General features: G+C 37.0%; 4 protein-coding genes across 7 annotated transcripts; 3 read left to right on the forward strand and 1 right to left on the reverse strand.

The window, feature by feature from the left end:
* Positions 1 to 1,752: 1,752 nt before the first annotated feature.
* NF1 (neurofibromin 1) lies at positions 1,753 to 242,269 on the reverse strand. Of its 4 annotated transcripts, none has more exons than XM_043903121.1 (59): positions 241,831 to 242,269; positions 184,308 to 184,451; positions 182,426 to 182,509; positions 177,775 to 177,965; positions 173,536 to 173,642; positions 168,425 to 168,492; positions 168,122 to 168,197; positions 165,906 to 166,063; positions 160,537 to 160,710; positions 159,767 to 159,889; positions 159,440 to 159,514; positions 154,139 to 154,270; positions 151,903 to 152,037; positions 149,451 to 149,564; positions 138,699 to 138,778; positions 137,111 to 137,234; positions 135,582 to 135,740; positions 134,206 to 134,455; positions 133,579 to 133,652; positions 133,268 to 133,351; positions 128,217 to 128,657; positions 127,693 to 127,832; positions 127,300 to 127,422; positions 126,581 to 126,664; positions 125,497 to 125,613; positions 124,728 to 124,909; positions 124,397 to 124,608; positions 120,969 to 121,130; positions 120,718 to 120,821; positions 113,174 to 113,309; positions 109,048 to 109,110; positions 104,302 to 104,460; positions 103,693 to 103,790; positions 102,292 to 102,438; positions 99,913 to 100,059; positions 96,771 to 96,881; positions 46,082 to 46,514; positions 45,152 to 45,492; positions 42,598 to 42,800; positions 38,706 to 38,899; positions 37,522 to 37,662; positions 37,070 to 37,349; positions 36,085 to 36,299; positions 35,837 to 35,898; positions 35,569 to 35,683; positions 34,732 to 34,833; positions 31,896 to 32,036; positions 29,088 to 29,214; positions 27,395 to 27,526; positions 25,774 to 25,909; positions 24,475 to 24,632; positions 21,159 to 21,281; positions 20,620 to 20,750; positions 20,361 to 20,461; positions 18,691 to 18,833; positions 18,278 to 18,324; positions 16,799 to 17,015; positions 5,279 to 5,395; positions 1,753 to 1,961 (listed from the first exon to the last, which is right to left on the reverse strand). In XM_043903121.1, the coding sequence occupies exons 1-59, from the start codon at positions 241,888 to 241,890 to the stop codon at positions 1,858 to 1,860; spliced, it is 8,601 nt and encodes a 2,866-aa protein (XP_043759056.1). In that variant the 5' UTR covers positions 241,891 to 242,269; the 3' UTR covers positions 1,753 to 1,857. The 4 variants fall into 4 exon arrangements, with proteins under 4 accessions (XP_043759056.1, XP_043759054.1, XP_043759057.1 ...); XM_043903119.1 differs by having other exon boundaries at positions 135,582 to 135,743; XM_043903122.1 differs by lacking the exon at positions 109,048 to 109,110 and having other exon boundaries at positions 135,582 to 135,743.
* EVI2A (ecotropic viral integration site 2A) lies at positions 48,904 to 53,564 on the forward strand. Its single transcript, XM_043903126.1, has 2 exons — positions 48,904 to 49,139; positions 51,696 to 53,564. The coding sequence occupies exon 2, from the start codon at positions 51,717 to 51,719 to the stop codon at positions 52,413 to 52,415; it is 699 nt and encodes a 232-aa protein (XP_043759061.1). The 5' UTR covers positions 48,904 to 49,139; positions 51,696 to 51,716; the 3' UTR covers positions 52,416 to 53,564.
* EVI2B (ecotropic viral integration site 2B) lies at positions 56,037 to 64,670 on the forward strand. Its single transcript, XM_043903124.1, has 2 exons — positions 56,037 to 56,180; positions 62,937 to 64,670. The coding sequence occupies exon 2, from the start codon at positions 62,950 to 62,952 to the stop codon at positions 64,318 to 64,320; it is 1,371 nt and encodes a 456-aa protein (XP_043759059.1). The 5' UTR covers positions 56,037 to 56,180; positions 62,937 to 62,949; the 3' UTR covers positions 64,321 to 64,670.
* Positions 72,160 to 74,864, forward strand: OMG (oligodendrocyte myelin glycoprotein). Its single transcript, XM_043903125.1, has 2 exons — positions 72,160 to 72,341; positions 73,166 to 74,864. Exons 1-2 carry the CDS (start codon positions 72,339 to 72,341, stop codon positions 74,492 to 74,494), a joined length of 1,332 nt encoding a protein of 443 aa, XP_043759060.1. The 5' UTR covers positions 72,160 to 72,338; the 3' UTR covers positions 74,495 to 74,864.
* Positions 242,270 to 260,804: the final 18,535 nt, after the last annotated feature.

Raw genomic sequence — 260,804 nt, forward strand, 5'->3', positions numbered from 1 at the left:
CTGAGACTGTCCCAGAAAAGTAAACTGTGCAGACAAAAAGTGAGCATGGGCCCCATGAATGACAGATGATACTGTCAATGTTCTCGAGCAGCTTACTAGTAGTCCAGGGATGGAGAGGTGTGGCCCAGATGGTCACTACCCAAAGGCATCCCTACTTTTGACTGTGATGCTTTAGTCTGGAGGGAATAGAAAGTTATTTGCCGTACAGCTGACCCTTGAACAAGGCAGTGTATAATTTATAGTTGGTCCCCTCTGCATCTGCTCTCCTTCATCCCTGAATTCAACCAACCATGGACCATGAAGCACTGTAGTATTTACTATCAAAAAACATCTGCATGCAAGTGGACCCTTGAAGTTCAAACTCTGTTGCTCAAGGGTCAACTGTATTTGAATTTTCTGGTCTCTACTCCAGTGGTCTTTAAGCTTTAGTGGCCAGAGAACTTACCTGAAGCTTCGAGAGTGCGTACGCCTGTGGGTCCCCCTTCCCCCGGCCCACACACAATCTCTGTCTTTCCCTTCCTCCCTCCCAGGACATCCCTGGAGACTGCATATACTCTGCCTTGAAGGTTTGGGCCCAGAGTGCTAGCAAGTGCTCCAGATGAGGTTCCTCTGCTTCACAAATGTCTTCCCATAAACAGACCAGTACTTGCCTCAGACCTAAGGTGTCTCCTTCATGGTCTTTTTAGCCCTTTATCTAATTTAATAGATACTGTTGCCCTCATAAGGATCAGCTCTGTCCTGGCCACAGGGTCTATGCTGCATTCTTTCTCCATCTGGGAGTAGCCCACATAATGGGGTAGACAAAATGTTAAAACTCGCAGCAGTGGAGCCAAGGAGAGTGTTTTGACAGTGCTTACACATGCTGTGTCTGGGAAGGTTCTGCTGGAGAGAGCTGAGAAGCTGGAGAGAATTGTGGGGTCCTAACATAAGCCCTCTATTGATCTTAGGGTGTCCTGGCATTTCTGATTGCTCTTTTTTAAAGAACTAAAGTCAGCCTAACCTCAGAAAGCAGAGTCACCCTTCATATTGGCAGGCCCTCAAAATGCATTTGGTGGGGTTTAGGACATGCAATCTCAAAATATGCCACCTTGAAGGAGCCTGAGAAAATGGCAGAAGCAGGAAGGTTCCCTGACCTTTCTCCTCCCATCCTTTCCTGAAACACACATAAAACCTTCACTTGAGAGGCTGGGCCCTCCCTAACCCCGGTGGAAAGGAGCATCCAAATCTCTGAAGACAGAGGGACTTCGAGAACTGGAATAGATCTTGCTAGGTTTCCTAACTTTACTGCACTTACCTCACAGTCTGACCTATAAGATTTCTACACGAATGCCCACTCTTCATCAAACCTAGGATAGAAATACTCAGGTTTAACTGTTTTTTGTTTTTTTTTTTGCGGGGGGGGGGGGGTCCTCTCATCTCTTTTTGAAGGCTCCTGCCATGTAAAATTTATACTAAATAAATGTGTAGGCTTTTCTCCTATCAATTTATCAGTCTAATTTTCAGACTCAAGGGAAACTTTTTCCCCCCTACGCATTTCACCAAAATTATTTTACCTTTAGTTGAGAGAAGTTCTCGAACTAGAAAGGTCTTTTCCATGGCAGGGTAGGGGGTGGTGGTGGTTTAAGAACCCAAGACATCCTTAAAAGAAAGGAAATGGCCTTAATGTTTCAAAAGATCAGGGAGGAGTAATGGGCAAGTAAGAAAAGAGAGCTGATGCATGTGAAGAAATTAAATAACTCCCCACATCTTAGAGCAGATTGAATTTACATTTTACTTAAAAAAAGGGGGAGGAGTACATACACAGGGAGAATGGGATGGGAACAACAGTGATCTGAAATGGATTTCTACAGTTCTCCCCTACAATGGTGGACTTTGTCTGTTGGGCAGTATTTCTCCTGCTGGCGTACAACTGCTTACAATATTAACGAGGCTGTAGACAAGGGAACTGCCAGAGTTTGGGCCTGAACAGAAAAGAGAGGAAGTTATCATATACAATGTAAGTTTACAATACACAGCATTTTCTTTAAATGATGTAACGTAGTCGCAGGAAGAAGTTAACAATACTAACACGAGAATAATCAAATTTTTTGTTTGTTATCCATGTACAGCAACTAACTGCTTTACAAAAAAGCAAAATAATACAATATATCATCACATGTATTTACAGTGTAGTAAATATACTTTTCTGTCAAATTTTACACAAACTATTTACAGGTGAATATACTGCATTAAAAAAAAAACTGTGTGGCTGACACTAAGAGTGAATTTTTGTATAAGTCCATTGCATAACATTGAATAAGACATGCCTCATATGCCTGGGTTAGGGGTGGGATGTAAAGACAAAACCAAAAAACAAACATAGAAGCAAAACAGAACTGAGAACCCTAAAGCCCGCTAAGCAGGGTGGGCTGCCGCTTCCATTCTGTCTCCCCCAGGACATCCCCTGTCCGTTCTCTCCGGGTCCTCGGCCCGGGCCTAGGACCTGCACGGAGCCGGCCCCAGTAATGACAGGTGCTGAGAGGGTGTGGGAGAGAGCACTGGCCGTGGCCCCCAAAGCTAGAGAGCCAGGTTCAAGGCTGGCAAAGAAGGGCACACCCCTGGGACAAGGCGGGTGATACGGCAGGGAGAGCATGACAAAAAAATGGTGAGTTAATGTTTTCCTTTTTAAAAAGTCAGGGGAAACATCTACAAACCCAAAACAAATTGCTTTATAGAACTTACATCAGATTATGCAGAATAGGCAACTGCTGTAAACTTCAGAATTTCTTGTGCAGTTTATATGTATGAGGCCTAAAAAAGAGTTTCATTTCTCCAGGGGAAGCATATTGGTGAGACTGACCTCATGTTCATTTTAGTTTCTTGGAAAACTAGAGTTTCCTCAAGAGTCAGAAGTTCTTTAAACAAGGTGAACCTTAAACCTCAATAAGTTTTCAAATTTTCTAGTATGTACTGGTTAAAAGCACTTCTGCAATTCAAAAAAGGTTCAAAGTTCTGATTTATGCAATGCAGATCATTTCATGAGGTACTTCAAGTGAATTCACTCCCTTCATTACACTAGAGGGAAGTTAACAAATAAATTTCAGAAATAACATACCCTGGAAAACTTGTTTATGGAAAGATCAATATTTTTTTAGTGGTAAAACTTTGGAAGTTTCTCTGTTTTGATGGGAGAAGCAAAATAGCGTAACACTACCCACAGTCATTGCACCAAACCAACCAACAAAGAGGGAAAAACACAGAACCAAAATTATTAAAAGCTCACATTCCAGGAGCCAGGGTGCCCACCCCAGAAGCTCTGGGTTGTGGGAAGACACGGACCTTACCGGCAGCTTGGCATTCTTGGCACCAGGCTGTTAAAGATCTATTTCTAAGCTCAGCTCTGGTCTTACTTCCTTATCACCTTAGTTGCTCTGTTATTACAACATTCTATTCTAATGAAGCCTCTACAATAGTTAAAAAGTTTAGTTAATTGCATGTATCTTCAATATTTTCCAACAATTCAGGGTCAAAATAACTATTAGCAGTAAAGTGTTTTTTTTTATTTTGGCAAATGGTTCTTACTTTTCCCAGGACTGTAAACAAATTAAAAAAATTAAATTCTTGTTATTTCTGAATATCAAAAGCAATTTTATTTACATTAACATATTACATTGTTACTGTGTGGATAAATGTGAAATGTGTTATATTATTAAAATCAGAACACTTAAATGTACCATTATTTATTGATTTAGCTGTGGAATTTAATTTACTGAAATCCACTCATGAAACAGCACTTTAGGAAATTCCCCCTCCCCTAAGTTTCTTTTCCCCTCCCAAAGCCATTACATCTTAACATATAAAGGGAGCCCAGGAATAGGGGGATAATATCTTCTTGTAATAAATATGGTTTAGTCCTAAATTGGAACATCCAGATACTAATATAGTCACTGAAGTCAAATTATTTTGCATACTGCAGGTACCACAAAGAAATTGGATCTGCATTACTATGGAAATTCCAATGCCATGATAATCCATACCATTCAGCATAGCAGCAACTCTTAAGGTCCCCTATTGTCATAATAATGCAGGCTGACCAGTCTTTTCACAGTGATTAAATGCAATTCTATCATATAGAACCGAAACGTTTTGCTAGAGATTCCTGATTTTTTGGAGGGGAGAGGAAAGATTACAAGACATTTAAAATACATCTCATCAAAAAAATTTTTGATAATATACATCATACTCTATGTTTCTGGGAAAAATATTAAACAAAATAAAAGCATCATCTACTCTAATAATCACGTACCATTCCATTTTGTATGGAGCTAATGCAACCATCTACGAAATTACCTTCTAGGAACAATTTTTGACACTTTGTTCACTGATTACCCTGCTTGGAATTATTTAGTAAAGAAGAGGAGGAGGGGAAAAATGTATAATTACTATACTTAGTATAGTTTTGGCGTACAAAAACAAAAAAAATGACTTTTAGCATATTTAAAGATTAAAAGATAATCAACTGGAGAAAAATATAAACTAGTTTGGATGACTGAGTTTGGATAAGGCCTCAGAACTCATCTCTTTAATTCAGTAATGTTAAGATATATGTGGTTATGTTTATTTCCTGTAATTATTGCTAATACTCAAGTGTTAGTATTTCTTAAGAACCCACTACAAAATGCTAAATCCCTCCACCCTCCCCCCTACCCCAAAGTACCTTGCCTGTGGCTTTATGGTGTGAAGTCACTGAGGCTTGACCTCTATGGTTCTTCAGTTTTGTAAGGTAAAAAAAAATCCACAGCTAAAAGTCAGATTAAACATACTGGGGTTATAATATTATTTCTCCCATAAACTTCTATCTTGAAAAGTGTGTAAATAAGACTAACACTTTACTTTATGTTGAAGAAGGGGAAAACATAGAAGGCAGAGCTCTGTGCAAATGGCTTTCATAGCTGGCCAGTAGTAGCAGTATTCAAGAATTCATCCTCTCTCACAATTGGGATGTTCTCAGTTCAAGTGTCCTGACTGCCCACTCTCTGCAGCTGTTCTGAACACTTGCTTAAACCGAAAGTAAAAAAAAAAAAAAAAAAGTTAAAGAAAAAAGCAGCATTAAATTTAGGCAATGCTTCCAAGAGTTGATCATCTGGCAACATGGCAGACTGGATGGGCTCATTAGAAAACATGAAGTGCAGCATCACAGCACGGAGGTGAGGGGTCACTAGTGAAGAGCCCGTGTCAGTTAAGTCTGTTTGAAAAAGGAAAGAAAGAAAGCTTCACACGATCTTCTTAATGCTATTACGTTTGAAACTGCCAGCACTTCTCTGCTTCTGCACCTGGCTTGCGGATCCATGGCGAGTTCGTCCACTGTTACAGTGCCCAGTGGTGGGAGAGAGTTCAACGTTCTCCTTGTCGATTCCTGGAGAGAAAGGAAGCAGCCAGTTACCCCCTTCTCCTCTGGCGTTAAGCTCCAGGACTGAATCTCACAATTTGGAAATGAGATACAACCTGGTCTATTGTTTTTGCATTCATTTTAACAGTCAACTGCTAGAGTGTTTACAAAGATCTTGAGGTTTACGCACCTCACACTTTGTTCAGCAAAATTTGCTACCAGAGCAGAAAAATAGCATAAGGGGGGAAGAAACAAAACAAAAACCAGAGAAGTTGCAAGGAAAAGCCAGAGGCAGGCAGGCTTGAGCTGAATGAGGGAAACGCTAGCAGTCGCCAGACCAGAACGCCCTCCTCCAAATCATACCAGAAGTTTCCAGCAGAGGGCCATGTAGCTTACTAGCTGTTTACACACAGGATATATTCTGCAATTGCAAAACCTATGGAAATATGCCATTTCAAAGAAAGGGAGATGCTCTTTCTTCTCAAAATCATAGTGCCTACCCCAAAGGAACTCAAGTATTTACTGAGAAAATAATATATCCCAAAGGTCATACAGCAGAATTTTTGCTTTGATCTTTTCAACTCTGCCAAGTCATTTTTTGTTCTACACCTTAACAGTTGCCATTTACTTCTCTCATGGAGGAGATTAAACCTCCCCAAACAGGGCCCTACAATGTATTTTATAAATGATCTGATTAGTAACTTCATAAAGTGACAAGAAGCAAAAAACAGGTTTTTTTTTACTCATCAGATTAGTAAAGATTACAGATTAGACAGGTCACAGGATAGTGGTTACCTCTGGGGAAGGAGTGACTGGATGAAGGCATGAGGATGGTTTCTTGGGGGTGCCAGTGATGTTTTGTTTCTTGATGTGGATGCTGGATTTTTAAGTATGTTTACTTCTTAAAAGTTCATTAGGTTGTAAATTTATAATCTGTGTGCTTTTCTGTTATACTTTAACAAAATTTACTAAAATACTTGGACCGATTATACCCACCTTTGACATAACTACTGGTGTCACAAGAAAATGTATTTTAGTCATTTGTAGCAAAATTTAAGCCATTTGTAGCAAAATGTAGCAAATCTTTACTAATAGAGAAAAATGACCACAATTTGGGAGTAGGGGGAAAAGAAATACACATACAGGAAGAAAAAAAAGGCTGGGAAAACATCTGCCAAAATATATTATTACTGGATGGTATGATTTCAGGTAATTTTTAATTTATTCTTTTTATTGTTTTGGCTGTGCCACGTGACTTTTGGGACTTTAGTTCCTCGAACCCATGTCCCTTGCAATGGAAGTGGGGAGTCCTAACCACTGGAACGCTAGGGAATTCCCTACTTTATTCTTATTTGTACCATCTGAATTTTAAAATAAAGAGTAAATTTGAGAATGGAAAAATTTCTATTTATGGACAAAAAATAGCACTTCAAGTCAAAAAGTACTTATGTGACTGAAAATATACAAAGATCCATACATCTTTCTGTTGTCTCATGAATAGAAAATGGCTCTGTGATGACCTCCTTCTAGGAGTCACACATCCTTTGTTTGGAGTCAGCCTTGAATTCCACTCAGAGTATGGAGCATCTACAGGCACCTGGTCTGATTTACACAGGCTTCCTAGAGGGTTGCTGTCTTGAATTTATCAAAGGAACATAGGCATATGGAAAAGTGCACTGGGCTGGGAGTGTGAGTGCAGCATTAAAAATGTCAGCAACACCTCTCTGGTAGCCAAGGGCAGTGAACCTGCACTGAATCTGTTCTAATCTAATCCTATGGGTAGAAAGATAAATGGAAGAAAATACACCGTGATGTTCAAAGAACTTTTCTCTGGGCAACAGAATTCTGAATGATTTTTATTCTCTTCTGCATACTTATTTTAATCTTCTCCAGAGCTTTCTAGAAAAGAAATAACAAAATTGAAAGAAGACTGCTTATCATCTTTTGAACGTACCTTGCACTCTGTGATGTGTGTGCAGCTCTTTCAATTGCCTTACTGATCTCTCCAAGATCAAGGGCAACCCACATTTTTTTCTCATTTCTGTTTCTTTCATGATGCATTCTCCCTGCTTTTATATGGTATTTATATTTTGTCTATATTGTCACCATCTGTGTATATGTCATATTTTCTCTACTAGAATAAAAGCACCTTGAAGGGCAAAGATAATTTATTACTCATTTTTGTTTTTTCTCTAAGATCTAGTTGATGTCTTTTCCAACAAACACTGGTTGAACAGAATGTTTCCATTTTTAAATGTGATGGCTGCAACTGGGGAGAGTCAAAAAGCATCAACCCTCCAACTAATAAAAAAATTAAAAAAAAAAAAAAAAAGCATCAACCCCTTTGATTGCCAGTGTGGCTGCACCATATTTTTACTGGAAAAGACAATACTGTTTTTAGCTTCTTCTGTCTGAAAGGATCATGAACTTGTCTGTGTATTTGACCTTCCCTTTCCTCAAATCTGCACGTGGCCTACAAGTACAAGGCCAATAGTTCCTTATCTAGGGTTATTTCCTTAATAGGAAGTAAGATTCAGGCAAAACTGGAACTTTAAAGATAAGAGTTTGAAACAATCAGGAGATGGTCATCAGGAGGGACACAGTGTCAACCACCAGAGAGTTGGTGTCCCTCTGCCAGCAATTTTCCACCCTGGGGCCCTTTCTTGTGTGACCACCTTTGGTGAAGTCACACCCCTGACTAGACTATGGCTCTTTCTGGGGGTGGGGATTGGAGGAGCAGTCATCACACTGCAAGGAGGCAAAGCTTCCATCTGAGGACAAGGGCCTGTTCAGTTTAATTCTTAAGAATTAAAAGTTATATAAATTATAATCAGAGTAAGTCACTAGGGTGAAGGTTTCTTCAAAGATATACTAAGAATATTTCATTTCCTATTTGTTAAGCAAATAACCTTCAGACCTCTAAATAAAAATTTAGATGTTAAGGGTAAGAACAAGCAATAAAGTTTTACACCTACTGTGATCTCAACTACATAAAGAAGAGAAATTAGAAGAAGAGGCACCGAAATGTTAATAAACAGTGATTATCTTAGAGTGGTGGGATTATAGGTGACTTTTTTCTTCCATTTTGCTGAATTTTCTAATTTTTCCCCCATACGCATGTATGTTCCTTTTAATTAAAAATTTTAAAGTATCATTGACTTAGGACTGTCACTGATAACCCAAAGTGTCAATGCTATGTGAGAGGTGGAGGTCCTGTTTTTACTCTCAAATTCAATTTTCATCTCAATTCATTTTGTGTTTTTGTGTGTGTGTTTTCTTCCTATTGAGTGACCCAACCCTAAAAGTCACACACAGGTAAATGTGGCATGATGGTGATTCCTAAGTTCGATTTCACAGCAAAAATGTTTTATTTTAAGGATCAAAGGAGAAGCTGACATAAAAATCTTGGAGGCTTTTTTAAAATCAATTATATCAAAGATAGCATCTTGAAAAAAGCCAAGTTAGTATGAAACAGAATGATCCCAGTATCCTGGTTTCTAAGCTCAATTCTCACTTTTGAGAATTTTGGCAGCATTCTTCTTTTCAACCCTCTTAAATTAAAACTAGAAACCTTTCTAGAAGCTAGTGAAGGATTTGGTCTTGATATTCTATAGGAAAAACTCTCAGATTATCAGCCCAACTGCCTAAATGGACACAGACCCACCCTGCTTTGGTACACGACATTTTATACGAGTGAGCAGGCCTTGGTCCTGCACGCCCACTCATCAAGGCCTCTTGGAGGCTTTGTGCCCTGGTTTCTGATGCCCCTACACACGGGCCTTCCCTTCCGACTCTCAGTGGGCACAAAAGCAGAAATCCACGAAGTGAGAGAAACTTGGAGGCCACCACTCAGGTGAAATAAAAGGTTAAAAACCTCTGTGGTCTTGACTTACTACTTTAAATTCCCTTAGATATTCTGTTCTTAAACATGCAGCCAGTTACAAACATGCGGGGCAGAAGAAGCTGAAAATTTTTCACAGCAGCGTGTTAACAAGCACTGTGCTTCAGTGAACTGTGGTGGTCTCACGTAAAGATAACACCCGAAGCAGAAGGTGTTATTGGCCAAAATTCACTGCATTGAGTAAGTGGGAAAATCATTACACTACAGTTAAATAACATACATCCATTATATATCTACCTCCTCTGCTCAAACATGAGTTCCTTGAAGGCAGGTATCAGGGTTTACTTTGACAACTAGGGATACAGTTCCATCCCGACAAATAATAAAATACTTTGAGTCACCTATTTTTTAAACACCAAAATGATCTCTCAAACTGGAATCTAATATTTTCATGAGAAAATAAAAGGATCAAATCCTTTTTAGTTCTTGAGAAACAGGAGAAAATGAAAAACTTAATAATAATCCAAACCTCCTGCCACCTGCACAGGGCTCTAGTAAGGTCCCTGAATCTGCACTGCTTAGTTTATCCCATGTATCTATGGCAAACCTGTCAGAAAATTCTTACTGCATCTACGAGAAGGCAAAGGTGTCAGAGGGCTCATAATAAGGCACATCAGAAGACCCAGGGTCCAGTCTGTCTGGATGAGAACTCTTATTTTGTTTCAGTTCTTAATCTGGCACTTAAAATTAACAGTACATGTGCCTATTTCAAAGGACTGTTAGAAGAATCAGATAAGCTAGGTGAAGATTTTTTGCACATAATTACTACACAAATTAAGATGCTCCTAATAACTGGGAAAAAAAAAGTGAAGTACTGAAAGCAGTTTTACAACAAATGCATAGGACTTGAATTTTATACTGGAATTTTTAAAGTTACTGAAACTAATGTAAATAAGCAAGAAATACCATTAAGTTTTCCTAGAAGAAAAGGTAACCAGAGCTGCTTCTTGTGTGTGTGCTGTGCTTGGTCGCTTCAATGTTGCCTGACTCTTTGAGACCCTAGACTGTAGTTCTTTAGGCTCCCCAGTCCATGGGATTCTTCAAGCAAGAATACTGAAGTGGGTTGCCATGTCCCCTTCCAGGGAATCTTCCCAACCCAGGGATCAAACCTCCATCTCTTATGTCTCCTGCTTTGGCAGGTGGGTTCTTTACCACTAGCGCCACAAGTAAATACAATGATGGAGATGTGTTAATTATATATTTAGAATTATTAATCTTTTGAGCTAGATATACAAAAGATCAACTATAGGAACTTTAAAAATATTTGTAATGGATTTTCATCAATTGCTGACATCTCTTTTTCTAAACAGGTCTAATCTTTCTGTATATTAATTACTAAAGAATAAAAGACAGAAAAGGCATCTTTTATAAATGAGACCTAACTGCATCACACTTTTTTCTTCTTAGTCCTTTGAGCTAACTAAGGACCACATTCCTTCCTTTTTTTAGCACAGGTGATTAAAAAAGACAGCCAGCTTTAACTTCTAAGGAAACGCTGGGGTTGGCGTCATATTTACGGAAAATAAATACTTCTTAAGCTAAAAATTCTTCCCCATACCGCATACCCTCCTTGCTCCAGTACCTCTCCCTGGAGTTTCCTGTTAACCTGCCCATGTTAGTTCAGGGCCGGGACAGCATCTTCAGTGTTCAGGGGGAACCTGGGCAGCTCTTCCATCAAGACGAGTCCTGGCCCTGCAGCGCCAGAGGCATTCAGACCTTTCAGGAATGGCCTTGTAAGACCTTTATGTGCCTGAGCCAGACTCTGCTTACAGGGATTGGTGAATGAAGTCTCATGCCATGTGCCTGGGATGAGCGCAGGGTAAGCAGTAATTCGTGCAAAGATGACAAAAGTAAAGAGTACCTTGATGAGGAAACAGCTGCATGAAAACTGCTGATTTAGAGCAAGGCAGAGAAGCTTCACAGACACAGAATGGAAGAGAAAACAAAAGTGAGTGATGTTCATAAGATTTTTAAAGGGTGAAATATGATTAGGTACTGGATAATTATTAATTTTCTTGGTTTTTCAGGATTCTAGTTTTAATTATTGAACTGACAGCTAATTTCCTAAATATTACCAACTCTAAATATTAATAAATGGTAGAACTTACAATTTTACAGATAGATGTGTTTTTACCACCCTTATTAGAAATAAGGATTTTAGTGTAAATCAAGAATTACATTAAAAACTGAAGTGGAAAATTTGCAGAAATTACACCAACTAGTTGCTCAGTTTAAAATGATTTTTCTCCCTTAAATAGAAGGTGATAACAAAGAAAAAGAAGAAAAATAAATCAAGAATATACCAAATAAAGGTCTGCGCTACCATAAGTAGTTTCATAAAACATTAAAAAAAAATGGCTTTGGAGACTTTACGTGGTCTCAAAATAGAGGTTTCTTATGTTTCTTTAAGAGGGAGACACATTAACCCTGGTAAACAGCAGAAGTATGACTAAGTCTACTCTTTGCAGAAATGGTTTTGATGGACTGACCCTTTCTGCACACAGCTGTCAGCACCACTGGGGGGCTGGAGTCCTCAGAATTCCTAGCTGACCCACCCAGCTTCCTGGGAGGGAGGTCTACCTTACAGAAGCAGAAGGATGGAATAACTAACTGACAGTCTTGGACACAGACCCAAAACGAAATGAAAGAAGTGAATTTAAAACAAAGTTCCACAACTAGGTCTTTGCTCTAGAAATATTCATGCTCTAATACTAACAGTAAAATAAGCTGATCAAAGAAAAAAATTAAGATTTTCTTTTCCAAGTGAAAAAATATTTAAAATAGATCACAGGCTTATTTTTGCAAAAAAATGTAATATACATCTCACATATTTTTGAGGTAAAAAATATATTATTAAACTTTAGCCATAATTATCACCTGATTTTTCCAAACAGATGTCCCTTTGAATGATCAGAATACTTTATAGTTATAAGGTACAATATAAGTACAAAAGGTCACAAAAGAGGTCAAAACAGTATACTGTGTATACCCTGCCACTCTTACTGTTCTGAAATCTGTTTGAGGGCAGGTCTCATGTCTTATTAGTGCCCCCACTTCCCTTGGTTTAACAGAGTCCCTTGCATGTAAACAATGAACATCTGTGATAATTCAAGACAAAATCTGGATTTGGGGTTATTTTCTACAGAGTACTGTAGTATTAATCTTGTACTTAAAAATCAAAGAACTTGTGTACACAAAGGATTTGTTAAACATGCCTCGAAAGGAAATAACAACTTCAGCTGAAATTGAATACTGAGACATAGGCAAAAACTGCCAAGTCTCTGGGGACCAGGGTCTCTGTCACCTTTAAATGTTCTGGAGTACCTACTGAATATCTACAATAGAGGAGTTTGAGTGTTTACTGAATTAAATTACAGTGTGAAAAATATTAGGAGGTCTCAGTAGAGTATAAATTAAATTTTAATATACTGTAGATGAATCTATTTAATTTTTTTTTAGTGAATACCATCATCCAGCAACTATCGCTTGTGTGCTCAGCTGTGTCTGACTCTGCGGGCCCGTGGACTGCAGCCCACCAAATCCATATAATGCCATCTGGATGTTTATTTCTAGTATACTTGCTCTTTAATATTTGAAGAGGATACAGGAAGACTGTATTTGAAATGCATACTTGAAATGGTTATAAAGCACTCAACATGGTTTTAAAAAGGCACCTTTGCTCACCCAGTTAGAGAGCCATTTATGGCTTTCTTAAGCAAGAGAAAGTCCCATATACAGCATTTTTAGTAGATACGTTTTTATTTTCTAGCTCTAATCCTGGTTCTTCAATTCATGTCCGGCTCAGCTACACTGGGCCAAAGAATGGATCACAATATCAAATTTGAAATATTCTTATTTATTAAAGAGTAAATGTTATAGATTCTCTTCAAGGTTCTGATAATGGCATGTGGGAAAATCTGAAGAGACAAAGTTCTACGTTCATTTGGCTAAAAGGGCCACAGTTAACACAACTTCATATGCAATGAACTCTTGAGTATACTCCACTGGCTCCACGGATACCAAATTCAATTTCTGCGAGGAGTGGAGTCAGAAGACAGTCATTTATGTATCTTCATATATAAAAATACAAAACTTATAAAAAAAATCCTCCTTGTGTTCAGGGGATAGACAAATGGCCTATGATCATCTGTCAAGAAGAATGTATCTTCAGAGACGCTGGTTTTATGTAAATGACTGCCACGTCCTCAGAAGCTGGTGACTTACTGAATTATCACCAAAATTTTTACTTAAATAAGGTTTAATGCTTGATAGGGAGGGCTAGGGAGTTCATGAATTTCTTATGTAGCTAATTTGATGGCAGAGAATACTGGAGACCAATAGAAGATACAGCTTAGTGGTCAATCCTGCTAAGTACCAAAGATCCAGAAAGCAAAGCCTTAAATCGACAGAAAGTTTGAAGCAAAGTTTCAGCTGTGTGCAGATCAGCATCTTTTGCTTTTTGACAAAAAGCAACAAAGCTTACACCTGCTTAAAATTCAGTAGACTAGTGTGGGTTGATATTGGGTAATTAATGGCAAGCAACACTCATGGTCCATTTCAGGGAGAGACATAGGGCTTCTTTAAATACTTCTGCTTAGCACATGGCTGATCAAAGTGGAAACAGGGAAATATACTGGTTTCTATTCAACTAAATACCAAAGATGAAATGCTACAGCGAGTTATGAATCTGGATTAGATTCATCACTTCTTTCAGCCCTTTGGTATCAGCAAACTTTGTTCCACAAAGAATTGAGGAGACAGGGATATAAGATTATAAGGACCTAAAGTTATAAAACAGCATGCCTAGTTAGAAAGTATACACTCTTATAAGAGGTATTATCTAAGTACAAATGACAAAAACACAATAATTAGGCAGATAGATAAATCAGGATCCTTTCATGGAGATAAATCCACAATTTAGAGATACAAATGGGTTTCATCAAAGAGTAAAGTGACTATTGAAAAGATAAACTCTTTCTCTAATGTAGTAAAATAATCTGGCAAACCAAAGGATATAAAATTTACAATTTAGAGACAGAAAATGCTGAACACCATTATTCTAAAGAATTAATTCTATCACTTTTAAACTTCAGTTTCATTTCAGAATAGTCAGAGGTTTTCAGGGTGTTATAATTCATTCAAGTAGCCATCTTTGGAGAGCTACTAGAGGTGACACTGTAGGTTTAAAACTGTAACCAAAACCACATACACTATTCTTTGATTTTTCTAGACAATTCTAAATAAGAGGTTGCAGAGTAGGACTATTTTTCTAAGCAAATGATATGGTTAATGTCCAATCAACACAGGACATGAACAGTTCATCAGCGACCAGAACGTGTGCTGGTACCTTTATTTTAATCTGATTATTTTGTTGTCTCTATCAGTGGGTAAAAATAGGCAGAAATATCCCTGGTAGTCAGATTTAAAAAAAAAAAAAAAGTCAATATAAAAACAACTAATCATTTTGACAGCTTTAACATCTCTTTAGTAGCCCAAGAGGCAAAACGTTGGTCAAAATGAATCAAACTTGAAAAACAAGAGGATCGATATAGGCAGAGTCTATGGATTTTCTAATCAGGATCAACTTCAGTGGTTGACTAATCCAGACGATAGACAGCTCTACAGGAGAAAAGCTGTGGTGGACTTAGGTAAGGCAAATGGAAATAATGAGACAGACACAAACATATGAAAGAGAACAGGAAAGCAAGGGAAGGGAAGGAAGAAAGATGGCAGATACTGAAGGCAACAGATGTGGTGGGAAGAGCACTGGCCTTGGTTCTAGATAAGACTGTGTGATAAAGCAATTCACTTGGCTCTTCTAAGCCCAGTCTCCCCTTCATGTAAGACACTGTGAGCTCAGAACTAAATTACGTCTGTAGTACCCTCTAGCTCCAAAGAGCTAAGATTTTATCATGGGGGGCTGGGTGGGAGGTGGTGGTGATGAGGGAAAGAGTGTAGTCACTGCAGTATCTAGAAGACAGTAAAGTTTTGCCCTGGCTTTAACAGCTGAAATGCTGATAATGGGGCAAGATCCTATGCACATTCTAGTGTGTAAGAATCACCTGAGTGTTAAAATGCTCGCTGGGCCTACTCTAGGAGTTTCTTGTGCATGAGGTCTGGAGTGGGATTCTAGCAACCACATTTCAACAAGCTCCTAACTGACACTGAGGCTGCTGGTCTGGGACCACACTTGGAGAAACACTGTCCTAGGGAGTAGGTAACAGAGGTCAAATGAACACAGTTATAGAGGAGAAAAGCTGGCAAGATTTCACTTATATTTTTGGGGGGAGGGGAAACCTGACTAGCTGCAGTAAGGTGACTGATAAATAAGTGCTAGATCAAATAATTTGTTTCCTCTGCTGACCAAGGTTTTGTTGTTGACCAAGGCTTAACAGATCATACATGAATATAGCGGTTTAATATAATGGTTTATAATACGTATGAACTGGGCACTAGATTTGCCAAGTTCTTTTTTTTTTTTTGCCAAGTTCTTTAGAACCTTCAAAACTATGTATGTCTAAATATTCAGGCAAAACCAGGATTATAAACTGGAAATTCTATTTATGGATCTTGAACAATACAAAGTAGTTATAATACATTACTTGGCTTTTTAAAAGAAAATCCACTTAACACTTAACTACATTTAATAACTTTTCCTTATAGCATGAGTAAACTTTTCAGATAATGGAAATTTAATTTTAACCACTTTAAAAAGATATCTTTCTGAGTATAAACATGACCTCAACGGAATTCCTTCATTATTACTGTCATTATAACATACACAATGGTGTCAGTTCTGTAATGATTGAGTAACACCTCCAAGGTGGACGGGAGTCATAAGAAATCATCTGCTTTGACACTGAATGAGCCCAAAGTTCTGTGCATTTGCTGTTTCTGCCATCTTGCTTATCTCAGCCCCACCCGAGCTATTAGCTATTTCTCAATGTATCCACCTGTTAGTTGCATGTTGAATTGGTATACTTTCCACACTCGGACCTAAGAGTGACTTCAGAGTAAGGAATATGCTTATGGGCTTTAAGATGTTATGTTTTTGGTGTGGCTTTTTTGTCTGGGTGCTTGTTCACCCCTAGATTTTCAGGTTGTTGCTGGAAGTAGGGAGTTGGGACACTACTATACTGTGTGGATTTTTTGGACCCAGTAGGCTGTGTCAGAGACACAGAGACACTAGGGCGAGATTAGTACATCTAGTAAGGGAGTTATCATTCTGTTCACTTACAGGGGTTACCTGTCCCTGAGGTTACTTTTCCTGCCTGAACTCTTAAAAATGTTTCAACCTTGGAATACTATGTAAACACTCTATAAACATGTCACTATTTTTGTTGCACTCTTTGAAAGCAGAAAGCTTTACAGAAACCAAAATTCAAATCAGCTACAAGGTAAAGAAGAAATGTAAGATGAATTTCATGATAAAAAAGAGCAATATCTGCTGTAAACGGATAACAAGGGAATTCCTAATGTTGTATAGTAATATTATTGCTCAAATTTATATAAAGAGTACATTTACTGACCTGGGGAATGCTGGGAAGTTGCAAGTGAGGTCATGGAATTAGAAAGGTTAAGGTTAGCAGTAATACTAAGCTGGCTCTGCACTGCAGGAGGATAAGGAGATGTGGGTGTCAGGAGGGACTCCTCACTGGTTTCTTCATCAATTCCAGGCAAATACGTGTCAATCAAGGCATCAAGAAACTTAACAATAAGCTCAGCATAGTCTGGGATTTGTGTTTGCTGTAATGGAAAATACGAAATTATTTTAGCTCCGTTCTTTTTTATTTTTTCTAAATCCCCTTTGAAGCCAAAAAAGAGTAATTCAATTTTTATTTTGGGCTTAATTTACTATTTTTCTTCTTTTATACTACAGATCATTAAAAAAAGCGAGGGGAGGGGAATGAAATAATATTTATAGACTACCATGGGACTTACAACTGGGAATTTTATTCAGCTTACACTTAACGGCTTCCAGATGAACCTGCAATTACTGGAGGCCATGCGTAGACAAAGACTGAATTAATCCTGAGACAATCCAATTATCAGGAATGATGTCTACACTATTTTCCAAAACAGGGAGAATGAGCAGAGCATCATTCCAGCTGTCATTTAGAGATTCAACTAACTAATAAACACTCTAAAGAGAATGGAGGGTTACTGGCCATCAAACCACAAAAGTTGCTGCATGACACACTTATTTCTGTGACTTCAGGCCCATTTTGTAAATGAAAGCCTTTGCATATCAAGAGGTATTCAGTAATAATAAAATAAAATAAAACTAAACACTCAATTTTTAAAACAAAGTTTACACTATTTACATTGATTCAGCACCCCTATCTCTAGAACACTGCACTAGGGGAAGAAATAGAAGTCCTGCCTTCAAGGAACCTCAATCAATTTGGAAAGAGAGCATATACAGACAGAATCATTAAAAACATTATTTATGTCACACTATATCAACAAATGCCAATCAAAGAACAAACTGAATGGACCACATGAGGATATTTTCAGGGAAGAGTGAATCTAATGCAACAGCTTGAGAGGAAAAAAATGTTTTCACAAGGTAAATTTTTTTCATTATGTAATTTTAAAAACAGGTTTAATCGACATATAACATTGTATTAATTTCAGGTCATGAGGTAGACTTCGGCCATATGTTATGCTCTTTCCTAATCATAAGATACCTAAGTGTGTGCCTTAAGGTCATCAATTACATGAGGGACTGAGGGCAGAAAAGTTTACAGAGGTTTATTATACCTTTCTGAAAAGTCAAGCATAAATTTAGTTGATTTTTTTTTTTTTTTTTGGTAAAAGCTAGTATATAAACATATTAAAGGTATTGCCTCTTGGAAAGAATCTTGAGGTAGAAAACTTTTAATAAAAATAACGTATATGTTTGTATGAATCATTCTGGTTTTCAGCACATTGTGTGTTCTTAAAACAGGCATACTTATATAAGTAAAATTTTCATTTTGTCAGTAGAGAAAAATATATTTTCTTACCTTTGAAAAGGGTCCCGCAAACCTCCATAAGCCATTAAAACCAAAACCTGCAACAAATCAAATGCTACTCTTACAACAAGCAAGATACTCTTTTAATCTTAATAGAAATTAAATAATTTATATAGCTGATGATATATAAAACCTACATGTACAGTAAAATCATTTTTTTGAGGATGAGTATCAAAGTAGACTAAAACTCACTGAAAGTACACTCAGTATAAAAACATAACTTTAGTTAAAAATCTGCCAACCAGTTATCATACTGAACACAACATTAAGACAGTAAGAAAATGGCACACTAGAGAGAGATGAACAAGCCTATTCCTCATGAGAAGTTCTTCAGCTAGTGTATTCTTTAGCAGCACGCCTGTGTCAAGTTCATCAACAAGCCTCCTCCCGATACATTTATTTACTTTGCAGGTAAGATGTTTGGTATTGTGGTGGGGATTCTTCATGGTACACCACACTTTGCACAATTCCATGGATCGGATTTAACAAATTTGGATCTTGGCACAATGACAACAGGGTGTTGATCTTAGAGTCCAACAAATTGTGCCTAAAAAAAAGTCAACAGAGGAACATTTTAAAGATAAATTAAATGAAAATATACACTGGAAAACATATGTTCTTTCCTAGAACAATGTGATAAAAATAAAGGGTGGTGAGTGCTTTTTTACTTCCTGGTGCTTTTCCAAATTTTCTAATATAAAGGTTTTTACTTTTCTGGTTTTTTTTGTTGTTCTGAGTTTATAGTCATCAGAAAAAATATGGTAAAAGCAACCAACTAGTAAAGTCACATAACTATGCTTAACTATACATGCTGACTGTCTGCTCAAGACAAGGCTGGCTACTATAAGCCACTCAGCATGCTTTAGGACCATCTCTTCCTGTTGATTACTGATATGTACCCAGGAGTTAAAACTAAATTTACTATTAGTCAGTGTTAATAAATGCTGAATCAGATCAAATAAGGAACACAAAATTAGCTTGGAGGGAGTGGAATATATGATCCAATTCAAACTTACGAGGAAACTGACTATTTCTAACCCAGTTACACTCCATTAATAAAAATAACCAAGGGCCAAGTACATAAAACTCTGAAATTTATGAATAAGATTAAACAAAAAGAAAAGGCTTCCCAGGTGGCTCAGTGGTAAAGAATCTGCCTGTTAATGCAGGAGATTCAAGAGACACGGTTTGATCCCTGGGTGGGGAAGATCTCCTGGAGAGGGAAATGGCAATCCACTCCACTTGCCTAGAAAATTCCATGGACAGAGGAGCCTGGTGGGTTACAGTCCATGGGGTGGCAGAAGAGTCGGACACGACTGAACACGTACGTGCACACAGCAGGGAACTGGATCCCACATTCTGCAACTAAAAGATTCTGTGTGCTGCCACTAAGACCAGACACAGCCAAATAAATAAATAAAAATAAATAAAAAACGAAAACAAGGAAATAATGACACTACACAGAAGGCCTACATTAGGAATGGTGGTGGTGGTTTAGTTGCTAAGTCATGTCCGACTCCTGTGACCCCATGGACTGTAGCCCACCAGGCTCCTCTGTCCATGGGGTTCTCCAGGCAAGAACACTGGAATGGGTTGCCATTTCTTTCTCCAGGGGATCCCAAATTTCTTTGGGTTATTTAGATTTGAACACTTTGAAGCTAATATGATTTCATCCCTTAAGAGAGAATAAAATTCATCTCCCAAATAAGAGGTCAGTTTTGCTTTCATTCAACTGTGGATTAAAAAGAAAACCTCTACTGAGAAAGAAACCATAACAGGTATGCTAATTTAAATACATTAATAGCAATCTAACAGTTTCCTCCTAAGTGAGGAAATGATGCTCATCACAATGAACAATGTATGGAAACAACAAGATAAAAAAATGTTCACCCTGAGTGACAGGCCAAAACAAATCTTAGGTCTCATTAAACCCACTGTCTCTAAGCTAAAATCACTATCCATGTTTCCCTCTCCACAATCAGTGAACACTACTGGGTGACACTTTTCCTAAGCTTTTATAAAACATTTGACTTCAAGACAGATACAAAAGTTAAATGCAGGTGGAGATACTTACACAACAGGAAAAACTTTGGGGAAAACAACACTGGCCTCTGCTAAATATTCATAAAGAATTCGTTGATCAAACTCATCTGTGGTGTATTTCACCAGTGTAGCCTGCAAACAAAGTAAACAAAAAACATTTTATTTTGTGGCTGAATTTTTATCTGTTTTGGTGAGAAGCTGAATATAGACTTCCTTTCATGTTTTTAATATTTAAGGGCCTTATAAGAGTAGACTGGAGGAAAAAAAACATAAAAAGCAAAAAATATTACCAGAACAGTAAGAAGAAGTGCTTGGATCTTCGGATCAGTAAGTACTTCTTCATCTAAAAGAACATTTGATTCAGACACTGAAACTTTGCGTAAATGTGGGTGCTGCTGTGATGAGGAAATCCTTTGGGTTTCTGTGGTAAGATATGGATTAACACTATCAACTGTATTAATCAAATACAACACACCAGATACTACTTCACCTGCTATATTTTAATGTCACTTCTATAATTCAATAGTTTTTTAATAGACACTTAAATTATCAACATAAAAATCATACAAAATTACTATTCATCTATATATGAAAGTTCCGGCTAGCTGTTTACGATGCTGTTTACAATCCTATGTATGATTGCTTTCCACACATATTTCAGGATTTTGGCATTTTAAGGACTGTACAGCTTATCTTCTGAGAAAGAGCAAATGTTTCTATAGTTCATCCTAATGACACTAAGAAATGGCTAGAAAGCAAATATGGCTTTTAATGTATTCTCCCTCCTTACTTTCAATGATCTAGATTAATTATTAACTTTGTTTCTCACCCATTTCATAATCAGTTTCTGCTACTCTCCTCATTTTGGGGGGTGTTGTGATCCCTGATTCCATTTCTTGCCTTTTAGGAGCCTTTGTGTCTGATATCAAGTGATCAAAACTTTTCCTTGTTCCTATAAACAAAAGTTACAGAATATGGAAGTTTATTAACCACAGTGTCTGTGAATAGGAATATACTAAAAAGAAAATGTTTGGGCATAAAGTGTTTGCGTTTTCACTTAGGACCCAAAGAAAGCTCAAACATCCCTGGGGCAGAGTTCCTCTCTTCTCCATATTTCTTCATCTTCTTAAGGAATTTTGGCTAAACAGCTGTTCTGTTTCAGGACTGGATGTGCCTTATTGGTCCAAATCAAACTGAGATTACATTCACTACACTGGAGGTAAACCAAACTCCACCAGCAAGCATAATATTTAATAATAAGTACAGAGATAGGCGCTATTTAATAGCAAAGAGCAATTATGTCTGAACCATCTTTTTTCAATTTAAGGCATTCTGCTGCTGCCAAATGGCGAAGGCAATGGCAACCCACTCCAGTGCTCCTGCCTGGAGAATCCCAGGGATGGCGGAGCCTGGTGGGCTGCTGTCAATGGGGTCGCACAGGGTTGGACATGACTAAAGTGACTTAGCAGCAGCAGCAGCTGGTGCCAAAAATGAGTCATTAACATATGAAGAATTTCCAAATGAAGGCAAAATCAAACTTTGATTTTAGTTCTTCAAGCTCTGAAAAAAGGATCTGTATGCCTGAAAGTACTAAATAATTGATACACTGGGAAATGTTTCAAAAATAGCAAGGAGAACCATTCACTTGGCTTTGAGTTTCTATAATGGTGTTCTCTATCACTGTTGAAAAACTTTCTCTTAAAGTAAAAGTATTGAAATTGGGTTATTTGGAACTTACATATTTCTGTTCTTTGTATTATAAGAAATTCTCTTATTTTTCTTGGTGCAGCTCTAAGAATAAATCTGGAATACCTGTGACAGTATTACTTTTTAAAACCCAGAACTGAAGCCACTATAATCACATCTGGACAATTGAACACTTGAGAAATTTAATCTTCTATTAACCTCAAGTTTCAATACTAATTCACAACAGTCATAAAAATCAAGGTCAAATAACTTAACAGCCCAAAGGATCTAGTCTAACTTCTTCATTTTCTCTACCTATAAACTGAGGAAGCCATCACTTAAGAGATTAGCTTGAAGTCACAAGGCTAGACATTCAGTCAGTGATCAGTCAAAATATCAAATTTCATTCTTCCTTTTTACTTTACACTCTGCATTTTTCCTTGGAGATCTCCTTTCACTTCTATAGCTTCAGCTCTCTAATGAGCTAATTAATTCTAAATGTGCCACCTGTCCACTTCTCTCTTCCTGATCTCCAGATGTATGTTTTCATTTATCTCTTAGATACACATTCCGAGAATTCTGAAGGTATCCCAAACTGGAATGGGTAGCCATTCCCTTCTCCAGGGGGATCTTTCCAACCCAGGGTTTGAACCTGGGTCTCTGGCATTGTGGGGGGACTCTTTACCTTCTAAGCCACCAGGGAAGTCCACATAAATTATCAACCAACCTGAATTACTTTGTGCTATAAATCTATTAGTCCCAATCTCTGTGAATGGAGTCACTACCCAGACAGTTTTTGAAGCCAGAAACTTTTGACATCTTTCTCGGCCTTCTCCTGCCCTACCTGGCCCATATAGTCAGGTCCTAGTAAATTCCGGGAGTTGGTGATGGACAGGGAGGTCTGTGTACTGCAGTCCGTGGGGTCACAAAGAGTCGGACTGAACTGAACAGAAATCCCAAAACTGATCCCTTTTCTCCATTCTTCCATTGCTCTTGCCTTAGTGTAGGCCTATGCCATTTTTTGCTTGGACTGCTGTAACAATCTCTTAAATGATTCCCTTGCCAAAAAATTTCCCTTTCTCCATACTGTAGCCAAAAACCTTTCCTAAAAATAAAATTTCATAATGTCCCTTCCCTATTTAAAGATCCCTGCTGGATACATGAAAAGGCTAAATTTCTTAACATGGCACAAAGTCTCCTACAGACTAGTTCCAAGCCTTCTCGAGCCTCATTTCCTGTCCCATTGCTTCTCCTGACTTTGCCTTATTCATGCTATTCCCACCTCTCCTGATGCGTGCCTTCCTTATCCTGTGTCTACCTGGCAAACAGGTATCAAATCTTCAAGACCCAGTTTAAATGTTACCTCCCCTCTGTAGCTTTTCCTAATTTCCCCCAATCCTCAGTTTTCCCTCATCAAGATGTATTTAATGGCACCCAGGGATGCTGTTGCACTTGTATGATACTGTCTTAGCCATCAAACTATGAGCTTCCCCAAGGGCAAAGACTATGTAACTTTTTCATCTAGCACATAGGTCGAATGAATTCAATACTGCATTTTCTCTGAAGTTAGTTCTTCATTTACAACATCCTTGGCATGAAAATTGAGAATCACAAAACATTAAGTAACCAGAAAACTCCTAGAACATTATTTATGGCAAAGTATAAACAGAAAGAAACTCAAACAAAAGATAACAGTCCTATGTGACTAGTCATAGTGATTAACATTCATGGTTTCAATTTCTCTCATGGTTTATTGGCAGGTTACTTATTTTATACTTCCTTCGCCAAAGCTGTATAAGAGCACCTTTGTATTCAACATGTGGTGAGGCGGGATCAGTGGGTTCTTTCACTATTTACTTCAGCTTTTGAAAAGGGAAAGGGTCTCACAGCATTTTAGGTGTATTTCTCATGGGCAAATGTTGATATAAAAGAGCAGTTTTAATTTTCAAGAATTCTATGTTCTTAGAGTAATAAAAAAATACAATAATCAAAAACTCTTACCTTTTTGTTTTTTTAAGAAAAGATGGCAAATAGTATTATTACATTTCATAGCATATTGATATATTCTGCCCACAGATGATAATTTTGGAAAATATATTGTTAAAGGCCCTGCATCTGAATGCTGTGAGACTCTTCCTTTTCTGTGAGTACCTAATGTCTCTCCTACTCTCATTCACCTGCTGCCTGGCCAAGGCAGAATAAAACAAGTACAGCCACAATATTTAGTCTAAGAATCCCCCCCAAACTGTTTCGAGATCTCATTCTCATTCTTCTGTCTTAACTGATAGGGCTTAACTGATCTATCAAACTCTCTTATCATTGGCATCAAAACTTTGCTGCATCAAAAACAGAAAATTTTGATAATCTTTAAGAGCTTCAAATAATTTTTCAAGAGTGAAAGTATCTGACCATTTTTAAAAACAACTCTAAAAATTTCTACATAATTTAGATAAACTAACCAAGCAATTTCTTCGTGTTGGCCTGAGAAGGCTGACCCATGTCCAAGCTCATAGATTTCCTGGCTCGGGGACTGGTCTGGCCTGCAGGTGGATAGCTGGCTGCAAGGTACCCTTCAGAAGCTTTGGGAGAGGACCACGGCTGATGCTCCTTTAGTGTCCTGAGAGATTAAAACAATTGAGAAGAATCAATAAACATGATGACAAAAACAAGCATTCTTGGCCCTTCTAATTGACTGTTCTATTTCCCAATGGCAGTGATTAATTAATTTTAAAACTGTACTTTAAAGCACTTTGGAGAACAAACTCTTAATTTATCTCCAGGAGGTATCCACTTTCTTGCCATGACATACATAGCAGGTACTCAACAAATGCTCAACTTAACTGTACTGCATTCATTTTTTAATAAAAGAAAATCAAGTCTAAATAGGCAATTGTACCACTGGTTTAAAAACCAAGGGGAACACAGGCAAATTCACTTTTTACTTTCCATGACAAAAAGAGCATTATCTCAAATAAATATAATCACAGGAATGACTAAAGAGTAAGACTACTGAAAACCAAGTATGCCTGGAAAGCTTCTGCATACATTGTTAACACCTGTTGGAAAATGCCAAGAGCTTTTTATTAAAAAGTGGGATGTTGATAAATTTAATGATACAAGCTCTACAAAGACATGATTATTTTCCTATGTTCAACACTGTACCTAACACTTAAAGGTACCATTAACTGAAAATATAAAAAAACTCCAAATGATGCCAATTTTATGGAATTTCTCTATGTTTTAGTGAAAAACATGCTACCCAAAGCCACACATGACAGCAAATATAATTTGATTATCTTAACTAAATCTGCACTATAGAAAAATTTTTAGTAACTTTAGTGTGATATGAGTAAATACATAAATATGTTGGCATGTATATCTTTTTACAAATCTGTATACCTCAGTTTTCTATCATTAAGCTTGTAATGTTGCTTATATTTCACCTTAGGTTTTCCTAGGCCTTCTCCTACAGTCTGATACTTTCAAGATCATCTCTTCATCATTCAACTGACTTGTGCTTAAAAAGAGACAAAGTAATGTTAACTAATTAGCACAAATAGGTAAGAAGAACTTTCTCACTACTAACCCACATAAAATATCGTACATTTATAAAATGAGTTTTGATTTATATTCTTCCTTGATTATCTTTAGTTTCTCTTCTATATTACCTTCTGGATTACTCTGCTGCTTGACTCCATTGGTACAGAAAATCAAAACCTGATGAAATTATGTAATTATGGGAGGAGAAGCCCACTTACCTATAGCTAGGGTCACCATGATGAATGGGATATGTATCCATAGGAACATTTTCCATTGAAATATCAGTAAGAAGCAGAGACTTTCTATGTTTTAGGCTACAGCGACTTCGAACTTCCTCAGACACTGTAAGTAGAGCTAAAAAAAACAAGAAGGAAGATTTAACAATTTAATAAATCACAAATATGATTTAAAATAGGATATACTTCTTACAAGCTCCTAAAGAGAATAACAGCTGTTAAACATGCATGTAGAGAGTCTTGGAGAGTTGAAGTTTAAGGGTATAAACCCTTAGGACAGATTTGTTTATCTTTAAGGGTTTACCATCTGTTTTGGAAGGCTGCATGTAAACATTAAACAGATTTAAACAGTGCCTATATAGTCCAGCGCTTTAATGTCTATTTGACATCAACAAACATAAAAGGTCAGCAGGCCAGGACTATAATGTCCATTTCTTAGGTAAAGAAAAATACTTTGAAATGTTAAATGATTTGCTCAAGGTCAAATGACTCAAAAAAGTTGCTACAAAGTGAAGTCTGCTAAACTGGGAATCAGCACTTTCCATCAAATGACTATGTTTATACTCAATGCCCTGTAATGACCTCTATGGGAAAAGAATCTTAAGAAGAGTGAATATATGTACATGTATGTGATTCACTATGCGGAACAGCAGAAACGAATACAACACTATAAATCATCAGACTCCAAATGAAAAAAAAGACTATGTTCAACAATTGTGTTACATATAAGTGCTAAGTGTTGCTGAAAGGAGAAACACAAACTGGGCAATAGCAAGCGAGGACAGTATAATGGAAGGAGGGGAGGGGCAGACAATCTAGGCAAAACAGATGGCATCAGGAATGAATATTAAAGAGACATAAAGGCACTTCTAGTGGGTGGCAAGTAGACTAGCTTAAAATAGCCCATCCATTTCGAAAGGAAATAAAAAATGAGCCTGTGACATTTAGAGAAAGAGGACAGATCAGGAGGGCTGCTTCAGGGCTCAAGATGCTGCTGCTGCTGCTAAGTCGCTTCAGTCGTGTCCGACTCTGTGCGACCCTATGGACAGAAGCCCACCAGGCTCCTCTGTCCACGGGATTCTTTAGGCAAGAATATTGGAGTGGGTTGCCATTTCCTTCTCCTTCAAGATGCTAGGCTCAGGCATTTAGATTTTATGACAGACAACAGGGAGTTATGTAGTGTCGTGAACCAAAGATGACAAGAGAACCCATTTCATATACTAATGCAAATTCTTTTATGAGGAAAAATGTTTTGGCAAACTTTCCAAATTTTAACCAATACCACGGGACTTAGCTGTGAACTCTTTACTCTGCTAAGCAATCAGTAGAAGGACCCATAGGTGTCTGTACCTTTTTTGTGGTCCTTAGATATATATGTGCATGCCGAGTCACTTCAGTCATGTCCTACTCTTTGTGACCCTATGGACTATAGCTCACCAGGCTCCTCTGTCCATGGGATTTCCCAGACAAGAATATCGGAGTGGGTTGCTATGCCCTCCTCCAGGGACCAAACCCCTGTCTCTTACATCTCCTGCATTGGCAGGCAGGTTCTTTACCACTAGCGCCACCTGTAAGATTAATTTTGTCTATTTTGTGTTTTTACCTGCCAAGTAAGCCACGCTCTGTGTATTCACCTCAAACTTGTCACAATTTCTATGTTTATTAACCAGAGTTAGTAGTGTATGCAAAATTCTGACTGTTCTTGCGACAATGGCAGGTGAAGGATGCCTGTATCCTAGAAAAAATAAAAACAAACAAGAAGTTAATTATTTCTTTCAGTAAGCATTTGTTGAATTCTTACTCTGTGACTAGCAACTCTGCAAAGAAGAGAAGTATATAAGGGGTAACTCCTGCCTTCTGAGACCAGCCATTGGGGAAGGTAAAATATACACATATGTGAACAGTTAATTAACTACATATAGAATTAAGCACCAAAAATGTGCAGAACAGAATAATGCTCCCTAGAACACGAAGGCACCTCAGGGAGAGGAAAATTAGGAAAGATAATAAGTGTTTCAGATCTTCTATTCCCTACAACAGCACAAGGATTTTTTAAAAAACCTAATATTGTAGTTTGTCTTAAGATATGCTTTGAAAACAGGGTTTTATCACTTAATTTTTTTTCTAGTTAAAGGAAGAAGCCTTATGATATTGGGACTATATGCTCTCAAAGGTCAAAGAAATGGGTTGAGTAGGGTAAGTTTGATCTTTGGACAGCTTTTAATCACTAATGCAACTCCATTTAAAATAGGGAATTTGTACACTGGAAATATTTCATATTCCTTTAGAAATACAGAATAAGCAAGTACTTTATCAGCCTAGTTGCAATTCATCTCTTGGTATCTTGTAGTTAGTGTACTATCTTTTAAGCAATCCCTATTCACTTTAGAGATTAAAACTGTCAATATTTTTTTGCAAAGATTTCATAAGGTGGTGAAATAAAATGCATACATTCACACCAGTGTGTGTGTGTGTGTGTGTATGTACCTGGTTAAAAACCTGGGGGAACCTCTATGATCCCTCAAGCCTAACCATCATTTAAATTGATACAACACTGCAGATTCAAGTTCTAGCTTGAGTCTCTAATTTTGGCCAAATCTAAAACCAGCAATTCATGCTAGCTCCTTATTCCAGGCCATACTTTACACTGCTTTTGCTTCTGACTCACCCTATATGCCATTTCTGTTAACTGCAGTTTTGGACCATGGCTGTACCAGATTAATAAACCGAAGCTAACATTCAATGAAGTCAGAAGTAGGGAGTAAAGTCAGGTGAGCGAGTGAATGAGCTCACTCTGAGGAATAACTGGAGATCACTGCTCTAAGTAATATAGAAATGTGGAGGTGGGAGAATGGGGACCAGAGGGCGAGGTCCTATGGTATGTAATAACAGTAATGAACAATAGTAAATTAGTAACAAGTTAAGACAATCTCTGGTCAAATCTCAAATTTCTAACATGAGTTACTCAAATAACATTTATTAATCTGTAATCTGTCTTATTTTGATAACCAAAAAGATACTTAAGTATCATTAACTAATAAAACAGCTATTAGAAGGTTTAGTACTTAGAAATTGTGTAACAATCAACTCCTTTGCTTTCTAAAGGAAATTTGGTATTTGATTCAGAAGTTAGGCTCTATTAAAATACATACTAAACAAAACATAACTCACTAAGACAAATAGTTTGCATTTAAAGTAAGACATATGAGCCAAATTATATCAAGCACTCAGTTATTTTAGTTACTTCTGGCTTCTTGATACTATCTCATAAAAATATTTTGACACAAGGCCTCTACCTTTTAAGAGGTGTCCAACCAGTGCGAAGTTAAAGTTAGAGTTGAAATTAAGTCCAACAAAATGATCCATTTGTTTGCAGTGCCATTCCAGAGGGTTCCGGATTGCCATGAACACTTCCTCTGGACTCTATTAAAAATAATCATGAGACAGTTGATGGGGTTCACACAGAAGGATCACTAAATTGGATTTTGTTTGCATTCAACAGCTATGGCAAAGTAAATAATCCTTTTAGGTTGAGAAAAATTATTTTCAGATGACTACAAAATACCATAGAACATTTAAGGTATTACAAATAAATTAGTGCAAGACAGTCAAGCATGTAGGGAATAAGGTGATGGAAGATACAACAGCTTTGATTTATAATGTAAAATAAGTGACTGTCAATTTACATCCTGGTGACTTTTAAAAACCTATACTGTTATTTTAAATAAGACCATGCGTTGAATCGTAGCTGGCACTTTGGGTACTATGACTGGATACTCAAGAGAATGAAGAGGACTCACGTTTACTGAGGGCCTGCTGTAGAGAACAGGGTGAGATACACTACTGTACTGAAACCTTAAAGCAATTCTGCGTTAACAGATGTCAGGTCCATTTTACAGACTGATCAACTGACTGATATGTCAGTGAACCAAACAGACAGACAAAAACTACTAGCCCTGGCAAATTTGACGTTCTAGTGTGGTAAAACAAAGAACTGAAACTCAAAAATGCTAGGTAACCTGACCTCTAAATTAAGGTATTTAACAGTATTTCCTAAAGTGTGGTTTTAGGAATACCTGCCTTAAAGTCACTGATGATGCTTGTTCAAGGGTGGAAAGTACTGGGTTCAATCTCAGAATCATGGGAAGTGGTAAGGCCCAGGAATTTGCATTTTGAAAAAAAGAAGCCCTGTGATTCTCTTATACACAGAGATTTTATTTTAAAGCAAAAACTGAAAGTACTTAGGGTCATGTTCAGGTCTGTCTAGGTTTCTACCTCAAAGAAAGAAAAACATTAGACTATAAAATAAATGTAGAGAGATGTTTAGAGTAACATTTTCTATAATAAAAAAAGATAACAGACAAATCAAATGTTCATTAATGGGCAAATGGTTAAATAAGCTGTGGCTCATGCATTCTGTAAAATACTCTGCAGTCATGAGGAAGAATTATACACACACACACACATGAAATTGTGTGTGTGTGTGTATATATATATATGCTTTACAGAGATGTTCATATTGTTAAAAAAAAGCAAGTTGCAGAATATTACATAATATTAAAGTATTAACTTACTATAAGTTCAATGTATATATATATTTTCAGCTTTACTGAGGTATAACTGACAAAATTGGAAGGTATTTAAAGTGTACAATGTGATGATTTGAATAATGAATGTATATCTATATCCTTTCACATATACATTTCTCCCATTAAGTCAATAAACTATCACTTCACATATTTATATCCCATCCCCCTTTTTGGGGGAGAACATTTAAGTTCTCCTCTCTTAGCAAATTTCAATTTATAATACAACAATTATGTTATCAACTATAGTCATTAGGTTAAATAATAGATCCTCAGACCTTATTCATCTTTCATTCTGGTAACTTTTAACAAGCTTTATTAACTGATTCCTAGTATCCAGAGACACTGGAGTCAATATTAACTTCTGCTAATGGTCTATTTTGCCAATGAAAATGCCAAGGCAGATATTCCTAGAGAAACACTTCACTTACAAATATCCTATATTCACACAAAAGGCCAATAGCTAGCCATCTCTCTGACCACTGCTGTCCCAAGACCACTCCAGAAAAGGGCAATGGGATTAGGAAAGAGAGGTTCTAGTTCCAAGTCAGATGTACAAACAGGAACAAGTTATCTGACTTCTTTGTTCTTTTCTGTCCTATAAAATGGATGATAAAACTTCAAGATAACTTCTACATCTAAAATTCTGTTTCCATATTTCCCAGAGCCCCAGCTGTTCTGGGTCTACACTACACTACTGTTTGGAAGACAAAACAAACGATGTTTAGACCAGGCATCTCCACACATAAAACCATGCTCTGGTCTGTTTCTTTCTTCTCACAAGCTCTGTTAATTTTGCTTTAAGCAAATCTCTTATTATATACACATATTTATCTTAAAATTCCTCTCTTTTCTCCTAGACTCTTCTTTTTTTTCTCCAAAGACAAAACGAATATAATTTCTTACTATTGTATTTCTTTTACTATACTCTGTAAACCAAAATCCAATCTCAATCAAGACTAATAGGTGTTAAGAGGGGTGGTGATGGTATTAATATGTTTTAAAGTGGAATTAAGCAAACAAAAGACTAGCATAATCAAGTGTCCAAAAGTTTCCTTTAGACTCCTCCAAACTCCTTATCTGCTTCTAATTATACCTATTTCTCATTAAGTACCATGATTCAATAAAAGTAAGCTTATTTTTAGATTATTTCTTCATGAAGTGAAGTAGGGGTGGGGAATGCTAACCTTTACCCTTAGGTTATGAAATTACAATTAACGAATGTACAGTGCATAAGACAGCATAGAGCCTAGCAAGGTAGCTATTATTATTACTCAATATTTTTATCCTTTTTCTGTTTACCAATATTGGGCAAGTACTGTGTTTTGCTATTTTTATATAAAAAAGTATGCAAAGTTTAAACCATTTTTATGAGCTAGTAAGGAATTATATTCACCACCAGTTGCAGAGAAATTCATATTTAAAGATGGATCTCTTCTAATTTTAAAAGACAACAACAAAAAAAAGGAGACGCTCTAACATGCATAACTTAGAAATACCAACCGAAAGCTTGTTTACCTTGTCGTTGAATATTCGGAGACTGTCTAAGGTGTGCAGGTTTTGTTCCAGAAGTGCAGTGCCTGCTGAGTACAAGTTGACCTCGTCAAGCTGCAGCACTGCCACAGCAACCCAGAAGAGGGCTTTGTGCAGAGGGGAGTCCTAGGCAGGGGAGACGCACTCCAGGTTAGTAAGATACACCACCGTCCCATCAAAACACACTGCAGTATACAAGAAATCATGTGTGAGCTCAGTCGTGTCTGACTCTCTGTGACCCCATGGACTGTAGCCCACCAGGCTCCTCTGTCCATGAGATTTTCCAGGCAAGAATACTGGAGTGGGCTGCCATTTTCTACTCCAGGGAACTTTCCCGACCCAGGGATCGAACCTGCATCTCCTGCACTGGCAGGCGCCTCTTTACAGCTGAGCCATTGGGGTAGCCCCTTAATAGAGTTTATCTAGAAGTTCCTATCTCATTTACACTTGCTTTCCTTAGAAGTTTCTTCAGTTGAGTTACTTTGCTTGCTTACAAATTTGTAACAGATATAACAAGATTTTATTTAACATATTAAACCTAGGCATAATGAAAATATTATGCTTAATATTTTAAGCATGTCTACATTAATTAGATCAACAAATTTTAATACCAGGTACTTAATACTGAATATTTCTTAATTCACGTGAACCTGAAATCCACTTAGGTTAATTTCTCTTGTATTTAGAACTGCTCGATTTGCAAGTGCTTGTTTTTCTTTAGGCTGGTTAGGTTAGAGCTCATTTTACAAATTAACCTCAGCAATATTATCCAAAGACAAAGAAACATACTGAGACATACATATATATATCCAGACAGACACAATGAGAGATATACCTTCATTTTCTAAACTTAGTCATGAATCAGATATGACAATATAAAACAAAATGTAAATAAGTTGGAATAATAAAATTTAAAAGGCTTCTTTCCTTCCCCCACCCCTCAGTTTCAGCAATTAAGAGACAGTCTAGATAAGTGATCCAGAGAGCTCTGGGTCTCAAGGGACAGGGAGCGAAAATCAGGTTCTCCTAGTAGGAGTTACTGCCCTCAGGACAAGAATTCTAAAGAGAGACTTTTTTTTCCGTCAAGCTTTCTCCACTGTTTTGGGAATTAAATTGGTTGGGGGTCAATTTTCTACTGGCATTGGGTAATAAAGTGGTGCAATTAAAGGTTCATAATTTTCATAGATACCCCCTTTTCTTTTTTTTGTAATGGTTTTGAAAAGTTGGCCAGTCAGTGTAACAAGAGTGTTTTGTGTGTAACTCAGACCAACCTAGACTGTCTTTTTGACAAGAGTAGCTAAATCTTCATCTAAGCCTTCTTTAAAGGTGGAGTTAAGCAAAAGGATCATTTTAGTTGTTAGAGAATGATTCAAATGTCAAGCCAGCATATTGCTTAAAGCTTTTTTCCCCCCAATCTTCTATAATAGTTTGGATTGATTCATCCAATCTTTGCTTGCACTGTTGAATCTTTGTCCATTTATGGTTTTTGGAGAAAGCTCTGAGGTAGGTTTGAGTAATTTCTCAGCTAATTCCTTATATTTGGTGCAAGCTTCTGCACTATGTGATTCAAAGTCCTTTAAGGGGTATTTTCACCCTGCTTTCTCTAGTCATTCCCTTGTTTTGCTTTCAGAAACTAACAGCTGCATTAGTTGATACAGATTAAAACCTGGGCTCGTAGGTCCAGATGGTCAATTAAAATTCCTTAACAAATCCCAGAGGATCCTGACTGGGATTGGGAAATTCCTTGGCTAAACCCCTAAGTTCTGTTCGGATCCAGGGTGTATAGGTAAGCATCGAGGATGATTAATTTCTCCCTGTAATAGGTTTCACCTTAAGGGAGCTATAATCACTTCTGATTGTTTTTATCCTCCTCTGCTGGGGAAAGGTGAGAAGCAGGAGGCAGAAGAGCTGCAAGGCAAAAAGCATCTGGGCCAGACACATTCCATTCAGTTTGACCTTACAGTTAGGATTGCACAGTGTCTTTTTTTAACTGTGCACACAAAAATATCAATTTTGGAATATCAAAAGAACCCCAATTTGGCCATTTTAGAATGTTTGTAGAACATAGAATGTTTGTAGAACATAGAGCTCAATACCAGGTCTTTATTTCTCTGTAATCTCTCTCAATCTGGCGTATCTTTGTACTCAATTCACAGAATACAACTTTAGAGTTGGAAGCTAACACTATGCCATTACTTAGTCAATTTATTGATGTGGAAACATAATGTCCGGATATTATACAGATGACCTGCCTGAGGTCACAAAGCTGAGATGAGCTCAGACCACCCTGAAACAGGGTCTGCTATTATCTTATTCCCTTTAAACGTTATCCTCACTTAGCACCAGACTCCTGATTACCAGGTGAACTTTACCCCAGCTTTACATTTCTCTACAATAATGATCACCAACTAACCCACCGTGTATTTTAATTACTTTATTATCTAGCCACTCCTCAACTTTCACATTAGTTCCAGAATAAAAGTTCCATGAAAGCAGATAATTTTATTGGCTTTGTTCAGCACCTAAAACAGTACTTGGCACATAGCAGATGCTCAACTTGATGAAAGAACTAAGAATATATATCCATCTTTCCTTTAAGCACTGATAAAACAATACCCAATACTTAAGAACATACTCTCCATGCTCATTCTTCCTCTAATGTAAATAAAACAACTGAATTTTAAGGTAAGACGTTCTACTTTAACTATAGCTTTTTCTTTATAATTTCTCTATCCATCTTATTTTCTGAACTCTTTGAAAGAAAATAACATTTAACACTAACACCCAAAATAAATGCACTCATTTTCTTCACAGTAATTACCTTATTAAGAAGTGGCTGTAATTTGGTTAGTGCTATTACTGTAGCTTCTATCAGAACTTGACTGTTGTAAGTATCAGGTCCTTTTAAGCAACTCTCAAGAGCCTTTTAGAGAAACAGAATTCTTTATGTTACTTTCATTGAAACAAACATTTACTCCTCAACTGAATTTCAGAATTATTTCAGGAACAATTCCTTATTTAATAAGTGCGAGAATTATTTCCAATGCTTGTGGTGATCTTGGTAGCTAGTAAACACACTTGGAATCTTTTTTAAAAGTATTTCTATAGTATATTCTAACATAGTAAGTCAGGAATTGTTATAGCAATTACAAATTACATAATTTTATACAAGGCTAGTCTTTGTTGTTGTTTAGTCGCTAAGTCATGTCTGACTCTTTGTAACCCCATGGACTGTAGCCCACTAGGCTCCTCAATCCATGGGATTTCCCAGATAAGAATACTGGAGTGAGTTGCCATTTCCTTCTCCAGGGGAATCTTCTCCATCCAGGGATCAAACCTCCCTCTCCTGTATTGCAGGTAGATTCTTTACCACTGAGCCACCTTAGAAATATTATCTAGTTAATATCTAGTTAAATGCTTATAATAAAATATTAATAGTACCTTCTGCCAAAAGAAATAGTTAATTTTTTTAAGATTCTTCTCTAGAGAGGCTTCACTTCAAAGAATTATAATAAATAATCAAAACCCATTTTTAAAGATTCAATAAACAACATATAAGATATTTTATTAAATTCAAATTTAAATGTCCCTTAGAAAAATTCAAGATATACTTTACAACTTGGGAACCACAAATATTTGGGAAGAGAGGGGGAAGTACCTTGCTGAGAATACGGATAATCTGCTTTATCTGTCCATGAGATACTCGTTTGCTAATACAGCCAAAGACAACAAGAGCTCTCGGTTGCAGGGATGGGTTATACTGGAATGCAAATCTGCAATTAAAAAATTCGAAGAGCTTATGAAAACTTTTGTGCTTATATATATACATATAAATACATAGAATAATTATTTAAAATATCAATTATGCAGTAATATCTATCTTTTCAACAGTATACATACTTTTGTAACTTAAATTTGGGACATACCTTTGCGCTAGTTCTGTCCATTGGTCCAGCCACTTGCATGTTGGAATATCTCTCATACATGCCTAAAAAAAAGATACTCTGAATATATTTATGTATATAAGTGTTTCTAGAAACATTCTAAACACAGTCTGTATGAATGTTTTTATTTAAGCATTAAGTACAAAACAGAATAAAACAGTATTTCTTCTATACAGTACCAGTGGAGTTTTAAAAATGAGTTTAGCTTCTTATCATTTTGCCTTCTATACCTCCATGATCTCCAACAAAGCCTCTGTGACTGTTTCCAAGGATGTCAAAGCAAAAGTCTCCCTCTCATAGGAGCCAGGAGAGAATGATCTGTCCCGGTAACTGGAGCGGAAGGCGATGACAGCAGCTGACTTGACTTTGCTAATGCCAAACAGCAGGTAAAATTTGGGTAATGAGAACTCTGTCAAGCTGAGTCTCAAAACTTGCTTGGTCTCTTCTATAAAAAAGAAAAGGAACAAGTAAAGACTTTAAAGATATAATTTTTTTAAAAAAAATTCTGAAGTGTCACATATTTTATTATGAATTTATAAAATTTGAATATCATATCAAATTACCTAACAGTGCTCCCTAAATCAACCCTCTGGATATGTTAGCTTCATGCTCATCAATTAACTCCCTGTCTACAAATTCGTACTAGGAAAGCAACATTGTTAACCAGTGCTGAGCTTTAAGCTTAGGTGATAACTACTAGGTTTCCATGAAAAATGTGCATAGAACATCTCAGCTGTGGCTTGAGATGGAATGAAAGTAATTCATTCTTGTTCTTTTCGATTGTATTTTATGTCATTGCTGCTGCTGCTGCTAAGTCACATCAGTTGTGTCCGACTCTGTGTGACCCCATAGACGGCAGCCCACCAGGCTCCACTGTCCCTGGGATTCTCCAGGCAAGAATACTGGAGTGGGTCGCCATTTCCTTCTCCAATGCATAAAAGTGAAAAGTGAAGTCACTCAGTCGTGTCCGACTCTTAGCGACCCATGGACTGCAGCCCACCAGGCTCCTCCATCCATGGGGTTTTTCTAGGCAAGAGTACTGGAGTGGGGTACCAGTGCCTTCTCCGATTTCATGTCATTACTATAGATCTAAATAAGCAGCTTGGTGTGAAGGCATCATAATATTAATAAATAAATAGGTAATCTAGGCTAATCAGGTGGTATAAAATGGGGAAAGGACTTGGTAAAAACACACACTGCTTTCCTGGAACTTACCACTAAAATGAAGTTGTGAACAAGTACACAGAGAGTGAATGATGTTAATGACCAATCCATGTGTGGAAGCTCTCAAGGAGAGTGGCCCTGTGGCTACTAAGAAAGTAACAACGTGGAAGAGGTAGGGGAGATGAGCTGCCACGTCGAGGGAATTGTTGAAGGACAGCATTAGCATGTAGCGAGCCAGAATGGCAATGTCATCCCACATAAGATGTTGCTCTAAAGTAGGAGTTGGAGATAGGCATGTCTTGTCAATTATTTTGCACATCCTTCCAATAACCTGTAAAGAAGCAAAATTAAAAAAAAAAAAAAAAGGAGCTAGAAAGTTTTATCACAAAAAATTTCTTCTTAAAATGATTGTTATAAAACAAAAAACCTCCTGATTAAAAAAAAAAACAAAAAAAACCAGATACATCAAACCATACCCCAGAAGGCAAAGGAAAAGTGATTACCTTGCTTGAAACCAATTTCACATTTCCAGAAGCCAAAGCTACAGCGGTATCTGCCATCACCTCAGCCTTTATTGATCCCAAGCCACCAGTTGCACTGGTTTTGATGAAACTGTCCAGTACAACATCAAGGAGGTCTGTAATCTAGTGGAAGAGGGAAAGATTAACTTACATTTTAGCTATTCTACCAACTTAATTTTTAACTTAAAAATAATTCAAGGAGCAGTCCAATCAATATGAAAATTCTGTTTTACCTGAGGCCTCCAAAACACTAGGTTTTATTTAGAGACTTGTCAGAAATTTATCATAAAATATCCAGAAAAGGATCAGAACAGTCACTCAATTCCTTCAGAGACTGGTATTAAAAAATTTTAAATCTCTACATATATTATTTTCATTCACTTTTAAAGCACCTCTGTTCTCTAAGACAATAATGTATCAGTATAAAGTACAATTATTTTAAAATAAAAGAAATGACATCAAAGTACTGAAATGTTTTGTAGAGCTACAAAACTGGCTCCAAGGTCATTTAAAATAATGTGGAGGATTCACAGCATTATCTGAATAAGGGTATTGCCTCCTTAAGTAATTACTTTGAAGAAATGATAGCATAATTCTTGTCAGATAGAAATTATATTATACTATTTTAATATTGGCATTCTTAAAACAGAACTATAAGTGAGAGCAAGAGGCCCAAATAACATCATTAGCAAACATTTACTGACACCTGTGGTAGACAGGATACTAGAATATACTATAAGGCACTACTTATCAGAAACAATATCAGATTTTCACAGTTAAATTCTACATGCAGCCATCCCTTGGTGTCCGTGGAGATTAGTTCCAGGACCCCCTGAAGATTATCAAAGTCCCTCACTTAAGAAATGGCAGAGTACAGTTGGCCCTCAACACCTGTGGGTTCTGCACATCATGGATTCTGCGCGGCAACTGTAATAATGCTGTGGAGAAGAGTGCTAGAATAATTAGTTTTTCTCTGGCTCTGAGACACAGACTCCTATGGTTCTGAAGTGGATCAGGGGTTAGGTGGGTGTCTGGCATGCTTTTTGAAAACGGGGACTGTCTTTTTCTATAGCTATATCCCTAGTGCAGTGCTTCGCACAATGTGGGTATCAGACAAATATCTGCACCAAGGAGGTACTAGATAAATATTTGAGCAAACTCAATACCTGCCCAAGGCTCCCCCATATTTTTGCTTGAATAGATGGATACATCTGTTTCTCATTTATGGTCATTGTTATCAGCTTATCAAGAATTGCAGTAACTCTCTGTCGCTTGGCATCATCATTGTGCTTACAAAAACGTACTAGATTTGATAGCCATGGAGTCATGTACTCCAAACAAAGGTGTTTCAATTCAATACCTGGGGGGGAAAATTACATTATTAGCACAGATGGTCCACGAAAATGACATCAACAATTATTTCAAAATAAAAGATTGGGAGGAAAAAAGGTACAAGGTAAAGACCATAACCTAGAATCAGGCCTGGAGAAAAGAGACTTGGCAAATATATTACTGAAGAGAGAGATGAAGAAAGAGAACAAGCCTTAAAGAAAGTAATCTCCAAAGTCATTAAGCCAATTTTGAAAAGTTTTATATTACTTTTCTCCCTTTTAATAGCCTCTCTTCTAGTTAAAAATATTCTCATTTTATTCTCATTTTAAAAGGAATATTGGTAATCATAGGAACTTTGATAAAAAGAGAGTATCACCATAAAAATGAAATTGGATATCAATATATTGGTGTATCACTTGACCTCTCCATAGGCTTTCAAATCTATGCAGAGATACTGTATATTCATGGGTTACACACATGTAACCCATCCCAACTCCTCCACAAAAATTAGGGTTATGCTACATACAGAATATATTTGTTTTTTTTTTATTTTTAATTGGAGGATAGTTGCTTTACAATATTGTGTTGGTTTCTGCACACAGTATGCTCTGAATGTTTATTTCACTATATATTATACTGAGATTTACTCAACATTAAAAATTTTCCAAGGAAGGACATCTTGTAACTTTTTATTTTGAAGTAACTCCAAACTTACAAAAAGATACAAAATTAATGCAAAGATTCCTCTATATAACTTCACCAAGAGTACCCAAAGCATTTTTTAATCATGTTTATATATATATATATATATATATATATATATATAGCATAAAACCTGCCATTTTAAACTGTTCAGTTCACAGGAATTAAGTACATTCACATTGTTGTGCAACCATCACCACCATCCATTTCAGAACATTTTAATCTTCCCAAATTGAAATTCTGTACCAAAAATATTTTTAATGGCCTCATATTATTTCATGATATGAAGATTACATAGAATAATAATGTAATTGGTTCTTCAGTGTTTATTTTTAGACTGCTTCAGCGTTTTGCTTAAGTAATGTTTAGCGAAGCACAAAAGTATGTAAAATAAATCTCTGGCAACAGATATGATAACAGTGGTTACTGTTGGTGAGGCAATGGACTGCCAGAGAGGAAATTTCTGGATGCTGGAAATGTTCCGTATCTTGATCTGGGAGAGAGTTTTATAATGTACTCACGTGTAAAAATTAATCAAATTGTTTATTTAAGATTTTGGCACTTTATTGATGATAAGATGCACATGAATTTTAAAAATCTAAATAAAAAATAATGCTATGATAAACATATGGACATTAATTCCTTAGGATAAATTCCTTAGGAATTATGAGTCCAAAAGCTGTAAACATCCTTAGGATTCTCCATATCCATGTCCAAGCTACTCTCCAGAAAAGTTACTCGTGTTCACAATTCCAAAGACATCAACACTGCATTTTTTAAAAATCTTTCTTTGCCTGCCAACATAGGTCCATATAGTCAAAGCTATGGTTTTTCCAGTAGTCAAGTATGGATGTGAGAGTTGGACCATAAATAAGGCTGAGCACTGAAGAGCTGATGCTTCTTAACTGTGGTGTTGGAGAAGACTCTTGAGAGTCCCTTGGACTGCAAGGAGACCAAACCAATCAATCTTAAAGGAAATCAGTCCTGAATATTCATCAGAAGGACTGATGCTGAAGCTGAAGCTCCGAGACTCTGGGCACCTGATGTGAAGAACTGACTCGTTAGAAAAGTCCCTGATGCTGGGAAAGATTGAAGGCAGGAAGAGAAGGGGATGACAGAGGATGAGACGGTTGGATGGCATCACCAATCGATGGACACAAGTTTGAGCAGGCTCCAGGAGATGGTGAAGGACAGGGAGACCTGGTGTGCTGCAGTCCATGGGGTTGCAAAGAGTTGGACACGACTGAACGACAATTCTTTCAGTTTGAATTTCTTCAAATTTGTTAGTGAACTTTCACCATTTCCTTTGTTTCAATCTATTACTTTTCTTGCTTCATAAGTCCTTACTCAGAAAGCAATTAAATATTATTCCTCTTTCTTACATGGTTCCAGTTTTTATATTCAATTCTTAAAAAAAAGTTAGAACTTATTTCAGCATCATCTTGTGGTTTGGGGTTAAGATGAAGACCCAACTTGATTCATTTCTCAGCCTCCTCATTTCTGAAGTGATTTAATCTTCCCCCATTAGTCTGTGTTACTTCTTTATCAATATGCTTCTCTTAAAGTGATCTGATTGCTGATTTTTGAATACTCATTTTAATTACTGTTCAGTTCAGTCACTCAGTTGTGTCCTACTCTTTGCAACTCCATGGACTGTAGCACACCAGGCCTCCCTGTCCATCACCAACTCCCAGAGCTTGCTCAAACTCAGGTCCATTGAGTTGGTGATGCCATCCAACCATCTCATCCTCTGTCGTCCCCTTCTGCCTTCAATCTTTCCCAGCATCAGGGACTTTTCTAATGACTCAGTTCTTTGCATCAGGTGGTCAAAGTATTGGAGCTTCAGTTTCAGCATCAGTCCTTCCAATGAATACTCAGGACTTATTTCCTTTAGGATTGATTGGTTTGATCTCCTTGCAGTCCAAGGGACTCTCAAGAGTCTTCTCCAACACCAAGTCAAAGCATGAATTCTTCAGTGTTCAGCTTTCTTTATGGTCCAACTCTCACACATCCATACTTGACTACTGGAAAAACCTTAGCTTTGACTATAAGCTCCTTTTAGCTTTTCTTTCAATATTTTCTTAGCTATTGTATTTTCAAATGAAATGCATAGCATAATCATTTAAAGCTCTACCTCATTCTTAATCCTCAACTCTCACAGCTATTTTGAAGGGACTGAACTGAATCACAACCATCTGATAAGAACTGTCCCTCCAGGAACACAATACATGTGTCCATTCACTCAAACCTTCGTTAATATTTTTTTTAATAAAGCTTTATATCCGTCTTGTCAGTTTTGCATGTTTTCTTTTTAGAGTTATAATCCTACATCTCTTGCTGTAAAAATACACAGTGATCTGGTCTTAATGAATTTCCAAAGCTTTCAATTAACACAGAAAAGTCAAGAAATGTGTTTGAGTGTATTAAAAAGTTTTATGTATTATGGAGAGAGAAAGGGAAGGGAAGAATATGTCAGGGAATAAGCTGGGAGAAGAGCAACATTTATACTACTACAGAGTCTGAAGATGGATAGACGTAAAGAATAGATGTTAAATTTACGTTTATGAAAGCCAAGTCAGGAGTTGACTCTGGACCTTGTATTTTGTGCCACTGCATTTCCCATGAACTATACATAAACAATAAAATCACAGTTCAAATTCAACCTGAAGTAAAGAGAAAATGACTACTTCCCTAAAATCAAGGAGACAACATGGATATTTTACACATTTGGAATAACTTGCTAAGAAGAGAAATTTGCTAATGTGAAACACGGAATGAAAAACACTTTGTAAGTGGTGCAGAGACAAAGAAGATATCAAAATCTTCCCATTGTGCATGTATTGCCAAATTTTTTGTGGATTTCTCAATGTTATCTACCATGAAGTTTCTTCAGTAAGACAAAAAATAAAAATAAGAAGTGGAAATACACTAAAGATTTCATTGGCAAATTTTGAAATCAAAGGACTGTCTTTGAATCTTCTTAGAATCATTGTTAGTATTAAAAAAAAAAAAATCATTACTTACTAGATTTGCTAAATCCAGAAATACACTCTTCCAAAAATTCTAAGGTGAGGTGTGGCTCATTGGCTGCCAGGGTCTTACTAATAGAGACAATAAAGAGGGTGTTGTTGGCTGGGATACATAAACCTGACGTCTCTAGTAACTGGCCCTCAATTTTTAAGTTAAAGGTACAAGTTAAGGCACACAGAAGATTATAGGCAGCTGACCTAGGAGAAAACACAAATTAAGTTGTTTTAAACTTCTTTCTTATAATTTCAAATTTTTCATAACATATAACTTATGATTCTGTTACCAAGCATAGATCAACTATTTTAAAATTTTATGACCAGAGATAAGATTTTATAATTCTATGGTAAATTCCAAATACCCCACAATTATATGTTTTAAAAGGAAAATTCTCCATATAATCAGAAGAGAACTCTGAGGCTCCTAACGACAGCGAGTATAAGGCCTTTCTAAAAGACATTCCTTTGGGATATAAAATATGAGAATTTTATGGTCTTAAGATCAGTCAATATGAAGAAAGTCAGAATAAGGCATACCATATTTTCAGTGAGGCCAAAACTCAAAATTGTGGCTCCCCTTCTCACTAGATCCAGATATAACCAGGAGCACAAGAAATGAGATGGCCCTCATAAAATTAGAATGCTAAAATTTTTCATTAGAATCTACCAAATTTCTTTCTAGGTGTCCTACAATTTATACTACAAACTAGAGGTCAAGCAATTTTTTAATATAATTAAGTACCTTCCTCCAAGTGCCATTTTTTCCTTAAATGAACTTCTATTATACATAAAAGCACTGAATTAAAAAAAATAAAGAACACACAAACCGTAATATATATCCAGGTTCCATCAGAACCAAAGTCTTCCCTAAAAATGTCTAAAAATATACTTAAACAATTTAGGAGATAGCTCAAAATACTCAATTTTCAGACTTAGATTTTTCCACCCTATCCAGCAAAACAAATGGTTTGCTCAGTAAATTTCAGGTTTTCCTTATCTCTGAACTTTCATCATGCTAATATATTTATGTAATAACCACACAGGGGAAAAAGCCACTGAAATATAAGTCTGCCTCAAGGCTTTTTCTCTGGAACAATAGGCTTCAGCAAAAAGCAGAAGCTGTCAGTTTGCTTTATTTCACAAGAGAAGAATACAGGTTCATTCAAGCTAATAACTGTTAGAAGTCTGCTAGCACTCTTCTATGAGGAATTCTGAACTAGAAACTCAAGACAGACATAGCTCCATTTTCCTCAAATGAAAATATTAACATCATTGTTTCTAAGTTTGTGTATCTTTTATTAACGCCAAGGAATTCTAAGCGATGCTATTTTGACAGTGACTTTCACTCTTATTTCAACAGAACTGTTATTTCAACAGAACTGGGATTCCTCAAACTGGGAGTAGGTGTCACAGACTCCTCTCAGATAATGAAAGGTAAGCATACGTGAAATTTTGTGTGTATTTTCTGGGAGTTCACGGACCCCATGAGGACCGTCCAGGTAAAGAAATCTTGCTTATTTTTTTTCCTCTTTAATTAGGGAGGATTTGCAATTCTAAAAAACCCATTTATAAACCCTGGGCTATATTATACCCTAGGGAAGATTTTCCAAAGCCAAGAATTTATATCTGTAAAAACTTAATAGTCCCAAGGTACTTGGGGCAAAACATCATCTTAACATGAAAAGGAGAGAGGCCGAAGAGGGAAGTGGTATGGAGACACTGGCAGAGAGGAAAGGGTGGTGGGGGGGTGGGGAGGCAGTTGGGAGGAAATATTTGTTAAGTACAAACAATTTGCTAGACGCTATGCTCTACTACCACACATTTATTAAACTTTGTAAGTTTACAGGAAGGCAGGGTTACCTTTATTTTTAAAAAGAGGAAACTAGTGCTCATCTGCAGAACTTCAGTACCTTGACCAAAGTCATACAGAGCAGCAGGTCTAGATTTAAACCAAAACTCCTGATGCCATAGGCCCTGTCCTTTCCTCATTCATTTAGATACTGAGCCTAACCAGATCCAATTATAACTCTGCTCATCTGACATCTATATTTGTCTTAAGCTTTCTTTCAAGAATTTTGTTAAAGTTACACAGTCGCGGAAACTATGTAATGTTACTCAATTACTGAACATTAAGCCTTCCTTTTCAAATAATGATAATCTTATTTGACTGTAAGGGAGCTGAATAGTGATGTACTTTTAAATATGGGAAAAATTAGAGAACTCAGAAAAGGAGAAATTTTATTTAGAAGTAGACTTAAAAAAAAAAAAACTTTTTTAAAAAAGAAAAACAAACAAAAAAACCCCACCAAAATGGCCATGTTGTTATGTTTCAGATGAAAGTTGAAAGAACACTGGTTTAGTATAAATCACCCTATCCAGATTTACATAGTTCATGTGTGAATCTGATGAGGGCATACTGGTTTACCTATTTAGAATGCCTGCTAATAATTTATAGTATTAAGGTAGAGGCTGCCTTAAAAGTTTATTAATTGATCTCATTTTAAAACCAACAAACCTTAAATAAGACTGAAATGAGTTTTTAAAAAACCTACCGTAAACTAGGGTCTGAACTGCCTAAATTAAGTAATGCAATATTGAGTAGTGTCCCAGGGACGTCTTTTGGCCGAATCTTGGTGTGCTGGGGAATGGAGTCGGGTTGCGACAGCTCCCAACGTGTCCGGATGTGAATGATAGACTGAACGATGGCATCACATTCTTGGTGCATGAAGGTGAGAGGTGTGCCTTGGTTTGCAATCGTTAGGGTGAACTGGTTCTCGTCCACTAGGCAGATCTCTTCAATTTCCGAGGCATAATAGATATCATTTAAAAAGACTGATTGCCCCAGCACTTTTGTTCGCTCTGCTGAGGTTACTTGAACAGCAGTAGAACCAACCTGGAAAATGGCAGCAAGACGGGAGAGTGGAAAAGGATTAAATTTCATTATGTAGAAATCTGAGAGGTTTAAAAAACCAACCAAACAAACAAAATACCATGATTGCCATTTAAAGAGTTACCACCATTATATATTCAAACAGGTTCAATAAAAATTGTGATAAGTGCTGTCAAAAGAAACTGAAAACATCAGAAAACATTTTTTAGCTTCTAAAAGCTTGAGATCCTATGGATAATTACAAATTTTATCCTGAAGGTTCATGTTCATCCTCTGCTAAAAAGCATGTAATAATCAAAAGAACTCTCAATAGGTAGTTCCCATTCCTCAATTATTCCTGCCATTTGACAGATATGCAGCAAACTGCCCACTCTACACTACTCTCCTGCCTCCAATCCAACCTGGAAATCATATTAAGCACACACCTCTCCAGCCTTCTGCAGGACCTCCATTAAGACAGAAAGCTTGGTTTTCCTCCATCTGGACTTTACATTTGCTATACAGTACTAAAGGAACCCTGGGGAGTCTAGTAGATTGGCTGGTTAGTCAAGCAAGGCAAAGAATCACTTACCTAACAGGCAGTGAAACTTACTTTAATAGACACCTTGGTGTCTTTGTGAGCTAGCTTGAGAGCATTGTGGAAAACCTTCAGGTCCTCTTCTAAAGCCAAGGTGGCAGCGGGTAGTTTCTGCTGTTCATGCTCAATGTGCTCAGCCAGTTTCCCAGGACAGTCTATGAAAATGAGTCTTTTGCTGCCTTTGAGGCCAGTCAGCAGCCGCTCATGATACTTGGTATATTCCCTGACCCAGGAGTTACAGTTATAGATATATACTGCAGAGACATTATCATAAGCAAAGCCAGGAAAAACCACAAACCACTTGGAGAGAAAGTCTGTTTTAAAGCGATTGCTAGGCCCAGTATGGGTAAGGTCCACTACAATTTCATATGGCTTTGCATAATATGGCTTTAAAGTCAGCAAGACGTGGTATATCAGCAAATCGCCATTGATTTGACCAGTTTTGAACCTGAGGAGGATGAAAAAAAGGACACAAATCATTAAGAGTTCTGAATTCCTTTATTTTCTGATTAGTTTTCTAGAGAAAACAAACTATAATATGAAACAATTATACAAAGTCTGGATCCATTTTTTAAATCACTTGTTCTTAAGACACTGAGAAGGCTGAAGTAAAATGGAAGAGGCAAATCCCCAGTTCAAAACCTGAGCAACAACAGCAACAACAAACTTGTCTACCACAGTCAAGCAAGGAGGAAGGCAATGGACACTGGTCAGTTGCTTCCAGGCCCACACAAGTTCCCAGGTGAACTATTTAGGTGGGAATGACCCACTTGGTGCCTTGGAGTAAACTGAATGAATTTAGTCAATTCATTTAATCCACCATGACCAGAAAGAATGGGTCAATAGTGATCATGTGATTCAAACCAGGACAACCAGGGCCAATAGGCCCAATTCAAAGACTTCAGCTTAAATTGTTGAGAACTGAGATCTTTTTCTCCCCTGATGTTTATAATTAAAGGAACATATAGCTCTGAGAGTTGTTAGCTTGTACCTTAAGATATGAATGAAAAGCCTGCCTAAAAACTGAAGAAATGGAGCAGAGAAATGACAAGATAAACTGCGGCCCCGGCCATTTCTTTTGAGTCCTAGATAAAGCCCCTCTCCTGGGATCAAATTTATTCCTGTATTATTCAGTTGTGTGAGCCAATATATTCCATTTTTTTGATTAAGTTGTCTATGTCGTATGTTGTCTACATCCAAAAAAATGCTAATCAATATGAGTAGTCAAAATAAGGACCATAAGAAAGCCCCCAAATACAGTCCAGAATTTCAAAATGAATCAACCTTATATCAACTTTGGCCCAACGTTCTATACTTGATGATTCTGGTGGTACTACAAAGTAAGCTAAAACAAATATCCTCTCCTAAGAGTTTTAAATCTTATTGGGAAAAAAATAAGATAAAAATATGACAAGTTTAAGTCATCTTAAAGTATTTCAAGAACAAAGAAGGGATATGAGGTAGTATGTAATCACTTGTCAAAGAAACTACACAGAAAAATACTTTTGTGAAGTTCAAAAGAGGGAGAAATCAACACAAACTGGGTAATCAGTGAAAGCTACATAGAAGATGCTGAAGTGGGCAGGAGGAATTTCAAACTCAACAAGAGGAGGGAATAGCAGGCCTCATGGAGAGAGAGAAGAAGGGGGAAAAATAGGCAACTAGATGTGCTGAGGCAAGAATCAGCTAGCTGAGCTAGAATGGAGCATTCGTGTAGAGAAATTTTAAGAGAGAAAGCTGGAAAAATACAGAATAGCCAAATTGTGAAGGGACCAAAACTGCTCAACTAAGGGGCTCAGATTTTCTCTTAAGAGCTTGGTATTTCTTGGAGGATGTTTTGTGGCACACCAGCGGTAGAATCAACTCTGTGCCTCATTAAAACGCAGTTTCCTGTCCTAGCCCAGACCTACTATATATAAATCTATGCAGTGGGGCCCGGAGATTTTCATCATTTTTAAACAACCTTTTCATCTGATGTTTATGTGCACAAACATTTCTGAATTGCAGCTGCAGGTGTTAAGAAGTTATTTGACCACATTTTTTTAAAAAGAAAAAGGTGATATGATCACAGGAAGTGATATATACAATATATAAGAAGGAGTTGAGGCTAGTAAAAAAGATATTATAATAGTCTAGGTATGGTTTAATAAGCATCTAAAATATATACAAGGCTAAAAGTGAGAGAAGAAACTGATCCAAAAATATGAAGAAAGGATCGACATGACCCAAGGTCTTTATTAAGGCTGAAACAAAGGATTTGAATTAAAAGGACTTGCTGTATAGCAAGCCTCTGCCATTACCAAGAATGTTACCACCATAAATAAAAACAGAGATCACAAGGGGCAGTCACTTTGGGGGAAAAATGAAGTCCATTTTAGACACATTGAGTATGAGGTCCTGACAGGACATTAGAGGGGAGTGTGTGTGTGTATATACACTACACTTAAGATTATAAGGGATTTTTTGTCCCTTATAACCTAAGTTTACTAGATATTCTCTCCAAACCACTGTTGCATTTCCATACTTTGAAATGCTGGTTATATACATTACTGTTTCTATTATCTGACCAATATCCTGGGTCTCCAAACTCATGTTATCAAATCAGTCTGTGGTACACAAATACAATTTTTAGAGAAGATTTTAATGCTCAATCTCAGGGTAAGTGCTATTTTCTCTTTTTCTGAAAGATACTAACATAGCATTCGAAAGCATATAGCAGACATACATAATAAGCATAGGGTCAAAAGGCATTAAACAGAAAACCCTCCCTACCCTGGAGGCGGGGATTTGTCCTACAAAGCCTCCTGTCATGCCAGTGGCCAAATAGACAAGTTGGAGATTTTTTTTTCCCCTGTGACATGTGCTTTAGCTGCAGTGGAAAGGAAATGTGTCATCTGTGGTTAGTGGAAAGCTAGCTGTACATATCCTTTTTTTTTAAACTGCAGATTTACTTTTAGGTTCAGATTCTTCAAGTCTATTCTGCTTTAAATTATTTGGAAGCTGTGCTTCAAGAAAAGAAAAGAAGTGGCTTATTAAAATCAGGTTATAAGATTTTGACCAAGCATTTTGTAAGGTAGGTCATATATATGGCTTTTCTTATGCCTGTTCATTTATAACTTCTTACAGATTAGTGTTTGAGGAAATTGTACTAACAAAGTAGAATTAGTAATGGAACACGTATGCTGTTTTCTTCTCTGTTCTATTAAGTAAAATTTAAGTAAGAAATGGCAAGAGTTACCATCAACACAGAGCTTTAAATTAAGATTAAGTAGGATTTGAGTTTAGTCTCTTAAGTGAATTGTAAAGTTCATGCTATTCATGTTCATGTTAATAAAATAAGTTTAAAAAACAAATTTCTCACTACTAATGCTTAGGCATTATAAATTTTATTGAAAACTACCAGAGATAAAGGAAAGTTTTGATTATATCACCTGGCCTCCACTGCATAAATTAGAGATGTAGAGACAGCTCTCTATTCTTAGGCATTTGTAAGGATATCAAAGTCTCATTTTGTTAACGGTTTGTTTATTTGGGGATGACAGTACATCTGGCTGAAGACAATCAACAGCGGGCCTATTATTTATCCTGTGGTGAGAACTGCTAAAATGTGTACAAATACTATGAGACATATTACACTGCTAATGAACTAATGTGACAAGAATAACTTGCTTTGAATCATTTTTAGCATCTCATGCAGAAGTCCAGTCTAGTATAAAAGTCTGGAAATTATTTGTTTATCTAATGTAAAGTCTTTCTCTTTGAGGAAAAATCACAAGTACTTCGACAAAAATACTTTGTGGAAGTATCCAAAGATTTATGTCATTCAACTTAAAAATTGAATTCAAACACTATTATAGACAAGTCAGTGCACAATATCTTTAACTGTCTATAAAAATTACAATCTGAAAAGTAATCTTACTTCTAGAACACATAAGGGTTTTTTTTCTCCTCCATACTATCAATAGGAAATATTACTTCAGAGGTTAGTTTCTAGTTAGCATTGTTTATTACATGCTACTTTCATTTGTATAACAGTATGTCACATTTGTTATTCTCAAATCAACTATACTTCAGTTGGGAAAAAAAAAGCATGAGTAGCAGCAGTATCTGTGTCACCTGGGAATTAGTTAAAACTCTCAAGTCCCTCCTAGACCTATGCATTAAAAACAAACTCACATCCATGTACTTTCAAGTTTGAGAAGAACTTATATATAATAGGCAAACAGGCACTTTTATTTGATATATCTCAGGAGACGGAAATGGCAACCCACTCCAGTAACCTTGCCTGGAAAATTCCATGGACAGAGGAGCCTGGTGGTCTACAGTCCATGGGGTCACAAAGAGTCGCACATGACTGACTGACTAAACAACAGAAGAGTAAACTGATTTTTGCTCCCGCTTCCCTATTCATATAAATGCAAACAATAAAACACTCTTGCAAAAGTGGCCCAGACAAACTGGAATACTATTTTAAAAGAGATAGCTCAATAATGGTAATGAATCTTTCCTGCTGGCTTACCAGTACCTAGAACAGATATGCCAGTTGCATTTAAATTTTCAGTCTTATGATGGATAATGAAAATTAGGAACACAGTTTTCCCCTTTGTGGACTGGCTTCCAACAAGCTCAGACCCAAAACCGAAATTCTACCTTTTCATTTATAGGTTGATACTCTTATGATCTGCACTGACTTCCCACTTGAGTCTGAATCCCATGATCTTGATGTTGTATTTCTATTTTATTGTATAACTTATTTTTAAAGATTATGTCAAAATATTCACAGAAAAATTCTAAGCACAAATAATAATGAGAAAGGTCAATATCTTTTGTTGAACTTTTGAGATTATTCAAAGAAACTTGCCTCTTTTCCTCCGTAATGCCAGAGGTTTGGGATGAGAAAAGTGGCATGCCTTTGCTTTCAGAAAGCCACAGTAACTCAGGGGCCATAGAGGTGAACGGAGACCCATCATTATAAAAGTGCTTTCATGGATACTTGAAATGTATTTCTACGCACTAGCTTTATTCTAAGCTTCAAGATAAAACACCCAGGAAGAAAAAAGAACATCTTGAATTTCTACTTGACGTCCGTTTTCTCTTGGTTGCTACCACACTTCCCCTTTCCTGAGCCCCCTGCAAAACTATTTGCATTTTCTTCTCATACACGAAGCAAAATGTCACATTTCTCCTTTACTATACAGATGGGTGACTCATTTGTTAGAGGATGGGGAGTTTCTGCAAGGAGTTTCCTTAAATGGTCAGGAAAAAAAAAAAAAGGAGGAATCAAAAAAGTAAAAGCAGAAGTATGTGACTCAAAGCTAAATTCTTCTAACATGTTCAAGAGGGAGGAAACTCTTAAACCAGGGTATTCAGTTTACAATGACTGGCAGTTATCTGTAATGCTACCTTTTAGCATTTAAAAAATAAGAGAGAAATTAAATTGTTTCTTTATATGTAGCCTAGTAGAAAAAAGATCAGTTCAGAAGGAATTCAAACAGGAAAGCAAATGCCAGGCATGAGTGTAATTATAGCTAAAACTTATCAACTATCTATCCATCTTTTAATGACAATTACCAAAACTAGGAACCATTATTCTTTCACAAGTTAACAAATTATATTTCTTTTCCTACAGATTACCAGTACACTCACAGACATGGGACACACGGGACATTACCTGCATCTTGCCTTTCTGATGACAACAGCTTTTTCTTTGTCTCCTGGAACAAAAGCAAACTATACCCATCTGTGGGATAACAATACTACTGTCTTAGATCCAGATATTCGCAACAAGATGGACAGAAGCCAAAATGAAAACTTTAACACAAACCCTAAGACTCCTGAAGCAGATAAAAAAGATAATTCTACAAACATGCCTGAAACAGCAACATCATCTCATATCACGTTTTTAACTCCTAAATCTGAACTGGAACTTTATGTATCTTCTGTTGTCAGGAACAGTTCTCCAACAGTACAGGGCATTAAAAACACAAGCCAAAGTCACAGCGAAATTTTCAAAAAGGGTGTCTGTGAGGACAACAACAACAAAATGGCTATGCTAGTCTGCTTAATCATAATTGCCGTGCTCTTTCTTATCTGCACCATTCTATTTCTATCAACTGTGGTTCTGGCAAACAAAGTCTCATCTCTCAGACGATCAAAACAAGTAGGCAAGCGTCAGCCTAGGAGCAATGGTGACTTTCTGGCAAGCAGTGGTCTCTGGCCTGCTGAATCAGACACTTGGAAAAGAGCAAAACAGCTCACAGTGCCCAACCTAATGATGCAATCTACTGGAGTGCTCACAGCTCCGAGGGAAAGACAAGATGAAGAAGGAACCGAAAAACTCACTCACTAACAGATGCTTTAGTGAAGAAAATGCAAAGTAGCGATGAGAAAGTTTCTAGGGTCAAAATGAAGTCAGGTTGACATTTAATGCCAAGGTGTTGGTCTGGCGGGCTAAAATTTGACATGGCTGGGCCTTGCTTAGAATCAAGCAAGTGAGAAGGGAAGAAGTATGCCTGCTTACTTAATTATTTACACTGTGTCTGACACTGTTTTAAAAAGCAAATAATAAAACAACCAAGCATTCAAGGAAGGTTCTAAAGACAAGCTGAAGGAACTGACCATAATAGAGTTAGAAAGAGACAATTGATGAGTTTTTCTTTTTCAGCAATAGCAGCCACATGATCTGTGTCCAAATGTAAGTGAACTTTGAAGAGTGTCAGTGTATCATTTGAGGCTATCACATGCTTCAACACCTAACAGAAGTCACATTCCTAGTGCATAGAGCTGAACTGTGGAGTTACATGGTACTTTCTTGGCTGAATGTGACAGAATCCATACCAGTTCATCTATAAACACGGCTAACGTTATGCCAGATGCTTTCATCTTTACACGTGGTGTACATAAGAAAGTCATTTTCTACTATATTTAATTAAAACTTTAAATTTTGTATAATAAATTAAGATGATAGAATAAAAATGACTATGTATATTTACATTCACTTTATTATTTTAGCGAATACACAGCAAAGATCAATAAGAAACAAAGTACAACTGAAACAGATGAGATTTATAGCCTCAACAGAATGCTAAGTGTAAATGTAAAACACATCTTACTGTTTAAGTGTAATGTAACTCTATAAATATTGCTTATGGGATTTTTTATAGCAACTATTCAAAGGCTGATTAGATTTTGGACTTTTTGAGAGTGCCAAGTGACCTAATAAACCAATTTTATTTTTTTACTATCCAATATGACATGAGCAAAGGAAAGATATGTATATATGCATGTGTTTGTTCTAATTTGGAAAACAGGATACTCAGGTAGTTGTTGAAGGTTTAAAGAAATTGGGTTCAAGTAAAATAGTGGCTTATATTTAAGCCAAGACTTTCATCCTCAATTTAATAAATTGCAAAAATTGCTTTGAGAGACTTTCCAACTGTCCACCAAAACTGACACAGAGCATACTTAATTAAAGACCAGGCCACTCTTAAAAATCTCATCCCTTGTCGAGCATTTATTTTGGGAAATGTGCTAGACATTTAAGGAAACATTTATATATGTGTGTTTTTTATTTTTCTTTTTTACAATTCAATTCGCTTTGACAAATGTTTACATATGTCAACACCATTTAACCAACAAATAGAACATTTTCTCAGAAAGCTCCTTTAGGCCTTCTTCCAGTCTCTACTCTCTCCCCCTAACAACAGCCATTGTTTTTTTTATAAAATAATTTGAAGTATAACTGCTTTACAATGTTGTGTGTGTTTCTGTTGCACAACAAAATGAGTCAGCTATATGTATACAAATACAACCCCTCCCTCTCCAACCTCCCACTCACACCCTCAATTCCACTCCTCTGGGTCATCACAGAGCACTTAGCTGAGGAAACATTTTACATATTTATATACACTTTTTCCAAGTATTACTGCAATTCTTTCTAGGTTAGTAATTGGCATCCTGACTGAGATTCAGAATCACCTGAAGAGGTTCACTCACTAATGCCTAAGTTACACCCTTCCTCCTGATTTAAATGGGGTGAACTCCAGATAGAGGCATTGATAATTTTTGCATAATTCCCTAGATCATAATGCTCTTGGTCATCAGATTAAATTCGTAAAATTTCCATTGCTCCAAAGATCTAGGGAAGTTACATTTTTTTTTTAAGGTTACATCTTAAAATGAGAGGGGGAAAAAGAGCATCAATTTTATTATCAATTTATAAAAAATCCATTTCCCAAATAACAAATGATAGCCATATTATTCCAGAAAAAGGTAAACATCAACAAAGGAAAAAGGAAAGCAAGAGAAAGGAAAGCTCATGCCAATTGTGGTAACATCAGGTTATCTTTTGAGGGGTAAAAAGGATCAGATTTGAAATGAACCTGGGCAGAGCTCCCATATTATGCATATAAAAAATCTGAGATTGTGCACTAAAACAGTGATAACTCAAAGCAGTCATTGAATCAAGAAACTGAAAACAAATTATTGTCTTTTTAAAAATAAGAAATTAACTAGGCAACTACTTTCCTATGCAACACATATGTTGAACATTTTCTCACAAAACAGAAAGCTCCTATTGCAAAAATATATTTAAAATTTATCCCTCACTATCTTGGCTATTTAACACACATCCTCAGACTGACAGCATTCAGTGGTAGCTCATGAAAGTGGCTCCATTCCAAACTTAACCACTGTTTAAAAATGACAGGTTAAGATATGTTTTGAGTTCAAAAGTTACTTTTGAACAAGGATACTTTTCTACCATTGGGTGCTATGGTCCACATGCTTATTAACTTAGAGATTTAAAAATAGTGAAACAAAAGTTTATAGCATATTTAAAAATTCTGTAGCATACTTTATATTATATTGGGTTGACCAAAAAGTTCATTTGGGTTTTTCCATAACATCTTACAGAAAAACCCAAACTTTTTGGCCAATTCAATACATACAGCAAATTATATTCTATAAAATATAAAAAATTTTAAAAAAAATTTGTTTTTTAAATCTTCTTTTTCTACCAAGTTATAAGTGCCCTGAAATTAAGAACTAGGTCTTAATTATCTGTGTTCCTCAGCAGTGACCAGGGGAAAGCAGTGCATGGTTTAATGCTTACTACATCTACTATAATAGTTGTGATGCTAGGCACTTTACATTTATTTAATCCCATAATACATTTATAAATTAACAATTATGATCTCCATTTTTCAGATGAGAGAGTCTAGAAGGTGACATGCTCAAAGAAATGTGTTTTCATACTGACTCATACTCTTCTCGGCATACTTATTAGTTAACTTATTTAAAAGATGATTCCCAATTTATTTTTACTTTGCATTGACAATTACCTACTTTGTGGGTAACTAAAAAGTTGTGAACTTGAACTTAAAAATCATTTAGGAAACTATTTGGTAAAAAATTAATCATACTTTTACTGGGGTTTAGCCTAAATTATGTAAAAGGAAATAACATTTACTGGCTACTGACTGTGTGTAAGGCATTTATATATTTTATCTTACTGAATCCTTTCAAAACCTAGTAACAGAAATATTCCTCCAGAGGAGTAAACGGTGATTCAGAAGTACAACGACTTGCCTATGGTCACACAAGTAAACAGGATACATCATTCATTTGTTATGAAAAGAAATCTCACTATGGGTAGTAACCCGACCAGCAGTTTTTCCTTATATAACTTTCTCTCCAAGGTTGTATTTTAAGTGTTTAAACTATATAATCACATCACTGTGTGCCGCAGTCCATGGGGTCACAGAGAGTCAGACACGACTGAGTGAAAGAACTGACTGAATCACATTACTAGAGAGTCTCAAATGTTTACTTATAAATGTTAATTAAAAGCACTCAAATCATGTAGCTCCAAATTGTGTTTCAAATTAAGTTCTGTTAAAGTAGTACTTTACCTCTTTCTTAGTCATTTTGTGGCTTATTGCACTTCCGGAACCAACTATTGATAAACTTCCTCTTTCTCTACAGAAACTATTTCAGTGTGCTAGAGGATCATTTTTAATCTGAACTGAACCACTTTTTGCTTTCTTAGCCAAAGCACCAAAATGTCCAGTTAGAACAAGAATTTAGCCTTCTGCAAAAGAAGTTAACAGCCAAGGTAAGACAATTTCACACAGGCAATCTGGTTTGATCTTTGTTTTATACAAAATTTACTTTTTGTTCGACTCTTTGTGACCCCATGGACTGTAGCCAGTCAGGCTCCTCTGTCCATGGGATTTTCCAGGCCAGAATACTGGAGTGGGCTGCCATTTCCGTCTCCAAATTTTAAAACTAAAATGTTATTATTGTTTTAAAGTCTGATAGTCTAAAGATATCTGTAACAGGTATTGTGGTTTTGTTGCACAGAATTTTAAAAATTCAGTGTTGAACTTGCCTCAGAGAAAAATTTTCACCTAGGTTTATATAATATAAACCCTTTAAAGTTTATTCAATCACTATGTTTGTTGATCTCAGTTCTGTAATTAAAAGAAATAAAACTACAGCCATGGCAGATAAAGCTAAGGGTTGGAAATAAAACTAGAATTTATGAGCTATGGCTGAATCTACAACCCCAAAATATCAACTGTTAAAAAACTTTGATTTTCTTTATATGAAAATTTCCTATACATAACATAATCCATAGGTTTAAATTATTTTTATTTTTTAATCCCCTTCAGTTTTCATAGTAAGAACACTCACCTTCACTTAATTTAAAAATAAGCAAAAGTGATTAGATGAGACACTCAATGATCATTATTAAATATGCTTTTTTACACAAATAGAATTTTAGTATTAATGATGACATGAAAATATTATCACTAATTTTTAAAGCTAAGAAAAAAACTGCTATGGTAAAATGTGTGGATATATACTCATCACTACATATTTATGTCACATATTATCTGAGTCTTTAGTAAGCAATATAAAATAGATATGGAAAATGAAACTCACAAAATAGAAAGTTGCTAACATGGAGAAAAGATGTTTTCTTTGAGTAACTTGGGCAATTACAAAGTGAATATCCTCCAAAATAAAAATTGCCAAGAGTTTATTTACATAGATTCGTAATATCATAGAATGGTAAATTCATAGTGGGTAATATCCTATCAACATTTCATAAAGTACTTATGACTTTCTCTTATAGAAGTCCACTTTGGATTTCTTCTAAGTAACTATTACAGAAATTAATACAGAAAGATTTTAATCTTTTTTTGGACAACACTTGTCTATATATTTTTAAAGAATCCGTTTCAAAAGTAGGGTTTAATAGTGCCTGTGTTTTCCAACTAATCCCTATATAATTCCACTCAGAGGGAAATTATGAATTCTGAGTAAGTCTGAATTTTTTAAATGAAAATCTGATGCCTGTCAATGTCCAATCTTTAAAAGTCATCCCAATTATGCCAGTTTACAGGCTAACTGATCAACACTCCCCTAAGTGTTTTCCTAGTCACAGGACTGAAATTGTTTTCTGGCAGTTCTTGTCCAACCTTTTAAAAAGCTAACTCCAAAAGGTACTTAAATTATCTATTCCCAGAGAGTTCACATCTCTTTTCCTCTTAAAGCACTCCTATTTCAGAATTTTACTATGAATGTACTGGAAGGAAAGAGATCTTATACAGGACTGACTGATTTCTGTATCAGTGCCACTACTTAGAGCCGTGACACTTTGGCAAATTACCCAACTTCTCTGTGTCTCAGTTTTATCTGTAAAGTGACGATAACTTCACCTTCCTCATATCTGGCATGTACTTAGTAAATGGTAGCTATTTTTGATAAAAGATAGTCATCCAATAATTCCTATCATAGTTCAAAGTTAATTTCCCCTTGCTGCTTTTCGTCAAGATACGGATTTGCTGTCTTCTTCCTTTTCTGGTTTCATAAATTTACTAGCGGGAGATACAATACCATTAAATTTTAATCTAGTCTATCTGTATTATAACAAAGTAACTGAAACTCAGATGTTATTTTTTGATACTGCTACCTTATTTGCCTTATCTAGGATATGCCCGCCAAATCTCCTTGATTCCTCTTTAAAAGACAATGACATCTCTCTTATCATATCCAACTTTGCATCAGTTTTACAGGCTAAACTCTTTATGTACTTATGCATTAAGGGGACTCCTACTTCACTATAAATGCCTCTCAAATGCTTAGTTAAAACAGCTGATGTTTTTCTTCTTCCTAAAATTTTTTCAATATTCAGGAAAAACAAAGAACCAAAATCTGAGTTAAACCTCAAGAGTCCCAACCTAAAAAAATGAGCAAAATACTGCCATATAAAGGTAGACAAATTCAGGGTTTGCTTGAGCAGCAGACTAAGGAAATTCTAGATAAAATTCTATATAGATTGCTCATAGGTTATTTAGAGTAATTAACAAGTAGCTTCTGAGTGCCAAAAAAAGGCCAGGGGTGGGGGTGGGTGGGCAGAGGGGAGTAGGGAATCTTAAGGATGCTCAGAGCAGATAGGAGTCCTGAAATGAAAGGTAAGAGAGTTTGAGAAGATGGGTGATCTAAGGCCTGTCCTCCATTTTGGGAACACTGTTCCTCTGTTGATTCCTACATCCGCAAGGACAGAAAGCAGCATTCTGTGGTTCCTTCTTTCATCTACTCTGGTCTTCTCCCCCAACTTCTATTTTGTTCGCTTTAACCTTCTACCCTTACTTCTTGCTAAATACATAATCACTCTTTGTTCTTCAGCCTTTTATTAACTTTTCTTTCTTTCAATATATTCTCTAATCAATTTACCTCCCCATTCCATGTATTTGCTGTTTATCCTAAGTTTGGCTTTCTTTTTCTCTTTTGTATTATTTTGTATTTCTTTGCATTCCTTTTTCATTTCACCGTATCCAACATTTTCTCCTCCTTTTTACTCCCTTGCCCCCTCTATGGTTCTTTCTTTCTACCTTCTCCTGCAGAAATAATGTTGGTATTTCAGGTACACATGACTTACATATATATATATATATATATATAAAACACATAAGTAACTTTCTGCAGTGGTAATAACACTGGCCTCACTGTCACTGAACTAGAAAAAAAAAGTCAGTTTCTTCACTACTATACCTCTCCCCCTCATTTACTCTTCTTTTAAGTCCTATTCCTTTTCTCTGGACTATTCTGAATTGCTGTAGCAGAATTCTAAGACAGATTTGAGCATTCTGATGTAGCAGACCCTAGGAGGGTATAGCTAACTGAGGAGCTGGGGAAAGGGGTAGGATAGGTAAAAAACAGAATTTGGTTTTAATACTGCTGTAACCCTTTAATGACAAGTGGAAAATCTCACACACTTAATGGTCCTATGACATTCCTATTAACAAAAGAGGCTATGTCCTATCAAAATTGACCACACAAACTCAACTGGGCTTATAATTATGTTCCTATCTGGGTTCTTTCCTTCTCTAATGCCTTTTTTAGCTAACTGAAAAAAGGAACTGTAAAGGTTTTTTAAAAATTTTAAGAAAAGTCACAAGACACGTTCTTGGCTGAAGATAATTCATGGCCTATGTTTTCTGTTGCTCTGGATGGCATTTTTTAGAAAACTAAAGTGAATCTCTAAAGAATAACACTTTCTAATAAGGCCTTCTTTGGAGAAAGGGGTAATCTGTAAGAACAGTAGGTAGGAACTGCATGGATGATAACCGTGTAGAGATGATTTAAATTTCCATATTTATGCCAAAAGTTTCAAAATTTTCCCTATTAAACCCTTTACAAAACGAAGAGAAGGCATAATTTAATAACTCAGATTTTACCTCTCTGCTTACATTCTAACCATCTGAATGAGATGGTTAAATAACATCACTGACTCAATGAACATTTTGAGTAAACTCTGGAAGATAGAGGACAGAGGAGCCTTGCGTGCCACACAGTCCATGGGGTTGCAAAGAGTCGGACATGACTTAGCAACTGAACAGCAACAATTACATTCTGGAAGAAGTATTAATAAATAGCAAAAAACTGAAATGAAAAAGAACCAAGAAGCCCAATATAGGTTAACTGTTTACTGAGCTGCTAACACCTTCAGCATTCTGATGTAAAGAAGTCAATATGTAAAAACATGAGACAATTTGGAGTAGCAGAAACAGCATATGCTTTGAAATCAGATGGTCTGTGAGTATAAATTCCCTATCTGTCACTAACAGTGACATAACATTTGGCAAATTGCTTAACAAATTTAAATTTGTCTCTTTATCTATAAATCAAAGATTCCTCTATCTTTCTCACAAAATTATGTAAAAAGTTAAATAAAATGACGTATGTAGAACACCTGAGATGGTACAGCACTCAGGATGTTCTAGATAAGGATTTTTCTTTGCTACTTTCTGCCTTCTTCAAAGTCCTTTATAATCTTATTTGAGGTGATGGGAATAACAAAAAGAAAATGTGAAAAGTTAAGAAATAAAAAATAAACACAATTATTTGAGAGAAAAGAAGTGTGAGTGAGGTACATACATGAAGAATTATCCAAGGAACTATAAAGAGAACAAGAACGAGAGGAAATTCAAGGAACAGCTGAGCTCTCTGGGCTGTGCTCAGTCACAGAGAATTTGGTCTAAGAGGAGAATTTAAGCTGAGGTCTGACAGATGATGATAGATTCACAGTTAGGCAACCAGAACAGGGAAGAGACTAGTTTTAGAAAAAAGAACGCACTCTCAGAGTGTGAAGAGTAGCATAATTAAAAGTGTCTGTTAAGGGGAGAAAAAGTATGTGTTTCGGAAGTATGCAAGATGAGGAAGAGGCTAAATGAGAAGTTTCAGTCATGAGATATGAGTCTGTACTGGTAAAATCAGGCCAAAAACAGAAACTCAGTTTAGATTTTTACCTTGATTCCAATGGGGAACCCTCAAGCAAGGGAGATGGTGAAGGACAGGGAAGCCTGGAGTGCTGCAGTCCATGGGGTCACAAAGAGTCAGAAATGACTGAACAACAGTAAGCAAGGGAGCAATGACTTGATCAAACTTGGTTGTCAGAAGATTAATTCATCAGCAGTGTGCAGGGGAATTTAAAGGAGAAATATTTTAAAATTAAAGCTTTAAGTATTACCGAGAAAATAAAAAGCAGGAGACTACATAGGGGAAAAAATCACATTCCTTCTCCTCTACTAAAATAGGGTAATTTATCATCACTGTGTACCAAGTGGTAGAGGAATAAGCAATGAAAACCACTCAAATATGCTAAAAGTCTACTTGTTTGCAAACTTGAGGGAGTTCCTCATCTGTTATTGTACCTTGCCATCAAGGCTTGTACAGACCATCAAACCTCTCTCAGACTGGCTTAAAAAATCACAGAAAAACTATAGTTTCAAATCATATTGACCGGGATTTAAAACCCAGAGATTTTCCTTTCCCTAATATTAAGAAATAACCAAATAGTTACCATTGTGTTTAAAGATGTATGAAACAAGTATATTACATACAGAGCTGAAAATTAGCCTTACTTTAGAGATAAGACATTTGAGACCAGGAGAGATTAAGTGACTAGTTATGGTTAGATCGTTAGGCCACAGAAATAGAAATGAAACTTGAAAAAACTCTTCAAGTTTTAGCATCTGCCACATCCCACAGGTAACCCTACCCCACAAACTTAAACACATGCCTTGTCTTCCTGTGCCTGCATGTTGTTCCCCTGGCTGGAATATTTTATTTACCTAGTTCTTACAGACCTTTCAAGATTCAGTTCAAGTTTTACTTCTCTGAGAAACCTTCCCTGAAGCTATCCCAGGCTAGCTTAGTTCCTCTGTGCATCTCCTGCATACCTTTCTGAGAAAACTTATGAAATTAGATTTATTTATTGTTTCTACTAGTAGAAGAAATTTTTAAAAATTTTGGTATCTCCTAAACCAGAACAGAGCCTGACAAAAACATGGTGCTTATCAATAAATAAATGAAAGTAGCAGCAAGACTACTTCCCTCAACCAGACTTGAAGAGCATTTTAGGATTGTCAAGTATGAGCTGAATTGAATCCTTTAGAAATATGAGCTTCTAATGTAAAGACACTGTCCTGAACACTGATATAGCTGCAAAGGTTACTTAATAGGTTGTGGGCATGAGAAACTCATAAAGGTAATACCATTGGCAGAAAGAAGTCAGGAGAAGGGTCACTTATAAGATGAAGATGAATTCTGACTTAAATACGCTGAAGTTGCTGATAGTGAGATATATACATGGCAATGTCCACCAAGAAGTCATACAAATGGAATGAGAATTAAGGAAATTTAGGCTAGATATACAGATTTGGGAGCTAGAGGTTAAAGGTGAGAGCTGAAATCTGATAGATTCAGGATTAAGAAAAGCAGTGAAGAGTGAAGACAGAATACATATCAAGTACCATATTTAGGATGCAAAAGAAAAACAGGAGCTAGTGAGATGAATATGAAAGGAAAATTACTCCAAAGAGCTATTCGAATAGCAGTGAAGGAATAATCAACAGTGTCAAATGTGATCAAGAGAGAAAAAAAAGAAAACAAACCACTGGGTTAAGTAATAGATGGTTACTGGCGCCCTTCGAGGCAGCAGGATCAATGTATTTCTAGTAGTAAACAGGAAAAAGTAGTGTGCACACAGTACCAGCATACAGAGCCTATGCATTTGAGATGTATGACTGTGAAATGAAGGACTGTAATGTAATAAACCTAGGGGCACCAGGACAAAGTACAAATCTTACGAAAGAATTAAGAGAGATCACTGCTTTTGGGGTCCAAATGTTACATGATAAGTTATAGTATAGTTAAGAGCTGTTCATGTTAGCTTGGAGTGTATCGAGTCTAAATTAGGAATGATAAATACTTATCAAGTACCTACCTACTTTATGCCAGATACTAAATGATACCTAATTATCTTTCTTTCTTTTATTATAAAACTACTGGTAAAAAGGAAACATTCTGAAATGGATCTCAAGTATTTCATCTTAATTTTGTTTTGTGGACACCTGAATGATACTTTTTTCTCAGAGACAGAAGCAACTACAACAGAGAAGCAACCACAATCTACTTTATTTAGACCATCAATGCCATATATTTCGGCGAATTCTCCGGGCATGATAGAGAAACCTTCAAGTCAACCAACACAATTCAACAACCTATCTTCTGGACAACCAATAACAACTGCCAAAGTTGCTGCTGGACAACCAACACCAGCTGCCTATGCTTCTTCTGGGAAACCAGCAGCACATACTTCTGCTGTACAACCACTTGTCTATAATGTCACCAGAAAAACAATACAAATAGCCAACACCTCCTCCCAAGGAACAGCACTGCCTGTGTTTACCTCTGCCAGACAGCTACCACCATCTGCCTATTCTTCTACCAAACAATCACCACCATCAGTTTACACTCCCACTCAACAACCATCATCTACCCACAACTCTTCCAGGAAATCAATACCCCCGACTGCTCATAATACAGCCATACAACCAACACCAACTGTCAAAAGTTCACCTAGGAAGACACCAGGATTCAACTTCGAATTTAGCAGTACAACAAATATCCCAAAGGAAGCCAATTATGATAATTCAATAGCAGCCATATTAATTGGTACAATTCTGACTACTATGTTGGTAGTTATACTCATGATTGTATTATGGAAATGTTTGCGAAAACCTGTGTTAAATGATCAAAACTGGGCAGGTAGGTCTCCGTTTGCTGATGGCGAAACCCCTGACACATGCTTGGATAACATTAGAGAAAATGAAGCATTCCCAAAACGTTCATCAATTATTTCACTTACGGTTTGGAAACCAAGCAAAAGTGCACTTTTAGCAGATGACTTAGAAATTAAGTTGTTTGAATCAAATGCAAACACTGACGTTTCTAACAATCCCAAAACAGAGAAAATAAAAGATCAGGCGAATGGTACATCAGAAGACAGCGGTGATGGATCAACAATCGGCACAGCTGTTTCCTCTTCAGATGACGCAGATCTGCCTCCACCACCTGCTTCCCTTCTTGATACCGAAGGACAGGAGGGGAACAAATCAGACAAATTCACAATGATAACTGAATCTCCTCTTCCAAACGATTCCACCAGTCTCCCACCATCTCTAGATTGTCTCAATCGAATCTCTGAACATCATAATTCTGAGTCCAAACAGTCATTTCCACCTCCCCCTGACTCATTTAACTTGACCCTGCCACCAGGAGATCTTATGAAAAACCAGGAAGATTCCAGCAATGAGATCCAATTTCAGGAATTTCCTATTCCTCCTGACTTTGATCAAGATCTCAATGAATCTCTGCCACCCCCACCTGCAGAACTGTAATAAATATTACTACTTGCTTTAAAACTGATTTTCTAGTCTTCTCAAGGGACTCCAATATTTTGTTTTTCTTCGTGTGATTAAGATATATTAAATGGCAATTGGTAGCCAATTTTGATTTTTATTCAGGAACTACCTGAAATCTGCTCAAAGCCTATGTATGTAAGTGGAACTTATTTATGCCTATAGGACCTAACTTTAATGTATGCTATATTTTACAAATGTGGATGGTATGTGTATCGATAACTTAACCATTTTGGAAACAAGTTAACATACATATACTTATTATTACCCAATAGATATGTTGTTCCTGAAAAGCTATCTATCTATAAAGTTACCTTGGTTAAACTTTATTTTTCCATTTCAAAATTTGAGGAGGAGTGTGTCTGAGAATTTAAATGCATACACCAAGTTTTAAACAAAACTTTAAGTTTTAAATTAATACCTCAGATATTAAATATTCCAAGGTTGTGGGGATGAGAGATTAAAATGCATGTGTTTGAGAATAAATTTCCTTTTAGCTCTCATTGGGAACTGAAAGACAAACATATTAAAACATCATACTGGGGAGTTGAGCTGGGAATACTTACCCTGAAAAAAATACAAGCAGGCCCATAAAATGTAGATGTAGACATTTTCCTATCTCGTTGGGGGAGCACAAAAATTTAAAACTAGCCTCTTTAAAAAGTTTCTTCTTCTTTTTTTTTTTTTGGCCAGGCTACATAGCTTGCAGGATCTTAGCTCCCCAACCAGGGACTGAACCCAGGCCTCTGGCAGTGAAAGCATGAAGCCCTAACCACTGAACCACCAGGGAATTCCCAGTTGATTTTGTATATGCCTCAAGCACCCCAACAAACTGAAATCTTATTAAAAACAAAAACAAAAACCTCTATGGCTTCATTCCAAAAAACTCTCAAACCACCTTTCTCACACAGCATTTCATCTTTTATTCACTACCTGACAAGTGATAATGAGTTATCAGAATAGGGGGTAGGCCCAATCTTTGTTAAAGTCAAGGTATAGCTTCACTGGCTTACTCATGTGGAGATGCCAGCCCATGCCTGCAAAAGTGCTTCTCTGCCGAAAAGTGCAAATTCTTCCTCCTTATCCCTACCTGAGCTCCTGAAGGCAACACTCACTTAGAATGAAAGATGGTGGCCTTTATGAACCTTTATGAACTGCTTATAGTTCTGGAATTTTCCAGAATAAGGCATTTACTAGTAGCACTGGTGTTCAAGAAACTCACAAAGCTTCATCTTAATAAAAAACTAGCAGACTTTCGGACACTGAAAGTTTCTTTACTAGTAAAACCTTTTTATCTGCAGAAACATTACCTTGAGCTTATTTTTCTTGAATAAGCATGATATTAATCGTCAATATTATGTTGGTTTTCCTCTGTCTTCCACATTAAAAAGTTTCTTTCATGTGCTTTTCAAACTTAGCATTTTTAAGATTAACTTATTCAGCAACAATTAGGAGTTTAAGAATTTCCAATTATTCTTTTGAATTTTAAGTATTTTAGTTGGGGTAAGTAAGGTATAAAGTTTTTATAGTTGGTAAAGAGTTTGACATGTCTTAAACCATCATAACCTTTCTTGCTTTATATGTAAGATTGTTACCTAATGAGCTATTTCCACAATTCTGCTCTTCTTTTTCTGTCATTTTCTTCCTGACCTCTTGAAGGAAGTGTACTGGGAAATACAGGGAAATACCAACCCTCACAGATAAATCAAGAGCTGATGACCTGGTCATAGGCTTGTCTGGTTTCTTCAAACACCAAAGAGGAAGCTTTCCTTGTTCTGTTCTTTGTATAACAGAAGAACAGACTACTGTCAGCAGCTGCTTTTTGTTTTTTAAGAAATTCTCTGCCAGGGAGAAAGTAATTCCCATTTACTGCATGCAATTTTTCCCTACTGAGGTCAGTGGAAGCTGAGCAGCCAAACGGTGGCAATCCTTGCCTAATCAGCAGAAAGAAATGCAAGCTAATAAAAGAAACACAGGAGAAAAGAAAATGCTGGAACAAAGAAAAACATACAGAAAAGATTAAAGAAGCAGGATCCAGAAGAGAAAGTTTATTTCATGACTATGGCAAAAGGATAAGGTGGAGGGGAATAAAAAGTGGAACTACATACTACACATCAGTAGTGCTCGTACCAATTAACGAGATTCAGGACAACTCCCAAGACCATGTAATTCAACTCCTTTTATTTGTTAAATGCTGAGAAAATGGGCTCAGAGAGAGTAGGTGACTTGCTTACAAGTGGTACTGAAAGCGGAGTTTGTTTCCTGACTCCTGGTTCAGAATTCTTTTCACTAACATAGGACCAAAAAGCATCTACTTCATGCACTGTAACACACATGTATCACATGTGTATTCCATTTGGTGTTGGTAGTGGGCAACATGATGAATTAGATGAGAATGACTTTAATTGTTATCAACCAGTTCTGAACAAAAAGTAGAAGTAGCAAAAATATACAGTCACCTCTAAGTAAAACACTGTAATACTAATACATGATTAGACAAACAGGTCAATGGAACAGAATGGAAAGTCCAGAAACAGCCTTAAATCTCAAATCATTACTGGGACAACTGGATAGATGTTTGGAAAATGATGAAATTGGATCTATACTTCATATCACATTAGAATAAACACCAAATAGATCTGAAATCTAAATATAAAACATGAAATTACACAAATAATAGAAGAAGTATGAGTGAATTCCTTTATAATCTGAAAGTAGGACAAATCTTTCTACTTGAGAGTCGAAATCCAAAAGTACTACTTTAAAAAAAAGGAACTCCATTACATAAAACTTTTAGATGTAAAATAAAACAAACACCATTAAAAAAATCCCTTTGTCGGGGGGAAGAAGAAAAAAAAAAAAAAATCCCTTTGTCAAAAGACAAAGGGCAAACTGGGGGAAAATGTGCAAGTTAAATTAAGACAAAGGGTTAATAACCCTAAATTTTAAAAAACCTAAACATAGATGTGGCGGGGGAGGGATACCCACAACACACTAGAAAAAATATGCAAAACATATAAAAGACAGTTACAGAAGAAAAATTTAAAATGATCCTTGAAAACAAATACAAAGATATGCAACTTTTCTTATAGTAAGAAAAAAAATACAAAAGTTCAGCAACAGAGTCTCTAGGTCTCCAGAACCAGACACACAGACACACTGCTGGTAAGACTGCAAAATGGTACCATCTACACAGAAATCTGGTTAATACCCAGGAAATTTTCAAATGCACTTTTCCTTTCACTCAGCAATCCTACTTATAGGAATTTTTTTTCGAAGAATTGTTGGACAAAATAAAAAATTACTTAGGTACAAGGGTATTCACTGTGGCATTATTTGTAACAGCAAAAGTCTAGAAACAATCCAGATGCCCATCTGGGCACTGGTTAAATAAACCATGGTACACTCCCAAATGCAGCACTATGAATCATGAAATGAATGTGAAAGACCTCTATACGCAGACTTGGGGTGATCTTCGAGATATATTATTAAGGAAAAAGGAACAAGATATGTAGTAACCTTTTATATAAGGAGGGGGTAAGAACATATGATACATACATACATATTTTTGTTGGGTTTTCAAAAAAAAAATACTGTTAAGATACAATCAAAAGCTATCAATAATAAAAACAGTCACTGATAGGAAGAGGAAAGGAATAGGGTGGAGGGGAAAGAGAAGCAAAATTTTCCTGAAAGTACCTTGTTTTGACCTACACAGTCCCTAAAAACTGCTAAGCAACTGAAACAAATGAACTTTACGTAAAGCTGGTGATATAAAAATATACAGAAGACAATTATTCCTTTCAAGTTGCATTAGGACAGAATTGACTATACATCCTTAGTGAAATACATTTGAAAACAAAGAAGGCTGAAACAAATCTTAAACTTTATTCAGTAGTCTGTAAACTAATTGTCTGTAGCAATACTTGATATTATTTTGAAACTACTGTAGGATGATATAAATAAGCAGCATGTAATGCTGTTAGAAACCATTTATTGGAAATATGAGGATAGAGGAACAAATTAAATCTTCACAAGGAAGCAAACAGATAAATCCAAATGAGGGACATCCTACGGAACAAGTGACAGTTTCGGCAACAAGCCAGTGGCATGGGGGGAAAAGGGTGGTGGGGTAAGAGAAAGGTCCTTTCTGAATTTTGACTTGATAATTACTATCTTGTCAGTCCTTCCATACTTTTATAATACTTTATTCAGTACTCTTAGCTGTTTTCAGCAGTAAATTCAGTCTGTATTACTAAAAATAGAGAATATAATACTTTGACTCTCAAATAAGCACAATAAACGCTATCAACTTAAGTAACAAAGATAAACAGACTGGGTTGCCAAACTGTTGATTAACATGGGTGAGTTGTTCCTTGGCAGGTAATTTGTTATACTTTTCACAATGTTGGGGTAACATATCCTAGAACAGCATGTTTCACAAAAGAATATGTAAATTAATTTACTGCTTAGTCTAGAATATAATAGTTGCATAAACAACTGTAGTTCTTGACAGACTGTTATAAAATGTAATGTGTCTGAAAAACATCTAAAATAATTTGTAACAAACACTTCAGCCTACCAAAAATTATTTTTTGGAGTAATAACATACTATTATTTTATTTCATGAGAATTTCTAAAATCATAAGGACAGACGGTTTCAATTCAAGTGCATTAAAATGTACTTCCTGGACTTCCCTGGTAGTTCAGTAGTTAAGAATCCACCTTGCAATGCAAGGGACACTGGTTTGATCCCTGGTCTGGGAAGATGCCACATGCAGCGGACCAACTAAGTCTGTGTGCCGTAACTACTAAGCCCGCACTCTGGAGCCTGTGAGCTCCAACTACTGAAGTCCATGTGCCCTAGAGTCTGTGCCCTCCAACAAGAGAAGCCATTGCAATGAGAAGCCTGTACCGCAAACAGAGAGTAGCCCCCACTTGTCACAACTAGAGAAAGCATGCACACAGCAATGAAGTCCTAGTACAGCCAAAATGTATAAATATTTTTTAAATAAATAAAAAAATAAATAAAATGTACTTCCCTTTTTCTCCCATCTAAGTACTAACCAGGCCTGATCCCGCTCAGCTTCTGGATTAGACACATTCAGAGTGGTACGGCTATAAATAGTACTTCCACCCTCTTTTTCTTTTTGAGAATTTTACAATAATCTTTGAATAATAGAAACAACCTCATATGTCCCCAAACTTAAAATAAGAAACATTGCTACTACTATTATATTGGAATTTTCTATCATAGGCGGCAAAATCTGATCTCAATATAGCCTAAACAAATTCATATGATCCTCTAGCTACTGAAATACCACGTTCTTTCTTTCAAAAAAAAAAAGTACTAATAAGTATAATGGAATTGGAGAACTCTACTTCCACATGGATATAATGAGACTTCCTAAAATTAAAAGGAGAGATTTAAGTGTTTGGTAAACTGACCCCCAGGGCTTCCGTGGTGGCTCAGTGGTAAAGAATCTGCCTGCCAATGCAGGAGATGTGGGTTTGATACCTGGGCCGGGAAGATCCCCGGAGAAGGAAATGGCAACCCACTCCAGTATTCTTGCCTGGGAAACTCCATGGTCAGAAGAGCCTGGTGGGCTATAGTCCATGGGGTTGCAGAGCCGGACACAACTTAGCGACTAAACAACAACAAACTGACCCTCAGTCACTTCCTGTGAAGTTTAACATACATACATACACAGAAGCTGAAATAGAAGAAACTGAAATGTCAAAACTCTCATTCCTTATTTCCACAATATTGTTGAACATAGTATTTTTAAAACACTATTATTAAGCACTAAGATTGATGAGTGGCTTCTCAAATTCACAGAAAGAATCTTAAAGAGTTCAAGGCTGAACCCTCAAAGTAAAGTGGGAATAAAGTACCTGATCAATAATAAATTTTGAACACTACAGACTTTTAAAATGTAGGTACTTTTAATCTCATACAAAACATGACTCCTAGAGTATAGTTTCTTCTCTAAGAAAATCAGCTTCAATTTTTAATACAGTAAATTCTATTTAGGGTAAAATTTGGGGTAAAAGAATGTCAAATGTAATTTAGAGAAAAATGAAGGATTTAGTAAATAGACATAAAGAGATTTTCTTTATACGTAATATGCTAATGAGTGAGCAAGTGAGTGAAAGTTGCTCAGTCCCTCCAACTCTTTATGACCACATAAGTTCCCTGGTTGTCTAGTGGTTAGGATTCGGCGCTCTCTTTATGACCACATGGAATTCTCCAGGCCAGAATACTGGAGTGGGTAGCCTTTCCCTTCTTCAGGGCATCTTCCCAACCCAGGGATCGAACCCAAGTCACCCACATTGCAGGTGGATTCTTTACCAGCTGAGCCACAAGGGAAGCCCAATAACTGCTGGTTTTTATTACTTTTAAAATTTATTTTACTTTTGGCTGTCCCAGGTCTTCACTGCTGTGAGGGTTTTTCTTCAGTTGTGGTTAGCAGAGGCAACTTTCTAGGTGAGGTGCTCGGGCTTTTCAATGCAGCGGCTTCTCTTGTTGTGGAACACAGGATCTAGAGTGTGTGGGTTTCAGTAGTTGCGGCTCCCAGGCTCTAGATCACAGGCTCAGTATGCGTGGCATGCGGGCTCAGTTGCACCAGGGGCTGGGGGATCTTCCCCAACTAGGGATCAAACCTGTGGAGCCCGTGGTTCCTACACTGGCAGGTGGATTCTTCACTGCCGAGCCACCAGGGAAGCCCCATACCTTCTGGTTTTTAAATGGTAACAATTTGGCAAAGAAAATGTCATTACCTTGTTTTCTTTTCTAAGGTAAGTTGGCTCTTCTAGAAATTAGATCCAACTTTTAACAGATTATTTACACAATTGGTCCACTAAAGAGTAGAGCTAAAGCTATCATAAATCTCATTTTATACAGCCCCTAATGAAAAACTTCCCTTTTACATTATTTCATGTACTTTTAGAACTACAAACTGTTTTCTCAGTAAGATAAAATGTAAAACATTCTGAAGAAATTATCTACAATTTATGCTATTATTTTCAAGACATAAAATCAAATAAATGGTCATTCACATATTACCAAAGATGTCTCTGGAGAAAATAATATTCATATTCACTCACCAAAGTAACTTCATGAAGGAAAAAAATCCTTAATCCAAAAGACATAAAATAAAACATATTTACATTACCACATGAACTGATAATTTTAAAAAATGAGACATTTTTTACAAAACGTAGCCTCGTTTGTGCATAGCCTGGGTAAAATAATCCTTTGTATCAAAAAGATAAAGATAAAATAATCATATTTAAATACTTTTGTACTTCCCCAAAAGATGAACAGTTAAGTGGCTGATAAATTTGAAAAGCTGACTGTATATAATAATCACCATACTGGGGGAGCATATAAAAAATCAGATGTTATTTTTAAAAGTGACATGACAATTTTACCATTTTAGGGAAAAAAAAAAACAACAACATGAGAAGGCAGAGTTAAAAAACAGTTAGACTAATATCTTAGAAAACCACCCACAAGGAAGGTCAAATTCATTTTCAGCATTTTTCAATGTATAAAAAGCATGAAAAGTAGGAGCATTAAAAAGAACCACGAATTCTCCACGAGGTAAATGTTAAAATGTGGAGCCAAAGCTCAGACAAACGCACAGAAATGAGTAGGGCCAGGGCTAAAGTCCACGAGGTTTTCCTTCCTACGGCAAATCTGAGATATATGGGCACACTCAATGCTATAAATTAAGAAGAAGGATTTTTTCGGGGTTCACTCTGTTGCGCGTGCACCTCCTGCAATAGATTTGAGCCAGCACCAATGGCAGCTCCGCAGTCCCCCTGTGTGGTGCTGATCAGGTGGTTGCAGAGCTCCAGCTCACAGCAACACAATGCAGCTGAGCAGGCAAGCACAGCCCACAGCCAGAAGCGGTTCCTACTTTCCAGAACAAGGCGACCTTTAAGCTTAAGTTTCCCGGAGAAAATGAGATGCTGATGTTGAAGACGACACTATGGTAAGCTGTTATTTAAATCAGTAACAAAAAATCGACTTCAGAATTTTTTTCTTTTTTTAAGAGAAAGTCAACGTTAGGACTGAATATATATTCAATAGCAAGTGCATGCACCAGAAATTTGCTGCAGTGTCAGTTGAGGGATTTCTTTCTAATATTCATTCAATTTGTAAATATACGCATTGTTTTCCTTTAGACTCGGCACTGAAATATACAGAAATCACTTTATAAAATGTGAGATTTTAAGGTATGGGGTCAGTCAGATTTTTCAAGTGCCTTAAAATGTTTTGCAAGGATATATTTATCCTGAGAAGACGAAGGTGAATTTCAAAGTACTGTCTTAATATCTAAATAAAATCCATCTTATATATACACACTGACTATTTCATTACTGCAGAGATCTTAAGGAAAAAAACAAAACAAAACACCAAAACAGACACGACAGCCATTTTTTCCCATTTTGAATAAGGAAGAATTGCATAAAAAAATAGTAACAGCTTAAGATTCTCTGGAATTTTTATTTGCCAAGAATGCAATTTCATCAAGTCTCAAGGAAGATAAATAAGACAGATTATGGTACAAAGAAAGGAGAAAATGCAGGAGAGAGTAGAGGGAAAGAGTCTGTCTCTACCACATAGCCCCAGTGGAAGGATTAAGCATTTGGACTATAAATGAAGGGAAGCTTTGTTAGTTTAATCACTGGAACAATTATAAAAGAACTCAACAACAACGAGGTTTATTGAAAATTTTGCCTAATGCTAACTGACCCATGCAGATGCCTAATTGTATTTGCATATTAAAAGAAGGGTGTATCTGTTTGTTTCCAGGCTTTGATGGAATATCAGATATTGAAAATGTCTCCCAGCCTGTTCATCCTTCTGTTTCTCACACCTGGTATTTTATGCACTTGTCCTCTCCAATGTATATGCACCGAGAGGCACAGGCATGTGGACTGTTCAGGCAGAAACTTGACTACATTACCATCTGGACTGCAAGAGAATATTATCCATTTAAATTTGTCTTATAACCACTTTACTGATCTGCATAACCAGTTAACCCAGTACACCAATCTGAGGACCCTGGACATTTCAAATAACAGGCTTGAAAGCTTGCCTGCTCGGTTACCTCGGTCCCTCTGGAATATGTCTGCTGCTAACAACAACATTAAACTGCTTGAAAAATCTGATACTGCTTATCAGTGGAACCTTAAATACCTGGATGTTTCTAAGAATATGCTGGAAAAGGTTGTCCTCATTAAAAATACACTACGAAGTCTCGAGGTTCTCAACCTCAGTAGTAACAAACTCTGGACAGTTCCAACCAACATGCCCTCCAAACTACATATCGTGGACCTGTCTAACAATTCCTTGACACAAATCCTTCCAGGAACATTAATAAACCTGACAAATCTCACACATCTTTACCTGCACAACAATAAGTTCACATTCATTCCAGATCAAGCTTTTGACCAACTCTTTCAGTTGCAAGAGATAACCCTTTACAATAACAGGTGGTCATGTGACCACCAACAAAACATTACTTATTTACTTAAGTGGATGATGGAAACAAAAGCCCATGTAATAGGGACTCCCTGTTCTAGCCAAATATCATCTTTGAAGGAACATAACATATACCCCACACCTTCTGGATTTACCTCAAGCTTGTTCACTATAAGTGGGATGCAGACAGTGGACACCATTAACTCTCTGAGTATGGTAACTCAGTCCAAAGTGACCAAAATACCCAAACAATATCGAACAAAGGAAACAACATTTGGTGCCACTCTAAGCAAAGACACCACCTTGACTAGCACTGACAAGGCTTTTGTGCCCTATCCAGAAGATACATCCACAGAAACCATCAATTCACGTGAAGCAGCTGCTGCAACTCTAACTATTCATCTCCAAGATGGAATGGTTACAAACACAAGCCTCACTAGCTCAACAAAATCATCCCCAACACCCATGACCCTAAGTATTACTAGTGGCATGCCAAATGATTTCTCTGAAATGCCTCAACAAAGCACAACCCTTAACTTACGGAGGGAAGAGACAACCACAGATGGAAAGACACGCTTACCTTCTGTGGCAAGTGCTTGGAAAGTAAATGCTTCATTTCTCTTAATGCTCAATGCTGTGGTCATGCTGGCTGTCTGAGGGGCTGCACTTTTCCGAAATTTAATGAATGAACTCCTCCCTGATGTACAGCTGGGAAAATATTCCCCTATCTAACCAATGACTCAAGCTATATTAAGTATTTAAGAAAGCCAGTCTTACCATTTCTGACTCTGATGTAAATGAAGTAACTTGTCTTAAATAAAAGGAGTGCACAATGTCTTGGTACTTGCTGCTATTTTACTGTCTTAATGAAGTAAAACTAATGAGTTTCTTTTTTTTAAAAATGAAGTGTTTTCTTTTTAAGGCTTCAATTTACTGCACAAAATATAAAGCATCTAAACTTTAATATGTATTTTATGTATGTTTACACTGTCAAACATCTGGGAAAAAAATAAAAGGTCTATGCTCATATAACTGTGTCACTTGGCTTTCTAGTCACACCAACTTAATCTACTTACCAGAAATGACATGACAAACTTTTTTGCTCTAAGGTATTTTGGTAAAGTCTTTATGGCAAATATAATACTGGAGGTATCCAAGCGTTCTGCCACTAAAGTAAAACTGTGGTTGCCTTCCCGTGAATGGTAACGTCACATCATTATTTTACACACAGCCATAATTGTTTTAAATCTAAATGATGTCCTGCTTCTGAGGAACTCTTGGCTACTTGACAGATTATATAATGGACAAAAGCTCTTCAAAAAGCTAGAGGACACTAGGCTTTGCATTTTAATAAGGAAAGTTTAATGTCTTTGTTTTTCTGTACTGTAGACAAGTATTAAAAATGCAATACAAATGTAAACTTAAAGACATAAAGAAGGAACAGTTTTAGTGCATATTTAACAAACTGTTCATTAGTAGAACATTAAAATAATTATGCAATTAAAAGTCTTCTATGAGCAGGAGACAGAAATTTATCTTGTGTACATCAGAAGTTAGAATCTGACTTACCTAAGTTAAAATAAAGATTAGTTTCAGGATAAAACATGGGGGTCTAACACACACCAGCAATACTAACGGAGGGAGAGGAAAAGAAAAGGAGAAAAACCAGAGGAGGCTGGAATTGATTTGGTGCTACAGCCAGGTGATGAACCCAACGAAACCAACAGAGCTAGAGCTGGGCGGGAGGCAGAGCGGGACACCCCAGTCAGGCCGCACGGGGCTTCAGCAGAAGGAAACCGAGAACTGTCTACTAATATAACGTAAGCCATGTTTGAATTAAGAGACAAACATCAGTAATAGCCAAGAGTCAGAAAAAGAAGCCCTGAAAACAAGGCTAGATTAAAATGCAAGATAGCATAATTGAGATCGGTGAGCCACAAATGAGGGATTTAATTTGTGCCATAAGGAGGAATCTATTTCAAACATTCTTAGAGTTGGGAAAAAGAGTACAGAAAGAAATTTAAAAATTAAGATAGTTTTCTTTCTACGTTTGGGAACATTTCTATTCAGAGACACAGAAAAGTAACAATCTTACGCGCTCTTCATTTTTTCTTTCTTTTAAGGGGCAGGCTTATGGAAAAATTACTTTTAAGCTTCAGTAAAGCAATTCCTCTCCTATACCGACTTATTAGTACAGTGACTCTCAGACATTTTTTCTGCCCTGGCAAACCTACTTGGTTCACTATTGTCAGGAGGGAATTTCACCATGAAGGAAAGGAGTTATTTGAGATAGTCCCCTAAATGACTTTAAAATCGGCAAGCTGTCTCCACTCCCTCCCAATACTGATCTAGCATCTTCACCATCAATGGTAGAGGCTAACTGCTTAGGTATTTCCTATTCTACCACACACTTGCCTCTTATTTTAAAAATACACACACACTGGACTCCACAGAAAGTAGGTTTCTTAGAGTTAATTGTCTTTCACTCTGAGGGTGCCAAAAAGTCAATGTTGTCTTTAGAAATCCTATGAGAAAGAATGACCAAAAAGTGAAATTTATATATTATAGCATCAGCAGCACCTATAAATTATGCCAATCTTATTGACATGTCTGCAAAATGCAGGAAAAAAAAATTTACCAGCACAACATGTGTCAACCACACAGACTCTAAGTCCTCAGAAAGAAGTACAGTAATTAGATAGTAATTATATACTTCCATGGAAATTGTGTTCTTATCATTAATAATGAAGGAGGGATCATTACTTGCCATTACAACAGGAACTACCATATTATTGGGCTCCATGAACATTCAAAATGCATTAGTCCTCAGCATCTATCTCTCAAACTCATAAGATATATATCAATCCATCCATACTGAAGGTTTGATTTTATTTTACAAGTAATTTTTTTTCTCACCAGCCAAGAGAACTCATATGAGAGAACAAACACAAAAGCAAACGTAATAAGGGATAAAGTCATGGTGAAGAATATGTGCTTTGATGTCAAATCCTCTAGCCCTAAATCCTGTCTCTGACACTTCTCAGCTATATAACCCTGGACAAGTTACCACTGTTCTAAGTCACAGTTTCATACCCCATAAGATGGGCTAGCAGAACTGATTCACAGAGGGTATTTACTTCTGAGGAATAAACGGCATAATTCATATACAGTCTTATCACAGTGTCTTGGCTCCCCACATTCTACACGCAGTAATGTTGCTGTTACATGTCTATGTCTAAGCTCAGTGCATTGAGAAATTCCCATGTATGTCAACACCCAAGCTCTAAGAGCAAAAGAACGAAATGGTATATTTGCTTCAATCCTGCTCCTCTACCCTCCAGGGTTCAAGTTCAGATGTTAATGAGATGGGACCCAGAAGAGAGAGGAACATTCACTTACAAGAGCAGAATGATAAAATGTGTCAAGTATGTGTTGTTCAATGACCATTATCATCAACCACCTTTTACATATTATTTGGGAAATTCCAGAACAAAAACAACAGATAAAATTATCAAAAAAAACTAAAATGCTTATTATTAACAGGTGAAATAATTATTATCTATCTAAAGGATCCCTCAGGAATGCCTTCAGAAGAACAACTTTAATAACAAATATACAAACATTAATGGTTTTCTCATATGCTGGCAACAAATAATTAGAAAATTATAGGAAAAGGATACTATATTCATGACAGCAACTAACAAACCCAAAATATATAATGCCAAGAGAATCACATGAAATGTGCAGGACCAAATGGAGAAAAGTTGAAATAAAATTAATGAGATGTATAAACCAAGACTTGATGGAGATGATAAACAAAAGTCTCCCATTCATTTATTCTTTCACTCAAGTATTTTTTTTAGCACCTGGAATGTACCAGGAACAAAGGTTAACCAAAGGAGACACACCTTGATTGATGTTGTAAAGATGGATTAATTCCCGATAACTTATGGATTAAGCCAACTCTGATAAACATTCCAATGAGATTCTTTTTAGAATAAAATACTCAAGTCCACCTGGAAAAATAAACAGGAAAGAACAGAAAAAGGAAGAAATAGAAAGATCTTAGCCTTTCTATGTCAGCTATAATAATTAAGACAGAGTGGTAGTGCCATAAAAATTAAAAAGAAGATAACCATAACATAGAAATGACAGCAAAATTAGAGCACACAACAACTACGAATTCTTTGTGCCTCCATTTTCTCAAAGGGTGTTGTGAGAAAAAAAAATGAGTTAACACACGTAAAGTGCTTAGAACAGTGCTGTAGTACATTCTCAAACACTGGAAAAAGTCAAAAAGCAAAGGGGAAAGTAAAGATTCAAAAAGCAATGCTGGGAAAATTTGAAAAGAGTCCAATAAAATACTCACTTTATGTGATACACCTACATACTGAACTAAAAAAGATAACATAAAAAAGGAAGTCTTAAAACCAACAGAAGAATAAAAAAGAATATGAATCTCTCAGTGGAAGGCTTTTATTTTAAATTAAAAAAAGAAAAAAACACAAAGAAGTCATCAATAGTTTATATAAAACCCCAAATTTCGGAGGAATCAACCTGCCTGACTTCAGACTATACTACAAAGCCACAGTCATCAAGACAGTATGGTACTGGCACAAAGACAGAAATATAGATCAATGGAACAGAATAGAAAGCCCAGAGATAAATCCACGAACCTATGGACACCTTATCTTTGACAAAGGAGGCAAGGATATACAATGGAAAAAAGACAACCTCTTTAACAAGTGGTGCTGGGAAAACTGGTCAACCACTTGTAAAAGAATGAAACTAGAACACTTTCTAACACCATACACAAAAATAAACTCAAAATGGATTAAAGATCTAAACGTAAGACCAGAAACTATAAAACTCCTAGAGGAGAACATAGGCAAAACACTCTCCGACATAAATCACAGCAAGATCCTCTATGACCCACCTCCCAGAATATTGGAAATAAAAGCAAAAATAAACAAATGGGACCTAATGAAACTTAAAAGCTTTTGCACTACAAAGGAAACTATAAGCAAGGTGAAAAGACAGCCCTCAGACTGGGAGAAAATAATAGCAAATGAAGAAACAGACAAAGGATTAATCTCAAAAATATACAAGCAACTCCTGCAGCTCAATTCCAGAAAAATAAATGACCCAATCAAAAAATGGGCCAAAGAACTAAACAGACAGTTCTCCAAAGAAGACATACAGATGGCTAACAAACACATGAAAAGATGCTCAACATCACTCATTATTAGAGAAATGCAAATCAAAACCACAATGAGGTACCACTACACGCCAGTCAGGATGGCTGCTATCCAAAAGTCTACAAGCAATAAATGCTGGAGAGGGTGTGGAGAAAAGGGAACCCTCTTACACTGTTGGTGGGAATGCAAACTAGTACAGCCGCTATGGAAAACAGTGTGGAGATTTCTTAAAAAACTGGAAATAGAACTGCCATATGACCCAGCAATCCCACTTCTGGGCATACACACTGAGGAAACCAGATCTGAAAGAGACACGTGCACCCCAATGTTCATCGCAGCACTGTTTATAATAGCCAGGACATGGAAGCAACCTAGATGCCCATCAGCAGATGAATGGATAAGGAAGCTGTGGTACATATACACCATGGAATATTACTCAGCCATTAAAAAGAATTCATTTGAACCAGTCCTAATGAGATGGATGAAGCTGGAGCCCATTATACAGAGTGAAGTAAGCCAGAAAGATAAAGAACATTACAGCATACTAACACATATATATGGAATTTAGAAAGGTGATAACGATAACCCTATATGCAAAACAGAAAAAGAGACACAGAAATACAGAACAGACTTTTGAACTTTGTGGGAGAATGTGAGGGTGGGATATTTCAAAAGAACAGCATGTATACTATCTATGGTGAAACAGATCACCAGCCCAGGTGGGATGCATGAGACAAGTGCTCCGGCCTGGTGCACTGGGAAGACCCAGAGGAATCGGGTGGAGAGGGAGGTGGGAGGGGGGATCGGGATTGGGAATACATGTAAATCCATGGCTGATTCATATCAATGTATGACAAAACCCACTGGAAAAAAAAAAAAAAAAACCCCAAATTTCTTATGTTGGAAATAATAAGCCTGATGAAAAATACTCACAGAAAAACATAAAGGAGATTGCTAATCAAAAGGTCATAAAATTGATGAGAAAAATACTTAGATTTCCCAATGTATAAGTGGATGAAGGACACAAACAGAAATGTTTAAAAGATAGGAAGCGTGGGGATTGACAAATACATGGGGAATGTGGCAATCACATAATAACTGACAAAAATAAAATGTGACACTATGCTCATTACTAAATCAGTAAGCAGTTGTTTTAAAGTAATAAAAATCAATGCTGGGAAAGACACAATAAAACAGCCACATTCACATATTGGTACAACTCTTTTGGAAAGTAACTGGCAACTGTGATGAGAAAATAGCTATTTTGAGTTGCTGCCTAAGCATTTTACAGTATGACAACACTACACATGCCCAGTGGCTGGACATGTAGATAGGGACTCAAGTTAGGATTCCCACCACAATTTCCCACTTTGGTTTTCCTGGAGCACCTTTTAAAATAACCATATAGAATTGAGCCTGTAAAAAGTTTTAAGAGACTGTCACCCTGACCACCTCACAGGAGGTATTTACCACCCTGTGCTCTCTCTCTTCTCTTGACCTGAGGCAGAGGACTGCTCTTCCATTCCCCCAGCTCCCTGTGTGCGCTTGCCCCCACCCCTCTCCGCCCCATGTTTCTGGGATCTCTAAGTAATAAAATCCTGTGACTTCCTTTGTCTGAGTGCACTGAAACTGAGCCTTCAATCAAAATAACCCCAAGGGTTTTCACTTTCCTCAGGAATTGAGGGCGCTACTTGCCAACCCTGAGTTGGTGGCTTGTGCCTCATTCAAAAAGTTATAATCTGCATATTTTTAACTTAATATACCAATTATGGGGGGTGGGGTGGGGCAACAAAACAGTGATCAAAAACATAAAATCTTTTAACTTTTAATCTAGTAAATTCTAGGTAAATATCAGCATTCTTTCAAACAGCAAGAAAAAGCAGAATGCTAAGTATCTACCATTAGGAAAGTGGGTAAGTAAATGATGACCCACTGGCCAGAATATTACACGACCAACATAAATATTTATGTAGTTTCTTTTTTAACTTTGAAATGTAAAAAATGCAAATAGTAGAAAGATAAGTGAAAGCTATATAAATGTGTTACAGAACTATATATAAAAACAAAAAACATAAATATGCTGAAATGTTTATATGTATACCAAGTATCTTTGATTGCCTGTTTTATCTTTGAAAAATACAAGAGGTATAAGCAAAGAACTATTGAGGAGTCCAAGGGTTCTAGGTTAAGTAAGAAAATGAGACGATGCAAAATGAACTGTGAATAGGGAAGGGGAGGTTAAGAAAATGGAGGATATCATGACATATAGATCAGAGACTGAGAAGTACTATCAGATTTCTTGGAAGCACATACAGCTTACGTTAGCTCTACATGGTTAATTGTTGCTCAGACTGTTCTCCAGCAAATCTAACCAGATAAGCTCTTTCTCTCCTAAAAACAGCAACAAAAAGACACCAAAAATCTTCAACAGTTGTCTGTGCCTCAGTTAGTCAGTCAGATCAGTCGCTCAGTCGTGTCTGACTTTTTGCAACCACATGGACTGCAGCACACCAGGCTTCCCTGTCCATCACTAACTCCCAAAACTTGCTCAAACTCATGTCCATCGAGTCGATGATGCCATCCAACCACCTCATCCTGTCGTCCCCTTCTTACCTTCAATCTTTCCCAGCATAAGGGTCTTTTCCAGTGAGTCAGTTCTTTACATCAGGTGGCCAAAGGACTGGAGTTTCAGCTTCAGCATTAGTCCTTCCAGTGAATATTCAGGACTGATTTCCTTTAGGATTAACTGGTTTGATCTTCTTGCAGTCCAAGGGACTCTCAAGAGTCTTCTCCAACACCACAGTTCAAAAGCATCAGTTCTTCAGCACTCAGCTTTCTTTATAGTCCAACTCTCACATCCACACATGACTATCAGAAAAACCATAGCTTTGACTAGATGGACCTTTGTCGGCAAAGTAGGATGGCACTATAAAGGGCATGTTTTTTAACATGCTGTCTAGGTTGGTCATAGCTTTTCTTCCAAGGAGCATCTTTTATTTTATTTTTTTTTCAAGGAGCATCTTTTAATTTCATGGTTGCAGTCACCATCTGCAGTGATTTTGGAGCCCCCCAAAAATAAAGTCTGTCACTGTGTCCATTGTTTCCCCATCTATTTGCCATGAAGTGATGGGCCCAGATGCCATGATCTTAGTTTTCTGAATGTTGGGTTTTAAGCCAGGTTTATTACTCTCCTCTTTCACTTTCATCAAGAGGATCTTTAGTTCTTCTTTGCTTTCTGCCATAAGGGTGGTGTCATCATGTATCTGAGGTTACTGATATTTCTCCCAGCAATCTTGATTCCAGCTTGTGCTTCCTCCAGCTCAGCGTTTCTCATCATGTACTCTGCATAGAAGTTAAATAAGCAGGGTGACAATGTACAGCCTTGACGTACTCCTTTCCCTACTTGGAACCAGTCTGTTGTTCCATGTCCAGTTCTAACTGTTGCTTCCTGACCTGCATACAGGTTTCTCAAGAGGCAGGTCAGGTGGTCTGGTATTCTCATCTCTTGAAGAATTTTCCAAAGTTTGTTGTTGTCCACACAGTCAAAGGCTTTTGTGTAGTCAATAAAGCAGATGTTTTTCTGGAACTCTCTTGCTTTTTCAATGATCCAACGGATGTTGGCAATTTGATCTCTGGTTCCTCCGCCTTTTCTAAATCCAGCTTGAACATCTGGAATTTCATGGTTCATGTACTGTTGAAGTTGTGTCTCAGAATAAAATCTAAATTCTTAATAGCTTACTAATATGTATGATCAAGCCCTTGTTTCCCTTTATAGTGCCATCTTAAAAACTTCCAACTCCATCACACTATATAGTTCAAACAAAACATCTTTCTATCCCTGTAATTCATCATACTCTCTCTTGCCACTAGGCTCTCAGAAATTCTGCATGTCCTTGCTGCCACACTCCTTTTCCTCTGCTTTCCCTGGCAAACCTTATTCATCCTCTTTATTTCAGTTTAAATATCACCTCCTGCTAGGAGTTTTTTTGGGGGGATCTTGATCTGAATTTATTAAATAAAAGAATTAATATAGAACAAAGATATGACTCTGATGGGCTAACAATAACCTACTTAAGACAGACCAAGTCAAACCTCCAAGTCTTTCTTATTCTAGAGCCAAAGTTTCTTACAACAGGTCAACGCCACAGCTTCAAAGTCCAGACAAAATGAGATGAAAGAAAAGTTATAAATGAAGGATGATTTGGCTAGGCTGCTATTTGTCACATAAGAAATTAGTTCTAGGTACTGGGGAGTTACCTCTGGAACAATTCCAGAGAAAGGTTAGTTCTGTTACCTGTGAACAATTTAGTACAAGTAGATTTGCTCAAGGGAAATCAAGGAAATAGAAAAAAATAAAAAGCCACCTCAAGGTGTTAATAATGTGTTAAGCAGGTTAGTTTCCTTCACACTTTTAAAACTGATACAAGTGAAGTTTTTAAGAAGCTCGTCTTTCAAGAAATGTCATTTTGGTTCAACAGCCTCAACTCTGTTAAGCATGTTCAGGAACCAGTTGAGACATATGCTCAATACATCCATTTATCTTTTCTATAAACCATGGACTGATACTGTGAATTTGTTGGAAGTTATTGATGAAATCAAAGTACAGAAATTAAACATACACATACAAACACTCATAAAAACAGCAAAACTGTATAGTTTTTTCCTGATTAAAACAATTCTAAGAGTATTTAAAGTGCATTGTGATTTAGTAGAAAGAGCATGAGTTAAGACTGTCACCAATAGTCTTATCTTGGGTAAATGATTAAATGTATGCTCTGGTAAAAATCTAAATAACATGTATTCCAGATGGGTATTTTAAATAACAGATTAAATCATGTACATTAAGGCATTTTGTAGGTGCTACATAAATATTTTAAATATTACTCCTATGCCTTATATAAGAGATTCTTGGTAATTAAAAAGGTTAGAGATGGAGATGACTGAACCCAAAGTGGCATATAATTCCTCATGTACCTATCCTCTTTAATTACACTTTAAATAATTTATAAGGTTTGTTATTTATTCATTTATATATGGAAATATAATTTATCAGTAAGAAAAATTAGATATCTGAATTTCAAATGGGTATCTCAAAGCCAAACATCAAATAAATCTGATGAAATACTCAATACCAGGAAATGCAGTTTTTCACTTTGTGTTATTCTGTTGCCCATAGTCACAGTTCAAACAAACAAAGAGAACACTTCTGGAAGGCTGAGGGAATTCAAATGCCTGTCAAATGCTTGCCTCAATAGAAAATAAACTAAGATTTAATGGCTTTTCATCTACAATGAAAAAAAACAAAACATCACTAAGGAAAAATAAAGATGCCATACACCACAATAACCACTGGGAAGGCCTCTGCTTGCCAAGCAAAGCCTCAGTGACCACTGGTGCCCTGAGATGCTGTGTAGTGTCAGAGTAACTGGCACACAGCCACAACCGCCCCCCGCTTCTATCAGCTAACCACGAGATGCTCCATCCTATTTCTTCGTGCCGATGACAAACAATTAAGCAAAGCTGATACATGTTCAAAAATAATTCCACCTATTTACAGGCTCTAGTATTCTTCATGGTATGGCTTTTCTACAATTGGAAATCTTTCTTGCTTAACAAAGTATACTTTGATAATGTGTTATGAGTCTCTTGCCCTGATATTAAATTTTTTTTAAAAAGCTGTAGGACATTAAACATGAACTTAAGAAACATACTGTAAAGGCTAAAGCCTCTTTAATACATAGTAAAAGTAATCAAAGAATGAAGGAGTCACCTGAAACTAGTAAAACGTCTTCCTATATTAACTATGATGATATGATAAACTGATTCTAATTATAAATACAAATAACACATATCTAAATTTCTTTTTTTTTTTTTTTTAACAATTTTATTTATTTGTTTTTGGCTGTGCGAGGTCCTCATTTGCTGTATGGGCTTTTATCTACTAAGTGTTAGTCGCTCAGTCCTGCCTGACTGTTTGCGACCCCATGGACTGCAGCTTACCAGGCCCCTCTGTCCATGAGATTTTCCAGGCATAGGTACTGGAGTGGGTTGCCGTTTCCTTCTCCTCTAAATTTCTTTATATTTTTCTTCAAAGCAGTCATATTTGAGTCTTTAAGCTCTTATTCCAATGAGGCTGTCATTAGTGAAAACACCTTTGGGGCCTTTCTTTCAAATATTACTACAAGCCAGTTTATATATAACACAAGAAAAAATCATTTTAAGCAAAAATATTACTAAATGACATTTTGCTTTACCAAAAACTTTCAAGAATGAAGATTTTCCAACCACCTTTACATAGAACATACTACACTTCCAAAAATGTACTTCTCTTAAAATGTGTGCTCAAAAGCATCAGGGTTTAAAGTAAGTACCTCACCTACAACAGTGACTCTTCTGAAGGGAACAATATTCACTTGGATACATTTACCCTTAGATGCTTGTTTTAGAATTTTTACATGTTGTTTCATAATATCAAACCTCATAAACATATCTCAGGATTATTTCCTTTCAAGGCTTACATATTTACACTAAAAGAGGTGAGCCACAGTTGATTAAAACTATAATCAATATAAGATAACTGTACTGTTTTCATAGCAATAGATGGATTGCAGCCACTAATTGCTTCTTTTTAAGTACTGTCAAGTCATAACCAAATTATTCACTATGTATCAATCACTACATCATCTTTGTTGAGTAAACCACAGCCTTGTTTCCTAACGCCCAAGGCCACTATACTTCTATAAACTAAGGATCACAGGAAACAAAACTACTCGAGAAACCTTCTGGCTCAATTCAGGACTCCAACTCTAATCCCTATTATTAAATCAAGTCTTCTTCCTTTAAACTATAGTCATGTGTATCCATAATTAAAACTGGAGATTAGCCTTAACACTATCACTGAATGATTACATATATGTAATATTTATATTATATTGTCAACAGCCTAGATTAGAATGCAGCAAACTAGTGTCCAGTGACATGCTACTTGCAGCCTGTTTCTGTGTGACCTGCAAGGTAAGAGTGGTTCTTTTTGTCTAAAAAAACCAAAATCAAAACAAAACAAAAACAAGAAGAAAAGAAAAGCTTTATGTGGCTTGTAAAGCTTAAAATATTTACTACCTAGTCTTTTGACAAATAAGCTTGCTAATCCCCACTTGGATAATTGATAAAACTACCCACTCAGTCTGTAAGGTAAGGATCAGTTCAGTTCAGTTGTGTCCGACTCTTTGCAACCCTATAGACTGCAGCAAACCAGGCTTCCCTGTCCATCAACAACTCCCAGAGCTTGCTCATACTCATGTCCATCGAGTCGGTGATGCCATCCAACCATCTCATCCTCTGTTGCCCCCTTTCCTCCTGCCTTCAATCGTTCCCAGCATCAGGGTCTTTTTCAATGAGTCAGTTCTTCGCATCAGGTGGCCAAAGTATTAAGAGTTTTAGCTTCACCATCAGTCCTTCTAATGAATATTCAGGACTGATTTCCTTTAAGATGGACTGGCTTGATCTCCTTGCAGTCCAAGGGACTCTCAAGAGTTTTCTCCAACATCACAGTTCAAAAACATCAATTCTTCGGTGCTCAGCTTTCTTTATAGAGTCCAACTTCCACATCCATACAAGACTACTGGAATGTTTCGAGAGAACAGCATCGAAACATGTATATTATCTATGGTGAAACAGATCACCAGCCCAGGTTGGATGCATGAGACAAGTGCTTGGGCCTGGTACACTGGGAAGACCCAGAGGGATCGGGTAGAGAGGGAGGTGGGAGGGGGGATAGGGATGGGGAATACATGTAAATCCATGGCTGATTCATGTCAATGTATGACAAAAACCACTACAATAAAGTAATTAGCCTCCAACTAATAAAAATAAATGAAAAAATAAAAATAAAAAATAAACAAAAGCCCTCATTGCAAAAAAAAACAAAAAAGACTACTGGAAAAACCATAATTTGACTAGATGGACTTCTGTTGGCAAAGTAATGTCTCTGTTTTTTAATATGGTGTCTAGTTTGGTCATAGCTTTTCTTCCAAGGAGCAAGCATCTTTTAATTTCATGGCTGCAGTCACCATCTGCAGTGATTTTGGAGCCCCCCCCAAAATAAAGTCTGTCACTGTGTCCATTATTTCCCCACCTATTTGCCATGAAGTGATGGGACTGGATGCCATGATCTTTGTTTTTTGAATGTTGAGTTTTAAGCTAGCTTTTTTACTCTCCTCTTTCACTTTCATCAAGAGTATCTTTAGTTCTTCGCTTTTTTGCCATAAGGGTGAGGTTATTGATATTTTTCCTGGCAATCTTGATTTCAGTTTGTCCTTCATCGAGTCTGGCAATTCGCAAGATATACTCTGCATATAAGTTAAACAAGCAGAGTGTCAATATACAGCCTTGATGTACTCCTTTCCTGATTTGGAACCAGTCCGTTGTTCCATGTCTGGTTCTAACTTGCTTCTTGACCTGCATACAGATTTCTCAGGAGGCAGTTGAGGTGGTCTGGTATTCCCATCTCTTTAAGAATTTTCCACAGTTTGCTGTGATCCACACAGTCAAAGGATAAAGTATAACAATGTAAGGATAAAGTACAACAATTTTTTTGAAGCAGAATCAACAAGACTTAGTGATTAATCAGATGCATGTGGTTACAAACAGGCAGAAATGAAGACTGATGTTTAGCTTTCTATTTAATAAAGAGAAGGAGGGAATACTGGGAGACAGATACTTCTCAAAACATGTATTTTGCAACTAAGGAGAAATGTGTTCTTTTTCTTGTATTACATTCCTACAGTGAAGAGACTGATATTCTACTGTAGAAGTACTTATGTACTAAGATACTCACAGTTAAGTCTAAGATAACAATAGTTTGTTTTTGCACATGTGCATATACACTTTCTCAGGAAGCTTCCAAATATCTTTTTGAAACATAACTGTCCACACTGAAAAGTCACTTGCTACTACACACTATTGGGGGAAAAAAGAGAAACAATCCACCCAAAATGGAGTCACTTGTGTTAAAATCAAGACTTAATATCAAATCTAACTGCAGTTACAACCTTCTCCAGGAATGTAGTCCTAAGCAGTGGAATCTTCTGGTCAGCACCAATGAGTTAATCATTTCCATACTCAAAAGGAAGATGAGATAATCTGCCACACAGACAGACCCTTTTCAGCCCCCATGTAAGTTACTTAAGCTTGAAATAATTTTTTATGATTTCCTTGTCTTGCCTTTAAAAACTTTCTCTTTCCATAATCTTCTGGAGCTCTTCTCTACTTATTAGACGGGATGCTGCCCAATTCATGAACTGTTCAGTAAAACCAATTAGATCTTTAAAACTTACTTGGTTGAATTTCTGTTACTTTACATAGGTAAATGATGTGAATGCACTTTTGACCCACATCATACAAGTAAGAAATCCTCTCAAAAGAGAAGCCAGAAAGTAGAGAGAGGACTTAAACTCAGGCCTCTGAGTTGTAAATTTATGCTTATGGTGCAGGGAAAGCTGTAAATGACCAAATGTCTATTATTTTAGAAATCATTAATGATATCAGCCCTCCCCCATGAAGAAACAAAGATGATATATTTCAGTAAATCCCAGTGTTTGTTGTACACTACTCTGTGCAAGTGCTCACTGTGCCAGAAGGTACAAAGAAGAGGCTGTACCTGATCACAGAAAGCAGAGGACACACTAGAGTAAAAAGAGTCTGGTATATGTTCTAGACATACGAAGTCCTAAAATGTCTGATTTGAAAGTATAGAATTAAGAAAGGCTCACATAAAAAGATGCTGCCATCAGAGTTAGACCCTGAAGGAAGAATGGAATTTTGAACAAGGAAGAAATACTCTGGGCAGATGGGAGAGACTGCACAAAGATAAAGAAGTAGGGGTATTTAAAGGCATGAATAATGGCAAATGATTTCTTTTTTGGGGGGGAGCATTTAAGTGCTGGAGAGTTCAGAAATTTTAATTTTACTTAATTATCATCAAAGGCATGGGCAGCTTAAGATCAGTAAGAAAAAAACAAGAAATCAAAGGTAGTGATGTAGTTAATTTGAGAAAGATACATCTGTGTATAAGAACAGGAAAAGAAAAAATGTTGAATTTAAAATTTTAAGTAAGTTGAGATTGAGGCGTTTGAAGCATCAATAAAAACTTACATGTGCATTATCTTAGTGCTCTGATTTATAATATCTACTATGGTTGCTAAGAGGCTTTTCATGTTTACTTCTTGGGTCTGATCATACAAACTTTCAATTTAATAGAGGTTTGTACCTAATATGAATAAGATTTATACTCTTTATACTATACTTCTACATACCTAATATAAATTAAGATTTAGCAAGCACTGGTTCTATTTATTCAGGAGGAAAAAGAAATCTTCAAAGTAAAGTGAAGTAAAACAAGCAAAGTAAAACAAGACAGAAACATGTACTGACTTGTACTTCTGCCATTTATGAAGCAATTTCCTTGTATGTCAACACAATTGTTCACAGCCCTGCAATTTTTAAAAAGAGTCAGCTAATGTGATGAAAACATTAGCCAACACAACCCAACTTCCCTGTGCACCACTCTTTAAGGAAAAGCAGTGACCAAAAGATGAAATTCCTTTGAAGAATTTACTCCATGTGCTTCAATGTGAGCAATTGAATGTACTAAAAAAAAAACCCTCTGCAAACTCAATATGAAAAGTATCACTTTCACATGCAATTCTTTTCTATTTAGTTTTATATTAATAAAGTTTAACCTCTTTTCTAATAGAATAATTATTTACTAGAACTCTAGAACCTCTAGAAAGCTATATTCTTGAAAACTTCCAATATAATCCTAGCCAAAAACTACCCTCTAAACATATATACAATATATTTTAAGGAAAAAAAAAATCTGTCTCTAATATACTTACTCAATTTTAAGTCATGATAATCACAGTAGGCAGAGTATATTCCTGCAGTTAGTTAAATCCAATGAAGACATTCGCTAATGCAAAACATGGGTAAGAGGAATAACAAAGTGGTATTCACAGGGTTCTTTATGTAAGTGACTAGATTTTAGAAAGACTTTATTTGCATTTGTCCATTTCTGCCACAGTCTGCACCAGTTTGGAAAGCACTCAATAGGCTATTTCCAAAGCGCAAATACCAGGTCAAGTTTATAACACGTGACTTACTCACTAATTCTATTTAAATAGCACACAGTGAGTAAGAAATTAGATTCCCCATAGGACACTGCAGAAAGTCTGAAGCCTTATTCTTCAAAGAAAAAAACGTCAAAAGGTAATATTAAATTGAAATTTTCTCAGTTACATATTAGAACCAAATGTAAATTTAGCATATATTAGATTTCAAAGTTTGAGCTTTAAGTTAAAAAAAAAAGAACAGTTAACTATGTTCAACATGGGCTAGCTGCTTTTTCTCAATCATGGCAAACCATTAGATTTGAAGATAGGATAAAAAAAAAATTAGCCTTACTTTAAAAATGGTTTACTAGTAAACTTTTTGTATATGTCTATAATATGTCTTCATAGTCCCCATCTACTAAAGAACACTAGACCAAGACTCAGACTCAAGTTCTAGTTCTGGTCATTTTTATTTATCTTTTTTTTTTTCTGGTCATGTTTAGATATGCATCCTCAGGCAAACTATGCCCTTTTTCTGAGCCCATCTGCACTTGATCTTAGCCAAAAGGCCGAGAAGCAACGTCTGAGCCCATCTGTAAAATGAAAGAGTTGATATTGATCATTTCTGAATTTCCTTTTATCTTAAAAACTATGTGTTAAACCAAGGTTGGCATTTTCCTGGTACTAAGATAAGGTTTTCTTCATTCCCCCTTCCCTCCTCACCATCACTTTTAAAAATGCAAGTTCTTATACGTGCTTATGACCCAAGTGTTAGATTAATTTTCTATAATTATTTTGAAACAGGAAAATGATGTTCAAGTTATTATTCACGCTGCTCCTATTGTTTGCTGATGTCACTTTGCGGAAAACCAAAGCAATGCCAATGGATACCAGCCTAAGTTCTCAAACAACCACAAATTTCAACACAACTCCGAAGCTCCAAACATCTCTGGATCCCAAGGCAACAAAGAATACGGAAGTGACCTCAACGATAGCCACAACCATGAATACAGAAAGTGTAGCCACAACCAAGAATATGAAAACTGTAGCCACAACCATGAGTACAAAAAATGTAGCTACAACCACGAATATGAAAAGTGCAGCCACAACCATGAGCACAGAAAGTGTAGCTACAACCAAGAATACGAAAAACGGTGGCAGCACATTGAGTGCAGCAGACAGCACTCCCGTTCTTTTCTCCGTCGCCTTTCTGCTGTGTCTGCGCACCTAGGCTGGAGTGGACGTGGGCTGTCTGCGCGGCTCTCAGTTCACTGTATCCGCCGAATGGCAACAAGCGCACTGGGAAACCACGTTTATCTCAGCTCACTTCTGAGTGCATTACCATCACCCTAGCTTAATTTGGTTGTTTGCAAATTTTAATTGTGTAAGTTTAATCACTACCTTAATATGATGGCTTCCTTCCTTATAAATGCTAAAAAAGGCAAAATACTCTGCCTTTTAAATGTCTGCAAAACTGAGTTGCAACTTGGGTTTTTACATTAAAGGTGTAAGAGAAGAAATTATGTTGGTGACATTTAACCAAAGCATGCTTCTGTATGTGTGTGTGTGCGTGCGTGCGTGCATGTGTGTGAGAGAAAAGGACAGGGAATTGGGGACAGGGGTTGAGGAGTGGCATGTGTTATTCTGCATTTATTTTTTATTAAATAGACAAGAGGATAAACTATAGTGCTCTACAAAACAATACAACTATCTGTCACCATATTCCATAAATGTGTAATAGTAATACGTTGTTACAATAAAAAAAGATTCCAATTCTGCTAAAGTTTGGAGTACAGACTACAGCTGCTCCAATGACAGAGTTAGCTTACTTTGTATAAACTTCTATCTTTTATTGCAAATGGTCATTTGTCAATTTGATGCCTAGAATTCAGAATTCTTCCTTACAGAAATATATCCCATAATTACTGGTGAGATTTTCATGCTGGTCTACAAAGATTTATTTAACCTAAAAACCTAGTATTTAATTTTAACAGTGGTAATAAGCATGTATGAACAACTCTGATTCTTACTAGTTGTGCTACCTTGAGTTTAATACCCAACCCAGTGAAACTCCCAAACAAACTGGTAATAAACTTACTTCAAATGAATCACTTGGGGTGTCTGTTAGATAGATTAGGCTCTACACCGAAATTTTTATTTAGCACCCCCATGTTAAATTTTTATAACCCCCGTGCAGGGTCTGGAGATATGTTTGTTTGATAGCTAGATTTGTGAATGACTAACACTGTCTCTAAATTTCAGTTTATAAGTCAGTCAGTCATTGGCAGTAATAATACCTCAGCAGGTTATTTTAAGGGTTAAATGAAAAAGTATATAATATGCACAGTCTGCCTAAGGCAGAGAAAGCACTCAGTAAATTTTATCAGTAAAGCTGTTATCATTATTACTACTAACACCCAAAAAGCAACTGCCAGGTATCACAGTACACCTAAGAGGAAAACTCTTCATCGCACTTTTAGGTTTTATAGTTTTAATTATTCTGACAAAAATAATATGTGTTCCTGGCAACAAGTCAAACAACAGAGATATATAATAGAAACACTGTAATTGATCCTCTAAGGAGAACACCAATGTGAACAGTTTAATGCGTACTTTCACAGATTTGTCAGTCTGCACATATCATATGCCTGTTCACAAACACACCCATATTCCTCTTCATCTTGCATGATAAATGTCAAGAGTCATTTTTCTGGATATTTTAAAAGCTGCACTAGAGGAACTTTCTGTTACTTTTGCCAGCTCAGAATCCACTCTTCCTCATTCTGATATTGGCAGTCCAATTGCCCTTTGGGAAACCCTGCTCCCATCCCCTCCCCTCACCCCTTTCAGTTCATGCAGTTTAAGCTGCCTTCACCAGTAAGCTCTAGGGATGGGCATATGACTCAGACCTAGATACCAAGAAATTCCATCCCCCTCTCCATAGCCAATGCCTTAGGAATTGGCAGGTGACTCAGGCCAATAAGACTAGTACTTTTGCTGTTACTACTGGGAAAGAAGCGTTTTTCACTGGGTTGTTAAGCTGGGAGAACACAAACCACCACTGGGTATAGCTTAGGAAGAGCTGCCTGGGAATAAAATCAACACAAAGAAAGTAGAGTCAAGACACAGAGAAGATAAGATGTTCTCCAGATAATATTGTTCCAAGCCCTACATACAGTCATGCAAGAAGCCAGTCCATCTCTTGATCTCCTTGGGTACATCTACCAACTGACATGCTTTCTGGTTTACACAAGTGTAAATTTCATTTCTGTTACATATAACAAGCAAAAACAGACTTAACACATTGCATATTATTCCATAATACAGATGTATAATTATTTAATTCAACAATTTCCTTTTGATACAAAGCTATATATATTTACATATATATTTGCCACTATAAATAATGCTGCAACAATGGACATGAACTTGGGCAAACTCCAGGAGATGGTGAAGGACAGGGAGGCCTGATGTGCTGCAGTCCGTGGGATTATGAAGAGTCAGACATGACTGGGTGACTGAACAGCAACAACAACTGTCCTTGTATTTATGGGACTTTGTTACAGGTTAGCTTCAAAGGTATATAGGAGAGAATAGAAGGAAAAGACTAAAAACTAAATTAGGTCAAAATTACAAAGCAACCATTATGCCTGACTTGACATGAATCTGGACTTTATTCAGGGACTCAATGGTGCTACTTAACAAATAGAGACAGGATTAGATTTGAACTGGAACTGCCTCCAGAAGCAATGTTAAGATGACCTGGAAGTAGTTATGTGGGGTTTAGGGAGTAGGAGAATAATGCTGCATTAGTACAGGTTAAAGCTAATAAGAGTCTTAGTAATGGCAGTGGGGGAAAATGAATTCAAAAGACATTTCCAAAGTACCTAAAATTAAGCCATTAAGAACCAATTAAAAAAAACAAAAAACACATACCTTAGGACATCTCCTGATAAACGAATAGCACTAGGAGGTTATTTTGCATCACATGACTACTGGGCTAGGAGAAGTACCTGACTTAGTGGCAGCCAGGAATCCACTGGCTGGCCAGGACATAGCAGCATTGCTAAACAGGTATCTACAGCTTAACCACGTTCTCTTTCTGGAATCTGAGCTGTGAAGTACTAAGGTAATGAAGGACTAGCTAGGGTTAATGCTGAAGCGATAGAGAAAGAGGAAATCATGAGATAGAGCTGAATGTGAAGCCAAGAAAGAGGCAACAAGTCAGTTCCAGGACTGACAGACACCTAAGTGCTGTCTACACCTGCTCTAACTCATGTTTTTCCTGAGGCCCACCTTCTTGAGAAAGTAAGAATGATTGCTTTCTAAAAACTGAGCCCTGACTAAAACAGCTTTATTGATTTGCCTAGATGACACAACTAAAATCAAGACATGGTGATTGATAATGAGGAGGATAAACTAAAGAGGGAAGAATTTTAAATGATTAGGGTTTTTAGAGTAAGAAGGGATGGTGATGCTATTGAGAAAGAGGAAATCAGCAAGGAGGAAGCTGATTTGAATATACACTGAATTAAGTTTTGGACATTTCAAGTCTAAAATGTCTGTGGGCTATCTGTAAGGAGGCTAGAATCCATGGTTCAAAAGACATAAATTAATACATGGTAGTCTAAGCCACAAAAACAAAGGAATATCAAAAAGTCAAACCTAAGTGTCCCCTGACAACGTTCACTGAATAGAGACAAGGCCTTCACTGCCTTCTCCTGCTCTTGTACTCCTCCACAGCAGAGTGGGCCGCCCTACTCTGAGTGCTCATGTGCTCAACTGTCCTGGGCCCGAGGCTTCACACCAGGTGACAATGAAGCCAGGAGGCGCTCTCGTACGTCTAAACAAGAAACTGAAATGTACAAAGTCTGAAGTTGGCAGTCACACCCCAAAACAAACAAACAAAAAAGAAAACCTTAAACATACTCTGTATGTTTTCAGAACTTTATAGTTCACAAAATACTTTATCAGAGAGGTAGGCAGGATAGTTTTTCTAAGCAACTCCCCCCTCTTTAAGATATGAAGAAACAGATTCATAAAAACTAACTTGTCTAAGAAGCAGCAGAGCTGGGAACCCTCAGCACACTCAAGTCACCCTATTACATAGGTCTCTTGGAAATCCCACTTATTTAATCTCACAGGTGTCTGCATCAGGACCAGGCTACTTTCCTTTGGCCTTGTATAGTGTACAGACCACCACGGAGAAGGAATATAATCTTATGCTCTGATCCTGGAGAAAAAACCCAGCTTTAAGGTTTTCCAGAAATCTTTGAAACTTGTAAACTAACAAGAATTTAAAGGGGGAGGAGGACACATGTCTACCTACCTCTCTCACCAATGTCTCATTTTTAATTACTTAGACAAAATAGAGAAAATCAAAATACACACCACAAAATGGTGGTATTAAAGATTGGCATTGGTATGCGAGATGGTTCATCTCAATTGCAAAAGAAAATTAAAATCTTAGGCAATTTAGAAATAGCATCTGAGGTAAAAGTTGGAAAGACGACTTACGGGAAGGTGAAGAGATGTTCCTCAGAACTGCTGAAGAGGAAGGCCATGGATAAATGCAAGTTTCTCTGAGCTCTTGATTCCCTAACACCCAGTTCTTGGGACTTCCTGGCTTAACACTGTCTGCATTATCCCATTAGACGAGTCTCCCACCTCCCACCTTCCCTTTATCTCTCCACGGCCGCTCCTCCTCAACCTCCCCTTACTTCTCATCCACTGCCAACTTTTTTTGCTGTTCATGATCATTAAAAGTCTATTGACGCTAATTCCTCAATTTATATTAAATTCAGGAAACTCAGAAAGATTAATTCCTACAGCCTAGTGTAATAGCAGAACTAAGAGAAAACACAGCCCCGAGATTCCAAAGCCAGTGGTCTATTATATAACATTGTCCCTAAGGTTCAATTACCAAGAGTTTACATCACACTAAATGGGAAGAAGGAAAACTGACCAAATAATACCACAGACAAGTTCTCCAGTGGAATGCAGAATAAGGCAAGAAAGAAAAGACAATGGCACGGAAAGCAATGTGAACATTAGACCTACTGTGCAGGAGGAGGATTTCCAGAAAGGTTTCCTGGGAACTAGCCTTGACTGAAGACAGCACAAATAAATACAATCAGTTTTTCAGGCTGTCACTTGTGCCATATCTTTACAGACATTTCCCACAGTGTCTCTGAATTATTTGTTAAATCACCCTGATGTTGCCTTACAAGGCCTATTATTAAAAGTTCTCAGATTCTTCCAGTTTTATTTCCATTTTAAAAAAGGTTTCTCAGTATCATGTTGTGGATATTATTTAAACAGAACACACCAGAAAACAAAAGACTGTGATTTTTTTTTTTTTACTCTTTGTAATTAATTCACTGTAGGTGACATAAAAAAACTGATGTAACAAAGGGAAGCAAATATGAAACAGGCAGTATGAAAAGCAGTTTATAATACATGAAGCACCATTTGGGGACAAGATGGCTGTTTACTAGCTACATTCTCCCAGGAAAATTTGTCTCCAACTCTAGCAAAGTCAAACAAGAAAAACCAAACTTGCTGTCTCTCTACATTTTCTATCATTTTAAAAACTCTGGTAAGAGAAACTAAAACAGTGCTTCTTACCTCCGTGCGACATAGTAAAATATAGGATTCCCAGCTTTGGAAGTCCCAGCTTGGTAGAAAATACTTAATGTTTTCAAAGCCTTGAACTCTTCTTTTTCATGTACTTGATGCCTGAAAGAAAAAAGAGCACAGTAACTCACAGACTTTATATTGTTCATGGATATCTACAAAAATCCACAATTGGAACAATGATAAAATATACAAAATGACAAAATATCTTAAAAGCAACATACTTTCTGAAGGGCAATGTAGTAACAAGCACTAAAAATTTCAAGGAGCTATTATTTGAACCTTGGACTGCAAGGAGATCAAATCAGTTCATCCTAAAGGAAATCAGTCCCGAATATTCATTGGAAGGACTGATGCTGAAGCTGAAGCTCCAATACTTTGGCCACCTGATGTGAAGAACTGACTCATTTGCAAAGACCCTGATGCTGGGAAAGGTTGAAGGCAGGAGGAGAAGGGGACGACAGAGGATGAGATGGCTGGATGGCATCACTGACTCAGTGAACGTGAGTTTGAGTAAGCTCCGGGAGTTGGTGATGGACAGGGAGGCCTGGCGTGCCACAGTCCATGGGGTCGCAGAGAGTCTGACACGACTGAGTGACTGAACCGATTATCTGAACCACGAAAGTGGTTCTTAGGGTAACATTAAGAAAACTACTGGACAGGGATATTAACCATAGAATTGTTTTTAACCCTTTTTCTTTCTAGACAGAAGTTTTTGAGTTTTTATTGATTTTTTTTTTTAAGAGTTCAGTTTATGAATCTTTCCTTTCCCCTGGTTTACTGATTTTGAATGAGTGAGAAAGGTCCATATGTTCTTCTTTATGGGAGTTTATCCTCACAAATAGTGTATCTTTTTCCAGACTAAGTAACCACTTACTGTTACAGTTGTACCAATACAATTTATTAAAAGGCCATTCTAATCTCCCTGATTCTGAGTATCACTTTTATACTTATACACTAATATATATTTAAATACATTTCAAAAAAAGGCATGGTTTAATTATTATATATTCTGCTCAACACAGTGTGTGTCTTTAACCTGAAGATTTATATCATTTACCAGCCCTGGAAAATTCTCATCTCTTGTCTCTTCAAATATTACCTCTTCACTACTCTTTAAGCTCTATTTATTAGATATGTTGGAACTTCTCATGCTATAACCTCCATCTCTTAAATTCTTTCATATTTTCCATTTCTTTATCTCTGTGTGTATCAGTCCATGGAATTCTTCAGGCCAGAATACTGGAGTGGGTAACCTTTCCCTTCTCCAGGGGATCTTCCCAACCCAGGGACTGAACTCAGGTCTCCAGCATTGCAAGTGGATTCTTTACCAGCTGAGCCACAAAGGAAGCCCAAGAACACTGGAGTGGGTAGCCTATCCCTTCTCCAGCAGATCTTCCTGACCCAGGACTCTAACTGGGGTCTCCTGCATTGCAGGTGGATTCTTTACCAACTGAGCTATCAGGAAAGCCCACATACTGAATAATTTGCTCCAAAATTCTCTTCTAGCTATGTATGTGTTTAAAAATATTTTTAATATACATTTTCTTTTACTTAGTATTTCTATGTGTCTTGGGGGTGGGAGAAGAGGCTATAGTACCTCAGTTCAACATACTGCTGCTACCAAGTGAGCCTTTGCTTAATATTAATGAAAACAACATATAGCATTTGAGAAGGGAAATAGGTACACATGTGTATGGATAAATGACAAAGAGGCTATCTGCCAAATGTTAACTGAATTATCTCTAACAGGTGAAATAACTGAAAATTTTTTACTTCCCTTTTTAGATTTCTATGTTTTCACTAATTTAACAACTATTAGTTTTATAGTTGACAACATTATAAAGCTACTTCCATTTTTAAAAGAAAAATGAGTCTCAGGGAGCATCAGTGGAAACTTAGAACAAAAATATCATTTAATGCCTATGAAACACTTTATAGATACACCAGATATTGTTCTAAGTATCTTACACATATTATATCATTTAGTGTTCAAAAGCACAGAGGATTGTTTTGTAGCAAGGTGGGGCCTTAGGTTAAAAGGACTAATGAAGTTTTCTTTGAAAAATGGAAAAAATGGCAAGCACATCCTTAGCAATGCTGAATAAAACATTGTTTTATATGTTTATGTAATTTTCAACTAAGTAACATGAAAATTTTATATTGAAAATATTCCTTAATTACATAGGAATAAATATCTGTTACACAGGTAAATGTAACAGAACTAAAGATAACAACTAAGCTTGGAAGGAGATTGTTACATATTCCTACATTCTTTTAACAATATAAAAAAATTGTAGTCATGTGTACAAAACTATCATCTGTATGTAATATGATTAATAACAGGCATTCACAATCCATGGAACATTATATACAAATCGTTAATGTGAATTAAACTTTAGAATGTTGTATTCTGTTCTTTCCTTTCTGCTTCTGGCACAGACTATGAACAAAACACTTAACTCACACTCACTATGAAGTACTAAGTGGGTAAGTGTAAAGTACTCTGAAAGGTACTTTAAAAGACTAAAGAATTCTGCAAACTATCTTCACTGTAACAACACAGGGGTGAATGTCTAACGATGAGGATCCAAATCTCAATGAGATTCAAAACAAATGTCCACAGAAAGAAATTTTATAGCAGTAGTACCATATTTCTGACGCTCAGTCTAAAAGTTGTATAATTAACTTCCAGGAGAATGCTGAAGAATTTTATAATGTGGTAGAAAGAGTTCAGCACTTAGGACCAAAGGACCTATGACTTAGGGTGGAATCTTATGCAAATTACTCACTTTGAACTCTATTTTCCCTAATAATTATAATATGAAAATAATGTTACCTACCTTCCTTTTAACTATTAAGAGCAAAAACAATTCAAAACAACATGACACAGTACTATTCAACAAGATGTTATTATTTTTTACAAGAAAATCAACCATGAAACAAAGCATATTTCAACAATATATAGGGTAAGAGAAAAGTGGGACCCCAAAACATGGCAATGTGGTTATGAAGTACATCTTTCCCAATAATCCTCTGTCAAATATACAAGCATATCTAACAAGAGGCCTGGAGGTAAAGCTTGCAGCTCAATGAAAAAGACAACAATCATCATGTCGAGGTGGTACTTTACCTAGTCATAAATTCCTCAAACTTCGAACTGGTAAGGTTAAGGCTGGACCAGTGTGTATCTGCCACAGGTTTGTGCTCTGGAGGACCCAGGTATGCAAGAAGTGTTGCCATCTTATCAAAAGGTCGTCTTCCAACAGCTTTGTGATCCCTAAATATAGGAAACTACTTAGGAAAAAAGCAGCAGTTCACATGTAGCAGAACACATTTATTTTTTTTTGAAACTGGAGCATAATTACTTTATGATGTTGTGTTAGTTTCTGCTGTACAATGAAGTCAATCAGCAGGATGTACACATACCCCTCTTGAACCTCCCCATCCCACCTCTGGAGGTCATCAGAGCACTGAGCTGAGCTCCCAGTGCCCGACAGGAGCTTCCCACGAGCTATTCTCCACACACAGTAGTGTGTATAGAAACACGTTTCAGACTGTCATTGGCTGCTTTTCTTTTTACTGTCCAGTGGTGGTTTCTGTTCATTTGTAAACAGCACCCAAAAGACCTCAGGGGTTTTAAGTTTAACTGAGACATCTTAGAAATAGGACCACTGCTCAAACTACAAAACTCACATAAAATTTCATTATGTTCTAGTATTCTTAATCTATTACCATTAAATAGGCAACCGGTAAGTAACAATAACATTCTGATCCACTTTTTCTCAGGATGAAAAGAACTCATTTTGGGAGACCACTGTTTAGGAAGTGGACATAGTGTCCCTGATATCAGATTTCTGCTAACCAGGGTAAATATGAATTTCCAACAACTATTAAACATTTAAAACTAAAGATAACAAGATACTATTTCATAAACATCAAATTGACAAAAAAAAATTATGACGTTTGCTAATGCCAATTTTGGTGAAGAAGTGTACACTGTACTCTCACAGAGTACTGTCAAAGCATAAATCAGTATACACACTATGAAAAATAATGTGGCAATATCTAGTAAAGTTGAGGCTGTGGATACCCCAGAACTCAGCAATTATGCATTTAGGTAAGCCACAAGTAGACAAATGTGAAGAATATTTATTACATTACTATTTAAAATAATGAAAAACAGGAAGCCCTAAATATCCATCAATTAGGAAGTACGAAAATAAACTGATATAGTCATTTGATAAAACGCTAAGATAAGTTAAATAAAATGATAAATCTCAAATAGAATATTATATGAAGAGACTGTATTCAGTGTATCATTGCTATAAAGTTTTAAAACACACAAAACTGTCTTATATGTAACTATGTTATACCTGTACTTTCTTTTTCTTGTCAGTTACACAAGAGAGAAGTTGTATCTTTTTCTCTCCCAGAAATAAAATGTTATAAAGATCTGAAGTAATTCAGCAAAATTAAAAATGTTAAAACTAGGCAGTAGACATGGGTCTCTGTTATATTATGGTCAATAGGTTTTTGTATGTTTGAAGTTTTTAAAAAAAAAAATTGAAAAAAAAAAACTGGTATTAAAGTACATGAATATGTACATAAGTCATATAAGTTTGTATTTTAAAAAATGTCTATAAAAGAATGTTTGCATTTAAAAGTTCCACATTAAGTGCCACACAGATAAAGCATCTCCCTCCTTATGGTCTTCTACCTTTCCTATGAATAAGCAAACCATTTTTATTGGAATTTAAAAATAATCTGGACTCATTTGACCTTTGTAAGAGAACTCATACATAAGAATCTGGGTCACTGTAAACACATGTAACTATTACAGAAAGGACAGCAAATGATTCAGGCTACAAGAGACTTTAAAAACAGCTAATGAAACAATTCCCAAATTAATAATTTTCAATTATTAAGTACTGCCTATGTAAAACTTCATTTGCATGTACTTCAGAGTATCACAAATGGGATTACTATAGAATTGCAATAGAACAGCAATGTTTTAATTATTAACTTCCTAAGAATTAAGCTGCTCTTCAAATTCAGATGCCAAGACTCATTTGACCTAGTAAATTTAAACTTCTCTGTGGCTTGTTGTATATTATGTTTGCAAGCTAGAAAAAAATCCAAAATGCTGATTTGTGATTTCTCAGTTTAATTTTTTGTTCCTTTGGCTGGATTCTTAGTTTTCCCACAAGGGATCAAACCCAGGCCTGGCAATGAAAGTGCGGAGTCTTTCATAACCACTAGACTACCAGGGAATTCCCTCTTAGCTTTAGTATTTTTTTAAAAAGTCTACAACACCTACATAGGTTTGTTGATCAACTAATATGACTTAACCTTTTGCCTAGATATTTTTAAAGGTCTACATTACTCTTTAAAAATCATAATTCTTATTCTAAGAAGATACAAAGTAAAAAGCATTATTCATGACCAATAATTTTATCAATTTAAATTTAAACTGACAGTTTTTAATATCCCCATGACTGAGAAATCTTACCTGTTGCTGGAAAGATACTGGCCAATTTTCTCTTGATTATTCCATAGTAGACGATGTAAAGCAAGCACATTGCCATCACTGATGAAGGAAAGACTATGATTTACTGCATCACTTGTAGGACAATCAGATGCTATATCAAGGAAAAACCTTCAAAAATGAAAAGTTATTAGAATTTCAAAAACAAGATATACTCATATCTATGTTTGAATTAAATTTATGTGAAATAACTTTGTGAAATTACTGATATTACAAATATGGAGGTTTTAGTCACACACGTGACTATCATTAAACAAAACAAGAAAAAACAAGGAGAAACTTGGTTTTCCATTTGATACCTGGCTTCAGCTTCAAAGTAGGCTCTGAAGTCAGACAACAAAATTTAGATAGATGAGACTCTATAGAGAAGCCAGTATTTTACAGATAAAGAAATGGAGGCCCAGACAAGACAAAAGACCTCCCTAAAGTTATACAGCCTGTTAGGTCAAAGTCAGGATCAGAACCTTTGCTCTTTTAACTTTCTATGGGTAGTCAATCTTTCTGTGGATAGTCATAGAATGTGAATCCTATGCTGACATTCACATTCTTTTCCAGTATGATTTACAGTCCAATAATATACCTTTTAAATTCCAATCAGAAAGAAGTTAGTATGAACCATAATGAAAAATTAGAAAAGTTGTAGAAGTATAGCTTAGACTATAAGTCAAATCAATTAGATTCACACTGTATGAAAAGAATTCTTGATGTTAACTTACATTTACAGACACTTTCTTATAAGTTATCTCACTTGTTTCTCCAAAATCAACTCACAGGTAAGTACAGTATTATACCTACTTTGCCAAATCAACAACTCATGAGATAAAAAGAAGCAACTAGCTAGTTATGGGTACCGAGCAGAACTCAAGTTTTCTAAAATCACAAAACTTCCAACAGTTATCCAGTTCTCATGAACAAAATCTTATGCATTTGCTTTACTCGGTTTAAAGAGTAACTTTTTAAGTTTACACACATTTCCAAATTAAACTATCAAAAATATTCTAACATAAAAAAATTATGATTATGCACTATAATCCATTATCTGTACCAGTTTGGTTTTAGTTTTTACTGAAAGAAATCTTTTTCCTTCTACCTCTCCTCCATCTTGTGGTAAACTCAAATCCTTTATTTTAGCAGCTATGTCAAACATCTATCTTGGTTTTTAAATATAGAAATCACTACCAAATTACAAAGAATATCACTTAACTTCATTAATGTCTTTTATAGTGAAATAAGATTAACTATGCTCTTGACCTCAGAGAAAAATAACCTACACGGGAGTTCCATCTAGATCAAGTACATGGACTTAAGCGAAACTGAAAGTATCTGTTCCAAACAGAGCAACTGGCTAAGTAGTAGGCTGCTCACCTTCGTGCTGCATCAAAGTTGCTTTTCACAAAATCATTAAAAGGCCGCATATGCTCTTCTTTTGTGAAGAGGACATGATTGGCAATACTCTGAAGTATCTAAACAATAAAATAAAGTTATAAAGGATCTGATTATTTATGAAATCTACACATCTGAATAACTCTAAAAAATATTAATTTTCTCACTGATACAATTTGTTGGTGAGTAAAATCAGTTATTGATCATTCTGTTTCTATGCTTTCCTAAATATGAGTATAATTATATAAACACACATATATTTATACACATAAAAATAGACATTAAAAATTTAATGTCTTTTTAAAAATCATATAGTATATATTTTGTTTCCCATTTTGGAATTTCCAAAATGATTACACAGAAAACCATCTTCAGAAGACATTTGCTAAAGTATTTTCAAATGATAAGATGTTCCATCAGTATCAGCCTCATGAATTTCTTTATTACATAAAGAAATAAAAATAAAACAAAAGTATGTAAGGGAAAACCACAGGGCATTTCAAAAATTAAAAGAGAGTACAGTGAATAAAAAAACTGAAAATTTATGGAAGAGAAATTTTAAATAGTTATATTATTAAAATGATTCTTCACCTTTGACATTAACTTCAAGCCCCTTTCGATTCTGGGCGGTGGCTTTTTATCTAAAATCCCTGCTTCATATGGTGACACAATGGCAGGATTGATAAATCTGAGAAACATGGCACTTCCTACTGCACCGATGCTGTTCTGAGGGAAACGCTGGCTAACCACCTAAAAACAAGGAGTTGAAGACTGAGTACATGGTTTGAATTAAAACAAGAAAACGGGAAGAAAGAGTTCAAAAGTCAAATTTTGTACAAAAAATCTGAATAGACTAGTCCTTGTAAACAATACATTTGTAACTTTTCCTACTCCCAAAAGATCAGTAAACAAAAATTTATCCTTAATTCTTGCCCTCTATCATTTAAAATCACAATGAAGGTCTCTAAGGGAAAAAAACATCTCATAGATGAGTTCTGTAGAAGAGATCTGAAAAAAGATCTTAATTTTATCACCACTGTTTACACTGCAGGTTTGTTGAGCAACAAAAGCAGAATAACTTTTCACACAAAAATTATCATATTTTACTAAGATTAAGAAACACGAGAATGTGGTCAACTCTTGTAAGGCAGAACTAAGTTTTCAACAGCATACCACTGAAAAATCCAATACCTAATAGTAAATACTTACATTTTGTTGTATACCAGGTACAATTGAATTTCTTGAGCAAAATGCTTGCCATATACAAAATAAAACTTAGTTTTCTTAGATTCCTATCAAGAGAAAAAACTTACTTACAAGTAACGTTACTGCCAGTTCTTTTTCTTCATCAGGATGCTTTTAATATAAGGACCTACTTATTATTTAAACCATGGAGGAATGGGAATTCTTGGGGACTTAAAAGAAAAAAGGATCCCACCAGCCTAAAAGAGAGAATCCCCATGAGTACTTCAATTTGTAATTCTGTCAAATAAAAAAAGTTAAAGATACAAGAAATGGTTGCCCACACTGAAAAATAATGTGAGCCCAACATTTCACATGGATTTATATTCTTTTTAATATCTTATGATATTCCACTTTCAAAGGAAATTAGACTGGGAAAGTGCTATGAAGCCGGCTCAGCTCCCATCTCTCCTAGTAGGTCCTGTTTTAAGTTAACGAATGAAAATTGTAATATTCTGAAATTCACTTTTTTTTTTAACAGATAACACACATATTTACTTTTAAAGAACACTCATGTAACATCTAAACCTCTACAACTATTCATGCTTAGAGTGGCTAACTGCTGCTTAAAGCAGTGCTAACGACAAGGCCACAGTACACCAACTCAATGCTCTGGGATTCTGAGGCTAAAACTGCATTTCAAAGGCTACTGCCGGGAAATGAGAAAATAGGACTTAGGTGCAGAATCTCACAGAGCTCTAGTTTTCTTCACACTGCCTAAGTAAAGTAACACTTCTTTTCATGAATTCACACGGCTCACTGAGTCCCGATTATAACTCTGGAAAAGAGTAAGAATTATTTCACTTCATTCTATTTTCTTCAGTGCTTCATGTGGTATACATTTAAAATGTATTCTTATTCACTGTGTAAAATCTCAAAATAATTTTCAATTATATTTGACAGGAAGTCAGTAAAATTAAGACTTTAGAGAATGATTTTCTAAGCTGAGAAAATCTTTGTAAGAGGTGATAGTAGGGGTGAGCTATAACTAATACATTCTCATCTTCCTGTGTACTGCATAGCTCAGGAAGCTTTCTTGGTGTTACAGTACTCTGAGTGCTATGCTACTGCAAGAAGGACGACGACCTTACACTTCGGAGGAAACTGGTGAAGGTGGTTAAATACAGCAGCCTTAGCAGACTGGCTTTAAAACCTAAATACTGTTTTATAGCTATTTTTGCTAAAATACAGTTTTAGAAACAGAATTAAGAAGAAAATTCAAGTGCTTTTACCACTGTTGTACTGTGTTTAACCTTCTGGGGAGTAGGAACAGAAAAAATAATGTTTATTTTCACACAGATAAAATTCTTCATCTAATTTCAGAATGTTCACAGACCACCAGTGCTACTGTTTCCTGTAGAACTCACAAGTTTAATCTAAAAACATAAAAAACAGATCAACGAAGCTAGAAAAGTTTTAAAGCCTTTCAGGAGTGAGCTAGCAAAAAGAAAGGGAATTAAAAACTGCTTTATATTTCATTGCAAAGGGGTTGTTTTAAAAGAATAGTTTATGTTCAGTTTAATCCATTAAAATCCTGAACTGGTTTTTAAAGAAGTGAAAGTCAAAGAGTTTGGTTTCCAAAGAACTGATTAATTATAAAATACTAACCTGCTGAAAGTGTCTAAAAAAAAAATCAATTACTCATATGCACATGGAGAACTCTTTTCAAATGCATTTTTAGAGTAGCTTATTTACTGGCTTTTTCCAGGAGAGAAAAGTTTTTAAAGTGTGGCTCACATTTATACCTGATGTTTACTCAATATTACTCAATCTCAGAATTTAACGAGTATCTGAGTGAATCATTTCCCAAAAGAAATATTGTAAAACTTATGAAAGGTACTACACCTTCACTATCTTCCACATCTTCAAAAATCATTCATGTCAGAACCCAGAGTATCCACACTACAAGAACACACCTTATTTCATGTGTCATATAATTATGTATCTCATCAATGACAATATACTTTGGGAACTAAAATCTGATAAAACAATATCTATAAAAATGCTCAACCAGTTTTATGAATTAATTAGTTAAAAAACTTCTTTTCCTTTCACCACTAATTAACATCAGTGTAATTTTACCTCATAACATATACATACTCCAACTGTTTTTATTTTTAACCTGTAAAAATCTAATTTATATCCAAAAAACTTTCAGCATAAAAGGTCAAAGTAGAGCCAGTCTGTATGCAGAAGCCAAATATCAGTCAAATGGCCCTTTTACTTTCCTCCTACTCATAAAAGGTGAACTACAGGTTACAAATAAATGTAGTCATACACTATACAATAGCAAGAGGATCACAACCCATCCATCTTTAATTGTCTAATGAGTTAGGTTAATAACTTCAAAGGAGATCTAATTATACAGTACATGTTTGAGTTTAATAAAGAGAATTATCTATGACTACACAGCTACATAATAGAAACCAGAACCTTCTCTACATATTTTAAATATTCTAATCTATGGTACATAGACCCCAAAAGAAAGTTAACTTGCTTTTAAAAAGATCATTAGATTCTGTTAAGCCAACAACTCCATAAACCAACATTTTAGATTTATAATAACTACACAGTCTTCACACTGCAGAATGTGTTCTAAAATATCCACAAGGACCTCATATCACTTGTGCTGAGAAATACATTCCAAAACTTGGTGTTACCCAGAAACATTTTTTTGAAATCTGAAAATAACACTAGTAGAAAAAAACATTTCAAGGAATAACTGTAGATAAAATCTTAATAAATAAAGCAAAGTTAGGAAGGCTAGAAAACATGCTCCAGAAACAGAGAAAGCCTGAATTTTAATTTATGTAATATACTACAAAATGGCATTAGTAAACACCAAACAAGAGTGTTAGAAACAGTAAATTAATTTCAACAGTGATGGTGTATATTATGTTAAATCCACATACGCTGAGAATTAGAAGGCTGAAGCATTAGAAAGAAATGTTTTTATTAAGCAAGATGGCCATCCAATCCAATCCATTTGCTCACAGCTGACCAAATTTATGTAACATACCCAAAAAAGAATCTCTTGAATGGACATAAAAGCATATGTCTCTAAATTTTAATTTAGTTCTGAATTTAAAACAAATTTACTGAAGATAAAGCTCAGACGAAAATGAAAGGTGAAACGAGATGAATACTATATACTAAATTTTACCTTTTAAAGTAAACTATCTATGTGACTCCTGCAGGTTTTCTTTACTTCTTTCTCTAAATTCATTTGGATTATATGAACAAAGGTAATACTAAGCCTGATAAGGATCAGTCATACTGACAGATAATGGCAAATTTAAAATGAATGCATGTTAATATTTTGGAAAAATTTCATCCGCCGGAAGAAAATAATTATGACTACCATAAATTTTCTTCCTTTTAAATTATGACAAGTTTACAGAAGCAGGTAGTACATGCATATCATGTTTGCAAATAAGGTGTTTCTCTATAAATATACACTCACTGCTTTTCTTTATTTCAAAAGTACTATATTGTCAGTGCCAATAGCTTATAAAGATTTTCTCTAAGGTAAAAGTGGTTTTGTTTCACCATAAGAATTTTTATAAGCTAAGAACAATTATCTAAATCCTGGCTGAGACTGTCCAGGTAAAAATCTAAGTAAAAAATAAAGTTTAGCTACTTTTAGTTAAGATTTAGGAAGTGACAGTTTCCTTTTATGTACTTCTAGCAATTAAGAAAAACTTTCATATCTAGGAGAAGAAATCACTCACATTACCTGCAAACAAGAAGCAAGAGTGAAGAGAGTCAGCATTTCCTAAGGCCTTGAAATTAAGTTTCTTTTGCATTCATTTATAATTTTTAAAATAACAATAATAAAATTAGACCAGGGATATCAAATGCACCAAACGCCCCCAAAATGCCTTTGGGATAAATCAAACCAAAGGAACACAGAGATGTTTCAATGTAACTTAATTCCAGGGTTAATTGAAATGAAAGCTATTTTGTGCCAGAATTAGTAGAATGATTTTACAGTGAAGGTCAAATAGGCTGAAGTGAAGATGTTCTTAACAAACAGCAAAAGATTTTTTGTTTTGCTTTGAAAGAAACAGCTAAAAAAAAGTTCTCCAAACTTACTGATTTTTTGTTTTCCTTTTTTTCTTTTACTGTAGCTTTATTCAGTAGGGAGTGGCAAGTTGCCTACAGAACAGAGATGAGCACAAACAAGTCACAGCACCAACTACATACAGCAACAAAAACAATGTTGGCTTGTACATAAAATTACACGATCAAAATGTAACACAAATGGAATCAACAAAAAATTAGAAATCAACTGAATTTTGAGGGAAAAATTTAATTTCTGGATTTTAATCTTTATTATGTCTTTAAGCCAAAGCACTAAATAAATAGCAAGAAATGTTGAGACAATCATATCTACTATTTCTGGCTATAAATCGCAGAAAATTTCTCCTCAAATGAACTGAGGATATACAATATTTACATTTCAGTTAATTCCTAGCTTTTGACAAATTTTATATAAAATTTTCATTATAAGTAGATCATACTCTAAAAATACTTCTATGTGTCTACATAATTTTTCTTGATTTATATATATTTATATATACTTCTCTGTGTATCCTTCAATTGACTTAACAGTTCTTTTTTCAATAGTTGATACTGAACTCATATTCCTACTGATTAAAAAATAAACATTAAATGGCTAAATATAATAGAAAAACACACTTTAGAGATTCTGAGTTAAAAGTCTCTCTCTTTTAAGAAAGATTACTCTTAAAATTTCACGTATTTTTGTTTGCAGGCTGCTTCCTGAAAAAGTTCTAACCAGAGGAGGTTAAAAGCTCTGCAACATTTGGGAAAAGAATGTTATCAGCTTAACTAGAAATAAGCATTAATATCAAAGTGAAGAAACTGCAGAGAAAATCATAGAATAAAACTGTAAGCCTGCTTAAAATTTTTCACAGATTTGACCATTTATCAGAATGTCTCAAACAAAAAACCATCACCAAAAAGCCTCTCAAATCCAGAGACATATTGGCTTCACCTCTCAGAGTCACTTCTAGGCCAAGGAGCTGTATTAAAATTAAAAGATGGACACATACACACAGCTATATTTGAAATGGATACCCAACAAACTATACAGCACATGGAACTCTGCTCAATGTTCTGTGGCAGCCTGGATGGAAGGGGAGTTTAAAGGAGATGGACACATGTATACGTATGGCTGAGTCCCCTCACTGTTCTTCAGAAACCATCATAACATTGTTAATTGGCTCTCTCCCAATAAAAAATTAAAAGTTAAAAAAAATTACTTTTAAAATATTTTGAAAACAAATTAGAATTCTTCAATCTACCATACAAGGCATTTTATTCTAGGAGTTCTGTGATTCAGCACCATAACTTGAGATTAAAGTTAGTTTGATTTGTACATCCATCCATCCATTCATTCATCCAAGTAGTTACTGTGCAACTAATTGCTAGATACCATTCTAACCACTGGAAGATAGCAAACAAGAAAACACAGTCCTTATCTCAACGAGCTTTGATTCAAACTTTAGACTAAAAGCACTAGTAACCCAATTTATCCCAGTTTTATACACTTTGTGTTTTCAATCATGGTATACAACCATCAATTATAGCCTTAAAATTTTTCTGTAAACTACTTCTGTTTGGAGAAGATTTGCCAGGAAAACATGACATTTGTTTAGAATTATATTTAGCTCTTTCTCAGAATTCTCTCACCACAACTTAGGAGAATATTCACTCTGGGAATACTTTCTCATTATTCCAAAACTATCAGGATGAAAGTGGAAATAAACACATGAAAAAATGTCTCAGTTGTAAATCTAACACATGGCCATTCCGATATAACCTTAACCCAGACCACTAAGTAAGGAGGCATATAAAATGAAAGAGCTAGGTAAAGCATGATTCTAAAAAGGTTTAACAGTCAAAAATACTAACTCCAGTAAAAAGACCTAAAGCTCAGAGAAATTTATTAGCTAGCAATGTACTCACATAGCTTTCAAATTTTCCCTAGCAGGTCCCAAAGCAGGAGACATATTTACTAGAGGGAAAAAAAACAATGGACTACTATCCCTCCCAGCAGAACATAAAAGTACAAAGGTACCATTATGTTACTGCCAAAGTCAAAAGGGCAAAGAAAAGCCAGAAGATGGAAGATGAATAAAAATAAAAGAGCAAACTAAAGGAAAAACTACATTTGCAAGGAGACTCAATGAAAGAATATCTTGAGATCTGTTTATTTTTCTTTTTTAATTAGCAAATGTAAAATTTCTCATTATCAGTCACTTATTAAAAAACAAACCCTTATTTATAAATAACATAGCATATCTATCCTCTATAGTACTGTACATTCCAATAATAAGTTTATCCAACAGTTCCAAAAAATGTACTAACATTTAAATAATATTCTTAAGAATAATAATTGTATGTGAAATTTCAATATAATGATTCGCGTCTGTTGTAATATGGGATACTGTATTATGGAATGTTTTAAAAAGCACAACACATAGGGTTAATAAGCCACAAATTATCACCTGGGTTTATTTTCTGCATTATTTTTACTACCTCCTTCCGTTCCTAACTATGAAAGTTGGCAACAATCTTGTTTACTTGGGTGGGAGGAACTGGGTAATTTATTCCTTCACTAAATATTTCCTAAGTACTTACTAAGTGACAAACACTTAGTTCTTTTTCCTTTTCCAAGGTTGCTAATGATACAAAATTTTTTCTCTTAGGGAGACAACTACATGAAGAATTTCCACTAAAATTTACTAGACCATATATGTAACCAGGTGGTCAGTACTCAATCACTTTTAACCAACTAAAGTCAAAGCCACTGCCACTTTAGAAATTCATTTGCTCTCTGAAAAGTTATTATTAGGCCAACCAAGAAGTTGGTCCAGACTATTTTTAACATGTGCTTACCATTTCTTGTCTGCCCAGTTTTATGAATAGAAGAAGGACTGAACTGGACTTAAAGAGAAACCTGAATAATACCCAAACATAAGATGTTATTTACTGAATTAGATTTCATACTATAAACTACCCTCTGGTCTTGGCTTTAACTACCTGCAAAACAAATATGGGGCTCTCCTAAGCTTCCTCATGCTATTTTGAAAAAGGCAGGAAAAGTCATGATAAATTAAATTAAGAGAGTTTTAATGCTAAGTACACTTTTCATCATCTATGAATATGATGAAACATTTTTTTATAGATACAGCAGATACATCTTTATAAATAGCAATGGGGGAAAAATTCACACAGAGCAGCCTGAAACAGGTTTTTAAAATGATGATTTCACTGATCTTGCTAATGTCTCCAAGCAACTGAAGCCCTGTGCTAAAAACAAATGGCTGGGGATAACTCTGCAAAGAAAAAGGCACTAAAGGCATGGGTTTTGGTAAATGCATAAATTCTTTCTCCTACACCTGACCTTGTCCCAAACTCCAGACCCATTAATTTTCTTCCAGAATCACAGTTTTAACAGGCTAATGTGGATTTGCACTAATCTCTCTTGGAGTGATTAAACCATTTCTGAAGCTGCATATGCCAATCAAAAACATCATGGAAGCCATAATAGAACACAGGTGTAATTTCCTCAGCAGGTAGGGGATGACTGTGAACATCTGAACTCAGAAGCATTACTTGCAGTTCTAGTGTTGGAAAGTCTAATAATTGGATGTGAATGATGATGCAATATAAGTAGCATTCTATATAAAATAAACATCAGCCTGTCCTGGGGAAACCTGACACAAACCCAATAGAGTTTAATTTAAGAGAAGAAATTAACTAAAGAAATTAATTTAAGAGAAGAAATCAAAATCAGAGATTAAGCATTTCACAAAACAAAAAGCAAGGGAAGAGACTGACCTCGTATGTGAAAGACCCCATGAGTAATCCAGGTAAAAGATAAAATCAGCAACAAAAACTGTGTAACATGTCTAACTTCAATCACATCTACTATACCCAGTAGATAGGTGCATTTTAAACTTGTTCTCAATGCAAGGAAAACATATTATTTTTAAAGTACCCCATTAAACTACTTTGTATTTTTAAAGCCAATTTAAACAATTCTTAATGTATTCTTCATCCAAACTGATTCAGTATTATCAATCACCCACTATCAGCAGCTGGTTTAGCAGCTAAACCCCTCTTTGGTAAAGCATTCTTTTAAATGTAGCTGTGGATTAATAATGGTAATCTCTAACCTTAAGCATACCTGGTACAAACAGTGGCACACACTTCGTAGTTGAGGGGGAAATTCGGAGGAGGAACTGATGATGGCATGGAAGAACTTCTCAGTCATTTGAAGGAGGTTCCGCTGGTTTTCCTCAAGGCTCTCTGACTGTTCTAACCTACCAAGAGAAAAAAAAAAGCAAAACCAGTTAAAAGCAAACAAACTAACAGACATACTCTTCAAAAAAGACTCCTTAAAGAGCTATTCAGCGAAACGCAATGTTGAGATTTTTCTGGAATCCTGATTTCAACAAACCTATTATTTAAAAAAAAAAAAAAAAAGGCAATTTTGAGAACTGTGTATAAAAACTCTTATTGTTGTTTAGCTACTAAGTTATGTCCTAATCTTTGCAACTCCATGGACTGTAGCCTGCCAGGCTCCTCTGTCCAAGAGATTTTTCAGGCAAGAATACCAGAGTGAATTGCCATTTCCTCTTCCAGGGGAACTTCCCCACCAAGGGATCAAACCCATGTCTCTTGCATCTCCTGCACTGGCGTGGATTCTTTACCACTATGTCACCTGGGAAGCCCAATTATCCTCCTATATTTTCACAAATTTAATACATGATTTTTAATTAAAAAATTTTTTTTGTCCATCTAGTAGGAGAGGGCATCTCACATTTTAAATTTTATTTCCCATGACTTCAGTAAAGTTGACATGCTTTCAATATTTTGGGACCATTCAGGCCCTATTTTGAACCTCCTTTCATATCCAGCCTGATATCTCTAACTTCTAGGTATTTCTCCTGTCTGTACCTAAAACTTAGTTTGCTCAAAATTAGCTGATTTTTTCCTTCTACTTATACGTCTTATTCTGAGTTCCCCATGTTGTCAATGGTACCATTACTGCTTCAATCACGTCATTCAGGAACTGCTGATGTCATTATTGTCTGCAGTAGTCCATTATTCCCCACATCCAATTAGCGTTGCTAATTCTTCTGTAAGACTTTTTTTTTAAGGTAATTTGTTTATTATTATTTATTTAAGGTAATTTATTTAGAAAAGGCAGAGGAACCAGAGATCAAATTGCAAACATCTGTTGGATCATCGAAAAAGCAAGAGAGTTCCAAGAAAACGTCTATTTCTGCTTTATTAACTATGCTAAAGCCTTTGACTGTGTGGACAACAACAAACTCTGGAAAATTCTTAAAGAGATGGGAATACCAAACCACCTGATCTGCCTCTTGAGAACTCTGTGTGCAGGTCAGGAAGCAACAGTTAGAACTGGACATGGAATAACAGACTGGTTCCAAATAGGGAAAGGGGTACGTAAAGGCTGTATATTGTCACCCTGCTTATTTAACTTATGTGCAGAGTACATCCTGAGAAATGCTGGGCTGGAGGAAGCACAAGCTGGAATCCAGACTGCCGGGAGAAATATCAATAACCTCAGATATGCAGATGACACCAGCCTTATGGCAGGAAGTGAAGAAGAACTGAAGAGCCTCTTGATGAAGTGAAAGAGGAGAGTAAAAAAGTTGGCTTAAAACTCAACATTCAGAAAACTAAGATCATGGCATCTGGTCCCATCACTTCATGGCAAATAGATGGGGAGACAGTGGAAACAGTGACAGACTTTATCTATTTGGGCTCCAAAATCACTGCAGATGGTGACTGCAGCCATGAAATTAAAAGATGCTTACTCCTTGGAAGAAAAGTTATGACCAACCTAGACAGCATATTAAAAAGCGGAGACATTACTTTGCCAACAAAGGTCCATCTAGTCAAAGCTATGGTTTTTCCAATAGTCACGTAGTCACGTATAGATGTGAAGAGTTGGACTGTAAAGAAAGCTGAGCACCAAAGAACTGATGCTTTTGAATTGTGGTGTTGGAGAAGACTCTTGAGAGTCCCTTGGGCTGCAAGGAGATCAACCAGTCCATCCTAAAGGAAATCAGTCCTGAATATTCATTGGAAGGACTGATGCTGAAGCTAAAACTCCAATACTTTGGCCACCTGATGCAAAGAACTGACTCATTTGAAAAGACCCTGATGCTGGGAAAGATTGAAGGCAGGAGAAGGGGACAACAGAGGATGAGATGGCTGGATGGCATGACTGACTCAATGGACATGAGTTTGAGTAAACTCTGGGAGTTGGTGATGGACAGTGAGGACTGGAGTGCTGGCATCCAAGGGGTTGCAAAGAGTCAGACACAACTGAGTGACTGAGCTGAATTTATTTATTTATTTGGCCGCCCTATGCAGCATGTGAGATCTTAGTTCCCTCACCCCAAACTCACGCCCCCTGCAGTGGAAGCATGGAGTTACCACTGCACTGCCAGGGAAGTCCCTCTTCTATATGATTCTAAAGTCTTGGGGCTGTGATTAAAGGCAGATGTTCAGAAGGCAGACTTACTACGTTTAAATTTCAGCTCTACCACTTACTGACCTTGATCAAGGTACTTAATCTCTCTGAGGCGCAACTTTTTTCATCAATTAGACAGGAATAATTATAATGCCTATTTCATGAGGTTTAAATTGGGAAGATTCATGATAGCTCAGTTGGTAAAGAATCCACCTGCAATGCAGGAGACCCCAGTTAAGATTCCTGGGTTGGGAGATCCGTTGGAGAAGGGATAGGCTACCCACTCCAGTATTCATGGGCTTCCTTGGTGGCTCAGCTGGTAAAGAATCCACCTGCGATGCAGGAGACCTGGGTTCAGTCCCTGGGTTGGGAAGATCTCCTGGAGAAGGCAAAGGCTACCCACCCCAGTATTCTGGCCTGGAGAATTCCACAGACTCTATAGTCCATGGGGTCACAAACAGTCAGACACAATTGAGTGACTTTCACTTGCCCTGAAGGAGGGCATGGCAACCTACTCCAGTCTTCTTGCCTGGAGAATCCCCATGAACAGAAGAGCCTGGTGGGCTACGGGCAGTGGGGTCGCAGAGCCGGACACGACTGAGCAACCAAGCACAGCACCACAGCAGAGCAGATGTCACCCGGCGGCTGTCGGTCCACACACCTTTACTAGAGCTGCCCAAAGGGTGTCATCTGCTCGCTTCACAACACATTCCCTGTGCAAGTCAGTACTTACCTACTTGTTATATGCCTTATCTCCCCTACAAAACTATAAGCTCCTTGAAGGATGTATTCATCTTTGTCCTCTTAAAAACTAGCAAGGCACCTTAGCAAAACAATCACTGAGTAAACGCTTGCTGTCAATCTCTTAACTAGTAATGTCTCATTTATACTAGTTTACGTATTACACAAAAGTTTGGGAGACTGAAATCACCACTCCAGATCCCCTGCAGCTCACCATGTAGTGCGGCATACGGATACAGTAAGAGTTTGGAAATGAATGTAGACTATGGGCAGGAAAGATTTCATGGACCAGGTGAGTTCTAGAGGAGGGAGAGCATTTGCACAGGCAAAAAGAAGTAAGGGCAGTTCAGAAAGTGGAAGGCAGGGCAAGCACTCAATTCAATCCAATAAACATTCACCACACATCTACTATTTGCCATCTTAAGGCCACATGCTGAGGATTCAACAGTAAATGGCCTTTGAGTTTCTCAAAGAGGGGAAAGACAAGTACACACCAAGTAACAAGTACAATTATTCGACGATATGAAAGACAAAAGTAGCAAACCAGAGAGAGACATGATTAATTCACATGGCAAAGGTTGCCAGGAAGCCAGAGGAAGAAAATGAATTTGGGATACATGAGAACTAAAAAGAGATTGCTCTAAATATGGCAACTTTTATGCAGGGAAATCACTTAAGAAGCTACAACAATAAGTAGAATCTGAAATATGGAGGGCATAGGAGCTTTGTAGTATGAAAGAAAAAATTCATAATTTATTAACAGGGCCAGAAGAGATTCTTAGAAACTTTGACATTCTTGTCTAGTTCTTGTCTTTGTGGGAACTTTGTCTTAATGAAAAAAAAAACAGCATACCAGCAGCAGGTACGCTTCAGACCCTTTCAAATGTTCCTCTAAAAGATCTAAGCCCTCCTACTTCTCACATGCCAATGATAACTCATTGGCTATTCCATTAATTCTGATCTATAATGAAGCTTCGTATTCAATTATTTAAGTGTTTGGGTGTATAAAAAAATTTCCCTCTGATTTTCAATCAGTTTTTTTTTTATCCTATTGGTTTCCTGTTTTTAATTTCATTGATTTCTAACCTAATTTTTATTTCTTTCCTTCTGCTTGCTTTAGGTTTATACTGAACTTTCTCTAGTTTTTTAAGGTGAAAGTTTAGGCCATTCATTTTAGGTCTTCATTTTCTAATATATGCATTTAATGCTCTAAATATTACATTTCACTACCTTCCACACATTCTGATAAGATGTACTTTCATTTAAGTTTTTCTTTCTCTTTACATTTCAGTTTTCAAAATTTCTATTGACATATCTTTAAGCTCACTAATTCTTTTCTCAGTTGTGTTCAATCTACTGATAAAGCCCATCTGAAGGCATTTTTCCTTTCTATTATAATGTTCTTGATTTCTAGCATTTCCTTTCGACTCTTAGAGTTTCCATCTCTCTATTCAAATCACCTACCTGTTCTTGCATGTTATCCACTTTTTTCTGTTAGAGCCCTTAACATATTAATTATAGTGATTCTAAATTCCTAATCTGCTAATCCCAAAATCTGTTACATCTGAATCTAGTTCTTATGCTTGGGAACTAGACTTTGTCTCTCCAGACTATGATTTTTATTGCTTTTTAGTAGGCTTTGTAATTTTTTGTTAAAAGATCCAAGACATATTGGGTAGCAGGAGCAGAGATAAAGAGGTCTTTAGTGGAAGGTTCTATGTTAATCTGGCTAGGACTTGGGTTGTGTTTTATGTTTCATGTTTGCTGTAGGTGTTGATTTCTTCCAGTGTCCTTAGTTTTATCTCCTAATTGCCTGGGTTTCCTTAGGAATTTCTTCTTAGAGTGTCTGTTTTGCAGCTTTCTATTGTAACCCACTATTAATACTTTGGAGTCCTATTGATGTAGCAGTGAGGTCCTGGGGAGGGGAAGCAGTCTACAATCTTATGCTTATATCTCCATTATTTTCTTGGGCCAGAGTCACTGGGCTGTGACCTTCAGAAGAATTTCTTAGCTATTTTTCTCCTCTTATGTGAGTCAGGAAGGCTAGAGGAGGCTGGAGTTGGGTAGCTAGCTACCCATCCTACAGGTCAGATTAGGCTCTCGCAGTTTCCCTCAAAGGCAGGCCTTTGTAAGAGAGAACAGAACACTATGGGCATATTCCAAAATGGTTACTTTTCTCCCTTCCCTTCCCAGAGCACAAAGGGACTTTTCTCCCATCTTCAGCATGAGACTCTGGAAGAGTTTCTAGAGATCAAACTCACAAAGTGTGCGTGCCTCAGACAGAGGGCGCCCTAGAGTTTTCATTCTTAAACTAATCCACACTCAACCTCAAGCAATTTGTCAGTTACAGTCTAAGCATTCCTATGTTACTGACTCCAGCAGTAGTTTCTCACTGTAAGATGGGATTCTCTGAATTTGGCTGTCACTCTAGTGTTTTCCCTTTATTGGAGGCGGGGCGGGGGTTGCCCTTCAATTCTCTGATGAATCTATGACGATTTGCTGATTTTCTGTTTTCAACTTTTTCTTGTTGTGAACATAGGAGTGTCAACTTCTAAGCTCTCCACATGTCAGAAAAACATCAGTTTGATTTTTAAGTAACCTGAATATAGGAAGTTTGTAATCTAGTTCTCTTCTCTGTACCAAAGCATTTACCTAGTACAGGAGATTTCTTTCAGGCAGTTAGTTCACTAAGTAATTTTTTACCTTTTAGAAAGTAAAATTGCTTAAAGGTAACAAAATACAAGAGGACATTAAAAGAACATTGCTTCAAAGATTTTAAACTACAACTACTGAAATATTTCAACAATAACTGGTTAATTTAGGTGCCAGAGCGAATTAGTTACTATAGCTGACACTTCAGCAGAGGCAAAGCCCAAAACACCAACTGATACAAAGTTGCCAAATAAAACTATTTAGGAAGAGAAACCATCAAGAAGCTCTCAACCTGAAAATAAAAAATAAAGCAATTTTTAGGGTCCTAGCTGAAAGACAAGAGATGTGGCTTAGAAAAACCAAGCATAACATCACAGTCTAAAATTTCATTCAACAAATATTTATGAAATGTCAACTATAAGCCAGATACATTAAATACTCACAAAATGACATAAAGATATAAGAAATGTAAAAGAGCCAACAGTCCAGGGGAAGATAAATTCATAAAATACATCATCACAACTCAATGTTACAATGATGGTGCCGAACATGAAAGAGAGATTGTTTCTTTGTTCATGTGTAGTCTGTGTATATGGGTGGCACTTGGGGACAGGTAGAAAGCTTCACAGAGATGGTAGTTTTTAAAATGCACCTTGCATTACCCCTTGGCCTCTTTCCCTTCTCCCAGGTCACTCCTCATTACAGGAGGAATGGTGAGATGGATTTAAAAAAAAAAGAGTCAAGTGTGCTCAGTTCAGTGCCATCCACTCCATTCTAATTTTGTCTGCCTACAGAAGAGATATGTTCTGGTCTTCTCTCCACTTACAATAAAAAGCTTGCCAGCCTCTGTGATGCATGCCTGTAGTTACCTAGCTGTGCAAAAGATAGGGAAGATGATTCTAATTCAAGGTGAAGTATTAGCAAGCCTATATGTATCTTGTGCGTACAAGATCTAAAGTCCCACTTTTTAATCATTTTTATCAGAAATAAAGGAAAGAGTTGATTGCTGGGTGCTTCCCTCCCACCTTTTCTCTCTCTCTGCCCTTCTGGTTTTGAACTTGGGTGGGAAAAAGGGAATATTACTTATTAAGCAACTCTAATCCCAATGAGCCCCACGTGTCAAGTCACTTTAAAAATGTGTAACGTGCATATTTCACTGGAGTTAAAGAACAGAGATGACATGAAAGAATGACAAGCAGTGATATAGATTATAGTCAGATGACTGTATTTTTTCTTGCAGTCAGTTGGGAACAACTGATGGTTTCTGAGAAAAAAGGGACCAAAAAATTTAGGTTTCAGAATAGGTCCTGTAGCAAATGACCTGCAAATAAAAAAAAAAAAAAAATGCTAGGACAATAATTAGAAAGTTACTACAAAAGTCAATGGAATTAATATGACATTGGCTAAATAAATTATGATATTGCCAAACAAGATATTACACAGCAGTTAAAAAGAATAAGATTCATAATCTCTCTACACTGACAAACAATGATGTTAATAAGACACAAGTTTATGTTAAAAAAAAGGTTGCAAAACCATATATATAATGTTACATTTATATTAAGTGCTCACACTGTAATATAGTTTCTACAACTAGAAATACATACATGCAAGTACACTATAAAAAGGACAGAACAGCATAACTAGTAACAGTGCTGTCTCTAGAGGTGATAGTCAAAGATACCTTAAATGTTATTCGTGATTTTCTTTAAGAAAAATGTATTTGTGTGTAACTTTTAAAGAATCAAGGGGAGAAATTATGAGGGCTTTGCCTCAGGTAGTGGTAATGAAAAAAATGGAGAGCTGTTACAGGTGACAGGATGACAAACCTGGTAGGATCCACTTCAAAGCTAACATGCTGCCAATCGGAGGATGTGATCACAACCCGTAATAAAGGATCCAGGAGTTTCTGTAGGTAGGTAGCACCATACACCTACAGAAATACACAGGGAGGAATTTATTATGCCTGCTCCAAATATTTTGCATTAAAAAAGACATTCTGCTCTGTACATTCTGTACATAATCACTGTTTGGCATACCTCTGTATTCCCACACATAAAAAAGATAAATGGATACAAACCTTGAAACAGAAGGTCATTATTTTACTGGCCAAGCTGTTGCCTCGGAAAAGAGTCTGCATGGAGTCTGCCAATTCTACTTCCTTAGAAAACATGTTCCAGAGCAGTTGGTAGAGTAAATGCCGAGAGTCAAACAGAGTCACTAGAACGCGAGCAAGTTCATCCTGACAACAGAGTAAGATTGTGTTAGTGTAAACAGTTCAGTTTTTCCTTAAGCAGGAAACTGAAAGGCAAATTCAAAGCTGATAACCACCTGTTGAATTGAGGTATATGGTGACTGATTAACTTTTCCCCTGGGATTTATCCATGTCCATCTGTCTATGATAAATAACTACTTCTGTATACCTACAGTAGCTACTAATTCTAAGGATTAAATGATAAGAAGGTAAGAGAGGCCAAAGGTTTACCACCTGACAGAAAAAAATCCAGGACTCAGCTCAAATTCTGTGACATAATGAAGGAAAAGTAGAAATAGAAGATGATGACAGAGAATTTGACATGAACAGATCATTTTCCTAGAAAATCAATGAGAACAAATAAGACTGTGCTGACCACGGAGCTCTATTCTTTTCTCCTGTGCTCAGGGAAACTCAGCAAACATTTATCATGCGTTAGGAAAGAAACAACAAAAATGGAAAAACTATAGGATTTATAGCAAGATAGGAAAAAGACCTAACCAGTGCATCCAGAACCAAGAGATTAGCCAGATGCATGTACAAGGTGGGGATGCATAACTAATTCCCATCTAGTACCTAAATGATAACCCTCAAAATTCCCCACAGTAAAGAATTTTTTGCACACTTAAGAAAAATGAATTGATTGTAAATCACTGTTTAACCACACAAGTTGGGAAGAGATTTACAGAGAATGAGGTAGCCAGAATAAGATGGCCTAACAACAAAGTCAGGATCATGGCCTGTAGCTTCTCTAATTCTTGTCTGGTCTCAGGATTACTATCGTCTGTTATTTAAGTAAAGGAAAAAAATTTAACACTCTTAACCACAGATAATTGGAAGCCAAATAAGACCCAATATTCTGCTATACTTCCCATAGTTATATAATACATAATTGACTAGATTCCATTTTAAAGCCAAGTATAATTATGATATAATTTAGTTACAAAATAGAACTATTTTTAGACTGCTGTGCTAAATGTTTTTTCCATTCTAATCCCTCCCCTGTAAAATTCTAAAAACCTTTAAGCACCAGAATTTAAATTTACAAAATAGACTTAAAAAATTTTAAAGTTATCTTTTATTTTGTTCTCCTTTAGATATAGCTCTAATAGATCTGACTTAATATGAAAGTCCTCTTTTTAAAACACATAGATAACCAATAAGAATTTTAAAAATACATATATAAACCACGTAAGAAACTATTTACTGAAAGAAAACAAAGTGATTAAAGCTTCTTGGACTTTGATTCTTTTTTATTGAAAAAATTACTGAGACTTATTAGTACTAATTATAGGTAGGTGCGAAAAGGTAATTTAGAATAGCCATTTTCAAAATAAAGAAGATTTGTGAACTAATGTTAGCCTTCAAGAGGATTTCAATACCTTCCTTTTTCTAACTCCCTACAAGTAAGAGTCCATCTTCATTCACTAAACAATCAGTTACTAAGTCATGGTTATATGCCAGGCTCTACTCCAAGACCCAGAACTACCGCATGAACAGCACAGACACGGGCTCTGCTCTCCTGTACTTCACGTGTGGTGGAATGGAAACAAGCAGTCAAATAAGATAATTTCACACAGTAAACAAATGCTGCAAAGGAAATGTAACAAGGAATTGAATAAAATGACTGTGGGTGTGGTTTTGATTGGATGACCAGAAAAAACCTCAGTAGAAGGTGAAATCTGGCCTGAAACTTGAATAACAAAAGGCCAGGGAATAAGGGCTGTAGGCAGCAGCACCAGCAGCAAGGGTGCTCAAGGGCAGAAATAAGCTTAATCTGTTTGCTGGCCAGTGTGATTCAAATTTGTGAGCCAGAAGGAAACAGCCTAAGATGATGTAAGAGAAGAGGCAGGGCCCAGGCTGGACAGAGCCTTGTAGATCAAGGTAAAGGGTCTGAGTTTCACTTTAAGTATGAAGAGTAAGATCCGATAGCTTTTAAGCAGAAACACATTTGCAGGCAAGAACAGATTACCTTATTAGATATAATTTACTAAGCTGAAATAACTTTTGGTACAGTATAAACTAAACAGCTTTTTAACATGAAGAGGTGTCGGACAACCTTTCTCAAATGTTTAGCCTGAAGTGAAAGTGTTAGTTGCTCAGTCATGTCCGACTCTGCAATCCCATGGACTGTGACCCACTAGGCTTCTGTATCCATGGAATTCTCCAGGCAATACTGGAGTAGGTAGTCATTCCCTTCTCCAGGGGATCTTCCCATCCAAGGGATCAAAGCCAGGTGTCCTGCATTGCAGGCAGATTTTTTTACCGTCTGAACCACCAGGGAAGCCCAAACTCAATAATGTTTAGCATGTCTGTTAATAAAAATTTTTCTAAAACCATATCATTTTTGCTAAGAGGTGCCAAATAGCCATATTCTGTCTTTTGTATTTAAAATAAGCAAAGTCACAATTTCAAATGCAAATAAGAGTGTTAAAGTTTTAAAAAACTGTGTAACACATTCAAAAAAAAGAAAGAGTTCTGAACTAGAGGTAGTAAGCAGGCACAAGCCTCAAATTCTAGTTCTAGCATTACTAACAACTTAATATGAGATTTAACTCTAATTATCTCATTTACCAAATGAAGACACCAGACAAGATCAGTGGTTTTAATTTTATTTTGATGAGTGTTCAGACAGAATTTTTCAGTGGGTCAGGTAAAGGAGTTTCAGTTTTACTTTAAATATGAGAAGTTAAGATCCTCATAATTAAGAAATCTTGTGAGGGCTAGAAGAGCCAGTCACTTTCCACAGCTGAAAATCACTCAAATAATATCTGAAGGTTTTCTAGCTCTAAAAGTTTTAGCAATTAAATCAATTCACTGACACATATTAATATATATAAAACAGATAAACAACAAAGACCTACTGTATAGCACTGGGAACTATACCTAGTTATCTTGTAATAACCTATAATAGAAAGGAATCTGAAAAACATATATGAATCATATATATGCACACACATATACATATGACTCAATCACTTTGCTGTATACCCAAAACATTATAAATCAACTATACTTCAATTTATCCCTGGGTTGGGAAGATCCTCTGGAGGAGGGCACGGCAACCCACTCCAGTATTCCTGCTGGGAGAATCCCACGGACAGAGGAGCCTAGCAGGCTACAGTCCACAGTCACAAGGACTTGGACATGACTGAGCATACATACTTCAATTTAAAAATAATTCACTGAATGAATTCTGAAGCATCTGCTTTATGCCAAGCGCTATTCTTCTCCTCTTAACTCAATGAACTTACCCACTGAGAACAGGGAACCACATTGGCCAGAGCCATAGCTATAGGGAGCTCTCCTTGGTCCCCCATCATCGTGACCAACTCCACCAGTCTCTCAAAACGATCTGCCAATACCGTTTCTGCAAGTGTGTCAAACTCTGTGCCTTGTTGAAGGATTTTTGTCAGAACTTCCATAAACGTAGCTCTAGTCTGGAGATCCTTGTGATAACCTAAACCTAATGTGGACAGACAGATGCAAATTTACTAACATTGTCTTTTTGAAGTAATTTCACTTTTCTTATATACCAATTCTCTAGGTTTTAAATTTCTCTATGAACCTCTCATTTTATCTCACCTATGGAGTGCATGAGGCCGCTGTCCACGTTAGCGTTGAGTAAGTTTGACATTGCCAGCACTGTGCAGTGCCTCAGTGATGCCAGCCTCCGAGACATGCCACGTTTCCTGCCGCCTGTTTGTGCGTTTTCATCCTCGACTTCACTACAGTCATTCAAAAGGTTCATAAACAATGTGAAATACCTGAGAAATAAAAAGACTGACCCTTACCCTGTGAAGGCCACACACATCAACTAGAAAGCTAATCAGACATTCTGAAACCATCACGTGTGCATCACGAGTGGCTCTAGCATCTGCTTCTCTCTAGTCTTAGGAGTAATCAGCCAGCACGGCTCATTAGGTAGTGTTCTGTGTTGAATATGATTTTATCCTGATGAAGTCCAGTACATATTTCACAAGTACCAAATAGATGCAATGTTTCCTGGTTAAATGTATCACATTTAATTTTTAGAATATAAAAATTAGTGGTCCAAATAATTAAGACAATGACTTAATGAGGTGATCTGGGTTTTACTGTCTATAAAAATTCATTGATCAAATTATATTTCCTAGAAAAATCGCAAAACATAGCTGTTTTCCTATACCGGCCCTAAATAGGGACTATTGCTTCAAGAAAGTGCTGTATTTTGTGAGATAGCAGCTGATGGTCATAACAATGAGGTAATGAGGTCCATTTTCTAAATATAATCATTTGCTATTTCGATTACACTTCGTTTTGTTGTGTGTGGGGCTTCGTTTTTTGCTTTTTATTTCTGGCAACTGAAATTTACTTAAGAAACAACTGTGATTTGGCTTCCATCAGCTCCACACCATCTCCTTCCTCAGGCTGCAGCGGCAGACCAGCCAGGAGTGAAACCACTGCTTCCATGCTCGCCTGGTCCAAATCTCTGAGGAAAAAAAAAATTTTAAGACCACAAATCGCTCAAGTTCTTACACTTCACCTTCCCCTTGAATAAACATCTTCCCAATAGACATGAACTTCAATAACTACCTATTTCATTAAACAAATTACTCTCTCTCTCTCTCTTTTTAGTCGCTAAGTCGTGTCTGACTCTCGCGACCCCATGGACTATAGCCTGCCAGGTTCCTCTATCCATGGGATTCTCCAGGCAAGAATACTGGAGTGGGATGCCATTTCCTTCTCCAGGGGATCTTCCTGATCCAGGAATCGAACCCAGGTCTCCTGCATTGCAGGCAGATTCTTTACCGACTGAGCTATAAGGGAAGCCCTGAACAAATTACTATGAAAACCCAAGTAATCAATGAGCTAATATGCAGAGCCCAGAATACAAAGACACTTCAAGTTAGGCAAAGGGCAATAATAACTTTCTACAAAGTAATCTTGGCAAAATGACTACCTTAAATTAAAAGCATGAACTGTGGAACCAAGCCTGGCCAAAGAAATATATGTGAATAGCTATTATGTAATTCGTAATGTTTAAATATCTCTGATACATGGCAGTAAGTATTTATCATTAGAGCAAACTTAAGCAATTACATTTCAGAAAGATGCAAAACAATTAAGTTCTTCAAATAATATCTTTATCCAATCAAAAAATAAAAACAATCTAAGGCCTTATATATCTTATTTTCCAATTGTAGACTATCTTTTCTAAATATACAACATAAACTTTCCAAACAACACTCTCTCACTTTTTACTGAAAATCTTTTAGTTAAAAAGAAACAATAAAGATTAATATCTTTAAATAATCCAAATGCAAGAGCTTGATATCCCAAAAAACAATTTCAATATAAATTAATATGTACACAAACTATAATAAGTAGTACTAATGCCTAGAGTAAACCTGCTAATATGTAAAAGTCTTTTTCTTCCCTCTCTTTTTTTTTTTTACCTTGTAAGACATTTTACATCGTCATCTGCCGCTTGGTTTGATGTCCCCATAACCCAATCTGTCAAGTATTCTACCATCTTATTCCTAAAGAATGGGAGAGAAAAAGAAAAAAGGAAACTGCTTTTTCAAAGTCACACGTAAAAATTCTTGTATGACTAAAAGTGTAATAATTCAAGTAATTTGCCAAATCACTCAGGCAATAAGACAATTTCATAAAAGAGATATTGCTACTACAAATCTAACAGAGAAGGGCACAAACACCAACTGGTATACTGATCTACCACCTTAGCCCTTAACTAAAGACTTTGAAAGAAGAAGGGAATAGCAGAGGTTGAGATGGGGATTAGATAGCATCACCGACTCAATGGACAAGGATGTGAGCAAACTCCAGGAGATAGTGAAGGACAGAGGAGCCTGGCATGCTGCAGTCCATGGGGTTGCAGAATCAAACAAGACTTAGAGACTGAACAACAACAATGCTATCAGTTGGACACAGAATCAAATTCTTAGTTCAAGTGTAGTATAATTTTAGAAAAAGGGAGCACTGTCATGGGCACAAGGCTTTGGGAAATTTACAATGATCTGAAGGAAAAAAACACACAAAAATACTTTTTTTCCACCTCTCCCGCTTCCGATGATAACCAGGTACCACTATTTTTCTGTACTTCACTAAACATAGCAAAATTTACAAGACTTTATTTTGCTCTTTGAGAACTCACCTGAATTTCATCTCTTGACAAAATGAGAGGTCATCTCTCCTTGCCATCATTACCTCGACTAACTGACACAGTTTCGTTTTTATTTGAATTGCATGGACCATATTTCCGAGTACACGAACATATCTATTTAGATACAGAAGCATTTTTTAAAAAAAGTGATCAGATATAAATGAAGGAAAAGGTTTTCTAATGCTTTCACCACTAAGTAAAATGATTAAATGTAACCATAAAAACTGTAAGATTTTCATTTTGCTCATATGAGAAGATATATAACTTCTAATTACCTTATTATCACACCCTGATTTGGGTGCAAAAAAGAAAAGGATGGCAAATTACTTTACTGCTAACTACCAATGCCAATGTGTGCCTGCCACACTTCAATAGAATGCCTACCTGACCAGATTTAACATCATTGTTTCAATGCTGGCTTGCCCCAGATGTTCAGAGCTGCCTTCGGTATGATTATCTAGTAAGTTCTTCATTATAGCTATGGTTTGCTCCACAAACTGAGTATTGGTGTCAGTCAATAAAACCTATACAAAGAACAAAACATTGGGAATTGATTGATTTGAGAATCAATGCACAGCAGACAGACCATAGGTAAATGTCGTACACATGAAGAAATACACCCATGGGCACATATTCAAACAGGCACATAGATACACACAGATGCTCATATCCATTACCAAGACATTGTTAACCCCAGGCAAACCCACACACCACAGTCCCTACAAAGCAAACTAATTCCTGAATTAGATGATTCTCCTTTTTGCAATGTTTTTATCTATCTTTTTAAATTATAAGTGAAAGTCCATGCCAGTATCAAAATTAAATAACCTAAAAGAAAAAGGCTTCATTATTTCAAATGAGTCACTATTTACAGGAAAGGGTAAAAAATAAAACAGAGAACACTTTACCTGTCCTTGGGAGTCAAAAAACTTGCTGATGGTATTCTTCAGTTTGTTAAAGAGCATTGGATAAAGAGCAGGACTCAATTCTAGACCCACCAGATCCTTAACATTGGTCCGTATTTGAAGTCCCACTTTCTCATGGTTACAGACCATTAAGGACAGCAGCCGATCCATAAATTTGCTGACAGGTGTATCTGCATTTCCCTCTGAAGACATCACTGAAATCATGGAACCCTTGCGTTCACTGATAGGGCCCATGGGTGGGCTATAGGTTGCTAAGCCAGAATTGCTTCTCTGCTGCAGGCACACTCCCCCAAGGGCACAAAGGAAGCCAGTCATGTTGATCCATTCTTGTAGCGAGTCCGTGTCAGACAAATCTATGGATCCTCCTCCACTCACATGAGACATTCGCCTCTTAACAATGGTCTTGTGAAGGCTTTCAGCAGCCTAAACACAAAATTTTTATGGAAAGCATGAATTCAACCCAAATTGGTGGAGAGACTTGACAAATTACTTTTTATCCAACATTTCTGTGACAAGAGAACATTTTTTTTTACATTTAAAAAAATCCAAGTCTTTGCTCTGCAATTTCTAGTCACATCAAGGTATCTCACTGCTTGAGGACAGACGAGTCTAATTTACAGAATTAAGGTAGTAATACATGGATCCAGTATCAGATACAGAAGGTGGTGATGGACTGCAGTTCAGAAAGGAACATACTTTCAAAATATTTGCTTATTATTAATTTCCAGACACAGAGGCAATATCTGTGCTGCTTCAAGGAATATAAGCATTTGAAGGTTTTTAACCAAGTAGGGTGTGCATTTAATAACTTAGTGACTGCCCAAGTTCAAAAACTCTGGATCCAGCTGTGTGAACGCTGTACTACTATTAACATAGATTCCCACATGACGAGAGTAACCAAGTGGAAAAACCACTGAATATAGAAAATAATGTAATGAAGGAGTATAGAATGATAAAATCAACAGAAAAAAGTAATTAAGAATTTGTAATCTGACAGAGGAGGAATCTTCCAGGAATTCTGATCCTTTCAGTTTATGGAGTAGAGATGAGAAAGAACACTCTGTGGGTGGCATAAATTTTTCCAATTCAATTTCCCTTATATACTGCCTACAAGCATAATAGTCACTTACTATAGGGGATATATCAACCTAAGGAAGCAACATATTAGGAACAATCTGTGATAGGAATGATGTAGAAGTACCATTGCATTTACTTCATTATGTTTATTCTGTGGGGAAGATGACCTCTCATGAATGATCGCATTGAATGTGGAACTCTTGAAACTTTGCCATTTCTTACAGCACATGGATTTACTACAGCTGTATCTAGTATTAGGGTATGGCTACCTATCTCTGCTGTCATGCAGCACACTGTCCCTTTTAGGCCCTACATTACAGATATTTATGCAAGCTCCCTGGTCAGGAATTAAGAGAGTGGGGTTCACAGGATGGATGATTTAATGTGTAGTACAGTGAAAGAACCATTGGATACAACATTATACTTTGATAAAATAAAGTAAGCCTAGATCTTGAATTTAAGTACTTTATGTGATCTCATTTGACTAAGAGGTCGGTTGGGCTCAAGATAATGAATCAACTTCACACCTTCAACAATATATGCAATAATGAGTCATTGGTATCAGACACAGAAAGTCCACTGAAGAAGAACTTGCAGACTGGCTTATAAGCAACAGTAGGGTAAAGCATATATATGGGCCGAATTTACATAGTGAGATTATCAAACCCTATCAAGTGACTGGATTTTTTAGAAGCAGAAGGATGACTGAATCCTTAGCATATTGACTACATATGGCTTGCAGCACAGCTGAAACACTGTGGTTGGTATATACATGACTTATTTCCTTTACTGATAAAGCATTTGGATCCAACTCTTCTTAGACATCTCCTTAATCTGGTTTCAGGTCTTCAGCCAAGTGTTCGTACTGAACAGACACTGTACTTGGCACTGATGTTAATTAAAGCATTATGGAATAGCGTATTAGCAGCTAAGGCTCAGCTAATAAGCAGCTCTTTTGCATCTTTATTAAATACTTATCTTCCCACTGAAAATAAGAAAGAGGAAGAAAAGCTCAGAAGACCAGCTCCATCACATTGTACACCTGCAGCTGGTCTTCAAATAATAGTGAAACTCATCAAAATGGAGGCAGTGATACTGAAATGGATAAGCAACTTACACTAAGAATGAAATATATACAACAGCAGCTTTCAGACACAACAAAATCCAAAGAAGTTTTGACAAAACTGCCAACAGTGGTGAATATGGAAGCAGTGGTCCTGGAAGCAACAGTGAGCATAATAATGGATCTACCAATGAGGTGATTTCTAGTAATGCAAGACAGTCAGCTGGCAGCTCTGCCAAGAGGTCAGTCAGAAGACACTGCAGAGCTGAAGCCCTTAAAGAAGATCATGCTCAAAATCCTCTTAAAGGTAGTTGTGATACAGATCTTTGAAACAGAAAGTCAAGCAGGCCTTTGCTTAAGGAAATTCCCAAGGCCTATTAGCAAGCAATGAAACAGGAAAAGACCTGCTTTTTAACAGAGTCAATGCCATCAGTAGATAACCAAACACAAATGCTACACGCCTATTCACACTCTGAAGATCCAGGACATGTTTCAGAGGAAATGAATGCTGCCCAACAGCACAAGCACCCCAGGAATCCTGCAGGATCACACACAGGGGACTTTCCTGGGAGACGACTGGAAGTGGGTTATTTGCTGCTGGCAATCCAGCATCACTGCATTTAGCTTCCGTACCACGATGGGCACATGGCTGATGATAAGCTAAGTGCAGATGATGTCAGCTGTGGTAGATTCCAGATTAGTGCAAAATCAGAAAAAAATATGGCTGATTTTGATAGTGAAGAATCTGGATGTGAAGAGGAGCTAGCTCAAATTAATTCATAGGCAGAGCTATATCTCACCCCTAACAACATCTTGCTACTGTAGTATCCATTTACCATGAACATCTTAGTCAAGGAACTATAATTCATAAACATCAATTCAACAGCTACTCCTTTAATTAACTATTAATTTGGATATTGTCTGCAAAAAGGAAACATCTTGTTATGGAATACAATCCAAGATGATGATGCAACTAATCTTTCTGAAGGATTAATAAATAAAGCAGAGAAACTTCCTTGGTATGTTGGTTTACCAATAGACAGATCTAAATGAGATTCATTGAAGGCTGCTCAAAAATTTAGGAAACAACAAGTGAATAGTAATTTTAAAAAATTTTATGCATCTATAAGATCAGCAAAGGACACATTCAAGAATGTTCGTAGCAACACTATTCAAAATAACAATATTGTAATATCCTTTAATTAAAATAAATAAACAAATTTAAAAAAAACACAAACTAGTCTTTGTATAACTGTCTGATGCCAAAAAGGTACAGAAAGGAAAAATTCAATTCAGGACTGTTGAATAAATAAAATATTGCAATAACAAAAAGTGAACTAGAATTGCACAGAAAAGTGTGGCTGAATCTCACAACATTATGTTGAGCGAAAGAAGCCAGATATTAGAGTATACTTCTATTGTTCTGTTCATATATGTTTAACAACAGGATAATGGTTAGTTACTCTTGGTCATTAGTGACTGGAAGGAGCACAATGAAAGCTTCTGATATGCTGGTAATGATTTCCTTCTTGATGTGGGTGCTGACTGCATAAGTATGTTCATCTCCTAATATTTTGCACTGTCACTTCAATTTACACATATTTTTAAATGTAAGTTATCCTACAATTTAAAAAAACGATGTGAAAGATGCAAAGCAAGTTTAACTAAAAAAACCCAAACTTAAGCTTATCATATACATTTTTAAGGCACCACTAACATATTTTTATCATAGACTAATACAGTCAACACAGAATATCGAATTTCTTTTTAAAAGCTTTGATTTACATGAATAAACCTTGTAAGCATTATGCCAAGTGAAAGAAATCAATCACTATTAACCACACATTGCATTATGCTATTTATATGAAATGTCCAGAACTGGCAAGTCTACTCAGACAGAAAGTAGCTTAATGGCTGCTGAAGGCCAAGGGCGGAGGTGTAGAGGGAGGTTAGGGAATGACAGCTAAAGGGCATGGGTTTTTATTAAATTGTGGTGGGGGCTACACAACTTTGAACATATTAAAATCCACTGAATTATACATTTTTAAACAGGTGAATTTTTACAGTATGTGAATTATATCTCAACAAACAGCCACAAAAAAAAGAAAGCTTTCATTCTAAAGCCACATGTCCCTCTTCAAATAATGATATCAGGTGCAGATTTTTGCTTCACAAAAATGTAAGTTTTCTTATTCTAATTAAGCATGACAAGAAAAAGACAATGGGACACTAAATGAATTTTTCTAAAACATGTAATAATGAGAACAATATGACCATTACAAATCAAACATACAGAAATATCGATTGTTAATTTCCAGGGTAACAGATGATAACAGTTAATGAGTAAAACGTTCAAATTTTAAAATTTCATTTAACCTATGACTCAATCTTCTGGCCACCAGATCCCTTAATTAGAATACCTAATAAAACAGTAAGACCTAGTGTTTCAATTTTAACTCTTTTTCTCTACTTTTGTCACTCCTTTCCTGAAAATTCTGTGAAATACTCTCATGGAGAAAGAGAAAGAAAAGAGGGGAAAGGAATGATCTCTATCATAAATCATCTCTAGTTCAGAACTGTCCAGTATTTCTGCAACGATGGAAACATTTAATATCTGTACTGTCCAAGAGAGCAGTCAATTTCCACATGTGGCTACTGTATGACAGAGAAATTGAATTTTAACTGCATTTAATTATAAGTGAAATTTTAATTTGACTAGTGTCTAGTGGCTATCATTTTAGTGCAAGTTTAGATAAACCACAACTAAACCATCAGTCTTAAGACATCTACATACTTATTACACTAAGAGTCACTCACAAAATATTACTAAAGTGTATGCAGTACATATGTTTAGCAGATCCATCAACAGACAAAATCAACTTCACAAACTCACCTGGCCATCTTCCATTTTGGCTTTTGGGTAGTTGAGGATTAGTTTTGTAGCTTGTTCCCACTTTGCATGTGTATCTTCCCAAGCCTAAAATGAAAGCAATTACCACTTGAAAGCAACCTTAAAACTAGAGCTAAAAATCAATCAGTAATAGACAGGTCTCAAACTTGGTGTATATTATAACATCCTACTTATAATATGCACACATTGTAGATTTGCTTCAAAAGCTATTCCTGGTCACATGCACAAAACACAAGGCTTCTGAAATTGCAGGTGGGGGCCTGGGAAGGATATTTCTGTTGCTAAGGACATACCTCAGTGTTCCCTGCGGTGGGATGCTCAATTCGCCGTAGTAGCGCCATCACTCTTTTCTGAAGTGCTGCTCTTCCTAAGCAAAGACAACAGCAAACCAGCCTATTGCACTTGCGAGCCCTGCTTGCCAGTGGAGAATGTGGCAACCCCAACCCAAAAGGCAGAGGAGGAGGAGGGGAGTGAATACTTCAAATGGTAAAGCTGCACACTTCCTTTTACCAGCCTCACAGGAAAGGGGTATTTAACGTGGTCTCTACAATGCCCTTGGCCTAACATCGCTATTTCTACCTACACTTACTCATAACATGTGCTAATGTTTTTGAAACTTCACTATATACAGCTCAAGCAGAGTAAATTGTATAATCTGTAACTGAAAGCAATTTATACTGTCAGTTTTTAAACAAATGCATATGGCATATTAAAAATTCAGTGAGAAAATAACTTATTCCAAATACTATTTACTTTCACCTTACCTTGTGAAAAAAAGGATTTCAGGAAAGGTATTTGAATGAGCCCTGTTAACTTAAAAGAAGTATTGATCTTAAATACATTCCTATGTTCCTAGAGTACTCAGGGTATGTGATTCAAGGTAGACTGAGTAAAAAAAAAAAAAATTATGCATGATTTACCTGTTGACATCATATTGCTAACAGAGGCAAATTCCATGAATGTGTTATAGTTGGGCAAGAAGTTGTGTACTGACACTTCATCCACCCCACACCGGATATCTGCTTCCTCACAGAGGTGACGAAAACAGGACATGGCAACCAGAACAGCTTCAGTGTCGGGGCTCCACAGGAACATATACAGGGCCACTTCTAGTTTGGTCTGGGCTTGTCGGCATATTGGTGGGGTTCCACTGCACCCTGCTGCACTATCCTGGTGGGATCAAGAGAGGGAGGCAAATATTTGCAACTTACATAATTTTATTTACAAAATCCAATAATTCAACAAGTTGTGTACCACAGACGTCTACATACAATAACCCACAAGAGCTTTTTCCCTTTAACCATGACAGAATTTTTATACCTCAAAATATCTTGACTGAATGAAAACTCAAATTATTTGGACCAACATAATACTAGTATCTGTTCAATTTTTTCAGATTCCATAAATACAGATTAAGTCTAATATGAACACAAAGAAAATATGCACAGTATAAATCTACTCAATGAAAAATATAATGCACTTCTCAGAAGAGGAAGTAACAAGAAATTCTATCCACCCAGAGGGAAGAAATTAAATAATCATACTGCAAACTGACTGAAATAAGGACATGAATGAGAACTAAACATTACTGTATAAGGTATATTGGGCTCCAGATAACATAATTCTCAAAACACAAAATAGAGAAATTCTCATTTATAAAACGAACATGCAAATTCTGCAGTTAAGACCAACAGAAAATACCACACTATTGAGTAGTTGTTTTCCTTTGACTGAAGATTATATTGTAAAATAGGGATTAAAGAAAGCTTTGGTCTGCAAAAGAAATTCTTCTATAATGATCTGACATTTTCAGTAGTATTGTGATTTATTTTTAAAGGGAATTATGGACACAAAACTCATGAAAACACTTAATGCACAACATTAAGCAAAATCCTTTTTTTCCCCGGTAAATCTGTACTTTTTTTAGTTGATAGAACTTTTAAACTTCTGGGGTATGAATGATCTTTCTTATGGGATAGAGAGTTATAATAATTATAGCTATCAGTTATAGCTTTTAAGAGTCAAATACTCAATCCAGTGCTATTTACACATAATCTCACTTAATTCTCACAACAATTTTGCAGCAGAAATTATCATCCCCTTTTAAAGTTGAGGAACTGAGACACAGATAAGTTAGTAACTTGCCTGAGTGTCCACAAAGAGCAGTAACAAAACTAGACACTAAGCAGTTCTTTATTATGCTGTATTACCTAGTTGAAATTTACCCAAGTTAATTCAGAAAAAAAGTACAGAGCACAGATGATGATACAAGAAAACTACAAAAGAAGTCCTTTACCATGGATGAATTTCCTTTCCCCTTCCTGAGAGAGGTTCCAGGAGCACAAGTACGTAGTAATTCGTCATGATCCATGGACATTTGACTGGTATTTCCACTTGAAGGAACATCACATCCTACTCCATAAAAGAAGAGAAAGTGACAGGAACTTCTATCTGCCTGCTAGAAAGGAAAAATAAGTAAGCCTTTTCAAAGCACTGATAGCCAAGAGAAATAAATACTTACATGAGTTGCCTTTCTGTTTGAGATTATCCTGGAAAACCTCTCCTTCCCATTCCTACTCCTCCTCACACTGAGAAACATTCTCTAGAAACTCAGTAGTACAAATAATGTTTCCTCAATATCTCTGAAACTCCTCTCAGTTTTCCACTCTTCAAATACTCAGAATCAACAGATCTAGAAATGTAAATTAAGATTTCTAGGTCTAACATGGATACAAGTTAAACACCAACAACATAAATCTACTACACAAAAAATATAATGTACTTTTTAGTCAGTTAAAAACAACAAAGATTTCCCCTCATACAATATGGTCAGGGTAACTGGAAGTTGACTCTTTTGAGATTAAATTCCTCTGAACTAGAATTAACACTGGTATATATGCTAAGTATGAGTGACTTCATTGACCAGAGGACAAGATTCACTACTCGATTATTAATGCTTGCCCTCTGGAAAATTATACTATAGGCAAGGGCATGAAACGCTGCATTCCAATCTCGTTCCTTATCTTTGGCATAATGCCAAATTCTACTATAATAACAGATGAAGGTAAGCCAGATATGAATAAATCCAACTCACCATTAGCTCATTTCTAAACAGAGAAAATTGAACAAGCCACATGGCACACTGAAAGCACATGCATTAGACACATTTAAGATTTCCCACAGATTTCATCCATTCCAGAAACGGACAGAAATTTATTGAATCAAGTACTCCTAAAACTATGCCATAACAGAACTTTTTAATTGACCAATTATAGAAGCTTCATGTTAAAAGAAACTTAAGGCTCTTCTCTAGCCCCCAAAATCCTGTCACCAGGCTTCAATAGTTCAGAATCAAAACTTTTCACTCAACCTTGAGGAAGAAAACTTCTGATATCTTCAAGAGGTAATAACTTTCTCACAGAAATATAAATAAACCTAGATTTATGGCCCTCAATCTCTTTCCTTCAGCTTCTTTATATATATAGATAGATACCATTCTCTGGACTAGCCTAGACATTGGATTCAAGTCTTATGTATGAACCTGAGAGCAGAGACAGCAAATGTTGTTTCTCAATCTTCTTTGATTGTAGAGGCCCCACTCCTCCTAGGTCTGCCCCACAGAACCCTGCGTAACTCATCTAGACTTTATCAGGATTGAGGCTTTAAAGGTAATGGCTCAAAATAATTTTTACCTGAAGTGCTGATTAGTCAGCCATTGTCTTCTGCATGTACATTTCCCTTGAAGACGCTAATAAACATTTCCTTAATCTCTTTTCATTACCATTCCAAATATTCTTCCATTTCAAAAGATGTCATTTTGCTTACCTTATTTTTAAGAAGAAATTTATTCCTGCAGATCAAAATTTCCCGCAACCATTTGAGAATTTCTGTGCTACTAAGCATTTGATGACTAGTTAATTTCTTGCAAATGTAAAAAAGCATTTGTGAGCTGCAGAAAGAAGTTCACTGTTACCAGCATTGCCAATAAAAAACCTAATACAGATAAAGTCAGTATAAAAGAATGGCATTCTCTATTAATGGACAAAGTTTAGAGAAGCTTATTTTCCTTTCCAGGATTTATTTTAGAGAAATGATTATCAAAATGTTAATAGCACTATAATCAAAGGAAGTATACAGATTACATTAAAAAAAAAAAAAGTACTTCTAAGCCCCCTTCTCCCCCAACCACTTCATCCATGCATCATCCTCACAGAGGACTCAGGAAAAATTACAGATCAGGTGTACAGCACAGACTGTATGTAAACCTGGTGCTCTAGAGCAGGGGTCGGCAAACAACTGCCTGCAGGCCAAATCCAGTCCATCATCTGCCTTTGCAAATCAAGTTGTAGTGGAACATGGTCACACTCCACTCATTCATTGTCTATGGCTACTTTGATGTCCCAAGAGCAGAAGTAAATAGTTACAAAAGAGACTACCTGGCCCACAAAAACTAAAATATTGCCGACTTGGCCCTTTAGAGAAAAAGTTTGCTTATTTCTACTCTAGAGCTGCACAGTGCACGTGAAATGTGGCTTGTCTAAACTGAGATGTCCTGTAAGTATGGAACACCCCAAATTTTGAAGACTTTAGAAAAAAGAACATAAAATATTTTATTAATAACTTTTATATTGATCAGTGTATTAAAATATTATATATATATACTGGGTTTAAAAATATATTATAAAATTAATTTTACCTGTTTATTTTTGTAATGTGGCAACTAGAAAAATTTAAATTACATATGTGATTCACATTACATTACTATCAAAGAGCACTGCTCCAGAATCCAGGATTTAACTCAGCTGCCAAGTGACGTGGTGTACCCACTTCTACAAGATAATAACAAAACCTGAGGCTTACACACTTCCATTTTCCTCAGTGTGTTACCTCTAGGCTCACTGAAAGGTAATAATTCATATAACCAAAGAAATAAATTATAAAATTATATATACATATAATTTTGCCTTCTAAGCAGATATTCATTATATTAATTTATCTACAAAAAACACCAGTATTATTGAAAACATGAGATTATAGTTTAAAAAACTGAAATAAACTATTAATATTTAAAACTTTAACACTCTAAGTTTATAAATGATAAAAATCAATTTAAAACACAGTTTAACCACGTAAAAATTTGAAATAGCAGAAGACATACCAAATAATAGTACTTGTGGTTGGGTAATGAAATTTAGCACAATTTTTAAAAATTTATTTTCTAATTTGCTGTGACAATGTTCTTACAGTTAAAATAAGAAATAACCTAATAATTTCAAGTCAAATAAAATACAAAATCATAAAACATCTGGCAGTATAAGTGAATAAAGTTAATAAATCAAGTATATAGAGTTAATATTTAAAGACAAAAAAAATTTAAAATTTAAGTTGAATTAAAAAATAAGGGTGCATATACCTAATTTCCCAAAATGTTTCTACAGGAGCATCAGGATTCCACAAATCAATGCTATCTAACTGATGAAGAACCAGCAGAGCCTGAATTTTTAAAAAAAGAGAGAGAGAAGACTTACTAAAAAAAAAATTTGGTAAACGTAACACTGAAGTATTTATTTTACAAATACTAACAAACTGAGGTACTTAATTATAGCCTCAACATGCAGTAAAAGACACAAGAGAAAAGCTCTGAAGAACCCAAACCTCTAGGGTTATATACGCAAAATGAAGCCACTTTATTCCTCGCATTGGTACTTTAAGTGGCACGTACACATAAGCTAAATACTGATGAATTCACAATAGCAGTATACATGTGTAAAGCAGTATACTGCTTTAAGACACACATAATATGATTTCAGTAAGTATCAAAGAACTCTATGGAAAATAAAATTAACCCCCAAATAAGGAGAGCTCTCCAAAACTAATATACACAACATTTTACTTCTAGGTCACAAGTTAAAAGTAGAAGTCATCTTGTCTGCCACAAATTCTTGGAACAGAAAGGTCAAATTATTTTTCAAAAAGGAGAAAGGGGGAGGAAAACAGATTTTGCATTGCATAGAGATTATTCATCCTAAAATATTTCAATTGACCGTAGAACTGAAATGGATTTGGCTCACAGCACAGGAATATACAACTAACACACAAAAACACTACTATTGAATAAATCAATGCCATCGAAAGTACAGAGTAGAACTAGAGTCTTCCTTCAAACCAACCCTATCTTAACTCCAACAGGTGAGGTTCACAGTGCTTCCCCCAGATGCACATTACTGAGCCTGTACATTCCTCAGTCCTTGGTCAGCTCATTTGGAGATTCTTTACTCCTCTTTAAAGCTTTGTATTAAAACTACAATGAAACATTGTTTGGAACACATAATGAGAACTGATTTCTTCTCTTAAAATAAAATCAAATGAATAAACTGCAAATAGAGCTGCAATGATAACCTGTGCAAATAAGCTGCAATGATAAGCTGCAATGATTCCCTTTAAATTAGGGGGAAAATATGTAAATTTCTAACCTTGGACAACTTTATAATTCCAAAAGCTATAAATGGTATAAAGATCAGACCTATATTATCTTATTTCAAATACTTTCACTGTAATTATTTTGAGATATTTACTAAAAACTGCAATGCACTGTGAGAATCTTCAAAAATTATATGTTATACCTCATATCAAGGAAAAACAGCACAAATTAACATTCAATTTTTGTCTTAACGTGCAAAAACTTAGTACTATTTACTGACATTTTTAGTTTAAGTGGCAAATTCTCTAACATTTTAACATTTTTTTTAATATTCAAAGAAAATCTATTAGCCTTTTCTCTCCCTCAGTGGTTATTTTCCTTTTCATGTTCCTTTCTATTTTAAAACTTTCCACATATAATTTTAACAAAACTATATACACAGTATACTCATTTGACATTTCATAATTTTCCATATTGCTATGTGACCTGCATGGTTTAATGGATGCTTAATAGTTCACCAAATTGAAATATCGTCCTCTTGTTATTGAATATGAACATATCCTCTTACTAGTGAATATTTAAATTTCCCCTTATGTTCTATTATAACTAAGAGCAGTAACCATATATGTGTACAGCTTTTTCCTTTTCATTTATATTCACAGGATTAAAAAATTACAGGAATGGAATTATTTGGACAAAAAAAAATGACATTTGTATGGCTCCTGCCAAATACTGTCAAAGAGCTTTCCAAAAAGAATGCAAAGAATACACTTGTTTATAGAACCAACAGCAATGCACACATATATTAGTTTGGTACAAAAGTAACTGTGGTTTTTACATTGTTGAACTTGACATTAGAATACATTCTTAAAAAAATGTGGTTATGTTACACATCATTTTAATGTGCATTTCTTGCTTTATGTTTTTTTTGCTAATAACATTACTTGCTATTGATATTTATTTTAGACTATAGAAATGATGTTAGACAAAAAGCAAATTTGCGTTATTATTTTATTCACGTTTAAAATGGGTTGTAAAGCAGCGGAGACAACTTGCAACATTAACAATGCATTTGGCCCAGGAACTGCTAATGAATGTTCAGTGCAGGGTGGTTCAAGAAGTTTTGCAAAGGAGACATGAGCCTTGAAGATGAGGAGTGCAGCGGGTGGCCATCAGAAGTTGACAACGACCAACTGAGAGCAATCATCAAAACTGATCCTCTGATAACTACATGAGGAGTTGCCAAAGAACTCAACTACTCTATGACTGATTGGCATTTAAAGCAAATTGGAAAAGTGAAAAAGCTCTATAACTGGGTGCCTCATGAGCTGACTGCAAATAAAAAAATCATTTTGAAGTGTCGTCTTCCCTTATTCTATGCAAAAACAGTGAACCATTTCACAATCGGATTGTGACATGTGATGAAAAGTGGATTCTATACAACAACCGGTAATGATGAGCTCAGTGGTTGGACCTAGAAGCTCTCAAGCACTTCCCAAAGCCAAACTTGCACCAAAAAAGGTCATGGTCACTGTGTGGTGGTCTGCTCCCTATCTGATCCACACAACTTTCTTTTTTCTTTTTTTTTTCCACACAGCTTTCTGAATCCTGGTGAAACCATCACATCTGAGAAGAATGCTCAGTAAGTCTATGAGATGCACCAAAAACTACAACATCTGTAGCCAGTTTTGGTCAACAGAATGGGCCCAATTCTCTACTACAATGCCTAAACACACGTTGCACAACCAATGCTTCAAAAGTTGAACAAACTGGGCTAAGTTTTGCCTCATCTACCACATTCACCTGACCTCTTGCCAAGCAACTACCACTTCTTGAAGCAACTCAACTTTTTGCTGGTTGCTTCCACAACCAGCAGGAGGCAGAAAATGCTAAGAGTTCATCAAATCCCGAAGCACAAATTTTTATGCTATAGGAATAAAAAAACTTATTTCTCGTTGGCAAACAAGATCGTAACGGTTCCTATTTTGATTAATAAAGATGAGTTTGAGCCTCGTTATGACAAGGAAGCCTGCTATGCTGCAAGCCATGGGGTCGCAAACAATCGGATGTGACTTAGTGACCAAACAACAATAATAATGATTTAAAATTCACAGTCCAAAACCAAAGTTATTTTTATAAAAACTTAATACAAGCAACGAGTGTCTAACAATGAGTGCTGAAACATTTTTGGCAAAATAAAGCATGATAAATAATGAAGTAGTAAATCTTAAATATATAGTTTGATGAGTTTTCACAATAGTATATATCCCATATAACCAATGCCGAGACCAACAGTATCAACACTCAGAAGCAGCCCTTTGCACATTCCTTTCCAGTCATCAGCTCCTGACAAAAGCAGCCACTGTTCTGACTCCTATCCCCACAGAAACCTCTGCCTGTCTCTGAACTTTATGTAATGGGAATCATACAGCATGTTCTCTTTTGTGTTCGGCTGTTTTCACTCAACATCATGTCTGTGAGATTCACTCACGCTTTGCACTTAGCAGTAGCTTATTCTTTATGCATTGCTGTAATCAATGGAATGAAATAATCCAAATTATTCTCTATCCTACTGTTCATAAATGAGCTGTTTACAGCTTTTTGGGATACTATAAATTATGCTATTAACATTTTATATGTTTTTTGGTAAACATGTTTGTTGGATACATACATAGGAGAATTGCTAAGTTGTATGTTTAGCTTTTGTAGATACTGCAAACCAATTTTTAATGATGGCTATACTAATTTATTCATTTATTAGCAGAATATGAATAAAAACAAAGTACAGTTGACCCTTGAACAATGAGGAAGTTAGGGGTGCTGACCCCCCATGCAGTAAAAAAACTTACATATAACTTTTGACTGCCTAACAAGTTAACTACTGATAGTCTACTATTGACTGGAAGCCTCACCAATAACAGAGTTGTTAACACATATTTTTGTATGTCATATGTGTTACATACTATATTTTTACAATAAAGCTAGTAAAAACAAAATGTTACTAAGAAATCATAAAGAAAATACATTTGAAGTGCAGTCCAGTATTGATCAATATTGTAAGTTTACTTCATGTTTACAAGATGCATCAACTTTTTCTGTAACAATGATGGCATCTTCGATAGTGTAATCCTTCTGGGCTTTCACGATGTTCCCTTTACTGGGGTTCTCTTCCATAGTGTCAACAATCCTTTCCATAGATTACCATGTGTAATGAGCCTAAAAAGTGCCTATGAACCCCTGATCTAGAAGCTGAATTAGAGACATGTTTTGGGCAATGAGACCACTCTGACATCTTCAGTGTTAAACTCATGGGGTTCTGGGTGGCCAGGGGCACAGTCCAGTATCAAAAGACCTTTAAAAGTCAGTCCACTACTGGCAAGATGCTTCCTCACTCCAGTAACTAAGCATTGATGGAACTAACCCAAAAAACGATCCTCACTGTGTAGGCTTTCTTGTTATACAACTAAAAGACTAGCAACTGGTATCTATCTTTTCCATCCCAGCCTTGGGAGTTAGAAGCCATATGTTATAGATTAGGGCAGTTTTGATCATACTGTATTTGCACAAAGCAGTAGAGGTAAGCCTATCCCTTCCTACCTTAAATCCTCATGCTTGCTTCTCTTCCTAATAAATGTCCTTTGTGGCATTTTTTTTCCCCCTAGAATAGGGCACTTGCATCCACATTATAAACCTGTTCAGGCTGATATCATTTTCCAGCAATAATTTTCTTAATGGAGTCTAGGAACCCATCTGCTGCCTCGTTGTCAGAAGCTGCTTCTCCTTTATCTTGACATTTTTAAAGCCAAACCTCCTTCTAAAATTGTCAAGCCATCCTTTGCAGGCATTACATTCTCCAGCTTTAGATCCTCCACTTTCCTTTTGCTTCAACTTGTCACATAAGGACTTCACTTTTTCTCAAATCATGCTGAAGTCAATAGGTATACCTTTCTTATAGCAATCCTGCATCCACATAAAAGTTGTCTTTTGAATACGAGAAAGACATTTAATAAAAATTAGGACAAGGTTTCATGCCCACTGCAGTAGTTGCAGCAACAGCTTCATGAATTTCCATTTCTCTCCCTCAACAGTCTGTATATTGGATTCATTTATCTTGAAATGGCAGACAACCACAGCTACAGCTCTCAATCTATAGCACATATCAAACAATTCGGCTTCTTATAATGTCATGACTTTTCTCTGCTTTCATCGCTAGTGCACTCTGTGTAGGTCACAAGGTATTATTCAAGGTTTGGTACTGCACCAAACATGATGAAAAATACATGAGAACCCAAGAGATCACTTTTTGCTGATATACAATTTAGTGGGAGAGATAAACTTCTCAGAGAACATTTTAAGCAGATACTCACGACACTTGAGCTCACCAAAATAGTAACAAAACAGATATGAAGTTATTACAGTAGTATAGTATGTACTATAGTTAACGTTATACAACTAGGATTTTTTATTTTTTGGCCACACCAGGTGGCACATGGGATCTTAAATTCCCCGACTAGGGATCGAACCCAAGACCCTGCATTAGAAGGGCAGAGTCTCAACCACTAAATCGCCAGGGAAGTCCTCTATGCAATTATGATTTAATACTGCATCTTTACATTTGCTTACATTTCTTTTGACTGAAAGACACTAAGTACAGACTGTAAGCTTTTGTAAATTTTAACTTTTTATAGTAGATTTATATATATTTTATGTAGTAAATGATAATATTTGGATAAACAACAAGGTTTACTGTATAGCACAGGAAACTATATTTAATATTCTGTGATGAAACAGTGGAAAAGAATATTAGAAAAAGAATGCATATATGTAAATTGAATCACTTTGCTGTATAGCAGAGATTAACATATTGTAAATCAAATATATTTCAATTAGTGAAAGTCAATCAGTCATGTCTGACTCTTTGTGACTCCCATGGACTATAAGGTCCATGGAATTCTCCAGGCCAGAATACTGGAGTGGGTAGCCGTTTCCTTCTCCAGGAGATCTTCCCAACTTAGGGATCGAACCCAGGTCTCATGTTGCAGGCAGATTCTTTATCAGTTGAGCCACAAGGGAAGCCCAAGAATACCGGAGTGGGTAGCCTATCCCTTTTCAAGCAGATCTTCCCAACCCAGGAATCGAACCCAGGGTCTCCTGCATTGCAGGTGGATTCTTTACCATCAGGGAAGCCAAAAACATTTTTCTTAATTTTTGTAATACTTCAATTAAGAAAAGTAAAAAGGTATAATAAATGATCCCCCAAAAATGATAATACAGACTGGTAACCAGATATATTATATGCCATGACATACCTTTTCTTAATTGTTTTGATATTGCAAAGCCAGCAATTCACCTGCAGGTTTTTTCAAACTGTCACAAATGCACAAAAATGTTTCCAATATGTCCAAAAAATCTGCATATAACTGGACCTGCATAGTTCACACCCATTGTTGTTCAAGGGTCAACTATATAATCACTTGATATTTCATAAAGCTTTCTGTTATTTGCTATCTAGCTTAATTTCAATTGGTGATAAAAAATTCTGAATGATTGAATCCTTCAGAATTTGTATGACACTTACTCAAGATATACTAAACATCCCACATGTACTTGAAAAGAAAGTGCACTTATTGAATGTAGTTCTCCATATGTGTCAAATAGGTCAAATTTGATAATCATGTTTTTCAAATCTTCTATCCTTACTATTTGTTTCCTGGCTTATTCTATCAGATATTGAGAAAGGTATACTTAAGTGTCTTGCTATAACTATGTATGTCTATCTGTCCTTTTACATGTTTTTATATTATATATTTGGAAATTTTATGTATTTTTGCTTTATATATTTTAAATCTTTGTTATTAGACTCACATGAAGTTTTATTTTTTTTAATGGATTGGACCCCTTTGTAATAATAAGATGTGTCTCTTTATTATCCAACAGAGAATAACCTAAATACATAAAGCAAATATCAACAGATATAAAGGGAGAAACTGACAGTAACACAATAATAGTAGGTGATTTTGACAAATCATTTACATCAATGGACAGATCATCCACACAGAAAGCCAATAAGGAAACACTGGCCTTAAACGACACATTAGACTAGATCAACTAACAGATATACAGAAAACATTCCATCCAAAAGCAGCAAAACACACACTCTTTTCCAGGTGTACATGGAACATTCTCCAAGATAGATCACATGCTAGACCACAAGTCTCAATAAATTTAAGAAGACTGAAATCATATCAAGAGTCTTTTCCAACCACAACACTATGAGACTAGACATCAAGGAAAAAATAAGGAAAGCACAAACATATGGAAGTTAAACAATATGCTACTAAACAACCAATGGGTTATTGAAGAAATCAAAGAAATAAAAAGATACCTGCAGACAAATGAAAATGAAAACACAATGATCCAAAATCTATGGGATGCAGCATAAGCAGTTCTAAGAGGGAAGATCCCCCTAGTTCTAAGAGGAAGCCTAGCCCAGGAAACTAGAAAAATCTGAAATAAACAAGTTAAACTTAAACCTAAAGAAATGAGAAAAAGAACAAACAAAACCCAAAGTTAGTAGAAGAAAATCATAAAGATCAGAGCAGAAATATTTAAATAGAGACTAAAAAAAAAAAAAAATCAATGAACCTAAGAGCAGTTCTTTGAAAAGATAAAACTGATAAATTTTTTGCCAGACTCATCAAGAAAAAAAGGGAGAGGGCCTAAAATATAAAATCAGAAATGAAAAAGGTGAAGTTGTATTTCTGGCACCACAGAAATACAGAGGATCATAAGAGATAACCATGAACAGTTACATGTTAATAAAATGGGATACTCTAGGGAAAAAAAACAAATTCCTAGAAAGGTACAATCTTCAAGACTGACTCAAGAAGAAATAGAAAATATGAACAGACCAATCACCAGTAATGAAATTGAATCAATAATTTAAAAATTCTCAACAAACAAAAGCTCAGGACCAGATGGTTTCACAGGTGAATTCTACCATTTAGTGAAGAGCTAATACCTATCCTTCCCAAACTATTGCATAGGAAGGACTGCTTCCTCCCTCATTCTATGAAGCTACCATCACCTTGATACCAAAATGAGACAAATATTTCACAAAAAAAATTGTAGGCCAATATCACTGATGAACACAGATGTAAAAATTCTCAACAAAGTATTAGCAAAAACTTAGCAAAATACATTAAAAGGATCACACACCATGATCAAGTGGGACTTATTCCAGGGATGCAAGAATGTTTTAATATCTACAAATCAGCCAATGTGATACATTAACAAACTGAAAAATAAAAATCCTACGACCCTCAAATGACACAAAAAAAGCTTTTGATAAAATTCAACATCCATTTGTGATCAAAAACAACTCTCTGGAAAGTGGGCATAGAGGGAACATACCTCGACAAAGGCCATTTACAACAGACCCACAGCTAACATCATGTTCAATGGTGAAAACCTAAAAGCACTTCCTTGTAAAATCAAGGGAACAAGACAAGGATGCTCATTCTTGCCACTTTTATTCAGCACAGTTTTGGAAGTCCTAGTCACAGCAATCAGAGAAAGAAATTAAAGAAATCCAAATTGGAAAGGAAGATTAAAACAGTCACTGTTCACATATGACATGATACCATACATATAAAATTCTACAGACAACTACCAAAAAACTATTAGAACTCATCAGTAAATTCAGTAAAGTTACAGGGTGCAAAACTAATACACAGAAATCTGCCGCATTTCTTTAACTAATTATGAAATACTAGAAAGAGAAATTAATGAAACAATCCCATTTACCATTGCATTAAAAAAAAAAAGTTATATACCGTGGAATAAATCTACCTAAGGAGGCAAAAGACCTATATTCCAAAAGACTAAAAGACACTGATCAAAGAAATTGAAGATAACACACATATTGACAGATACACTATGTTCTTGGGTTGGAAGAATCAATATTGTTGGGATGACTATACTACCCAAGGCACTCTATAGATTTAATGCAATCCCTATCAAAACACCAATGGTATTTTTCAGAGAATCAGAAAAAAATAATTTTAAAATTTGTACGGAAACACAAAGGATCCAAAAAAGCCAAAACAAACTTGAGAAAGAACACACCTGGAGGAATCATGCCCCCGGACCTTAGGCTGTACTACAAAACTACAGTCATCAAAAAGTACGGTACTAGCACAAAACACTGATCAATGGAACAGGACAGAGAACCCCAAAATAAATCCATGCACTTACAGTCAAACTATGACAAAGGGGACAAGAATACACAATGGAGAAAAGACAGGCTCTTCAATAAGTCGTGCTGAGCAAACTGGACAGCTATTTTCCTTACGTAAAATAAGGAAATTAGAACATTCTCTAACACAATACATAAAAATAAACTCAAAATGGATTAAGGACTTAAATGCAAGACCAGAAACCATAAAACTCCTAGAGGAAATACAAGCAGAATACTCGTTGACATAAACAGTAGCAGTATTTTTTTAGATCTGTCTCCTAAAGCAAGGGAAGCAAAAGTAAACAAATTGGACCTAATTAAACTTAAAAGCTTTTGCACAGCAAAGAAAACCATTGACAAAATGCAAAAACAGCCTACTGAATGGGAGAAAATATTTGCAAATTATATGACTGATAAGAGATTAATATTCAACATACATAAATAGCTCATACAATTCAACATAAAAAAAAAAAAAAACCCAAACAACCCAATTTTAAAAAATGGGCAAAAGAACTGAATACACAGGTTTTCAAAGAAGACATACAAATAAACAACAGGCATATGAAAAGATGCTCAACATCACTAATCATCAGGGAAATGAAAATCAAAACCACATGAGATGTTACTTCACACCTGTCAGTATGGCTATCATCAAAAAGACCACAAATAACAAATGATGGCGAGAGCATGGAGAAAAGGGAACCCTTGTACACTGTTGGCAGGAAGGTAAATTGGTACAGCCACTGTAGAGCACAGTATGGAGGTTCTTTAAAAAAACTAAAAATAGAACCACCGTATAACCCAGCAATTCCACTTATGGGTACATATCCATAAAAACTAAAAACACTAATTAGAAAAGATACGTACACCCCAATGTTTATAACAGTATTATTTACAATTCCCAAGATATGGAAACAACCTAAGTGTCCATCAATGGACATATGAATGTGTCTTTATATACATGAATGTATAAAGATGTGGTGTGTGTGTACGTACATACACACACACACACACACACACATACATACAATAGAATACTACTCAGTCATAAAAAAGAAAGAAATGTTGCCATTTGCAGCAACACAGACAGACTTGGTGGACATTATGCTATATGAAGTAAGTCAGAGAAAGACAAGTACCATATGATATCACTTATATGTGGAAACTGAAATATCCACAAACCAGTGAATATAACAAAAAAGAAGCACATTCACAAATACAGAGAACAAACTAGGGGTTACCAGTGGAGGGAGTTCCAGGGGTGGACAATACAGGTATTGGGGAGTGGAAGGTACAAACTGCTGGATGTAAGGTAGGCTCAAGGATGTATTGTACAACATGGGGAATACAGGCAATATTTTGTAGTAACTCTAAATGGAAAGTAACCATTAAAAATTGGATAAAAAATTCTTAAGGAAAAAATTTTTAAGGAATAGACTTTTAAAAATGAGAATCACACAGTTACAATGCTACATTCAAGAGCCTAGAATTCCTGTTCCCCTTACCTCCATGGCTTCCTGAGCAATCTCTGGCATGTGTGACTGAGGGACCAGCTGGACAAGCCCTGTAATTAATTCTGCTGTACTGCCTTGGGTTTCAGGCCCCTGTTTTCTTGGATTCTGCAAATAAAAAAGCAAATTTCAATTAAAAACAAAATTATAGGACAAGGGCCGAAGGGTGGAGGGAACGGAGACTGACTGCTAATGGGTTTTAAGTTTATTTTTGAGGTGATAAAAATGTTCTAGACCTAGACAGCGGTGATGGCTACACAACCTTGTATACATACCAAACCCCAATGAATTGTCAGCAAATTTCATCATATGTGAATTTTACCTCAAAAATAAACATCATAAGACTTTTTTAAATTAAAAGCTGCTGGGGAAAAAAAAAAAAAGCTGCTGGGAGGGAGATGGGAGGGGGGTTCATGATGGGGGGACACAAGTGTACCTGCAGCTGATTCATGTTGATGTATAGCAAAAAACCACCACAATATTGTAAAGTAATTATCCTCCAATTAAAATAAATAAATTAATTAAAAAACTGCTCTTGTTAAGACAATAAAAACACATTACTTTAAAATATCATGATTGAGATCATTTAGTAGTTATTCCTATATTTATCCGACTTACAAAGATTTAGGTTTTTTTGTAAGTAAAAATATAAAATAATCAAATATTTACAATGAACCTTTCACTATTTTAACTTTCTTTCATTACTCTGAGAAAAGTTGTTTAACCACTAGATGGCAGCAAAGAAAATAATTTCAACTTTGATCTGTTTCTGTCTGCTAATTTCAAACTTGGAAAATAGTATGTTTTGCTTAAATTCTTGTTCCTTGACAATAAAATATTTAACACAGAAGGCACTGGTGACTGATGCATTCTTTGATCCTGAATTACAGCCATGCAAACAGAGTGATGCTAATATATGACATGCATGATGAAGTAACACCTCAAGTAATGTGTGCTACATAACAAAGAAATGAGGGGAAAAGGTATTTCATTCCTTTTATAAAGTCTTAATGATGGATTTTAAGACTTTTTCCATACCAAAGTTCTAACAATTTCTTCTATCAGACTTCCAAATTTGGATGGACTTTTCAAAGAGTTCAAAACAACAGAGGCCATTCTGGGGGTCACTAATTCTTTTGGGAATTCTATTTCTCCTCCCTCTCTCAGAAAAAAATATTTTTTAAATTCAGGGGGTTCAAAGAACTCTTGAAACTATGGACATCAGTTTATAGATTTCTATAGTATAGTAACTTGAAAAATATACCATCAAAATTAAAAGTATACTTAGCACTTAAGCCTGTTACTCAAAGTAACAGGAAATTGTTTTAGACACTATTTTCCCAGGACTGGAAAATTCCACAGAGGTTAAATATGTTATGCTATGAGCTTCAAAATATATTTCTGCTATGTTTGGGGCATTAATAATATTAATGTTAATGTTAACTGTATTTTAATAATAGTAATAACATCCTAACATTTATGTAGTACTCATTATGCATTTATTCTGCATTGTTCCTAAGAGCATGACACATAATATCTCAGTCTGCTTAACAATACAAATTATTATCATTATCACAATATTTCAAATAAGAAAACTAAAGCACATGGATTTCCCTGGTGGTGCAGTGGTTAAGACTCCACACTTCCAAAGCAAGGGGCATGGGTTCAATCCCTGGTTGGGGAACTGGTTCAACCCCTGCTCAGGGAACTAAGACCCTGCATGACCCATGGTGTGGTCAAGAAAAAAAAAGAAAGCCAAAGCATAGAGGGGTAAGTCACCCAAATCACACAGCTAGTAAGTCTCCAGAGCCCATGCTTCTCAGCATTCATATAATTACCACTCATTCTCATTTGTTAGTTCCTAATTATCTTGTGTATTACAGTAATGCTCTCAGGAATCTAATACCATCTCAGGCTATAAGAGAAGAATAACCACAATACTTGAATGCTAACCATACTCATTTTTATCTCCTTTTCCTCCCAATACAGTATAGGCAGGCAAAGTCAGTGATAATAAAAGGCTGATGATAGGAGGAAATAAGGATAGAAAAGCTCAATTTTTAGGTAAGAGCGATTGGAGACTTAAAAAAAAAAACAACTGAACAGATACAGAAAGCACTTGATTTATGGTTGCTTCATTATCCAAACCCCATCCTAGGATTATATCTGAATAATACATAATCTGGTAGCAGGGTATAGACAGAAGATCTCACCAAAACATGTTAGTTTAATCATAAGAAAAAATAAGACACAAGGGTACGATCTGATCTAATTATATTAGTAATCTCTATAAGTTCACTTTCTTAGGAATGTCAAGTTTCACATACGATCAGGAAGGTTCAGTAAGTGTTCTTGAGCTAATAATCACCCTCAAGGTTTTGGCATTTCAGTTAAACCAAATTAAGTTAGTATAATAATTTCAAGGCATTTTACAAAAACTACTCACACAAAGCAAGAGCTTCGGATCTGCATGAATTAGTTTCACCATGGACAAGAGAAGATACTTATAGCTTCTTGTCTCCAGGTCTGTAGGTTTTTCTTTAAATTTAAGGCTTGTTACTTTTTCTTTAAATGTAAGACTCTAAAAACAAAAACATGACATTTACCTTCTAAGAATCAGACATCAGAATCATGATAATAGCCATTCAACATTTTCAAATAAATCTATTTTTTAAAAACTTTGAAAAATAAAGGGACATATTTTATAGCACCAAATGTATGGTATTAGTAGAAACATTCAATAGAAAGTATAAGATTAACACAATCAAGCTTAAAAAGCAAATAAAAAGTATTTTTGCACGTCTATATTGTTCTTATTTCTGTTGTTGTTCAGTCACTAAGTTGTATCCGACTCTTTGCAATCCCATGGACTATAGCACTAGTAGACTCCCTGGTCCTCCACTATCTTTGAGTTTGCTCAAATTCATGTCCACTGAGTCAGTGATGCTATCTAACATCTCATCCTCTGGCACCCCTTTCTCCTTCTGCCTTCCATCTTTCCCAGCATCAGGGTCTTTTCCAATGAGCCGGCCTCTTCATATCAGGTGGCCGAAGTATTGGAGCTTCAGCTTTAGCAACAGTCCTCCCAATGAATATTCAGGGTTGATTTCCTTTAGGATTGACTGATTTGATCTCCTTGCTGACCAAGGGATTCTCAAGTCTTTTCCAGCACCACAACTTGAAAGCATCAATTCTTCAGTGCTCAGCCTTCCTCTTACATATTCTTATATAATCTTATATATATTTTTATATAATCTTGAAAAAGTTTAAGTGAAAATCTGCTAAAATACTAAAATCTTTAAAATAAGGTTGGTGGACTCCTGTTAAAAGCGATTTTCCAAATGTTAGAACAGGGGTAAAATATTTATTCTATAGCTCTCACAGATACAGTGAGTAACTCATGTAATAAAATATCTCATATACATATATATAAACATTTCATAGAAACAATGACATTATCAACTGTAAGATGCATCATTATTTTACGTATCATAAGGAATGAAAATTGTCAACCGCAAGATATCATACAAATAAGATCCACCCCCAAATTCAGAAATGTTAAATAGGTGTTTCTTAGATTTGATGGAATATGCTACACAGGCAATCTCTGTATTTAATAGTTTAACTTTTTCTTTTTCCTTTAATGGCATTCCATCTCCCAAGTTACAGAATGCACGTATTTTGCCAGAAGAACACTGATAGAACAAAGAAAGCTTTCTTTGAGAAAAATTCAATCATGGAAAATGTGTTTCAATTACAGAGATACTATTGTAGAATACTATAATTATGGATGTTATTCAACCAAAAATCCAACATTATATTCTGGATCCAATACTACCTTTTTATCTACTCTTAGAAAACATCTTCCCTTTTCTTTTAAAAGGAAACAAAAATACATGCTTTTGACATGTATGCTTTTTTACGCACATAGTGTTCTTGCCTGGAGAATTCCAGGGATGGGGTCGCACAGAGTCAGACACGACTGAAGCAACTTAGCAGCAGCAGCATATGCAAATACACAGATGGGAGATTATCCAGCATCTACGGACTCTTAATAAAAAATGTCCATGAAAACAAGCTGTCTTTCAAAGGTAAAAAGGAAAGGTGTGTTCTCTATAACATGCAGCAATTATTCCCAATGTTTATGTATGAGAAAAGTGTTTGTTATAATGCCCAAGAGCACTGGAGATTTTTGTCCTTTTGTTTAATGAAATGTGAGATATTTTTAAATATAAACTTTGAATTCTATTTCTAATTTCCCGTGTACAATATGTAGCATCCAATGGGCAAAACAGTGCGTTAGCAGGAACATTCACTCTAGCCCAGGAGTCAGTTTCCCCCTCGCATCCCCAAAAGATAAGGAGCTAATCAAAGTATTTTGATTCATAAGGAAAAATTGAAGGAAAAAGAAACCAAAAAAAGAAAAGGTGACATTCACTAAGATTTTAACAGCATTTTGTCAGAAAATATCTCTAAGAAAAAGTTTAACCCACTGAAATAGTAGAAAACATACATCATTAACTAGCATTGCAACACTACTGCAGTATTCGACATACCACAATTCTTACTGAAAAGTCTCATTTGATTTTCTAAAATAATCAAAACAGCAAGAATGGGATAAAGATACTGAAAAAAAATGCAATCTCAAGAAGATGGAAATCAAAATTCACGATTAATCTTACCGGGGCCATTCGTATTGCTGGGTGTGCTCCACAACCCTGGACTGCTTTATGAAGTGTTTCACCAAACATATTTCGAAGTTCAACTGAGTGGCAATATACAGCATCAATCTTAGGCCACCAATCCAACGCAGACTGGAGGAAAACAGAGACCATACGAAAGAAAAAGTCCAAATTTGCACGAGTTATATGCTCTGGTTATCACTGTGGTTTTATGGTTGATTACTTGGTAAGAAACTTTCTAAGACCATGCAAACACACACTATGATTTCCAAAGTCTTCAAGTAATGTCTTTAATTCAAACACCAAACCACACATCTGCTTTATTATCATAATGAGCATGAGACAAAGCGCCCACTGCACGAGCATGAACACGAGACTGTCTTTTCTCACTGATAATCTAACAAGGCTGAAAGACAGAGAGTAAAGAGCTAATTCTGCAGCCAAGCTTTTTTTTGTAAGTTTAATGTTTTACACATTTCAGAAACGTATGCATATATAGTATATATTGTCCCAAAGCAAGAACGCTATTATCAGTTTTAAAAGAGATCAGTGGTTCAACACGGTGTTGAAGGAATATGTGGTAAACTATTACTCATACGCCTACAGACAAACAGCAATGATAATTACAACATGAAATTAGTAAATGAGATAAAGCTATTAGTAAACCTATAATCTTAAATTGATATGCAATGATGGCACAATACATGAGAAGACTAATGATCACCACAAAGACAAAATGATCATAGCTAAATATTTTTAAAGGTAACTGGGTTTTTTTATGTAAATATTTTTCTGTAGTTCAATTTGTTTAGCTTTGATTCTAGTTTTTAGTGCCTATTTTATTTGAAAGTGTAACTTTTAAATGAAGTAATAACTATATTATGAAAAATGACAACTATGAAAATCACTAAAACTATTGTCTCTCTGTGAATACAAAAATGACTGGATGAATTTTTCACTACCTAATGGAGAGTATGCAGGGAACAGGATTACTTAAAACACAGGCTTTATAATACTCCTGTAACAAAAAATACCTGCAAGAACAATTTGAAACAGTAGATAAGGCGATATAATAGCTTCATATCTTGTTCCCAAGTTCCTTCTAATTCAACACTAAGCTAATTAAATTCTCAGCATTTAATTTTTTTAGCCCTAACCCTTAGAATATTTTGAGGAGCATCGGGTTATATTACCTAAACTTTTGGATTATGAACTCTATTTACTGGATTGTTGTTATTTAGTCACTACATCGTGTCTGACTCTTTTGTGACCCCAGACTGTAACCCACCAAGTTCCTTCTGTCCAAGAGATTTTCCAGGCAAGAATACTGGAGTGGGTTGCCATTTTCTACTCCAGGGAATCTTCTCGACTCAAAGATCAACCCACGCTTCCTGCTTGGCAGGGAGATTCGCCACTTGGCAGGTGGAGCCGCATCTATGAATGTGTGTGCATGTGCTCAGTCGTATCCAACTCTCTGTGATTCCATTGACTGCAGCCCGCCTGCATACCCTGTTCATGGGATTTTTCAGGCAAGAATACTGAAGTGGGCTGCCATTTCCTACTTCAGGGGATCTTCACAACCCAGGGACTGAACCTACGTCTCTTGCATCTCCTGTACTGGCAGGCAGATTCTTTACCATTAGTGTCACCTGGGAAGCCAAGACACATCTACAGTGTACTATAAAACCAATTTACAAAATAAAATCAATACTTAATTCCATTCACAAAAAACCTTCAACACTATTAAGGAAGAAATACTTTTATTTGTACAGTATGGTTGTCTCCATTTTTCTCTCAAATTCTTTATTTACTTCCTAACAAATGATTAAGTTTTCTTAACTTAGTTATATAGTGAATTCCTTAAACTTTAGTCAATTTGGTCACCTGACTTTCCCATGGCAATCAATACTCCTTGATTTCCATATACTTACTAATTTATACAGCTTGTGTTAATCAACTTAAAGTAACAAAAGCTGAATAATCACAAAATGCACTGATATAAGGGTCCTCTGACTATACTGAACTCATAATGTCAGAAACTGCTTAAAGACATACACATCCCATGTAACATCCTATCCAAATTATTATGTCATTGTGATAGCTGCTGAAACTGTCTCATGGTACCAGGTATACCCTATGTGACTTTAACTTAAGATGTAGTTACTGACATAATTGCTATTTTATATAACAAATAAAGTCATTCGTTTTAAAGTACAAGATACACTTTCAAATAAAACAGGCACTAAAACCTGGACATCATGTAGTTGGTAAAAATTTTAGTGTTCCAAGCAATTATTAAATGTGTCCTTTCAGAAACTAGTCAATTAAAGTAGACTTGTTCTTTTTTGTCCTTGAAAATCCTAAGTGTATTGTCAAGTAAATGGCAATACTTTTATAATACGAGCAGATCATATGGCAATTCTTCAAGATTATTTCAAGAAGTTTCACACGCCTTGGAAATAATTTCTCTCAGCAGAAAGAGATAATCTCATTCTCAATATGTGAACTATCCATAAGTAAACTACAGCAAATTGCTATAAGGAAAAAACAATAGTAAGTGTTAAGTACTATACCAGCTACAGCATGTTGCACTGATGGGTGAAATATTTGGTTCCTATTGTGTATATTATTTTATTTCCCAATGATAACAACATATCTAAACTAACCTAAAGGAAGCCTATAAAGATTAAGCACATAACAAAGATTTTATAGCTAAAATTCATCACTTATGGCATTCCATAATAAAAGAGATGACAGAACTACCCGTACCATTTTAGAAAGGGATAAAAAGCTTAAATTATAATCAAATTTGAACAGTTACTACATTTTCAGATTTCTTAAGAAGAAATCTTAAGGGAGGACTCTTTTAGACCTAAAAACAGTACTTATGAACTGAATATGAGTATGCGTCACGAAAGCAAAACAAAACTGCAAACATTATTACTACTTCTACATAAACCCTCAAAACCACATCAGTAATAAAACTTATCGAATTTGAGAATGTGGTAATTTTTAAAAATCTGTGAACTGGCTAAAGAACCAAGGAAGAAGAGAGCTCATGAGGTGTACTGAACCAAGAATCATTTAAAAGAAAATCTTTTACTATGAATGAATTTAAGATCAGGAGTTCAAATACTTAAGAAAAACTTTATGTGATTTCAAGACAAAACATTTCTATAATAACTACATTCAGTGAAATTCCATAGTAGTCAATTCTATAAATTTGCATCTGAACACATGGTCCTTTTCAGTCAGAAAATACTTTAGATTCAGTATCTATTAGCCTCAAACCAAAGGAAAGAAAAACCCTAACAAGAAACAATTTGTCAAACAATCTTATGCTATGATAAAGTATCATTATCTAAGGTCCAACTTTAAAACTATTTTATAGACTAAAATTGATGCTCCTTTTCAAGCTACTCACTAAAAGGTTACTGATGCTTACTTAATATTTTAAAAGTTTAGTCAATACAGGTTTTTCTTTATAAAAATAGATTTCTTAGACGTGGCCTGATACAGACACACTCCACCTTCACACATGCAGTACGCACTGGAGTATAGGAGGATGCACAACCACTTCACCATATACACTGAGGCATGCATGAAGTACCACTCCAGGCATGCTTTAAACCCACAAAGGAGCAGCTCAGCCACTTACAGCAGTGCCAAGTCCATGCTTGAAAGTGCTCTATATATTCAATTGTAGACAAAAATATTTCACAATTAAAGTAACTAGCCACAGAGTATCAAAAAAATATATACCTGGGTTTATTAAATACAAGCTTTAAGCATTTACATAAACCATCCACTCTAATAAATGGAATGTTTTTAGTATTATAAGCCAAAGGATAAAAAAGTAGTAATATTTTATTTCTGAATTACACATAAAATTGAAAGGTAAAAATCATTGTTGTTTCTTTTTTTTTAAGTAATGGCCTTGAAAGTAAACCTTAAGGGCACAATGTCCTGACTCATTACATTGGCAAAAGTAAAGCATAAAATTTTCTAAGTTTTTACTACAAATATACCTTATCTGCCATATCAGATTCATTAAACTTTCCCTTTTGAAAGAAACAGTAGTTAATGTTACTTCTACTTATAACTGATCTTCAACTGAGAGAATAATCATTCCCTCGGGCATTTTTAGTTATTCATAAAGTCTGGGGGCAGAGATGGGAGAGAAAGGAAGTGGCACAAATGGTACTTAATGAAATGAGGACCAAGGATACCAAATGTCCTACAATACACAAAGCAATTCTGCATAACAAAGACTGTACTGACCAAAAATGCTACCAGCACCCCACTGAGGAAAACTAAATGTGTCACCAAATAGTTTTATTAATAGTTATTACTCTTCTGCAGGAATGGATAAAAGAAAATGTGGCAGAATTTGGTATAATTCAATACATCCAAAGCAATGAAGGTGGGAAGGACATCTTTAACTCCCTAGAGACACACTCTTAAAGTGAAATGTGATTATAAAGAGGACAAATATACCTAAGTTAACAATGATTAAAGTCTTTTTTTAAGGGAGGAAAAAAGGAAAAAGTTGAACAATTTACATATACATGTGAATATCTAACAATGGATGAAAGTGGATGAAAAGGAGTAACACCTACTATAACATCTTAAAAACCCTCAAAATATGATTTAGAAGAATAGAAATTTTTAAATCCATGGTCCAAATGTGGTATGGTTACTATCTTTCCACTTAACACACTCACATCACAGCTGAAGCCTTCACAAGTACTTTTTAATGAATTTACTTATTTTGTCTGATATGCTTTTGTGCCATGTAAACACCTCAAAGTATTGTTTCATTTGTTTAAGGAATAAAAGTACAAATATGATCTCACCATTTTTCTTTAATGTACATAATGAGCTACAACATAAATACTGCTACTTTTAACTTAAACAGTAAGGTGACAATTCAGAATGTTATCAAATGCTGGGAAAGAGCTGAGTATTAAAATAATACGTAGAGCTTTAGGATGAAAACGTTAAATTATATTTTCAGTGACACTGTTCTCAAGGGTTTTGACCCAAAAATCTTTTAAGTTTAATCTTTCCAAAGGATCCTATTAATTCCACCTTCCTCAGTAAGGGTCCTGGGATTCAGATTAAATATGAAAAATACAATTGTATTGTCAGTTATTAGATAGAATCATGTATGAGAAATCTTCCTGTATCATACATCTAAATTCAAAATCTTTTGCAAATCAGAAATACCGTTCTTAAAAAGAAATAAGATAGGAAGAAAGAAAAAATTTTAAGCAATTTAGCAATACCTTTTGGACTTACATTGGTGATGATTCGATGGAGTGAATTTACCAGCACATAGTGAAATGTAGAAGGGGAATTCTGAGCCAGGCAGATCTACAGAGGAAAGAAAAAAAAACAGTAAGCTATTTCTATAAGAAAAATATATAGTAACATACACGAGGACAAAAGAAACAACAAAAAGGAAATTTTTAAAAACAGAACACATTTTTTAGGATCTTGAAACTAACTTTAACATATAAAAAGAAATACTGATAAAGGTGCAATCTATCATCTTTCTACTCATTTCGCATTTATAAAGGATCAACAGCGTCAGTAAATGAAACTGATGCAAACCGATGCTCTCACCTTGAAGTGTTGGTTATTGTGAGGGCTTATTCGGAAGCAGGAAACAAGGCAGTCGATCATGAGGTCCACGTCTGCCGGCTGACTGCCCCTCGAGAATGGCTTACTCGGATTAAACAGCAGGTTCTATGAAAATTCCAAGCGAAAATAAAAGCTTTTCAACAATCACGCAGTGTTTTTACTACTAGTACTTAATAACAACACATCATCCACACAGATGGCAGTAACATGTAGTTGCCAGAGGAAACATAAAGTGCTAATGTTGTGGTTCATGATAAAATTCTTACTAGACCACATATGGTTCCTTTCAGGCCCAAATTTCTACCTTATTTTAAACCCAAGTCTGAATATTTATGGTAATTTAAGAAAACTGGTTAATTCTGTGTTTTCTTCATATTCTAAGCCACTTAATGTAGCCTGAGGAGCAGTAGCAAAAGCAGGTCCTATGAATTTAATAAAGTGGAAGTGAAAGTGACTTGGTCGTGTCCAACTCTTTGCAATCCCATGGACTATACAGTCCATGGAATTCTCCAGGCCAGAATATTGGGGTGGGTAGCCGTTCCTTTCTCCAGGGGATTTTTCCAACCCAGGGATCGAACCCAGGTCTCCCGCACTGCAGGCAGATTTTTTACCAGCTTAGCCACAAGGAAGAAGACTCAGAACTTTTGTGTTAGCAGTGATTTTCAAAATAAACTAGTATAGTATTTATACTAGAGATTTATTTTTCATTTAACATTTTTAAGTTTGTATAAGAGAAATAATAAGCATGTTACCTTAAGATCAACCACCATGGACTGAACCAGTAGAAAGATGACAGAGTTATCTTCCCAATTAATGTAAGTACTTGCTTTACACAGTTTGACACAGGCGATTGCAGCGCTTTCAGTGAGCTGCCTGCTTCCTCCATGGCCGGCAAGTGCTTTTCGCAGACTGTCCAGAAACAACTTCTACAAAATTCAAATACAGCAATGAGATGATATATGAAATTTCTTGGATTTCAGACTGATCTAATAAAGTAGCAAATTATCAGCCACTAAAAACTGTACTCTCTATAGAAATACTGATACATAATTGATACTTACGGTTTTAAATTTCATAATTTTAAGTAGTTGTCATAATTTAAACGATTCTTGAATCCCCCCCAAAAAAAGATCTGTTCTTCCCTTTCTTTGCTGAATTATTAAAGGAACATGAGAAACAGTCCTTCCCAAACAATGTAGTTGACTTTTCAACCCTGAATTTAGCTGATCAAATTCTCTTTTTATATTACCTTTAATTTCTAAACACTATTCTTTCTTGGTTATGGTCTATCTCAAACTGTTCCATCTTTACCTAAAACTCCAGGCTATATTCAACCTTCAGCCTTCTAACTAAGGATATATTGAAAGCTGTTCTATTGCTCTCAATTCCATTCTTCACAGAAAATTATGCAGCTTGTAGAATACAGCTCCCTGACCTGGGATCGGACTGCGGTCCTCTGCATTGGGAGCAGAGTCTTAGCCACTGGACCCCCAGGGAAGTTCCTAATCCTAATCTTTAGATTTTTTCTAATTGCCTAAAGAATAAAATTGAAACTTAAACTCACTGGACCACCAGGGAAATTCCTAATCCTAATCTTTAGATTTTTTTCTAATTGCCTATAAAGTTGAAACTCGCAATGTCTTCCAGATTACTCACTATCTGCTCTTCATCTTCACTTACAACTGCCTGTGAGAACCTTCCACTTTCTAGCTAACTTTTCTGAATATATCTTCAATATTTTTAGATCTATTTTCTTGACTTCCCTGGCTTGAATAACACTCATCTTTGGAGAAGGAAATGGCAACCCACTCCAGTATTCTTGCCTGGAAAATCCCATGGACAGAGGAGCCTGGTGGGCTACAGTCCATGGGGTCACAAAGAGTCAGACACGACTGGGCGACTTCACCTTCACCTTCTCTAATCTAAATTCCTTTCTTATTTCAACTAAGGTTCCACACCTCTTCCATAAAACTTTCCTCACTATTCAAGCTTCACCTGAGTTAGTATAGCACATGCGATTGTATTATTATCCTAGTAAACAGGTATTCTTGAAAAATAATTTTTTACCCATAAAGAAATAACTTGGAAATCTAGGGAGATAGCAATCTAAGCTATTCTTGACTCCCGATTTTCCCCCTAGCTCCTTTATTCCTTGGTCTCCATGTTCATCTCTCGTTTCTGGAGTTACAGTCATATTTCTCAGCCTCTCTTACAGTTAAATATGGCTATATGAATGAGTTCAATCAATGGAATGTGAATGAAAGTGATCCATGCCATTTAAGGGCCTGGCCCATAAAAATCCTCAACATGCTTTTTTCCATGCTATCTTTTTCCTTCTGGCTGGCAGAATTGAAACAACTCCTATAAAAGCCATGTATAAAAAGAAATGGCAGAATCTTTGCTGGCCAAGGTCCTAAGAGATCACAAACAGGGCGATTGTCCTGCAGAGCTACTCAGTACTATTTCATTAAGTATAAGAAAGTTCTAGAGTTAGGGACGTCCCCCGCCCCCAGCCCTGAGGAGGGCTCTGGGAGAGTTCTACATAATTTTTGGAGGTCTTGTGAGATAAACACGACCAAAAAAAAAAAAAAAAAAGAAAGTTCTGTTGTGTTGAGCTATTATACTACCTATCCTAATACAGACGGTAACACAACTAAAAATAATAGTAAAATTTAGAAGTTGAAAAAAGAGAACTGCTTTTCACATATAATCTGCAGTCTAGGACTGGTGTAAACGAAAGCCTGGTCTGATCTGTTTAGGGTTCTATTTGTCTGTTGTTTACTGCCTTGCTTCTTTTATACTGAAGTGCTAAGCATGATTACCAAAGCCTGGGAGGGGCTCTGCCACGCTGCCAAAGGCAGCCTGTGGGAGCCCAGCCAGCAAAACCAAGCATTTCTCACAGGATACTATCTCAAGCCACCTACAGGGTAGTTCCAAGAGTGGTTTTAAAGATTTATATTAAATTCTGTGCCCTACTGAAATGATACAGATTCTACTCTGATGACTGTGGGACACTTTTTTTAAACAAATATGTACCACTATTTTCTAACCACAATTAAATTTTTTAAATCACCCCAAAACTAACAATCTGGAAACTATAAAACATTCCTCTAAGTCAAATATGGCATCATTAAGAGAAATCAGAGATTTAAAACTACTAAAATTAAGAACACTTCATCTGAAAACTAAGACCACTGCAAAAAAGTAAATTCAAAGCCTTATAGAAAGTTCTACAATGTTTTAAAAAGCTGAAAATAGATGAACTAAACCATTACCTCAAAAAATAAATGCTAGAAGATATAAAGTTATAAGACCAAGTTTTTAAAGGCCAACAGTATAAACTCTAGTAAACATGAACAAGGAAAAATGAGACATATTAGAAATGAGGAAACAGTCATAAACATGGATACTGAAGAAAATAATTAGAAGATAATATATAAATATTATAAACATATTCTGTCTACATATTTCTATATTATAAATAAACTAAGCATAGATATACATAACTCTTTATTGATAAAACTGAAAAATATATCTCCTAGCAAAGAATAAACTGTTAAAAGTTACCTTAAAAGAGACAAAAATTCCACAAAAACAAGCTATTCACACTGAAATGGTTGAGTAAATGAGGCTCATTAGTGTAACAGAATATTACCAAATACTTATATGAAAGTGTTAGATCTCCATCAACGATTTTGAGGAACAGATAAAATTGGCTTTTAAGTAAACAGAGTAAGATGCAGAGCAATACGTGTAAAATTATTTCATTTTAAAGTATAACAACCATCATATATGTGTATGTATTTTCCTGTAAATGTCTGTACGACCAAGTAGATATGAATCAAAGGATACACACATGAATAAAGGATAACCATTAACACTCGTTAGCACATTAGAAATATGACTAGAAAAGAGAATAAATTTTAAAAAATACATTTTTTAAAACCAGAAGGATTTAAGATCTAAATTTTTTAACCTAGCAAAGTACTACAAATATATATATACATGCTAAGTTGCTTCAGAATATTGGAGTGGGTTGCCATGCCCTCCTCCAGGGGATCTTCCCAAAACAGGGATTGAACCCAGGTCTCCCGCACTGCAGGCAGATGCTTTACTGTCTGAGCCAGCAGGGAAGCCCAAGAATGGGTTGCCATGCCCTCCTCCTGAATTGCACGCACGCACACATGTGTGCACGCTTCCTAGCACTAGTGGTAAAGAACCCACCTGCCAATGCAGAAGATATAGAAGATGTGGGTTCAATTCCTGGGTGGGGAAGATCCCCTGGAGGAGAGCATGGCAACCCACTCCAGTATTCTTGCCTGGAGAACCCCACGGACAGAGAAGCCTGGAGGCTACAGTCCACGGGGTTGCAAAGAGTCAGACATGACTGAAGCGACTTCGCACAGCACAGCACATATATATATCTGCCTCTTTCAAAACTCTTGGGTAGTGCCAGACACAAAGGTCACACAGCATATGACTCCATTTATACAAAATGTCCAGTACAAGCAAATACAGAGACAGAACATACATCAGTGGCTGCCAGGGACTGGGCTGAAAGGGGAATAATGAATAACTGTTAACAGGCATAAGGTTTTTTGTGGAGATGATGAAAATTTTCTGGAATTAGATAGTGGTAATGATTACACAACTCTGGGTTGAGTACACTAAAAACCACTGAATTATACACTTTAAAAGGTAAATCTTATAGTATGTGAATTATATCTAAATAAAATGAATAAATAAATCTTGGGGAGGAGAGAACTAACCCAAAGCCTAGGGAAAAAAAGAGCAAAACTGAGTGGACTTCACAGAAATTTTAAATATCTAAACAGCAAAAACAAAAACCCATAAACAAAGTTTAAAAAGAGAAACCAAGTAAAAAATGTACGGACACTCTACAAATCAATAAAAGACAAATAATTCAATAGAAAACTGAGTGATTCACAGACGATAAACAAATGGCCAATAAGCATTTGGAAAGATGTAGCTGTGATTATTAAAATACAAATTCACTCAAGAGCACTAGTGAGCTCAGAACAGCTTTTTACATATGTGTATTTCTCCAATAAACACAAACAAACAAAAAACAAAATATTAGTTTAAAGGAGTCCAAAACAATGAAACATGAAAAATGGTGTCCTCATAATGGGAAAGTTGGAGAGCACCAAAGCATCACAGACTCCCAAGGATTATCCAGTTCATTTATTTACCAGTCAATGCATAAATTCCCTACACAATACTTCTACAAAGTGTTGAATTCATTCAGCTGATTTTGAACATCTCCATCTATAGGCAACTCATGCAGAAGTCCATTTCATGCTTAGTTGGCTAAGGGTATTTCTCCCAGTGTCAAAAATATATAAATTTTAAATATTTACATTACAAAGAAGGTATTCTCAAAACAAACTGCATAAAGAAATTCAAATAAAACAATAAGGTTAAATACCCAATTCTTTTGTTTTAAAAAAATTATGAGCCCCTGAGAATTATCAGTTGTTAACAGTGCCAATTGCACTACAGATGGCATATATGGTACCCTGCCTTCCTAATAAAATGCTGTGAAAACTGTTCTAGAATGCCTAAAATGAGTTACTAGGCAATTTCATTAGCACCAAGTGGACACAAACCTAAGAACATGCAAAGACACCATAAAAGTGATGAATTTTAGTAGGGTAACCCTTGCAGTGATTATTACAGAAAACTATGTTTAATACTATGTTTAATATTATTCTTTCTGGCAAAAGAATGCAACTATGGGATCGTTTTAAAGCTTTAATCAATGAGGGTTATCACAAATACCCTATTTTTCCTCCAACTAAATTTAGGTCCAAGTATGTCTCTGCTAAGGCCAGCAAAAAAAATACCCACAATGATGCAGCTAGAAATGGACAGAATGCTAAGCTTAAAGAAATATATACCTTGAGTAAAGTAAATTGCTTCATGTGAATTTCCTGGCCATCTAGTGGTTAGGACTTGGTGCTTTCACTGCCAGGGCCCACGTTCCATCCCTGGTCGGGAAACTAAGATCCTGCAAGCCGCACGGCACAGCCAAATGAAAAATTTTTTAAAAATATCATTTCACATCTGAACATAGTAGAAATAACTTTTCCCTCCTCACCTTATTCATGTTGTTTTCATCAACCACATCCTTGGATATATCCTGGATTATTTCTGGACACAAGATAAGCAGAATGATTTGTAGTGGCCAAACTGCTGCTTTACGTTTGGTGCTTTCAGCAAAACCATCCACTAAGTCAAACAGTTTTTCGGCACACTCTATGCGAAAAATACAAATATTAAATGATACTATTAGATGACAAGAAAATATCTGGCATTAAATTAAAAGCTGGCACTATTCAAAAACCAGCAAAGGCCACATTTTAAAAAGATAAACCTGGAAGATCACTTAACTGTCAACAAGTTCATTCAGGTAATCAAACAAGTAATGTTATACTGTCTATGTATTACAAGAGCCATCTTGATCTACCCTGTTGTTGTTCAGTCGCTCAGTAGCATCTGATTCTTTGTGACCCCATGGACTGCAGCATGCCAGGCTTCCCTGTCCTTCACCATCTCCTGGAGCTTGCTCAAACTCATGTCCATCAAGTCAGTGATGCCATCCAACCATCTTGTCCTCTGTCTGTCCCTTCTTCTCCTGACTTCAATCTTTCCCAGCATCAGGGTCTTTTCCAGTGAGTCAGCTCTTCGCATCAGATGGCCAAAGTACTGGAGCTTCAGCTTCAGCATCAGTCTTTCCAATGAATATTCAGGACTGATTTCCTTTAGGATGGACTGGTTTGACCTCCTTGCAGGCCAAGAGACTCTCAAGAGTCTTCTCCAACACCACAGTTCAAAAGCATCAATTCTCTGGCACTCAGCTTACTTTATGATCCAACTCTCACATCCATACATGGAAAAACCATAGCTTTGACTAGATGGACCTTTGTTGGCAAAGTAATGTCTCTGCTTTGTATATGCTGTCTAGGTTGGTCACAGCTTTTCTTCCAAGGAGCAAGCGTCTTTTAATTTCATGGCTGCAGTCACCATCTGCAAGGATTTTGGAGCCCAAGAAAATAAAGTCTGTCACTATTTCCATTGTTTCCTGATCTATTTGCCATGAAGTGATGGGACCAGATGCCATGATCTTAGCTTTTTGAAATGTTGAGTTTTAAGCCAGCTTTCCCCCTCTCTTCTTTCACCTTCATCAAGAGGCTCTTTCGTTTCTCTTCGCTTTCTGCCATAAGGGTGGTATCGTTTACATATCTGAGGTTATTGATATTTCTTCCAGCAATGTTGATTCCAGCTTGTGCTTCATCCAGCCCGGCATTTCACATGATGTACTCTCCATGTAAGTTAAATAGGCAGGTTGACAATGTACAGCCTTGAGGTACTCTTTTCCCAATTTTGAACTAGTCCATTGTTCCATGTCCAGTTCTAATTGTTGCTTCTTGATCTGTATACAGGTTTCTCAGAAAGCAAGTAAGGTGGTCTGGTATTCCCATCTTTTTAAGAATTTTCCACAGTTTTTTGTGATCCACACAATCAAAGGCTTTAGCATAGTAAATGAAGCAGAAGCAGGTGTTATCCTGGAATTCTTGTGCTTTTTCTATGATCCAAAGGATGACAGCAATTTGATCTCTGATTCCTCTGCCTTTCCTAAATCCAGCTTGAACATCTGGAGGTTTTCGCCTACTTCCTAGTTCTTGTCTACTAGGGTGGTGAAGTTGATCCACTCTGCTGCTGCTGCTGCTAAGTCACTTCAGTCGTGTCCGACTCTGTGCGACCCCATAGACGGCAGCCCACCAGGCTCCCGTCCCTGGGATTCTCCACTAGTAAAGTCCAAATTTTACAATGGTCAGACTGGTATTTAGTCTCAATGTGGAAGGCCCTAAGCAAAGTGTGATTATATCCAAGAAACAAAGACTAAATAGCTTCTCAAAGGAGTTCTATTAGTTCTCCAGGAGTCTATTTTCCTTCTTGAAGTTGTGTCTTGAGAATTTTAAGTGAGGATATTCTTACTTAATACTCCTCTCTCTAAACAGGAAATAAAACCTCAGAGCACAAAAAGGGGCTTCTCTACAACAAAGTGCCATCAGTATCCAATCTATAACTAATTAAAAATCAGAGCTTCATTTCAAAAGTTCCTTATCTATTTGCTCAAAGGAAAAAGGTTGCGGGTAATTCAGAAGTATAAGAAAAAAATAATATTTCCTATTTGACGTAAGTTGAAAAGATTAAAAGCACCATAATAATGAAAATAACTTGAAAATGTTAGGTTTTATCTATTAAGTAAGAGTCTTTAAAAGATAAATAAAAAGTCAATCTTATCCTTACCAGCCATATCAGTCTGTGGAATCTGGTACAGCTTTGTAAATTCATCTGGATAATTTTCTACCCAGTTCCAAAATGCCTATAAATAACAAAACATATGTTTTATGTGATATATTCTTAATACAGAAAACAAAATATCATATTGCTCCAATTATATCACAAAATTCTAATTTCTTCCAGAAGAATATTATAATGCATTCTCTCTAAAAATTATGTGAAATTATTACTCTTTGACTCAAAATACTGAAGACAACACTTAGAACCAAAAATTAACAAAACTGTAATACCAAAGAGGTTATTACTTACTTTTTCCAGGCTATTTATAACTGCTAACTGTGCAACTTTCTTTAGGGCTTTAAATTTAAATGCTGTTTCTGGAAAAGAAAAAAAAAAGGTTTTACAATTACTGATTAGCTAACACCAATGCAATTCAGAAGTACCAGCAAAAATAACTTTCCTCTTACACACAAACTTTTGTGCCAGTATTATTTATTAAGCCATGTAAAGGTAAACATAACTAGAATAAACCAAAAACCTTACTGGCTATGTCCACTTAAAGACAAAACTCAACCTTGAAGGTTCAAAGGTTGTGAGTTTTTTCCTTTGTTTCTAATAATAAGTACATTTTTAAAAAAATGTATAAAGTACACAATCATTGTAGAAAATTCAAAAAATACACAACAATCTAGGGGAAACTGAAAATATGATCTATGATTCTACCATTCAGAGACAATCACAATTTACAGTTTGGTTAATTTTCTTCTTTCCCTTTTCCTATGCACATATATAAGACAAATACACTTATCGTAACTGAGAAAATCTGTTCATATCAAACCTGTTCAAACTATTCTACTGGTAGCAGCATACCCCCAACTTTTTCCATATTATTAAAAGTTCCTCATGGGTATATTTGATGGCTTTGTTACAATAATATTCAATATTTAAGTATGTATTAAGACACTGGTTACTCAAACATTTTCCAATTTTGTATATTTGAATATTATTAATATAAATAATATTAATACTTTATATCCAAATCTTTTCCACATTCTGATTATTCCTTTAAGACACATAAATGTGTAGAAAAAGAACTGTCCAGTCCAAAAGATGAATATTTTTAAGGTTCTTGATAAATACTGCCAACTTGATTTTTGGAAGGACTGGGCCAAAGGCCACTCCCACCAAGCAGTATGTGAAAGTGTCCTTATCACATCCCTGCTATCATTAAATATGTTCATTTCTTTTATTCTACTAATTTGATTATTCAAAACAGTACATTTTTAAAATAAGACTAAACATTTCTCCATACAAATACATTATGTATTTTAATTTTTTCCTCTTTTATAAAATTACTGTCCACATTTGTAAAAATGATAACTTTTAATGAAGGGATGCAGATACTTATTAAATTACATAAACATCTTTACAAGATAAAGATGAGTCTTCAAGTTATAAAATTGTCTAAAAAATCTTCTAAAAGTCGCTTTCTTTTTTTTCTGGACTTGCAAATGAGTAACTTGCTCTCCAGGTCAGTTGTTTTTTTTTTCCCCCTTTAAAGAGATAGCCTTTATTTGAAGGATTTTTACACTGAAGAATTCCAAAAGTGGTAGGTTTTTGGAACTTATTGACTTGTATTGAAAAGGAACTGTTGACAAAGATTTACCAGAAATAATCTGAACAAGCAAGAAAATATAGTTAATACTACTGAAACCTACTAAAAAAGTTTCAGGATATACAGTTTCTCTGACATAACAATACCTCTAAGTGCTGTCATGGATACAAAACTGACTGCCTGTTACTTTTCTAAACATTCAGTGGTATAGTTAACAATATTCAATCACTGCTGTTCTTTCCTGAATATATAAAAATTAAAATACCAATTAAAAAACTAATATATTCATCTCTTTAAATGTTTCTTGCAGATACAATTTCCATATTTTCAGTCAATAGTGGTGTGGTTTAAGAGATACTTCATTCACAAGTCAAACAACAATCTACCCAGAGGGAACTGATAGTCTATAGGCTCATAGTGCAAATGAAGAGTTCGGGAATGCAGCAACTGACATTTCTAAAATACAAAACAGGAGATACATGCAATAAGCTCTGAGGAGATACATGCAATAGGCTCTACTAAGCAGCTGGCCACAGAACGAGAATATTGGATCTGTCACTGGTGATTTCAATGGGATGCCAGGTGCTTCCAAACACAACTCAAACTCTCATCTTAGGCTTTGTATTTTTTTTTTCCAGTTTCACTAATGACACACATGTGATTCAAGTCCCTGAAGTAGTCATTATAGTCAAGGGCATATATACCAACATAGCTCAGTTGGTAAAGAATCCACCTGCAATGCAGAAGACCCCAGTTCGATTCCTGGGTCAGGAAGATCTGCTGGAGAAGGGATAGGCTACCCACTCAGGTATTCTTGGGCTTCCCTGTGGCTCAGCTAGTAAAAGAATCTGCCTGCAATGCAGGAGTCCTGGGTTCAATCCCTGGGTTAGGAAGATCCCCTGGAGAAGAGAATGGCTTACCTACTCCAGTATTCTGGTCTGGAGAATTCCAAGAACTGCGTAGTCCATGGAGTCACAAAGAGTCAGACACGACCGAGCAACTTTCACTCACTCACTCACCTAATTAATCACCAAAAGCTATGCAATGTATTCTACTCAAAGATTATATATTCTTCATCCTAAATACCATATCAAATTGGTCCCCACCCTATCCCATTCCAATCAGACCTCCACTATCCTTATTTCAGCGTCACATTACTACAACTACACATTACTACAACCAAGTCCCAGAAGTTCATGCAACTTTCTATCAAATCATCCTGCAAATTTCAAGCAAAGTGGCATATCTAAAATAAAACACTGATCAAGGTAATTCCCACCCAAAAACCTTTGCATCACTTCCCACAGACACTAAAACAAAGCCTCATTACCCATAAGCAAAATAATACAGAAGTTAAGTAGTTTGGCTCTAGAGATGCAGTTGTGAACTGAATCTTTATCCTGCCACTCAACAGATGTATGATCTTGGAAATGTTACTTAGGCCTCAGTTTCCTCATCAATATAAAGGATGATAATAGTAACATCTGTTTCACAGGGTTCTTGTGATTACTGATGAGAAAAAGCCATGTAAACTGCACAGGGTGATGTATAGCACATACTGAAAATGCAACAAATGTTACTATGTTTTTATTAATATGATATGATGTACTGTTGTACCTCTGTATCTTGCTTTTAACATTTCCTGCCTCTAAACACAAACACACTTCTTCTCTCACATTATACTCACTCTATTTAGCTTTGCCACACTGCTTTGCAAATAATCTGGTAATATATTTGTCTCGTAAAACAGGTCATGAGCTCCAAAGGGAGAGACTCAATATTTTATTAATCTTTGTAAGCCCAGCAATCAGCATGGTTTCTTACATACAGTTTCTCAACAAAAGCTGCTGAATTGAATAAAACACATTATTACTTTTACTATTCACATTACAGGAAGTTTCCATTCCTTTCACTATGACTGTGTAGAACCATCTTTTGCTGGTCTGGTTAATATTGCCTTTATATGTCATATTTATCGGTAAAAATTCTATAAATTTATGCTCATAAGGAAGCTGCATTCAATGGGGATAACTTACCACAATAAAAAGAAAGTAATTTATTCATACACTTAGTTTCTCTCATTGTGCATGGAGAACCATCAATTAATGATTATGTATTAAACATTTCTAAGAAACTGATCTTTTAAACAAACACCTATCCACAAGCACTCTGGACTAGATTTCCCAAATGTCACTGAACCGCTACGGAAAAAAAAAAAATCACAAAAGCTCACATTTCTTAAATTTTATACATAGAGGAAATATATAAATACTATCATTCCTTAGCTTTTCAATGTTTAATAATAAATAGTAAAATCCTGAAATTTAAACTGAATTGAGTGGTGGTTTATTATAATCCAAAATAACTACTGTCCACTTGTCTAGCTGTGCTTAGTCATTCAGTTGTATCCAACTCTTTGCAACCCCATGTACTGCAGCCCACCAAGCACCTCTGTCCATGGGGATTCTCCAAGCAAGAACACTGGAGTCGACTGCCATGCCCTCCTCCAGGGGATCTTCCCAACCCAGGGATCAAACCCAGGTCTGCTGCATTGCAGGCAGAATTCTTTACCGTCTGAGCCACCAGGAAACATAATAGCTAAAATGATTCATTTCTCCTTAATTAAAGCTATTGAAAAGTGAAGTAAGCATTGCTTGGTTTTATCATGGTAATGGCCTAAAATCATAAATTCTGAACAATGATAATATAGCTGGAACACAGCCTTATAGTATTCATCTATATAGATACAGTTTTTTTTACATCTTTGGTGAAATAGTTGTTAAGTTTAAAGCAAATGTTAGGAAAACTAAACATGGTATTTTGAAAACTGCACTGCAGAACTGTTCAAGTTTTCAAAGTTAGTGTAACTAAATCTCCTTCCAGGTCAAACATTAGAAAACACTGTTGACAATTCCTTAATCAATATACAAAGTAAAATAAAAATAAGTATGAATCACATACTATAAGGTTTCACATTTAAATTAGCCAGAATCCAATATTATATAAAATTAAAAAACAATTTCTGTGAAATGAATTTAGGCATTTATACTCAGTATATTCATAATACTCAGTATTCATAATACTCAAATATCAGTGATATTTGATTTATATTAACACATTCCTGCTTACCACAAAAACCCTCTCAATTCCTTCTGATAGTTAATTTCAGTCAATATAATGATAGAAAGCACTCTTCAAAGCTTTAAAATTACACATTAGGCATATTCCCACGTGTGACTACTATTGATATATTCTACAAGGAAGCAAAACTAGCACTGAAAGAATAAAAGACTTTGAAATGCTATAAAGTCAGTCAGTAAGGCAATAACAGAGTTGAAAACAGAGTATCAGAAATGAGATTCCTGACTCACATTCTCCTCTCATCATAAGAGCACAATCTTCTGGTTCAATCTGCAATGAAACTTTTATACCCTGCTAAACTATCTGCTTTTAGCACTACTATAGAAAAATACCTTCTATAACACGTAACAATCCTTGAGAGGAAATTCTAGAAAAATTAAGTAACAGCATCCTCACATTCTCTTTAATAAAGAGAAAAAGCAAAAACTGTAGTTGAACAAAAACTTCACATCTCCAAGACTTAAGATATTCATTACTGTATTATTTGCAAAGGTTCAAAAATTACTGAACCATAAAGTATTACTATTCATTTCTCAAGGACATTTGCATTATAAAATCCACTTTGATATTCTAGCTCAACATAATTAGTTCAATTAGTACATTCAAAATACTTATTTTTCACCCACAGTGATTAATTTCATATACATCATTCATTTAAACTTACCCTTCAGGAGTCGTTTTAATTTTGCACAATCCACATTAATATACTGTAACAATTCTATATCATGAACATCCACATTGTCTTCTGAACAAACAGTCAATTCCTGTAACCTGAAAAATAAAAAACCAAAAATAATTTATCAACTGAAGTTTTATGATAGTTCAAAATTCTGAATTCAACAAATTGAATTGATTGATGGTAAAAAAGTACAAATACTACATGATTTTATTTAAAATATTAGCTCAAATTGTAACCAATGCAGTGTAATTTAAAATTGACATCATCATTGCATTAAACCTTCAGTTGCTAAAAAATGAAATCAATGCTATTTCTTCCTTCTGAAATCCTTCTTTCACTCACTTCAGCCTGCAGATGTATAGCTAACAGTGAAATTATTCTAAGCACTTACACTAATGTTCTTCTTATCATCAGGGTGAGAAAAGCTTAGCAGTTCACACTGGGAATGAGAAGGTCCTCAAAACTTATTTACATGCTACAAATTCCACAGCTGCTGCAAAGAGCCTAAAAATACGGAATATGACTCCTTAGGAAACACAACTTAACAAATCAGCAACACCAACTTTTGAAAAGCTAACTCTTGTGGTTGTTTGTGAAAAACGGGAGGAAAGTTTAATTCCTTTTACAGTTGTTATTACCATAAGGAAGGGGCATTTGGGGAATTTATAAGGCAGAGAAATCAAATAAAAAGTAATGTTGGTCAAAAGAAATGAACTGGAAAACCTATCACTAAAACATCTAAAAGGACTAGATAAACTGAACAACAACAAACAGACATTTTAAATGTACAGAAATAAAGCAGCACAAATGCCATTTACCTGCCCAAGTCCAGAAATGGAAAGGAAACTGAAAACCAGAGATGGTTCTGAAAGGATGATCTGGCCAACAAAAGGGTGAGAGTTGGTTAATTTTTTTCTCTCCTTAACCTAAGGGTGTGGAGCTAAACATCCACATGAGACTGGATACAAAGCCCTGAACCCTAACAATTCAGGAAGTAGAACCAGGGCCTTGCATAAAACATGGCTAGAAAGAGCTATGCACTTCCTGAAAAAAAGAGAGAGAGACACTGAAAGGGAAACAGGGAGAAAAAAGAAGAGGTGGGGGGGGGGGGGGGGGGGGGGGTGGTAGCAATTTACCAGCACAAGAAGTCTGTCTGCTCTGCCTAAGCTTTGGGTAGAGAAAAAAGTCACCCAGGTCTGTCACCTTACAAGGATTTGAGGCCCACATTTGTACTACCCATACAATCTGGGACTGAGAAATTAACAAAAACATGGGTCCAAAACTGGGCACTTGGCAAACGCAAAACCATCATTAGGATACTCTCAGAGTCCCAGGTCACAAGAGATTCCCAAAGAAAATACACACTGCACTAAAGATCACAGTTTACAAAACAGAGAGAAACAATTCACTGTGAATGAGAGTTTGAACATACAAACAAATGAGATTATTTAACAGTCTTAAAGAGAATATAAATAATAACATTTTAAATAATTAGACATACAAGAAGAAATTTTAAACTATAAAAAAGAATAATAAACTACTACTAAAAAAAAAACAAACCAGCAGACTTGTAAAAGAATCAAATAGAACTTTCAGAGTCATTGAGTCTTCTGCTTCTGGTAATATCTCAAATCAGACATAATTTGGGTCTTTAGGACCCTTCAACCATAAAACAGGCAATTCGGTGGAGAAAGCAGCTAATGGTCTACATAAAAGAGTACTATGAGCCACAGAACATGATATATACTTCAGCAGAATAAAAAAGTTATCTTAAGATCTGTAACTCATATTATTTGCTGAAAGAAAAGCAATGAGAGAAATACCAAAAGCTAATCTTAATCCTAAAAGAGAAACATCCATAGATAGGTAGAATGGTCAAACACAACAAATTCTCATGACACTGATTCATCTATCAATAGTACAAAGTATAAAATCAATCTTCAGAAAGAACTGTCATTCCAATTCCTTGCATATTTTAAGTCACCTAATGCTATCACACTAGAGTGTCACAAGAAAACTCCTTCTAAGTTAAACCATCGTAATGGTCTTTTTAGGTAAGTGACCCTCTAATAAGATCAGCTCCTATTTCTCGCATAAGCTAGATTAAACAGCAAATGCAGTTGTCTGAAACATAAATTTCAGATTCCATTTCTGAGCAGTCTGTGTCCCCTGAAAGCTAAAGAAACTAGCTTATTCTGGAGACTTATTAACTTCCATTCTAGAAAGGGTGAACTAGATTCAGGAAATACACAAAAGTTGCCTATTTTTACATGTGCTAATGCTGCAAAATAAAATGTTTGGAGACCAGAAGATTTTTAGTTTTCAGAGGTGGGACATTTGCTGTGTTTTAATAAGTAATTTATGCTTGGATAGACTAAAAACATTTTACTCTTTTGATCATTTTCTACCTTCAGTGTAAGATGATTTCAAAAAGTAAGATTGGTCTAGTATCACTTAAACAAAGAAGGGGTTTTGTTTTTTATCATTTTAATGCCTCCTATTACCTATGTGTTTGCTACCTTGCTCTTCAACCAGTATTACTCAGAATATGAAATGTTAACACTTAACATTCATGAACTTAAGAGTTCATAAAGACATGTTCCATTATATAAACACGACTCTATATTATCAATCATATTGTACATTAAATAAAACTTTAATTTTCTCTGCACCAGAATTCTAATGAAACGTTGAAGAATACTGTTGCCTAGAATCACGATTACAGAAATGCCATCTTTTAATAAAAAGACTGCAGGATTTTGAAGTTAGCTGATTCCCCCTAAAAACCATAGCACAAATTCTCAAACTACGATGTATATTTCTCACTGACACCTATTGCAAAACAACACGAGAATGAACTAAGCTGACTCATGGAAATCCAGTGCTCGCTCACACAACACAAATTAAAGCTGTAGGTGTCATTAAGCAAGGAAGATTGCTTTTCTCTATTATGTATTAGTCTCTGATTCATTGAAGCACTAAATGATTTATGTTATGCTTCCTACTTGGTCATAATTAAGGACCCGTTTGACTCTACTTGCATAAGAAAGGCAAATCATCTGCATGAAATTAAGTTCCAGACAGACTTGCTACCATCAGTTACAATTCTATACTCACTTCTCCATTTGTAGCATATCACAACAAATGATGATAATGACTTCTAATTTTCAATAAAAGTTTCAATTATATTTATCATACAATTTTAAAGTACAGCAGTGTATATTATAAAAAGAGATTTCATCAAAATAGGCTAAAATAGAAGTATAGGAAAGCAGCCTAGTACAATGGAACAGACAGACTCTGAAGGCAGTGTGACTTAGAAATTTTGGGACCTCCGTTATTGGGCACACTGCCTTGATTACTTCTTTAGTATTAGTTTGTTTACCTGTAAAATGGGGTATTTACCACCTACATTTCAGGGATACTGTGAGGATAAAATAGCATAGCACATACTGTAAATGTTCAACAAATGGGAGCTTTTACAGTTCACTCACTTAAAACAGTTCACTTTCTAGAAAATTCTACCTTGCAATTACTTTCTTCTGCTTCCCACACTGCTGGTTTGGTTTTTTTGGTTTTTGTTTTTGGTAACTTAGGATCTTGTGATAAGGATCAGAGCTTTAATATCATTAGAATTCTGACTACTCATCTATTATTCTGATTAGACTAATTTAAATAAAAGGAATAACATGCTTAAAAAGCCAAACTAAAAATTTATACCTAGTATTAAAAAACAAAAACTTGATCATAGGTGATATTTTCTTCCTAAAATTTATACTTTCAAGCTTATAACAGTACTCACATTTAATTGTGATTAATTTGGGCTTCCCTGGTGGCTCAGATGTTAAAGAATCTACCCACAATGTGGGAGACCTGGCTTTGATCCCTAGGTCAGGAATATCTCCTGGAGAAGGGAATGGTTACCCACTCCAGTATTCTTGCCTGAAGAATTCCATGGACAGAGGCAACAGTCCATGGGGTAGCAAAGAGTCGACATGAATGAGCAACTAATGTTTTCATTTTCACATTTAATTGTACCCACCAAGATCATAATATTACATGATAAAAATTTCAAAAAAAATCAATGCATAAAATTTCAACAACAACAACAAAAAAATTTCAACAAAAGTCCACATTAAACTTGTTCCTGTCAACCTTTTTTTTTTTTAATGATGATAAAATTTATATTACTTACAACATTCCTGTGAAAATTTACACACTAACCTGGTAGAAATTCGACTAAAGACTGCATTGAAGTTGTTGCAGCTAAGAGAAAATAACACCCCAGAGGCAGAATTCCGAAGTTCAGCTGCATGTTGGTTTCCTTCACGACAAGTATGAAGAAAATGGCAGATTTCTGGCAGCAACTGTTTAACAAGCATCGTTTCATCTAATCTCATTGTGTCCTTTGGTTGCTAAAATAGAAACAATCACATAATTCTAAAACTTTCTTAAACTTCCATGTAAATATTTTCTATAATGAAAAATTTCAAACATATGTAAGAATAGAAATAGAATAATGAATACCCATATACTCATCACCTAGATTCCACAATTGTTAATATTTCATCATGTTTGCTCTATTTATCTACAGTTGGTTTAATAAAAAAAGATGGCTCCATCTTTCACCTCTTAATCACAATAAAAGTCGAGGTAGCCCATCAATCCCCTCAGGACCTGCATTTCTGCTTGTTCCCATATTTGTTCCCCTTAGTAAGTTCTCTCACTCCTGGGAATCCTAGTTTACTATGAGTCCTAAATAAACTTTATTCATATACACTGGTGAGCACATTTAGTCATCTGTCTCAACACCCAAATTAATTCCAGGATGGATAATCACATCTACCTTTGGGCAGACTGACCAAAACAGACAGATATTACTTAATACAAATAATTTTGTTTTGGTTTAACCATTTCAAAGTAAATTACAAACACCATAACTTCACTACTACCTTACTTTAAGTGAAGGGGAAGTCACTCAGTCGTGTCCAACTCTTTGCGACCCCATGGACTGACTGTAGGCTACCAGGCTCCTCCATCCATGGAATTTTCCAGGCAAGAATACTGGAGTGGGTTGCCATTTCCTTCTCCAGGGGATCTTCCCGACCCAGGAATCGAACCCAGGTCTCCTGCATTGCAGGCAGACATTTCACCATCTGAGCCACCAAGGAAGTCCCACTGGTATCACTTAAATACAAGAAAATTCTCCAACTTCAGTGCAATCATCACACTAAGAAAAGTAAAAAATTCCCTCATAGCAGTTAATAGCCAATTCATATCCAAATTTCCCCACTGCCCCCCTGAATGTCTTTCATAGCTGTTTGAGTTTTACTCAACCAGGATCCAAAAAAGGTTTGACTGCCATATGACTGGTACATTCCTTTAAGTCTCTTTATCCTAAAAGTATTTCCCCTCACACTCTGTGTACATCATTTTTACTTTCCATAACACTGACTTTTTTCTTTTAAGAAAACAGATCAGTTGCTTCATAAAATGTTCTGTATTACTGCTCTGATTATGTCTTAGTGATGTAACTTGCTCTTCTAGTTGCTACATCTCCTGTTAAGCTAGAATCTAAACCTAATGGTCTTATTAGATTCAGGTTAAACACTAAGCAAAATTCATTACAGTTCGTATTACATCATATCAGGAGTACATATGCCAGGTGGTCCCTCTGTTAATGATATCTTTGGTGTTAACACTAAGATCTCTACTTTATAAAGTAAATCTACTCTACAATTAACAAAACAACCAATGAATAAGCTACCCTATAAATATACTATTCCACACCAATATTTTACCTAATGGCTTAGTACCCTTATATGAATGACAATTTTGATAATGCCAAGCAAGATGACAAAGAACAGATTTCTGTAACTGTGCTATGTTCAAATCTGTAATTGCATTCCAAAAGCTTTCAGAGGCAAATACATTGAAATATATGAAAAGTAAACAGATATCACAAAATATTTTTTTAAAATGCAAATTTTGAGTTACAATGCTCTTTCTTATTTATGCGCTAACCAAACCAACCAGATGTTGAAACTAAGTCCAATTAATAAACAAATAAAAGGTACGTGAAGTGGAATTTGCTCACTCTTTGCGACCCCACGGACTACAGTTCATGGAATTCTCCAGGTCAGAACACTGGAGTGGGTAGCCTTTCCCTTCTCCAGGGGATTTTCACAATCCAGGAATTGAACCCAGGTCTCCCACATTGCAAACGGATTCTTGACCAGCTGAGCCACAAGGGAAGTCCACAGAAACTTGAGTGGGTAGCTTACCCCTTCTCCAGCAGATCTTCCCAACCCAGGAATCAAACCGGGGTCTCCTGCACTGCAGGTGGATTCTTTACCTACTGAGCTATCAGGGAAGCCCTAGAAGTGTTCAAGTTTTGAATAATGGTCATATGCACGTGTGTGTGTGAGTGTGCTGTCACCTCAGGCAGACTCTTTATGACCCTATGGACTGTAGCCTGGCAGGCTCTTCTGTCTGTGGGATTCTCCAGGGAAGAATACTGGAATGGGTTGCCATGTCCTCTTCCATGGGATCTTCCCAGCCCAGGGACTGAACCCGCGTCTCTTACGTCTCCTGCATTGGCAGGCGAGTTCTTTACCACTAGAGCCACTTGGGAAATCCAATGCTCATATACACAGGAACAACAATACTTAAGATTCTTCAAAGTCTACAAAATTTTACTCATGAAGTTTTGGTTTTAATCATAATATTGTTAAGTATCTGTTCACTTTCATTTAGCTATTTCAACTACTAATATGATAAACATGTACTTATAGGGCTCAGTTCTTAAGCCTCGACTTACTGTGATCTAAAAAGGAAGATAAATAACCAGCAAGGACCTACTTTAAAAAAAAAATTTAAGAATAAAAAATAAAAATAAAAAGGAAAATCAAGAGAGTCAATGAAGGCAATCCAGAAAAACACAACTGTTCAATAACATGAACAATACTATTTTTAATTATAAATTTAATGAAAAAATTATACATTTTCAATAGTAGAGCAAAGCAAGATAATGTCTATTTTATGGATTATGTAAGTTATACCATGTCCACTTAGTAGAGCTTCATTTTGGCTATCTCCAAAGAGTGTCAAATTAAACTGAGGCCAATGATATCAGTGATCATTCTCCAAAATACATTTACTACCACCTCTTGATTATAAATGTTAATGGAGAAAAGATGTACAACTGAAGAGGCAATAAACCAGCCTACTCCCATTCAAACATGGGTGTCAGAGATATATCGGTAACTAAAAAGTAGTAAGACCACTACAAAAAATTGATTCAAGAGAAGTTGAAAAAAAAAAATAATCATGTATCTTCAAAATTTCATCATCCTATTAAACATTTAACAGGTTTTTTGCTCTTCCACCCCATTTTACAAATGAATGACAGCTCATCACAAATTAACAGACAACAGAAAGCTAAAACAAAATTAGCTCACCCCCAATTTAAGTAGAAAATTTGTAAGCACTGTCTCACAATTTAGGAATATGGATAAGGGTCAATAAAAGAATTTACAACATCATGCTTAGGTTTTGTGGCCTATCATCTAAAATAGTTCTCTCCCCGAAGGATCCATCGTTGTGTGAAGTGTATGTATTGTCTACCTCCCTGTCCTACACATTCCTTAAACACGTGTGACTGTTTTCTCTCTTCTCAATGGATCAGTGCTCATATGTCAACGTCCTTTCTTACCTAGGTTTACTACAGAGAACAACTTTAACATGTGAAAGAGAGAAGCAATTTAGAATAAAAGCAAAAGATAGGTCAAAGGAAGGGAGATTATAATCTTCTAAGAAATAAGTTAACCCCAATACATACTGAAGAGAAAGATCTTTAAAATGGAGGTAATAAAGTATTAATATAAAATTTAACATGAATAAATATAATTTTTAAAATAAATATAAAATTTATATATTTATATAAACTCCTACTATTTTCTAGGAAGAGTTAAAGCTGTTGAAATATAGAAACACTATGCTCTATACAACCAATTTTCTTGAGAAAATTCTAATTAAGTCATGGTTGAAAACTCTGAAATAACTATTTAGAGGAAACGTGAGAAACAACTGTTTTGTATTTAACTATTCCTCCACATGGGCTTCCCTGGTAGCTCAGATGGTAAAGAATTTGCCTACAATGCAGAATACCAGGGTTCAATCCCTGGACTGGGAAGATCTCTTGGAGAAGGGAATGGCAACCCATTCCAGTATTCTTCCAAGGAGAATTCCATAGACAGAGGAGCCTGGTGGACTACAGTCTCTGTGGTCACAAAGAGACACGACTGAGTGACTCACACACACACACACACACACACACTCCTTCATGTATCTATTTTACATGTTCATATTTACATAAAAAGTGTTTTTAAGGTAGGATCTATCAGCAATATAACAGCTTAAATTTAAGTTCTCTTTAACATAAATTTGAAAAGTAAAATATTAAAATCAGATTCATACAGGGGGAAATAAGATTCTCATGGTCTTTAACATCACACTCTTTGACAGCCAAGCAATGCCACAGGCCTAACCACTGGAGAAATTAATTAAATGAAATAGTGACTTTTCTATAAAATCTTTTCTAAAAAACCTGACAGATATGACTCCAACTTAACTTTATACTTTATAAATATAAATTTTATTACTTATAAGCAGTCTTAATGTTTATTTAATTTACAAAAGATGAGAATATAATTTTACTTTATGCTACCCTGTCAGCTCTGCTAACAAAATTCCTTTTCCTATGTTTTAGTCCATTACTCTTCTCCTTGTCCACATCTCTGCTTCCTTCAGTACATCAGATCACTCTCAAAACTGAATTCATAAAACATGCCTATTCAAGAATAGATTCACCTACCCCAGCAAGACATTTTTCCAGTGTATCCAATATAATCAACTGAGAGAGATACAAATTTTTTTCAGCAGCTTCTCCAAATATCCTCTAAAAGAAAAGATATTCAGAACACAAAAGTTGGTTATTACTCCCCACTACAAATCAGCACACATCTGAAAAATGAGGGACTAAGGATCAAGAAAATCAACAGTCTGCTATTTTATCTCCCAGATTATACTATTTTTAAATCTATTATTTCTGATTTTATCCTAATGCTCACACAAAATTAATTCTCAGGCAAACAAAAATGCTGGAATTTACTACAATCTGCCATTAGTCTGCCACAGTAAAAGATACTCTGGTTTATACTTTTAAAATATGTAATAAATGTACTTTGAAATGAACACCATTAAAGAGATGGTAACATTAGGAAAACCCCATGTTCTGCTAGTTTTTAAGTATAATTTAGGTTTGAACAATATTTTTTAAATATATAGGATTTAGATATATAGATCTTTACTAGAATGTTAAACATTTAACCTAACTTTGATGCCACAAAATAATCAAAAAATCAAAGCCTAAACTCTAATAGCAACAAAATGCTGTAATATCAACTACAATAAGTCTTAAGCATTCACTATACTATTTACCAACAAGAGAGTATGGCTTCCACAATTTAATTTACTCAATAATCACTAAATGAATGCCAATATCGCAGTATTGTTTTCATTTTTAAAAGAAGGGTCCAAAAACTAAAACATTTTCAGTCTAACTGGAAACATGTCCACTTATTTATATAAGCAAAATCCTATCACTATGACCCACACACTGTGTAACAGAACAGCTCCATAAAATCTTAAATGTATTTCTGTAAAGCACTATATATGTTTATAAAAGGTTCTGCTTTTTTCAGAAAATTTTAATTTTTTTCCTTAAAGAGAAAATATCTTTGTAAAGCAAAAGACTGACCACACCTCCAGTTTACCAATTTTGTAAGTCTGGGATATCTTCCAATCAACTTTTTAGAAAGAAAACACACCAAAGATGATATGACTATGAAAATGGTACTTACTGATTTTCACAATCTACAACCAGAAATCAGTTTCATTGCTCAATACAAACAATAAAAATTGTGGTTTTAAGTGCTCAAAACAAGCTGAGCAGTTTAGGAGTTAATCAAGATATAACAGAACAGATCAGCTGTTCTGAACTGAGTATGAAGGCGATGTTAGATAGGAATTGACACAGAGGAAAGAATCACCTGACAGAAACAGGAACAATATTGATGGTATGCTCAAACGTACACAGAGAAAACAGCAGGAGTATGCTGAAGTCTAGGGAGTGTAAACAAATTTTATAAAACAAGGAATAAAAGAAGCAATTATGAGCTTTTGACAGTGGAAATACTGGATGAAATTGGTATCTGAGGAAAACTGTTTCAACACAGACTCTCTACAATGGAATCTGCCACAGGTTACAGGAGGAAGGAAATAAACAGTATCTTCACAAAAGCAATTTCACATTTTAGGACTACAAAGTCATATTTTATTTACCAACTCCCTCGGGCTAGGACAATCTGATATGTAAATATTCAAATGACAAGCTAAGGAAAAGATTTGAATAGATTACTACAGTCAATTCATATATGACAAAATCTGTATGAAATTCGAATTTCAGAAAAATGGAACAGTAGATAAGAGTCACAAATAAGACAAGTATCTAAAATGAAAGAATTAAAATCTAAAAAGAAAGCTAAAAGGTTATCTGCACTTATCCACAATTAAGATAAATCTTTACATCCAGAATCCACAGAAAATGACTTTACATACTTCAAAATATGTTGGCCCAAATTTTAAAATAGAAAACAAACCAAATTCCCCCCCAAAACAGTAATGCAAATACTCACCATATTGTTAACATTCTTTAAGATAGTGGTGAGGCCACTTATAACCAAAGAAAACTTGTATTTGGAAATATTGATAAGACATTCCTTGTTGTGTTCAGTACTGACTTTGGTATGTGTGTTCTGCTGTCCTGTTTTTATTGGAAGCTGAGGAAAAAAAAAAAAAAACACGTAAACTTACATTTTAAAATGACTAATGAGAAATCTATTTCTCATTGAAAAATCATGAGATTTTAGGAACATTTTATCAACCACAATTACATATATTTGTAGCTGAAGCTCCAATTTTCAATATATAAAGAAATTTATAGCAAAACTAAAATTCTGCAGAAATTTCAATTTTTTAAGCTTTCTAGAAGTCATAAATCTTTATTTACAAAATTAAATCTTTACTCAGCACTATATTAGACAGAATGATGACTCACAGAAATAGAGCTACTTCATTGAAGCTAAAAATTATTTCAGAGAAAAATGTCTGCAATAAAATGCAAACAATCTTTTCCCTTATATATTGAACTCAAGCATCAAAAAAACAATAGATCAAGAAAATCTATGCCTTAGACCTCTAGTCAATAATGGCAAATAACTCCAGATTGTTGAAAAAACAAAACAAACTGTATAGCCTACAATATACATAGTAAAACTGACTCAGGTAAGATAATCACCCTCAGGTACACAGGTGAGGGAGTAACAGAATGACAAAAAGATAAATCTCATGGAAAAAAATACCCTTTAAGGGGACCACACTTATCTGAGAATGAACTAATCTGCACTACAAAGAAGTTTATCTCTAATCGGTTTAAGAGCAGCATTCTGTTTTGAAAGCATGACAAATATATTTACTGTTTAAATATTAGATCCCACTAATACTAACAGAGAACACTGATGAAGTTCCTCCATTAAAAAACAAACTTAAGTCCAGCTTCCTTTTTAAAATGGTGCAACAAAAAGTGGAAAGAGACCAAACAGCATGTCCAAATTTTCTTAGTCAGTTAATCATCTGATGAACTTGACGGTAAAGAAATACTAAATAATGTTTGAAAAGATAATAGCTGAAAACTTCCCTAACATGGGAAAGGAAATAGTCAACCAAGTCCAGGAAGCACAGAAAGTTGCAGGCAGGATAAAGCCAAGGAGGAACACACGGAAACACATAGCAATCAAACTGACAAAAAATTAAAGACAAAGGTAATATTAAAAGCAACAAGGGGGGAAAAAAAAAAAGCAACAAGGGAAAAACAATAAATAACATACAAGGGAACTACCATCAAGTCATCAGCCAATTTTTCAACAAGCCAGAAGGGAATGGCACAATATATTTAAAATGATGAAAGGGAAGAACCTATAACCAAGAATACTCTACCCAATAAGACTCTCCTTCAGATTTGATGGAGAAATCAAAACCTTTCCAGACAAGCAAAAGTTAAGAGAATTCAGCACCACCAAATCAGCTTTACAACAAGTGCTAAAGGAACTTCTCTAGGCAGGAAACACAAGAGAAGGGAAAGACCTATAGAAAATAAACCCAGAACCATTAAGAAAATGGTAATACGATCATACACATTGATAATGCAAAAAGGCAAAATGGTTGTCTGAGGAGGCCTTACAAATAGCTGTGAAAAGAAGAGATGTGAAAGGCAAAGGAGAAAAGGAAAGGTATAACCCATTTGAATGCAGAGTTCCAAAGAATAGCAAGGAGAGATAAGAAAGCCTTCCTCAGTGATCAATGCAAAGAAATAGAGGAAAACAAGCAAACAGGAAAGATTAGAGATCTCTTCAAGAAAATTAGAGATACCAAGGGAATACTTCATGCAAAGATGGGCACAATAAAGGACAGAAATGTTATGGGCCTAACACAAGATATTAAGAAGAGATGGCAAGAACACATAGAAGGACTATACAAAAAAGATCTTCACAACCCAGATAATCACACTGGTGTGATCACTCACCTAGAACCAGACATCCTGGAATGTGAAGTCCAGTGGGCCGTAGGAAGCATCACTATGAACAAAGCTAGTGGAGGTGAGGGCATTCCAGTTGAGCTATTTCAAATCCTAAAAGATGATGCTGTGAAAGTGCTGCACTCAATATGCTAGCAAATTTGGAAAACTCAGCAGTGGCCACAGGACTGGAAAAGGTCAGTTTTCATTCCAATCCCAAAGAAAGGCAATGCCAAAGAATGCTCAAACTACCACACAATTGCACTCATCTCACACGCAAGCAAAGTAATGCTCAAAATTCTCCAAGCCAGGCTTCAACAGTACGTGAACCATTAACTTCCAGATGTTCAAGCTGGATTTAGAAAAGGCAGAGGAACCAGAGATCAAATTGAAAAACATCTGTTGGATCATCGAGAAAGCAAGAGAGTTCCAGAAAAACATCTACTTCTGCTTTATTGACTAAGCCAAAGCCTTTGACTGTGTGGATCACAACAAACTTTGGAAGGGTCTTCAAGAGATGGGAATACCAGACCACCTGACCTGCCTCCTGAGAAATCTGTTCCAGTCAAGAAGCAATACTTGCAACTGGACATGAAACAATCGACTGGTTCCAAATAGGGAAAAGAGTACGTTAAGGCTGTATACTGTCACTCTGCTTATTTGACGTATATGCAGACAGCATCATGAGAAATACTGGACTGGGAGAAGCACAAGCTAGAATCAAGATTGCTGAGAGAAATACCAATAACCTCAGATATGCAGATAACACCACCCTTATGGCAGAAAGTGAAGAACTAAAGAGTCTGGATAAAAGTGAAAGAGGAGAGTGAAAAAGTTGGCTTAAAGCTCAACATTCAGAAAACTAAGATCATGGCATCTGGTCCCATCACTTCATGGCAAATAGGAGGGGAAACAGTGGAAACAGTGACAGACTTTATTTTCTTGGGCTCCAAAATCACTGCAGATGGTGACTGCAGCCATGAAATTAAAAGACGTTTGCTCCTTGGAGGAAAAGTTATGACCAACTTAGATAGCATATTAAAAAGCAGAGATATTATGTTGCCAACAAAGGTCCATCTAGTCATGGCTACTGTTTATCCAGTAGTCATGTATGGATGTGAGAGTTGGACTATAAAGAAAGCTGAACGTCGAAGAATTGATGCTTTTGAACTGTGGTGTTGGAGAAGACTCTTGAGAGTCCCTTGGACTGCAAGGAGATCCAACCAGTCCATCCTAAAGGAGATCAGTCCTGAACGCTCATTGGAAGGACTGATGTTGAAACTGAAACTCCAGTACTTTGGCCACCTGATACGAAGAGCTGACTTATTTGAAAAGACATGCTGGGAAAGATTGAAGGCAGGAGGAGAAGGGGACAACAGAGGATGAGATGGTAGGATGGCATCACCGACTCAATGCGCATGAGTTTGGGTAGGCTCCAGGAGTTGGTGATGGACAGGGAGGCCTGCGTGCTGAGGTTCATGGGGTCGCAAAGAGTCAGACATGACTGAGCGTCTGAACTGAACTGACAAGAGGAAAATCCCAAAATTGTATTATATCCTGAATGAGATGTACAGCAGGACAAGTTTAGAGCTTAGCTGAAACACAGAGGGGGTTTTGCACACAGCAACTGGCACTTATGTGCAAAAAGTCTATAATAAACTTTGAAAAGAAGAAAGCACACTTTAAACCATCACTGTCTAATAGAACTTTCTGTGGTGAGGCACTGTATCAACAATGCTCATTACAGTAGTCACTAGCCACATATGGCTACTAAGCTTAAGCATTTGTTACATGGCTAATGCAAGTAAGGAATCAAATGTTTAATTCTATTTAAATTTATTTTACTTAAACTTAACATTAAGTAGCCATTGTACTCATTGAACAGCACAGTTCTAAACTAACCAGCTAAAGAAACACCCACTTCCAGGATGAAGACCACATTGAGAAGAAATTGCTGAGATATACTCCAAATTGAAAACAGTTAAGAATAACAGGGGCAAAGGAAAAAGATCCCAATCAAAGGTGGAAAAGAGAAGAAAGCCAAAAGAGCTTACAAAGAATGAGATGATGTATTTAATTTCATGAAAGCAACAGAAGTGCTCCAGAGCCATGAAGACAGAAAGCTGTCCTGGCCCACATTTCTCTCCTAACAATTCAAGAAAATTAATTTCACATAAAAATGAGCAACAGAAAACACTGTAGTCAAGTCAGATGTGAAACTATTTTGAGAAAAAAGAATAAGAGACAGAACAGCATTGCTACAGAAAATGAAAACATGCCAAAAAGATATGTTCACCAACAGATGAAACTGTAAATTATTAATTCAAAATGAGCCAAGAGAAGTTTTTAAATGACTAAAGATATGAAATAAATTAGAATTACAAATAAGTTGACAAAATTCAGGAAAGAATTAGAAAAAAAATCATTTCAGAAGTGAAGACTAACCAGAAGATATTAAGAGTAAATAAAACAAAATATAATGCTTTAAGAGAGAAAGGTAAATTGGAGGAAAATTCTAATATTCAAAAAAATGAGAAGGAAAACGAGATGGGGGATTTACAATAAAGTGACAGAGAAAACAGGCAAGCAAGATCCAATATATGTGTAACAGGAGTCCTCAAAGAAGGAAATGAAATAAATAGAGCAGAATGGATATTACGAACGAATTCAAGCAAAGTTTGCTGATAATTTTTTTTTAATATTTCAAACTATATAAAGGCACACCACCTACCTGGAAAAACTAACCCAGAATGACCAATACCAAGTCATATTTTAGTAAAACTATTGATCTTCTGTGAATAAGAAACAAACAAAATCCTTTCAACATTCAGGCTGAAAGAGAAAGTCACTTACACAAAAAACAAAAGTTAAGACTGTCCTCAGACTTTGACAATACTATATGCTAATAAAAAAAATGAAATAACATTTTAAGATTCTCAAGAGAAGACAAAGTAAACAAAGGATTTTACATGCAGGCAAACTGACTTCCAAGTAAAATGGTGATAATCAAACTGTTATGAATTGCATGAGCCCAGGAAATATTGTTCCCTTGAGCCTTTCCTGAGAAATCTACTAGACAATATGCTTCAGTCAACCAAAATAACAGAAGACACATCTATACTATGAGGGACCATTAAATATATATTTACTGAAAGAACTGAAAATAAATAATGATAATAAGGGAGAAAACACACTATGTAACTGCTAAATCTAATGACAGTATAGATATGGTACAGTTATCAAAATTGGGAAAGGGTAGTGAGAATATACAACAAAGTATCTCTTGGCATATGGACTGCCTTATGGTACTAAGAAAAAAAGGACATTATTTTAAACCAAATGCTGGCTGAGAAGGAGATGAGAATAGGTTACTAGCTAACTTCAATACTGCTTAGAGAAGAAAACCACTGTATAACAACTTCCCCTCCCAAAAAAGGGAGGAAATTAGAGTACTATACAAAGGCATCAATATAAAAATAACCAACAGAAAAAAAAAAAATTGCTGGTTTGTGTTGGGTGAGCAGTGGCACAAACCTACCACCAGATGCTTAGCTGAAAATCCACATAGTGGGTAATGAAACTCAGCAAGAGCTCTCCATGTGGCTCACCTTCAGTTTCTCCCACATAGTCCCTGCAGCGGCTCCTCAGATTTCCCTAAAATCCCCAACCGGTCCATCCATTGCCACTGATTCAGAGGATCTGGTCAGTGACTCCTTTTCTCTGATCTTTCAACTCCTCTTTCTAGATTTTCACAAGTCCTCTCAAAACTGTACATGGTCTAATTTCCATAAGTCGCTTACCCCATCACACAATCGGCTTCACTGACTGAACCCTAATACACGAACCTCCTGAAACACCAAAATATATGCTGAGAGAGCAAATGACACAGACCACAGAATTTAAATGACTTAAATAAAAGACTTGTATAAATGTAATATTTAAAAAATGACAAAAGTGAGTCAAAATTCATCAAACTATGAAACAGTCTCCAGATATATCTTTAAGTTACCATTCACCATTGCAACAAAAAGAATAAAATACTTAGGAGTATATCTACCTAAAGAAACAAAAGACCTATACATAGAAAACTATAAAACACTGATGAAAGAAATCAAAGAGGAAACAAACAGATGGAGAAATATACCGTGTTCAAGGATTGGAAGAATCAATATTGTCAAAATGGCTATTCTACCCAAAGCAGTCTATAGATTCAATGCAATCCCTATCAAGCTACCAACGGTATTTTTCACAGAACTACACCAAAGAATTTCACAATTTGTATGGAAATACAAAAAACCTCGAATAGCCAAAGTAATCTTGAGAAAGAAGAATGGAACTGGAGGAATCAACCTGCCTGACTTCAGACTATACTACAAAGCCACAGTCATCAAGACAGTATGGTACTGGCACAAAGACAGAAATATAGATCAATTGGAACAGAATAGAAAGCCCAGAGATAAATCCACGAACCTACGGACACCTTATCTTCAACAAAGGAGGCAAGGATATACAATGGAAAAAAGACAACCTCTTTAACAAGTGGTGCTGGGAAAACTGGTCAACCACTTGTAAAAGAATGAAACTAGAACACTTTCTAACACCATACACAAAAATAAACTCAAAATGGATTAAAGATCTAAATGTAAGACCAGAAACTATAAAACTCCTAGAGGAGAACATAGGCAAAACACTCTCCAACATAAATCACAGCAAGATCCTCTATGACCCACCTCCCAGAATATTGGAAATAAAAGCAAAAATAAACAAATGGGACCTAATGAAACTTAAAAGCTTTTGCACTACAAAGGAAACTATAAGCAAGGTGAAAAGACAGCCCTCAGATTGGGAGAAAATAATAGCAAATGAAGAAACAGACAAAGGATTAATCTCAAAAATATACAAGCAACTCCTGCAGCTCAATTCCAGAAAAATAAATGACCCAATCAAAAAATGGGCCAAAGAACTAAACAGACAGTTCTCCAAAGAAGACATACAGATGGCTAACAAACACATGAAAAGATGCTCAACATCACTCATTATTAGAGAAATGCAAATCAAAACCTCAATGAGGTACCACTACACGCCAGTCAGGATGGCTGCTATCCAAAAGTCTACAAGCAATAAATGCTGGAGAGGGTGTGGAGAAAAGGGAACCCTCTTACACTGTTGGTGGGAATGCAAACTAGTACAGCCGCTATGGAGAACAGTGTGGAGATTCCTTAAAAAACTGGAAATAGAACTGCCATATGACCCAGCAATCCCACTTCTGGGCATACACACTGAGGAAACCAGATCTGAAAGAGACACGTGCACCCCAATGTTCATCACAGCACTGTTTATAATAGCCAGGACATGGAAGCAACCTAGATGCCCATCAGCAGATGAATGGATAAGGAAGCTGTGGTACATATACACCATGGAATATTACTCAGCCGTTAAAAAAAATTCATTTGAATCAGTTCTAATGAGATGGATGAAACTGGAGCCCATTATACAGAGTGAAGTAAGCCAGAAAGATAAAGAACATTACAGCATACTAACACATATATATGGAATTTAGAAAGATGGTAATGATAACCCTATATGCAAAACAGAAAAAGAGACACCGATGTACAGAACAGACTTTAGGACTCTGTGGGAGAAGGCGAGGGTGGGATGATCTGAGAGAACAGCATCGAAACATGTGTATTATCTAGGGTGAAACAGATCACCAGCCCAGGAGCGATGCATGAGACAAGTGCTTGGGCCTGGTGCACTGGGAAGACCCAGAGGGATCGGGTAGAGAGGGAGGTGGGAGGGGGGATCAGGATGGGGAATACATGTAAATCCATGGCTGATTCATGTCAATGTATGACAAAAACCACTACAATATTGTTAAGTAATTAGCCTCCAATAAAGATAAATGAAAAAAAAGAAAAAACAGGATGAAGAAAAGGATATATAGTATGCTACCATTCATCTAGGAAGGGGGAGGAGAAATAAATACACACACACAAATCTTCACACACACAATAACTGAAGATGAAATACAAACGCTTTTAAGTGGTTATCTTTAGGAAACGGAAGAAAATAAAGGTGACAAGGATAGAATCTACATTCCCTGGTTTTTGTACATTTTATTTTAAAATTATGTAATTTATGTAAACATAAAATTAAATTAAAATGCTAAAAAATAAAAGAATAAAAAAATAAACAAATGAACCGAAACTCATATCTAAGCTTTTATTGGCATAATCATGAACAGAAGAACTATTCTAAGTTATTTTAAGCCATACTAGGTTGACTATAGATTCATAATGGAATATACTCTTGGGACAAAGAAAATGAAGATAAATCTTGATTCTGTACATATTGTGGGATCAAGGAAATGAGAGATTAGGTGATATTTTAATTCTATCACTACTGGTGTTATTAAAAACTGAGACCCTCAGGAGAGGAATAGTAAAGTAAAAATTCTGTAGTCTTAAACTGGAATTGAAAATATCTACTGATATATCAAATTTTAACTATAGTTTATCTTGTATGAAGAAAATGAAATATGTTTTTCTACTTTTATTTGCTGAAAATGCCTAGAAACAATGTTCAACCCTGAAGTAATGATCTTGAGATACCATTTCCTGGTCAAAGGAATCGGGACCCCTGCAGAAAACAGCTGATTCCACATCTGAAGCAAAAAGGTACATGGTAAACCTGGAATACCTTGTCATACCAGATAGCAAGAAAGCTGCCAAAGAAAGCTATCAAAAGGTCGAGTCAAAAAAGACTCAGGAATATATTTTGAAAAGGCTCCCACTGGTCAAAAAGGGAATAATTTGAACACTAAGGACAACAATTTTAAATTAAACATCAATTATGTGTTAATTCATACTTTTGCTTCCATGTAAGGTAGAGTACTTCACAGCAAAATAACCCCTCCCTCCCCCTAACTCATACACAAAAAAGATAAAATACAAAAATCAACTGTTTCAAGATTTTAGAGAGTTACTAAGGGAATGAGGCCTAGAGAGGCTAAGCTTCAAAAAAAAAAACAGTGAACTATGCGGAGGTAAGGTGATCTTTTGCAGCTGTTTCCACAGACCCCCACCACCTCCCACTGGGGCATTTGCAGAATCTGGGCCAAAAAAAAAAAAAAGAGAGAGAGACTCAGAAATATGCCTTTCCCAAGCAAGTACCTCTGTGGAAGGAAGGAAAGAGGAACCATCAGAGATTTCGGTTGTCACTGAGAGCTAGAGTGACAAAACTGAAAACATGAGGGAGTCTCAAATGCGTAATTGGGTGGAAAGGGGTAAAAAAGCTAAGCCAGAACTTCTGAAAAGCAGAACAGAAATTCAAAATCTCACAGCTTCAGAAGACAAAAAATTAGAGTACAGAACCTGTTAAAAGAAAGAGGAACCCTCCTAAGTACAGCCAGTTCTTAATTATACAGCCAAGAAGCTAACATCCTAAATAAACAGGGAAAACCACAGCAACTGGAACTTTTGTACTAAATGTACAAGCATATATCAGTAATTACTTTGGAAGACTGACATTAGCTACTAACATGGAACATATACATATAGTCATCCCTCCAAATCTACAGGACACTGGTTTGGGAGTCCAGAGTACACAAAAATCTGTGATGCTCAAGTCCCTTATATAAAACACACTATTTGCACATAACCTATGCATATCCTTTGCTGTTGTTTAGTCACTCAATCGTGTCAGAGTCTTTGCAACCCCATGGACTGTGGCCTACCAGGCTCCTCTGTCCATGGGATTCTCCAGGCAAGAATACTAGAGTGGGTGGCCATTTCCAACTCCAGGAGATCTTCCCGACCCAGGGATCAAGCCCTCATCTCCTGCAGGACTCCTGTACTTCAGGCATATTCTTTACCGCTGAGCCTCCAGAGAAGCCCAGGTAACTTTGCCCATCCTTACGTATACTTTAAATCACCTCTAGATTACTTATAATACTTAATATGATATAAATGCCATGTAAATACAACGCAATGCTATGTAAATAGTTGCCACTTGCTTGGCAAATTCAAGTTTTGCTTTTTGGAACTTTCTAGAATTTTTTCCCCCAAAAATTATCTGCATTGTTTGAATCCACAAATGTGGAACCCATGGATACGGAGACCAACTGTACTCAATAACTTCAATAGGTATATAACCAACAGAAATGTGTACATATGTCCACCAAAAAGTATGTTCAGCAACGTTTATAGCCATGATTTCATAATTTTCAAAAACTGGAAACACTCCAAATGTCTATCAACAACAGAAATGGTTTTCAAAAAGAGTATTTTCAAACAAAGGAAAACTCTATAGCAAAGGGAATCAATGACTTACAATTACAAGCTTAAATTTACAAATACTGAAAGAAGTCAAAACAAAAGATCCCTTATGGATGAATGTTACACAAATTCAAAAATATGTTAAATTCAAATCAGGATAACAGAGACCCTTGGAAAGAGCAAGTAATGACCAGAAGGAAAAGGAGGGGGAGGAGGAACTCCTGGATTGCTAGCACTGTTTTAGTTCCTGATCCGTGGAGCAGTTACACCGGTGTGTTTACTTGGCAAACACTTATTGAGCTGTATATTTACATACATTTGTGTATCATCCCATACATACTTAAGTCAACGGAAATTTTGCTAAATATATACATATTTAAATCCATGGGTTAATGATACTAAAAAGACAGAAACAAACTGTTCACTCCTGTGGATACAGGGGAATTTCTGGTAGATACTGAGGCACTGCTCAGCCCCCCTTCAGGAAGGACTTAACTCTTAGTCAGTCCCACAGGGCGCGCCTCACCTGCAGAGAATGCTGCTGCCCAGATGATACTCTTCCTATACTAACTAACCCAACTAACTGGTATGGCAATATAAAGGCCTGAACACATCAGCCCGATTCTGAGAAACTCAAAAGGGCCCATTCTCATGCCAAAGCTTCCCAAAGGGGTTGGCCAAATCTGATGCCGGGCCTGCACTGCACCAAGAATTTTGCATCTGCCCAATTCTCCCTCCTCGCAGGTGATGATCCCAAAGGAACATCTTAACGAACATCCTGCACTAGGCTCTCAAGGCAGGTGGAGTAGGTGCTAACACAGGAATTTAAAGCTGGCAATGAAGGAGAAAAAGTAACCTCAAAAACAACTGATTTGGAAGAATATTACTAAACTATTTGAGTTCTGCAAGAAAAGATAACAAAAAGCTAATTGACTGCTAACTGGAATCTAAGTATGAAACCCAGAAGCCCTCTGAAAGTACACAAAGACACTCTCGTCTCTTCTCCAAGAGGAAGGCAAAGAAATCCAGACCACCTCCAACTAATAAAAAAATTTAAAAAAATAAAAAAAAAAAAAAAAAAAGAAATCCAGACCAGAACAGTTGCTGGGCTCCAAAAGTTAAATTTCCAAACAAGGAAGGCCTGCTATGCCAAGATCAGAGCTGTGTTTGACAAAGAACAGTAAGACTCTGACAGGTGTAACAGAAACATCTGGGTTGGTGCTCCCCCAAATCTTTTATCTCCAAATTCTCTTGAACCCTCTAAGTCTACAGGAGTGGCCCATTACTGCTTACTAAAAGCAAGCACTCCCCATGCTTGTTTGAAGACAATTCAGACGCCTCTCCTCTGCAAGACAACAGATGTCCTCTCAGAATTTGCCACCACCTCCCCTCATGGCCAAAGAGGTACAAGAGAATTTTGGAGGGTAATGAAACTTCCTGTATCTTGACCACGGTGACGATTACATGCATCTGTGCATTTGTCAAAACTCAGAGGGTTTTATAACAAATAAGTGTTATAGCATTAGGGTATTAAATGTAATCTCTCTGGTAACCACAAAGAAAATAGCCACAGAATATACAAAAAGGAAACAAGAAAGAAATTTAAACATTTCACTACAAAAAGTAAACACAAAAGAAGACAGTAATGTAGGAAATGCGGGACTGAAAAAGCTACAGGGCATATAGAAAACAAACAGCACCATGACAACAGTAAGTCCCCTCTTATCAGTAATTACTTAAAATGTAATTAGATTAAACCCTCCAATCAAAAAACAGAGATTTGGCAAAATGGATAAAAACACATGATCCAATCATAAGCTGCCTAAAGGAGACTCACTCGACATCCAAAGACACAAATAGGTTGAAGATGAAGGAATGGAAAATAATATTCCATACTGTTGTCAAAAGAGTGTAGCCTTTAAAAAAATAAAAGGGGTAGGGTTAGACTAATAAAACACCGAGTGAAAGTCAGTGTTAGTTGATCAGCTGTGTCCAACTCTCTGCAATTCCATGGACTGTAGCCCAAGAATACTGGAGTGGATTGCCATTTCTTTCTCCAGGGGATCTTTCCAACCCAGAGATCGAACCTAGGTCTCAGGCATTGCAGGCAGATTCTTTACCATCTGAGACACCAGGGAAACCCAAAGTAACAGAAAGTAGACTTTAAAAAGCTATGAATACAGAGGAGAACATCATAAGTTAATACAAGGTTCAATACAGTAAGAAGACAGATTATAAACATTTATACAGCTGACAGACCATCAAAATACATGAAGCAAAAACTGACAGAATTGAAGGAAGAAATAGACAGTTCTACAGGAATAGTTGGGAGACTTCAATATTGTGAGACTCCACTCCCAATAGTGGAGAAAACAACCAGACAGAAGGTAAGTCAGGAAATAGAGGACTCTAACAACATAATAAACCAATTAGACCAAATATACATATACAAAAATGCTCTACCCAGCAACAGAATACACAGTCCTCTCCAAGTGTACATGGGACATTTTCCAGGTTAAACCATAGGTAAGGCCACAACTGTTGTTTAGGCATAAGTCGTGTCTAACTTTTTTGCTACCTCATGGACTGTATAGCATGCCAGGCTCCTCTGTCCATGAGATTTCCCAGGCAAAGTAGGTTGCCATTTCTTTCTCCAGGAGATCTTTCCGACCCAGGGATCCAAACCCACATCTCCTGCACTGGCAGGCTGATGCTTCACCACTGTGCCACCACTGCTGTGCTGCGCTTAGTCCCTCAGTCGTAGCCCAGCAGGCTCCTCTGTCCATGGGATTCTCCAGGAAGAATACTGGAGTGGGTTGCCATGCCCTCCTCCAGGGGATCTTCCCAGGGCATCTTCCCAGGGGATCTTCGATCCAGGGATTGAACCCAGGTCTCCCACATTACAGGTGAAAATGGGGACATCTACTACTAATTCTACAGAACAGAAAAGTATTTAAAGACAGTACTATCAACAACTGCAGGCCAAAAAATTGGATAACCTAGATGAAATGGAAAATTTTCTAGAAATACAAAACTTACCAAGACTTTATAGGATCAATTCATAATTGAACTGGATGAAGATGGTTTAAAAAAAAAAAAAAAAACTTACCAAGACTAAATCACTAAAGAAATAGAAAACCTGAATAAACCTATAACTGGTAAGGAGAGATTGAATCAGTAATCAAAAATCTCCCAAAAAAGAAAACTGAAATTATAAAAACAATTAGATAGATAGCATCAAAAAGAATAAAATACTTAGGAATTAATAAAGGCAGTGAAAAACTTGTACCATGAAAACTACAAAACACTGCTGAAACAAATTAAAGACGACATAAGTAAATGGAAACAACTCATGTTCATGGATTAGGAGACTTAATCTGTTAAAATGTCAATACTACACAAAAAGATCTACAGAGTCAACAAGTCTCTATCAAAAACCCTAAGGATATTTTTGCAAAAACAGAAAAACACATTCTAAAATTCATATGTATCTCAAGGGACCCTGAATAGCCAAAACAATATTGAAAAAGATGCACAACCTGGAAGATAACAAATTCCTTGATTTCAAAACTTTACACAAACGAGACCTAGAAGGACATGTCAAATGGTAAACTGCTTGTGATTATGAATGACACTTTGTTTTTTGCTGATGTTGTTTCCTATTATGCACATGTTAACTTTTAAGAAATAAATGTTATTTTTAAAACTTAAAAAAAAAACTTTACTATAAACTTACAGTCATCAAAGCAACATGGTACTGGCATGAAGACAGACATGTAGACCAATGGAACAGACGGCCCAGAAATAAACCTTCTTGTATACGATCAAATGATTTTTGACAAAGTTGTCAAGACCAATTAAAGGAGAAAGGTCAGTCTTTTCGACAAATGGTACGGGGAAAATGATCTCCACATGCAAAAGAATGAAATTAGATCCTTACCTATCCCATAAACAAAAAGTAACTCAAAATGGATCAAGGAACTAAATGTTAGACCTAAAACAAACACTTGTAAGAAAACATAGGACAAAAGCTTCCTGCCATTGAATCTGTTAATGATATCTTGGATATGACACCAAAGGTACAGGTTACAAAAAAATAAATAAATTGGACTTCATGAAAACTTTAAAATTTTGTGCATCAAAAGACACTATCCACAGAGCAAAAAGGTGAACCCCAGAATGGGAGAAAACCTCCAAATCATGTATCTGATAAGGGATTAATCCAAACTATACAGAGAGCTCCTAAAATACAACAATAACAAAAATAACTCAATTCAAAAATGAGCAAAGGACTTCAGAGAAGATATACAAATGGTCAATAAGCACACAAAAAGACACTCAACATCACTAATCGTTAGGGAAATACAAATCAAAACCCATTAATTTGGATAATATCAAAACACACATACACAAAACCAACAAGTGTCGGTGAGAATGTGGAGAAATTGGAACATCTATAACGCTAACAAAAATATCAAATGGCACAGTCAATATGGAAAACAACATGAAATTTCCTCTAAAAAATTAAAAATAGAAGCACAACATGATCAGCAATTCCACTTCTGGGTATATACTCAAAAAAAGGGAAAGTAGGATTCAAATGGATACGTGTATACCCATGTTTGTAGCTCTTAAGTCCCTTGGACAGCAAGGAAATCAAACCAGTCAATCCTAAGAAAAAACAACCCTGAATATTCATTGAGAGGACTGATGCTAAAGCTCTAATACTTTAGCCATATGATGCAAAGAGTTGACTCACTGGAAAAGACACTGATGCTGGAAAAGACTGAAGGCAGGAGAAGAAGGTAACAGAGAATGAGATGGTTGTGTAACAGAACACAACTTTTGAAAGAATGACATAGCCCAAGGACACAACATAAAATGGACTAGAATCAAATGGGATCAAGATGGCAGACAAGACCAGACCTTGATCCTCAATCAGCAAGTGAAATGACACACCAAGAGGTGCCATGACAGTCCCAGGGCACTGTTAAAAGACCAAGGAGTGGGTCGTGGCCCAAATCCTGGAAATCTCCACCCCTTCCCAAAAATAGCTGGAATAATCCTCCCACTCATCAGCATGTGAAATTACCCAGCCTATAAAATCTAACCATGCCAAATTTCAGAGCTGCACTTGCCTTCTGGGATGGCCCACACTCTGTCTGTGGAAAGTGCTTCTCTCTGTATCTGAATAAATCCACTTCTTACCTATTACTTTGTCTCTCACTGAATTCTTTCCGCGATGAGACATCAAGAACCTGAGCTTCATTAGATCCTGAAACCAGGTTCCATGGGTTTTGGCTGGGTTTGAGCCCCAGCCATGGGGGTTCAAGTCCCAGGCAGGGTTTTGGCTGGGTTCCAGTCCCAGCACACGGGTTCGAGTCCCAATCTGTGGTAAACAGTTTCAGTTGGATGGCATCACTGATTCAATGGACATGAGTTTGAGCAAACTCTGGGAGACAGTGAAGGACAGGGAAGCTTGGCATGCTGCAGCCCATGGGGTTGCACAGAGTCGACTGAACAACACGTTCATGTCAGTATTATTTATAACAGCTAAAACATGGAAGGAACCCAAGTATCCACTGACAGATGAAAGAATAAGTAAAATATGATATATACAAACAATGGATTATTATTCAGCCTTAAAAAGAAAAGAAAGTCTCCAATATGCTACGACATGAATGAATTTTGGAGACATTATGCTAAGTGAAGTAAACCAGTCAGAAAAAGACAAATACTGTACGATTCCACTTAGACAAGGTACTTAAGGTAGTCAAAATAAAAAACCAGAAAGTATAATGGTGGTTGCCAGGAGCTGGAGGGAAAGGAGAATGTTGAATTATTGTTTAATAGGTATAGAATTTCAGTTTTATAAGATAAAAAGTTTCAGGGATGGATGGTAGTAATGGCTGCACAACAATGTTAACGTTAAAAAAAAAAAACTATATACATAAAAGGGCACATAATGTAAATTTACACATTTTCAAAATCTGAGATCAGGGAAGAATTCTAACAAACATTTATTGAATATCCACTATGTACCAAATGAGCCCTGGTGCTCAGATGGTAAAGAATCTGCCCAAAATGCAGGAGACCTGAGTTCAATCCCTTGGTAAGGAAGATCCCCTGGAGTAAGAAACAGCAACCCACTCCAGTATGCTTGCCTGGAGAATTTCATGGACAGAGAAGCCTGGTGGTCTACCGTCCACGTGGTCACAAAGAGTCAGACACAACTGATCGACTACCACTTTCACTTTTCAGGTACCAAATAGCAGTGCAGGTGCTATAAATACAAGATATATAAATATACCCTCCAAGTATCAATAATCGTGAAATTATTTCCTAATCTCTCCTCTATTCTCTCTTCTTGGGCAATCTTGTGTATACATTGACTATCCTGATGATTACTACTATGATGACTGATAATGACTAAGATTGCCCCAAGAGTCCCATTCCTTGGTGGACACACCCTGTATAATACTCTTCCTTAAGAGTGAGGACTTGCAAATATGAAGGGATATCTCTTTCATCACTGTTACATGTCATGGCACAAGGGACTATGCAGATGCAATTAAGGTTCCTAACAAGTTGACAATCAAAAAGGGTATTATCCTGGATGAACCTGTCCTAAACAAGGAAACCATAAGAGATCTGAAGTAAAAACACTTTCTGTTAGTCTTGAAGAAACAAACTACCATGCTGTGGAGAAGGCCACATGGCAGGGATCAGCAACAGGACTCTCAGAGCAGGCCTCACTCAGTCCTACAACTATAAGGACCTAAATTCTATCAACAACCAGTGTGAGCTTGGAAGAGGAGCCCAAGTCTCAGATGAGATAACAGCCCTGATCAATACCCTGATTTCAGCCTGGTGAAAACCTAAGCAGAGAACCCAACTAACCAATGCCCAGATTCCTGACCCACAGAAATTGAGATCATAATTTTGAATTGTTCTAAGCCACTACATTTCCAGTAGTTTGCTACACAGTAATAGAAAACCAACACAACCACCAATCTGAATGTTCAAATGTGTTATCCAAATGCCTATTTGGTTTTTCCACATGGGTTTCTTGTAGGCACTTCAAAGTCAGTGCTTCTAAAATGCAATTCATAATCTTCCTACCATGCTTCCTATCTTAGTAAACAGTACCACAATATACCAAGTTTCTCAAATCTGAGATGAGACTCATCTCTGACACTGCCTTTATTCCCTTCCTTTCATCCTTATTTAGTCAGTCAGATTGATAAAAGTGAGAATAATAACTGGACATACACAACTCAACTCTATCCTTTACTTGGGAACAGGCTCGTTACAGAGTACAAGAATTTTCCTCTATAGCAACATGCCAAGAGTTGATCAGCAGACTCCCTTTGCAGATGGGAGTAACCAACACTGCGTGGCACTGAGTCGGGGGTGTGGTGGTGGTGGTAGTCGTGTGTGCGTGCTCAGTCATGTCCAACTCTGTGTGACCCCATGGACTGTAGCCCACCAGGCTCCTCTGTCCATGGGATTTTCCAGGCAAGAATACTGGAGTGGGTTGTCATTTCCTACCCCCAGAGATCTTTCCAACCCAGGGATCAAATCAGAGTCTCCTGTGTCTCCTGCACTGCAGGCAGATTCTTTATCACTGAGCCAACTGGGAAGCCTAATTCTGAGATTTAGAAAGCAAGCTCTTTGAGTCTCCAACCTCACACTGTGAATACAGACATACATTTACACACAAACATTTATATATTTCATAAACAGTTTGGTCTCTACCTTTCCTCTTCTATTTCTCAAGCTGCTCAGAAAACAAGGAGGGAAGAAAAGTGTATTCATGCCCCCCAGGGCTCTCATACCAACACTAAAATCTAGGTAGAAGAAAAAACAAGATTAGGAGTACTAAGGTCGTCAGGGAGAGTTGTCTGCAGACATTTGAACAGAGACCTAAATGAAGAGCACTGGGAAGACCCATGCAAAGATCTAAAGAGCATTCAAGGCAGCAGAGGCAGGTAAAATGGATCTATTGTTGGAATAAATGTGGCATATTCAAAGCCTAGCAAAGAGGCCATTGTGGCTAAACCAAAAAGAACAAAAGAAGAAAATACAGAGGATGAGGTCAAAGAGGAGGAGGAACGGGTCTGATCATGAAAAGCCTTGTGGGCCATTTCAAAAGCTTTGAATTTATTTTGAGCTTGATGGTGTGGTAGATTATATTTTCCAAAATACAGAGAGGTCATGGTATCTCTCAACCCACATACGCTCCTGCAAGAAGACCTTGCCATTCCCACATCAAAAAGTCTCATCTTTTCATTTTCTTGCAACTAGGCAGATTTTGTGACTCTTCTCACCAATAAAATATGGCAGAAGGGACACTCTGCTAGTTCTAGGCACAGCCTTAACTGGTCTGACAAGTTTTTCTTTCCCTCTTCCTAGGAAGCCAGCTGCCATGTAAAAAGTGTGATTATTCTGAGACCACCATGCTGTGAAAAGCCCAGGTCAGGTGGAGAGATTCTGAAGAATGAGATGCCATGTGGAGAGAGAGACCAAGGAGCAATGAAGTGTCAGACATGTGGCTGAGGAAGTTGTATTGGGAGGGATTCTCCAGCCCCAGCCAACCCAGCCAACACTTTGTGAAATACAGTTGAACCCATCATGAATTCCTGACTTCCAAATTGTGAGCTACAAATTTTATAAAAGGCATTTTAAGCTGTAAAGCTTTAGAGTACTTGCTATGCAGCAGTAGATAATGAAAAAGAGGGAAAGAAGATATTGAAGGAATGCAAACAAGGGAGCAACATGATCTATGTTTTCTAAAGAGTCTTCTTGGTGCTGGAGTTAAATGACAGCCTAGGCAAGAGAAATGGTAGCTTAAATTAGGCTAATAAAAGTAGAAGAGAAATAGTGAGAAGACATAATAGATTTGGAAGATGGGGGCTTGTTTAAAACGGTAAGTTGATTCTGAAGGTAATTTGAAAGAACAAATTTGTGAGAATACCAAATAACTTTCTGAAAAACAAGAATCGGAGGAGACTTACATTATCAGGTACTTTAAACGTACTATTAAGCTCTTTAACAAAACCAAAGTATTGGGACTTCCCTGGTGGTCCAGTGGCTAAGACTCCTCGCTGTCAATGCAGGGGGGCCAGGTTCTATCCCTGGTCAGGGAACTAGATCCCACATGCTGCAACTACCAGTTCGCATGCCTCAACAAAAGAATCCTCATGCTGCAACGAAGATCAAAGATCTCAAGTGCTGCAACTAAGACCTGGTGCAGCCAAATAAAATTAAAAAAAAAAAAAAAACCAAAGTATTATAACCATAAACTAATTATAATCATAGAACAGATTTAATATGTACACAGAAAGTTAACATGATAAAAGTTAATGTTTCAAATCAGTGTTAAAAGGCTTATCAATAAAACATTACCAGATTAACTGGCTATCTAAAAAAAAAACAACTTATACCAAATTTTAAAATACGTGTGTGTGTGAGAGAGAGATAGACGGAGAAATAGAGAGAAAGGAGAGAGAGTAAGAAGCTAATATTAAAAAAAAGAAAAAAAAAGTCATTAAACTACTAGGAAAAATACTAAATAATAATCTCATAATATTTGGATAGAACAGATTTTTCCTAGATAAGAAATCCAGAAGCCATTAAGAAAAAAACACCAATATATTTACCTACAGGAAAACACTGAAATTCTGCTTTTAAAAGAAAAGACACTACTGACAAAGAAAAAGACAAGTAACAAGAAGTAAAAGAATGTGCAACAACTAGCCACTAAAAGGTTTGCTTACTAATATAGTATAAGGCTGTACTATATATAAATTAATAAGACTATTCAATGGAAAAATCGAAGAAATATGAAGCAATCATAGAAGATGAGTAGTCAATACATATACAAAAATTTGTGTTCATTTCACTAATAACTTTAAAAGTGCAAAATAAAATGAAACTATTTTTGTGACTCTATATTTTTCCAAAATAAAGTTACATACTACTGGAACACATAATAAAGAAATGACTATGCCTGGTGTGGGTGTACTTTTAGATAAATTGTATTTGAGAGGTAAAAATGAGTTAATTTTTTCCTTTCTTTTACTTTTTGGGTTTCTCTTACTTTCAATTGGCAAGTATTACTTTCCCAATTGGGGGGAAAAAAAAATTTTTGAACACTTCATGCTACCTTATATAAAATGTTGGATATTACTGCAGAAATGTAAAGGGTCTAAACCACATGAAGAAAAATAATAACCTTTTAATATGATCTGTATTAAACTGTTAGCTACTTAAGATAGAAGATTTCAACAAGAGGATTTAGAAGGCATAACATTAAGCATAGTACTGTGAACAATAGATAATTTGTTCCTAGTTGCACTCAGAAAATTCTTCAAAAGGTCATAGGCTAAAATCTTTGCCTCTGTGTACATTTTAACCACTTTCTAAAAGGGCCCTCAGACCATGATGCGGTTGGGGTTGACATTAGAATTCACTTAATGTAAGTCATCTAAATGAGAGGAAAAAGCAAAGAAAAAATCATACTGGGGGGAAAGCACCTAGAAAAGAATCATGCTATGAAAATAAAGATAAATTAGCTCTAGATAACAAGTAACAAACATAAATCAGGAAAATCTATCAAACATTTATACTGATTATATGAACGTATTTCCCAAAGCGGACTCTGCACCACTGGGATGTAATATGACTTTATATGGCACCTAATAAACTTTAAAATTTTTAAGTTCTACATTCACTTTGAATGTGAAAGTGTTAAGTCGCTCAGTCATGTCCAAATCTTTGCAACCCCATGGACTATAGCCTGCCAGGCTCCTTTGTCCATGGGATTCTCCAGGCAAGAATACTGGAGTGGGTTGCCATTTCCTTTTCCAGGAGATCTTCCCAACCCAGGGACCGAACCTGGTCTCCTGCACTGGCAGACAGATTCTTACCGCTAAGCCACCAGGGAAGGGTGTTCACTTTAATATGTGATATAAAATATATAATTAGCACTATGCTCACAAAGACACTATTCCTTTGATAAGGCTAAGTGAACAAGGTAAGCCAATTTAAAGTTAAGCTAAGAAAGGACACAAGATATAGCTAAGCTAATAGTACATAAATGATTAATAAAGGTAGGAAAATACTGTAATAAACATACTGAAATTTAACACTCAGTTCATAAAACAGATTATTAAATAATTAACTGTTTGTTTTTTTAATGGACATTATAAGACTATATGGCCACTTGGGAGCAAGGAGATTAACATGGAGCTAAACCAACTTTCAGAGAAGGCAAGGGCACCCCACTCCAGTACTCTTGCCTGGAAAATCCCACGGACGGAGGAGCCTTACCAGGCTGCAGTCCAGGGGGTTGCGAAGAGTCGGGTACGACTGAACGACTTCACTTTCACTTTTCACTTTCATGCACTGGAGGAGGAAATGGCAACCCACTCCAGTGTTCTTGCCTGGAGAATCCCAGGGACAGAGGAGCCTAGTGGACTGCCATCTATGGGGTCACACAGAGTTGACACGACTGAAGTGACTTAGCAACAGCAGCAAACCAATTTTACCAATAAGTGAGTTCCAAACCATCCTTCCCCCTAAGCACTTTTGGCTTCCCTGGTGGCTCAGTTGGTAAAGAATCTGCCTGCAAAGCAGGAGATCTGGGTTCGATCCCTGGGTCAGGAAGATCCCCTGGAGAAGGGAATGGCAACCCACATTGCCATTTCCTGTGGGCTACAGTTCACAGGTTCACAAAGAGTCGGACACAACTGAGCTACTAAACCACCAAACACTTCTGGCTTTCGGTTTCTTCCCCCCTTCCTACTATTCTGAACTTACAGACTACCCAAGTATTTCCATACATAGAAGTCTCTGATTCACAAATAAAGAACTTGTTTATACCAGTAGTTCCAAATACTAAGGAAGTTCCAAAAGCAGATTCCCAAATGCCCTTTCCAGATTCTCCAGATCTACTACCAAGGCAGGGGAAGATTTACTTCTGTCAAACATAAACTTGGATCACACTGTTCCATTAAAATATGCTGGCTCTTCCTTTCCCTTCCACTCCCTTCCCTTCAGTAAATAATTCAGTACGAAAGCCATTAGGAGGGGTAAAGCAAGGCAGGCATCTCTGTTTGGGGGAGGAGAAGCAGGAGTCTGAGCAGGATGAGTAAGGGATTCGTGTAGGGGAAATGGAGCATAAGCAGGGTGAAGAGGGTGTCCACCTGTAGAAGGCAGCCCAGCAGAGGGTGTCAGAGCATCAATGGAGAAAGGAAAGACTCATATTGAGAGGGTAGCCAGGAATAGGATCTTAGAATCTAAACAGTAAGGAGAGTGAGAGCAGGCCACAGAGGATGTTGGAGCTGCAATGGGATGGGAGGGGGGGGGGGGGGCGGGGGGACGGGGCCATGAGGAGGATAGCCCAGAGCTTAGTTTCAAAGCCTGAGTGAGACAGAGAGACAAGAGTGGGGACCAGCAAGGGGTGCTGGACACTGGTGCTGGGCTTCTGCTTGATAAGACAGGAAGTGTTCTAGCGCAGTCTGAGCAGGGTGAGAAGGATGACCACACAGGGAAGCAGTACAGGGCAGGCAATATGAGCTTGAGCAAGGAAACCAGAGAACCCACATAACGTGAGGGTGGGGGATTGAAAATAAGGGGTGTTGGAGCCCAAGGACAGTGAGAAGGGCATCTGTGCTTGGGAGCAAATGGTGATAGAGAATGACAGTGATGGGAGATTGGTTACATAAAAGGGGAATAATCAAAGAAGTAGGTATATTAAAAATAATTAAAGCCAAGTTTCTATCAGAGAAAGAACTTACAAATAAAGAAAGGGAGAAAACTACAAAGCCTTCATGTTGAAATAAAATTAGAGGCAACAGAAACAGACTTTTCAATAGAGAGACAGATGGAAATAAATATTAATATAAATACACACACACACACACACACAAACACCCAGAATGTTTGGACAGGAACTTATCTATTCCCTAACTCCGTCCATTAAGAATACTCAGAAACAATGAAAACTCAGTAGTAATGAGTCCACCTAGCCCCTGTATCTTGGTTTCAAAGGGACCAATCTCCTCTAAAAGGAACCAGGGCTCCTTAGGGAAACAGCTGATGATTCCAGCTCTGAAACACAAGGAAGATCCAAAGAAGTCTGGAACATCGTGTTGTTTTAGAAAGAAAGGAAATGCTCAAAGAATGATGGAGACATGTCAAAAGGACACAGAAGCCAGACTAAGGCCGCTCTCCCTGGCCCAAATCCGTAATAATGTGAGCAAAAAATAATGATAAACCTATTATCATCCACTGGATAAGAGAAACAATTAGTCTGTACTCACAGGAATCCTTGAATAAACTAAAAGCTTGACGAAGAATGGGCTATTTACAGTTTCTAAGCACACCCATACAGTGTGTGTGTGTGTTTATAAGGGCAAAGAGTAACTTTATAATGAAGAAGCTTGGCTCATCATCTTAATCAAGTTACCAAAGTTAGCATCATCAACAGCTAGACCATCTAAATTGGGTCATTTGATGGATATAAGGGTACAACGTTGCATCTGAATTCCTATCAAGTATGTATAATATAAAGTTAACCATGAGGAAATGCTAATAAATCCAAACTGAGGAACAGTCTACAAAAATTAACCAGATGATGTTTCAGAGTGAAACAGACAAAAGAGACACAACAACTAATTGTAACATGATTCTGGGTTGGATCCTTCTGATATAAAGGGCTTTACTAGGAAAAATATAAAATTTGAATGGGAGCAACCTAAATGCCTGTCAATAGAGAAATGGATAAAGAAGATGTGGTCTATATATACAATGGAATATCACACGGTCACACAAAAAAGAATGAAATAATGTTGTTTACAGCCACATGGGAGGACCTAGAGATTTTCATATTAAGTAAAGTAAGTCTGAAAGAGAAAGATAAGTATCATATGATATCACTTGTATGCAGAATCTAAAAAAATGATACAAATGAACCTTTTTACAAAACAGAAATAGACTCACAGACATAGAAAACAAATTTATGGTTACCAAAGAGGAAAGTGGTGGAGAAGGATAAATTTGGGATCAGCGGATACAAAATACTACATATAAAATAGATAAACATTAAGGACCTATTATATAGCATAGGGAACTATATTCAATGTCTTGTAATAACCTATAAGGGAAATAATTTTAAAAAGAAAACCTATATATATACATATGTATGTGTAGCTAAATCACTATGTTGTACACTTTAAATTTTGCAAATCAAGTACATGTCAATAAAAAAAGAAATATTTAAAAAAAAAAAAATTTGAATGGGGCCTCAGAATTAGGTGGTAGTAATAAGGCATTTCTATACAGTGGAAGTGAGAAATAGATTTAAGGGACACGATCTGATAGACAGAGAGCCCGATGAACTATGGACGGAGGTTTGTGACACTGTACAGGAGACAGGGATCAAGACCATCCCCATGGAAAAGAAATGCAAAAAGGCAAAATGGTTGTCTGAGGAGGCCTTACAAATAGCTGTGAAAAGAAGAGAAGCAAAAAGCAAAGGAGAAAAGGAAAGATATTCCCATCTGAATGCAGAGTCCCAAAGAACAGCAAGGAGAGATAAGAAAGCCTTCCTCAGCGATCAATACAAAGAAATAGAGGAAAACAACAGAATGGGAAAGACAAGAGATCTCTTCAAGAAAATCAGAGATACCAAGGGAACATTTCATGCAAAGATGGGTTCGATAAAGGACAGAAATGGTATAGACCTAACAGAAGCAGAAGATATTAAGAAGAGGTGGCAAGAATATACAGAAGAACTGTACAAAAAAGATCTTCACGACCCAGATAATCACAATGGTGTGATCACTCACCTAGAACCAGACAGCCTGGAATATGAAGTCAAGTGGGCCTTAGAAAGCATCACTATGAACAAAGCTAGTGGAAGTGATGGAATTCCAGATGAGCTATTTCAAATCCTGAAAGATGATACTGTGAAAGTGCTGCACTCAATATGCCAGCAAATTTGGAAAACTCAGCAGTGGCCACAGGACTGGAAAAGGTCAGTTTTCATTCCAATCCCAAAGAATGCTCAAACTATCGCACAATTGCACTCATCTCACACGCTAGTAAAGTAATGCTCAAAATTCTTCAAGCCAGGCTTCAGCAATACATGAACTGTGAACTTCCAGATGTTCAAGCTGGTTTTAGAAAAGGCAGAGGAACCAGAGATCAAATTGCCAACATCCGCTGGATCATCAAAAAAGCAAGAGAGTTCCAGAAAAACATCTATTTCTGCTTTATTGATTATGCCAAAGCCTTTGACTGTGTGGATCACAGTAAACTGTGGAAAATTCTGAAAGAGATAGGCATACCAGACCACCTGACCTGCCTCTTGAGAAACCTATATGCAGGTCAGGAAGCAACAGTTAGAACTGGACATGGAACAACAGACTGGTTCCAAATAGGAAAAGAAGTATGTCAAGGCTGTATATTGTCACACTGCTTATTTAACTTATATGCAGAGTACATCATGAGAAATGCTGGGCTGGAGGAAGCACAAGCTGGAATCAAGATTGCTGGGAGAAATATCAATAACTTCAGATATGCAGATGACACCACCCTTATGGAGGAAGTGAAGAACTAAAAGAGCCTCTTGATGAAAGTGAAAGAGAAGAGTGAAAAAGTTGGCTTAAAGCTCAACATTCAGAAAACTAAGATAATGGCATCTGGTCCCATCACTTCATGGCAGATAGATGGGGAAACAGTGGAAACAGTGGCTAACTTTATTTTTTTGAACTCCAAAATTACTGCTGATGGTGACTGAAGCCATGAAATTAAAAGATGCTTACTCCTTGGAAGAAAAGTTATGACCAACCTAGATAGCATATTAAAAAGCAGAGACATTACTTTGCCAACAAAGGTCTGTCTATTCAAGGCTATGGTTTTTCCAGTGGTCATGTATGGATGTGAGAGTTGGACAATAAAGAAGGCTGAGCGCCAAAGAATTGATGCTTTTGGACTGTGGTGTTGGAGAAGACTCTTGAGAGTCCCTTGGACTGCAAGGAGACCCAACCAGTCCATCCTAAAGATCAGTCCTGGGTGTTCATTGGAAGGACTGATGTTGAAGCTCAAACTCCAATACTTTGGCCACCTCATGTGAAGAGCTGACTCATTTGAAAAGACCCTGATGCTGGGAAAGATTGAGGGCAGGAGGAGAAGAGGATGACGGAGGATGAGATGGCTGGACGGCATCATCGACTTGATGGACGTGGGTTTGGGTAGACTCCAGGAGTTGGTGATGGACATGGAGGCCTGGCATGCTGTGGTTCACGGGGTCACGAAGAATCGGACACAACTGAGCAACTGAACTGAACTGAATAAGGCATCAATGTTAATTTCCTGATTTGGATAGGTGTATTGTGGGTATATTTTAATTTGCAGGAAAGGCAGAGAAGTATTCAGGGGTGATAGGACATCAGCAGCAGCTTATACTTAAATGGTTCAAGATAAAGACTCTTTGTGCTTTACTCATAGTTTTTCTGTAAGCTCATGACTGCTTCAAGATTTTGAAAAAAGATTTAAAATCTGACTGAGCTCTGATTCAATACAGGCTAAACTTCAGGTGTGGAAGGGGCAGAAGGAGAATCCAATGCATTTACAAAAGCATTTCCGTAAGGAAAAAGTATCTGAATTTCACACAGACTTACAACTGTCCGCATATAATCTAGTCACAGGCTGAGGACTCTAGTGCCCCTAGTAATAATTCAGCTTTCTGAAATCTGATGCTCAAACTCAGGATTTAGCAAGGAAAAGTACCTCTGAAACCTACAAAATAATTTTGTTCCTAAACTCAAACAAAACTCTCCTGGCTCTTAATTTATAGCGAAGGCCCATGTTCTCTATCCATAAGTGCTAAAGCCCAGCAATCATTTATTTTTAATGAAAGATATAACTAATAACCACATACGAGTAAAATCAAATATGTCTACAAACAATACCTTTTATTTACTTTATTCACTTTTCTTTGAAGACTTCAAATCACAAAATTAGTATTATTATACACATGAGGAAAATCATAAATTTCTCTACAGCAGGAAACATCAAACTAAGAATTAAATCACACATAACATGTCCCAACACACCCCAATTTGTGACGGGCCTTTCCCAGTATGCATTTCCTCTACACATTAATCAGGTGTCCTCTAGGCAAGAGGATATAATAATCAGCCTTTGAGAAAAAAGGTCCCTTTCTTCTGACACCAGCACTGTAATTTTAAGATTTCTTTCTCATCCTATATAGGGGGTCACACTGACCTGAAGGCTCACTCTGTACACGCATACCTGACCAGAATATCTCTGATGAACTTTATGTATATGACCCATAATCCTTTTTCTCAAAAATGCATAATACTACATCTCTACCTCTTAACCTGTTCAGTTCAGTACAGTTGCTCAGTCATGTCCAACTCTTTGCAACCCCATGGACTGCAGCACGCCAGGCCTCCCTGTCCATCACCAACTCCTGGAGTTTACTCAAACTCATGTCCATTGAGTCGGTGATGCCATCCATCCATCTCATCCTCTGTTGTCCCCTTCTCCTTCTGCCTTCAATTTTTCCCAGCATCAGGGTCTTTTCAAATGAGTCAGTTCTTCACATCAGGTGGCCAAAGTATTGGAGTTTCAGCTTCAACATCAGTCCTTCCAATGAGTATTCAGGACTGATTTCCTTCAGGACGGACTGGTTGGATCTCCTTGCAGTCCAAGGGACTCTCAAGAGTCTTCTCCAACACCACAGTCCAAAAGCATCAATTCTTTGGCACTCAGCTTTCTTTACAGTCCAACTCTCACATCCATACACGACCACTGGAAAAACCATAGCCTTGAATAGACAGACCTTTGTTGGCAAAGTAATGTCTCTGCTTTTTAATATGCTGTCTAGGTTAGTCATAACTTTTCTTCCAAGGAGTAAGCATCTTTTAATTTCATGACTGCAGTCACCATCTGCAGTGATTTTGGAGCCCAGAAAAATAAAGTGTCTCACTGTTTCCACTGTTTCCCCATCTATTTGTCATGAAATGATGGGACCAGATGTCATGATCTTAGTTTTCTGAATGTTGAGCTTTAAGCCAACTTTTTCACTCTTCTCTTTTACTTTCATCAAGAAGCTCTTCAGTAGTTCTTTGCTTTCTGCCATAAGGGTGGTGTCATCTGCATATCTGAAGTTATTGATATTTCTCCCAGCAATCTTGATTCCAGCTTGTGCTTCCTCCAGCCCAGCATTTCTCATGATGTACTCTGCATATAAGTTAAATAAGCAGGGTGACAATATACAGCCTTGACATACTCTTTTCCCTATTTGGAACCAGTCTGTTGTTCCATGTCCAGTTCTAACTGTTGCTTCCTGACCTGCATACCGATTTCTTAACCGGCAGAACCTCAGAAAGCTTCTAAGTGTCTGTCTCCCGGGTTATAATCCTCAGTTGGCTTGAATATAAGTTTTTTCTTCTCCGCTTGATTGTTAACTGAATTTTCATCTATATGCATTATTAAACAGACTGAGATTTATAATCTAATGGGAACTAGAATCTAAAAGTATCTAATCCAATATCCTCTAGCATCTCCAACTTTTAAAAAATTTCTATTTATTTTTGGCTGCACTGGGTCTTCACTGCTGCTCATGGACTTTCTCTTGCTGTGGAGAGGAAGGCGACTCTCAGTTGCGGTGCTTAGGTTTCTCACTGCAGAGGCGTCTCCTGTCGCAAAGCATGAGTTCTAGGGCCCGTGGGCTCAGTAGTTGCGGGGGCACAGGCTTATCTTCCCGGTAGCATGTGGAATCCTCCTGGACCAGGGATCAAACTCATGTCCCCTGCACTGCAAGACAGATTCTTAACCACTGGACCACCACGGAAATCCCTCTAGTACCCCCAACTTTAAGTTGAAAGTAGAAAACATTGAGCTATTATTTTCCGATTAAATCTGAAAAATATAAAAAGGACAAGGAAAGTGGGGAAAGTGAAAAAAAGGAAGCATTAAAAATGCCAAACTAACAAGCTCAAATGTGGGAAATCTCAATTTACGATAGAAACAATGTATAAATATCAAGTACTAGCTTAATTAACCTATACTTCCAAATACATTTGATATACTGGGCTGGAAGAAGATGATCCCACGGATTGAATTTGGGGCAGTCAGTGTCTGAAATGGCTCCCAAGGAGCCACACCTCCTGACATTCACACCTCCCTACATTCCTACCAGTGTTGGTCATTCTAACCACTAGAATACAGCAGACATGATAATGTCTCTCTTCTGATATTATTAACAGGTTATCAACGATGGAGGATTTCATCTCCAACTCGCGTGTTTTATCCATCCCTCACATCCCCCAATTCCCACTTCTTCACTGCTTGCTCTACAGGAAGCCAAAAGCCATGCCATAGGACACTCAGGAAGCCTCCAGAGAGGCTTCTGGTCTAAGGTCTCCTGCCAACAATCGGGAGTGAACTTAGCACATCCTCCTGCCAGTATTTCAGACGCCTGCAACTGCAGCCAACAGCTTGTCTGCAACCTCGAGAGACACTGAACCAGAGGCACTGAGGCACCCAGCTAAGTCACTCTCATGGTCCTGACCCACAGAAACTGTGAGATAATAAATGTCTGTTGTTTTAAGCTGCTAAGTTTTGAGGTAATTTGTTTTGCAGCAAAAGATAATGAATTGCATTGTAGATCTAAGTGCTGGAGCACCAATCACAGTTCCCCAAGAGAAAAAAACTAAAGACTTCATCCCAAGAGATCATTGCTGGCTAGAGGAAAGGTATATGAAAAGGAGAATATTTAAATTTTAATCAAAAGACCACTTCCAATTCCCCTGAAGGAGCACAACCAAACAAATGCCTTAGTAAGGAAAAAAGTAGAGTAGTTCTTGTGTATGAAATCCCACATCCTGGGCTTCCCTGGTGGCTCAGTGGTAAAGAATCCGCCTGCCAATGCAGGAGACACGGGTTCGATCCCCTGTCCGGGAAGATAACCACATGCCAAGGGTCAACCAAGCCCATACACCACAACGAGTGAGCCTGTGCTCTAGAGCCCAGGAGCTGCAGCTCCTGAAGCCTGCGTGCCCTGGAGCCCGTGCTCCACAACAAGAGAAGCCGCCACCGTGAGAAGTCTGCACACCGCATCTGGAGAAAAGCCCGCATAGCAACAGAGACCCAGCACAATCAAAAAAAATTAAAAAAATGTTTAAAAAAAAAAAAAAAAAAAAGAAATCCCACATCCTTCCTAGCTTCTAGGTTACCTGAAATTTCTAGTACCAATTTCAGATTTTTTTTTTTTTAAGACTAAATAAGTACTTTCTATATGTCAAACACTATGCTGGGTGCTAGAGATAGAAGCGTTAAGAAGTTAAGTATGATCTCTGCCTTAGCAATACTTTTCAAACAGCAACATTTTTATACTGTGAGGGAAATTTTTAGTAATAAAAGATTCTATGGACATATTGTCTTATTGTATCGTTAACACAAAACTTTTACTTTTATAAATTAAATGCTAATAATCAAATGTCTTTTTTATCATCCAATATATCAATATTCTACAAACAACAGAATTACTAGTTAACACTTATCAGGCACTAAACATATTCTACACTTCATTTAATCCCACAATTATTTTTATTAATCTCAAAATTATTTTTATCCTGATTAAGATCTTTAGCCTCTTTCTTTGCCACTCTCTCATTTCCCAAACACTTTCCTCATTCATACTTTCAGAGGTATCATCCCTGAACCCCAGAGCAGGTGTCCCATATATGAATGCTCTGTGAGCTTCCAACAACTATAAGTAAACAACTAAATGATAAGTTGTTTAATATCCATCCTTATGTAAGAATGCAAGTCCCATGGGAGCAGAGAAGTCTCTTTCTTATAACCTACATTATTTCCTGGGATTAAAAGTTTTAAAAGGCAATTAATAGGACTTCCCTGCTGGCTCAGTGGATAAGAATCCACCTGCTAACTCAGGAAACACAGGTTCGATCCCTGGTCCAGGAAGATTCCACATGCCACAGAGCAACTAAGCCCATGGGCCACAACTTCTGAGTCTACTCTCCTAGAGTCTGAGAGACCAACTACTGAGCCCGTGTGCTGGAACTACTGAAGCCCATGTGTTTAGAGCTCATGCTCCACAACAAAAGAAGCCACTGCAGTCAGAATCCCACGCACTGCACCTACAGGGTAGCCTCTGCTCTCTGCAACTAGAGCAAGTCCATACACCACAACAGAGACCCAATGCAAACAAAAATAAAATAAATACTTTTAAGAGACAATAAATGCTTGCTGAATAAAAGAATGAACTAGAGTGTTAACACTCCTATCTCCCTTAGCAACAACCTCTTTATTACTTAATGCAGTGTTCTTCAAATTATGGTCCAAGAACAACAGGTGGTTCCTGCTAGTCTATTACCCAGTCAACAGACAGTTAAGGGACTTCAGAGGAAAACCCAATTAACCATTTCCTTCATCTATATTTTACAAATTTGAACCATAAAATAATATTGCCACAATAATCCTATTACTTCCTAGTTGAATGAAAACCTCCACACAATAAACCACCAGCCCCCTTCATCTGGCTGTCAGAATCCTGGAACCAGACATGTATCCTCCCAGGTAAGCAAGTGGATGCCCAAAGAAAATACTTGCATTTGGAGGGTTTCCAACAATGAGCTAGTTTGCCACCAACTCACCCTACAGTAAAGATGATGTGCATGAGCTTCCAACTGTCTCACATTTAAGAATAAATATTTAAAGTGGGAACAGACAACCTAGAATCACCAGACACAAAGAAGCCTTGCAAGCAAGAAAGAAAGGGGATCAAGTAAGCACACACAAATTAATTCTTAGGGGAAAAAAAAACAAAAGAGGAACGAGAAGAAAACTTCATACACAAAGAAAGTTAATCACTGACAGCCTAAAAGACATTAGGAAAGATTGTAAAGGATGCAATTTTAAAAAGAGAGAGCAAGCAAGAATAAAAAAGAACATTGGGAAAGTTAAATATGAGAGTGTGTGTCATGAGTCCCAAGACTAACCCCAGGTTTGGTAGTATGCTAAAAGGACTCACAGGACTTGACACGGTCACATTCACAGCTGTGATTTATTACAGCAGAAGGACACAAAGCAAAACCAGTAAAAGGAAAAGGTATAAAGTCCAGAGGAAATCAGATGCAAGCTTCCAGGGACTTCTCCCAGTGGAGTCAGAGAGAGCAGGCTAAACTGCTCCAGCAATGGGTTGTTGACTACGTATGTAAAATATTGTCTACCGGGGAAGTTCATTAGAGACCCAGTGCTCACGGTTTTTACTGGGGGTACATTCTGCCTACCCATACTAAATGACAGACACTCAGATGGAAAGCAGGTGTTCAGCATAAATCTTGTTTTGAACAGTTTAAGCATAGTGAATCACTCTTATTGAGGAATGGTGGGAACCCTTCCAAACCCAAGGTACCAGACACGAGCCAAGAGCCAACCTTGAATCAGACCTTTCTAAGGATAATAGTTCTCAGGCTTGCTATGTTACCTCTGTACAAATAGAAAAAATAAAAAGGTAAAGAGTTGGAAGATACATTCAAGATACATTCAAGATTCTCTAGGAAATAAGAGGAAAACAGTTTTTTTAAAAATCACATGATCAATCAATTCCAAAACATGAGAAAAGGAGGGAGGAAAAGAGAAATGAACATGGAAGAAAGAAATCACCAAAGAAATATCTCAGATCTAAAGAACATGAGTCTCCGAATTGACAAAGACCCATTAGGTATCCAACTATGTTATTACTGAACTGCACAATAGCAAGGACTAAGGGAAAAAATCCCAAGGACTTCTAGAAAGAAAAAATGAAAAAAATAGCTCACAACATTATAGGAACCAGAATGTCATTAGATTTAGCAATAATTTCTGTGATAAACCAGAAGACAATGAAGAAATTATTTCAAAATTCTGAGAAAATTTATTTTCCTTCTAGAACTTAATATTCAGACAAATTATCAAATAATAAAAAGGTAGGATAAAGATATACTCAAACATTCAGGATCTCAAAATTGATCTCTTCTTCACCTTTTTATTCAGCAAGTTGTGGAAGATGTGCTACAAACTAATGGGATCCACAAAACAGGGAAACTAACATAGGAAAGGAACATGGGAATTTCCAAAAGGAAAATGAAGGAAGAATCTCAGGCTGAGAGCTACACACCTCGCCCAACAAGCAGTCAATCCTAAACAGGAGAACTGGAGGAAGTCCTCTGGAAAAACAATTTCAACGGATAGATTAATAGATTTCACTGTGTGAAAAACAGTACTGAAAGCATGTTAATAATATGAAGAATGGACAACAGGTAAACCAAAAACACCAGGGCTTCCCTGATGGCTCAGACAATAAAGAATCCGCCTACAACGTGAAAGAACTGGGTTCGATCCCTCTGTTGGGATGATCCACTGGAAGAGGGCATGGCAAGCCACTCCATTGTTCTTGGCTAGAGAATCCCCATGGATAGAGGAGCCTGGTGGGCTGCAGTCCACGGGGTCACAAAGAGTCAGACGTGAGCGACTAAGCACAGCACACAGCACTGGTAGAGCTCCAAGAAGGTAGTTAAATGATATATTTAACATACTGAAAGAAAAACAAATGCCTAGAATTCTATACATCCAATAAAACTATCATTCAAGAATAAGGGGGAAACAAAGACACTGACATTGAAAGACACTGAATGAAAGGAAAATAAGAGCAATTACCACAAGAAACTCTCATCAAAGGAAATTCTTAAAAATATGCTTCAAGCAGAAAAAAAATGAACCCAGAAAGAAAGTCTGAGATAAAAGAAAAAAGGAAAAGTTGAACAAATAAAAGCCACATAATAAAATGACAAGTGATTCCAAATATATAGGTAATCACAATGACTACCAATGGTTCAAACTTTCCACTTAGAAGGAAAAATATTCAGACTGGTTACATATGTGCTGATCATAAGAGATGGACTAACATAAGGGGAAAAAAAGATGAGTGATCAAAGACTGAGAAAAGATTTACCAAGCAAAAATAAAACAAAACTAGAGCAAACAAAGACAAAAAAAAAAACACTAAAAATAAAGAGGATTGCTACAGAATTGTAAAGTGAAAGAGGAGAGTGAAAAACTTAAAACTTAAATGTTGGCTTAAAACTCAACATTCAAAAAACTAAGATCATGACATCTGGTCCCATCACTTCATGGCAAATAGATCAGGAAACAATGGAAACAGTGAGAGACTTTATTTTCCTGGGCTCCAAAATCACTGCAGATAGTAACTGCAGCCATGAAATTAAAAGACGCTTGCTCCCTGGAAGAAAAGCTATGACCAACCTAGACAGCATATTAAAAAGCAGAAACATTACTTTAACAACAAAGGTCCATCTGGTCAAAACTATGGTTTTTCCAGTAGTCATGTATGGATGTGAGAGTTGGACTATAAAGAAAGCTGAGTGCCAAAGAATTCATGCTTTTGACTGTGGTGTTGGAGGAAGACTTGAGAGTCCCTTGGACTGCAAGGTGATCAAACCAGTCAATCCTAAAGGAAATCCGTCCTGATATTCATTGAAAGGACTGATGCTGAAGCTCCAATACTTTGGCTACCTGAAGCAAAGAATTGACTCACTGGAAAAGACCCTGATGCTGGGAAAAACTGAAGGCGGAAGGAGAAGGGGACAACAGAGGATGAGATCATTGGATATCATCACCGACTCAATGGACATGAATGTGAGCAAGCTCCTGGAGCTAGTGATTGTCAGGGAAGCCTGGCATGCTGCAGTCCACGGGGTTGCAAAAAGTCAGACATGACTGATCAACTGAACTGAAGATTCAAAATTTAAAAATTCAAGATTCAAATCACTTAGAGGATATCCTTTTAAAATCCCTATGTGCCTAATAACACACACACACAGAAAACTGACACATAATACAAGAAAGTTATAGAGTCCTTCTGCAAAAGAACTAACTAGTAAAGAACTGAGGCCTCCAGCCATCAGCTGTGTAAATGACCAGGTCAGAAGTAAATCTTCCAGGTCCAGTCAAGCTTTCAGATGACTGTAGTCCAGCAAAGAGCCTGACTACAACTTCATGAAAGACTGTGAGCCAGAAACATCTAGCTAAGCTGCTACTGGATTTCTAACACACAGAAATGTTATGAGATAATAAATGCTTGTGGTCCAAAGTTGCTACATTTGGGGGAATTTGTTACACAGCAATAAATAACTATTATAATGCTCAAATTCATAAAGCAAACTTCAAATCTGAAAGTACTGGTATCATACAAACCATATTTACTGGCCATAGGACATTAAGATAGAAATTAACAACCAGAAAAAAACTAGGAAATGTCAAGAAACACTATGGATGAGTAAGCTATAACTAAAACAGCATTTAATAAATAATTAATAATACATTTTATTTTTAATTTTAAATTGAGATATTTTCTAAAATTATTGCTCAAGGAACTCCAAACATTGATTTTTTTCTTTTAAATAGGCAAATGCCTAGGCTTCACTAGCCCAGTCTTAAAGGGAGATACTTCCCCTCCCTCAAGCAAATTTGGCCTGATTCTTATACTCAATTATTGGGAAGTAAATTACTTCTTTGATGTCTCGTGCTTTATCTTAAGATGTTAGTCTCTCAGTAGTGTCCAGCTCTTTGCGACCCCATGAACGGCAGCCTGCCAGGGTCCTCTGTCAATGGGATTGCCCAGGCCAGAAAAGAGATGAAAATTCTGCATTCTATTCCATAATATCCATATTTGTTAATTTTTAAAATTTTTTCCAAAAAAATTTAAGTAAAATTATCTTCCAAAAAGACTGCCCAAAATATGCTAAGAGTCAGAGCTTAGCACACTTATTTGGCCTTAGGTTACATATACCTAAGAATGCAGGTTACATATAGCACAGTATGCAACTTCCGCAGTTTTACAGTACTGATTAACTCTCATATCTGAAACCTAAACATGAAAAAACCACTTCAAAAATCCCTATCAACCTCTACATAGAAAACCCTAAAGACTCTTCCAGAAAATTACTAGAGCTAATCAATGAATATAGTAAAGTTGCAGGATATAAAATTAACACACAGAAATCCCTTGCATTCCTATATACTAACAATGAAAAAACAGAAAGAGAAATTAAGGAAACAATACCATTCACCATTGCAACAAAAAGAATAAAATACTTAGGAGTGTATCTACCTAAAGAAACAAAAGACCTATACATAGAAAACTATAAAACACTGATGAAAGAAATCAAAGAGGACACAAACAGATGGAGAAACATACCGTGTTCAAGGATTGGAAGAATCAATATTGTCAAAATGGCTATTCTACCCAAAGCAGTCTATAGATTCAATGCAATCCCTATCAAGCTACCAACGGTATTTTTCACAGAACTACACCAAAGAATTTCACAATTTGTATGGAAATACAAAAAACCTCGAATAGCCAAAGTAATCTTGAGAAAGAAGAATGGAACTGAAGGAATCAACCTGCCTGACTTCAGACTATACTACAAAGCCACAGTCATCAAGACAGTATGGTACTGGCACAAAGACAGAAATATAAATCAATGGAACAGAATAGAAAGCCCAGAGATAAATCCACGAACCTACGGACACCTTATCTTTGACAAAGGAGGCAAGACTATACAATGGAAAAAAGACAACCTCTTTAACAAGTGGTGCTGGGAAAGCTGGTCAACCACTTGTAAAAGAATGAAACTAGAACACTTTGTAACACCATACACAAAAATAAACTCAAAATGGATTAAAGATCTAAATGTAAGACCAGAAACTATAAAACTCCTAGAGGAGAACATAGGCAAAACACTCTCCGACATAAATCACAGCAAGATCCTCTATGACCCACCTCCCAGAATATTGGAAATAAAAGCAAAAATAAACAAATGGGACCTAATGAAACTTAAAAGCTTTTGCACTACAAAGGAAACTATAAGCAAGGTGAAAAGACAGCCCTCAGATTGGGAGAAAATAATAGCAAATGAAGCAACAGACAATCCCTATCAAAATGAAATACAGGAAACTGGTAAAAACAAAATAGATTTTTAAAGTATGTGAATTATTTGGGAAATTGTTATTGACAAACCTGAAGTATGGACCATGTATTAAACAGGACAGTATTGTTATCGAAGTTAAATCTTCTGACTTCAATAATTGTACTACAGTTAAGCAAGAGAGGTTCTTACTTATTAAGACACTGAAGTATTTAGAAATAAAGGAACATGATGCCTACAACTTACTGTCAGATGCCACCTCTGATACAAAACAAAAAAGAATGTATGTGTGTATCTTTATATTACATACACACAAATACACAGACACATATGGACAGGAAGAGATAATAAATAATAAAACATACAGAGAGCAAAATATAAACAGCCAGTTGTTGTTGTTCAGTTGCTAAGTCATGTCTGACTGCAACCCCATGGACTGCAGCAAACCAGGCTTCCTATCCTTCACTATCTTCTGGAGTTTGCTCAAACTCACGTCCACTGACCCAGTGATGTTATCTAACCATCTCATCTGGGTAAAGACTATATGGGACTTTTTATACTACTGCTGCAACTTTTCTGTAAGTTTTAAATTATTCAAAATTCTAAAAGTGTATAGGTAACACTGGCAGTCCAAAAATTCCAATGTAATGCTTACGTACCAGAACAATTTGCCTCCAGGTCATCATTTTAGCTAGTATTTAAATTATATTCACTTGTAAAAATTATTTTCCTAATACAATTATTTTAAACCATCAACCAAATTTCTAAATCAACCTATTTTTCTAGTTATATCATGCATGCAGTTGGTGTTAAAAATGAAGACAGACATCCAAACAGAGTCCAAACAGGCACAGATAAATGTTTAAGATGTTTACCTCTGGTGGTCAAATTTTTAAAGAACATACTAACAAAACGTTAATGAGTTTGTTAACTCATTATGGATATGAGTTTGAGCAAGCTCCAGGAGTTGGTGATGGACAGGGAAGTCTGGCAAGCTATAGTCCATGGGGTCGCAAAGAGTCGGACACGACTGAGCAACTGAACTGATTAACAAAATATTCTTCTACAATTCAAAAATTATAAATTTTAATAAATTTTAAATTGTGGAAGTTAAGTCAGAACAGTCTGTGAAGAATCCAACCCAGGTTTCACCTCTTTCCTGAGGCTGAAAAAAGATTTTTTGAATGGCAACAATTCTATGTGTTGGTTATAATAGGACATTTAAAATAATCCTAAACTCATTCCAGAGAAGGAGAGGCTTTTCAAATAACAGAGTTTAAGAACCTGGCACTGTGCTGAGCTTACTACTTAGTTCAAACCAGAAGCCTGAGCTCTTTAGTCATGTACCAATGGCCATTTGTTACTACCAGGCTGAATGAAAGAGAATTTCATTCATAAAAATAGAAAGCAAAAGATCAAAATAAACTTGGAATCATTATGAAGAGGCAAAGAGGAGGGTCATTTTACTAGCTGTTATAATTCATCTGAGTTACCTAGGAGATAAAGGACTACTGATATGTAAGGACAGGGAGGACTCTGTCTGGAAGCCCAAGGATTCTCTGATATATCTCTTATACATGTGTAATAGTAAAAGTTAATGGAAAATACACACACACAAAGTAACATGTGAAGAATAGTGAGCAAGATTTGGGTTACTTCACCAGCTGAGGTCCTGTATGAGGGCAAAGGAAACATGGAAAGAGCAGTAGAAAAAAACTAGTTATAAAGAAGAATTTACAATCATTCAACTAGTTAACAAAAGCAAAGTCTACAGCAGTTACATATATATTCTTTTCTTACTACAGATGATTTTGCATGAATGTATAAACCACTTTCTTCTGTCTTCTTCTTCTCAATATGCTATACAAATTTTATTAGTAAAATTTAACTAGCTCAGTGGTAAAGAATCCACCTGCCAATGCAAGAGACGTGGGTTCAATCCCTAGATCAGGAAGATCTCCTGAAAAAGGAAATGGCAACCAACTCCAGTATTCCTGCCTGGGAAACCCCATGAACAGAGCCTGGCAGGCTGTACTCCATGCGGTCGCAGAAGAGTCGGACACGACTTAGAAACTAAACAACAGCAAATCACTTTACAATTTAGTCTTTCAATTCAGTTCAGTTGCTCAGTCATGTCTGACTCTGCGACCCCATAGACTGCAGCATGCCAGGCTTCCCTGTCCATTACCATTCCCAGAGCTTGCTCAAACTCATGTCCATCAAGTCGGTAATGCCATCCAAACATTTCATCCTGTCATCCCCTTCTCCTTCCGCCTTCAATCTTTCCCAGTATCAGGGTCTTTTCCAGTGAGTCAGTTCTTCGCATCAGGTGGCCAAAGTATTGGAGTTTCAGCTTCAGCATCAGTCCTTCCAATGAAAATACAGGACTGATTTCCTTTAGGATGGACTGGTTTGACCTTTCAGTCCAACTGACTCTCAAGAGCCTTCTTCAACACCACAGTTCAAAAGCATCAATTCTTCGATGTTCAGCTTTCTTTACAGTCCAACTCTCACATGCACACATGACTACTGGAAAAAACCATAGCTTTGACTAGACGAACCTTTGTTGGCAAAGTAATATCTCTGTTTTTTAACATGCTATCTAGGTTAGTCATAGCTTTTCTTCCAAGGAGCAAGCATCTTTTAATTTCATGGCTGCAGTTACCATCTGCAGTGATTTTGGAGCCCAAGAAAATAAAGTCTCTTACTGTTTCCACTGTTTCCCCATCTATTTGTCATGAACTGATGGGACCAGATGCCATGATCTTAGTTTTCTGAATGTTGAGTTTTAAGCCAGTTTTTTCACTCTCCTCTTTTCACTTTCATCAAGAGGCTCTTCAGTTCCTCTTCACTTTCTGCCATAAGGGTGGTGTCATCTACATATCTGAGGTTATTCATATTTCTCCCAGTAATCTTGATCCCAGCTTGTGCTTCATCCAGTCCAGCATTTTGCATGATGTAGTCTGCATGTAAGTTAAATAAGCAGGGTAACAATATACAGCCTTGATGTACTCCTTTCCCAATTTGGAACCAGCCCATTGTTCCATGTCTGGTTCTAACTGTTGATTCTTGACCTGCATAGAGATTTCTCAGGAGGCAGGTGGTCTGGTATTCCCATCTCTTTTTTTATTCCCATCTCTTGAAGAATTTTCTGCAGTTTGTTATGATCCACACAGTCAAAGGCATTGATATAGTCAATAAAGCAGAAGTAGATGTTTAGTCTTTATTTATTTAGTCTTTAGGTAGCATGATATTCAGATAGGACTACAAATCTGGGATATAATTAACATAGCCTAAATGTGGAATATGTGAATGTCACCCACAGATGGATACAACAAGTATTGGGATTTTGCTTCCCACTTTGGGAAGAAGGTAAGAACATCTTCATTTTTAAAAAGAAGACTTCCATCTTATTAGGCAAAAGCACAGAGTATTGTACAGATCTGTACAGATCTGTACACAAGATCAAGTATCGGTATAAAGGCATATATGGCTGCTGAGTAGCCAAAGGAGCGGGCTGTGCCAACTGCTAAGTTACTGCCTCTCATGTTCACATATATCCTTCTGTACCTTTTTCTGATGGTGGAGCTACTGTGCAAACTACAGTTCTTCTTTGCTACCTGGCTTCTTATTAAGGCTCTGCCTAGCATACACTGAAGAAATCCTGTTAAGACTAGAGGAGGGACAAAGCTCTTGATTCTTCCCTTTGCAAAGTATCTATACCAACTTATTCTTGAGGAAAAACAACAAACTTGGAGGATTTACCATATCTGATTTCAAATTTACTATAAAGCTACAATAATCAAGACTGTAGATGGGCAAGACAATAGGCATACAGAATCACATCAACTACAAAAATTAACTAAAAGTGAGTCATAGATCTAAGCGTCAAACCTAAAATAAGAAGAAAACACAGGAGAAAAACCTTGGTGAACTTACATTAGACAAAGGTTTCTTAGATACACCATCAATAATATAATCCTTTTTTTTAATTTAGAAAAATTGAAATTTGGACTTTAGCAAAATTAAGAATACCTGCTTTCAAGACTGAAAAGGAAAAAAAGCAAAAAACAAAGCAAGTTCGGAAACTGGGAGAAATATTTGCAAACTACGTTATCTTGTAAAAGACTTACACTTAGTTTATATTACAAGCTCTAAAAACTCTGTAATTTAAAAGAAACAATTTTTAAAAACTGGGCAAAAGATCCAAATATATACTTCATCAAGGAAAATATTCAGTTGGTAAATAAGTGCATGAAAAGATGCTCGTTAGTCCTTAGGGAAATGCAAATCAAAACCAAAATGATACATCATTTCATACCCGCTGGATAAGTGTAATTAAAAATTTTTTTTAGTTAAAAAAAATGTCTTTAAGAAAACAAATGTTGGCAAGGATGTGGAACAATTGGAATCCTCATAGACTGCTATAAAATGACAATCACTTTGGGAAAGAAAAATTGGAAGCTTCTTAAAAAGTTAAATATGTGTGACTTCCCTCGTGATCCAGCAGTTAAAAATCCACCTACCAATGCAGGGGACACGGGTTCAATCCCTGGTCTGGGAAGATCCCACATACCTTGGAGCAACTAAGCCCATGTGTCACAACTACGAAGCCCAAGCTCTAAAGCCTGTCCTCCACAACAAGAGAAGCCGCCGCAGTCAGAAGCCAGCACACCACGAAGAAGAGTACACCCCCAACCCCCACCGGTTGCAACAAGAGAAAGCCCAGGGGCAGGAACCAGAGCAGTCAAAAACAAATTTTATAAATAATAATAAATTTTTAAAAATAAAAGTGAAATATATACCCATGATATGAGCCAGCCATTGTACTTCTCTGTATTTATTTACTCAAGACAGCCACACAAGTCACAGACAGGAATCTTCAGGACATCATTTGCATAACTAAAACTCAGAGCAACCCAAGTATCTACCAACAGGTGAATGAATGAATATTGAGAAAACAGCTCAGTAGCTGCCCAGAAATGGGGTAGAGGTAGGGAATGAATTATGGAGGTCAGAGGAAACTTTCGCAGGAGACATATACATTCATTATCCTGATCACGGAGCTGTCAACACAAGCTTATAAATATAGCAAAAGTCATCAAATTGTACATTTTTAATATATGAAGTTTATTTGTTTACTGTAGTAAGTTACTTTAATAAAGCTATAGAATTTCTATCATTCTAGAATAAAAAATAAATTAAAAAATTCCTAAAATAAAGTTCCTAAGAACAGGGAAAAAAAAAAGAGGCAGAAAAAAAAAAAGAGGCAGTTTTTGCATATTTATTCATAGTGGGTGTATATTTACTAATTTCACACCCAGCTGGGTGCCCTTTATTATTTCCTATAGTTTTATCCTTCCACTTGAGATGTTTCCCCTCTATGTAAAGAACCTTCTTTAGTAAGTCTTATAGAGCAGGTCTGCCGGTGGTTAATTCTCTCAGCTTTTGTCTAAAAATGTCTTTATTTCACCTTCATTTTTGATGGATATTTCTGCTGGGAATAGAATTTTAACTTGGCAGCTTTTTTGTTCAACAGAAAAAATGTCATTCCATAATTTTCCAGTTTCCTCGGTTGTGTTCAAAATTCAGCCATCATTTATATTAATTTCTTTAAAAGTAACATTATCTTATTTTTTTTCCATCTGGTTGCTTCTGAGAGTTTCTCTTTGTCTCTATAGTTTTCAACAGTTCAATTAAGATACATCTGAGTGTACTTTTCTTTGTATTTATCCCGCCTGGAGTTTGCTAAACTACTTAAATTGATGGGTTGATGTCCTTCATCAATTTTGGAAAATGCCTTACCATATCTCTTCAAATATCTGCTCCCACGCTAAGTCTCTACTTCTGGATTTCCAAACACGTTATTCAAGATTTCTTTTTTATTTTCTTTTCTGGGGGCTGCACCACACAGCATGTGGGATCTTAGTTCCCCAACCAGGAATCAAACCCTGCAGTTGAAAGAGTTTTAACTACTGGATCGCTAGGGAAGTCCCATACCTTATTCAAACTTTCACTACTACTGTTTTGTTCTGTCCCACTTTTTCCATTTTTTTTTCTTCCTGTGTTTCAAATTGGATACTTTCTATTGTCTTTATTCTTGTCTTTTATTGGTATAGCCTGCTATTAAATCCACCCAATGAATAATTAATTTCAGTTACTGTGGGCTTTTTGTCATGCTTTTTTTATTTTTAATGTGCCAGGCACTGTACTAAGTGCTGGGAACACAGCAGTGAAAAGACAGCCACAATCCCTGCTCTCACAGAACTTCAATGGTTTATATTCAGTTGACCTGTTTTCCCTCTTTTAGGTAAACGAAGAGTAAGGCAAGGCGTAGACTGAGAGCCTAGGGTTCTGCATCAAAGTTTACTCATTAACATATAAATGACAGACTTCAGCGACTGATTTATTTTTCATTCCCAAAATATCCATTTAATTCCTTTTCATGAATTCTAATTCTCTATAGATTCTCCACCTTTTCCTATATTTTCTTTAGCATATTACAGTTATTTTAAAGTCCCCATCTGATAATTTCAATTACCAGGCAGTGCCAGGCAGCTCAGTGGTAAAGAACCGGCCTGCCAACGCCAGAGATGCAAGGGATGCAAGTTCAATTCCTGGCTCCGGAAGACCCCCTGGAGAAGGAAATGGCAACACACTCCAGTATTCTTGCCTGGAGAATCCCATGGACAGAAGAGTCTGGCGGGCAACAGTCCAAGGGGTCACAAAGAGTTGGGACATGACTGAGTGACTAACATTTTCTTTCACTTTCTACTTCTGTCATTTATTTTTCTTCTTGATTATGGATCACAGTTTTCCATCTTTTCAAATTTTTAGAAACGGCTCATTGTACACTGGATACGGTAAATGAAAGAGCCTCAGAAACCCCAGAATATACTTTCCCAGTGAGCATTCTCCATCTACTCTATTACACAAAAGGGATGAGAGAGAACAACCATTACAATCTATTTCATGAACTGAAATGTGTCAGGACTATGCTGAAGTTTCGGCAAGACTCAGTTCACCTCTGGTTTATTCTTTTTCTTCAGTCTGTGTTCAGAATCAGCAAATGTTAGCAGTTCTCTTCTCACCTTACAAAGGGCTCTTCTATATCTGGAATTTTTTAATTAATTAATTTTAATTAATCTAGTCATCATTACTTCTACAGTCCTCCAATATTTTTTAAAATACAATTTTAAAAGTTCAGTTTTTTCTACTTGTTGCAGTGGTATAGATGACTGTACCATGACCTACTAAATACTACCCAGCAGCTGAAGTCTCCCTGCAATACCATAATAGTCATTCACAAGCCCAGCTATACATCAGAATAACGTGAGGAGAGTTTTTAAACTATAACTCACCGTCAATACCTCTAGAACTCATATATAATCAGCTGTTGTTGTCATTGTTGTTGTTCAGTTGCTAAGTTGTGTCCGACTCTTTGTGACCCCACAAACTGCAGCACACCAGGTCTCCCTTAGGTGTTCAGTGTGGTCAGGAAAGCTGTACTTTTAACAAGAGTCTTAGTGATCCCAGTAAAGCTGACATTTCTAAAAAAGCTAATGTGGGAGTTCCATGGTGGCCTAGTGGTAAGAATTCCAGACTTTCACTGCCATGGCCTGGGTTCAATGCTTGGTTGGGGAACTAAAATCCTGCAAGTTGCCCAACATGGCCAAAAAAATAAAAATAGAGAAACTAATGTGCCTGTTCCTCCTCTCCCCCATCCCCAGCAGAGTACTGATAAGGACATTTGACAAAGAACATAGACTACACATCACAGACAAACCAATTCATGAATATAAAAAGTTAAAAGTTCAGAATCACTAAAGACTTTGAAGATGTTAAAATAAATATGTAAAGGCTTCATATATTAAATATATTATAAATATATTTTATATATTTATATATTATAAATATATTATTAAATGTACTTAATGTGTTAAGCATATTAAATATATATAAAAATATATTAAGATCAAGACGATGAGAAAGGAAAGACAAGCAAGAATCATTAGTCAAGAGTACATAGTATAACACCAACTGGGCTTCCCTGGTGGCTCAGTGGCAAAGAATCCACCTGCCAAAGCAGGAGACACGGGTTTGACCCCTGGGTCTGGAAGATCCCCTGGAGAAGGAAATGGCAACCCACTCCAGTATTCCTGCCTGGGAAATCCCCACAGTCCATGGGGTTGCAAAAGAGTCAGACATGACTGAGCGACTAAACAACAACAACATAATACCAAGAGGGGACTGAAAATAGAACTATACAATTCAATTTCACTTCTGTTTTAGCAGAAAACAATATTATTTTCAAATTTAAATAGAGCATTTTTGCCAGCCATCAGAACACCTAAAATACAGCATAAACCCCACCTACCTGCTTTATCTGAATTCAAGTCTATATGAATTAATCCAAGGGTAGAGATGAAAATTCTGCAATGTGACAAGGGGAGTGGTGTCAGTGAACCTTGAGAACTCATGAAAAATAAGGCATCAGACTAGGAATGAGAAGATGGTGCCTCAAAATGCAGGGATAGATAAAGATGAAAAGGTCATTTCAGGACCATGACCTTAATTTAATGTCAATACCCAAATAATTCTAGGACCGATTACTATGCAGATGACTTTTCAGCACTTAGGCAGCGTTTACTAATAATGAAATCTTACCTTCGTGAAGCAAGTTTACAGACTACCTTCACAGACATTACCTCAAATCTTTGGTTTGTAGAGCCCTATGAAAAAAGGCAGGTAGCACCATGTCTCCTCCCCAACCCTCACATTCACTCTTCAAAATACTCAGCTTGACTCTCACCCAGGTTAACTCATTCCTCAGCAATTAGGACTCAAACTCAAGTCTTCCCCACTGAATACTGTTTTTCTATCACACAGCTCTTAAAGTCAGCATGATTTAAGAATAAGTCATGCAGAAATGATAATTGGGATTGCTTCAAAATAATGAAGAGAAGCTGAGCAGGAAATGGGTAGGAGTATGGATGAAACAAAACTAAGTAGAAGCCAGGTAATGGGTACATGGGGCTTCATTTATAATCATCTATTTTTGTACATGTTTAAAACTTTGCATAAAAAAGCTTTTTAAAAAAAAAATACACATGCACATGCATGCTCTTTGTTAGGTTAACTGTACCAGTAATCAGAAGAATACCAAAAATACAGAGCACCTGAAGCTCAGCATTTTTTAAGCCTTTTTTAAAGACTCAAATAACACCCTCAGATACAAAAATACTTAGAAAAAAAGATGACAAATGATATGCCTGAATACTGACCACCAACTGCACCAACAGAAAAAAGCATCATGACAGTGAAATACTTAACGCTGTGTTCTATAAAAAAAAAACAAAAAAACTGATTAATATATTGCGGGGGGGACAACCCTGAGGAACACTTAGTATTTGTCTTCAAACATTTTTAAAGTAAAAAGACAAACACTCTGAAGCGTTACAGAGAAAACCATTAGGAACAGTGAATAGAAGACTTTAGGAGGCCAAACGTTTCTACTCTCCCCGCGCTTACTTGAGGCTCATGACTCATGTGCTCCTCACTAACAAACCTTGTCACCATCACCTACCAATTTTCTAGACACTTCCCCCATCATCAAAACACTCTTGACTCCTGGCTCAGTTTTTCCTCTACTTCACACATCGACCACCGTCCAGGTTAGTGTTGCTTGATAAAATATAGGACTCCCAATTAAACCTGAATTTTCAAAAAAACATGAGAAGTATTTTTAGTATATCCCATGGAATAATTGGGAAATATTTATACTAAATATTTATTGCTTATCTGAAATTCACATTTAACTGGGCATCCATTATTTCTATTTGCTATATCTGTGAACCCAAATCTAGGTGACTTCAATGTCAAGGTGGACCACCTATCTCAACATCCTCAACATTCCTTGATCTCTTCAATTCTAGTGACTATGACCATAACAAAGACACTGTCTCCAAATCCAGCTGAATCCTTAAAACTGCCCAGTACTGCTAAACGTCCTTAAACTGCACTCTCTCTCTCTCATTTACTCCAACAGCTATTATAAACCAAATCCATTGTCTCCTTCTCTGCCATCTCAGTCTCTAAATTCACCACCTGAATTTAGATTCCATTCTTCTTCTACCTCCTATGGTACTTCACTGTGAATTTCCCTTTATTATATTCTTCAACTGCTCCTACTAAAGCATAAGCCATTAGATGAAATTACATTCACCCAAAACCTTCAAACAAGGGTGGGCATTTTAGTAAGGCATGCAAGAACCTACATGATTGACAACTCAGTCTAGGCTTCACTTTCTGTCAAGTTCTCCCTGACTGCCCAGGCTAAATTAAGGGCTCCTCTTACCCACTCCCATTGTATCCTATGCATTCATCGTAACATTCACCAGAATTTTCTTTTCATCCTTCTCTCTTACTAGAATTTAAGGTGTGAGAGTTTACGGATGTGAGGGTTGGACTATAAAGAAAGCTGAGCACCGAAGAATTGATGCTTTTCAACTGTGGTGTTGGAGAAGACTCTTTAGAGTCCCTTGGACTGCAAGGAGATCAAACCAGTTAATCCTAAAGGAAACCAGTCCTGAATATTCATTGGCAGGACTGATGCTAAAGCTGAACCTCTAATACTTTGGCCACCTGATGCAAAGAACCGACTCACTGGAAAAGACCTTGATGCTGGCAAAGACTGAAGGCGGGAGGAGAAGGGGACGACAGAGGATGAGATGGTTGGATGGCATCACCAACGCAATGGACATGAGTTTGAGCAAGCTCTGGGAGTTGGTGATGGACAGGGAAGCCTGGCGTGCTGCAGTCCACGGGCTCGCAAAGAGTCAGACACGACTGAGCGACTGAACTGAACTAACAAAGACTGAACAGTCATCTGTCAGGGCTATTGCAGAAGTGGATTTAAATAATCTCAGATTCCTTCTAACTAACTATCTGTAACTAATCAATTAGTGACTGGAATTATTTTTTCAGTCAGAGGACTGGCTTTAAAAAAAAAAGAAACAGAAATCAATCCATTTTAAGAATTAGAAAAGTTTTAGACTTTTATCAGATTTAGTCAAATTATATTTTTCCTGTTTAACAGATAAATGAAATAGCTCAGAATTAAGATTTACATAATACAGCAAAGGTAGTTTGTGTCAGGGCAGAAACCAGAGCACAGGTCTTCACTGATCTTTGTTGCCAACATCTGACCAAAACAACACCTTCTCTCTCTCTCATTCCCTACTGCAAATTCAGTTATCAGAAGCCAAAAATTGGAACATAACAGGAAATACAAATGCTTCTTGTCTTTCCCCCCAGTCCATTACCCAAAAGAAAGATGATCTGCCTAGAGGATAAAGGCAAAACATCTTCCCAGCCCTGAGCTGGGATGGAAGTAAAAGGCACTGATAAAGATAAAAGATTTGGAAAGGTACTCCAAAAGACAAAATGAATGATTTGAAAGTTGTTGCTGGGGGTGAGGGGTTTCAAAAAAGCAAACAAAGGAAAGAAAGCAGATGGGCAAAGAGAAAGACAGACTCAGGAATCCAACAGAACAAGTCACTCAAATCCAACCAAAGGTTAAAAGGGTGCCTCAAATTTGATCAAATCCTTAATGGAATGTTCTTAAGAGTATGAAAACCAACTTTACACACTTAACTGTGAAATACCAGATAAAAGAATCAAAGAAAAACATACTCTCATATTTATAACTATACATTCCTGTTTGTATTCTCACAAATTCTACACTCTTACCTTCAGAATTCAACTCTCTTCACCTAAAAATCTGCAGTGAGTTATAAAATGTATATATATATACATTTTATATATATATATAAAATGTATATAAAACTAAAAATAAAAGGGGAACAATGTTACAACTTCCACTAACAGCCTGAGAAGTTTTGATAAGGTGAAAAGAATATAAACAATGAAATTAGTATACAATGCTTAAAAGGTATGTCTAATGCATGACCAATCGAAAAAAGATTTCCTTATGAACTCTCTTATGAACATAAAAGATTCTCTCTTAAGAACATAAAAGACAAAATGTAACATGTTATTTTTGAGTGAAGAAGCAGTAACTTTCCTCTCTTTACATATTTGTGCTATCTGTTCACAAAATTTAGACCTTTTTTGTAAAGCTCTATTTATTGAAAGTTACTGCTCTAAGGATTAAGACACCCACACTCTAGTTTAAACTCAATCACATGTCATATGATAATGAACAAGTTGCTTTGCTTCTCTAGCTTGTTTTTCCACGCATTATAGAAATAATAATAATCACCAAACTATAAAGAAAAGAGAAAAAATGCTGCACAGGATAATTATGATAATAGATTTTTATGATTATTTACAGCTTCCTTTCACATAAAAGATTCACACCAAGACACTAAACAAGACCATGATGCAAATAAATAAAGCCAGGTATTATCCCCAACTTACAGATGCAACCAGAAAACTCAAGTTCAGAGAAGCTGACTTGCCCAAGGTCACACTGAAAACTGTTCAGCATACTGTGTAGTACGAGAAAGAGCTCTTGACTGTCATCACAAATTTGAGACAGTAAGAGCGGTTTTCTCATGCCCAAATTACTAGGAGGACTATCCAAGGTAAGCTGTCAACAATTAGATGGAAAAGGGTTGCTTGAGGTTGTTATGACCCATAATTACCCACAAGGCCATCATCTGGATATAAAAGTATGATTGAAAATATTATTAAACAAAAGTCCTTTAAAGTAAATTTCTAAACGTACTGCTATTTAGTAAATATTCATGCCTCTTGCACTAGACACAACACCCTGCTTGGGGGATGTGAAGTGGAAGGGGCAAGGATATCACAAGAAAAAGTTTAAGTTCTCTGAAATTCAACAGGCTAAAACACTCCAAACTATAAAATATGAATAGGGGCAGGCAACAGCTTGTAGACTGTAGTGGCAACCCTAAGCCAAACCAAAAGAGTGCCAGGCTGTGGTTTAAAGAAAATATGCAATCTGGAAGTCTGCACCTCAAGTTATTGCTACTGCAAAGTAATTAGTACCATTTATAGCAAAAATATGTAAAGTTTAGAGGATAATTCCAATTCTTCATTATAACAGGATGGCATTCCATATTAGCTTGGGGCTTTCTTGTCTTAACAGAAGCCCTTTTGATGATATAGTCAATGGTTCAAAAGCCACTCTCAGAAAACCAAAGAATATAACTATATATCTCAGCCATAAAACATCTGAAGTGGTCAAATCTGCCCATCGACTGCAGGTACCTGAAGACAGTTTACTGGAGGCACTATCAATTCCAGTTATTTATATTCTACAATGTTAAAATTTTCTTCAGCACAACCTCTGAGTGTGCTCTGTTTACTGAAGGCTCTACCACACAGCATGAAACAGAAATTTTACTGCTGAAACCTTAAACTTCATTCAGTCATCACAACGTAAAAACACTTTAACTTTTCTATTCTTCAAGGTCAAAACAAACTTTGTCTCATCTTTCCCTCTCCACCCCCAAGAAAATGGGGTATTCTAAAAGATGTCAGACGGAATAAGCCAGTACTTTTTATAAATTCAAGTCAATCCTCAGCAAAGAAAGAGCTTAAGATGCCTATATTCTACTTCAGTATTGATTCTAAGCCTTTTAACAGTCTAAGCTGACCACAAACCTCCTCTTCTACTTCTTCTATAGAACATTCTTCTCTTTAAACTTCCTTTAAAAGAGCCTTCCTATCTCTCCCCATCCACTGTGTTATATACACACAGATACACACTAAACCCCCAATGGCGAGCAGACTGAGAGCTAGGGAACACATGTGCAAAGCACACGTTTTTAGTTAACGCAAGGCTCACCCTGCAAAGTATGCTGCTATAACGCAACAACACAGAGTCTACACAGGACCTCGTAACACCAAATTTGAAAATAAAACAAAAATGCCCTGCAACAGTCTGAGTAAAGAATAAAGATGCAAAAATAAGGCATGCTTACCGTTGTATCTCTAACCTTTGCTTTAAGGACAAAATTCTCCATGCTAAACACATTCAAAAAAAAAACAAAAGCAGCAGATTTAAGACTCTTAACTTCCTATTGGCCAAAAGTGTCAAATAAAAAGTGTAGCAATATTTAAAATCTAATAAAGCAATATTAAATCTAATATAACAAGCCACACAACACCTTATGACATTTTTCTATTACACTTTCCAAACTTGAACAGCCATCTATTATGTATGCCACAAATAGATGATAAAGCAAGAAAAGAGATTACTGTCATTCATGGTAGGTCACCCAAGGACCCTCTCAGTACGCTAAGCATTTGTCAACGAACGCTAAACTGAGGTATCTATTGGACAAGGTACATAAGGGGGAACATCCAGAGACTAGTCAACCTCCTTTATTTGGTAAATATACAATCATCAGTCAGCTATACAGAAAATGTATAAATTTTACATTTGAATGATCTTAGTCTTTTCAAAGCATTTCACATTCATTACCCTATCAGTTCAGTTCAACTCAGTCACTCAGTCGTGTCCAGCTCTTTGTGATCCCATGGACTGCAGCATGCCAGGCCTCCCTATTCATCACCAGCTCCCAGAGCTTGCTCAAACTCATGTCCATCGAGTTGGTGATGATATACAACCATCTCATCCTCTGTCGACCCATTCTCCTCCCACCTTCAATCTTTCCCAGCATCAGGGTCTTTTCAAATGAGTCAGTTCTTCACATCAGGTGGCCAAAGTATTGGAGTTTCAGCTTTAGCATCAGTCCTTCCAATGAATATTCAGGACTGATTTCCTTTAGGATTAACTGGTTTGATCTCCTTGCAGTCCAAGGGACTCTCAAGAGTCTTCTCCAACACCACAGCTCAAAAGCATCAATTCTTCAGCGCTCAGCTTTCTTTATGGTCCAACTCTCACATCCATACATGACTACTAGGAAAACCATAGCTTTGACTAGACGAACCTTTGTCAGCAAAGTAATGTCTCTGCTTTCTAATATGCTGTCTAGGTTGGTCATAGTTTTTCTACCAAGGAGCAAATGTCTTTTAATTTATCGTATAGATCACTGCAAAAAAATTTCCTTATGCAGACTTGCCACTAAAAGTAGTGACAAATTCAAGATCACAAAGGTAGTCAATCAGATCTGAAACTTGATTCAAAAATGTTGGAGGAAATATAAATAGGTACAAGTTCCTCCTTAAAGCTTTCTTTTGTTAAAAACCTATTCCTAGTTAAACTATCACTTATAAGATGGAGGCCACCATAAACACTAAATTATTAATAAAATTCAGTTATTTACATTTAAAATAAAGCCAAAATTACCACTCCTGTTAGCCAGTCTACCTTTGAATCAAGAATCATATGAAAAACATTCCATCAATGACTCAATGTGTGCTTATAACTCTGCTGGGCCCTGGGGTGACTATTAGTAGAATTCTCAGAGAGTTCTTGCTTTTCAGAAAGTTTACACTCCATTTGATAAAAAAGATAAGAGAAAAGAAAATAATGCTAAGCTATGTTCAATCAACCCTTCCAAGGGGCGACACCTTGGTGTTTCTGTAGAACCTGAGGTGACCAGCACATGAAGTAGTGAGGATGCAGTGAGTTCAGTCTATAAAGACTTCATGGGAAAAATGAAGCTTGAGCTGCCCATTTAAGTGTGGACAGGAATTAGAAAAAGATGAAAGAGGAATTAAAGCATTTAGGCAGGGGCTGGTATAAACAGAGGCAGACAAGCAGGAATAAGCCTGACATACACAGAAGCGACTGAGCCAGCTTGCCTGCAACATGGGTGCACACTGAGACATGATGAGAAAACGTTAGGTAAATCACACGGGGTCAGCGCCGCACGGACCACTGTGACACACGGAGATGCTGTTAAAAGCATTAAGACCATCAAATATTGAAACTACAAAGAAATCTTACAGATTTTTCTAGTCAATTCCAACAAAAAAGGAAATACAGGACCCACAGAGATCTAATGGCTAACATGAGGACTGAGACTGTAAAGAGCAGGACAGAACTCACACCATCATTCAGGAATCGCAGTTCAATGGTGGGCAGCACGGTATGACGAAAAATGCACATCTGTCCAAGGGGTGAAGGATGCGCAAGCGTCATAACAAGACAGCACTGTGTCTTGGGAATTCAAGGAGACTGGTTTCCAGGGGTAATGGACCACCACAGTGGCATCACAGCTGATCAAAAAACCACTGTTTTGCCAGAAGGCATCACTTTCAAGAAAGCACCAATCCAGAAGGAAAGCAAGAGGCAAGAGCTAGTTTTTTCAGAGTTAGAGGACATAGGTTGATAAATGAGGCAACAGGTATCTGGCAACAAAAGGAATAAAAAGACTGATCTATACAGAGAAAGCTACAAGACCAAGCAAATGTTTAAGAGAAAAGAAATCTTAGTAAGTTTGAAGGTGAAAAGGAAGGAGCTCATATAAAGAAAAATTCAATTAGATGCTAGCTAAAGGTGGGAAGAGTGAGGGAGCACAGAGAACTAATTGAGGACCAGTTGGAAATCATTTTTAAAAGATGAGTTCCAGAATAAATAAGCAATTTTTTCTCACTCACCATACCCCTTGCCAAAAGAATATTCATTTTCAATTACTTACAAGGCCTTACAACAATGGCAGACCAGGCTTTAAGAACAAGGCTAAGGAGTTTTTGGGTTTTTTTCCTTAAATCCAAAGCAACTTCAGTTTTACAAATCTATCTGGCCAATTAACATGTAGCTTGTTACTTCAAAGACGCTGGTCAATCATTTTATAACATAAGTTTTATACCACCTATTCAAAGAACATTCCGATTAGCATTCAATTTACAACTACCACTAAGCTAGTATTAAAAATTTAAAAATCCGAGTTTACTCTCTAATATGTTCTTTACAATGTTATTTTTTGGCTTTTTATATATAGCTTTTACTTGATCAGATGTGGAAAACATATATTTACAACAAATCATTTGATGGTATCTTTCTCAACTTCTTAAAACAAAAACTTTCATATAACCAGTTTTTCTATACTCCCTTTCAGGAACAAAGTCCTACAGAAATTGATTGGGCATATGAGCTAGGTAAGGCAGGTAAGAAGGTTCTCTCTAATTTAAGTAACCTGACTGATATGCCACAAATTAAAGCTACACACCCACACCTAAAATTTGCTAATTTCAGTTTAGAAACTTACTATTTAGCACCATACAGGCAGGTTAAGGAGCAGCAGAAGATATAACTTACACATTCAACTTTCTGGCTGTCCACCTTCACAAGTTCCATCCCTAATCGAAGAAGTACTTAGTTTTTAAATTGCTAGGAATTGCTCAGTTGCCATAAATACTAGGTTTAGGTGCAATGCCAGCAGGTTACAGGAATGTTATTTTACCCACTTGGAAACAAGGACTTGAGCTCACAATGTCAAGATGGAACACTACCACTGTTTAATCTGGGTCTACTGCACCAAGCTGCTGAGCAATACCCATCAGAGTACAATAGGTAATCAGCAGTGGCTAGTAAGGCATTTCTGCTTTTATCACCACAAATATTAGAAGTTCAACTAAAACATCAATTCAGTCATAAATAGAGTTGCCATCTTTAGACATGCACATGCTCTCTGGTTCAACATAAGTCTTAGCTGTAATAAAAAGCAGCAGCTTGACTCCCCCTGGACCCAGTGAAACAAAGTACAGACGATATATTCAAAATTTAAAACTTTTAGACATAGTTGAAATATTGAAGACTCTCAAATATCTCTCACTACATGTAGGTTGTTTTCCCCCCTCAATAAAAATGTAAACTCTTCCCTGCTAACTATACTTTTGGATTATTAAAACAAATCCTATGAGATACTTACCAGAAAAAAATATTCCTCATTGTCCAGGATTCAATACTTTTAATACTGAGGCTCTTATTATCAGGTCTGCTATGTGACCTTGAAAAGTCACTTAACCACTCTGAGCCTCAGTTTTTCCCACTTTCCAAACTCAAAGTAAACTCTAAATTAAACATTTATTAATTCCATAATAAGTTACTGTCTACAAGTGCCTTACGTTAAACACCGAAACCTTTATACTTTTACATCCCAAAGTCAGTGGGCTTTAACCCTGTAAGAGAAAAATGTGAGGAATAATTTGTCCTATGGATCTTTCTCTTTAATAACAATATAAAAGTATAGTTTTTTAAGGCTTGTTTAAAGTTCTTATGTCCTTAATTGTTAACAGATGGTGTGAGTTTGATTCCACAATATTCATAACAAAGCAAACAGCCAAGTATAAGGTCTTTCAACACTGGGGACAAAAAGAAGGAAACATTTACTTGCATTACTGGGCATATAATCAAAATCATTCTTCTTTTAAAATTTAGAAAACTATCTTTTCAATATGTGACAGATAAACCTAGAGATCAACAGGTAAGAAGCAAAGAAATAAAGTTTAAAAATTGGAAAAAAAACTTCTACTTTAAAAAAAATTGGGAGGGAGGGGACATGGGTGTATCTATGGCTGATTCTTGCTGATGTATGATAGAAAACCACAAAATTCTATAAAGCAATTATCCTTCAATTAAAAAATTTTTTTAAAATTGGAAACAATAGTTGTGGTGTGAATCCATCAAATTCCTGCATCCAGATTCAAGTATCCACACAGTCCACCTTTGCGAACTGTGTGCCTTTTAAATCCTTTTTTAAAATTACAGAGAAAGTCTTTTCTATCAAGTTTTACACGTAAGGCTCTATCAATAATACAATCCAATATATGTGGTCACATTTCACTTCCTCAAATAGATTAGCAGTACAGTGGTTTAGATACTTTTTGGTCTGGAAGCATTAAGGATGGGTGAAAGAACTTCAAGTTTCTGACAGCTTTGTAATTCTCTTTTATTTAAGTAGTTTCTTCTCAAATTTCTTCTCAATTCCTCTGCCTATTCCCAAGTATCTTGCAGATAGGTCAGAAACTGTTTATGGATCCATTCAGCTCCCAAAATCAGTTTCATGATTATATCCAGTAAACAAAATAGACTGATTCAATCTCAAGCAGTTCCTCATCACAGGAAGTTCATCCTAGAATTGCAGCTACAAAAAGCATTCTCCCAAGCAATCCCCAACTACTTAACAGCAACACAAAGTTAAACTAAATCCTACTGACAAAAGGCTCCGGGTGCATTCATTCTGATCAGCCCCAGGAGTCTGTGGTTCAGACAATAAAAAGGCACCTCCTCAAGCTAGGTAACTTTTCTCCTCCATATCAAATATTCTCAATGTATGTTCTCTTGTCAACTAAGAGGTGAGAGTTTAAAAAAGAAAAAACAGCAAAACACTAGCAGAATTAACGGCTTCAGGACCACTTCCCAGCTGTCTTTGCTCTCTGTTGTCAGTGGTTCTGATGCAGTTTCCCACTTTCCTTTCACTCTGCTCCCCTTAATCCTCAAGATTCCCACTCCAGAAAGCAATATTCACATTCTCAGACCGCTGAGCAAAACATAAAAGGGGAAACTGCAACTACCAAGGAATGGGGGGGTGGGGGGGGAGGAAAAATATTTCATAAGCAGGAGGGAACCAGAACCATGGTTCCCACTGCAAAGAGCAATGTAAAAGCCTGTCTGGTCTTATCAGGCTATGGGGGGTCCGGGGTGGGGGGTGGGAGGTGGGGCATCAAAAAGATGTGCAGTGTGTGTGCACTTGGAGCTCTGCGGGCGGGCTGAGACGATGGAGCAGAAAGTAAGAAAACCTGTGTTTCCCTGCTTTCTTCTACTCTTCCCCCTCAGAGAGAGGAAGCAGAAGAAACTGGGGGAGGGGCGGGATGTTATCTTTCTCCTATTCGGGGTACACAAGAAGGGCCTTGGGGTTCGTTCAGTTATTCACTCCCGTTTAGGAGGTCCACTGAGGGAAGAGGAAACCACTAAATGTTACCCACCTCCGTTCACAAATAAAAAAGTAAGGGGGGGAGATGATTAAATCCAGATGGAGAGCCCCTGAAAGCGCCCCCAGGTCACTCATCCCTATTAGCAAGCGGAAGGGCTGGGATAAAGGGGATGGAGGGTCGGAGGGGTGGTCAGGAAAAAGGCCCCACCCCCCGACTGAGGAGGGAGAGGGGAGCCCGAGACACCAGCCGTCCCCTCCTAGCCCGCACCTCCCCCCTAGGCCACCCCCACTTATCCCCCCAAGCCTTTCCTCCAGAGCCCGAGGCAGCTGCGGGGGAGGCGGCCGCTCCTTCCTCCCCTCACCCACTCTGTCCCCACCCCCACTCCGCTCCCACCTCCCGCCCGCCCCGGGCCCGTTACCTGCTCGTCGAAGCGGCTGACCACGGCCTGGACCCATTCCACCGGCCTGTGCGCGGCCATGTCCTCCCCGCAGCCGGGGGGCGGCGAAGGGACCGGGCGGCCGGCGCCCAGGGCCGGGAAGAGGGCGGGGAGCGGGGGCTGAGGTGAAGGAAGAGGCGAGGAGAGGGTCTGAGGAGTGCAGGCTCCGATCGTTCCCACGGGGGTGGGGATGGGTGGCCTGTGCCCGGTCGGGAGGGGGAGAGGGGAAGGGGGCGTTGGCGAGGAGGCTGGGGGAAGGGGGGCGGGGGAGGGGGGCCCGGGGAGGGGAGGGGGCCTCCTGGTCGCTCTCCCCACTAGCGCCGTCTCCCCACAGCCATCACAGTCCGAGACGCCGCCATGACACCCCACCGGAAGTGGGATCCTTTCCACGGCCCGGGGAGAGGGAGAGCGAGCGAGCTCGAAATTGAGAGCACGGCTGGGAAAGGGGAGGGGGAAGCGAGAGGGAAGGGGGCCTGCGGCGCATGCGCCCGCGCCGGCCGGTTTCATTAATGAAAAAGCGAGTCCTCCTGGAGGTGACGTCACCTAACTCCTGCGGGCCCGGAGGCGCGCGTCCCTCATCGCCGCCGGGCTCACCTCGGCTCGGGCTCTAGTTGCAGCCGGCCGGAGTCCGAGCCCACCCGGGAGCATCCGCTCCCATCTCACCACCGCCTTCAGCTCTCGGTCCCCCGCCGGCCTCCGGGTTTGGATTGCTCCCGGATTGGAAGTTAGGGCGCCCTGGGGCTAGCATTTCTCCCTGCACGCAGATCTTTGCCGCTGATTTCTGGGGAGCTGTGCTTTGCCTTAAGTTCTCGCAAAAAATAAGGCACATAACCTTAGGTTTCCAGGTCCTCCGTAGCTAGTATAGCCTGCTGAGTAACAGGAAAAATTAAGGCCAAGGGAGGTTAGGTGGTTTTTTTTTTTTTTTTTTTTTTTTAAACGTCCTCTTAAATCCCAGTGGTAGACCCAGTGGCAGTCAAAGTACTCAGATTCCGGAATCCCAGTCCACACTTCCTCTGCCGAACTGATGGGCACCCAAGTTAAAACTTTTGCGCATTTGATAATAGAAAGATTTAGTTTTCCACTATCCTCAAAAAAACCTTTAAGGGCTTGGCATACATTATTAATTGAACACATTCATCATCTCATTTAACTCTTTCAACGAGCCTTTCCAATAGCTCTCATAACTCTCATGTAATGAAGCTGGGTCGCAAGAGGTTGGCAATATGTCTTAAATCATAGAGTTGGTTGGTGGGTGGCAGTCAGAATGCAAACCCAGGTGCTTTGACCCCAAAGACAATAGAGACAGATTGTGGCTCTGCTAAAACAGAGGCCTTCCCAGCGCCCCCAGTACCAGAGTTGAAATGATTTCGTGTGGAATTGGGTCATGACAGTTTTCCAGTTAGATGATTACATCCAAAACGATGGATGATCTATCCATATCTGACATGAACTTCGGAGTGAGTTATTTTTAAATTCATCTTCCTAAATTAGCCTAAATAACTTAGGCTAATGTTAAAGTGAGTTTACACATTCTGGAGCACATCCTGATTAAGAGCCAGTGAGGCCACACAGCAGGATACTAACTGGATGACAAGGAAGAGTGAAACCAGAATTTTACTTTTACCATAGAAAACCCACAAAGCCAATAGCAGGTATACAGAAAGATACATCTGTGAGAGAAGTTTCCAATCTCTGCCTGCTGGTGACTGTCCAAAATACATATTAAGTTAATTAATGTTTCATTCCAATAGAACAAGAGGGCAGGGTCTGGATGGTTCTTTGGTCCTTTCTTTAAGGATACAGCATGAATACTGACTATTTTAGATGATGTCAGAAATGATGCTGACAGTGTGGACGAAAACGATGAATATTAACAATGTCCGTCTATGGCTTCCCCAATTAGGACCTTAGAGAAAGCTCTCACTTATACTCCCAAGAACTATCCCAGTGCCTGCACATTAGTGCCAAACTTCCAGACCCACAATCTATTTTTCCTTCTCATTTGTTGTTGTGTTTAGTCACTAAGTCATGTCTGACTCTTGCCACCCCATGAGCTGTATGTAGCCCACCAGGCTTTTCTGACTATGAAATTTTCCCGGCAAGAATTCTGGAGTGGGTTGCCATTTCTTTCTCCAGGGGATCTTCCCGACCTGGGGATGGAACCCATGTGTGCTGCACTGGCAGGTGGGTTCTTTACCACTGAGCCACCAGGGAAGCCTCCTTTTCTCATACTTCCTCTGAAAGTCCCTAATTACTTTTCTGTTGGCATGGCTTTTTGCCTGTGCATTACTCTCATCTTTGCTAGACTGGGTATAATAAGTGCCCAAACTCTTGACTACCTTGCTGTGACATTCCATTGCTGAGGTTCGTCTATATTTCCCTTTCCTCTTTGGTTCCCCTAACTCCCCATTCCTCTCTAACTCGATAGTAAGACATCCAGACTTCAGACCTTTGCCCTTTGCCTCATTTTGCCTTACGGGCTCCGGCCAGCATGTCACTGGGCTTACTCAGTCGTGTCTTTGCAACCCCATGGCTTGTATCCCACCAGGCTCCTCTGTCCATAGGGATTCTCCAGGCAAGAATACTGAAGTGGGTTGCAATGCCCTTCTCCAGAGTATGTTATTAATTTATCCGAATAAACACTTGTCATCCTGGCACCTCCCAGGAGCACCAAACCACTCATTACACTTGGAGGTCTAGACTAAAAATCTTTCTCTCCAATCAAATTCATTCAATGCCACTGAACCAATATTAAGCGTCCAAATGTCTATTATATGTACCATGCATAGTATAGTAGGAACTCTAAACAAAAATGCCAGAGAAGGTCGTACATAGATACTGTGGTGAACTATAGAGCACCTCCCCTCCTGTAAAGGAGCAGCAGTCACTCAACTCCAGTCAATCCCTGCCCTGCAACGATGTTGACACAGTGTTGCTAGATCTTCTGGTTACTCAAGAGAAACTGGAGCTCTGAATTTACATATAAACTCTTCCAATTTTTATGTGGCGCCAACCAATTCACTTTTTTAAAAAAACACTGTGCAGTCAAAATACCTCTGCTTTCTGAATTAAGCCCACAGGGCACCAGTTTGACTAGCTCTGGTCTAGTAGGAAGACATGGGCTTCACAGTCAAATAGAATTAGATGTGTGTCCTAACATCCCCTATTCTGTACTGTCCCACACAAGAGGCTTTAGGAGAACTACTAGTGTTTGGTATGGTTTTAAATGCATCTCTTTCAATCATCCTGTTTTTCACTCAGGCAACAATCTGATTTTTTTCTTCCAACTCTTCAAGAGGAGCCTTCCCCCAATTTCTTCCCTCTCCCCCATCTCCAGCAGGCCAAGGAGCAAGCAACTTCTTAGGACCCAGGCACCCATTTCTGCAGCTGCTGGTGGCCAACACCTCTCAAGGGAATCCCTTTCCAGAAACTGCCCTCACAAGAGAGCTACCTGGAGCCAGGAGAGTCTGCACAAATGATGGGGAGACGCAACTTCATGGTGGGGCCACCCAGGGCCCTTCCCACTCCAGAGTTCCCTTAAACGATCAGCAACCAAGGGGTCAGCCGAGGCCTCGTCTGCGACTGCATTTAGTCCAGCTTCTCTTTCTGCTGAATCCTACCCTTTTCACTCCTGTACAGTGTTCTTCCTAAGGTTTTTACCTAGTAAGGGTCCTGCCTGCAAGTCTCCATATCAGAGTGGGTTTTCCAGAGAATCTGAACTAAAGAGTCCCTTGAGTGTGGTCTGATCCAGCGGGGCTGAATTGCCTTCTGACGAGCTAGGGGTAGGGCCTCAGGTGAAGCCCCCGTAGACCCTGGTACAGAGTTAAAGCCTTCAGCAGCTGTGATAGGATGGGGGTATGGAGGGTATTGATAATGTTAGTGTGAGAATGCACTGGTAGATGCAGTCTCCCAGGCATCTTTAAAATACAGGGGAAAGAGCAGTTTAAGAACTGTGGGATTGGGTAGCTATTGATAGAGTAAATCCTGGCCTTGGGAAAAGACAATTCAAAGTTGAAGGTGATTAATCACCAATTAAAGGCTAAGGATGAAAGCTAGAGTACTTCCTTAGCAGCATATAAATGAGGTGGGGGAGAGAGAGGGGCAGAAAAAGCTCAGAATCAGGCCCAGGACGGAATTATCAGATCTAGTAGAGCTACCCAAAAATTGAATTCTCAGCTCTGCGAAGTCTGCAATGTCAAGGACAGGGCTGCAGCAGGGAAGAAGAGGGATCCTGACACTTCAGACAGGATATCTGGGTCAATGCACTTAAAAACTTTACAACTGCACATCACCCTAAACACTGTGGGTTTGTCAAAATGCCCCACCCTGCCTTGCTTGAAAAGGAAGTATCTAGGAGACTTTCCTGGTGGTCCAGTGGCTAAGACTCTGAGCTTCCAATGCAGGGGGCCTGGGTTTGATCCCTGGTGAAGGAACTAGATCCCACATGCCACAACTAAGACCCAGTGCAGTCAAATAAATATATTTTTAAAGAAAAGATAATGAAGCATCTACCTTGCAGAGCAACACATATCCTCCTCAGGCTCTATCTGTACTTTTCCTCTTGTCTACCAGATCAATAACTAAAGTCAAGTCACAAGATAACCCGAGTGAGAAAATGCTGGAACTGCCAAAGGAGGAGAGGTACTATTCATTCTGAAAGAGCTAAAGGACCTAGCTAGCATATATATTCTTGCAGAAGCTGGGAGTATATATATATATATATATATATATATATATATATGTGTGTATATATATATATATATATAGGGTCAGGTCCCCAGGGTGCTGAATGGGGGAGGGAGGAGGAAGAGGAGGGCATAAGGCCAGACAAAGCAGAGTTTACTGATATGAGCATATTCCTGTTCTACAGTATTTTCATCCTGGTAAGAACCTCAGGAGCTAATGCTCAAGATTGCTAGGATGGCTCTAGGGAGCTTGGAGAACGCAATGGTCCACATTAGGTGAAATACTGACAGAAAGGCTAGAGCTGTCATGACAGACAGTAGAAGAAGAGAGCAAAAGACATAGGGAAGTGGCCATGCTAGGGGGGTTATACTATGTGGTGGTGGTTTAGTTGCTAAGTTGTGTCCAACTCTTGCGACCCCATGGACTATAGCCTGCAAGGCTTCTCTGTCCTTGGGATTTCCCAGGCAAGAATACTGGAGTGGGTTGCCATTTCCTCCTCCAGGGGATCTTCCCAACCCAGGGATCGAACCTACAGCTCCTGGATAGCAGGCGGATTCTTTACCACTGAGCCACCAGGGATTCCTGATATACTATGTCCATCATACCAACTGACTACATTCTGCCACTCAGGACAAGGAACCAGGAATCCTCTAGGGGAAAGGACAGCCTTACTGGTATACTCTTCTCTACAGGTCTGTGTTGATGACAGAAGATACTGTTACAGAGCTAGGCTCCCTCATAGCAATAGGCCTAATAAGACCTTGAAGAAATAGAGACCAAGCAGCAGTGTTTAACCAGCAGAATTAAGTGGCATTGTTAAGAGAGGTGAGATTTGAGTGGCAACCAGAGGGGCATGACCTACAGACAGCTGTGGAGAGAGTTAATAGAACACTGTGTACCTAGAGGAAATGAGGCCACCAAGGTTCATTGTGTACGCCTTTTATTTTTTTTTAAGTACTAGTGGTAAAGAATCCACCTGCCAATGCAGGAGACATAAGAGATGCAGGTTCAATCCCTGAGTGGGGAAGACCCCCTGGAGGAGGGTATGGCGACCTACTCCAGTATTCTTGCCTGGAGAATCCCATGGACAGAGGAGCCTGGTGAGCTATGGTCCATAGGATTACCAAGAGTCAGACATGACTGAAGTGACTTAAGCATGCATGCATAGTTGAGTTACAATATTGTGTTAATTTCAGATGTACAGTAAAGTGATTTAGTTATATTTTTTCAGATTATTTTCCATTATAGGCTATTTTAAGATATTGAATATTGTTCACTGTGTTATTCAATAAATGTTTGTTGCTTATCTATTTTATATAAAATAGGGTGTATCTGTTAATCTCATACTCCTAATATACCCCCCTTCCCCTTTGGTAACCATAAACTAGTTTTCTATGTCTACGGATTTGTTTCTGTTTCATAAGTAGGTTCATTTGCATTATTTTTAGATTCCATAGTATCAATGATATATCATATTTGTCTTTCTCTGACTTACTTCACTTAGTATGATGTTCACCAGGTCCATCCTTGCTGCTGCAAATGGCAATATTCCATTCTTTTCTATGGCTTAGTAGTATTCCACTATATATGTCTGGGTGTGTGTATATATCACATCTTCTTTATCCATTCATCTCAATGGATATTTAGGCTGCTCCCATGTCTTGGCTACTGTGAATAGTGCTGCTATGAACATTGGGTGCATGTATCTTTTCAAGTTTTCATCTTTTTGGATATATGCCTAGGAGTGGGATTGCTGGATCATATGGTAGCTCTATTTTTGGTTTTCTAAGGAACCTCCATAATGTTTCTCCTAGTGGCTGCACCAATTCTGTGTACAACTTTTAAAACTCAAGGATGAATGAGGAGAAGTCTGAGGGAAGCTGTCCCAATAGAATGTCACAATCTTCTGCCTAGTTTTTGGCCCTCAGCTAGTGTTCAGACATAGAACCTAACGACTAAAGAAGGCTGGATTTCCAGTAAGTACATGTAATAACAAGTCCTTTGGTCCTCCCCAAATGTATAATTAGGATAGATATACTTGGTAGTTGGCAGAAGACCCACCTTAGTTCCTTGGCCTGTGGGATGAGTGGTTATAGTGGGGAAGGTCAAGTGGAAGCTTCTGAAACTAACCCCCCCCAACCAACCTAGCCAAGATTCTAAATTAAAAAAAAAAAACAAAACACCTGCCTCCCCTGGGGGAATTACAGAAATTAGCATACATTTGTAGAGTAGCCACAATGGCAGAGATGGAGACTGTGCCCGGGCCTGACGGCATGGGCTCTGGCTCACCAAGGCTGATTGGGCTACTGATGCCACCAAGTGCCCAGCCTGCCAGCAACAGAGACCAAAGCTGAGTCCCCTCTATGGCATCATCCCTCAAAGGAAACCAGCCAGCCAGGTGATGGCAAATTGACTTCTTCCAAGCTAGAAGGAATAGGAATTTATCTTGACTGGAGTAGATACACACGCTGGGTATGGGTTTGCTTTCCCTACCCTCAGGTTGGTTTCTTTGTTTTTAGCCCACATCGCTGTTTACGAGTCTACAGAATATTTGATCCACTGACACAAGATCCTAGGTAACATAGTACTGGACCAAAGAAACCTCCTTACAATAAAAGAGGTGTGTACAGCAGCAGATTCATGATCATATACCTATTGGTCCTATAACATACCACATCACCCAGAAACTGCCAGTCTTATAAGAGTAATGGAATGTCCATTTGAAGACACACCTGAGGCCCAGATTAGAGATGATACCCTGAGAGGAGGGGGCACCATCCTCTAGGACAAATAATGTGCCCTAGTCAAAGACCACTATGTACTGCTGTGTCCCCAGTAGATCAGAGTCACAGGTCTGAGAGCTGAGGTGTAGAAGGAGTAGCCCTGCTTCATGTCAACCCCAGTGATCCATTTGGGGAGTTTCTGTTTCCCATCCTCACAACTCTGGGTTCTGTAGGACCAGAGAGCCTTGTTTCCAAAGGGGGAACTCTTCCACCCGGGGACACAGCAATAGTCCTGTTAAGCTTCAAGCTGTGACTGCCTTCCAGTCATTTTGGGTTGCTGGTACTGACGCTGGCAGGCAAGAAAAGAAGTCACCATCTTGGCAGAGATAAGTGACCCTGATCATCAGGAAGTTGTAGAGATGCTATTAGGTAACAGGGGGCAGAGGAGAAGACGTCTGGGGATTTCCCTGGTGGTCCAGTGGTTAAGAATCTGCCTTGAAAATGCAGGTGACCTGGGTTCCATCTCTGGTCAGGGAACCAAGATCCCACATGTTATGGAGCAACTAAACCCGCCCGCCACAGCTACTCAGCCTGTAAGTCACAACTAAAAAGTCTGTGCACTGCAACAAAAAACCTCACATGATGCAATAAAGACCCAACACAGCCAAATAAATAAATAGATATTTAAAATAAGAATATGGCAGTCTACAAGGACATCTCTTGGTACTCCCTTGTTCAATTAAGATGGTAAATGGACAATTATAGCAGCCACATCTGAAGAGGGTGTGGGGACTAGGGCCTCAGCTCCTCTCAGGGATGTGTGTTTGGGTCATCCTACCATGGAAGCCACTGAGAGTAGCGTCGACGCTAACTTAGGGTCAGGGAACTCTAGAAAGGCAGGAAATGGAGATGATCAGTGCAGTCTTAAGACCAGTAACAGTGGTGAAGGCTATAATTTATCCTCCTAACTATACTCTTGTTAACTTCCCCTTGGAAAAGAGATTAACCAAAAGCTGTAGGAAATAGTCCCAAAGTTTATATGAAGAAAGTGGATTTGAACAGTAGAAGGGTTTGACAATAGGGAACACCACTGTGTCCACTTCAAGACCGAAGCCCTCACTCTGCACCCGCACCCCTGCTGGGAGAATTAGTAGCTGACTGATGCCTGTCTGAGACTCTATTGAGAAATTACTATCAATTGAAAAAGAACTGCCTTGTCCAAGGTCATATCCACTTCCCATGAAAACCCACTCCCAACCTAGGGGGACCCCCACTTCTGCAGGCAGCTAAAGACCTAGCCCTCCAGGACTTTGCCTCAAGGTGGGACTACTCTGATGGGCCTTCTCAACTCCAAAGCTCCTTGTGGGATTGGCCAAATCCTTTGTTGCAATTATGTCCTAGTTTAACTTCTCCTTCTGGCCAGGTCCTGCTTTCTTGTTCCCAAATGGGATTAATCCCAAAGGCACTTCACCGTGAACTTCCTGTCTACAAATCTCCATCTCAAAGTCAGTTTCTACCTGAGATATCCAAGTTCAAATGACAGCACCACTTCTCACTAACTACCTGACTGGCAAGTTAATTCATCACTCTAAGCCTCACTTTCCACATCTATCAGTTCAGTTCAGTTGCTCAATCGTGTCTGACTCTTTGCAACCCCATAGACTGAAGTACACCACGCTTCCCTGTCCATCACCAACTCCTGGAGCTTGCTCAAACTCATGTCCATAGAGTAGGTGACGCCATCCAACCATCTCATCCTTTGTTGTCCCCTTCTCCTCCCGCCTTCAATCTTTCCCAGCATCAGGGTCTTTTTTAGTGAGTCAGTTCTTTGCATCACGTGGCCAAAGTATTGGAGTTTCAGCTTCAGCAACATGTATTCATGGAATGATAATAAAAGTACCTGCTTGGTTGTGCTAGTGGTAAAGAACCCCCACCCCACCACCACCTGCCAATGCAGGAGATTCAAGAGATGTGGGTTTCACCCCTTGGTCAGGAAGATCCCCTGGAGTAGGAAATGGTAACCAACTCCAGTATTCTTGCCTGGAAAATTCCGTAGACAGAGGAGCCTGGTGGGTTACAGTCCATGGGGGTCACAAAAAGTTGGACACAACTTAGCACACACACAGTGTTTCATAGGCTGTCGTGAGAGTTAAATGAAATAATACTAATAAAGGGCTTGGCATGGTGCCTGGCATCCAGTAGGTATTTCCCAGTTGGGTGAAAGAACACCCAAAAAGCTGGAATAAAAAAGATCCAGTTTGACTCCGAAAATTGAAAAGAAAGTAGCACTGGAAAGAGAGGAGGCGATGAGAGGGGAGTTTACGTGTGTGTTACATGTGTGTTAGCAGAGGTTCAAGGAGCATTTTGGTGGAGAGAAATACAGCACACACTGCCAGTTGCCTAGCCATCATTCTTTCCTTTTCCCCGCAGTTATGTTCTTAAGAACATAAGGAATATGTACCCACTTTAAAAGCAAACAAAAATCCTTGCCTTCCCAGACTGTCTTTCTACTAAAGATGGCCAACTGACCCAGTACTCCCAATGAGATATAAATAGGACTCTAAGAGGTAGAGTTTCCAAAAAAATTTTGGAATTATTTTCCTGATTAAAAAAAACCAAGAAGATAGACTCAGCTGGCATGCATGAAGCCTTTTCATTCTTCTTCTTTCTGCAGTGAACACAGATTCAAAGTAGGTATTCAAATACCTACTTGAGGTGAAGTAGCCATTTTGCTAAAGACTAAAGGAAAATGGGGTCCCTGACAATTCCTCAAGCAGTGATACTGGCCCTGAACTGCCTACTCCTGACGTTCTGGTTACATAAGGAAAACAAAACCTTCATTTAGTTATGCCGGTGTGTACAGGTGTCATTACCTGCAGCTGAATGCCACCCCAGTTGACACCAACGGGTATTAAGAAATGAAAAGACAGGACATTAGCAGCTGTTGATTAGAGATCTAGGGGAACAGACAGAGAGGTGACTTTTCAAGTGTTATCATGAGTTATAAATTAAAGAATGCATCTTTCATTTTTGGTTGCTGGATTCTTTTTCTGAATGCAATACCACCCTAAAGCTGGGCCACATGAAGCCTAGGATTTATTTATTTATCGATCAATAAATATGCCATCAGAGTAGCGGTAGTATCATTAGAACTATTAATAGGAACAGCAGGGGCTGGGGAAGAGTCTGCAGAGGGAAACAAGAAATAGAAATTGACTCTATTATGACTTCACTCTTTATATCTGGGCCTGAAATAATTCTTTTTCTGTCTACCTTTTAAAACTCATCTGAGCCAGACAAAGACAAATACTGTATGGTATCACTTACATGTGGAATCTAAAAAATAGTCAAACTCATAGAAACAGAGAGGAAAATGATGGTTGCCAATGGCTGGCGAGTGGGGGAAGTGGGGAGATGGTGGTTGAAGGGTACAAATCTTCAGTTACAAGATGAATATGTCCTAAGGATATAAGGGTCAGCATGGTGACGTCAATAATACTGTGTTGTGGACTTCCTTCATGGTCCAGTGGCTATGACTCTGTGTTCCCAATGCAGGGGAGCAGACCCAGCACAGCCAAATAAAAATTAAGAATAATAATACTGTAGTGTATGTTTGAAATTGCTAAGACACTAGATCTTAAACATTCTCACCAAAAAGAAACCAATCAAAAAAAAGCTGAGGTAATGGATGAGTTAATTAACTTGATTGTGGTAAGCATTTCACAATGTATACGTATCTCAAATCATCACATTGTATACCATAAATATGTTACAGCTTTACTTGTCAGCTATACCTCAATAAAGCTGGAGGGGGTGGAGGAAGCTGGCCTTATCCCCTCATGGCTGAACTTTGCCTGGCCACCCTAGTCCTCACTCCCTGAAGCTTTAAAGCACTCGTTGTCCTCCTATCTTCATCTCAGGTTGTGCTAGGCTTCCAGCTCCTAGCAATCCCAAACCACAGGAGAACCATAATAAGTTTGCTTTGAATGATTAATCAAAGGGGAGCAGCTGGAAACAATTAATTACTGGCTAATTGTTATCAATACTCATCCTATACAAGTGTTCTCATCTAGTTATTTAAAGGTGAGTTATAAACAGAGAAAGAAATGTTTTTCCTTCAGTCTTTGGTGCTATAGTTGTCTCCCAAACTTTAATTTCAGAGAATTCTGCCTCTCTCTTTCACTTCTTCATTCATTCATGTCTGTCTATGGCAGCTAAGTGTTAGATAGGACTTGTGATAGATGGCTCAAATCTTGCCCTGAAGAAGTGCAGTTATGAGAAAAAGACAACTCTCTAAACAATTACCCTACCATTCTATTATCATATAATAATAGAAGCTTCCTTTCAAGAAGTGCTTACAATGTGTCAGGTACTCTGCTCTTCTATATAATATAAGGCACTTATGTACAGTATCATTTAAAAAATTTATACAGCCTGTGAGATAGCTATTCCTAGCTCCTTTTTACAGGTAAAGAAACAGAAGCTCAAAAGGATGCAGTAATATATTCAGGGCACCCAGCTAGCACATGGTGAGTCTTGTAGTTAAATCCAGCCCTGTCTGACTGAAATGCAGGTCCCTTCTGTTAACCATCATACTGTTCACAGAAGATTTGTTGAAACACTCATCTCTCCATATATTCCATGTCCAGAGGAGTTTGAGAAATGCTATGCACTGTGGCTCCACATTCTCAATTCACAGTGTCATTTTGCTTTATAATATAATAGTTTAGGTCAGTGGTACTCAAACTTTTTTGAAGACATATTCCTACCACTAAAATGATTTAACACTCATGCCCAGTATAGGTTCATTTACTTAAACATTCTATACATATTCTAAACTATTCATTTTATTTAATAATGTATTACTTTTTGTTTTCACTAGCATGTCAGATATTAGCAATATTATTAATGATAGTTGATATATTATAGGGCTTCCCAGGTGGCACTAGTGGTAAAGAACCGTTCTGCCGATGCAGGAGACATAAGAGATGTGGGTTTAATCCCTGGGTTGGGAAGACCCCCCAGAGGAGGGCATGGCAACCCCCTCCAGTATTCTTGCCTGGAGAATCCCATGGACAGAAGAGCCTAATGGGCTACAGTCCATAGGGTCACAAAGAGTATATATTACGTACAAATATATTATAAAGCTATAAAATATTATTAATAATGTTTATAATAATATTTTTACTGAGAGCACTATGATTGGACTTTTTCATTATATTCAGCATCATGATTTATTGATCTTTTCAAAGTTCTGGTTCTAAAGATCAGTTTATTTTGTTACTTCTTTTTTTAAAGATGCATTTATTTATTTATTTATGGCTGCGCTGGGTCTCCATTGCTGTGCGTGTGCTTTTTCTAGTTGCGGTAAGGAGGGGCTACTCTGTAGTTGCGGCGCTTGGGCTGCTTGTTGCGGTAGCTTCTCTTGTTGCAGAGCATGGGCTCTAGGTACTCGGGCTCAGTAGTTGTGGCACACAGGTTTAGTTGCTCCACTGTGTGTGGCAGCTTCCCAGACCAGGGATGCAACCCATGTCCCCTGCATTGGCAGGCAGATTCTTAACCACTGGACCACCACGGAAGTCCATTTTGTTAATTCTTTACGGCTACCGTAACTGAAAAGTTTCCTCTAATGATATTAGTTTTTCAGCCTCCGTCACTAACTCTGCAAGGGTGCTGCTGCTCTTGCAACGCACTTAGTATATTTCCATTTTCCCTGAGTCCAATCAGTTTGTCTAAACTAATAAATGGATTAGAAATCTACTGAAACATTTCCTTCTTACCTTTAATGGGTGAAATTGTTTTACTTTCAAATTTTAAAAGTGTGCATCTATGAGAATTTTTATGTGTGCACACAAGTTTTTTTCAGGAAAAAGCCATGTGACTATGAAATGAAGAACTATTTTCAAAATGTTCTCTCCAAGGACTTCCCTGATGGTCCAGTGGCTAAGAATCCAGGCTCCCTATGAAGGTGGCCGAGTTTCGATCCCTGGTCAGGGAACTAGATCCTGCATCCTGCAGCTAAGAGTTCTATGCTACAACTAAAGATCCTGCATGCCGCAACTAAGTCCTGGAGCAGACAAATAAATAAATACAAATAAATATTTTTTTTAAATGCCCTTTCCATAGCATGTTTCATTAGGAATGGAGTTAGTCCCTCTCTTCATCGTTGTCAGATAACATCTTTATCTTGTGTGTGTGTGTGTCTGTTTTTTAAAAAAAATATTTAGAGTATTACTGACAGCCTTTGTCCTTCACAAGAAACCTCCTTATAGCCCTAAGGTACAAAAGATTGTTACCCAAGTACAAAGACGCACCTTGTCTTGGATCCCAGAAAAGAGTACATTCTTTATCATCTGTGGAAGTCTAAGATAAGGGCTTATCTTCGTCCTATGGAATTCCAAATGTGGGAATAATTTCATATTAATCAGGTTCTTGGTTGCACACATTCAGAGGCCACCTGCAGTTTACCTGAACAGAAACAGAGAGTCCTGAAAGGCTATTGATGGGTCACAGAATGGATGGGGAAGCAGGGTGATGAGCCCCAGGAAACAGGCAGGAACCAGTGGGGGTGAGTCAGCAGGAAACCCAGCCAAAGCCTTGACACAGGAGCATTACTCACGGGCACAGGCACCGCTGTGAGTGCTCTCCAAGGGCCCCTGGGTCTGTGCGTCATCACCCCTCCGTAGCATCACTCCCGGCTGGAACATCCCGTTGGCTGAGCCAGAAAGCAACATAGGGATGATCTGGCCTCTTTGAGCTTCTGCTGCAGCCAGGAGCCCTCCCTTCAAGACCTTCAAGACCTTCCAAGGGTGGAATTCCAACTAAATAGAAATGAGATTTAGGTGCTGCATGGGCAGAAGAAAAAAATCATAATTTGGAAATACCCAAGAAAGAACTATTTTCGATCTTTTTCTCATTGTAATTCAGAGACCTGGTAGGTTATTTATTTATTTTTTTTAACCTGGTAGGTTTTTGTTTTTTTTTTAAATATTTATTTATTTATTTGCACCAGGTCTTTACTTGCGGCATACAAACTCTTTAGTTGTGGCATGTGGGATCTAGTTCCCTGACCAGGGATTGAACCCAGGTCCCCTGCACTGGGAGCATGGAGTCTTAGCCACTGGACCACCAGGGAAGTCCCGACCTGGTAGGTTTTTAAAGGACATATTTGAGATCCAGACTATTCAATTTGTCATATGCAATACTTTGGAGGGCAGAATGGGAGACTGGGTTAAGTGTGTGGCTTGAGCTTGCGTCTGAAGGCCAGGTCGGCTGTTTCCGAGCTGTGTGGCCATGGGCAAGAAAATCAGCCTCTCTGAGCCTATTCTTATCTATTAGAACGGGTCACTATAGTACCTGCCTCACAGCGTTGGACTTTGAGGTTTTTGTGAAATAATGTTTGTGAAATTCTTACCAGTGACTAAGACTCCACACTCCCAACGCAGGGAGCCTGGGTTCGATTTCTGGTCAGGGAACTAGATCTCACATGCCGAAGCTAAGGATCCCACATGCCAAAGATCAAAGATACAGCGTGCTGCAACTAAGACTCAGCACAGCCAAATAAATAAAATAAATAAAAAAAAAAAAAAAAAAAAAGATTGGGCACTGTTAACTCTTACAAAGATGAATGAAAGTTTAAATAAAATGCTCCATTGAACATTAAATTCATCAGGATGCTAAGAAGAAACAGGCCTGGCTCTATTCCATTACCCTGAAACCAGGGACCACTATTTCTTTTAACACCTTGAAGTGTGCTTCTTTTTTAAAAAGTCTTTTTCTAGGTTGGGCTCCCAAGAACCAAAGCCTGAGGTGAGGAACTGTGTGCACATGATTTATTAAGGAAGGGCTCCCAGGAGAAATCAGTAAAGGAGTGAGTGAAGGGAAAAGAGGAAGAGACCAGTGAGGCTGCCATTTGGCCCGGCAATGCCGGGGACTCTGGAATGCAAGTCACACCTGTGTCTCTTCCAACTGAAGGCAAGGCCCTTGCACTCCGCACCTGTGGTCATCAATTAAGGACCACCCCAGGAAGATGAAAGCTGCTAGGCACTTCCAAAACCCTGCCCTGGAGGAAAGAGGGGCTTCTGAAGCCTCAGATTAAGTTCCCAAAGAAGAGTCACAGGTGAGGCCATTGTAAACAAAAGCATACTTGAAGCTGGGGAGAAATGACCAAAATGGTTAAAAAAAAAAAAAATCTGGGAGGATTTGGGCAGAGACTCAGCATCCTGCCCTCTCTAATGATTCGCTTATTGAGACCCTGAGCCTGGGGGGATCCTCAAAAGGCACTATGGTGAAGAGGGAATCAACAGCCCAGCAGCACAAACCATGAAGGAACATTGTAAGAGGCATTTGATAGTCTTGGAGGACCATAAAGAATTAAGATATATCTGCAAATCCTAAACTTCAAATTACTATATATATAATAGATAAATGGCAAGGTCCTCCTGTGTAGCACAGGGAACTACGTCCCATATCTTGTAATAAATTACAACAGAAAAGAATCTGAAAAGAACATATACATAAAACCGAATCACTCTGCTGTATTCCAGAAACTAACACAAGATTGTAAAAAGCTATGCTATGCTATGCTATGCGTGCCTACTAAGTTGCTTAGCCGTGTCTGACTCTTTGTGACGCTATGGACTATAGCGCACCAGGCTCCTCTGTCCACGAGATTCTCCAGGCAAGAATACTGGAGTGGGTTGCCATGCCCTCCTCCAGGGATCTTCCTGACCCAGGGATTGAACCCGAGTCTCCTGCAGCTCCTGCACTGCAGGCAGATTCTTCACCGCTGAGCCACTGGGGAAGCCGAAATCAGCTATGCTTCAATTGAAAAAGAAAAAAGAATTAAAATGACTTCCCACTTCCAACCTTCTGTGGTTACTTTTTTTTTTGTGTGTGTGTGTGGTTACTTTTTGTTAAACCTTTTCTGTTGGGAAGCAGCAGCACGTGGTGGCTAAGAGGTGCCCATCAATTAGAGCTACAGTCTTGGTTTTGAGTATCAAATCTGGCCTCAGTTTCCTCATCTTTAAAACAGGGATAATGGGGACTTCCCTGCTGGTCCAGTAGCTAAGACTCTGCACTCCCAGAGCAGGGGACCTGGTTCAACCCCAGGTCAGGGAACTAGAACCCACATGCTGCAACTAAGAGCTTGCATACCACAACTAAAAGATCCTGCATGCTGCAACGAAGACCCTGTGAAGTCAAATAAATAAAATAAATATTAAAAAACAACAATAACAAAAATAAAAATAAAAGAGGCATAATGACAGTGCCTACCTCATACCTAACCTCACCCAGTTACTCATTGTAAAGCACTTAGAGTGGTATTTGGTAATAAGGTAAGCACTCTATTGCTGCTGTTGTTTTTCAGTTGCTAAGTTGTGTCCGATTCTTTGTAACCCCATGGACTGCAGCATGCCAGGCTTCCCTGTTCTTCACTATCTCCTGGAGTTTGCTCAAACTCGTGTCCATTGAGTCGATGATGCCATCCAACCATCACCCATGGTTTGGCCAAAAGCAACATGCCTGGACCACGGCTGTCAAACAACTAAATGAATGGGAAGAGTCTTTGAAAATTGGTTTGTGGATTCTGGGTAACTGGAAATGTACAGAGCAGCTGTATATGAAGTTGAGATAAGTGGACTTACCTAGATGGCTGTGTTGCTGGAGATCTCCTATCCTTCAGGATACCCACCCTCAAAGTAGGGCACCTCGCTCTCTCCTCCCAGGTAAAAAACAGCAATACAGGTGAAGGGTTTGGAGTCAGACCGTCTGGTCTGGGTTATATCCTGACCAGAAACAAACTGGGTGACCTAAGCTAAGCATGTAACCTCTCTGAGACTCTGTGTTCTCATCCATAAAATGGAGTTAATTATATTAATATGACCTACTTTATAGTGAGTTGTGTTGATTTCTTTTTTTTTGGCTATGCCATATGGCTCGTGGGATCTTAGTTCCCTGGCTTCAACCATGAAAGCAATGAGTTCTAACCACTGGACCACCAGGGAGTTCCCTGGTTTTGTTTTCAATTTTGTTTTTTCAAGGTTCATTGGACCTATAGCACATTGCCTGGTATGTATTATGTGATTAAAACATGTTATCCATTATTATTTGGCCAAAACTCCTGAAACAAGCTTCATTCTTGTTAAGCTTATTTAAATATCATCAGCTTTTTGGTTAGTTATGGTTTATAAAGGCAAAATATAAAAATAGTATTATCTTTTCAGGCTGAGAAGAATGTTTTCAAACTTAAAAAATCAGTGAAGCCTTGTTTTCAAACCAATTTCTGTTAGACGCCTGATGTGTAAAACCAATGAAAGCTGCTCTGGGAGGTTGAGCCTAGACAGCTGGCCTCATCCTTCTTTCTCGCTGACGTTTCTGACACTCTGGGGAGCCCTGGACTCCTGGAATATGAACACCCCCCATATTCCTGCATTTTTTCTAGTATCTTCTCTTATTTTACAATCTGAAGTTCACTAGTGGAAAGAGGCTCATTCGAGATCATTCAAGATCTCCCCAACTCAGTGGGATTAGGAAGTGCAAACTACTGGGTGTAAGACAGGCTCCAAGGATGTGTTATACAACATGAAGAATATAGCCAATATCTTGTAATAATGATAAATGGAGTAAATATTTAAACTGTATTAAAAATAAAAATTAAATTGGGACTTCCCTGGCAGTCCAGTGGTTAAGACTCCATGCTTCCATGCCCCAAACCAGGGACACATGTTTGATTCCTGATCAGGGAACTAAGATCCCACACACTGCACGGTGCCACCAAAATAATTAATTAATTAATTAAAATTTTAAAAAGATCTCCCTGGAATAAAAGGCAAATAACAGAGTAGGTGCCTGAATCCAGTCACTATTTCCTTTGATAGTTTCTCACACTTCCATCATCTGAGCAATTCTTGGTTTTGCTGACTAAAGTAGCATTTGATTGGTTTATTTGACAATTACTTGGTTCATAATATAGTTCCTTGCTGTGATTCCTGCCTTTTAAAAATTCTTTACTGTTATAAGCAATCATATCCATGAATCTGACATTTGATGCTATATATTTTCTTAATATACATTTAAACTAAAAAGTGTGAAATTTTAAAAGTACATGTCCATACACCTTTTAAAGCGTAGGTGTGCACAACCCACAGACCCTCCCAGTGACTTCCATAGTATGTTTTGGAAAATACTGCTCTGTATCCAAAAGAGAAAATACCTTAGCTTTAAGGAAGCCAGTTCAGGGGAGGAATCATATCTTTACCAGAGACCAGGAGGTCCAGGCTTCTCAGGTGGCACTAAGTGGTGAAGAATCCACCTCCCAGTGCAGGAGACTCAAGAGACGTGGGTTCAATCCCTGGGTTGGGAAGATCCCTGGAGAAGGAAATGACAACCCACTCCAGTGTTCTTGCCTGGGAAATTCCATGGACAGAGGAACCTGGCTGGCTAGAGTCCACAGGGTCACTAAGAGTTAGACGTGATAGCATGCACGCGAGAGGTCCAGGGATTTTTCTGAGCCCTGTTCCCTGTGGGTTTCAATTCAACAGGATG

This window comes from Cervus elaphus, chromosome 5 (genome assembly GCF_910594005.1).
Source record: "Cervus elaphus chromosome 5, mCerEla1.1, whole genome shotgun sequence".
Classification (NCBI taxonomy): domain Eukaryota; kingdom Metazoa; phylum Chordata; class Mammalia; order Artiodactyla; family Cervidae; genus Cervus; species Cervus elaphus.

What these genes read in the sequence shown, in the direction of transcription:
- EVI2A (XM_043903126.1), top strand. Translation starts at nt 51,717, where the DNA reads ATGGGACACACGGGACATTACCTGCATCTTGCCTTTCTGATGACAACA.
- EVI2B (XM_043903124.1), top strand. Translation starts at nt 62,950, where the DNA reads ATGGATCTCAAGTATTTCATCTTAATTTTGTTTTGTGGACACCTGAAT.
- NF1 (XM_043903119.1), bottom strand. Translation starts at nt 241,890, where the DNA reads ATGGCCGCGCACAGGCCGGTGGAATGGGTCCAGGCCGTGGTCAGCCGC. An exon ending in TTGCTCAGGAAGCCATGGAG is followed by an intron (nt 138,779 to 149,450) that starts GTAAGGGGAACA and finishes TTAAAAATTCAG; the next exon opens with GCTCTGCTGGTTCTTCATCA. An exon ending in GAAACATTTTGGGAAATTAG is followed by an intron (nt 137,235 to 138,698) that starts GTATATGCACCC and finishes TTCTTTCTGCAG; the next exon opens with CTCACAAATGCTTTTTTACA.